Below are 288,358 nucleotides of genomic sequence, written 5' to 3'. Positions count from 1 at the left end.
CTCACGCCCCAACGTCGTGCAGCCCGCCTCCAGTGGTGTCGCGACAGGCATGAATGGAGGGACGAATGGAGACGTGTCGTCTTCAGCGATGAGAGTCGCTTCTGCCTTGGTGCCAATGATGGTCGTATGCGTGTTTGGCGCCGTGCAGGTGAGCGCCACAATCAGGACTGCATACGACCGAGGCACACAGGGCCAACACCCGGCATCATGGTGTGGGGAGCGATCTCCTACACTGGCCGTACACCACTGGTGATCGTCGAGGGGACACTGAATAGTGCACGGTACATCCAAACCGTCATCGAACCCATCGTTCTACCATTCCTAGACCGGCAAGGGAACTTGCTGATCCAACAGGACAATGCACGTCCGCATGTATCCCGTGCCACCCAACGTGCTCTAGAAGGTGTAAGTCAACTACCCTGGCCAGCAAGATCTCCGGATCTGTCCCCTATTGAGCATGTTTGGGACTGGATGAAGCGTCGTCTCACGCGGTCTGCACGTCCAGCACAAACGCTGGTCCAACTGAGGCGCCAGGTGGAAATGGCATGGCAAGCCGTTCCACAGGACTACATCCAGCATCTCTACGATCGTCTCCATGAGAGAATAGCAGCCTGCATTGCTGCGAAAGGTGGATATACACTGTACTAGTGCCGACATTGTGCATGCTCTGTTGCCTGTGTCTATGTGCCTGTGGTTCTGTCAGTGTGATCATGTGATGTATCTGACCCCAGGAATGTGTCAATAAAGTTTCCCCTTCCTGGGACAATGAATTCACGGTGTTCTTATTTCAATTTCCAGGAGTGTATACCCAGTTTCACTGCCACTCGATAAATACAGTCCTCACTGGACCCCCGTAAGTAGTTGCACTTGAATTGTAACCACCTAGTACCATTTACGAATAGCTCCATATACTCGCACCATTGTCGAAATCACTGTGCTTCACCAGAAGCCTTTGACCACCACAGAAATTCCTGCTTATCAGCTTACAAGGAACTGCTTGACGGCTACCGCTGACCACACGTTTGTGAGAGTGGGGTCTCTGTTTTGGCATAGCGACGGCCACTGTTTGGCTTTCGGTCGCGGATTCTCGTTGGCGGGAATCTAATTTGCAGCTGGACCGTGGCGGCAGGGCTCACCTGTTTGTACCGAGGACGCGATTGTGGCGATTCCCGTCCCTTTGTGGCGCACTGCCGACACTCATAGCTTCCCCAGAGTCGCAGGCGCCCTCCAGTTAACTGCTCGGCGCGCCACAGGCGCTCGAGGCACTGTCAGACGAGGACCCCTACTGCGTTCCTGGAGTCCTCGCTGCGCCAGCGTCCGCTGGAGCACGGTCGGCCGCGCCCCCACTGTGAACGTATTGGAACGCGGGAGCGCTCGCCTATCCGACCGTTCCGCCAGCAGAGGGCAATGAAAGCGTTGGGGCAGCAAGCGAGCGGCTGGCTTGTTTTTGCAGCGGCTACCTGCTCCCGGCGTGTTTTGTTTACGTTCGGTTCCTGCCGGGCAGAGACATCGCTCCGGTCGGCTACGCAGGCAAATGTTTTTCTTCGCTCTCCAGCACCAAGCACCGTTGTGTTTTGTTTCAAACCCACGCACGAAATTTATTTCCCTCAAACATACATCGCCAGTTTGACATTTGAAACGAAACTATGATCACTACCGATTTCTTACATAGAAGATCTCGTATATTTGTCTGTGTTTATTATATTGTTTGGACACATACCATAAGGTAGAGGGGTAGATCACATAACTAATGAGGAAGTATTGAATAGGACTGGTGAGAAGAGAAGTTTGTGGCACAACTTGAAGTAAGGATCGGTTGGTAGTACATGTTCTGAGGCATCAAGGGATCACCAGTTTAGTATTGGAGGGCAGCGTGGAGGGTAAAAATTGTAGAGGGATACCAAGAGATGAATACACTAAGCAGATTCAGAAGGATGTAGGTTGCAGTGGTACTGGGAGATCAAGAAGCTTGCACAGGATAGAGAAGCATGGGAGAGCTGGATCAAACCTGTCTCAGAACTGAAGACCACAACAACAACAACCATAAGGCTTTCCGAAAAATATCATCCGCACAATCCTATATATATCAATGGCAGATAAGTGCGACAACTGCCACCAATTCAGCTCAATGGCTCGTCTATCCTAATTGCTGTCTAGAATAATATACGGAAGAATCGAGGAGGAAGCTGAGCGTCTATCAGATGACGATCAGTTTGGTTTTCTGAAAGGTAAGGACATCAGGGATCATGAGGGAAATGGTGATTGATAAGTAAAGCAAGGTTGAAGAAAAATGAAGATAGGCTCATAGGATTTGTCGATCTAAAAAAAGCTTTCAGCACTCTGAAATGGGGCAAAACGTTCGAAGTTCTAAGTAAAATGGAAGTTACTATTTATTCGTCTCAGAAGTACCAGGACACAGACTGTGCTGATTTAAAAATATACATATTTGTAATCATGAGTAATTCAAAGACATATACACGTATTAAAACGAACACAGAGAGAAAAAAGAGTAAGAAATTCACATTTAAATATTACACACAATAGTAAGAAATCTATATTTACGTAATACTCACAGGAGTAAGAAATCAATTTTTACGTAATAAACACATTTACACTAGTTGTGTCCAGTATTTGGCAACACTCACTGCGTTGCTGCAAGCCAAGGCCAGTTGCAGTCCTGTACACTCACACAATGTGTCTCCGCCTTGTGCGATGCCCAATTTCTTCAGGTTGTCCCTCGTTCTTGCTACGCGGGAACCAGTCTGTTCGAGGACTTCAATGTGCACCCTCCTTCTTGGTGACCAGGTGGCAGAGTTTCTTCAATTACGTTTCCCTCTGGATGGACAGGATGTCTTTTTTTACACAGTTCAACCTTGCCTATACTTTGATCTCTGTCAATTGGGACAGAAGACTGTAGAAATTTCTTCCTGGACTTCAGTCGAGGTGGTGGTGGCTGATGTTTGAGCAAGAGGTGGGCCGAGATATTGCATATCTTTTGCCTCTCGTTGCTAGCAGCTATCTCGCGTCTAATATCGGGTGCGGCTATACCTTCAAGTGTATATTGCTTCTTTATTGGCGTTGGCTTCAGACAGACTGTGATCAGCCTGCTGGTTTCATTCAGGGTGGCGTACGATATGTTCAAGAACTGAGAACGATAAGACTGAAAGACCAAGAACGAAGGGCTCGAATTAAAAACGGATTAAATGGATTAAAAGGACAGTCAACTTCGTCTTCCGTAAGGCAGGGATCCAGTTTGTGGCCTTTGCTATTCAGACTATACGTCGAAGAAGCAAAGACATAAGCAAAAGAAAGGTTTAAATGTGAGATTAAAATTCAGGGTCAAAGATTATCAGTGACAACATTCGCTGCCGACATTACAGTTCTCAGAAGACGAATTATGCAAACTGATGAATGGAGTGAACAGACTAACGAGTACAGATTATGGATTGAAACGAAACACGCAAGTAATGGATAGTAGTAGAAATGATAGTAGCGAGAACTTGACATTGAAGTTGGTGGCCACGAAGAAGACAAAGTTAAGGAACTCTGCTACCTGTAAAGCAGGATACTGTATAAGAATCAAGGAGGATATACAGTGCAGATAAGCACAGTCAAAGAATTAATTCCCGATCAAAATACGTTTGCTTGCATGAAAAATTTGCCTTAACACAAGTAAAAAGTTCTGAGAGTGTGGAAATAAACATTCTGGACAGACGAATACATCGTTACATCTTAATAAAAACAGTAGCAGAAAACTGTGTAACGGGAACAGGATTACTTACGAATATGACATTGGGCAGAAAGTGCGTTACTGCGAACAGCTCTTGTCGTAAGAACAAACGTCAGAATAACTCCAACAAAGATTATGCAAGGCGACGCTACAAGCAGAAAATGAAGAGATAGAGAAAGTGTATGACGACATTTACGGGTAATACAGTATGTAAATGAAGGCGGTAATTCGACCATAATTGGAGAGAAGAAATAGAATAAGTTACAGGAAAATACTGGGTTGGTAAGCTGGCAGTCTGAATATAAGCAAACGTATCATGAAAGGTTTCGTTTGGAGTGTGGCCCTATACGGATGTGAAACTTGGACAATTGGAAGAGAAGAATGAAGAGGGCTAGCGGCCCTGGAAATGTGGTGCTATAGAAGGATGATGAAGGTCAGCTGCAGAGATAAAGTAATAAATGAAGAGGTGCTTAGAAGAGTACAGGAAACCAGATCTCTGTGGAGGCACATCCAAACAAGAAGAGACAAACTTGTAGGGAACATCCTACGACACAACATCATTGGAAAAATAGCAGAAGGAGCTATTGAGGGAAGGAATCGGCGGAGGCGACCAAGTAAATCATACATGCCACAGATCATGAGTGATGTTGGATGTAACACATACGTGGAAATGAAGAGGAAGGCAGACAGAAGAGAGGAATGGCGCTCTGCTGCAAACCAACCTCAGGGCTGAACACTAATAGAAAAGAAAGAAGAAGCTGGCAGTGGACATGAGGAACCTGTGTTGGCGAATGGCATCTGGAGAGTTCGAAGCAACACTGAAATATATTACTTAATGAAGCAACCCACTATTGTAAAGAAATTAAAAAGTAGGAGACTCTATTGGGATGGGCATGTGGCTACAATGGAAACCTACAAAATTCGTAAGAAGGGCTTTGAGGGCACTCTCCAAGCAATAAGGTCACTGAGTCGACGTTGCACACGGTGGAAAGATGACCTAGAGAAGGACGTCGCAACATTAGCAATTCGCGCAGGATGGAGAAAGACAGCGGGAGACAGAAGATGGAAACAGGTCGTGGATGCAGCGGGTGGTCTACAGGATCTGTGATCGCTGAAACGAAGAAGAAGATGTAGAAATGAGAGAGGTGAATAACTAATTCAATTCTGCAATAATTTGCAGATAGAAACAGCAGATACACAGTTAAAAAAATCACGTGATAAGTAGGTATATTCAGTAAAGGCCTCGGGATGCAGGGTCACTCCAGCTGGTTTACATTGTAGAGACTCAGAAACGGGACGTGGGCATGAAAAGTCAAACAAGTGAGAAAAGGGTAGTGTTTATTTTATCATTAACAGATTATTCAATATGAGCAACGAAGACGTCGACGAGAGGCTGGGTCCGAAACGCCGTGACAAACAGCTGCTCGTACCAGTTCCGGTGGAATCTCAGAAATGTGTTCCTGTACACTGGCCTTCGGATCGTGTAGAGACTGAACGTGTCCCTGTTAAACACGATAATTTAGACACCCACGGAGCTGAAAGTCACATGGACTCAGATCAGGTGATCTTGCAGGCGACGCATCTCGAAGACATCTGGCGATAACACGTTCGTGGAAGGTTGCATTATGCAGGAATTTCAGTCGGCAAGCGACATGCGGTGTTGCCCCATCTTTCATGTAAACAGTGGTTTGCACACAGTACGCCCTTCCAAACCAGGGATCACGTGCTGCACAAAGAGGTCTCAATAGCGTGCAGACATCACGGTGCACTTGACACGCCCTTTGGGTGTATTGTCTTTAAATAAGAACGGAATGAGAATAATGGTGCTTTGAATCCACACCACACACTCCGATAAGGCGTGCAGAGGCCTTTCGTGCACAACACGCGGCTTCACAATAGGCATGATTCGGCAGTTCTGCTCATTCACTGCGTCCTGTGCCTCGTCACTCAAGAAAGTATCGCCTGGCCGCATGTTATCAACCGAAGAAACGGAAGAGCAAGTTCAGAACGTTTCTGGGGGTTATGAGGTTCTGTTGTTGCATTGCCTGGATCTTGTACGGGTTAAATAGACCGCAAAGTTTTCATTACTGATGACCGTAAGATTGACAATTCTCACGACACATACGAGCACTAGCAGTACCTGGGAGTCGGCCACGGTGGTCTAGCGGTTCAGGCGCTCAGTCCGGAACCGCGCGACTGCTACGGTCGCAAGTTCGAATCCTGCCTCGGGCATGGATGTGTGTGACGTCCTTAGGTTAGTTAGGTTTAAGTAGTTCTAAGTTCTAGGGGACTGATGACCACAGATGTTAAGTCCCATAGTGCTCAGAGCCATTTTTGAATCAGTACCTGGGAGACATGGTAAGCTATAGCAACCTCGTCAATAACTTCCACCGGGGTAGGACGCCTCCCTCTTCCAGGTGTCACACCAAGTTAACCATTTTTCGAAGTTCATTGCCATCCTCTTTAAACCACTTAATAAATCGGGCTTCTCGATAGGTCATCCTCTCCATGCCGCACTATAAATGAAGCCGTTCACATAAAACAGCTTCACTGACTGCGCTCGGTAGCCATACTGTTCACTCACAGTATGGCTTATCGAAAGACAGCGTGGATGCAATACCGTCAAACAAACAGTGTTCAGAGCCAAGCTTGCACCTGGGGGCCACAATTAGAGATAATTTGTTTTTCAGCGTGAATCGTTTCTTCATTAATGCATTACCATATCTACCAAGTTTCACTGTCATGCGATAATTGCAGACCACAACGTACCTCCACGAGTACCTGCACTTTATTAATAACCACTTGGTATTTCGAGAGAAACAAAGAGCCATAAAAATAAATAAAGGAGAATGAAAAGGCATTAGATAGAGAAAATTTTATATCTTAACATAATAAACACAGAAAACTTTCGTATGTGTTTAGACTCAGTCACCCAAGCGAAATTATTGTAGTATATGTAGCTCATGTTAACATATTCATGAGCACTGCAGATGAAATGAAAAATAGATGCCCAAAGCGAACCATGTGATGTGAAGTAAAACAACGTGTAAATTTAGGTGACGTTGCAAGGTGCCGGGGCTAGCAGTGTATTTAACACTAAATTCTTCTTGAATCTACATATGTAAATGATGCTCTAAGCCCTCCCCCCCCTCCTGTTCTAACTCCGACTTTTGCTGTTGCACATGGATTAAAAATAAACGCGAATTGACTGTAATCGACCCTGCAAGTGGAGTAGAAAAGAGTTTGGCACCTGCAATAACTTAATTTGATAAATAAGTTAAATAAAGGAAAGTTTCATTAACGTAGTGAGAAATGATAGGGTTGCTCTACCGATTAACAGAATGAAAGTTCTGTCCAAACTAACAATATGATTTATTATGACTAAACTCAAAATAATAAACAAAACACATGAAACATTTACAATACATCAAATTGGCTCAAATTGGATACTCAAATAAATGCTGTGAAGGTAAAGTTTACCCTAAACTAGATTGTGACATTTATGACGAAGTGGTACGTGGAGCCAATTCCTTGCAATTCAAACCTTAAGAGACACACAGCCAACCCAACATTAATTGCTGCTACAGTAGTGAGAACTCAGACAATGAACACCCAAGACAGAACAAAGTTAGAAAAGACGAACAGGCGCGCTCTGCTGAGCTCTGATTATCGCCTAGAAAAATTGCCTGCATTGCCAGTGCTGCAGACAAACATTACCAAGCTGTCTTCGTAACTGCACGGACACGACCTGGCGTACCGGAGGCGATGGCTGGTTGCTTCGACGTCCCGTCGTGGTGATGAAAATGTCGCGAGTATAGCCCGAAACAAATTATCCTGGTCTGGTTGTTCCAGACTAAATACTTCCTAGCAATACAAATGCGCCTCTGAGGGAGACGAAGAAGGCTTGCCACACTATCACTGATGGTACAGTGATTGATTTTAACAAGTGAAGCCACACAGTAACTCCAATACAGTCAACTTTAGCCAAAATTGCTCAAGACAGACAACATAGGCCGCTTGTACGCAGAACGCTCAATTGCCAACTGTACTCGGAAAGTTACATTGAAGTCGAAACTTCAGCAACTTCGTCAAACAGTTACAATGAAATAGAAGTATATTAGACAGCCAACGGAAGGCAGGCTGTCGAAAGCTGCGGGAGCTCGGTCCTCTAACCTACTCCGACCGAAAGGCGGGAGCCGACTACCACAAGAGCACCCGTACGAACCGAACACAGAACATTCCCGCCCCCACGACAGTGACCGTTGTTAAATGTTCCAATCAGCAACTTGAAAACCGCCGGAAAATTCCACTCTATTGCCGAAGCACTACCATTCCACCAATGGAGACTCTTGGCGCCAATTTCTGCGCCGATTTTGCTACGTGATGGAGCTATGCCCGGAGCAATTTAATTTTGCAGAAAACGCGGGAATTGGCCAGACAAGGCTGCCTGGGAACACAAGTCATTCCCACGCCTCGCCGGTAGCCCGCCAGAAAGTGTTTTCGCTAAGTTTCTGCAAAGCAGTGGAATCTCTAGCCCAGCCGCTCGTTCAGGCCCCTGTGGGCGTGTCTCCGCCGCTATTATGACAATGTCGGCGTCTGGAAAGCATTCACTCGACTCCCTCACACCCGTCGGCTTAACCCTTTCAAGATCAGCAGCCCCCACCTGTCACCGGACCACCCGGGTGACGAGAGACGCTGTGGGAAGTCCGCGTGTGAAGGAATAGCAACTTTTCACCGCATGCAATTAGAGAGGAAAATCGAATTACTCAGAGTAAGATAGAAATACGAGAGGGGGCTTCTGCCACTTTTCAACGTCAATGACAATAACACTTACGTTTATCATGTTGTTCATTTAAATACAAATAAAAGCAGTAATTACATAACTCTATGTTACGGAGCCCAGTCTCTAAAACGGCACTGTGAATTGTAGTCATTTTTAATGCAAACAGTGAATGTAAATCTGTTGCATCTCAGTTTCCATGTATCCTAAGTGACTGTCATAGAGAAAGATACGAATGCTACGTTACGCATTGTACATCATGGTAAATTTAACATCAAATCGTCAGATAAAATTAAGTCTATGTAATTCTGTTGTCTATCAGTGTAACATTAATAAGCAAGGTAGTACAGTCGTATTGGAAAACAGTTTTGATTTAATGCAATGTCATTTGCAGTACAAAACAAATGCTACATATACAATTCAAAGTTAAAGTCAAAGACAGCAAAATCGCTTAACACTAGAACAGTGGAAGGGGTCAAAATCACTCATGTCGTAAGTTTTTCGTTCACTGTCATATCAAATTTATTTACATCGTTAATGAAATTATATGGCATTACTAATTTTTTTCCTCTTTTTGAAGACGTTTTAGTGTTTACAAAATATTTAAATTTTCTTCACCATTTCATTCAGTACACCAATTTCACCCCACTGTAATTTCTCTTCTGAATATAAGTAAATTATCCAACAATACAGTGGTACAAGTGAGCAGTAACTCAGAGCAGTTGCTCCTCATTGTTGCAACTTTGCACGTTTACATTCCATTCTGCCACAGCTTACGTTGTGTCGCTCAGTCAGTGTTTGTCTGTGAAACACCTTTTCGAACATGTATCGTCAGCTTGGACTTTCTGATGAAGAAGTGTTAACTCAGTTAGAGAATTCCAAAGTTGAATCGGAAATTGACTTTACTAATGAAGATTATGGTTACGTACATGACACAAGTGAAGATGAAGACATTGTGAACGAGGGGCGATTAGTGGAAGAGGATTCAGAGGCTGATATACGTCAATCACCACCTCTTTCACCACAGCAGGTACAGTTGGAAGCGTCTACAAGGGATGGAAGCGTGTGGGAGAGTGGAAATTATTCATCTTCTGGAAGGCTGTCAGCTGTGAATGTTCTGAAGGAGAGAGGAAGTCCTACTGCTTATGCTTGCCAACGAGAAGACAGATCTGTAATCTGTGTTTTCTATCTTATCGTTGATGAAGCAATGCTACGTCTTGCTCGAGAAGTACTAAAAAACGATGACTGGACTAGGTCACATGAGGAACTGAAGAAACTGATAGCCATTAAGTATGTTCTGGGTGTATTCTGTGCAAAAGATATGTTTGTGGATGATCTCTGGTCGCACTCTTGGGGCCTACTTTTATCAAGAACATTATTCCAAGGGACAGGTTTCAGGAGCTTTTCAGATTTCTCCGTTTTGATACAAAATCATCCTGGGCTGAACGCCTGGCAGCCAACAAATTAGCATTTGTACCTGAAATTTGGGGAAAACAGTATTCGCGCTTACCACCATGGAGAAAACAAAACCACTGACGACCAACTGTTACCATACAGAGCCAGATGCAGGTCATGTCCAACAAACCAGACAAATGCTGTCTCAAATCCTTGTTGGCTGTTGATGTAACGACCTCGGCATAGAGGACACGCATAGAGACAAACAACCACTTGGAGAGTACATCGTTCTGCGTTTCATGGAGCCATTTGTAAGACAAGGAAGAAATGTGATCACTGACAACTTCTTTACGTGTCTTCAACTTTCTTCAAAACTCAAAGAACAGAATAGTTGGTACAAGGAACAAGATCCACCGTGAAATCCCCGATGAAGTAAGGAAGCTGAATGCTGAAGTACACTCCACCACAATACTGTACAGTAGTAGCAACACAGACTGCACCACTGGATACGAAGGAAAGAAGAATAAGAATGCCATTCTTCTGAGTATGCTGCATACTGAAGTAGCAATAACCAAGGAAGGAAAGAAAAAAAAAACTGAAACCGTAACACTCTACAATGCAACAAAGTATAGGGTGAACATGGTTGATCAAATGACCCTTAAATATACTACGATGTTGGCATGTAGGAGATGGCCAATGGATGTCTTCTACAACATATTGGAGATGGCGGTAATAAACGCATGGGTCATCTATAACGTAGTAACGAACAAGAAAATGGAAAAGGAGAAGTTCATACTTCAACTGCCAAATGAACTCAAAGGAACGAAACAGCAAGCACATCAGGCAAAGGAAGAGGATAAGGGACTGAAATTACCTAGAAAGCGGAGGATGTACCAAATCGGGCTCTGCAAAACCAGAGAAAATTGCGTAAAGTGACACAAAGCCATATACGGAAAACGTACGCCTAAAACAGAACTCACCTGTGCCGAGTTCATCTAGCAGCTTCAAATGAGTTGAGTTAAAAGTAATACAGAGCTGTTTCTAAAAGCCACATGAGAGAAAAATGGACCAGAAATACTAAATATGCCCAGAAGGTTGTATTAATAGTTAATAAATTAAAATATATAGTTCAGAAACTTGTTAGCAGTAGCAACAATAAATTTTTATGTGTTGGTGCTCAAATAAATTAGTAATTATTATTTGTAATTGTAACTAATTGTTATCATTTCTAGAAATAAAGTATGGATTAATGAACACTAAAAAAAAGTACCTGTTTGAGTCAAATATGAAAATATTATATGTGGGGTCAAAATGACCCCTTTCCATCGTTTTGGCAATGTCAGAAACTTCGCCGTTCTAGTGTTAATTTACCAAGAGAGGTAAATGCACGTGTACAGCTGTAAACAACATAAAAATAACTTCAAAACAAACAGAAAATATGAAGAAAATACGTCAGTCCACAGTAGTGTACTGATAAAACTTAGTAATGGAAATTTTTTCTGTCATGAGTCTTCTGACTGATTTCATGCAGCCCGCCACGAATTCCTCTCATGTGCCGAACCTTTCATCTTAGAGTAGCACTTGTAACCTATATTCACATTTATTTGCTGGATGTGTACCAAAGTCTGTCTTCCACTTCAATTTTTAATCCTCTACTGGTCCCTGTAATACCATACACGGTTTTCCCGACATATTATTTTTCCGATATATTCTTTTCCTCGCAGCTTCTGCCGAGAATCTCCTGGTTTCTGACCTTTTAACCCCACCTGACTTCCAACATTCTTCTGTAGCACCACATCCAAAATGCTAGATAGACTTACGCAACGTAAAAATTTCAGGCAAGTTTCATGAAATTCGAAATGTCTAGTCTGAAGATAAAATACCAGAAATATTTATTGCAAGTGCGCACAGCATCGAAAAACAAATAAATAATAGCCTATTTCATCTCTTGCATAAAGCATCAGTATGTTTTGGGGTCATTGGTAAACCAGGGTACTGAAAATTCTTAAGAAGAGAGAATGGTTAGTAACCGATGTCAATTAATATGGTCGGCCGCTGTGGCCGAGTGGTTCTAGGTGGTTTAGTCCGGAACCGTGCTGCTGCTGCGGTCGCAGGTTCGAATCCTGCCTCGGGTATGGATGTGTGTGATGTCCTTGGGTTAGTTAGGTTTAATTAGTTCTAAGTCTAGGGGACTGATGACCTCAGATGTTAAGTCACATAATGCTTAGAGCCATCTGAACCATCAATCAGTACAAATAAGAGAGAACGTTATCTTGCATATAGGTTTCCTTTAGTTATTACAGAAACATGTCGCAGTGGCGACCTGAATTACCTCACGCCATTGCGAGCTCCTGCACTGGCTCATTCCCCTTCATGACCGAGGTCGGAGCCTGGCTATAACGAGTTCGGCAGATCTGCTATAAATACTTGTACTTGCCGCCAAGAACTGGCGGGATACTTGTCTTCGATTACTACCAGCGCCGAGGCATATTCCATGCCAGCTTATGTCCCATGTCAGTCAAGCAGCTTCGTCTACATCTGGCTGAATCAGCTATCTACTGCTTCACACGCCGCTGCTAGATCTGATGATTAAGGGGCCAGAGGCAGAACCACCACATGGGAGCCACCGCCAGGGTAACCTCAACCGGTCTCTGGGCGTCTCCAAGGGGCCTTGGGTTCGAAGCCTGCTCTCCAGCGTGCCTCACATTTGGCCAGCTGCTAGATCTGCCAACTGTCCGGCGCTCCCTTGCCCACGAAACATGGATCCACCACTGCAGTCTCGAATCCAAAGAAGCCAATAAAGAGCAGGCGAGAAAAGGGGAGGGAGCCCCAGTGAATGCCAAGACTCGACTATCAGCTGGAAACGTTATCTTCCGTTGTTTTTTCGACTGGCAAGTTACTTTGCTTATTTATTTGTGCATCAGTAATGCACAATCAGTGCTGCGTGGTAGTGCTGTCTGTTGAAGAAGGTGTGCGACACAGATCTCCACAAGCGACACTACCAACCGTTTCTACAGGTCATCGTCCTCCGTGACAAAGCCAAGCACTATACTGCAGCTCTAATGGTCTCCAAATTACGGGAAACGCACTGGACTAAACTTAGTCATTCACCTGACAGCCCAAACCTGTCACCCTGCAATTTCCGCTTGTTAGGACCACTTAAGGAATCCCTACGAGGGCACCAATTTGAAAATGGCGGGGGCATGTGCAGTTGGCTCCTGATGCAACCATCTTTATTCTACGATGATGCAATAAAAACTTTCCTCCTTGCTGGGGAAAATGTAGTTCCAAAGTAAGAAATCATCTGAAGAAATAAACTGTAACTGCTCTTTGTTTTACAGCGCATTAAGGTTTGAGAAAATAAAATTCTGTTTATATTTGATTCACCGCCATAGATGGTGAGCAGGTGCAGTCTGTCTGCATTGGTAACTCTGGAGCAGCAGACATGGAATTGTCTAATGATTTGATGGCTGCCAGTTTGGAGGTTGCAGAGGAGGATGATCTGGTTGGTATAACTTCAGACCCTGATCAGAAGCAAGTACAGTTAACTGCATTATAGGAGAAAGTAAATCATTTAGAAGGAACAAAAAAATCTGCAATGAAGGAATTGCTGTTAGTATTTGAGGACTTACTTTCCTTGTGGGTCTAAGAACTTATTTTCCTTGTGGGTCTTCCCTGCCAACAAAACACTGAATTGCAAATGGAAACGAAGCATCTGTGTATCATAAACTGTACTGTGTACCTCATGACCTACGATCAGTGATGATAGAAAGTAAGGTATATGGAAAGAACGGAATAATTAGCAATGAAGGATTTGCTGTTTACCTTGTGAGTCTTTCCCTGGTGACACAACACCGAATTCCATCCGGAAATGAAATATCAGTGTATCATAAACTGTACTGTGTACCTCATCACCCACATTGATTAACTAACATTTACTGGACGACGTTATTGGGGAAAGTATCAGTCCTTGCGAAGCATCAGTAGTAGTTGTATAAAAAAAAGTACAGATGGAACCAAACCCTATCAGTTGTGCTGTGACTACTGATATCTTCATATCTGCACAATTATGAATGCCTATCCAATACCGAATATAAAGGATACGTTGAACTATTTGGGACAGTGCACATACTTCTTCTCCATGGATCTGTGGAGTAGCTGACATGAGATGTAGGAGCAATGGTCAACCAAACACGACATTTAGCATTCCTTCAGGACACTACCAGTATCATTGTACGCCATTTGGACTGAAGAAAGCACCTGCCACATTTTAGTATTTCTTAGATCGAGTTTTGTGAGGGTTAAAAATGAGGCAGTGTATGGTATATTTTGATAATATTCTTATCTCTGCGATGGATATGTAACAACATGTGCTATGATTAGAGATGATTAAGATGTTTCATGCACTATACTTCATATTAAGTACAGGAATGTCTCTCTTTGCACTACAAGAAGATGGTATTTGGGTCATGTGATTAATTCTAATTGGGTTCAGACAGTGAAGGCTGTACAGTATTTTGCAGTTCTCATATGGAGCAGGAGCCATAGCAACTCTTGTGGTTAGCGAATTAGTGTAGAAAGAGGTGTCACAAAACTTACCGGAATAGGTCTGCTTCTCACATATTAAAAAAAGATGTAGAGCTCCAATGGATATCAGAGTGTTAGCATACGTTCAGAAAATTAAAGGAATTGTTTACCACAGATCCAGGTTTAATTTACTAAATTACTGGAAGGATTCTTGTTTTTTCTTATGACATAATCATGTGTTAGACCCTGTTTTAAGACAAGAATTAAACCGATTAGAGTGATCAGTAGTCTATGAGTCACGCAGTTGAATAAAGTGCAAAGGAATTGTTCTAGTATGTAGAAGGAAACGCTAAGCGTCATATGTAGTGCAACGTACGTTTGATGTTACTTATATGATTTGAAATGTAAGGTAGTAACAGATTAAGCAACATTCAAGTGGCTACGTGGGTTGAAAAACCCATCAATAATTATATTAACGTAATGGGCACTGAAACTTAGCGAATTCCATTTTGAGATAATCCATTGACGTGGCTAGAATCATCGGAATGTGGATAACTTCAGTAGAAAGGTCTGTCGGTTACAGAGAGTGCGTCACACCATTGTGGAGTGGCAGGAGGTGCAAGAAGTTGATAAGGACTGTAAACTACTTGCAAAACATGACTGCAGCTAATTGTGCACACTGAGGTGCTAAGTAAGGAAATTTATCTCTGGAATACTGTTGCCGTTCCACGAATGATGCATGAGGATGTATAGAGACCGGCGCATGATGATGTTTTGTCAACTCAAAGGAACTGCAGAACCATGGAACAACACGTGGATTGGCACTACTGTTGGTGTACATGTAAAGAGGACGTGGAAAGCCGGTATGAAGGCACTCAAACATACAAAACAGACGAGACATCAGAAGGCGAAGCTACCTCAGTACTGCAAAGGAAAAGTTTATTTGCTTACTTATTTATTTAACATGTTCTCATTAGAGGCATCAGGTCCTCTGTTACATGAGACAAGGGTTTCACTGATACATTATCTATTGACATATTATTTGCCTAAGAAATAAAAATTTTAATATGGTAAAAGGTATTAAAATCAGTTGAGTGTCTGAAGTGACAATGGGAGTAAATAATACTGACTATGAACCCATAAAAATAATACTGACAGAACTTGTACTACAGCAACTGCTCCAATTAATAGTGATAATAATAATAATAATATAGTAATCAGTTTAACGAAAATAATGACGACAGAAAATATAAAAATAATTTATAGGTGTACAGGATAGATGTTTCCCAATACAGCTATTTCTTAATTTGAGCATCAGCTAAGAATACACAGACATGAGGATGTGCTTGTTGGAAAGAAGGATGTACACAGGTAACGAGTGCATTCAGGGACAGCCGGCCGAAGTGGCCGTGCGGTTAAAGGCGCTGCAGTCTGGAACCGCAAGACCGCTACGGTCGCAGGTTCGAATCCTGCCTCGGGCATGGATGTTTGTGATGTCCTTAGGTTAGTTAGGTTTAACTAGTTCTAAGTTCTAGGGGACTAATGACCTCAGCAGTTGAGTCCCATAGTGCTCAGAGCCATTTGAACCAACCATTCAGGGACAATGGTAATTCACATTGTTTCTTTTTGTAAATATGTCATTAAATGTCTTCTGAAGCTGGAGACGTTCTTCAGTTCTCTAGTATAACGTCAGAGGTTATTCTGGAGACGGCTTCGTGCTACTGTGAAGGGCTTTGAGAAAGTGGGTGACGTTAACTAGCCTCTACACGCCGAAGGGGAAGACAAAGAAATTCTTCACTCGTTATCAGGGTGCACATCAAGTAATTTAAAAGACCTCACCAGTGACGTAAAGCTACAGCTTCCTACGTCCACGGCTTTCAGGGCGTGCTTGACTCTTTACCGTCATTATAGATACCAGAACGCAGACATGGGCAAAAGAGGAAGGAAGTGGAAGATGCTTCAAAAGGTAGAACAGACTGCGCCCGCACATAACCCCATATGAATCATGTCCCAGAGTTAAGGCAACGTAGGAGGAAGGGACAGTATATTAGAAATTTTAGTGCTGTAGGTGCCTTTTTGCATATAAAGGAATAAGAATATGCGGAAGGATTGATGTAGGGGTGGAGAAAGAGCTTTGTCTGTATTTGTGAATATTTTTCTTGAGATGGTAGATTATAAGCTGTAATGTGTTGATGTGTTTCAGTTTTTGAAGTATTTTACAGCTATTTGGGGTGCAACGAGTATGTTGTGTATTTGGATTAACTTTAATTGTTAGTTTAATTATTTGGAAGACGTTTTGTGAGGAACTATATATGATAGGAAATGATCTTTCTTTATTACGTGTGTGATTGTAGTCCATATGCCACTAGATTTGCCTCTGGCAAGCACCAATGTCAGATATGAGAGTTACGTCATTCATCTTAATCCTGCAAAATGGCTTTTGGAAAGCTTGTACGTGTTAGGACAAAGGAAATTTAGCACATCACACCAGACAGGAAAAAAAAAATGCGTCGATATCAGCAGACAAGCTGCGACAATGTCAGAGAGAACATTGTACGGTATGCCTTTCCATGGTGATTCAGACTGTCACAGGAATGTGTGAGAAAGAATTGTTGCTAGTGGTACCAGAACCTCCCCGTAATTCAATCTTACTTCGATAACGCAGGACCTCACTGGGTATACTCAGTTACCCTGTTGAAGTAATCGCTTCACGCTGCAAGCAGGGACATGTAAATGATGCAGAATGCTTAGAGTTGCTGGACAGCAGTATACTAGTGGACGGTACAAAATGCAACATCCCCGGATCTACTTTTCGGCTTCCGGTAGCAATGAAGACTCGAAACCTAATTATCCACTACCTCATCTGTCCAAGAATCCTATGGAAGTACTACGCTTTAGGAAGTAGGAACCTGATATTTTTGAGTGATGCCTTGGGTCCTACGTTCCTCAGGTCTCTAGACGAGTTTTCACCACCCAGAAAGAGTTGCATTAGCGCGGAGGAGATGTTGCTACATATCTAGCTTTATCGCAACAGATAAAAGTGCAGGGTCATAGTAAAGCTACAGCTTCCTACGTCCACAATGGGGTCATCGGAATTTTAACTTCAGGTACCCCTTAATCCTCGTACTCATTCGTGCAGCATATGTCTACAAATGGCGGGGAACCGCCAGATCCCCCAAACGCTCAGTCCCTCGCATAGACTACCGACCAAGAACGTTATCCCTAAGATTTAAGTAGTTATGAGAGTACCAGTATATGTACATTGTGTGCCAGTGTGTTTTATGTCGTCTCGTTGTCTCTGTGAAGCTGTACCATGGGAAGCAAGGAGAGGATGTTATTTGGTGGCTGGTACCCTCTTTCTATAACACAAACTGCACACATATATTAACTTGGTTCTACATTCATAAGAATAGAAAATTGCTTCTCTCAAGATCGTCGTTATGGGACTCCATACTCCACGTTAGCCTCACTGCTGGTGTAGTACAAACTCCGCTATGTACACTATTAGGGTTGTTATGTGCTGACTGTCTCTGAGTTAGCGGTGGAGCTAACTGTTACTGCGATTCCCGATGTGCTGTAACTGATGATACTGGAATTTAATCGGTGCGACAGACTGCGATAGACGCACCCTCCGGTCCGCAGCGGTGATCTAAATACTGCCTGCCGAGAGGGCCTTGCGACGCGTTTCTTGCGAGTCTGTTGTGGCCTCTGTCTATCGTCTCACAGCCTCTTTGCCACATGGTGAACTGACGCCAGCTTGTGCCAACATAGAGTGCACAAAGGACACACAGTGCAGGAACTATCACTATGACTACAAGTGAATAAGTGAATGTAAAAATTGCCATGGTGTCAGCTTGATATTTTCAAGGTGCTGCTCAAGACTTTGGGGGCTGATAGGGGGTTGATTTGGGGGAGTGGACCAAACAGCGAGGCCATTGGTCCCATAGAATTAATGAAGGATGCGGAAGGAAGTCGGCCGTGCCCTTTCAGAGGATTCGTCAGGGGATGTGTCCGACGCGATTTAGGGAAATGACGGAAAACCTGAACAGGGTGCCCGGACGCGGGTTTAAACCGTTCAAAATGGTTCAAATGGGTCTAAGCACTATGGGACTTAACGTTTGAGGTCATCAGTCCCCTAGACTTAGAACTACTTAAACCTAACTATCAGAAGGACATCAAACACATCCATGCCCCAGGAAGGATTCAAACCTGCGACCGTAGCAGCAGCGCAGTTCCGGACTGAAGCGCCTAGAACCGCTCGGCCACAGCGGCTGGCTTTGAACCGTCGTCCTCCCAAATTCGAGTCCAGTGTGCTACTCACTGCGCCACCTCACTCGCTCTTAAAATTTATGTCTAACTCTTGTGTGTATACGGCTTTCAGTCGTTTGATATCGAGACTAAATGTCGATGATTATTGTTCTGTAGTCAGGTGATGCTTCAAGCTTGGTATAGAGACCGAGCATCGAGACCGACTTCAGATGGGGACACACTTTGAATGAGGCGAGCAATACTTATGTGGTAACTGACCAACGGTGGATGAACTCCCGGAAATGTAGACGCCAGTCTCGACCTGAGCCGATACCAAAAGGCTCTCTTAGACAGATTCTAATTATTCTTCAGATTAAGTCGTAAAGTCCTTTTAACGTGTATTGGTCATTCATTATGACTCGATCGTACCCTGCGATCACGGCCAGGATGCGATACATCGTGCTGCGTTCTTTGTACTGCCTGGCTGTGGACAGTGTCAGAGTGCGTGTACCATCGTGCTGGCCACTTGGACGCTAATCACCAGGAAGCGGCGCCGCCTCTGGTGTGGGGGAGGGACGTCCGAGCGCGCCTAATTGACCGCCCAGGCCACCCCAGCCTCCTGGAGGCACTGTAGCCGCCCCCAGCCCCCAACTCCCACCCCCATCACACTGTATCGCATCACTGCCTCCTGCTCCACTGCCCCTCCTCCGATCACACGCGGTCCAGCGCTCGTTTCCGGGCGACGGCATTGTCCGATCTGTCGCCTGCCTATGCTTGGGACAGTGGGTGGCAGAGCACGGCAGCCCTGAATGCAAGACCACGTAATTACGTCATCCAGCAGCGCACAGTGGTCGGCCGTCCAATTAACTGCCCTATGCTACAGGCGCCACTGATGATTCATGAATATGATTATGCACGTTCCATAAGACATCCCCCGTTAACCAGCTATTGTTGTTCGCTGTTTAGAATATCGGAACTTTTATTCAAGTATAATCTACGAAATGTGTTTGTTTTTCTTTTCCGTTTTTGTGCTATTCCGTTGTACAAATGTGTTTTTATAACGACCCTTATTATTCTTTTCACTGAAATATCCTTGGAATTATGGTTCGGCAGATAAGTGCCTACATCCAGAAAACGAAATTCTAAACTGATGTGTATTTCCACTCGAGAAAGCGAGTTTATACCGTCTAAGTGCGTCGCTGAAGGAAACAAAAAGTGATTGCAGCAGAAAATATTTTAATTTTTCTTTTATACTACAAATTATATATTAATTTATACAATTTGTGATATAGAGGACAAATTAAAATATTTTCTGCTGCAACTGGCCTGGAGACACTGAAAGGTTTCAGATGGATTATATAATAGTAAGACAGAGATTTAGGAACCAGGTTTTAAACTTTAAGACATTTCCAGGGGTAGATGTGGATTCCGACCACAATCTATTGGTTATGAACTGTAGATTGAAACTGACGAAACTGCAGAAAGTTGGGAATTTAAGATGTGGCCTGGATAAACAGAAAGAACGTGAGGTTGGTGAGAGTTTCGGAAAGAGCATTAGGAAACAACTGATAAGAACAGGGTAAAAATGCAGTAGAAGAATAATGGGTGGATTTGAGAGATGAAATAGCGAAGACAGGGGAAGATCAAGTAGGTAAAAAGACGAGGGCTAGGAAAAATCCTTGTATAAGAGAAGAGATATTGAATTTAATTGATGAAAGGAGAAAATATAAAAAATGCGGTAAATGAAGAAGGCCAAAAGGAATACAAACGTCTCAAAAATGAGATTGACAGCAAGTGCAGAATGGCTAAGCAGGGATGGCTAGATTACAAATGTGAGGATGTAGAGGCATATGTTACTAGGGGTAAGATAGATACAGCTTACAGCAAAATTAAAGAGACCTTTGGAGAAAAGCGAACTACTTATATGAAATCAAGAGCTCAGATGGAAAACCAGTTCTATGCAAAAAAGGGAAAGCAGAAAGTTGGAAGGAGTATAAAGAGGGTCTATACAAGGGCGATGTACTTGAGGTTAATATCGTGGAAAAGGAAGAGGACGTAGGTGAAGATGAAATGGGGGATATGATATTGCGTGAAGAATTTGACAGAGCACTGAAAGATCTAAGTCGAAACAACGCCCAGGGAGATGACAACATTCCATTAGTACTACTGATAGCCTTCGGAGAGCCATCCGTGACAAAAACTCTACCGTCTGTGAATAAGATGTATGAAATAGGCGAAATACCCTCAGACCTCAAGAGGAATATAATAATTCCAATCCCAAAGAAAGCAAGTATTGACACGTGTGAAAGTTACCGAACTATCAGTTTGAAACGTCCCCTTAGAAAAATTTATACAAGACTGTGCTTGACCTGACACACAATATTTTGTTAGCGCAACGCAATCTGACTTTCAAAAATCCCTGCAAAAGAATGGCCCTGAGTAACATCAAACTATACCTTTCACAAATCACTTACCTCACAAAAATCTTCGCTACTCAAGCTACTGCAATACAGCGAGCGCCACTACTGCCAGCGTGTGAATGTTACCGAACTATCAGTTTAATAAGTAACGGCTGCAAAATACTGACACGAATGGAAAAAATGGTAGAAGCCAACCTTCAGTTTAGATTCCGTAGAAATGTAGGAACACATCAGCCAGTACTGTCCCTTCGACTTATCTTAGAAGATAGATTAAGTAAAGGCAAACCAACGTTTCTAGTATTTGTAGACTTAGAGCAAGCGGTAAAGGAAACAAAAGAAAAATTCGGAGTAGGAATTAAAATCCACGGAGAAGAAATAAAAACTATGATGTTAGCCGATGACATTGTAATTCTGCCACAGTGAGCAAAGGACATGGAAGAGCAGTTGAACGGAATGGATAGTGTCGTGAAAGGAGGATATAAGATGAACATCAACAAAAGCAAAACGAGGATAATGGAATGTAGTCATATTAAATCATGTGCTGCTGAAGGAATTAGATTAGGAAATGAGATACTTAAAGTAGTAGATGTGTTCTGTTATTTGGGGAGCAAAATAACTGATGATTGTCAAAGTAGAGATGATAAAATATGTAGACTCGGATTGGCAAGAAAAGCGTCTCTAAAGAGGAGAAATTTGGTAACATAGAGTTTACATTTCAGTGTCAGGAAGTATTTTCTGAAAGTATTTGTATGGAGTGTAGCCATGTATGGATGTGAAACGTGGACGATAAATAGTTTGGACAAGAAGAGAATAGAAGCTTTCGAAATGTGGTGCCACAGGAGAATGCTGAAGATTAGAGGGGTACATCATGAAACTAATTAGGAGGTACAGAATAGAATTGGTGAGGAGAGGAATTTGTAGAACAACTTGTCTAGAAGAAGGGATCGGTTGGTAGGACATGTTCTGAGGAATCAAGGATCATCAATTTAGTACTGGAGGGCTGCTTGGAGGGTAAAAATCGTAGAGGGAGATCAAGAGATGAATACACTAGGTAGATTTAGAAGGATGTAGGGTGCAGTAGTTACTAGGAAATGAAGAAGCTTCCACAGGATAGAGTAGCATGGAGAGCTCCATCAAACCAGTCTCAGGACTGAATACCACATCAACAACAACCAAAAGTAGTCAAAGTTTTCAAATCGCAACCAGACGTGACTGCCATAATGTTAAACGAAGACTGCAGTCTGAGAGCTCCGTGCCAAAGAAACGAACCTGCGGGACACATATGTCATTTAGCTTTGCCTATCCTCGACGTCGCCAAGGCGCACGAACAAGTAATGGGAGAGTACTACGGACATGCTGAACAACGTGAACAGAGAGCGGCTTAGACGCTGTCCATCTCACGAAAGCTTGCTTATAATGTTTCAAGAGCTGTCATCAAGCAAAGAATCTAGAAATTTACTAGTGCCCTCCCATACATCGCTCTTTTATTGACGGACAAAAAAAGAATAGTTAAATTATAGCACCCACGGAGGCGTTCAGCCAACCATCCTTCCTGCTCTCAATTCGCTAATTGATCGGTAGGAAAGTAATAATACGATGGAGGTACACTCTGCCGGATCCTTTTCAGTGGTTTACGGGCAGATCTAGAAACGAGAACTCAACTGAGCCTGATTTTTGACTACCAATGCCGCTTTTGTTCTGTCAGTAAACCGGAACCAAATGCTTAATTCCGTATGATATGTGCGACAGCCAAAGCCAAATTCACGGGACCATAAATGTAACACATGAGATCCAGTACGTAAATAGCATTGCACAGCCTATCGGTCAGAAACTCGAGAAATCCAGCAGATCACGCCAAAGAACAACCTCGCTTCTTGAAACTAAATCTTACATGATTTTACTTTTTAGTGGTTTGAAATTTGAGAGTAGATATCGATAAGTATTACAAATCGATTTTGGAATTAGCATCTTAGTTCCTCGACATTTGCACTTCGAATCTTTGCAGATCTTGGGTGGAGAGAAATCAGTAAGCTGGACATATGTTGCGCATTTTTGTTGAATAATATCAAATGGATTAATTTTCTAGAGTAAGGTATCTTTACGAAAAACGTCTTCAATCCTCAAAAAGTATTGTAAAGATTATATGTGGGGCTCACCGACGATCATCTTGTAAAAATTTGTGTAAGGATGTGGGAATTTTGACTACTGATTTATTGTGTATTATTCACTCTGAAGTTTGTTATAAACAATCCACTACAGTTCAAAGGAACAATATTGTACATAATTATAACACCACAGGAAAAACTGACATTTATTACTCCACATTAAGATTGTCTTTAGCACAAAAATGGGTGCACAATGCAGCAACCAAAATGTTTGGTCACTTAATCATTGATATAAAATGCCTGTCAGACAGCAAAGAGAACAAACGGTAGCAGTTTAACTTGTGCAACCCTTTCTATTCCGCAGAAGGATTTCTGTTTTAGTAATATGTAAATCCTAGGTGGTGGGCATATTCCCATCAGCATTCAAAATACAAAAAAACACCTTGTCAGTTTTGAGCATATAGTCATATTTACAAATGAATGGGTAAAGTGAGTGTGAAACAACTCGTTCCACAACATTACAATCAAACGTAGAAAAAAACATAAAACTAACTTGCTAACTGATTTTCACTGAATAGTTAATGTTAACCGGTCCGTCCACTGTTTAAGCCGTATATGGAAGACCTTTCCGAGGACTAACGACGGTGTGGATACTTTCAGGAAGACAGAGAAACAGCACACACTGCTTTGAAAACCTTCTCGCGCGTGCTTGAGGCGTTCTATGAGGAGAGGACAAACAGCAGAGACTTCTGACCAACTATATTGCTTAACCTCATGTGTATTCAAATAATGCCCACACACTGGAAGGGCTACAGAAGAACACTAAAGCGCTAGTACTTCTGTACGTCAAGCAGAGCTGCTACGAGTGTCTCACACTTCGATAAATCGAGCAGAGCGCAACATCGACGTCAACGCTAGCCTTCCCAGCATCTTCATGAAGTTCGTTAATAAGTGGAAGGCCGCGCGTTAATTTTACTGAAAATATTTTGCGGGCTAGTTTCATTTTCCCCACCTTGTGTTAGTGAATCGATCTCTGGCGTCTTCCGTGGCGATCACTCCTTATTAAAAAGAAACAGGAGTCACTTTTTCAAGATGCAGAGTGCTCTCGTGCTTCCCAAGTCGTCACAGATGAACTTGCTCTTTGACATTTTGCTTTTTCTGGGTACCATGACGCGAAGGACAATGGACCGTATACTAATTCATATACAGTGATATAGAATATATTTCAAAACTTGTTTAAGAAAGGAAATTGTCAGACACAGAACACAGCTTTGGTGCAACTTCCAAATGCGAGGATCAGTTTACAATAGGAATACTGAAAATTTGTAAATGTAACTCACGACGACTACGCATTTGATTTAGCTATTAACTGAGAATACACTATCTCCGAAGGCTATTCTGTCTTTCCATCATCTGGTCAGAAAATCGAGAGAGAGGGCAGCGTTTCCCAGACGTCCTGCTGATGCTCCGATCTTCTGGTGTTGGAAACTTATGAAGATTTTATTCTCGAAGATTGCCACCTGTCTGTTTAGCAATGGTGTACTGCATTAGTTTCCATTTCGTCATTACCACTAAACATAATCAGCTAGTTATACTTTCCCTATGACAATAACATTTTAACTGATAATTTATCACCACTGTGGTCTCATTAAATGTATTTCATTGTGTTAGTCACGATATTCTATTTGAGCAATCAACATTTAAGAAATAAAGACTTTAACTCGTGCCTAATTTAGTTGCTATTTCAGACATAGAATGCGGGAAGCTTCACTTAAAAGCTCGATTGAAACATTTGGGAAGGCCGTATCGGCTGCTTGGGATAAAACACTAAGTGCGTTCACATGATGCATTCATTGACCCATTGCTGTTCTTGCTCTCGGTTAATCATCTATCATTTTGTTCCTTGATTTGGGCAGAATCATTTGTACAGGTTATAAGCAACATTACCTCATTGTCCTGGCACATATGTTGAGGTTCAAGTTGTTACATGGTTTTACCAGAATAGGCTAGCCTATTAATGAAAAAAATACAAGTATTCCATTATTTTACCTCCAGTAATTCTCAGTCTACTATTAATACAGAGCACTACCACCAAACAATAACTAGGCTACAGAGAACTAATGCCTAATAATGAAACAGTAAACAAGAAAAATCAAAACATAAACCTACTAAAAAAGATGACTTCAGCTACTTTACATATAAAAGCAAAAGGTTCAGCTACTTTAGACGTAGGAACAATTGACAATTTTGGGAACATAGAAATCAGCAAGTTAAAATAGTCTGATCATTTTACTTACTGATATCTTATAGTATGATATCTCGGGTAACTTCCCACATAAGCAAAAAGTATTCTTTGCACAAAAGAAACTAATTGTGTATGGAGTTTACATACATACATTACAGTCAACTGTTTACAAAACTGGAAATATTAACAACTGCTGTAAGGTAAATTGTACGCTGATCTCTTTTATGGACGACGTACAAAAATTCGATGGCAACCATCCGTATCTTTGAATTCAGCATAATATGCAGACATTTTCTAGACAGTTGAATAACTATTATGAAAGAATGTATCGTTTTTTTAGTTTGTGCAGATTATGACTCTTTTATTTCTGTTGACCGCAATACTAGCCATACGTTTATTCTGTTTCGAGCCTGTTATTAAAAACTTTGTTTTTTTTTCTTTCATAATTTTGCTGTTGTATATTTCTTACTTATTTCATTCTACTTTTCCATTGAGGAATCAGATACTGGAATAATTCTACTAGTTCTAAGCCTTGTCTTAGTCGAAAGTTGAAGCGTTTATTAGGCAAGAGTAAATGAACTGAAGCGCATTTGTGATGTACGCTTCGTCTAATTAGTTTTGGATGATGTACTGTTAAAATTTTTATTTGCTTGGAGTTTCTCGTTTTTTTCTGTTTTTCCAAAACGAGTGTCAAAATAGTTCCTTATAGTGAGAACATACTCGCAAGTCGCATTCGTATATGTCTATCAGGCTGTTATGGGTCCAAGTGCTGATATTGAGACTTTTTTGGTGACAGAGGAGATTTTTCTGAACAAATTTCATCAGTATTTACTCAATTCACAGCCTAAAAGTATAGCTATGAGGCGTAGTAACTGTTAGATGAAAAGAAAACACTACCAACAGATTAAAAAGGGTAGATATTAAGGTACCAATGATCCCAATACCTGTACTTACATGTCTTAATTTCAAAACTGTTATATCACAGTCAAGTTTGTGTGATCGTCAAGCACCTGTTTTCAAATTACAAATTTTACAGAAATATCTTATTGAATTGATTTAATTATCTTATTTTTTGTGAGTTGTGGTGTAAGGTTCTCACAAAGTTACAGGAAAGAGTTGTCCACTAGAGATTTCCTGTTGAAGCAGGACATCTAAACGCTTTCCTAAGAGGCGAATAATAACGGAAGTGGTTTCGTCGCTATCTGCAACGAAGGTGGTACAGCTCGTTTGAATGGAAATGTCAACTGTCAAGTTTTGTGTCGAGAAAATTTTTCCTCTAAGAAACTAGGATACTGGCACCTTTTCAGATCTATTTCTTGAATAATACGCGCCAGATTCTGTTTCGACATTTGATTAATTGTCTTCGATATCTGTCTTACGGATTACTTTTATTTTTCTTCAGTTTCAGTTTCTTGGTAGCAGCTCATTCATTTTGGGTATTAGCTACTGGCTACTGCCCACCGGTATCCTAGCGACAGTGTTGTTTATTTTGATTAGTTATGCAGAGTAGTACTTCGTCCACTTCACGGGCAAATTCCGTCTGCACACACTCAACCCTTTGACGTGGCAACAAAGATAACATCAACTAGGTTAACAGTACATTTATTCAGTGTTGGAATTAATTGACAACAGCATATTGCAGCGTCAGACTAATAAAGATAGTCACTAATACAACAGTAGGAGACAAATAATTAGCATTTCTTTTCAGTGAATTTAACTTTTGCAGAGGAAGCAGTGAAGTACACACTATTATTATTATTATTATTATTATTATTATTCAGTTTTACTTTCTTGTAGACAGCTCAGTCATTTCAGGTATTAGCTAATGCTCATTGGATAGCGGTATTCTGATGACATTATTGTCTATTTTGATTAATTAGATAGAGTAGTACTTCTTTCACTTCATTGCAAAATTCTGACTGTAAACCATTAACCTTTCGATGTGGCAGTACAGGTAACATCAAATAGGCTCACAGTACATTTATTCGGTGGTGGAATTCATGGACAATAGCCTATTGCAGCATGAGACTCTAAAATATATTCAGGGTATGTTTCATATTTATTTACAGTTTTCTTAGTTAGTTTTAAAATTAATGTATTACTTTGATGAAGAATAGTTGCTCCATTAGTTGGCAATGCTAAACGGGATTTGAGTAACTACACTACGAAATCTGTTAACTGGTTTGCATAAAGATCCATTCGAAAAAAGTGTGAATCTTAACCCAATTATTCCTCCATTACAAAGTGTTATATGTAACATTTATTCGGTGAAGACGGCTGGGAAACGACCGATGATTAAATCGCATGAGAATTATGTAAGACTTAAACTTTTTATCTGCATTAATTTTGCGAAGCTAGTGTTTCGAGAAAATGTGCGCCGTTATTTATCCATAATACTTTCCTGTATTGCGTATCAGTGACTGATACTCATCTTCCCTTTAAAGTCATTCTCTTCTTTATAATGTAGTGTTCTCGTCTGATGTTGGTAGCGAGATGTTTTCGAATGTGCCATTTTTAGGTGCAGTTTTCTCTGGATCACCACCCATTTGATAAGACTTATTGTTAGTGTGGCTCATGATCCTAATTAATTTCACCCCATTCCGATATTTTAGATTGTGTTTGTGGCTGTCGTAATGCCCTTTATCAATGGTTTACTTCGCTCGAGGACTGGTGTGTGCATGTGTTGAGCAAGCGTCTATAGTCCGTTAAAAGCAAAATGTTTTTCATGCAAAAAAGTAAAGCTGTAAGTGCAGCTGTGGCAGACAAATAGGAGAAAAAAATACGTTAGAGTTTCAACGAGAGTGTTTCATCACAGGAGATTAATCACTGTGGACAGCTGTATCTGTCGTTGCATCGGTGAGAACAGAAAAATCAAATTATATATTGCATTACTGTCACTGGTATCATTCGTAACAGCAGCACAAGTTACTGATCTATTGGCTCATCTTCTCCAACGACATACACATGACGCAGTACGTACCGCACGAGAAATATTTCGTACCGTCGGGATGAAGCGATCAATATTTGTGTGCAAACAACATTCCGTGTCTGTCCCACTCAGCAAACCTACGTCGTGTTTCCAATGGAAGGTCGCTAGCGGTCATCATAAGTCAAGACAGCAGCGATAACATTTCCTGCGTGTAGTTAATGTGACTGTAGCCACGTATGTGTGTGTGTGTGAGTGTGTGTGTGTGTGTGTATGTTTGTGTAGATTGCTGGCTTGGATGCCATTTGGAGTGTTTGCGAAACTTCCTCACGCACGAAGGACGAGTGCCACACAGCGTCGTGTTTACCACGAGTTCGACCTCAAGGATTACGATCTTCACTGGTGTTAACGTTCTCGCTAACGGACAGCTGACAAGATAACATTTCTGAACTACAAAGACTGAGTCTTGATCCATATATCATCATGATGCGCGTAGGGATGGGTTCGAATTGTGTCTGGGTTGATTGATAAGTATGTGAGTAAATAATTTTATTGGCCCTCTTCCATTTTTTTGCGTTCATCGGATTTGAAACCCATTGCCCGGACATTAATTTCCTACGAGACGTGCGACACAGCTCTAAAAAAAATCGCTTTTGACAAGTAGAAAATTTGGGAGCTTGAAACGTCATCGTCTTCATAACATATTCGTATGCAACAAGATTGTAACTCTAACGTCCGTGGCTCTAATCTCCCTTCACGCATTTACCTAACTTTCATCTGAAGCTCATATTTATTTACAAACTAAAACGTTAATAAACCAATACTGAAGCATAAATTTAGTAAAAGTAAAATTTTCATACAATTATTGCTCGTCTTAGGAAAATAAATTAAAATTTCATACAGATATGTGAAATCTCTTTTTGGTTAACTAACAACTGTGATGTACACCAATTCTTTTCCATCTCTGCAAATAAATAGGTATTTTGTTTTCTATTTGATATTTCGTATTATCATGTTAAATTTTAATTTATTGTGAACAGTCGTCATTCCATACAAACAGTAATTAAATACGAGTATGTTCTTTTTAAATTATGGTTTAATATTCGTAAATTTATATTTATTTTGTTGATAACTAATAAATTAAAATAAATATGGGGTGTACCCTAATTCCACAGACATACTTGCCCAGGTTGTTCAGGAGTATCTTGGCTATTCTTCGTTTGGTTTCTTGCCCCAATTATCTTTGTGTCTGTACTGCACTAAAAATAGTGCAAAACAGTGCCAAGGTCGAAGGTATGCGCTGTGTGCCTTGTCTCCATTTCCTCATGGTGCCTGATCTTGTCAACAGTAATACTTTCAATAACTCGTTGCATTCATTACTGCTCGGTTTCTGCCTAGGATTCTGTTTTGTGCGATGACGGTGACACACAGGAGTATTGTGGATAGGTTTACTTGTGAAGAGTTGGCCGTAATGCACCACAGGTGTGAGTTCACTGAATGCAGGGTAAGAGTGGAACTAAGACGATATAATTACGCCGAGCTGTGCCCACAACGGCGGCAAACCACACTACTTTTGCACTCGCACAAAGGAACGTAGGAGAAATACATCATCCGTCAGTGTCGTGAAGGCATTTCCACAGAAACAAAGCTAACTGCAGTGAATAATCGTACAAACGATAAGAACATTGTTTCTCTGTAACGAAACCAAAATACTCAGAGGGGTATCCCTGAACCACTTGTCAGTTTTAATCTTAGTGCACTGTACATTAACCTACCAAAGAATGTGGTAGCTATTAATATTTTTATACTTAATATTCGTCGGTATTCTTCTTATTTTCAAGGGCGAATTTCTTTTATTTGTTTTGATATTTGCGTCGCACTGCTTTAGTTAATTGATGTCACTAACACTCAGATCTTAAAAAAATAACGAAACTGGAAGAGATTCAGTCCTAAAGACCCCCTGTTCAACTCCTACCATAGTGCCCTCACAACGTGAGCATGAAATTTTAAATCCAGTCGGATGAGTCAACTGTTTCTTGTGAGGTTCTCCGACATGGAGGCGTCCACCTCCTCTATCGATATTCCTTCCCATATAGTGAAATATATTTCAATTAGGAAAATTAAAAAAGTCAGTTGAGACTAAGGTAGATGAAACCAATTCAGAGGTAATACAATTTCGCCATTGAAATTGTTGTTGTGCAGTCTGTACTGTTGACCTAGTGATATGAAACTCTACTGCAAATAGATCTAGCTCGTTTTCCAGTTTTCTTTCTTGATACGTTCAGGCGATGGAGCGCATTAAAAGCGGCTTACTGTACTTTGTTTATTTCAGTGATCTATAAGAATTACATGATTGTAATATCGGGATTTTTCATTCGACAGCCTGTTCTCTCTTCCTCTGATGAACACATTCAATCTGCTGAAAACTTTCTCCAATTGACACAGTACTACGCTCACAGAACTAAATACGTCACTTCATCCTTTTCCTGTTCTAGTAGTAATTGATGCGCAGGAAGAGTGGTTGTTTGTAAGCATCCGTGGGAGCTCGAGTCTTTGTAACTTTAAATTCACGCACTTTTCGCAAGGTGTATTTTATAGGAATTAGTATATTGGTTGATTCTACTCGGTATTTTGACAGTACATCACACTGTGAGGGAGAACATTTCTCTCGTAGCCTTTTCTCCTGTATTAGGTTACCATCCATTAGGAAAGTGGGTGCACTCAGCGACTGTGATATGACTTATAAATTTTCGAGCCGAGCAATCAGTCCTCCTTTTTGTTTTTGCAGGTTTTATTTTGCAAATCCAGATTTCGGCTAGTGCCTAGCCGTAAATCTCTATTTGGTAAATAAAACCTGCAGAAAAAAAGGACGACTGATTGCTGCGCTCGACAATTTATAAATCGTTCCCTGTAATTGTCTGAGCATCTTCGTGATGCTGTCGCACTTACTAAATGTACCTGTGACGAAACAAGCTGCGCTCCTTTGGATCTTCTCTATTTCCTCTATCAGACGTGTCTGGTGCAGCTCCCAGATGAAGAGCAGTCTTCAAGCACTGGCCGAAAAGGAGTTTTGTATGCCACTACTTCTGACTATGGATTACAAAATAATGGTTCAAATGGCTCTAAGCACTGTGAGACTTAACATCTGAGGTCATCAGTCCACTAGAACTATTTAAACCTAACTAACCTAAGAACATCCCACACATCCATGCCCGAGGCAGGATTCGAACCTGCGACCGTAGCAGCAGCGCGGTTCCGGACTGAAGCGCCTAGAACCGCTCGACGACAGCGGCCGGCTGTTAATTACGCTTTCTGACGATACTTCCAATGAATCTGTCTGACATCTGCTTTAGCTGAAGTTCATTTTGCGTGGTTATTGCGCCTCAAGCCCCTCCGTACAAATACTCTTGAACAGAGCTTGAATTGTAGTAAATGACGTTCCGCTACTGTAACCATTCAGGGGGTGTTTTTGATATCTAGACTCCCTAAAGCGTTACTTTAACGCTTTTCTGACAATTACAAAAATGAGAATACAAGATTTGATTTACGTCGCTCAACCGCAACAAAATTTCTATTGCACCACATCTCAAAATCTGCGGTTATGGTAGTTCGTTTTTCTTCAGTGGTAACGGTATTGGTGTACAGGTGCATACTATCACAAATCAAACATTTCTCCTAAACAATTAATGAATACCAGAGACTGTTCTGCAATGTTGTAATCAATCAATAATGGATTTTTCTGCCTATTTACGTGGAATATATTAAATTAGTTTGTGCTGAGGCTCAACTGCCAATCCGTGCACCATGCAACCATCCTCAGCACGCGTTCACGTATGTCGCTACAACTTCCTCGCGTTGTGACATCAGTATTTGACTTCCTTTAAACATATTTCGTGATGAACACGGCCTTGCCACTAAAATACACTGTGTTGTCCAGTATCACGAGTAAAATGAATATGCGAGTATCTGAAATTAATGAACTGAAGTTTCATTTAACAGGTGTAATATGGCTTTTTCTGCTTTACCTATTACATTTGCCTCTAGTAACACTAATGAGCGATAGTGCCAAATTCTGCAGTGAACAATTACCATAAAGTCAGCAACAGTAACATCCAGCACACATGTAACAGTTTCATTTTCAGGTTTTCGTGAAAATTCTAGTGTTCTTCCTTATTTATATGTCTGCAATAACAGCTTATGTAATGGTTTTCAACTGTCAAATAACCGGCATTTTCCAATTATGTCCTGTGTGATGATGTCAACCGCTCGACTTTTAAGATTCTCAGACAATAATTAAAATTTATTGAGTGACAAATAAACAGAAAACCAGTCAGAGGACGTGTAAACGCACAATTACGTTTTCTTATAGCCGGCAGTCAAACAGTTGAGAAGGGAATCGTTAAAAACCTCGCGAAATCGATTTTTTTTCATTTTCTACGTTATACCTATATTACTTGACTCCTAACCACTAAACCAAAACATCGTGTTGATTTGAAACTTCCAACAAAAGTTGGTGTGCTAGAAGCCAGATTCTACGAAGATGGTTAACACCAGAATTTGAAACTTCCAACAAAAGTTGGTATGCTAGAAGCCAGATTCTACGATGATGGTTGATACCAGAAGAACGAATCCTCCGTGGGTATACAGAAACATATAAGACCTGACAATCTTTCAGCCAAATTCGTTCCAGCGTAATATGTAATAAGCCTTAGTAAGGAGTTCGCTTTTAGATACGGTTGTATTCTGTGAATACAAGGCTGTTTAGGTCTCATTGCACTTCTTACAGCGTCACAGCGTCCTGTCTTGTGACATCAGTGTTTTTGGTGATGTGATAATTTGGGCTGAAGTTAGTGTATCTCCTCGACGATCCGTTTCAAATATCAATAACACAATTTATAATTCATATCGGAATCTTGTAGCAGGCAGAGGACGACAATATGACATTACTGAAAAGCACAGTGGAAATTTCCATTAAGGTTCACACTAAAACAAATAAAAAGCTTCTTAAATGTGAACGTCACTGCGTTACAAAACATTTTTTAGTTGTATACTAACAGAAACAAAATGAAACTCTTTGTTCAACGAATGCACTTGGCTCCAAGCATATCAATGTGGCAGTAGTTTCCGTTTTGAGTGGCTTGCTTGCACACTGCAACTACACAACTATATCATAGGATCAAATGGGTTTATCCAACGGGTATTGGCAAAAATGAACAGCCACACGGACTAACAACAGTTTATAATGATTTATTGAATGGTTGCGACAACATTTCACTGGAGTTTTAAGATTGTGCTTGGCAATATACATGAACTGTAACTTGCACTGATCTACCTTGAAGGACTGGCGTAGTACTATGTCCATTAACGATGACTACTTCCATTTGTCTAATGTAAATTTGGCTCTGCTTGGCGGAGACTGTAGGTGGGACCTAAGACACTTACTGAGACGCTGTAATGCGTTGAGGTACCGTCCTTGAGGTTCTGACTGACTAACTCGCTGAGTGGATCCTTGAGTCTGCTAATATCCACATTTAGTGGATGGATGTCATGAGGCGTGAACCGTGAACTAACTTTCAAAACCATTTCCTAAGAATTTACTTTATTTACTAACATTAATACATTTAATCACACTATGTGAGCGTGCAAGTAGTTGCCAATTGGTAACTGATCAAACAAATGATTTTTCTATAAATGGAAATTTTATTCCCAAAAGCCCTTTTTCTTTAAACAGATTTAAAATTATAATCAGAAAGCACCCTGTAATTATCAAGTTACAATTTATTCAGAGGCAGAAATTATAATTCTTTTTATTTTTTTTATTATTTTTTTTATAGTCTGAGCTTTCGGGCTGAAAACCTTGCCGCTCCCTTTTAACACGGCCGTAGTCACGACCGCTCACAACAATCTTTGAAAGACTACACTGGTGCAAATCTGCAACACACCAGATTACTTTAAAATAAAAATTTTAACAACTTACACAAACATATAAACTATGCACCCCGTAAGAGCGATGGAGATGGTACAAAACACTCGCATTAAAAATTAATTGCCACCGCAAGTGCAACTTGTTTTTAAAAGAACTCTTACGGTGGAAGGGTGGCAACTTTATATACAAAAATGACCATTTGAAAAAAACCCATTAAATGCAGTTTTACCTAAAATGTAACAACATGCTCTACATTAAAGAACTACCACCTCGCAAGATGATAGTCAAGATAGACACATATTTCAGGAATTCGGCCTTTACGCCTTAAGCAATAAATTCGTCAATCCGACAAACATGACAGAGGCAGCTATTAACGTACGGCAGGCCGACAGACAGACAGACAGACACTAACTGCCTAACAAATGCGGACGAGAGACAGACCCAGACTGACTTGGCTGACCAAGTGACCGACTCGCCTCACTCAGACTGCTACTGCCGAGCTCAGAGCGCCCCTTAAATGCACGTGAACAGGCAACCTTTCCCCTTTTCCCACCAGAGGGAGACACCAAAGCTGCGACTGCCACAGCGGCGCCACAGCCAGAAACGGAGGGCGACTGCTTCACACAACGCGCTGCACCGCGCTCTTCAAACAGCAATTTTTACCACGGCTCAAGGTGAATGCAAAACGTAGTCATTATATGCTCGACTTATCTTCTGGAGGACACAGTAGAAATAATGGTTATTTCAAAATGCCGTCAGTAATTCCTTCAAATGCCTCGGAATACGAATAGGAACACTTGATAATGGGATTAATAATGATAATTTTAATTTATCTGTTGGTTTACTTAGAGTGTGTAATTGATTTCGTCTGAGTTTTCATTATATAGACTTTTACACTTGTTCTGTGGTTATATACCGGTATTTGAGTCATCTGGACTTGCAATTCATGCTTATTGTCTTATACTGTAATCTAATTTAACAGTGCGAATTACAACCGAAATGTCTGTTACGCGTGGCTGTGCTCGCATACCAGCAGGTACCCAATCCACCCCTCCACCGTGCCTCTCCCGCCCCCAATTACTCAAAAATGCGACACGGCAGCACGTGCTTCTATGCATCGTGCCATTGAAGTAGCTATATGATAAGCAAAGTGTACATTATTCAACAAATTTAATAATGTTTAGGATGGTTTATCTTCTCTGACGTAAAAAAGGTTTCCCATTTCCTACTATATTTTCTTAGGAAGTCGACTTTTCTTTATTTTTTACTTTCTAAGTAACGTAAGTTCGTAGTCAACGCTATCTCCATGTCAAATTTCATAAAATTACGTTCAGCGGTCTAACTGTGAAATCATAATAGACAGACTCAAAAAATGGTTCAGATGGCTCTCAGCACTATGGGACTTAACTGCTGAGGTCGTCAGTCCCCTAGAACTTAGAACTACTTAAACCTAACTAACCTAAGGGCATCACACACATCCATGCCCGAGGCAGGATTCGAAACTGCGACCGTAGCGATCGTGCGGTTCCAGAGTGTAGCGCCTAGAACCGTTCGGCCACTTAGGCAGACTCAGTTTCGCATTCATGTTATTGGTACGGAAGTATAGATTAAACGATTCAGGAGTCGTACAACGTTTATACCGATCACGGTGAATCGTATTATGTAGATCATAAGAAATGCGATAAACTTAATACGTCAAAGAGTAAATTGTTTTTTCAAACAATAGACATTGGTAATTTCCAATAATGATTGCCTAACGAAGTCGCGGGGTCCAAACGATAAGTATCGAACGTGCGATCTTAAATCGATCTCTGGTGGCGGACGCTGTGAGTATGTTTACGGTGGTCACTACAGCAACGACAAAAGAAGATCGTTACAAAAATACTTGTAATTACAAAGGAAACGACGTACCTTACTCCTCGTCGGTGTTGTCGTCATGTGAAAATCCATGTGATGTGCACGCTACGGGATCTATTCCTTTTTTGCCATAGCCTGGGTAATCTCTGCAAATTTCACTCAAGAATATGGGTAGAGTATCACATGCGCAAATTTTTTCATGCAAACGCAAGTTGTGGAAATAGAAGAACTGAAACAAGTATAGTTCATCTCTCCGTCCTGGACGCCTTTCTCTTTTAATGGAAGATTTCACAGATTTCCACAACCGCTCGATGTTCTGCGTGTGCACACTGGGGTCTTCCGGAGGCACGACCTCCACAGATTGGCTGACGAACTCGTGGTCAAATCCTTCTGCTTTGAGTGTCTTGTAGGACTGGAACTCGTCAGTAATGACTTTACTACCAGGCGGTATGAAGTGCTTAGCCAGGCGCACTAAAGTGACCTTGTCTCTGGAAAATACTCTGACAGCGAAACACTTCCGGAACTGTCTTTGTATTCCATCAAATGTCCAAATATGATTGATTTTACTCTTTAAATGTCGTCCTCTCTGATTCTTGCTTCTTGAGATGTGAAATTCGGCCACTTCAACAACTTTACTCGGTCCACCAATCGGTGCACAGTCGTTCGTCACTAACACATAACATACTTCTATGTAAAACCCGAAATAGTCGCACCCGGTATTATCAGATAACTCAATTTCCGATGCTGTTGCTTGCAAGGTGTAGTCACTAACACAGCAAGATACAAGAATTACGCTGTTCTGGATCGATAATTTGGAAGAGTCGAACAATGTATCCTTACCGGTACCCGTTCGTTTTCGCACTGTCCGCAATAAAATTTTAACGTTATTTCAGCATCGAAACTCTTCCTACGATGTTTCGCACACTTCGCACCTTCACAGTCTACACAGTCTCTCGTTTCCTCGTCCGGTAGTACTCCATATTTGCGACGAAAAGTCAAACAATTTTCTATGTTGGATAAGCATGGAATTAGATTTTTCCATGTGAGAGAATCCGCCGAAGAAACGTCAAGATCACCAGACATCCCGCTCACTACCGACATAAATCGTCTGGGTTTCCCTAGAAACTCAGAAATAATTCGCAGCAGTATGTAATTTGGAACAACTAAGGGAGTGACAGAAAACAGATAAAAATGACGATCACAAATAATTGATCATAACGCCCACCACCAGAGTCGTATGATCGATTTAAGATCACACGTTCGATAGGTATCATTAGGTACCCACGACTTCGATAGGCAATCATTCTTGGAAATTACCTACGCATTTTCCGCTAACTCTCCTTATATTCTTCAAATCAAGAAGTAACTTGCATTACACACTTCGTAAAGTAGTCTGTGCTCTTCCTCAGCGTTCAAACTATCTCCACACCAAATTTCATCAAAATCGGTTGAGCCGTTTGGTCGTCAAAGCTAACGAACACCCTATCGCTATTATAATATTAGTATGGTTTGTGTACGTTCTTAATTTACTTTAGTATGATAATGTGCTGATCGTTGATTTCATGTTTCTACTTCCTTTTGTTTTGGTTGAGTTGCCACTTGAGTGTTTTTAATTAGTAGAGACATAGACTGATTAATCTGTAGATGACTAAATGCCATTCGTTTAGCCATCATATCGCTGAGATAATGTAAGTTACATACAGTTTGTTATTGTGTGTGATCGTACACTATGTATAAAGTATTTGCAATATGGTAAGCTTTAATAAAATTTCACCAGAAGCATTTCGTCGCCACTACTGTTCCTTTACATTTTCTGTATTTATTATCTTCGAGATCTCGGAATAAAATGCTATAGTTCTCATATGGATCCCTGCTCTCTTTTATACTCCTTTAACGTCATGCATATTTTAGAACTCCAGTTCGTAAGAAGAAGCGACTGTAAATCGAAATCAATTTATTAGACTTTCAGTGATATTCCCTTTGTTGTCATTTGGTTCACAATAACGTTGTAGTAGAAAAGAATCCACTTACCACGCTCTGTTTCTCGTGAATGAAACTGTGAGGAAAGAGGGCTGTATTTGCAGCAAAGGATACGGCGCCTTCTTGCGGGACTGTTTGAGAATTTCTGCCCTAATTCGCCGCGTTGCATTCGGATTTAAGAGGATTCCAAGTTTCGACAGCATTTCGAGCTGCCTGGCTCGTGACTAAAATATCTCCCTTTCCAGCTTGTTGCTCAACTCGGCGGAGGATTGACTGCAGCGACACCGGAGTTAAACGAGCTGCTATTGAAGAATTAACGCTGGGACTGCAGGCGTCTCAAAGAGCAGCGAGGCTGCAGGGAATTGGAAGCTCAGAGTGCGTCTGGTCAAGGATGAACTAGTTCCCCAGTAGCCTCGCTGGCACGAAGACCCATCAACAGATAGTAGTATTACAGTGCTTGCAAATGACAACCGAAAGTACTAAAATTACGAAGTAATAAATCAGTAATAAGCAGAATGAGGTATACATCAATTTTTACATCCACATCTACGTCTACATCTACATGGTTACTCTGCAATTCACACTTACGTAAATGGCAGAGGGTTCATCGAACCATTTTCATACCACTACTCTGTCATTCCACTTTCGAGTGGTGCGTGGGAAAAAGGAACACCTAAATCTTTCCGTTCGTGCTCTCATTTCTCTTATATTTGAATGATGATCATTTCTCCCTACGTAGGTGGACGTCAACAAAACGTTTTCGCATTCGGAAGAGAGTTGGTGACTGAAATTTCGTAAATAGATCTAGCCGCAAAGAAAACCGCCTTCGTTTCAGTGACTACCCCAACACGCTTATTATATCAGTGACACTCTCACCTCTATAGCGTGATAACAGGAAACGAGCTGCCCTTCTTTGCACTTTTTCGACGTCCTCCGTCAATCCTACCTGGTAAGAATCCCACACCTCGTAGCAACATTCCAGCAAAGGACGGACAAGTGTAATTTAGGCTGTCTCTTTAGTGGGTTTGTCGCATCTTCTAAGTGTTCTGCCAACAAAGCGCTGTCTTTGTTCCGCCTTCCCCACAATATTATCCATGTAGTCTTTCCAATTGAAGTTGCTCGTAACTGTAATTCCTAGGTACTTAGTCGAATTGACAGTCCTTAGATTTGTGCGATTTATCGTATACCCAAAACTTAGCGGATTTCTTTGAGTACCCATGTGGATGACACAACGCTTTTCAGTTTATGCCAATTGCCACTTTTCGCACCATACAGAAATTCTCTATAGATCATTTTATTCTTGGAATTGATCGTCTGATGATTTTACTAGACGGTAAATTACAGCCTCATCTGCAAACAACCTAAGGGGGCTGCTCAGATTATCACCTAGATCATTTATGTAAATCAGGAACGGCAGAGGGCCTATGACACTACGTTTCGGAACGCCAGATATCACTTCTGTTCTACTCGAAGATATATCGTCTGTCACTACGAACTGTGACCAATCTGAGAGGAAATCACGAATCCAGTCACACAACTGAGACGATACTCCATATGCACGCAATATGATTAATAGTCGCTTGTGAGGAACGGTATTAAAAGCCTTCTGGAAATCTAGGAATGTGGAATCGATCTGAGATCCCTTAATGGGAATAAGATTTTTCTGAATCCGTGTTGGTTACCTAGCAATAACTCATATTCTTTAAGGTGATTCATAATATTCGAGTACAGTATATGCTCCAAAATCCTACTGGAGATTTAGGTCAGTGATATGGGTTTGTAATTCAATGGGTTACTCCTGTTTCCTTTCTTGAGTATTGGTGCGACCTGTGCTGCTTTCCAGTCTTTATGAACAGACCTTTCGTCAAGTGAGCGGTTGTATATGATTGCTAAGAAAGGCGCTATTGTGTCTGCATACTCTGAAGGGAACCTGATTGGGTACCATCTGGACCGGAAGACTTGCCATCTATCTACATCTATCGAGTATACTAAAGCAGAAGACGGTTACTGGATAGACGTAATGTTTCTGCGTCATTTGTGGATGGCTCAGACGGTAAGAGCGTCGCGTATAAGACACCCTGGTGTATATTCAAGATGCAATCGGAAACAATGATGTGATTGCTGTGAACGTTTTTAGACTCGTATACTTAATTGCAGAAGGAAGTGTCGATTCAGAGAGAACAGTTACATCGTGGTCGAGGCATTTATTGCCACAGAAAGTCTCACAGGAGTGCTGGTACAGCAATATTCAGTAATGTCTGCTCTGTCGTCGCTTCTTTAAGAGGCAACCATAAACACTCTCTCGAACATCCTTCGACACGGCAGACATAAAGGAATTGTCCGTCGATGTTCCTTTCTCGATAGCTGTCGAATCCAACGACTTTCTGCAGCCAATGATATTGCGAACATAATTACATTCCTCATTCTCATTTTTTTAGTGTGTGCAGTGTGTGGTTATCCCCAATTTGATTCAGTTCCATCTAAAAATGCAAAAGTTGTATCAAGTCGGTATGTATTTAATCCTTGATTTTGTTCAAAATAGTGCTTGCCTTCAAAAGTTTATCATCGTGATGAATCTAAATTATAAACGCAAGGTCAGAACGCTATTTATTGTATTTTTATTTTCCATACCTCTATGTATCTTTAAGCCCCATATTGAAGTTCCTGTGCAACTTCTGAAGGCAAAGCAGAGTATTTGGAAACAAAAGTCACTCAGGTGGTCTGGCGTGACATTTCTCATATCACTTTACGAAATTTCAAAAGTAATTTATGGCTCCGAAGTTCTGTCTGGTTACATTGGCCACTTTTTGCCGTAATTAGTCTCCTCAACCAAAAATAGAAATAGTCGTATCATTGAAAAATGGGGGCTGAACCATCAGATGAAAATATTATAAGAATTCAAGTAGGAATCCATAAAATACCAGACATTATCAATAATTAATTGAACAGTATGTTTTTAATCAAATAAGAGTAATTTTTCACGAGGTTTGTCTTGAGTGACATGTCTTCTAAGATCTTTTACAATGACATCAAAAATTAAGGTTTCATCAGCGCTCTGCACATAGTTACTAAACTTAATATTGCAAATTATGCGGCTCAGAACTTCGTCAAACTATTACCAGACTGCAACAGATAATGAAGTATACAGAAAATCATTGTTTACGATTTGTAAGACTTGAATCACTCTTTAACAATAAAATTGTTTCTTTATTTTGTGACGTGTTTTAATCCATGAGATAATCAGCAGATGTATCTGTCTTCCAAAACTCGTAAACAAAACAAAAAACCTATAGTCATGATAGGTAAATTTAAATGATATGAAACAAAGACAGTGATAAACCCATACGATCGGCAGCAAAACATCACTGCCAGCTAATTTTTTTGTTTAGTAATTTAGGACGATAATTTTATGGATCGAAACCGGACATACGATAAAGAAAAATTTTGCGATCGATGATTCTGAATGCCACAAACTGCAATGATCTAACCAGGTGTGTCAAAATATACAGAAGAGTTGATGTCAATGGATTAGAAAGGGATGTAAATGCATGAAGATGAAGGTTTTTGACTGGCCCCATATTACTCATCAGTGATCTACGAATGTCCGCTTCGTGCTGAAACGTCGAGCAACAACAGTACTTCCTGGTTCGCTGATCTTTGCAGAGGTAATCACAAGGCGTTGCTTGCCTAATTGGACGAATAGCTGCTCTCAGAAAGAAGAATGTTCTTTAATAACGTTGCTAAGTTACGTAAACACAATGGTACGTGAAATCATTAAAGCAAATGTACATTTCGAACAGAAGCTAATATATTATAAGCCACGCCAGCAGATAATTTTAACACCCACATAGAAGATTTTCCTTTATGACTGTATGTGAATTACCTTGAGTAGATGTGGCGACACGTTTGTTTTGCGGACTAATCTAGGAACGGACATCTGATGTGGAGCGTTGAGGAGAAATGAAGTTGGACAACGTCTTTTGTACCTCAAAGGCTCTTCCACATAATAGAGATTTCCGTATTACATAATTCGCCAAAAGATTTTTGTGTTTCGTGTTATACACTGCTCGCGTGGAAATAATGACACCTAATATATTCTGTAGATACTACCAACATTGATACCAGATTTTAGTTAAGCTCTTATACCGTTTCCGCTACATGTTATGCTCGAGTCATCTTCGAAAATGCTGATCGTGAAAATACAATGTGAAGAATGTAACTGCCTCAAAATTTAGACCACTTCGTAATATATACAAAAACGCAGTTAGAAGTACACATCGATAGGGTGTTCGTTGTCTGATCAGCACCGTTTGAAGGGCAGAGGTGGTTCTGCATATAAAGAGCTTATATGCTCAGTTACGATTCGTGCATCGTTATCCACCACATGTCAGATTTTTAAGTGCATCGGTAGGCATTATCAATGCCAAAGAGCACTTTGAGAGCGACTCATAAATTTCGAATAAAGGCTGGTGTTCCACTCTTGACAAGAATGTGTCTTATCGCCAATTCGCAGATCGTAATGGGCTGTGTGTGCAAGACATGGGCAGTAAAGGCACAGACGAGCCGTAAACTTGTTAACGGGCCATTAAATGTTACGTCAACAGTAATACCTCTTTCACATGAGGCCGAAGGACAGTAGAACTTCGCCTAAACTGAAGACGCAGAATTTGTGAACTGGTACGAATGTAACATTGTTATCCATCCAAGAAAGACAGAATCATCTGCTTAAAGGTATTATGGTGTACAGTGTGTCCAGGACAAAAGAAAGACAATTTACCTACAGTCAGCTCTATCAACCAGCAGTTTTGTGCCAAATAGTATGTATACAGGTGGGGTGGGGCGAGCACCCGCGCTTATGAGTATGCTGTAATATTAATGTAAAAGTTAACGTTGTTAATGATCAGCATATAGTTGCATTCCCAGAGAAACGAAATTACGTTTTTAAATCAGATGACATGTTCCGCTTCTTGCAATGTGAAAGAACGTAACTGCCTGACCATTCTGTTCAAGTCCAACTTTTGTCGTAACCTCCTCGTCCAGTCCCACCTCTCCCTCCAACTCAAGAACGTTCCGTACAATCAGAGATGGTCGCGTGAATGTTGCTATTGCAATTTACTATCAGAATTCCGTACAGAATATTTTTTCTTTAATACTGACGGCACGAGAGAATGGATGTGAAACCTATGGTTCCACTAAATATGCACAATAGTAAAAGACGAAGAGGTTCCGGAAGAAGATCGATGTGGTTCCAGAAAATGAAAATGTACGAGACAAGCTAGTCGTAATGGACAGACGAATAATTACGAGATCCAATGGTGGACACAGAAAAAAGCATTCGACAACGAAGCTTGAATAACAAGTCCACAGTTTTGGCAGAAGTTAGGCTGCAGTTCAGAGATATGACAGTATTCTATATCTACAAAAACCAAATGGGAATAACAGAAGTCGACAGTGAAGAATGGAAAGTTCGTAATAACAAGAGTGTATGATTATTTTGAATCCACAACGTCGATTTTTGCTTTAATTAAATAAGGTTAAATTTCTTTACATGTTCCTTGTTGTTGTTGTTATGGTCTTCAGTCCTGAGACTGGTTTGATGCAGCTCTCCATGCTACTCTATCCTGTGCAAGCTTTTTCATCTCCCAGTACCTACTGCAACCTACATCCTTCTGAATCTGCTTAGTGTATTCATCTCTTGGTCTCCCTCTACGATTTTTACCCTCCACACTCCCCTCCAATACTAAATTGGTGATCCCTTGATGCCTCAGAACATGTCCTACCAACCGATCCCTTCTTCTGGTCAAGTTGCGCCACAAACTTCTCTTCTCCCCAATCCTATTCAATACTTCCTCATTAGTTATGTGATCTACCCATCTAATCTTCAGCATTCTTCTGTAGCACCACATTTCGAAAGCTTCTATTTTCTTCTTGTCCAAACTATTTATCGTCCATGTTTCACTTCCATACATGGCTACACTCCATACAAATACTTTCAGAAATGACTTCCTGACACTTAAATCAATACTGGATGTTAACAAATTTCTCTTCTTCAGAAACGCTTTCCTTGCCATTGCCAGTCTACATTTTATATCCGCTCTACTTCGACCATCATCAGTTATTTTGCTCCCCAAATAGCAAAACTCCTTTACTACTTTAAGTGCCTCATTTCCTAATCTAATTCCCTCAGCATCACCCGACTTAATTAGACTACATTCCATTATCCTTGTTTTGCTTTTGTTGATGTTCATCTTATATCCTCCTTTCAAGACACTGTCCATTCCATTCAACTGCTCTTCCAAGTCCTTTGCTGTCTCTGACAGAATTACAATGTCATCGGCGAACCTCAAAGTTTTTATTTCTTCTCCATGAATTTTAATACCTACTCCGAATTTTTCTTTTGTTTCCTTTACTGCTTGCTCAATATACAGATTGAACAACATCGGGGAGAGGCTACAACCCTGTCTTACTCCCTTCCCAACCACTGCTTCCCTTTCATGTCCCTCGACCCTTATAACTGCCGTCTGGTTTCTGTACAAATTGTAAATAGCCTTTCGCTCCCTGTATTTTACCCCTGCCACCTTCAGAATTTGAAAGAGAGTATTCCAGTCAACATTGTCAAAAGCTTTCTCTAAGTCTACAAATGCTAGAAACGTAGGTTTGCCTTTCCTTAATCTTTCTTCTAAGATAAGTCGTAAGGTCAGTATTGCCTCACGTGTTCCAGTGTTTCTACGGAATCCAAACTGATCTTCCCCGAGGTTGGCTTCTACTAGTTTTTCCATTCGTCTGTAAAGAATTCGTGTTAGTATTTTGCAGCTGTGACTTATTAAGCTGATAGTTCGGTAATTTTCACATCTGTCAACACCTGCTTTCTTTGGGACTGGAATTATTGTTCCTTATTCAGTTCATATTTTTACTGTTCGTACATCCTCTTGACTTAATTTCTGACTTCCGATGTCACTCTTCGGAATCTGCTTTTTGTGAACCTCCTTTCATTCTACGAACCATCTTCGATCCTACCTTAATTATTACATCCTGTTCTTCTTCAATATTTCATTTAACAGTTTCATTTTGGTTACTGGTGACCACTTCAAAGCAGTTCCATTTCAATCAAGTTCTGTCTAGATTTTCTGTCTTCTATTCTGTATTAGTGTTTATCGGTATTCCTCCAAAATTTTACCACAACTTTCAAATCCTTGAACGTAATGCGTTCTGTCTCGCCCTTTGGATCCTTTTAACCTCCCACACCCGTACCAGGTACCAGCCGATAAAATACCTGCCGTCCGCTATGACCGAGCGGTTCTAGGCTCTTCAGTCCGGAACAGCTTTGCTGCTACGGTCGCAGGTTCGAATCCTGCCTTGGGCATGGATGTGTGTGATGGCCTTAGGTTAGTTAGATTTAAATAGTTCTAAGTCTAGGAGACTGATGAACACAGATGTTAAGTCCCAAAGTGCTTTGAGCCAATTGAACCTTTGGGTAAAATACCTATATCTCTTCAAAACGCTTGGAAAACAGTCGCAGAACCTTTGTCCCCTCAAAATAGAATCCCGACATCAACAGTCCATGTGTTTTCACTAGTTCAACGAATGTCCCTCTCAACATCACGAAACCATTTCTCAATTGTACCCTTTCTGTTGTTGCTCCACGGCTTCTTTTAAGCAGGCATCACGAACGCGTTGACACAAGAAGCTTCAGAGGTGGGGCACACAGAGCGCAGCTAGGCATCCTTCCGCATGAAACAACAAAATTGGCTTTGCTGAGCAAGAATCGCCGCCCATGCCATGTAGTACGCAAACCAACCACACCTCTCTCACCTGCCTGGTACGGCTGCATATTGCTTACACAGCAGAAGCACAGAAGCCGGGCTTTATTAACGCCAAGGAGCTACTACATGTCCTGGCCAAGAATGGGCTCGTCCCTGCCCAGTTTGACAAGGGAGGGAGGGGATATTGGAGTTTAACGTCCCGTTGACAGGAGGTCATCAGAGACGAAGGAGGAGCTGGGATTGCGAAGGGCTTTCATCAACAGCATTATTAGGCAGGTCATGATCTCAAAGGGATCACTTTTTTTAATTAGAGGAATTAATCGTAAAGCTCAAGATTTATTCAGGTTGCACCTTTGTAAAAAACGTTATAAAACAGGGCTAATTTCATGTTATATTCGAGCAGACAGATCTATTGGTTTCTCTTGCACAAAATCGCCCAAAGCCAAACAAAAGCATAGTTGCAATCAATAGAACAAGCCAGATCAAATCAATCGAAAGTAATGCACTGGAGCCAGTCGTTTCAATTTTCTTGGTTTCCTCCCCGTCGACGATCATTGCAACGTGTTGGATTCTGGTCGTGCCTCATGTCCTTGTGTCCGTCTGACTTAACCCACCCTTTCTTTCTTAATTTATCGTCTAGGTCTTGTAGCACTTCGAGTGTTTGGTCGCGCGCATGCCGTTATGATCCTTCAGATACCTGTGGTGTGCTTTCGGCTCGCTCATGGTTGTGGCCTCGTGTGTTGCTGTGACATCTTTAGATGTTGCCGCGGTATTCTAGTTGTTAGTTGTATCTGAGGATCATGAGGTGTGTCAGTACGCAATCTGGCAGATACGCTACTGGTCATTAAAATTGGTACACCACGAAGATGACGTGCTACAGACGCGAAGTTTAACCGACAGGAAGAACATACTGTGATATGCTAATGATTGCATTTTCAGAGCATTCACACAAAGTTGGCGCCGGTGGCGACACCTACAACGTGCTGACACGAGGAAAGTTTCCAACCGGTACTCATACACAAACAGCAGTTGACCGGCGTTGCCTGGTGAAACGTTGTTGTGATGCCTCGCGTAAGGAGCAGAAATGCGTAGCATCACTTTTCCGACTTTGATAAAGGTCGAATTGTAGCCTATCGCGATTGCGTTTCATCGTATGGCGACAATGCTGCTCGCGTTGGTCGAGATCCAATGACTTTTAGCAGAATATGGAATCGGTGGGTTCAGGAGGGTAATACGGAACGCCGTGCTGGATCCCAAAGCAGTCGACATGACAGGCATCTTATCCGCATGGCTGTAACGGATCGTGCAGCCACATCTCGATCCCTGAGTCAACATATGGGGACGTTTGCAAGACAACAACCATCTTCACGAACAGTTCGACGCCGTTTCCAGCAGCATGGACTATCAGCTCGGAGACCATGGCTGCAGTTACCCTTGACGCTGCATCACAGACAGGACCGCCTGCGATGATGTGCTCAACGACGAACCTGGGCGCACGAATGGCAAAACGTCATATTTTCGGATGAATCCACGTTCTATTTACAGCATCATGATGGTCACATCCGTGTTTCTACATCTACATGATTGCTCTACAATTCACATTTAAGTGCTTGCAGACGGTTCATCGAACCACAATCATACTTTCTCTCTACCATTCCAATCCCGAACAGCGCGCGGGAAAAACGAACACCTAAACTTTTCTGTTCGAGCTCTGTTTTCTCTTATTTTATTTTGATGATCATTCCTACCTATGTAGGTTGGGCTCAACAAAATATTTTCGCATTCGGAAGAGAAAGTTGGTGACTGAATATTCGTAAATAGATCTCGCCTCGACGAAAAACGTCTTTGCTTTAATGACTTCCATCCCATCTCGCGTATCATATCTGCCACACTCTCTCCCCTATTACGTGATAACAGAAAACTAGCTGCCCTTTTTTGCACCCTTTCGATGTCCTCCATCAATCCTACCTGGTAAGGATCCCACACCGCGCAGCAATATTCTAACAGAGGACGAACGAGTGTAGTGTAAGCTGTCTCTTTAGTGGACTTGTTGCATCTTCTAAGTGTCCTGCCAATGAAACACAACCTTTGGCTCGCCTTCCCCACAATATTATCTATGTGGTCCATCCAACTGAAGTTGTTCGTAATTTTAACACCCAGGTACTTAGTTTAATTGACAGCCTTGAGAACTGTACTATTTATCGAGTAATCGAATTCCAACTGATTTCTTTTGGAACTCATATGGATCACCTCACAACTGCCACATGCCACACCATACAGCAATCTTTTCTATATCGCTTTTCAACTGATACTGGTCTTCGGATGACCTTACTAGACGGTAAATTACAGCATCATCTGCGAACAACCTAAGAGAACTGCCCAGATTGTCACCCAGGTCATTTATATAGATCAGGAACAGCAGAGGTCCCAGGACGCTTCCCTGGGGAACACCTGATATCACTTCAGTTTTACTCGATGATTAGCCGTCTATTACTACGAACTGCGACCTTCCTGACAGGAAATCACGGATCCAGTCGCAGAACTGAGACGATATCCCATAGGCCCGCAGCTTGATTAGAAGTCGCTTGTGAGGAACGGTGTCAAATACTTCCCAAAAATCTAGAAATGCGGATTCAACTTGAGATCCCCTGTTGATAGCGGCCATTACTCCGTGCGAATAAAGAGGTAGCTGCGTTGCACAAGAACGATGTTTTCTGAAACCATGCTGATTACGTATCAATAGATCGTTCCCTTCGAGGTGATTCATAATGTTTGAATACAGTATTTGCTCCAAAACCCTACTGCAAACCGACGTCAATGATATAGGTCTGTAGTTCGATGGATTACTCCTACTGGTCTTCTTAAACACTGGTGCGACCTGCGCAATTTTCCTATCTATAGGTACAGATCTATCGGTGAGCGAGCGATTGTATATGATTGCTAAGTAGGGAGCTATCGTATCAGCGTAATCTGAAAGGAACCTTATCGGTATACAATCTGGACCTGAAGACTTGCCCGTATCATGCGATTTGAGTTGCTTCGCAACCCCTAAGGCATCTACTTCTAAGAGACTCACGCTAGCAGAAGTTCGTGTTTCAAATTCTGGAATATTCCATTCGTCTTCCCTGGTGAAGGAATTTCGGAAAACTGCGTTCAATAACTCCGCTTTAGCGGCACAGTCGTCGGTAACAGTACCATCGGCACTGCGCAGCGATGGTATTGACTGCGTCTTGCCGCTTGTGTACTTTACATACGACCAGAATTTCTTCGGATTTTCTACCAAATTAAAAGACAATGTTTCGTTGTGGAACCTATTAAAGGCATCTCGCATTGAAGTCCGTGCCAAATTTCGCGCGTCTGTAAATTTCAGCCAATCTTCGGGACTTCGCGCTCTTCTGAACTTCGCATACTTTTTCCGTTGCCTCTGCAACAGCGTTCGGACCTGTTTTGTGTACCATGGGAGATCAGTTCCATCTCTTGCCAATTTATGAGGTATGAATCTCTCAATTGCTGTTGCTATTATATCTTTGAATTTGATCCACATCTCGTCTACATTTGCATAGTCAGTTCGGAGGAATGGAGATTTTCTCTTAGGAAGGCTTCTAGTTACCGTTTATCCGCTTTTTTAAATAAAATTATTTTGCGTTTGTTTCTGATGGATTTGGAAGAAACGGTATTGAGCCTAGCTACAACGACCTTGTGATCACTAATTACTGTATCAATCATGATGCTCTCTATTAGCTCTGGATTGTTTGTGGCTGAGAGGTCAAGTGTGTTTTCGCAGCCATTTACAATTCGCGTGGGTTCGTGGACTAACTGCTCGAAATAATTTTCGGAGAAAGCATTTAGGACAATCTCGGAAGATGTTTTCTGCCTACCACCGGTTTTGAACAAGTATTTTTGCCAACATATCGAGGGAAGGTTGAAGTTCCCATCAACTATAACCGTACGAGTGGGTATTTATTTGTTATGAGACTCAAATTTTCTCTGAACTGTTCAGCAAATATATCATCAGAGTCTGGGGGTCCGTAGAAGGAGCCAATTATTAAATTAATTTGGCTGTTAAGTATAACCTCACCCATACCAATTCGCACGGAGTATCTACTTCTACTTCACTACAAGATAACTCACTACCGACAGACACAAACACTCCACCACCAATTCTGCCTAATCTATCTTTCCTGAACACCGTCAGAGACTTCGTAAAAATTTCTGCATAACTTATTTCAGGCTTTAGCCAGCTTTCTGTACCTATAACGATTTCAGCTTCTGTGCTTTCTATTAGCGCTTGAAGCTCAGGGACTTTCGCAGCACAACTACAACAATTTACAATTCCGACAGTTCCTTGATCCAAGCACGTCCTGTATTTGCCATGTACTCTCTGAGATGGCGGCCCACCCCGCACTTTCCCGAGGCCTTCTAACCCAAAAAATCGCCCAGTCCACGCCACACCCGTGTAGCCGCCAGCTGAGTGTAGTGAACTGACCCATTCAGCGGAACCCGAAACCCCACCACCCTATGGCGCAAGTCAAGGAATCTGCAGCCAACACGGTCGCAAAACCGTATGAGCCACTGATTCAGACCCTCCACCCGGCTCTGCACCAAAGGTTCGCAGTCCGTTCTGTCAACGACGCTGCAGATGGTGAGCTCTGCCTTCATCTCGTAAGCAAGACCGGCAGCCTTCACCAAATCAGATAGCTGCTGGAATACAGAGAGAATTTTCTCAGGTCCAAAGCGACACACATTAGTGCCGACATGTGACACCACCTGCAGCTGGCTGCACCCTGTGCTTTTCATGGCATCCGGAAGGGCCCTTTCCACATCAGGAATGACTCCACCCGGAATGCACACGGAGTGCACACTGGATTTCTTCCCCTCCTTAGCCGCCATATCCCTAAGGGGCCCCATTACGCGCCTAACATTGGAGCTCCCAACTACCAATAAGACCACCCTCTGCGATTGCCCGAACCTTGAAGGCTGAGAATCATCCTCTGAAACAGGGCAGATAGCTCCATCTGGCTCAGCCAGAGACAGTACCTGAAACCTGTTTGTCAGACGCACCGGGGAGGCTTTCTGATCAGCCTCCGGGAACGTCTTTCGCTGTCTGCCACGCCTTGGAACGACCTCCCAATCAACCACAGGCGAGGGCTCAGCCCCACTGCGGGCAGCAACCGGGGCAATCACAGCAGCAGACCGATCTGGAGACAGACAGGACGAGGTTGACATCCCCGTGATACCCAAGTCCGGCTCCCCACAGTGGTGCCCATTGGCAACAGCCTCAAGCTGCGCAACCGAAGTCAGCGCCGCCTGCAGCTGTGAGCGAAGGGATACCAACTCAGCCCTCATCCGAACACAGCAATCACAGTCCCGGTCCATTCCTATCGATGTTGAACAACAGTTACTGAAACACGAGTCCGGGCCTAGATAACCCAAGGGAAACACGCAAAGAATGTATGAACTAACCTGTACAAATGCCTAACGACTGCGTTACAATCTGTCTGAATTTACGATTACAGTAACTAAAACTCGAAATTACACCTCCTATACGAGACTCATACGCAACTTAAGTAAGAATCTACGAAGTAAACAGAGAAAAGAAGCTCTATACGTATCTTTCTGCGCTGTCGATGGGCACCAACCGGGAGCTCAGGCCACACTATGTGACAAATAAGTGAGCTAGGAGCATACGACTTGCTGCTGGCAGCACCTTATCCAACGGCGGCGACATTGCGGTGAACGCACATTGGAAGGGTGAATTCGTCATCGCCATACTGGCGTATTACCCGTCGTGAATTTTGGAAAATGTTTTGTGCTCGCGTATTATGACATTTTTAGAGGCCAAAACTCTCCTCTGTAATAATCAACGCGGCTTCCGAAAACCACTGCCGTGTGAAAACCGTTGTGAATCGTGGCATTGCAGCGATGCTTTGAGCTGGCGGCACATATGCTCAACTGAACAGTTTGCCGCTGGGTGGTACGCTGTGGTCCTGATTCGCTTCATGATTAAAAAACGCAGTTGAAATCCGTTTGACGTATGAAAGCGCCATCTAGCGGGTCAACCATAGCGCCATCTGGTTTGCCCCCTTCAAGCTAGACAGGTTTCGGTCTTTGTAGTGGTATGGGGTGCCATTGGTTGTTCGCATTGATTGCACTTTGAACAGTGGACATTACATTTCCTTCATTCTGTCCCAGCGGAACCCTACATTTTAGCAGGTTAATGCACGACCACATGTTGCAGGTCCTGTACGGGCCTTTCTGGATACAGGAATTGTTCAACTGCTGCCCTGTCCAGCACATTCTCCAGATCTCTTACCAACTTAAAACGTCTGGTCAATGGTGGCCGAGCAACTGGCTCGTCACAATACGCCAGTCACAACTCTTGATGAACTGTGTTATCATGTTGAAGCTGCATGGGCAGCTGTAGCTGTACACTCCATCCAAGCTCTGTTTGACTCAATGCCCAGGTGTCTCAAGGCGGTTATTCCGGCCAGAGGTGGTTGTTCTGGGTACTGATTTCTCAGGATCTATGCACCCAAATTGCGTAAAAATGTAATCACATGTCAGTTCTAGAATAATGTATTTGTCCAATGAATACCCGCTTATCATGTGCTTTTCTTCTTGCTGTAGCAATTTTAATAGCCAGTAGTGTATGTTTTCTTTCTTTTCGGGTTCCTTCGGAATTTGCTTGGTAACAACAGCCAGAGTGGTGTACCCTTTTTCCAGGTCCCACTAGGATGAAGGCATTAAGTTTCCCAGTGGTTGTACAGAAATTTCAGTTACTCTGTCAGCCGGAAGGGCCTCACTGCTTGCTGTTAAGGTAGTTGTGCGCACTGGAGCTTCCAGTAAAGGTTCCCGCTGTCCCGCAGTATGTGCTCGTGTTGCGGGAGTGGTATGTGTTGAAAAGAAATGTAGCTTTCCTGTGTGGGCGTGGATGTTCCTACTCTAGTTGTTAAGTTTTGGATTTGTTGTTTTTAAATGATCCGCAAATGGCACAGGTGCGCGGTTGTCTGTCGAATATTACTAAGGCCTTAAATCACTGAATGTATATGTTCCGGCGTAAAGACAAGCGCCGGCACGCCAGTCGGAAACGACAGAGCAGAGGGGGACGATAAAAAGACGTCAGACAATAGTACATCGACCGACCCCTCTCTAGGACGACAACGCGAGAGCACCGGCCTCTGAAGAGAACATTAGCTCCGCTCCCAACTGGCAGCGTCAAGCGTCAAGACCAGCGACCTGGATAGCAGCAGCCACTGTGTTACTTCACTTGTATTGGAATCGTTATACTGAAGGACACTGATTATATGGCATGTCGCCCTTTGTTTGCGACACATCTGTATTTCTCAAAGTTAAGCATTGTCATTGACTCATTTGGTAATAAAACTCTTTAATACGATTTGCTTCATTTGTTGTATAGAGATCCGAGAAGCAGGCTTTCTAGACCCCCATCTTTGACAACTAGGCAGGATATAATAGTACACATATGATGCGATACGTTTCTGTAAGTCATTTCCAGCATTCTTCGCCTTATTTGCAGAATGGTTCCGTACTAGCCATGTGTCTTCTGAAATTAATCCAAAGTTACTTCAAATGAAACACTGAAAATACTGACTGCCATAAATTCGAGATATGCATAAATAATAGACACCTTGCTGACCTCTCCGTTTGTACACACAAAGTCCGCAGTTCCTTGTACACATAAAGTCCGCAGTTCCTTGGGAACTATCAATAATTGTAGCATAGATTTCATCACATATTTTAACACATCTACATCTACATGTTTACCCTGCAATTCACACCTTAGTGCCTGGCAGAGGGTTTATCGAACCATTTTCATACTACTTCTCTACCATTCCAGTCTCTAATAGCACGTGGGAGAAAAGAACACCTAAATCTCTCCGTTCGAGCTCTGATTTCTCTTGTTTCATTATGATGACCAATTCTTCCTACATAGGTGGTGTCAACAAAATATTTTCGCATTCGGAAGAGAAATTTGGTGATTGAAATTTCGTAAATAGATCTCGCCGCAAAGAAAACCGCCTGTGTTTCAGTGACTGCCACACCAACTCGCGTATCATATCAGTGACACTCTCACCCCTATTGAGCGATAACACATACGGGCTGCTCTTCTTTGCTCTTTTTCGATGACGTCCGTCAGTCCTACCTGATAAGTATTCCACACTGTGCAGCAATATTCCAGCAGAGGTCAAACAAGTGTAATGTAGGCTGTCTCTTTAGTGGGTTTGTCACATCTTCTAAGCGTTCTGCCAACAAAGCGTAGTCTCTGTTTCCCCATCCTCACAATATTATCTATGTGCTCTTTCCAAATGAAGTTGATCGTAATTGTAATTCCTAGGTATTTAGTCGAATTGAGAGCCCTCAGAATTGTGCGACTTATCGTATACCCAAATTTTATCAGATTTCATTTAGTACCCGTGTGGATGACCTCTCTATTTTCTTTGTTAAGTGCCAATTTCCACTTTTCGCACCATACATAAATTCTCTCTAGATCATTCTGTTATTGGAATTGACCATCTGACTGTTTTTACTAGACGGTAAATTACAGCGTCATCTGCAAACAATCTAAGGGGGCTGCTCAGATTATTACCTAGAACATTATGTAAATGGGGAACAGCAGGGGGCCTTTGACACTACCCTGCGGAACGCCAAATATCACTTCTGTTCTACTCGATGATTGCCGTCTATCACTATGAACTTTGAACTCTCTGAGAGGAAATCACGGCCGGCCGGGGTGGCCGAGCGGTTCTAGGCGCTACAGTTTAGATCCACGCGACCGCTACGGTCGCAGGTTAGAATCCTGCCTCGGACATGGATGTGTGTGATGTCCATAGGTTAGTTAGGTTTAAGTAACTCAAAGTTCTAGGGGACTGATGACCTCAAAAGTTAAGTCCTATAGTGTTCAGAGCCATGTGAACCATTTGAAGAGGAAATCACGAATCCAGTCATAAAACTGAGACGATACTCCACATGCACACAATTTGATTAAAAGTCGCTTGTGAGGAACGGTATCAAAAGCCTTCTGGAAATCTAGGAATATGGAATCGATCTGAGATCCCTTGTCGACAGCACTCATTACTTCACGGTAGTAAAGAGCTAGCTGTGTTGCACAAAAACGATACTTTCTGAATCCGTGTTGGTTATGTTTCAATAAGTCATTTACTTCAAGGTGAATCATAATGGTCGAGTACAGTACATGCTCCAAACTCCTGCTGCAAAATTAGGTCAGTTATATAGGTCTGTAATTCAATGGGTTACTCCTATTTCTTTACTTCAATATTGGCGTGACCTGTGCAACTTTCTTGTCTTTAGGAACAGACCTTTCGTCAAGTGAGCGGTTGTATATGATTGCTAAGAAAGGTGTTATTGTGTCTACATACTATGAAAGGAACCTGGTTGGTATACCATCAGGACCGGAAGACTTGCCTTTCTTACGTGATTTGAATTGTTTCGCAACACGTAAGATATGTACTATTATGTCATTCAAGCTAACATCTGTTCTGGTTTCGAATTCTGGAAGTCTTACTTCGTCTTAGTTACTGTATTTAGTAACTCCGCTTTAGTAGCACCATCATCGGTAACATTTCCATCGCTATCACGCAGTGACGGTTTTGGCTGTTTGGCGGTTTTAGAAAATCGTGCTTAAAACAAAACAGTTCATTGTCACACATACCACTTTTGGACGTTCAAAGCTGTATGCGAATGCAAACCGCAATTAACATTTTCGAATATTGGATATCACGGTTGTATCAAACACTGTACTCATAATAAGAGTTTTGCTGTGCTGTAAAATGTGCAGGCGAGGACGCTGCAGAGCACATAAACACGTCCTTCCTCGGCCACCCTACCAGTACGGCTTGCACATCGGCACGGACTACTCTAGTCCAACGCCCTCCCTAACACAAACTACAATACACGCCTTCATCTCATTTTCTGCTTCTAAAACTTTTGCCTTGCTGACGCCCTCTGAGGTTGTAATAGAACCCCAGCTTTGTGCGTAATGGGTAAGTCCTTCCTGTACCCAGGGATAGGTGATCTATTGATCTGATGGAATTACTATGTCCTAAGGACTTATGAGTCTCAATTTCAGTAAAGTTAGAAGGCGAAGAAATGAATTAAAATTTATGCCACAAGCAGGGATTTGAACTCGGATCTCCTGAACGTGGTACAAATTTTAATTCAGTTCTTCAGCATCTGTCAGTATCGAAGATAATGTTAAGACTCATATGTCTCGAGGAAATTGTACTTCCCTTAGAGAACAGTAATGCGGGAAACGACGTTTGAAGGAGCGGTTACCGGTCTCCAGGACTAACGACGAGCCGGCCGAAGTGGCCGTGCGGTTAAAGGCGCTGCAGTCCGGGACCGCAAGACCGCTACGGTCGCAGGTTCGAATCCTGCCTCGGGCATGGATGTTTGTGATGTCCTTAGGTTAGTTAGGTTTAACAAGTTCTAAGTTCTAGGGGACTAATGACCTCAGCAGTTGAGTCCCATAGTGCTCAGAGCCATTTGAACCATTTTGACTAACGACGTAACAGGAAGCTGGGAGTCAGGGGTGGAACGATTGATCGAGCATTAGAGGACCTTCACTTTTGGTATACATTTATTTAGAAAATAAAACACTCCAAAAATAAATTTCAACGCGCAACAGTACCTGAAATCAGTTATTAACAGAAGTTAATCATAATTTTAGAAATACACAAAAATAAACACATCTCTATTAAACAACAGACTTGCAGCCCTCAGGCTCCTTAATATACGTAAATGTTAAGTAAGAATATATTTCAACTATTAAGTTTAAACTGATATTTCATGATAGATCGCCAGCTGGTATTACGAAAATTTGAACAAAATCTTCCCTGAAATGGGTTGGCGACTTCTGTGTAATCAAACGTAATAACAGTAGAAAACGTGACAGATGAACAGTCCCTCTATGCCATTCAATGGTACTATTAACAACACTACGTAAAAGAAAGAATAGTATTTGATTATGGCGCATTAAAATCAGTTCTTCAAGAGAAACAGTATCATTAGCATTGTTAATACGATACTGCAATGCCTGTTTTATTCCGAATTACGGTGCATTGTTCCTTCGGACACGCATGGATATCAGAAGGAACCGGCACTGCAGAGACTACAACCATTATGAAACACATGAGATGTATTCTCAGTTGTGAATGCGGCCAAACGTCAGCTGTATAATGGAACGGCGACAATGAAAATTTATCCTGGACTGGGACTCGAACACGGATTTCCCGCTTATTGCGAGCGGTCGCCTTACGTTTCGTCTACCCGAGCACGACGCGCGACGTACCGTATGGAAGTTAGTGTGTGGCCGTACTTCGTGCACGGAGAGCCAAATGGTATGGCGCCCTCTAGTAATAAGTGGGAAATCAGGGTTCGAGTCTCGGCCCCTGCACAAATTTTCACTGTAGTTATTCCATTTTCGCAACTACGAATACATTTCATGTATTTGCTTATGATGTGAACAAGTCGCAAACTGTTGACAAAGCACGTTAATATTTTCATACAGAGGCTATAGCATCTGACCAAAAAAGCTCCGAGACTGATTTTACTTATGATGACATCAAGGCACTAACTAGATGAAATAAGTTCAAAGAACAGATGTGTCTTCGCCCAGTCAGTTGTGAAAAGCCAGTGTTAGGAAGAGCATGTACGTCCAGAGTGCTTAACATTGCTGTGTCACAAATGGCTACGCAGCAACGTCTGCAAATCAGGTGCTCATGACTTTTCCTGAATGTTTTCAAGAAAACACAAAAGGTGTGTACGAAAGCCATTCCGCACGTCTCGACTCAGGAACAAAATCTACGACGCGTGTACGCCTTCCGCGAAATGACTGAAATGCAGAGCTAGGACACTTCTCCTGTCGAAAAAATTATCACGGTTGACGAGACATGGTATTATAAATATAAACCTTCCACAAAACGACAAAGAGCATAAAATCACCGCTTTGACTCGATAACCGTCATTCAAGCTGTGAGAGTTGCACAACAGCCCAAAGAAAAGCTTTCTGACAGTTCGACATTGTCGAAAGCATGCACTGTGCGAAGTACGCAGGTGGGGGCAATCAATACTACGCAAGAAGTCATCTGAAGCATTAAAACCATCATCTTAATTTTCCTCTGTTTCTAATCAGCCCTTCTCCAAAGGTTTGGACTGACGGTGTATGAATACAGTAGCAGTACAAATAATTGTTCTGTCATAAATTATTGTAATACAACAGGAATTAATTTAATATTATTTTCCATTGTAAAAATATCGGTAAGAGAATTGCTTACTATAGGCAAGTTTCCAAGTTCTATTCCCGGTCAGAAACACTTTTAATCTGACAGAAAGCTACAAATCAGCGCACACTCTAAAGCAGAGTGAAGAAAAAACCATTCTGCAATTAGAAGTTTTCCTCAATTCCTGCGAACCTTAGTGTTGATGTCGGTTCCCCTCAATGTTTTATTCCTTTGGGAAATTTAGTGTCATGTTCGAGTTCTTTTGCGACATTCAAGTTGAACAACAGCAGTGCCTTGACCTGGCTAATTCATTGTTTTCTTTTTCAATCTGTTGTTGCAATTCGATGCTAAAGAGGATTTTACGGGGTGAATTTGCTAAATGGGGACAAACTGCAGAAAAACAAGAGGATATGGAGCAAAATAATGTCATACAGACATACCTAGGGAGGTACACCGACTTCAAAGTGACACACGTCAATCCTTCATTGAAATGGCAGGCCTCATGTGTTATTCATAATTGTTTAACGTCACTACTATCTGAAAGCTGTTTCCGTCAGTTAGTAAAATATTTAATGCTTGTAATTAGTAACATCAGTGATTGACCGAATGAAGCTGCCTACTTTGGTATTAATTTCTTCTCTTTCCTAGTGGCCGTTTTGCATGTAATATTTAGCTGGATATGTGATAAGCCAGGCTGCGCATATAAGCACAGGCCAGTGACTTCGTGTTATGTACGGCCTCCCTGAAAGTTGCATATCGCCTTTCAGAGGAGAGAGTGAGGATGTAAGGCGAACTGACAAGACATGCACCGGACGACGGCCCAGTATTGTTTTGCGCAGATGTCTGTGTGTCGCATTCCTACAGCATGTGGCACAATGTGCTCTGCGTAACATGAGATACACGGCTACATTCACAGATGTAGTGCAACGCATGATGCATGAGGAACACCTGCGCTAACACTGAACATTAGTTTTTACTAACAGCGCTATTCAGTCTAATAACATTTCAAAGGAACTTTGTTTTGTGGTGACAAGCTGCCTTCTGAGAATGTTGCAGGTGTGGAAGTCAGTAATAGATAATGATCTTAGTATTCCGTGAGCAGCAACGGAGGTACATTGTGGACAGGAATTCCTTTCTCTTCGTACAGGGATGGGCAGATTTTCTGCTGACCCAAAAATTTGTAAGAGTAAACCTTAAAAAGGGGAGGAGAAGGAGAAGTCGGGACATTTATTTATTAATTTATTTATTTATTTAACCTGGCAAGATTAGAGCCATCAGGCCCTCTCTTACATCTAACCAGGCATTCTACTTATTTTACATTCATATGTTTTAGTAGGCATGTTAAATTACATCTAGTACAAAAAGTGAAATAAACAATTACAAAGGCACACTTGGAAAAATACATAGATATAGAGTTTATATTCGTAGATGATAAGGACTGTCATAATTAGACATTATGAAAGAGACAGAGTTTAGATAGGAATGCTATCAGCAGGGAGTAGGTGGGAGACTGATGGTGAAGGGAGGAGAAGAATAGAGAGACATGATGTAACATTCTTAAGGAAATATAAAGGAAAAGAAGATTGCGTGGTTAATAGAGATAGATGAAGTGGAAGAAGAGAAAGGAGCAAGATAGGAGACACTAACTTGGCTATTTGACAGAGGATTGGCCTTGTACATTAATTTTGGGGAAAACGTTATGAGGATGATAGTAGGAAATGCTTCAACTTCTTCTTAAAAACAGCAGGGGATTGAATTTTGCGCAAGGTAAGGGGCAGTTTGTTCCAGAGGCGGACAGCGGCAACTGAGAAGGAGTTTGCAAAAGTTTTTGTTTTGTGAGTGGGCACAGTTAGGATACGAAATAAGAGTGACCTCGGGTTTCGATTATGATGGCATGAAAAGTGTTTAATCTGTGAAGCAGGATACTGGGGTGATTGCGCGACGAGGAGTCGGTGAAGTAGATATAGAGTGTGGTAGTCACGCAATTTGTCCAGCCGCAGCCACCCTAGCTGGGAGTATGAAGCACTAACATGATCATATCGGCGAATGTTGCAGGTGTAACGCACACAGGGACATGGATGTGGACGTGGATGTGAGAGTGGAAGGCGAAGTAGAAAACTTAGCTGACGACTGGGACAGTAACTCAGTATTCTGTAATAACTCCATATGTAGGAGTGGAACGATTGGTTAATGTTGTAAAGCTTTTGCTAGAAGGCCAGAATGTTGCAGAGGCATTTTCATCGGTGCTCTGGAATTGTGTGAGGAAAAACAAGCAGGTGATGGTGGAGAACACTTTTTCGGTGATTGTGAAGAGAAAATGTTGACTCTGGCTCGGGAGGTGCGACGCAACACACCAGGAGATCAACTAGAGAGCTGATGTGTTGCAGTATGGAGCACCTCATACACCAATGAGTGCAGAATGTGGTGAGAAATTGCAGCTTACGCTATGCCTGAGTGAGCGAAGTTTCGTTGACTACTAGATCAGTAATGCTGTCTACATGTGTAATATCCCACTCTCCTGGCGGATTCAGGCAAACACTGTGTGGCCGCTGCGTACTTATCTTTCTGTAATTCAATCGTAGATAGCGGTTTCATCTCGTTCACTTGACGTATTCATTGAGATCAGTACTGTCTTATGTCAGCAAAAGTTACTTTTCTTATTTTTCGCGTTTCTTGTGATCGAAGGGCTCCTGTACTAATAATTTTGTTCGTTAGCACGGAAATTTAGAATATACAGGGATTAATTTGGACTATTGTTTCATTTCATAGTCAGATGATCATCTTGTTTGTTACACCTACTTCTAAATGATTACCTAGCATTTCACAATTAACGTCTGACAGAGCGGTTATCGAACCACCTTCGAGCTAATTCTCTACCGTTCCATTGTCGAACAGCGCGCGGAAGAAACAAACACTTAAATCTCTCCGTGCGAGCTTTTTCGATGTCCTCCGTCGGTGCTATCTGATGCGGATCCCACACCGCTGAGCAGTACTCCAGAAGAGACGTACAAGCATAGCGTAGGCAGTCTCATCGGTAGACCTGTTGCATTTTTTCAGTATTCTGCCAATAACTAGTAGTCTTTGTTTTGCTTTACCCATAATACAATATTATCTATGCAATTGTTCCAAGTTTAGTTACTCTTAATTAGAATAACTAAGCAATTAGTTGTACTTGCGGCCTTCAGACTAATTTGATCGAAATTTAGCGGATTTCTTTTGGTACGCCTATGAATGACTTCACGCTTTTCATTGTTTAAAGCCAGTTGCTATTTTTTGCGCCGTACAGATATCCTGTCTAAATCGTTTTGCAGTTTGTTTTGGTCATCTCATGACTTTGTTAAATGACAGCATTATCTGCTTACAATCTAAACCGTTTATGTAGAACAGGGACAGCAGAGGGCCCGTAACACTTCCTTGGGGAACTCCAGCTATTACTTCTGCTCCACTCGGTGATTTTGGGTCAGCTACCTTCTAAGGCTCTGCAGTCATGGACTGTGCAGCAGATCCCGGCGGAGGTTCGAGTCCTCCCTCGGGCATGGGTGTGTGTGTTTGACCTTAGGATGATTTAGGTTAAGTAGTGTGTAAGCTTAGGGTTGGCTCTGAGCACTATGGGACTTAACTACTGTGGTCATTAGTCCCCTAGAACTTTGAGCTACTTAAACCTAACTAACCTAAGGACATCACACACATCCATATCCGAGGTAGGATTCGAACCTGCGACCGTAGCAGTCGCGCGGCTCCGGACTGCGCGCCTAGAACCGCGAGACCACCGCGGCCGGCTAAGCTTAGGGACTGATCACCTTAGCAGTTAAGTCCCATAAGATTTCACACATATTTGAACTTTTTTTTTTTGGTCAGCTGCTTTGAACTGTGACTTTTTTGACAAGAAATCACGAATCCAGTCACTCAACTGAGATGGAAGAGCACAGGCACGCAATTTGATTAGAAGTCGCTTGTGATGAACAATGTCAACAGCCCATCTGGAAATCTAAAAGTATGGAACCAATTTGACATCACTGTCAAAAGCATTCATTATTTTGTAACAACAAGGAGGTGGGCGTGTTTCACAAGAACGACTTTTCTGCATCCCTCTTTGCAGTTTGTCAAAAAACCATTTTCTTCGAGGTAACTCATAGTGTTCTAACACAGTATATGTTTGAAAATCCTACTGAAAAATCGACGTCAGCGAGTTGGGTCTGTAATTCAGAGGATTACTTCTTTTGCCTTCTTGGGTATTGGTGTGACTTGTGCAACTTTCCACTCTTTAGGTACGGCTCTTTCAACGAGAGATCGATTGTCTGTGATTGCTAAATATGGAGCTACTGTACCAGCGTTCTCCGAGAGAAACCTGACTGGTATACAGTCAGGACCGGAGGCCTTGCTTTTATTGTGTTAAGCTGCTTTGCTACATCGAGGGTATGTACTTCTAAGTTACTCTTGTTGAAAATCGTTTTAGATTCAAATTTTGGAACATTTACTTCATCTTCTATCGTGAAAGAATTTCGGAAAATGGTATTTAGTGTCTCTGATTTTGTGGCACAATTATCAGTAACATCAGTACTTTTATCGTGCAGTGAAGGTACTGATTGTGTCTTTCTGCTGGTGTGCTTTACATACGAGCAGAACCTCGTCGGGACAGAGATTCGTTGTGGAAAGTATTAAAGGCATTTCACTTTTAAGTTCGCACTACATTCGAGCTTGCGTAAATTTTCATTCCTTCTGCAATGGTGATGTTACTTGCTTAGTGCTAGCCCGGTTAGCCGTGCGATCTAACGCACCGCTCTCCAGGCGGGAAGGCGTGCCGGTCGGCGGCACGAATCCGCTCGGCGGTGTTCAGGCCTGGTGTGCCATCCAGTCTCTGGATGGTTTTTAGGCGGTTTTCCATCTGCCACGGCGAATGCGGGCTGGTTCCCCTTATTCCGCCTCAGTTATACTATGTCGGCGATTGCTGAGCAAACACTTTCTCCACGTACGCGTACACCACAATTACTCTACCAGACATTAGGGTTACACTCGTCTGGTGTGAGAAGCTCCCATGGGGGTCCACTGGGGGCCCAATCGCACAATAACCCTGCTTTCGGTGTGGGGCGGCGGTGGGGTGAGTGGGCCTGTTATGGGGTTGTGAACCGCTGCCGCTGCCGCCTACGGCGGGGGCGAAGCGTCTCCGTCGTTTCTAGGTCCCCAATTCCATACAATACGATACCTGTTTAGTGTACCACAAGATATCCGTACAATCTCTTATTAATTTATTTGGTATATGTCTCTCAAAAGCTGTCTATACTATTTCTTTTGCATTCAAATCACATACGGTCTACGCTTACATAGAGTGGAAGGAGTGAAGACGGTCTCTTAGGAAGATTTGAAGCCTTTTGTGAGATGCGATAGTAATGTCTCATGTTTTCTAGGACCACCTCTGTCCTATTAATCATCTATTGTACGATACCTTTTACTTAACGCATATGAGCCAGGAACATGAGAGGAATTCGTGGACGGCCGCTTCAAACGAGTCGTAAGAAAAAAAGTCCGTGGGAAGCGATCTGGCTATCGGATATCCCAGCTGTTGCGAATCATTCTGATATCCACAGGGGTATGTCGAAAGCTCAGCTGCGCCCTCAAAAATGTAAAGGCAAAAGACTTTTTATGGTGACTGCGGTATAAGGGTCCAGGCAGGCGACCTTCCAGCATAGGTTTTTAAAGTCAGTACCGCCATGAGACTGTTGTTTATTTGCATTGTTACATTTACACTTACACGATCATGATTTCGGCTTCAAAGAGCCATTATCAAGTGTTCTTAGTGTTGTACAGTGCCGAAGATGGCATGCTCTCGTATTTAAAATACATTATTAGACACATTGTCTAAGGGTCGATATTTCTGATAAAGCCTACTGCTTTGTTTCATCACTGAGTATACCATCTTGACATAGGATTGCCAGAGGACCGCGTGGAACATTTTTCTATAATTACTACTTATAACAGGTGCAGGCCTTATTGCCTGTAGACTTGCCTCTGCAGCGACGGTTTCCTCGCTGGTTCGTTGGACAGGCGACAGCGTAGCAGGGCTTTCTGTCAAACATTATATTCACAAATGAGGCCTCCCTTATGGGCGTTGGCATCGTCAACCTTCACAACACCCAGCTGTGGGATATGGAGAATCCTCACGGTATGGTGGCAGTCAACCATTAGCACCATTTGAACCTCAGTGTATGGGAGGAGTCATCTTTCCACAGCACTTCACAGGCGCGGCATATCTACAATTCCTACGGCTTACCCCGCCATCGACTCCCGAAGATGTGCCTTCGGCGGTACGAAAGCTAATGTGACTGCAGCGTCAGAGCAACCTGGTTCACTGCCCTCTTGAATGCAGGGCTAAAACGTTATTACAGACAGAACATTAACACTTACTTGGTGTGTTCCCATGTGCCCTTTCAATAATTGAAACTTACACTGTCAAATATCTTTTATCTTCACCTTCAGATGGGCATACCCTCCATGGAACGAATTTCCAGAGATTTATCGATATGACTCGCTTGCTCCCTTACCCGCTCTGATATCGTTTCTTGCAGATTTTCTCCATTTAGAAAACTCACCCTGCATATTTTCGAAGTGTGTAGTTATATGATGTTGACATCTCCAATGATGTAGCTTTGTGATCATTACACGTTACGTTTTCGGTAGATATCATTCTTAGGCTTTTCGTTGAGATATAACACGTTTTGTGACTGAAATTGTGAACTAATAACAGACCAGAACCGTTGCTCCCTCAGCATGGACTGAAATTTAACGCTGTATCTCCTGACCGTTGTCATAAGGCACACAGTTAAGCATTCACTCTCTTTTTATTTAGGATGTGGTTTGTCTAATACAACTAAGCGAGACACTGTTTTCATTGTATCTTCAGCCTTTCGATTCTTTCTATTTTTGAAACAAGTTCAGTGGCCTGTTATGCAGTTTACTTTTCTATAGAGCATTTGCGTTACATAATAATTACAGATTTGTCACTGCCTTGCAGTGTTTTGTTATTATTTAGTTGTTAGGTGAGAAACAAATTTGTGTACCAAGCGTTTCGTGATGCTACGTTAATACACGTTTACATGACACTTCACGACAACGTACTTTTTAGATTAAGGTATCATTTCTATTTAGGGCCCATAGTTTTTCGTTAAACGGCCAATAGTGACGCTCTGTTTAGTTTCTCCCTTGAGGTGGCTCTGCTATATTTTGCCTTTCTCGCCCCTTTATTTAGTGTGCTATCACTTGATTGTTCTGCTGTGAATCAGTAGTTGGACGTCTTAGTTCATGTTTTATTTGCTGAATTCTACAATATGTGGTGTGTGAATTAAAACGACTATACTTTCGCTAAAGACGTAATTAAGTCATTAATTCTTTCAAACGTAATCATTCCCTTTTTCGGAAAAAGTCACCAAAACATTTGAAGTTGGATATTGATATTAATTTGGAAAACATAGAATGTCTGTCACGCTAGAGATCAAACTAGAAGTTTTATGTCACATAGAAGGTGGTGAAGAAACAATAAATATTTTTAGGCCAATGACACTATCGATGTCCACTGTTCAGAGTATTCGGGATAGAAAACAAGTAACCATACCGCATTCGTTACCTGCTGCACATTCAAGCGTTTTAAAATAAACTTGCCAAAGAAGTAGATAATGGGTAAAAACGGAAAAATTGTTAGATACGTGGACTGACCGCAGTAATCAATGGAGGATGTCAGTAAACCAAATGACTATCCAAGAAAAGTGTTTTTCAAAAATTACAGAGGTGAAGATGGTTCAAATGGCTCTGAGCACTATGGGACTCAACTGCTGAGGTCATTAGTCCCCTAGAACTTAGAACTAGTTAAACCTAACTAACCTAAGGACATCACAAACACCCATGCCCGAGGCAGGATTCGAACCTGCGACCGTAGCGGTCTTGCAGAGGTGAAGATGGTAATGAATCTATGAAAGACACAAAATTTCAAGAGGCCTAGGTTGGTTGGAAAAATTCAAAATAGCCTCGATTTGCACAATTCAAAAATGAAAGGTGAAAGAGATAGTGCAGATACTGATGCACCTAAAGAATATCACAACATTTTGAAGACAACTGTGAAACTGGCGAACAGTGACTTGAACAAGTTTTCGTTGTGAACGAGACAGGGCTATACTGGAGCGAATGCCTGATGGAACTTACATTTCTAAATGGGAATAGTCTTCATGTGGATATAAGGTGTCAAAAGAGTGACTAACTTTGTTCCTTGGTGATTTTAAGCTAAAATCACTTTTAGTATATCTTTCCGAAAATGCAAGTTGTTTTAATTGACGGAACAACAAACAATTTCCCATCATTTATAGGTCAACAAGAAATTTGGATGACTAAAATTCTCTTCCAAGATTGCTTTTAAAATTACTTTTGCGCAGAAGAAAAAAATTGAAAGACAGTAGCTTAAGCAATACTTATTTTAGATAAACTCGAGTGCACCCGTTTAATTTATCATAATTTCTGTTGAGTGGACACTGGATATCTTCGCAAAAATACAACAGTACAATGGATGAGATTGCTATAGCCACTTTGAAGCCTTATTGTTTACCCAACTATTCACAAACGTATACACGAAATCGATGGTGAATCTATAAAAGGGAAGCGTGATAGGACCTTTATTGTTTACAATATACATAAATGACTTAGTTGACGACATCGGTAGCTCCGTGAGGCTATTTGCAGATGACACGGTTGTCTACAAGAAAGTAGCAACATCAGAAGACTCGTACGTACTCCAGGAGGACCTGCAGAGGATTAATGCATGGTGCGACAGCTGGCAGCTTTCCCTAAACGTAGATAAATGTAATATAATGCGCATACATAGGGGCAGAAATCCATTCCAGTACGATTATGCCATAGGTGGTAAATCATTGGAAGCGGTAACGACCGTAAAATACTTAGGAGTTACTATCCGGAGCGATCTGAAGTGAAATGATCACATAAAACAAATAGTGGGAAAAGCAGGCGCCAGGTTGAGATTCATAGGAAGAATTCTAAGAAAATGTGACTCATCGACGAAAGAAGTAGCTTACAAAACGCTTGTTCGTCCGATTCTTGAGTATTGCTCATCAGTATGGGACCCTTACCAGGTTGGATTAATAGAAGAGATAGACATGATCCAGCGAAAAGCAGCGCGATTCGTCATGGGGACATTTAGTCAGCGCGAGAGCGTTACGGAGATGCTGAACAAGCTCCAGTGGCGGACACTTCAAGAAAGGCGTTACGCAATACGGAGAGGTTTATTATCGAAATTACGAGAGAGCACATTCCGGGAAGAGATGGGCAACATATTACTACCGCCCACATATATCTCGCGTAATGATCACAACGAAAAGATCCGAGAAATTAGAGCAAATACGGAGACTTACAAGCAGTCGTTCTTTCCACGCACAATTCGTGAATGGAACAGGGAAGGGGAGATCAGATAGTGGTACAATAAGTACCCTCCGCCACACACCGTAAGGTGGCTCGCGGAGTATAGATGTAGATGTAGATGTAATTGCAGAATGGTTTTTTCTTCACTCTGCATTAGCGTGTGCGCTGATTTGTAGCTTTCTGTCAGATTGAAAGTGTTACTGCCCGGGAATAGAACTTGGAAACTTGCCTATAGTAGGCAATTCTCTTACCGATATTTTTACAATGGAAAATAATATTAAATTAATTCCTGTTATATTACAATAATTTATGACAGAACATTTATTTGTACTGCTACTGTATTTATACACCGTCAGTCCAAACCTTTGGAGAATGGCTGATTAGAAACAGAGGAAAATTGAGATGATGGTTTTAAAGCTTCTGATGACTTCTTGCGTAGTATTGATTGCCCCCACCTGCGTACTTCGCACACTGCATTCTTACGACAATGTCGAACTGTCAGAAAGCTTTTCTTTGGGCTGTTGTGCAACTCTCACAGCTTGAATGACGGTTATCGAGTCAAACCGGTGATTTTATGCTCTTTGTCGTTTTGTGGAAGGTTTATATTTATAATACCATGTCTCGTCAACTGTGATGATTTTTTCGACAGGAGAAGTGTCCTAGCTCTGCATTTCAGTCATTTCGCGGAAGGCGTACATGCGTCGTAGATTTTGTTCCTGAGTCGAGACGTGCGGAATGGCTTTCGTACACACCTTTTGTGTTTTCTTGAAAATATTCAGGAAAAGTAATGAGCATCTGATTTGCAGACGTTGCTGCGTAGCCATTTGTGACACAGCAATGTTAAGCACGCTGGACGTACGTGCCCTTCTTAACACTGGCTTTTCACAACTGACTGGGCGAAGACACATCTGTTCTTTGAACTTATTTCTTCTAGTTAGTGCCTTGATGTCATTTATACATCATAAGTAAAATCAGTCTCGGAGCTTTTTTGGTCAGATGCTATAGCTTCTGTATGAAAATACACTCCTGGAAATGGAAAAAAGAACACATTGACACCGGTGTGTCAGACCCACCACACTTGCTCCGGACACTGCGAGAGGGCTGTACAAGCAATGATCACACGCACGGCACAGCGGACACACCAGGAACCGCGGTGTTGGCCGTCGAATGGCGCTAGCTGCGCAGCATTTGTGCACCGCCGCCATCAGTGTCAGCCAGTTTGCCGTGGCATACGGAGCTCCATCGCAGTCTTTAACACTGGTAGCATGCCGCGACAGCGTGGACGTGAACCGTATGTGCAGTTGACGGACTTTGAGCGAGGGCGTATAGTGGGCATGCGAGAGGCCGGGTGGACGTACCGCCGAATTGGTCAACACGTGGGGCGTGAGGTCTCCACAGTACATCGATGTTGTCGCCAGTGGTCGGCGGAAGGTGCACGTGCCCGTCGACCTGGGACCGGACTGCAGCGACGCACGGATGCACGCCAAGACCGTAGGATCCTACGCAGTGCCGTAGGGGACCGCACCGCCACTTCCCAGCAAATTATGGACACTGTTGCTCCTGGGGTATCGGCGAGGACCATTCGCAACCGTCTCCATGAAGCTGGGCTACGGTCCCGCACACCGTTAGGCCGTCTTCCGCTCACGCCCCAACATCGTGCAGCCCGCCTCCAGTGGTGTCGCGACAGGCGTGAATGGAAGGACGAATGGAGACGTCTCGTCTTCAGCGATGAGATTCGCTTCTGTCTTGGTGCCAATGATGGTCGTATGCGTGTTTGGCGCCGTGCAGGTGAGCGACACAATCAGGACTGCATACGACTGAGGCACAACACCCGGCATCATGGTGTGGGGAGCGATCTCCTACACTGGCCGTACACCACTGGTGATCGTCGAGGGGACACTGAATAGTGCACGGTACATCCAAACCGTCATCGAACCCATCGTTCTATCGTTCCTAGACCGGCAAGGGAACTGTTCCAACAGGACAATGCACGTCCACATGTATCCCGTGCCACCAAACGTGCTCTAGAAGGTGTAAGTCAACTACCCTGGCCAGCAAGATCTCCGGATCTGTCCCCCATTGAGCATGTTTGGGACTGGATGAAGCGTCGTCTCACGCGGTCTGCACGTCCAGCACGAACGCTGGTCCAACTGAGGCGCCAGGTGGAAATGGCATGGCAAGCCGTTCCACAGGACTACATCCAGCATCTCTACGATCGTCTCCATGGGAGAATAGCAGCCTGCATTGCTGCGAAAGGTGGATATACACTGTACTAGTGCCGACATTGTGCATGCTCTGTTGCCTGTGTCTATGTGCCTGTGGTTCTGTCAGTGTGATCATGTGATGTATCTGACCTCAGGAATGTGTCAATAAAGTTTCCCCTTCCTGGGACAATGAATTCACGGTGTTCTTATTTCAATTTCCAGGAGTGTATTAACGTGCTTTGTCAACAGTATGCGACTTGTTCACATCATAAGCAAATACATGAAATGTATTCGTAGTTGCGAAAATGGAATAACGACAATGAAAATTTGTGCAGGGGCCGAGACTCGAACCCTTTCCCACTTATTACGAGAGGGCGCCATACCATTTGGCTCTCCGTGCACGACGGACGGCCATACACTTACTTCCATACGGTACGTCGCGCATCGTGCTCGGGTAGCCGAAACGTAAGGCGACCGCTCGCAATAAGCGGGAAATCCGTGTTCGAGTCCCAGTCCAGGATAAATTTTCATTGTCGCCGTTCCATTATACAGCTGACGTTTGGCCGCATTCACAACTGAAAATACATCTCATGTGTTTCATAATGGTTGTAGTCTCCGCAGTACCGGTTCCTTCTGATATCCATGCGTGTCCGAAGGAACATTGCACCGTAATTCGGAATAAAACAGGCATTGCAGTATCGTATTAACAATGCTAATGATATTGTTTCTCTTGAAGAACTGATTTTAATGCGCCATAATCAAATACTATTCTTTCTTTTACGTAGTGTTGTTAATAGTACCATTGAACGGCATAGAGGGACTGTTCATCTGTCACGTTTTCTACTGTTATTACGTTTGATTACACAGAAGTCGCCAACCCATTTCAGGGAAGATTTTGTTCAAATTTTCGTATTACCAGCTGGCGATCTTTCATGAAATATCAGTTTAAACCTAATAGTTGAAATATATTCTTATTTAACATTTACGTATATTAAGGAGCCTGAGGGCTGCAAGTCTGTTGTTTAATAGAGATGTGTTTATTTTTGTGTATTTCTAAAATTATGATTAACTTCTGTTAATAACTGATTTCAGGCACTGTTGCGCGTTGAAATTTATTTTTGGAGTGTTTTATTTTCTAAATAAATGTATACCAAAAGTGAAGGTCCTCTAATGCTCGATCAATCGTTCCACCCCTGACTCCCAGCTTCCTGTTACGTCGTTAGTCCTGGAGACCGGTAACCGCTCTTTCAAACGTCGTTTCCCGCATTACTGTTCTCTAAGGGAAGTACAATTTCCTCGAGACATATGAGTCTTAACATTATCTTCGATACTGACAGATGCTGAAGAACTGAATTAAAATTTGTACCACGTTCAGGAGATCCGAGTTCAAATCCCTGCTTGTGGCATAAATTTTAATTCATTTCTTCGCCTTCTAACTTTACTGAAATTGAGACTCATAAGTCCTTAGGACATAGTAATTCCATCAGATCAATAGATCACCTATCCCTGGGGTACAGGAAGGACTTACCCATTACGCACAAAGCTGGGGTTCTATTACAACCTCAGAGGGCGTCAGCAAGGCAAAAGTTTTAGAAGCAGAAAAGGAGATGAAGGGTTGTGTTGTAGTTTGTGTTAGGGAGGGCGTTAGACCAGAGTAGTCCGTGCCGATATGCAAGCCGTAGTGGTAGGGTGGCCGAGGAAGGACGTGTTTACGTGCTCTGCAGCGTCCTCGCCTGCACATTTTACAGCACAGCAAAACTCTTATTATGAGTACAGTGTTTGATAGAACCGTGATATCCAATATTCGCAAATGCGCATACATAGGGGCAGAAATCCATTCCAGTACGATTATGCCATAGGTGGTAAATCATTGGAAGTGGTAACGACCGTAAAATACTTAGGAGTTACTATCCGGAGCGATCTGAAGTGAAATGATCACATAAAACAAATAGTGGGAAAAGCAGGCGCCAGGTTGAGATTCATAGGAAGAATTCTAAGAAAATGTGACTCATCGACGAAAGAAGTAGCTTACAAAACGCTTGTTCGTCCGATTCTTGAGTATTGCTCATCAGTATGGGACCCTTACCAGGTTGGATTAATAGAAGAGATAGACATGATCCAGCGAAAAGCAGCGCGATTCGTCATGGGGACATTTAGTCAGCGCGAGAGCGTTACGGAGATGCTGAACAAGCTCCAGTGGCGGACACTTCAAGAAAGGCGTTACGCAATACGGAGAGGTTTATTATCGAAATTACGAGAGAGCACATTCCGGGAAGAGATGGGCAACATATTACTACCGCCCACATATATCTCGCGTAATGATCACAACGAAAAGATCCGAGAAATTAGAGCAAATACGGAGACTTACAAGCAGTCGTTCTTCCAACGCACAATTCGTGAATGGAACAGGGAAGGGGGGATCAGATAGTGGTACAATAAGTACCCTCCGCCACACACCGTAAGGTGGCTCGCGGAGTATAGATGTAGATGTAGATGCAGAACACTAGATATGCAATAGACAACGTAGTGAATCGTGGAAGGGATTAAATTCCATGATATTGTAGTAGGTCTGGAAAAATTGACGATAATGCATAAAAACTAATGAATTTGTAGTTCATTCTGTTTCTGATATTCGACAAGACATTCTAAGCTTAGGAAGCCATCTTGGGTTTGAAGATTTGGAGAAAGGTTGTTTGATAGTCCTTCTAAATGCTGACAGAGAACCTCTTTCAAACAAGGAACTGAACCATTTAGAAACAGAATGAGCACGTGCTGAGGAGCTAGAACCTGCTGTGTGTCAACAGCTGAATGCAAAAAAAGCTTGTCGAATGTTCTTTCTTCGTCTGAGCATGAAATGAACATTCTTCTTTAGAATGATACCGGCGGGGACCGCATCGCTAAAGTCTCACTGGGAGTAAACTAAGCCTTTGGCTGTTAAAAAGCATTGCTAAAAGAGGCAGAATGCATGTGAAACAGAGTTCTTTGCGCTAGTATTTTAATGTGGTGCAATCCGCAACAGTTGAAAGTGAGGATGGTAGATGAGGATAATAGACTATGATAGTTTAATGATTCTTCGTGTTAAAGTTCTTCATTACATTAAAAGAGTCTTTAAACGTTTTTATTGTGTGTATAAACGTATGTATGTGATATTATTTGTGTTTCAATTTGTTTTAGGTTTAGGTAATTTTAAGTTTATCTCGCTTCCCGTAATTGAAATGGTTAATATTTTCTGTCTCTTCTATTGGATTGTTATTTATCACTGACATCCATTATGTTAGTACGATTCCCAAGGTCCAATCTGCTCGTCTTTTACTTTGATTTGTACCTTGTGCTTGGCCTCACAGTATTCAGTGTGTGTAACTTGTAGTTCTATTTGACGCATAGCAATCTATTTTAGTATGTTGACGACTCCAAAAGATTGTGTGTGTGTTTTAATTTTTTGTTTCTCACTCGGATTTTGACGTTGTTAGTTTTCTTCTCTTTCATAATCTACCGACACCGAAAGCTGTGTTTTAATTTAAATTAAGTTCATTGTGCAATGTTTTGTGCTCATAGGTTATATCCTATCGTATGTGGATTGTCAAGTGATGTTCGGGCCGGTCTTGTGACTGTTTTTTGGAGATGTCTTAGTAAACATGCATAGCTCTACATCCACACACACACAGGTACTCCGCAAGCCACCGTACGGTGCGTGGCTGAGGGTACCATGTACTGCTACTGGTCATGTCCCTTACCGTTCCATCCGAAAATAGATCGAGGCGAAAACGACTCCCTGTACGCCTCCTTTTGTGCGAGCCATAACTTCTAGTATCTTATCTTCGAAGTCCTTACGCGCGATATATGTGGGCGCCAGTGGAATCGTTCGACAGTCAGCTTGAAATGCCCGTTCTCTACATTTTCTCAATAGTGTTTCCCGAAAAGAACGTCACCTTCCCACCAGGGATTGCCATTTGAATGCACGAGGCATCTCCGTAACACTCACGTGTTGTTCGAATATACCGCTAAGAAACATAGCATGCCCGCATCTCGTGGTCGTGCGGTAGCGTTCTCGCTTCCCACGCCCGGGTTCCCGGGTTCGATTCCCGGCGGGATCAGGGATTTTCTCTGCCTCGTGATGGCTGGGTGTTGTGTGCTGTCCTTAGGTTAGTTAGGTTTAAGTAGTTCTAAGTTCTAGGGGACTGATGACCATAGATGTTAAGTCCCATAGTGCTCAGAGCCATATTTGAAACATAGCAGCCCACCTCTGAATTGCTTCGATGTCTTCCTTCAATCCGACCTGCTACGGATCGCCATCACTCCAGCAGTACTCAAGTATAGTTGGCCCGACCGTCCTTAGTGTGGTCTCTTTTACAGGTGAGCACAACTCTTTACTAAAATTCTCCCAATAAACCGAAATCGACCACTTGCCTCCCCTACCACAATTTTCATCTGCTCGATCCACCTCATATCGTTTTTCAACATTGCGCCTAATTATTTAGATTTGGCTGTGCCAAACACGACACATTAACTTACATTATTCCACATTTAGGGCAAGCTGTCATTCAGGACAGTAACTGGAAACTTTGTTTAAGTCGTCTTGTCTCTTCTACAGTGACTCAACTGTAACACCTCGGCATCATCAAAAAACAACCGCAGATTGCTGCCCGCCCTATCTGCAAACAACGCTAGTATCACACTGGGACACTCCTGATGAACACTACTAGATGTAGATGTAGATCATACATGGTTCAGATCAGGTTTATCCAAGGTTGTACAGAGGCGAGGAGACGAGACTTTTTTTAAAAAATTTGTGGTAAGTTCGTATGGGACCAAACAGCTGAGGTCATCGATTCCTAGGCTGACGCACTGTTTAATCTAGCCTAAACTTACGATAAGGACGACACACACACACACACACATATTCCCGAGGGAGGATTCGAACATGTGAGGGGGGGGGGGGGGGGGGAGCCGCACGAATCGTGGTAAAGCGCCCTAGACCTTGGGCCTACTTGTTTTTACGCACAATTGTACCCTGTAATTAGTGGCACACAAAATATTACTTTTTTCGAGTACTTCGCTTTACTGTCTACTTTGTTCGGTAGCTTATGCTGACTTCTAGTGCTTTCACTTATGTAGTCTTGATCTGTAGGCAGATATGACAATGAAAGAAATACCTACACTGTATGAAACCGCTCGTCATATAGTGAGCATCCTAAACAGCTATTGAGGATGTAGACTTTCACTCAGTTTTAATGCAGACTACTTCACCATCTCTGATTTTAAATTAGTTGATTGTCCCTCACAGTGAACAAGTTTTTTTAGCAGCGGTTGCCCGACTTATAAAGTTACTTGTAGATGGGTGTGTTATACGGAAGTCCGACTCGGTCCGAGGAACGTGCTCATATAGCCTAAGTGGTAACGCGATTGCTCCTATTGAGCGGGAAATCAGGTTTCGATTCCCGGTCGGGCAGAAATTTTCATATGCCCTGTTTAGGTAGTACAACCTATTACAGTTAACTTAAATTTCAGCAATAAATTCCAACATGACGGAGAAGGCCAGAAATGGAACAAAAGAAAGAAAAATAATAAAGAAGATGAAAGAACACTCAGAATCGAGGGCACTCTGGGGCCGAAATATTTATACATGTTATCATTCAGAAGAAAACGACATGCTAATTCTTCGTTTCAGTGTCGATAATCAACGTCTAATCATATTTAGGTTTCACTATCTCATTCAGTATCAGTGCTACAGAAACATAATTTTGAATAAGTAATAACACAGTGGTTGGCTCTACAGTGAACCTGGTTATTCAACAATTTGTCAAACACTTTAAATTTGAGCATATAAATGTTTTCTTAAATGATTAGGAGAAATAATTTGCTACTAAAAATATTTGTTAAGTACACAACATGAGAAACTGATTTTATTACCGCTTTATTCCTTTAAGCAGCTAATGTTGGAAACAGTAAAATTTGATTGTCCTTTTATTTTGAATGGTCTAGAAGTGCCGTTTAACTAAAGTGTCGCACGCAGTGCCACCGCGGTATGAGTCGGCATGTCACAGACTGCGTTGCCCCTCTAGTCCGAGGTTCGAGTCCTCCCTCGGCCATGGGTTTGTGTGTTGTTCATGGCATAAGTTAGTTTAAGTCTAGGAATTCCCATAGGAATTCACACACATTTGAACATTTTTGAACCTAACGTGAAATAACACGTAATTCAGTACATAAGATAAAAATCAGTTATCACTTCATTGTGGAACTCTGCAGTATTTAGATTCTAGTCATACAGCGGTCACAGTATACAACTTGAAGGTTTCAGTACCTGATAAATTTTTTGTTTTCTTGTGTTTAAAAGTAGAAGGGAAAAATGTAGGCCATGACATCTAGCAATATTAATTACATTGAGCCAAGTTGTCAAACGTGTGATTTTTGCCACATATTTCGTGTTTGCAACTGTACCCTTGAAACCGTGGATGCACCGACTTGTGATGTTTTAGGTTTTACGGTTTGAGTTGACAATGCGCGTCTGAAGCTTGTTTTTAAGTGGTGACGAGGCCTAATGGCATAGAAAAAAATTTAAAATATTTATTATCAAAAACAGTCTTCATCACAATTTATTACGGTGACCGGTTTCGACCACTACTGTGGTCGTCTTCAAACCTACAAGTCGTATACAAAGCTTTAATTAGAGGGCTACATACATTAAATAAGAAAGCTATAAAGCTATAAAACGATGAATTACCAATGAGTAAGAACCTCCTTCTGCTGGAGAATCACTACTGGAGAAAACAGTGCACGTCTTACTATATGTAATGGAGGCTCCGCCCACTTCTGACGGTATGATGTCATTACTAACCAATGACTTATAAGTCGAATAAAATGCAAAATTTCTTAGGTAAAAGGACATTGTCAAGAAGTAGAAATCAACACACACTAAACTTAGCTTATTTAAAAGCTATTGTCAATTAAGAAGCGTTAAAAGTATTTAAACATGTAGGATAAATGAACTTCATTCTGACAGTACATGGGTTGCCCTCTCAAGGCCTGTTAGTGGACCATTTGGAACCACTGGTTGCCAAGGTGAAGTTGGACGCCGTTCCAAAGATGAGGCAGCAGGCTTCTTTGCACTGAAGCTCTTGTAAAGTCGATAAGTAAACTAGTGGTTGTCATGGTGAGGATAAACGCCAGTGCAAATATGTGGCAGCAGGGTTCTTTCTAACGAAGTTGTCGCAAAAGTGGAATGGCAAAGACTGTCACATCAGACGATGTACTATTGAGCAGCAACAAACCGGTCACCGTAATAAATCACTTGTGACCAAGACTGTTTTTGATAGTAAATATGTGCAACACATTGATCACTGTCACTCCCATAATGTATTCAAAAGTAAAAAATTTTAACACATTTAAAGAGCGATATGATGCTCCGATACATGTTGTGGCAGTAATCACACGGTTGACAACTGAACTGAATTTCCCCAATATTGCTTGAATAACAGTTTTGTGATGACTTCACATCAATTATCATGACATCTAGGATGCCATGGGCCTCCTAAACAGCACGAAAGTACTATTTGTAATGCGACAGAAACGGCTTGTAACTCGTTGTTGTCTCCAGTGGTCATTAGACGCAAGGTAGTGAGCATTAAATTAGCGAACTTCCGGTTGTTGAGCCAGGGGGTGGGGGTGGGGGTGGGGGAGTCGAACAGTAAGTGAGTGTTCCCTCATGCGGAAGATGGTCCTCAGCTGTTAATAGCTGAACGTGCAAAGGTCTAGGAACCCATAAGGTGTCCTAAACAGCATAGAAGTACTATTTGTAATGCGGCAGAAACGGCTTATAACTCGTTGTCGTCTCCAGTGGTCATTAGACGAAACTTAGTGAGCATTAAATTAGCGAACCTCCGGTTGTTGAGCCAGGAGGGGGGGGGGGGGGCAGTCGAACAGTAAGTGAGTGTTCCCTCATGCGGAAGATGGTCCTCAGCTGTTAATAGCCGAACGCGCGAGCCGCCGACCAACACTTGGTTTTTGCCCCGGGCTGCCGCGCCGGAGCTGAGTGCGCATGCGCCGACCTGCGGCCGGGTGCGAGCGCGGCGCGCGCGACACGACGCTCGGTCGGCAGTCAGTGTGGCACCGCTCTGCGAGACGGACGCTGCCCGACGCCCACGCACAGCACGCACGACGCCGACGCTCCGACGCAGGCGGTCTTCGACCTGAGGAGCGCACCCACACTATCCCTCCAGGACGCTGCGAGTCGACAGTAACCTCAAAACAGTTGCCCCGCAAAAGAACCAAGTGGCAGTTGGCACGACACCGACGTTCTCGGCGGACACGCGGTGTCAAGCTGCTGGTCTTGACCTCGGGCAGCGCCGAGCGATAAAGAAGTCTGAGACAGCCTCAATAGTGGGGGGACTGCAGATGGTGTGAGCCGGGGGACCACCGGAAAGTGGAGGCCCTTCTTCCAGGACACCGTGTACCCGAGTGATGACGAGACTGCCAATATGACCGCGGGCCCGCTTCCTCTTCTGACCGCCGGTCTCCTGGTTGCCGTGTACGGTAAGTGACACTCCTCTGCCCTATTCCCACTCTGAGTCATTGTCGTGGTTCATTGTTAGCGTTTGATAGGTTTGTTCGTCTACCTTTCCCTCTTGAAAGGTTCTAAAAGATCTAATGAACGCAATTAGCATCAGCAATTGCTGATGCTGATCACTCTTTAATCATACACTAACTAGAGTTCAGCCTTACAGTTTAATGCTAGAACGAATCATCTTAGGTATCAAAATTAAATGAATATTTATCGATTAATGAGAGTCATTTGTAGCCTCTAATCACTGTTGTACTGACGACGCGAAGAGACTGTTACAGTTACTTTGTCTTGACGATATTCTATTTGTACTACGAACTAGATCTTGATAAATCTAGAATATATAGATCTAGTATGTATCTCTTAGATGGTAATCTACCATGACAAGACGCCACTTGCGCCGGGTGGGGATACGAATCTAAATCTCTTGCTTATGGTTACTAGCTGACAACCAAAATTTGCAATGCGAGCACGTTTCCATTACCGACTGAAACTTTTAATGACACAGAGCTTTGGTTCCTGTTACTTTCAAGTACATGAACCAATCGTTCTCCAATAAAGTAATTCAGAAAATCTGCCATAACGGAACAAATTTAATGGAAATTTTCTGACTTTCAAATGTTTCAAATACCACAGTAACTCAGTAAATGAGCAAAATTCACTGATATATTGTTTTTCAGTGTTAAACCGGTATCTCCGACATTAGATTTGAAGTCGCATCGGGAAACATTCACATAAAACTGACTCAGAGCTACTTTTCACCATATCAAGTCATATTACACATCATGAAACAGTCCACTGTGAAAGCACTGTTATCGTATTAATCAACAAGTTTACTGTTACCAGTAACTGTTTACGGACATCGACAATGTGGTTCGAAGGTGTAGATCTGCGTCCGTGGATTTGTATATGTCACGACTGTGGGGTAACCTTTGGCACTGTCTCCAATCGTCACAGGCTTCTTTGGGCTCTGAGCACTATGGGACTTGACTTCTTAGGTCATCAGTCCCCTAGAACTTAGAACTACTTAAACCTAACTAACCTAAGGACATCACACACATCCATGCCCAAGGTAGGATTCGAACCTGCGACCGTAGCAGTCGCGCGGTTCCGGACTGAGCGCCTAGAACCGCGAGACCACCGCGGCCGGCACTGGCTTCTTTCTCTGCAGTAATACGTCATATATCAACTGTCACACTTTGAAAATAAACGAAGTGTGGCACTTTATATGTGATGTTTTACGACAAAGAAAGGATCCTGTGACGACTGGAGACAGTGCCGCAGGTTACACCAGAGTCGTAACACAGCACACGCGTGTGCTAGTAACACATATGAATCAACCCGATGAGGGAGATTTATGCCTTTGAAACGCGCTGTGGATGTAAATAAACAGCAGCTAATAACCGTAAACTCGTTGTTTCATACCATATCAGTACCAGTCACGATAAAACCTAACCTAAAATTTGAGCATTTAATGATAAACGCTCTTGTTGATTAAACAATGACTACTTGTCCTTCATTTGTTCTAATTCCGCAACGACTGAAACGTTGAACCAGTTGAGGTGCTGGACTCACGTTCGGGGACTGTGGGGTTCAAATCCCGTGAAGCAATTCCGTTTTATATGACCTGTGATTACCAGTAATTACTAGAGGCGAAGTCCTACAAAATAATCTCTTCTATTTCTTTTCGCACAATACGGCAGAGCAGCATCAGTTATTAGTATTTGTGCAGACGTTTTACTCATATCCACAGTCAGGTTTAATTTACATGGATATTTTCGATTTCAGCGCTATGGTCTTCATCAGATAGTCATCTTCCCTGTCTCTAAACAACGATAATCCGAACAACAGACGTCGCCAGAATAAGATCAACATCTGCAGTATAAGCTTGTGACGACAGACGGTGTCTGTGTAAATGACCATAGGCTAACAACCGATAATAGCTGGAATCAGTTACTATTCAGAAGTTTCTATCCTCCAGTAAACCTGCAGTCTATTTGCATACCCACCGTTGTTGAATGAACTCCTAATCCACCCCTAATGACTTCGTCACGACGGTATATTAAATTCCAGCCCTTCATCCGTCGGTTTTGCAGCTCTTAATACGCTAACTAAAACGTACGTTATTGCGCCCTACCAGAACGACAGTTTCTTATCGACTTAATTTTCTTTCTTTCACATTGCGTATCTGACAAAATTCGCCCTTTCTGGCACTGCTGTAAGCCTATTAACATTAGTTCTTCATTTGCTGCGACGTTCCATCCGAACAGAGTCGTGCAGTGGCTAACGTTATTTTTTCCTACCGTTGACGGGCAGGGTTCAAACCTCGGTCGAGTCATAATGAGAAATTTTCCCAGTTTTAAGAAAATGGCCAATCTGGTGTACTAAATCATAACAGTTCATCAGAACTAGAGCTTTATGAGTAGCGTCGGCGATTTTCTGTGTCCAATCTTCGTTTCTCTATTTTTTTTTTTTTTTTTAACCATTCGACAAAGAACATCAACATTTCCGCTTACACCGTAAGCGTCTAACCTATTAATGATTCTCTGTGAAGAAGCTACTCATAGAAATGTTATAGCAACAGTCACAACAAAGTATTTTTAAGATTCACCTCTCCGAGAGCGACATACTTTTCACTGCAGTCATAACGTGTACGTAATATTTCCAGCGGCTAATTTCGTAGAGATAGCTCTCTCTCTCTCTCTCTCTCTCTCTCTCTCTCTCTCTCTCTGTGTGTGTGTGTGTGTGTGTGTGTGTGTGTGTGTGTGTGTGTGTGCATCCCATTTCGATTTCGTACGTTAATATGCATAAAGGATCTTGCGAGATGGATGAGCTAGCATTTTCTTTAAATGTGAAGGGAAGGAACTGCTTTTCATTAAAAGTTCAGTTTACACGCAAGCAGAATTTCTATTTCTCTACAGACAGCGGTGTTGCTATGAAAGATACGTAAATCTCGGTATTCTTCATGGTGAATTCTGTAAATAGGAAGTCAATTATAAATAGACCGGAATAGTTGGTGAAGACTAGCAGTTGATTCTCCTGACGCGGATCGGAATTGTTTAAATTGCATCCACTGTCGTGTTTCTCTCTTTCGTGTACATGGAAACACAGAGATTTTAAGAATTTGATAAGCATTTAATGAAGGAGGAAATACAATATCCTTGATATTTCGCTGAATGCTTTCCAGTAATGAGCACGCGAGAATACTGCGTACGTATCTTATTTGTGTGCAGTTGGTTATGTAACTCCAGACCAGTTGTTCTTACATCTACCATACAGTTTCTTCAAAGGTTCAACATTTATTAGCTTTATTCGTCACTCTGCTTAAAAACTTAAAAATGTAACGTTTGCAGAAACGCTTTAGTAACGTGCAGGAGGCCAATGGGATTCTTTGGTTTATAGAAATAATTTTAACGTGAATATTACATAAATTCTTGCCAGTATGAAAGATCTAAGATTACATAGTACCTAACATGAAACCAAGTGTATAGAAATAATGTAAATATTTCCTGGTGCGACTGCAACAGCTCACCTTGAACGATGTCACTCAAAGTCACTATAGGCAGGTGAGTGGCATTTTACATCTATAGATTGGCTGTCATTCCGATTCATCATTAGCTCTTGGCTTCATCTGCATCACCAGAAATGTCATTTCTGACTTTGGACCATTCAAATTAAGTCCATTGTAGTACTTATGGAAATGGATATTGACACCGCGTGAACTATTGGAGTCTTAAAGTAACCATTTTACCAGAACTGCACTTGAGGAAGGGAAGGACTACCTACTTTGACTATGTAGTCGGACCAGTGAATAGTATATCACCAATTAGCGAAAGGAAGGAACGCGAAGTTTGTGAAGAAGTACGGGGACTGTGCTCTAGGATTTTCGAACTAGCACTCAAACGTGCCTCCATCTAAATTGAGTGCAATGTGGCACCTTCACGGACCGATGGTTACCTCGGTTAACACTTCCAGGCTGAGACGCTGACGCTGATACGCAAACCTAGTTCCTAGCGTTTCGTTCCCAGCTGGGAGAGTCATCTTCAGCAGCTAACTGCAGTTTATAACCCACAGCTAGAAATAGTGAAACTATGGCTTTACTGTTCCATCAGATGTTATCCGGTAACCTGTAACTTCGTAAGCCTTGAATAACAGTAGAGGCCTTAGTTCACATTTCCTATGAAATGGTCTATGAGACGTGAACTCGAATTCCCAGACGAGAATTTCCGTGTAACCCTTATGACAATAAGTGCAGACGCGATGTCCTGTGGGTGGTCAGTTCAGCATCGTAACTTAACTGCTGACTTTTAATTGGGTACGTCGTCAGATGCAGCGTATGTGTTAGAAACTCTTCGCTAAAGGGTTACAAGAAGCCAGTAGAGTTCCATTAGCAAGAATCATCCCAGCAGTCACCTGAAATGACATACCGAAAGCAAACTGGCCGGATCAGAGTTTAAACTTAATTTTCATCTGCAAATGAGTACAGCGTCGCGATAGTTATGCATCATTGTAATTAACTGAAGTTGTTTCACCTGTACAAAAAATTCCAGTATACAGTTGCAGCAAATTTTCTCTTACATTTTCATCGTGTACTATTAGGGAATGAGCGTAAAAGCTGCTGATTTCTTTTCTTTTTGGAATTTCTGGGATATTTATGTGCTGAGACAAAGAAAAATGTGAATGAAAGCAATGTAAACGGTACTGTAAAGCTAGTTTTAAAATTATCTTTTCAGTCCAGGTGCCATTTCAGAGTATATAAATGTTGCCAAAAGAAATGTAATCTTATGCCATTATGTTTTCGGACTGAAATACTAATGACTGGTGAAGTCATTTCCACTACTTAACCACATATTTCCACGCCCTGGCTCGGATCAAAAAATTTCGATATTCTTTGTATCCCAATTCTTGGTTGGCACAGAACTGCAGACCAACTTCGTTAACGCCCGTTTGTTTCAGGATTCAAGAGAGTATTTTAAGCTTCGAACGTCCTAATGTTCCTGGGGAACAAAAGGCTTCCTTCCTACCCCCCCCCCCCTCCCCTCACCACCACCCCAAATAACAAAGAAGACCTATTTATGCCCATCATAAGGTCACCGGAAAAAATTATAGTCACCCCTGTGCACAAAGACAGATGAATGGAACCACGAGCTTAATCGTTCACGCATTGCCTCTACAATAGCATAAGGAAATAGCTATCAGTCAGAAATTGTTTTTTCAAGCGGACGTTGTACGTAAAGATGGTTAATTGTAGTTTTATGGACGTCACAGAGTGTCAAAAAGGGATGATCGTGTTTGGCCCTGCCCATGGACCTATAGTGTGTGAAGTTGCTGGAGTTGTATAACTTTCACGGCGGACTGCTCAACGTTTGTACAAGTGGCAGCATAACACACGTGTCCACGAAACACGATGTCAGACTTGTGGTGGGAGAAAGGTCGTGACTGACACGGACTGGAAGTTTCATATCAGCACACACTCCGCTGCAGAGTGAAAATTTCATACTGGAGACGTATTTCACAGCTTCTGAACCCAAATCCCTACCAAACCGTACAGTAATTTCTGCAGGCAGTGAATGAACATCTATCCCCTCGTGTTAGCTTGAGAACATTGCGACGGGAACTGCATGGAATGAAGATTGGCAGTTGGTCACCTTGCACGGGCGCATAAAGCTCCGCGTCTTAAGTGGGCCACAAATAGCAGAACGTGGACAGTAACTGTTTGGCGGACGTGATGTGGGCTGACGAATCACGGTTCTGTCTATATTGAAATGACGCACGCTGTAGAGTGCACCAAAGGCCACAAGGAGCATTTCATTAGGAATGTGTGCAAGGTCAGGTTCAAGCCAGCTGTGGGCTTGTGATCGTTTTTCTTATCATGAACTGGGCTCACTCCCTGAGGTAAACAGTAACTTCAGTCAGCGTACTTATTTCAGCATACTGGAGGATCAGGTGTTGCCTTCAAATGTTTGCGTGGTGATACCATATTTTTTAAGACAATGATAGAATTCGTCAGGCTGGAAGAATATGTCACTGGTCTTCTGAACAGTCCCTCGCCCTATTACATCTCGATTGGTCTGCAAAATCGCGTGACTTTAAACCCACAGAAAGTTTGTGCGACATGTTGGAACAGCGTGTAAAATGCAGACACTTGTATCCCTACAATCTGGTGAAACTGCACGATCATATCCTCAGGAAGTGGCATAGCATGGATCCGACGTACCAGCACGACATTGTGGACTCATTTGCTAACGGAACCCTGGCGGCTATCAAGACCAGGGGCGTAATTATACGGTATTAAATGGTGCTTGTAATGGTTTAGCTAGGGATGGCTAACTTTCTTTTCCAGCCAGCGTTGTTTGCACATACGGACGAAGGTTAAGACTTAGATTTTGTCTTCAGAGATTTCAAAGAGGCATTCGATACCGCACCGTATTGTCGATGAACAACCGACGTACTGTGCGGCAGAGTACCTTTCCCGATAACAGAGTGCCTGGGAAGAATGACTAATATAAAGCAGGGCTTTATACTGGACGGAAAATATTCAATAGAAACAGACGTAACGTCAGGTTCGCTCCAATATTCTGAACACACATAAACGCTTTATCAGATGGTGGCAGGAACTTTATTACACTGATGTCGTCTACTTAAAGCCTCTAATCTGAACAACCGTAAGGAAATGAAGAAAGCAACAAAATTCTGAGTTTTGTGTAACGAACACAAGATGTCCTTTAACAATGTATCAACGGCAGAAAATTCTCGCTGTAGAGAGAAAAATGCTTAACAGTGTCCGATTGAGATATTAGAGGTAAAATGTGGTGAGTTTTGGTAACACATGAAGCTGACAGCAGAGGTGCTATCTGTAAAGGAAACCGTATGCAAGATGCTACTGCGGACCGTTCTAGCGTACTCGGGTGGTATTAGTGACACCAGACATTGTACGATTTCAGACGCGCACTGTTAGTATGCTAACAAGTCGATAAAGCCAATACAAAGCTATAACTGAGATGCTAGGGAATCTGAAAAGGGAGGAAAGACGACACTGTTGTTTTGAAACTCAGAGAAATGATATTAGCAGGAATATACGACTATTTTTCTGGCAGCCTCGTATACGTTGCGTAAGTATAATGATAATAAGGCAAAGATTAGGAAACTTGCAGTGAGATTTATAGCTTTTCGACTGCCAAGTAGCCGGACGTGGTACCCGAGCGGTTCTAGGCGCTTCAGTCCGGAACCACGCGACTGCTACGGACGCACTTTCGAATCCTGTCTCGGGCATGGATGTGTGTGATGTCCTTAGGTTAGTTAGGTTTAAGTAGTTCTAAGATCTGGGGGACTGATGACCTCAGATGTTAAGTCCCATAGTGCTCAGTGCCATTTGAACAATTCGACAGCCAAGTATGCAGATAAAACATGTCAGAATAATAATAGCATTTGCGCAAAACACGCTCCGGAATACAATGTACAACTGCGTACGAAACGTATGTGAACACGTAATGATTCATCGGAATAGGATGCAGCGAAATTAGTCTTACGTGACCGTAAACTAAGAACCTTATCTCCAACGACCTATGGGTTGACGAGACACTGTACTCCTAGCTTCCTTGCTTGTGAATGAGTTTCAAGTCAGAACTTCGCACCTGTCTCAGCATAAACCATTCACCGGCTTCTTCACAGAAGATCTGAAATTACTTTGCGAGCTTGAAAGCCAAACAAACGCATAGACGTCAATGCGAGGAAGAATTTTTTAGTAACCGTATAGTTGTATTGATCAGTGCATTGAATGGTAGACATAGTGAATTGAAGGAACGCTGGGAAAGTAGAGATTACAAGCTCTTCATCTCAGAGTAGGACTTGAGATTTACGTCCTCAGTTATTTGCTAATGTATTCCAATCTCTGCCTTCCTCTACATTTTCTGCCCTCCACAGCTCCCTCTAATGCCACGAGAGATATTCCCTGATGTCTTAACAGACGTCCTACCATCCTTCTCCTTGTCGTTGTTTTCTACGTATTCCTTTCCTCTCCGATTCTACGTAGAGCCTCCTCATTCCTTATTAGTCCAACTAATTTTCAGCATTCTGCCGTAACACCACATCTCAAATGCTTCGATTCTCTTCTGTTCCTCTTCGCCCACAGTCCTTGTTTCAAAATCACACAATGCTGTCCTCCAAGCGTACATTCTCTGAAATTTCCACCTCTCATTATGGCCTATGTTTGATTTCAGTAGACTTTTTTTGGCCCTTTTTGTCACAGCTAGTCCGCTTTTGATGTCATGACTCCATCCGTCAGTGACCATTTACTGCCTAAGGAGCAGAATTCCTTAAGTTCATCTACTTCCTGACCATCTAACAAAAATGGTTCAAATGGCTCTGAGCACTATGGGACTTAACAACTTTGGTCATCAGTCCCCTAGAACTTAGAACTACTTAAACCTAACTAACCTAAGGACATCACGCACATCCATGCCCGAGGCAGGATTCGAACCTGCGACCGTAGCAGTCCCGCGGTTCCAGACTGCAGCGCCTAGAACCGCACGGCCACCGCGGCCGTCATCATGACCATCTACCCTGCTGTTAGGTTTCTCGCTCTTCTCATATTTCAGCCAGCCGTTTCTAGGCGCTTCAGTCCGGAGCCAGGTTGCTGCTACGGTCGCAGATTCGAATCCTGCCTCGGGCATGGATGTGTCTGATGCCCTTAGGTTAGTTACGTTTAAGTTTAGGTGAATGATGACCTCAGCTGTTAAGTCCCATAGTGCTTAGAGCCATTTGAACCATTTTTTTCTTCTCATTTCAGCTACTTTTCATTACTTGCCTCTTTCTTCGATTTAATCTCAGTCCAAATTCTGTACTCATTTTATTCAGCAGATCCTCTAAGTCTTCTCCGTTTTCACCGAGGTTAGCAATGTCATCAGCGAATCGTATCGTTGATATCCTTTCACCTTGCATTTTAATTCTACTCCTGAACCTTTCTTTTATTTCCTATTGCTTCTTCGATTTATAGAGTCAAAAGTAGGGCGGAAAAACTACATCACTGTCTTACACTCTTTTTAATCTGAGCACTTCGTTCCTGTCCGATTCTTATTATTGCCTTCTGGCTCTTGTAGACGTTGTATATTAACCGTGTCTCTATACAGCTTACTCCTATTTTCTTCATAATTCCGAACATCTTGCACCATTTTACACTGTCGAACGCTATGAACGTGTCCTGATTTTCCTATAGTCTTGCTTCCGTTATCAACCGCAACGTCACAACTACCTAAAGCCAAACTGATCGTCATCTAACACACCCTCAATTTTCTTGCCCTTTCTTCTGCATATTACTCTTGGCCTCGCTAACTTGGATGCATGAGCTTTTAAACGAATTGTGCGATAAATCTCGTACTTGTCGGCTCTTGCAGTCTTCGGAATTGAATGGATGATACTTTTCCAAAAGTCGGAGGGTACATCGCGAGACTCATACATTCTACACACCAACGTGAGCAGTCGTTTCGTTGCCACTTCCCCCCATGATTTTAGAAATGCTGATGGAATGTTATCTACCCCTTCCACCTTATTTGATATTACGTCTTCAAAGCTGTTTTGAATCCTGATTCTTATTGTGGATTCCTGTCTATTATATATCGACTCCTGTTGCGAGCTAACATCCCATACATGTTCGGGCTCACATGCGGTTCCTGTTCGTCGAATTGTCTTGGCTCAAACTCGTCCATGGGTTGAGCCGTACGTGTCGCATTACACACTCTAAAGTAGACACTAGTTTGGGAAATACCAAGTTAACATATAATAACAGTAATAATAATATCTGGAACTAAATTAACGAACCATAAATGATGGAGGCCACACAGTTGCGATCTTCTTAGAATAATGTTTATTCAGAAAGCAAACTAATAGCGAAAGAGGTCGTATTTAGAGTTACTGTAACACTCGAGTGCATATCCATTTGACACAGTTCCGTCATTCACAATCTCGGAGAGAATTACAAGTTCGGTACTCCACCTCGTTAACTATGCGAAAAGTTAGAGTTCACATTAGGAGCACGGCTACCCACGCTCAGAGACTATGTCCCGCGATACCACACAACGTGACATTTTCTAAGTCGTTTCACTTCCTAGCTGGCTAAAGACCGAATGTCCGTTTTCGTGTCTCAATCCGAACTGTACCCTTTGGCGTTTCCAGCCGCACTGTACTCTTTGATGTCTAGACCGGAACTGCCCTCTGCCTGTCTCTGACCGCGTTTCCCGAGCGCCGAACATCTTCGCTCAACTGACTAACGTAGTTCCCTTTCCTGAAACCTTCCATCCGATTGTCTACAGCTTATTCTACATTACTTTCCATTTTAACATATTTAAATAATCAAGGCTTGACCACTTTCACGTTCTAAATAAAGTAACAATAATATCCATTACATAACGAAGGCTACATAAAACCAATACAATTTCCTTCTTAACTTTGAATGTCACGGCGAGTACCCTTGCACCAATGTGCTTTCTGATAAATAAATAAAGAACAAAAGTAACTATTATTCACTAAACGAATATTCTGTTACCTAATGATTCAGTTACGGTGCCATGCTGTTATCGTTCAATGTGTTTTGTGTGGAGGAAATGATGATCTGATGCTTAACTGAAGATACTGATAATTTAAATTTACTATATCTTTTACACAAATAAAGTTACAGAGCTGATATTTTCAACGTTTGCCACTTTATGAAATGTCGTTCGTTAAGGTCGACTAAAGCGTTCGGACTTTAGAATTCAGGTCTTTGTTACAAAAATTTTGAATTTCACATTAACAGTAAATGCTAAATTATTGTAGATTTGATAGATATTCAAGTTTTATTGGGATCACCATGAAAATTTATGAAGGATGGTAGATCAAAATTGCTGTTGCTTGATTCCCTGTACTACTACAGAATTAAATAAGTCTTCATAAATGTTTCCCTTAATGGCCGATCTCAGTTCCGCCATATTTAGCACTATTGCGTCTCCTTGGCCACAAAAGCCTTCTTCTGGGTTTCCCTACGACGTAGGACCTCGTCTGTCTCACTCGCACACTACAGCGCTTAGGCCTCAGTAGACAATAGACGCCCGTGAGTTTCCCCATCTCGTGGTGAATCTGCGCGCTTTCTGGCATGCAGTCCTGGACGACAGGGTTCGTTTCACAATTCCTGTAGGCTGCTTCTTTCGGCCATTCACACCGTCTCTTCATCTGTCTCATGAGACAAATCTTCCCACCTTCAGAGCAGTCTTTTGACTTATCCGGCTCTCCTCTGTATTTAATAGCGAGATTCCCATTACACTCTTAACGTTAACACACTTGCTTTTAATTCCACTTATGGTTCTTTTGACGTTTCTGTATGCCGGGTCAGTCCTTCCGACAATAATTTCTTCGTGATTTCTTTGTATGTTCCAATATCCAACAGGATACTGAGGACTTTCGTCGTAAGAGCTACCCTGAAGTGAATGAAGGGGCAGAGGAGAGGAAATGTAGTGTGCTGTACCATACTGACTTTGGTTAGCATAGCTCACTGGTGAGATGTACTATTGGCGTATCCATGGCATTGATTGTGCGATGTATGAGAACCAGAAAATGAAAACACCTCTCTCACATATCCAAAGCGTCAAATTACCGAGACATTTCTCTCTACCCTAGAAGACGATGTGGAGGATGCGGTAGTGTGACATCGTAGGAAGTGCTAATGTAATTCACAGCTGCTACCTTCTCTTTTATTTTTATTAATATTTAGCTGTGTCACTTGAATGAAGCGAGTTAGAACTTCATGTGCGATCGATACGCGACCTCAAAAAGTGCACGCTATAAATTACGTAAGATGAACAAGCCCCATGGACCTCAAAGCTGGAACTGTCCTACACCTATGATCTCCACAGTCCCAACCGTTATTCTTTTGCACTAGTACATACAGTGGTCAATGTTTCGTCGTCAAAATCCTCAAACTTGTTACGGAGGTCAGCTTTGCAGGTCATGCAAAATCACTCAGTGAGTTGGTGCACCGGCTGATACACTGGTATCGTACTCAGGAAGCCAGCAGTTCAAATCCCAGTCTGTCCATTCACATTTAGGTTTTCCGTTAGTATAACGTTTTCGGGCTTCCCGCATTGTCAAAAAGTTACACATCCACGAGCTCTTACCAGAACGCTCCTCGTTCACTGATCTCAGTGTGGTTGCTGTGCACGTCTGCTACACACGCTTCAACCACGCAATAGCCGCTTTCTGCACTGTGCTCTGCTGCAAACCACCATCTTTATTTGTAGTGTAGCTTCGTTATTAAACTTCGCTATGGAGAGGGATTCAAATGTAATGCTAGTCACTTTGGGGTAGATTACGTATAACAAAACATCAAAAAAAGTTAATATAAACAGATGTGTGAAAAATCTTCGTCTTCGAGTAATTAATGAAAGTTTACAATTGAGGTGACTGGAGCTCATCAACGCACAATCTCAAAATAAATGGTCGGAATGTCCTCATCTTGCTTCTACGCACGCATGCAGTCGTCGAATGACGGAAAGGACTGTCATATCCTTTACAATACTCTCTGGTGGCCTCAAACGGATTCACAATCTTCGATGAGGATGAGGAATTTCTGGAATTGGCCGGTCTGCTGCATAGACTACTTGCTTAAGGTGCCGCCAGAGATTATAACCCCAAAGGGTTGAGGTCGGAGGAATGTGCAGGTCATGAAACTGGTCCTCCTCTATCCATCCATATGTCACGGTAGATACCAGCTAGTGCACTTCCAACACTGAGAAGTCGTGAGGCTCCATCACGCATAAAACACACGTTTCTTCTTATTAACAAGCGCATATCTTCCAATTGCTCTCGGTGGATGTTTACAATGAAGTCTCTGTAGACAGGTGGAAGAACATGTGGCTGTACCACAGTCATCTACAATTCCACACATTAATCTAAAACTAATACTTATGTCTAGCCTGTGCTTTAGCTTGAAGATTACGCTCGTCTTATTTGTTTCGGGTGTGGATATTTGCTATTAAACCTCCTCTAAAAGTTTCTTGATTTATAAACATAGCAAACAATGGATTGGCAGTTTGTGGAACAAATCGACACCAGAAGTTCTACCGTGGTGGGTGATCGGTGGGCTTAAGGTCCTGCACACGTTGATTATGACAGTGATACATGGACTGCTCGTGAAGTATCCCCCGTGCTGAGCTTATAGATGGACCGCACTCCAGTTGACTTGCGCTAATTCCCGATTCTTCTTCGACAGCCCGTAGAATGTGCTCTTCCCGGTCAGGCGTACGAGCAATAGGTGGTGTGTCTCGGTCAGGCAACGCCTCCTGATACAGCCGTGCAGCCAAGTGGCCAATACCTTACGCGTGACCATACATAAAAATCGTGTTTGACTGCTCACAAAATAAATATCCTGACCCATTAGAATGGAGCCTGTGGTACATGTACACAATGAACGCGTCGAAGACAGACAAATGACGAACGTAAATAACTCTCCCTGGTAACAGGCCATCTAGAATACAACGATTCGAACGTGTGCATTGAAACTGTTGGGTTGTAGGGCCTACCTGGAAAGCCAATGAACAACAGCTTTCATGAATAATTTTAAAACGAACGATTTTCAGACCTATGTTTGTACAGTATAAACCTTTTCATGTATTTGTGTGAGAAACATGGCCCCAGGGCCTGAAAAGTATTTTTGAAACACCCCGTATATCATTAGCCTTCTCTATGATAGAGGTGACGTTGAGTGCAATGTAACGACTGCCTTCCAACGTATGTCCAGCTACCACTGATTTCTCTGGATGGCGAGGTTACAGAAACCTGTAATGTTGTATCCGGCGTCGTCCTATCGTGTGCATGATCTGGGTAACGTAATGATCTCCGCACTCACACGGTATTTTGTCAGCAATGGGCGTTATGCGGCCTACGTTACCTTTCAAGGACCTCATAAGGTTACCCGTAATTTCCGTTGCTCAATTGTGGTGAGTATTGGCAATGGAGTGGCACAGTTTGACATCGTTACTTACCGTTCTCCAATCCTAGCTTGTAGTCCGTCTCTAATGACTTCTTCATCAACGAAACATTAAACCGAAATCTTTCTTCCGTGTCATACACAATCCGAATTGTAATACAAGTTATGTCCCGTCTGTTGCGACTGTACTAGAAGTATTATTTTGACCCTACGCATTTCTCTATCTTACAGCATCTTCATTGGTCACTGTAACAGCAATGTTTTTGTTAGAATCTGCTCCCATGTTTTTAATTATTACTATTACAGTGTAACGTGAGTAATTTACTAACGTTTATTAGTGGTAATTTAAAACATGATGCCGGCCGGAGTGGCCGTGCTGTTCTGGGCGCTACAGTCTGGCACTGAGCGACCGCTACGGTCGCAGGTTCGAATCCTGCCTCGGGCATGGCTGTGTGTGATGTCCTTAGGTTGGTTAGCTTTAATTAGTTCTACGTTCTAGGCGACTGATGACATCAGAAGTTAAGTCGCATAGTGCTCAGAGCCATTTTTAAAACATGATAATTGCTTTTGATCTAGGCACACAGATTTGTACTAGAAAAATACGTATTGTTACTGTGACCACTGAAGAAGCCTTAAAATAAGGCGAAACGTGTTGCAAAAACAAATAAATAAAAAGAGCAAGAAATAGAAAAGGAAGGGAGAACTGCGAGTGTTAGTCGCCCTCTGAGGAACTAAATTATATATGTAACGAAGGTTTATTAAGTACTTGCACATACAAGAGCGCGGAGCGAGCTGCCTCCGGCCGGAATACATACGGTATACATACAGCTTCAGAACATTGCAGTATAATGATTCCTTCCATCTGTGGATACTTCTAGAATGTACTCGAATCGAATATGGAAATTAAAGTTTTACACTTCAGGTGAGTTTTGAACTCATGACTCTCCATGCAACAGTCTAGTATCATTACCACTTCGCTACGACGACTGTACTACTCAGCTTCTTTTGCGACATTGCTCCCCCCTTAAGAGAACGTGTTCTCGGTGTTGCGTCGTCCTAGTCCGGGAACGAGCCATCGGTCCTGTATACTCCGACTCCCGATGACTGATGTTCACCCTTGCGGTGACCTTTTTAGAACTTCCCTTGCCACTACGTTCTTCGTCACCTTTCAGCTTGTTGCCTGTCGCTGGAGCTTCTAATTTACCCTGGGATGCAAGATCCTTATAGAGCTTCATTCGAAGGACGTGGACCGTATCTCTGATCTTTCGTCGTCTTGTGTCGGGGTCGAAATCTTCAACTTCACAAGTAACATCAGGCAACTGTGTTACAACCTTATAAGGTCCAAAGTAGCGCCTGAGGAGCTTCTCAGAGAGACCAACCTTCCGAACAGGAGTGAAGATCCAGACGAGGTTACAAGGTTGGTAGACAACAGGATGACGGCTCGCGTCAGACCTTCGGTGATCGTTTTCTTGAGCCTGCCGCGTGCGGAGTCGAGCTAGAAGATCTTGTGTCGTAGTGGTAGCGCTAATTTCGCCCACAGACTCGGCATGGGAGGTTTCTATGACGCTCAGCTGTTCTGCAATTAACGGCTCAGCGTTTGCTACGCACATGCGTCTTGGAAGGATCTGTGGTTCTCGGCGACAGTTAACTATCTACAACTCACCGACTCTGTTCTTAAACGAGATGACAGAGGCTGGGATGACCAAGCTATTCTTCAGTCGTATGCATCTCTTACATTCCACTACAAGATCCATGGGTTGATGCAAGGCATGACACATGACAGTTACCTTTCTAATGCTGACTGCAGGAATGATTTCATCCAGTACACATAATCTCCACACACCCAGAGGCGCATCTTCCTGTCTACAGTATCTCATCTCGTCTATCATAATCTTCTAGCGACCACAATCCATAATTGCCTGAGAAGCTTTCAAAACGTCCCCTCCGAGAATGACGTCATGACTACAATCTCGTAAGACTATGAATTCTAGGGCTGTGTATGGCCACTTATACGCACACGAATACACATCTTCCTGTAGGCTTTACGCATTTCCCATTAGCCTCCTTGAGCAGAGATGTTTTGCTGTCGATGAATACGGTTTTCTGCAACTGGAGACGGTACTTCTCCGAAATGACTGAATATCATGCTCCAGAGTCAACAAGAGCTTGGGCTGGTCGGCCATCCGTTGAGAACATATATTTACTTGAATTACAACGCCAACTACCAAGAATCAGAACAAATGTTTAAGATAAAATGTACGTAGTTTTTTATGCAGAATCTGACTGTGCAATAAAAAATGGGGGTTCCTATTTGAAATTTTAAAGTTGCCTCCGTCCCCAACACCAGGGGGCTGAGGTGGCTGGCTAATTTTAGCACCAGCAGATGTCCTCCTCGGAAATAATCAACTTTGGATTCTAGACTTTTATTGTGTGAAGCTCATTTTTCGAGTTATTCTAGTTTGTCAACTTTTTTACTCCCTGTATATACAGCTACAGGACATTCCAGTACAATGATTCTTGCCATTTTTGGATACTTTTAGAATGTACTCGAACCGAATGAGGGAGTTTGCCTGTATCGAAATAGGTGGGTTTAAGTGGCCATAATATCTGTTGACTATATAGAATTAGGAGGTTAAATTAGAAGCATAGATGAACGGACTCACTAACAACAGAGTGATATTGTGAGGGTTCTATTTTAACGATTGAGGTACGGAACCATAGAAAAATAACATGTATAATCACCATTGTGCCAACCATTCTGAACTAAGATTCCTTACTTTAGTGAAAGTTGCTTGAAACTTGCACGACGTTCCGACTGAGAAGACTGCCGGTAAACTACAGTGAGTGAAAAGTTTGTGCGGCGACTCTGACGAAATAACTGGTATTAAATGATTAAAATTCATTACATTCCGAACTTGTGTCCATTGTCAACTTGGGCATAATGTGTGACCAGCGCGGGTACGAATATACTTTTACACGCGTTGTGACTTGGAAGGAAACAGCCTCTGATTGCCGGCTTGAGAAATTTCTCGCCACACTTAAACACATGGTTCAGTGCATGAAGCGTGCTGGTTGTGGACTGTTATGAAAGTAGGCTTCTTAGGGGTAACAGAAAAGAGTAATACGATTTCCTCAAGATGTTTTCTGGTCTGAACTGAAGTGAGCGTGATGTCTTGCATTATCCTAGCTGATGGTGCCTTTTGGTGACACAATCACGAATGTTTTGGCATAAGGATTTCCCATTTTCGCCACACACCGGCGAATATGGAAAATCTCACTCCCCTGTGTTCTTTCACGAGGTCAACTAAGGACACACTGGAGTCGATCTGGTACCCACGAAGTGAGATTCACCGCTGAACTCCACAGAATGCCACTGAATAACCCACATCACACTGGCTTTACGACCACAGAAGTCTGCGTTGCTTGCGGTTTGGTATCACCAGTAAACGACGTATAGCAACTGGTGGTTTTGAACTCAGCTGCACCTATTCTGTTCCCGACGTATCGTGGCAACACTCTTCTTGTAACGCGCTCGCGTTTCAGCTTGTGACAGCCTTCAGTTCATTAGACCCAGTCTAACAACCCTAAGGCGCTTTCGTAGCGCATTCCTTGTCGAAGGTGCTCTCCATGTCGTTTTCGTCAGTCGGTCTCGTCAGTACTCATTCTACAGAAAACATTGCAACTGCCTTCACGGTTTATCGGCATGACATTCCCATGTCCCTCATGATAAATATTACTTTATCAAAAGGTTGATGACGCAACCAGCCACAAAAACTTTTTAAAGGTTTTATCTAAGTACCATAACTGGTTTCGGGCTGTCATGACCGTCTTGAAATGGCTAATATCTTTCTTTACATAGATATTTTGGTCAACAACATGACGTCTGCTCCACACTCCACAGGAATATCTGAGTAAACAGGTGATACAGCGGCACTAAAATCTCCAATATTCTTGTGCGATATGCAGTGTGGAGCAGAAGACAAAAGACCAAAGATCTATATAACGAAAAATATTAGCCATCTGAAGATGGGCATCGTACCCTGAAACCAGTTATGGCACTAAAATAAATACAGATCGACTGATAGATATTCAGCGATCACAGACCCTGCAGACCACGCGCTGCTTCCACAAACTGCCTCCATTCCTTCCTGTTTTGTGCCCCGTTCCTCCAGGTGTCTTCGATTCCCAGGGCTGGTAGGTCCATCCAGCGCTGCCTTGGTCGTCGAACTGGGTGTTTGGTTTCCCCGCTAGTGCCGTCTTCGCCTGTCTTCCATCTGGAATACGGGCTACATGGCCAGCCCATTGTATTCTTTTGCTCTTTATCTTCTGTAGGGTAGTTGGATGTCGCATCAGAAGGTAGATTTCCTCGTTTTCCCTCCTCCTCCATTCACCGTTATCTAAAACTGGTCCCCATATCTTCCTCACTACTCTTCTTTCCTATATTTGTAGTTTTTCCTTTTCTCTCTTAGTCATGCTCCATGTTTCTGAAGGTACTAAAATAAAACATTTAGAAATTATTTGTGGCTTATTGCGTCATTCACCAACTGACATTAGCGGCTGCAGGATTCACAGGATCCAACCTGGATAAAATAACATTTTAGCATATATTGTTGTCGCCAGTTGAAAATCATTTTATTTGCCAAGGTCAATATGCTAAGACAGCTACAGGATTACTAGTTTCGGCGATGTGTATTGCCATCCTCAGATCCATAAAACCAGGAAGTGATAGTTACACGACAGTGATAGAACTACCATTGCACAATTACATAACAATGGTGTAACTATAGCTGGTAAGTTTTATAGATATTAGGACGGCTATACATACTGCCCAAACTAGTAATCCAGTAATTGTGTTAACATAGTGATCTTGGTAAATATGCGACATGACTATAATGTAAAATTACAGATCGCCTCCTGCACTTAATTATCATGGCCGCTAACCATAATGTTTTATCCGTCTAAGAGTCCTGATGTAGCGATATGCTCCACGTCCATGTCTCGTGGTTAACGCCGGACGGAGTGGCCGAGCGGTTGTAGGCGCTACAGTCTGGAACCGCGCTACCGCTACGGTCGCAGGTTCGAATCCTGCCTCGGGCATGGATGTGTGTGATGTCCTTAGGTTAGTTAGGTTTAAGTAGTTCTAAGTTATAGGGGACTGATGACCTTAGAAGTTAAGTGCCATAGTTCTCAGAGCCATTTGAACTATTTTTTCGTGGTTAACGTGTGTTGCGAAATCCCCATGAAAAGTTCCACTAAAGTTAGACATATATTATAGCTACCAAGTATTCACACCATCTAGATATACAAGACTACTATGGCAGAGGGATAATCGAAGAACCTTCAGCCCATATTTCTACTTTTCCACTCCCGAACTGCTTGAGGGAAAAATGAACACTTAAATCCTTCTGTGCTAGCTCTGATTTTTCTTACTTTATAACGATTATCATTTGTCACTATGTAGGTCGGCGCCAACAAAACAACTTCACATTCGGAGGAGAACGTTGGAAATTGAAATTTTCTCGTCACAAAGAAAAACGCCTCTGTTTTAATGCGACCCCAACTCCCATAACATATCGGCGAAACTCTCACCGGTGCTTTGCGACGATATATTACAAACTCCCCTTCTTTGAATTTTTTCATATCGTCCGTTATTCATATCCGGTAAAGTTCCCTCAACGCACAGCAACACTCCAGAACAGGACGGAGAAGCATATTGTATGCAGTCTTTAATACACTCCTGGAAATGGAAAAAAGAACACATTGACACCGGTGTGTCAGACCCACCATACTTGCTCCGGACACTGCGAGAGGGCTGTACGAGCAATGATCACACGCACGGCACAGCGGACACACCAGGAACCGCGGTGTTGGCCGTCGAATGGCGCTAGCTGCGCAGCATTTGTGCACCACCGCCGTCAGTGTCAGCCAGTTTGCCGTGGCATACGGAGCTCCATCGCAGTCTTTAACACTGGTAGCATGCCGAGACAGCGTGAACGTGAACCGTATGTGCAGTTGACAGACTTTGAGCGAGGGCGTATAGTGGGCATGCGGGAGGCCGGGTGGACGTACCGCCGAATTGCTCAACACGTGGGGCGTGAGGTCTCCACAGTACATCGATGTTGTCGCCAGTGGTCGGCGGAAGGTGCACGTGCCCGTCGACCTGGGACCGGACCGCAGCGACGCACGGATGCACGCCAAGACCGTAGGATCCTACGCAGTGCCGTAGGGGACCGTACCACCACTTTCCAGCAAATTAGGGACACTGTTGCTCCTGGGGTATCGACGAGGACCATTCGCAACCGTCTCCATGAAGCTGGGCTACGGTCCCGCACACCGTTAGGCCGTCTTCCGCTCACGCCCCAACATCGTGCAGCCCGCCTCCAGTGGTGTCGCGACAGGCGTGAATGGAGGGACGAATGGAGACGTGTCGTCTTCAGCGATGAGAGTCGCTTCTGCCTTGGTGCCAATGATGGTCGTATGCGTGTTTGGCGCCGTGCAGGTGAGCGCCACAATCAGGACTGCATACGACCGAGGCACACAGGGCCAACACCCGGCATCATGGTGTGGGGAGCGATCTCCTACACTGGCCGTACACCACTGGTGATCGTCGAGGGGACACTGAATAGTGCACGGTACATCCAAACCGTCATCGAACCCATCGTTCTACCATTCCTAGACCGGCAAGGGAACTTGCTGTTCCAACAGGACAATGCACGTCCGCATGTATTCCGTGCCACCCAACGTGCTCTAGAAGGTGTAAGTCAACTACCCTGGCCAGCAAGATCTCCGGATCTGTCCCCCATTGAGCATGTTTGGGACTGGATGAAGCGTCGTCTCACGCGGTCTGCACGTCCAGCACGAACGCTGGTCCAACTGAGGCGCCAGGTGGAAATGGCATGGCAAGCCGTTCCACAGGACTACATCCAGCATCTCTACGATCGTCTCCATGGGAGAATAGCTGCCTGCATTGCTGCGAAAGGTGGATATACACTGTACTAGTGCCGACATTGTGCATGCTCTGTTGCCTGTGTCTATGTGCCTGTGGTTCTGTCAGTGTGATCATGTGATGTATCTGACTCCAGGAATGTGTCAATAAAGTTTCCCCTTCCTGGGACAATGAATTCACGGTGTTCTTATTTCAATTTCCAGGAGTGTAGTTTAGAGGCCCAAGGTGAATGGTCTCTTCAGTGGGAGGATCCAGTAGCGACAGTGGTTACTCGTCAAGATGTTGGCCGTTGGTAAGACATGAAAACAGCACCAGTAGTGAAACATTTTATTCAGGCTCAAGTTGGTTGCTAGCGCTGCTGTGCACCTGCGGACCCCCCCCCCCCCCCCTCCTCCCTCCACCTCGCATGGAACCCCACCCACCTGTGTGAGTCGTGAGGACAGCATGCGGAGGACCGCTGAGGTCAGCAGTCGGCTAGAGGTCAGTTGTGAGGTGAACGAGCGGTGGAATGCTGACGCCGGCGCAGCTGCACGTGCACCGGTTATGCACAGCACGACTGCTTGCTGCAAGGCCTGCTAACTGGTGCGAAGGCATACTGTAAATCTTGCCGGGGATTTCAGCTGTTAGGTAAGGAATTCACCCTCACGAGTAAAGACGCCCAGCAGCAGGACACTAGCACCAGCGCAGGAGGGCAAGCGACTGCACTGCTCTGGTGTCGAACGGCTGCCCTCCAGGGCAGAAGTCTGCTGTGGTTGGAGAGAGCTGGAATGCGGGTCACCAGAGGGAAGACACCACGTCAAATACGGCAACTCAATGCCTGCAGTCGGGCTGACGCTGGTTAACAACGAATCTGGTGGTAGCTGCTTTCAGAACCATATCGCTCCACCGTGTGGCACCTTGTAGTAGGTGCTGACAGACTGGGACCCCACTGGTTAGCAATGATGACTGTTTATACTGGTTAGGTGCTCATTTGTTGTGCCGATGTACCACTTCTAACCACGTACGCAGCAATCAGTCCGTCGCTCAGAAGTGTGTCAGTCCTGCGGTAGCGCTGTTCGTTTGTTGTGTCGCCTATATTGTGATACTCGGCCCGACTCGGCTGGCATTGCGTAAACAGGCCAGCAGCCGCCACCAGTATCCACAACTGCGATTCCGGTGCTTTTGAGTCATAAAGGGCTATAAGGCTTCTCACAACTGCTGTAGCAGTGATTCTATCTTCGTATCAGTGCTCACAAAATATTACTGCGCTATAGTCATATAGCGTTTGTGCCAGGTGTGATTAGAAAGTAAGTCCACTAAATTTTTCATATATATATTTGAAAAACATGTGTTTCTAAAAATTAAAAGATATTGCTGATACACTTGTTGACTATTGTTCCACATAATTGTCATCCAGTTCAGTGCATGTCGTCGCCCGCGGCACAAGCTTCCTTATGCCCTTCTCGAAGAACTCTCCCACCAGCTACTTCCACCGCTTCATAACCTATTTCTGCACCTTTTAGTAGGATGAAAATTTAATTTCACCTATGTATCCCTTCAGGAGACTGAAAAGATGATAATGTGAAGACACAAAGTCCCAGACAATTTAGTGCAAAAAAGCCTACTCCTCTTGTTAGCATTCATTGTTTTGAATGTATTTTTTTGAGTTCTTTAAGATCTCACAATTTCCTTGTCCATTGATTGTTTCCTCGTGAAGCAGAAATTGGACCAAATGACACCTTTTCGGTCCCAAACCTGAGGCCATGATTTTTTTCCCGAAACTGCGGGTTTGAATTTTTAAAACAAACGGGGAATTGGTGTGACACCACTGTGAGTACTGTCTTTTTGCCTCAGGCGTGTAATGAGCCTCCCACGTTTCACTTTCAGTCACAATAGAGCTCAGAAATTTCTCACGTTTCATTTCCAGTCGCTCAAGAAACTAGTGGGTGCTGCTGATCGGATTTTTGCTGTGCTGCTGTGTAAACTGTTTTCGAACACATCTTGCGTAGTTTCCGGTATGTCAGCGTTTCTCCGACTTTCTCGTATAAGAGAGTTCTGGATAGTTGTGGAAACATCGCAGATATTTTCTGCTCTGTCAATCAGCGGTCTTCACGAACAGTTTCCTTGATCTTTTTTCCTTCCTTTTGCACAAACTCATAAGTTAAACCGGAAGGTCTTCCACGCCTCTGGTCGTCATGAACATTATTTCTGCCTCCATTACATTCCCTACATCTGTTAAATACACTCGGTTTGTTGATTAATACCTTCGCCGGCAATTATTTTGATTTACGAAAAATTTTCAGTAGGTGTTACCCCTTCCAGGGACTAGGACGCTGATCACAGCACATGACTCCACTTGGCGGGATTCCTTAGCGACGTCCTTCATACAACTGCAGAGTACAACGTGAGTTTACGCACTACAGTGTTCCTGAGATTCGCACTCTTGTCAGGGAGTCCCTCTCTACTACTCAGTGCTGCCAAGACTCAAATAACAAAAAACGAAACAAAAATCACAGTCCATTATTCAAGTATCTCTCACGGGAACACAGAAACAATAGTGATCAAGTTTTAATACACTCATTCATAACGAAATACGTCAGCTTCGACAGTAAGAACAAAAGCCATAAAATACAGCGTCTCACTAGGTACAGGTACTGAGACTAAAGTCGCCTGACTATATATAGTACGCATTAACACTGCTAGGAGCTTCATAGGAAAATGCTCTTGCAGGGATATTATGCTGAATAATATCGTCCTGTTTAGCTCCAGCACAGGCCCAGAAAAGTCTGTCCTTCATTCAGTCTAAGGCCACAGAGAAAGCAATGACGAAAGCTGAGAACTGGGGAGTCGGTCCCTACGATGTGCTTCGAGAGCTTCCTGAGTTGCATTTGGGAGAACTTGTCGAAAATGGTTTTTGTTGGCAAGTCAGATTTGCAGATTGGTTTCATGGATGCGACTATATACTAAGGTGAAGAAAGTCAAGGGATAGCGATAAGCACATTGAGGCCTACAGATGACAGTTGTATCACGTACACGAGATGTAAAAGGACAGTTCATTGACAGAGATGTCATTTGTATTCAGGTGCTTCGTGTGAAAAGTTTTCCTACGTGATTATAGCCGCACGACGATAATTAACAGACTCTGAACTCGGAATGGAAGTTAGATCTAGATGCATGGGACATTCCATTTGGAAAATTGTTAGGGAATTCAATATTCCAACACTCACAGAGTCAAGAGTCTGCCGAGAATACCAAGCATCAGACGTTGTCGATTACCACGGATATGGCAGCAGCTGATAGCCTCTACTTAACGATCGAGAGCAGCGGCGTTTCCATAAAACAGTCAGTGCTAATAGCAAGCAACACTGTGTGAAATAACAGTGGAAATCAATGTTGCACGTACAACGAACGTATGAGTTAGGACAGTGCGTCGAAATTGGGCGTTAATGGTCCGTGGCAGCAGACGACCGACGCTTGTGCCCTTGGTAACAGCACGACATCGCCTGCAGCGTCTGTCCTGGGCTCATGAGTATACCGGTTGGACGCTAGATGACTCGAAAACCATGGCCTGGTCAGGCGAGTCCCGATTTCAGTTGGTTAGAGCTGTTGGTAGACTCGAGTGCGGCGCAGATACCATGAAGCCGTGGAACCAACTTCTCAACGAGGCACTGTGCGTGCTGGTGGTGGTTGCATAATGGTGTAGGCTGTGTTTGCATGGAATGGACTGGGTCATCTAATCCGACTGAACCGATCATTGATTGGGTATGTTTATGTTTGGCTATTGGACGACAGTTTGCAGCCCTTCATGTACTTTACGTTTTTATGGATGACAATGTGCTATGTCACTGTGTCCGAACTGTTCGCAACTGGCTTGAAGAGTATTCTGGACAGTTTGAGCGAATTATTGTTGTCACCCACATAGACCCATATGAAACCCACTTAACATATACTGGATATAGTCGAGAGGTTAGCAGGTGCACAAAATCCTACACAGCAACACTTTCGCAATTGCAAACGGCTATAGAGGCAGCATGGCTCAATATTTCTGCAGGTGACTTTCAACTATTTGTTGAGTCCATGCCACGTAGAGCTGCTGGACTACGACAGGCAAAAAGAGCTCAGACACTGTATTAGGAAGTATCCCATAACTTTTGTCGCCTCAACGTGCAGCTGTCGGGTGCGGATTACTGGTGAAACAGTTTCCTTGTCACGTGTCGTGCGGACGCGTCTAGGTCCCTCGGAGAGGCGGCCTCCGCCAGAGATGTTATCACCGTCAGTGGCCCGGTCGAGGCTTCGACATGGAGAGCACGCGATGATAAGGCTTGCAAGAGCCGTGTGTATTCCACGTGGGCAGGGGTGCCCGACGGGTTGCAGCTCCCTGTTGCTTAGATCTCTGATTTAACAGTTGCGATCACAGTGGACATACACTACTGGCCGTTAAAATCGCTACACCAAGAAGAAATGCAGATGATAAACCAGTAATCATTGGACAAATATATTATACTAGAACTGACATGTGATTACATTTTCACGCAATTTGGGTGCATAGATATTGAGAAATTAGTACCGAGAACAACAATCTGTGACCGTAATAACGGCCTTGATACGCCTGGGCATTGGGTCAAATAGAGCTTGGATGGCGTGTACTGGTACAACTTCCCATCCAGCTTCAACACGATACCACAGTTCATTAAGAGTAGTGACTGGCGTATTGTGACGAGTCAGATGCTCGCTCACCATTGACCAGACGTTTTCAGTTGTTGAGAGATCTGGAGAATGTGCTGGCCGGGGAAGCAGTCGAACACTTTCTGTATCCAGAAAGGCCCGTACAGGACCTGCAACATGCGGTCGTGCATTATCCTGCTGAAATGTAAGGTTTCGCAGGACTCGAATGAAGGGTAGAGCCACGGGTCGTAACACATCTGAAATGTAACATCCACCGTTCAATGTGCCGTCGATGCGCACCAGAGGTGACCGAGACGTGTAACCAGTGGCACCCCATACCATTCCGCCGGGTGATACGCCAGTATGGCGATGACGAATACACGCTTCCAATGTGCGTTCGCCGCGATGTCGTGAAACACGGATGCGACCATCATGATGCTGTAAACAGAACCTGGATTCATCCGAAAAAATGACGTTTTGCCATTCGTGCACCCAGGTTCGTCACTGAGTACACCGTCGCAGCCGCTCCTGTCTGTGATGCGGCGTCAAGGGTAACCGCAGCCATGGTCTCCGAGCAGAGAGTCCATGCTGCTGCAAACGTCGTCGAACTGTTCATGCAGATGGTTGTCTCGCAAACGTCCCCATCTGTTGACTCAGGAATCGAGACGTGGCTGCTCGATCCGTTACAGCCATGCGGCTAAGATGCCTGTCGTCTCTAATGCTAGTTATAGGAGCCCGTTGGGATCCGGCACGGCGTTCCGTATTACCCTCCTGAACCCACAGATTCCATATTCTGCTAGTAGTCATTGGATATCGACCATCGCGAGCAGCAATGTCGCGATACAATAAACCTTCATCAAAGTCGGAAACGTGACGGTACGCTTTTCTCCTCCTTACACGAGGCATCACAACAACGTTTCATCAGTCAGTGCCGGTGAACTGCCGTTTGTGAATGAGGAATCGGTTGGATATTTTCCTCATGTCAGCACGTTGTAGGTGTCGCCAACGGTGCCAACCTTGTGTGAATGCTGTGAAAAGCTAATCATTTGCGTATCACAGCATCTTCTTCCTGTTGGTTAAATTTCGCGTCTGTAGCACGTCATCTTCGTGGTGTAGCAAATTTAATGGCCAGTGGTGTAGCATCTGTAGGTGATCGGTGTTACAAACAACGTACTGTCTAATTTCTGACTGCAGTGGAAGAAACTGTGGAGAATATTCTCAAACGCTTTTGCGATGTCTATGGAGCATCTGCTGTCTACAGAAGTATTGTTAGTCGCTGGGCACGGAAGGCGAGGTCATCAGAAGGCGGCTCGGTGGAGCTCCACAGAAGAAAAAATTAAACGCAACAGGCTCACCATGTTCTGGGACTGTGAAGGTGTTTTTCTCATTCATGTGATGCCGAAAGGCGGTACCATTAATTCAGAAGCATATGTCAACACATTACCAAAAATCAAGACGCACTTCCAGCGACTTCGGTGCCACCGCAAGCCAGGAGATGTTTTACTGCAGCACCATAACCCAGGGTCTAGCATAAATCTGAGGACTGCGAAACACATCGCAAAACATTGTTGGACAGGGTTACACCATCCACCCTACATCCTTGACCTAGCCCTCTCGGACTTCCACTTGTTTGGGCCATTAAATGATGCCATTCGTGGAAGACATTTTGAGGACGATGAGGAGGTGATTCATACAGTGAAGCATTGTCACCACCACCAGGACCAGGTTGGTACTAGAGTGCTGCAACGCTCAATGGTTGACCGGAAACGGCTCGCCTGTTGACAGGGGGACCGAGCCGCTCGTGTCCGGCGCCACACGACTCGGCTCGGTCCCATATTCGCCCCATGTCTGTTGTCCGGATTCCGGACACGCGGATAACCGAGCATCACCGGTTACCGCTGACGTCTCACCTCGCTTCGCCCCGGCTCGCTGCACTGTACTGTACCGTACAAATCCAACGCCTCTCTCTCTCTCTCTCTCTCTCTCTCTCTCTCTCTCCCTCTCTCTCTCTCTCTCTCGCTCACACACACACACACACACACACACACACACACACACAGACACACTGTATTTATCTCTGTCTCACTCTCTGTTTTATTACAAAAGGAACGTTTCAAAGAACGGGTGCGTGACACACCTAAATTTATAAGGCACTTGGAAAGTAAAACGATATTTCAATACAATCACGGATAGAACACGAGTCTCATTTCCAAACAGAAGATATGTTTCTCCTTTCGCTAAGAGGAAACATTAAATCAGTACTGTCCCTGTAATCTAGAAGACAACCGTCTTCATAAAGAAAGCATACAAAGAACATTAAACATTTACAGACGTAACTTGTCGTACTCTTCACTTGTTTGCAACAGAAGCAAAATCATAGGTATTGTTGATCAGCAGTAGATCACTACCGCGTTCCGGATTTATTTGGCTGCGGCGATTTGTTAGTAACATGCCGGCGGTAGTAAAGCGTCTTTCACTAGGTGCAGTTGTCTTGCAACTGCAGCCAGGCCTGGCAGATCTGTTTCATGTCTGCTCCACCGCTTTAAGATGTCATCATCATCTCCGGGGAGCATTAAAATGTAGAGATCTACTTCATCTGCTGAGGATGATCCGTTGTTCCTCCATTCCTTGAAACGATCTCTCTTTCTGGGTGGTGATGACATCGTACTTGAAGAATCTATGATAATAAACAAAAGCGCTTCAAAATGGCTCTGAGCACTATGGGACTTAACATCTGTGGTCATCAGTCCCCTAGAACTTAGAACTACTTAAACCTAACTAACCTAAGGACATCACACACATCCATGCCCGAGGCAGGATTCGAACCTGCGACCGGAGCGGTCACGCGGTTCCAGACTGAAGCGCCTTTAACCGCACGGCCACACCGGCCGGCTAAACAAAAGCGATAAGTAATACAGAACTGATGTGGAAATCATCGAAACGTTCCCGTAAAATCGAGATGTTTTGCGTTAATGAAATATTATACGTATTATAACATTCCCGTTTCTCTAAATTACACTGCCCACTAACAATGCAAAAACGATTATGTTAATTATTGCATGTTGTACCTGCGTACGTAGCACACATTTGTCGCACATTGCAAATAATTTCCTGCTTTTCATTTATTTCAAACATATTAAGATCACGGAAGGACGCCCAAAGAAACGTAGCATTTTCTTTCTGGAAGTGATCACAATCTTCTCACAAACATAAGTCAAGGCTCGATTTTTAGTCCTTCGTACCTCCTGTTAAAAATACATATCTGTTAGTACACATCAATTACGCTAGTTAATTATAAATCTATCGCGTATCGTAATAAAACAGTGCTTTTAACTTCAGTAATTACTCACCTGACAGTCAGTGTCATTGACACTGCAAGTTGCTGGCAGTTTGTGAAACCAAAGAAGAACTAACTGGATTGTCGGTTCTTTTTCGCCTTCTAATTCATCTGTGGCCTCTTTAAATGGTCTCAGAAAATACGCAATTTTTTATAAAATCTCAGTATCATATGCTTGCAATCCGTAAGCTAAGTCCTTTTCCGTCAGCAAAACATCAACTTCGTTATACTGAGTGCGTAAGGATTCCAGCATAGTGTACAAGCTGTTCCAGTGTGTGCAGACCACTTGTTTCGACGATGATTTCAAAGACGAGCAGACGCCTCTTTTCTTAATGTACCTTACAATACATTTTGCAGTATTTATTGTTGATGCGATGTTCGGGTCATGATTTAACTAGAAGTTATCTTCATCGAAAGTATAGCTAAGTGCTGTGTTTATACAATGCGCAGCATAAGGAATCCTTTCGCGAGTTCCCAAATCCTTTATTACATTGGCACCCTGGTCGAAGACAAGAACAAAAGTGCGCAACATGTCCGGCGAAATGTCCCAACCAGCCACCCTCTCTTCAATTTCTTTCATAATATTTACTCCCGTCTTCTTACCGTCCGAGAATTTTGTTGTAAATTAAATATTGTTCACCAGAGACCAATCTGAGTTAATTTAAGCGTCAGAAAGTGCACCTGATTATGCGAATCAGTCTACATATCAACTGTCGCAGCACATGGTTTATTAATAACTTCCGCAATAACAGAAGGCATTATGTTGTTTCGTACTGCGTCAGCTTGTTCTTTGACATGTCTGCTTGTAGTAGAGGGATGTGGCATGACATCTGCCACGTTAACTTCTCCATGATGTGCACCTAGTCGTATTAACTCTTGGCCTAGTTCTCTGAAACCTTCACCGGACACGGCATTAAAAGGTCTCATATCTTTAGCACGCATTGCAACGCACTTTGCTGTAATACTATTTTTTATTACTGCCGGTATCCCTGAAGGAGCTGTATCTTTGTGAGGTTTCTTGCAACTGTGTTTCTTAACGAGGGCCGTTTGAAAAGTCCTTGCAAGTCCCAGAGATGGCACCACCGGCTCGTATCAAGGTCATATTTAGTTAGTAGCATCTTTTGAGAGAACGCACACGAAGTTTCAGCCGTATTGATCTACTTCTTTGTGTTTGGCATTAGTGTGAATCAAGGAAGTCGGGCGACTGTCAAAAAATGGATGATAAAGAATTTCATGTGGTGATTAAACATTACTTTACCGAAGGCAAAATGCCTCAGCAGACTAAAGAGAAGCTTGTTAAATGTTATTATAGTATTGGAATAGATCAGTTTGTAAGTGGTTTCAAAATTTTTGGAGTGGCCATATGGCCAGAAGTGATGTTGAACGTTCTGGACGCCGTGTGGAGTCTACGACTCCAGAAATCATTGATAAAATCCATGATATGATAATGGATGACAGAAGAGTTAAGGTGTGTGAGATTGTTAGTGCTGTGAGCATCTCGAATGAACGGGTATATAATATTTTGCATAAACATTTGGACATGAGTAAGCTATCCGCAAGATGGGTTCCGCGATTGCTCACGCTTGACCAAAATCGGAATCGTGTGGAGTATTGCAAGGATCATTTGTAGCTTTTCAGGAAGAATCCGCAGGACTTCAAGGTCGTTTCGTCACTGTGGATGAACTATGGATACATTACTATACTCCTGAGATCAATCTAAACAATGGGTTACCAAGGGAGAATCTTTACCAAAAAAGGAGAAGGCCATTCCTCCGGCCTGAAGGTTTTTCGTGACTGTCTTTTGGGATTCGTAAGGGATAATCTTCAACGACTATCTGGAAAAGGGTAAAACTATTACTGGTGCATATTATTCATCGTTAATGGACCGTTTGAAAACTGAGCTACAAGAAAAACGCCGGCGATTGGACCCCAAAAAAGTCGTTTTCCATCACGACAATTTACCAGCACACACCTCAGCAATTGTGGACACAAAATTAATGGAAACAGGATTCCAACCCGTTTCACATCCCCCAATCTCCAGACTTGGCTCCCTCGGACTACTGTTAGTTCCCCAATTTGAAGAAATGCCTGGCGGGACAAATTTTATTCAAACAATGAGGTAACTGCAGCAACTAATAGCTATTTGGTAGACCCGGACTATTAGTGTTATTCGTAAGCGATCAACAAATTATAACAGCGTTGGACGAAGTGTATAAGTCTAAAAGGATACTATGCTGAAAAATAAAAAAGGTTTACCCCAAACACGTAATTAGTTTTTATTTTTGCATGGACTTTTCAAGCACCCCTCGCAAATGAGTGTTTCCCGACTGGAAACACAATAATGTGGAGCAGTTTAGGCACGATACGTGCCCAGTAGACGCACTGTTTTCGTCTACAGTCAAAAGAAATCTCCTCCATACTTGGCTTTTTAGACATTTCCGTTTCTTCAACGTGTAAACGTTGGTTTCAATCTTACGTCTTACTGCACTGGCTTCCTCGCGCTGCATTATTACAGAGAGAGAGAGAGAGACACCACAAACGAGAAGCCCGGACTGGCTGCAGTCTCTCACGGATAATGACACGCGTAATGTGTTTGAAGTTACGTGCTACGTATCCGGTCACGGCTTCTATGCTCGGTCACTAGTACTAGTGCGGGCAGCCTATCCAGTTGGAGCGTGCTCGCCCCATCTACATCTAGATCTACATCTACATACACAATCTGCAATCCACCATACGGTTCGTTGCGGAGGGTATCTCGTTCCACAACTAGCATCTTCTCTCCCTGTTCCACTCACAAACGGAACGAAGGAAAAATGACTGCCTATATGCCTCTGTACGAGCCCTAATCTCTCTTATCTAATCTCTGTGGTCTTTCCGCGAAATATAAGTTAGCGGCAGTAAAATTGTACTGCAGTCAGCCTCAAATGCCGGTTCTCTAAATTTCCTCAGTAGCGATTCACGAAATGAACGCCTCCTTTCCTCTAGAGACTCCCACCCGAGTTCCTGAAGCATTTCCGTAATACTCGCGTGATGATCAAACCTACCAGTAACAAATCTACCAGCCCGCGTCTGAATTGCTTCTATGTCCTCCCTCAATCCGACCTCGTATTTTGTGCTCGCTTACTCGGATGGAGATTACGTGGGTAAATAGGGTGTGTAGATAAAACACCTTTCTTTCGTGTGTGTAATTCTATTTATGTTCAATAAAGAATTGTTGAAAGAAAAAAAAAACGTGGTGCACTACTTTCTGGGCAATCCTCGTAGCTTCTTCTGCACTAAAAATGAGCCTGCAAATGGTTCAAATGGCTCTGAGCACTATAGGACTTACCTTCTGAGGTCATCAGTCCCCTAGAACTTAGAACTACTTAAACCTAACTAACCTAAGGACATCACACACATCAATGTCCGAGGCAGGATTTGAACCTGCGACCGTAGCGATCGTGCGGTTCCAGAATGTAGCGCCTAGAACCTGTCGGCCACTCCGGCCTAAATAAGCCTGCATAAGGACGAGATTTTAATCAGTGTATCCCACAAGCTACAGCGTTCGGTAAGGGTGTTCGTGGTGTAAAGCACTCCACTGTCGTTAACAGAGGTCGGCACGGCACCTCTTACGAGACGAACGCATTTGATCTCAGACCCGCGAGCAGAACTCTGCGACGGCCTAAAAGGGCGAGTACCACAATGAGTCGAAGCGTCGTAACGAACGGAAGAGTGGCAAATTATTCATGCCGGGAAGTTGGCAGAACTAAGTTTGTCGAACGTGATAACTGAATAGCTTGGCAGCGGGGGTGGCGGCGGGGGCGGTGGTGGCGGCGGCCGCGTCTGCGCCGCGCGACGCCCGGGGCCCGACGGCGGATGTTGCTGCGCCAAGTTGAGCGCCGGCGCCAATTTGAATGGCCTCATCCGGCGCCCGGGGCACGCGCGCGCCTTGTTAAAGCCGCGGAATTGTTGCGGTCTCGCTGGAGGCGGCGTCGGCGGCGGCGCCTCTTGCGAGGAACGCGGGGGCGGCTGCAGCGCCCCCAGCCAAAACCCACAACTTGCCGGCCGCTCACTGCCTGCTGCTGCATTTCGCAATAACTTCATTCTAGCAGCGCCGGTCTTAGCCGAATTCGCCTAAAAGTTGCTCCGCTCCATCTGTGGGGAGCGCACAATTAGCGCGGCTCCTTGTATAACACACTCCCTAGTTCGCAAGTTTCGGCGCGGAAGTCGGAATGTTTACACGGGGTCGGTTTATTAATGCAGACATTTTCTTACCCTTTCCAGTACTGTGCAGACTTCAAACATCACCTAACTCAATAGGCTCCATGTCCGTAGAAAATTGCATGGTGTCTGAAAAGTTACGGTGAAAACTTTAATGTGTTATAGCATGCAAACTATGAGGGAAGCCAAAAATTATCCTCTGTGTACCTATACCATTTACTGCAATGCAAATAGCACACATACGTTAATATTCAAATATAGCCCCATTACTTTTTAATGCACTTATCCATCGCTGCACAAGCTTCCTGGTGGCAACAGAAAAGAACTTTCTCGACTGCGCAGCGAGTCACCAATCCATCGCGTCTTGACAAATTTGCCCGAGATGAATCGACAGCCCCTTAATGCCTCTTTGAACGGGACAAACAAGTGCTAGTAGGAAGAAACAAGATCGGCACTATACGGAGGAGAGCCATTACTTCAGACTTCAGTTCCCGGAGCGTTTCAGCAGTGTGAGCATCAGTTCGTGGACGGGCATTGTCATTCGACAACATTACACCTGAAACTTTCTGGCAGATTAAAACTGTGTGTCGGACCGAGACTCGAACTCGGGACCTTTGCCTTTCGCGGTCAAGTGCTCTACCATCTGAGTTACCCAAGCACGACTCAAGTCCCGTCCTCACAGCTTTACTTCTACCAGTACCTCGTCTCCTACCTTCCGAACTTTACAGAAGCTCTCCCCCAAGTTCGCAGGAGAGCTTCTGTAAAGTGTGAAAGGCAGGAGACGAGGTACTGGCAGAAATAAAGCTGTGAAGATGGGCCGTGAGTCGTGTTTGGGTAGCTCAGTTGGTAGAGCACTTGCCCGCGAAAGGCAAAGGTCCCGAGTTCGAGTCTCGGTCCGACACGCAGTTTTAATCTGCCATAAAGATTCATATCAGTGCACACTCCGCTGCAGAGTGAAAATCTCATTCTGGAACATTGCACCTTCCGACAGTAGTCAGCGGCGTTTGCATCGAGCTGCATCTTTAGCCCGACAGTAATCATCTCACTGTAAGGTACATTGTCAATCGTTTTGCCATACTTCAGATAATGTTCCAGTACTGGGCCTTGTTCGTCCCGAAAAGCGGTAAGCATCAGTTTTCCTACGGATGGTTGGCTGTTGAACTTTTCCTGCTGGGCGATTGTAGATGTTCCCATTTCGTATTCCACCATACGCTGCTGGATGGAAATGGTGGATCCGTGTTTCGTCACCAGTGCTGCTTCTGTCTAAGGAGCCATCACGTTTGTAACGATAGTGATCCAAATGTTTTGTAGATGTCCAAACGCCTTTGTTTATGCAACACTGTGACTTGTTTCAGTATCCATATTGAGCCCAGGGACTCCTGCCAACCTGGCGATCTGGAGACACCTGGATTAGAACATCTCGAACAGACTGAACCCAATGTTTTGGTGCACTGTATTGCAGCAAAACGACTGGGTCATGATTGTCAGCCTTTTTTCATCGAGAACCGCTCCAGCAAATTAATGTAACTGTTACAGTTAACTGTTTCTTCTGAGAAATAACTGGTAAAATGGAAATGAGCGTTTTGCGTCAGTGGCAGGCAGGCCCCTAACGGAGCAGATCCGGTTGCCTTGGTGCAGATCGTATGATACTCGACACCACATTGGTCGATCTTCGCCCCGGATTGGGGATGAAATGATGATGAGGACAACACAACGCCTAGTCCCTGAGCTTAGGAAATCCTTGACCTAGCCGGGAATCGAACTCGGGCCCTTCAGGACGGCAGTCCGTCACGCTGATCATTCAGCTGTCGGGGCTGACAAAAATAACTCGTCCCACAATTACACAGATCAAACAACACCACACATTCACTTTCGAGCGGTCTCGTTCCTCATCCATCACAGAACGTGGATTTCTTGTGCTCCAGATGCAAATATTGTGTTTATGAAATTGCAGTGTCTGTGTTATTATTAAGAAGTGCAATGCAATCCACTGCAGCGACCACGTCTGCCAAGAAATACAGGTAACGTATTCGCAGTTGCCAGTACGAACCACCATCGGCTGTGTATTGGAATGATGACACAGGCAACTGGTACCGGACTGGGACACGGAACCGGATTTCCCGTTCTACGCGAGCGGTCGCATTCACCGCTTCCGCTGTCCGCGAACGAACCATAACCAGACCCAAACTTACATATGTCGTCATCATGTGTCACAACCCGCACACGTACGTAATGTATTTTCTCGTCAGAAGGAACACTGCATCATTCTTCGCCAATACTAGTGGAATACTCCAGTGGAAGACTCTGCAGGAGAGACGCTCAGTAGTTCCGTACGGGCTTTTGTTGAAGTTTCGAGAACATACCTTCCCTTCACCAAAGAGTCAAGCAGTATATTGCTCCCTCCTACGTATATCTCGCGAAGAGACCATGAGCCCACACAGAGGCATACCGACAATCCTTCTTTCCACGAACAATACGAGACTGGAACAGAAGGGAGAACCGATAGAGGTATTCCAGGTACCCTCCGCCACACACCGTCAGATGGCTTGCGGAGTATGGATGTGGATGTAGATGTAGATGTAGGGCCTCGATTCTCCATATACATGCGCTTTCTGGACTGATTGCTTTGATTATACATGTACCCCCTCTTCTGCAGTATTGCTGTGCTGTGTTGGATCCGCATCAGACTGGGTTGACGAACGAAATCGAAAAAGTCCAAAGAAGAGCAGCTTTTTTTGTGTTATCGCGAAATGGGCAAGAGAGTGTGTAACACCTAAAATTCAGATAAAATATCTTCTGCACCATCAAAAAATGTTCGCCATTTAATATCCGTTGATAGCTTGTACTGCACTTCTGACTGAATCTGTAAGCTTTATTACAGAAACTATACTTAATACGTATTTCTGATTGCATGGAACCATTTGTTTAGGTATCTAGAAGAGCGTAGCGTTCCAAAGGATTGGAAAGGGCACAGGTCATCCCCGTTTTCCAGAAGGGATGTCGAACAGATGTGCAGAACTATAGACCTATATCTCTAACTTCGATCAGTTGTAGAATTTTGGAACACGTATTATGTTCGAGTATAATGTCTTTTCTGGAGACTAGAAATCTATTCTGTAAGAATCACTATGGGTTTCGAAAAAGACGATCGTGTGAAAGCCAGCTCGCGCTATTCGGCCAGGAGACTCAGAGGGCCATAGTCACGGGTTACCAGGTAGATGCCGTGTTTCTTGACTTCCGCAAGACGTTCGATACAGTTCCCCACAGTCGTTTCGTGAACAAAGTAAGAGCATATGGGCCATCAGACCAATTTTGTGATTGGATTGAAGAGATCCTAGATAACAGAACGCATCCTGTCATTCTCAATGGAGAGAAGTCGTCGGAAGTAAGAGGGATTTCAGGTGTGCCGCAGAGGAGTGTCGTAGGACCGTTTCTATTCACAGTATACATAACACCGGAAGTTCACTGAGGCTTTATGGGGATGATGCTGCGGTATATCGAGAGGTTGTAACAATGGAAAATTGTACTGAAATGCAGGAGGATCTGCAGCGAATTGACGCATGGTGCAGAGAATGGCAATTTAATCTCAATGTAGACAAGTGTAATGTGCTGCGAATACATAAAAAGAAAGATCGCTTATCATTTAGCTACAAAATAGCAGGTCAGCAACTGGAAGAAGTTAATTCCATCAATTATCTGTGAGTAGGCATTAGGAGTGATTTAAAATGGAATTATCATATAAAGTTGATCGTCGGTAAAGCAGATGCCTGACTGAGATTCACTTGGAAGAATCTTAAGGCAATGCAATCCGAAAACAAAGGTAGCAGGTTACAGTACACTTGTTCGCCCACTGCTTGAATACTGCTCACCAGTGTGGGATCCGTATCAGATAGGGTAGATAGAAAAGATAGAGAAGATCCAACGGAGAGCAGCACGCTTCGCTACAGGATCATTTAGCAATCACGAAAGTGTTACGGAGATGACAGATAAACTCCAGTGGAAGACTCTGCAGGAGAAACGTTCAGTAGCTCGGTACGGGCTTTTGTTGAAGTTTCGAGAACATACGTTCACCCAGGAGTCAAGCAGTATATTGCTCCCTCCTACGTATATCTCGCGAAGAGACCATGAGGATAAAATCAGAGAGATTAGAACCCACACAGAGGCATGCCGACAATCGTTCTTTCCACGAACAGTACGAGACTGGAATAGAAGGGAGAACCGATAGAGGTACTCAAAGTACCCTCCGCCACACACCGTCAGGTAGTTGCGAGGTATGGATGTAGATGTAGATTGTAATTATAATGAAAATATTGTAAATCGCTGGGTAATATCCAACAGAACTTTACTTAAATGTATCGATTGCAACGACTAAATGGCAGTAGCTGTACTGTTGATTATCCTTACGTATGGAGAAACTCAGACGCTTTGAGAGCAGAGAGAAAGCAGAAGAACTTGAGTCATGAAAGTGCAGAAGTGTTTGCCGTGCGCTCCCGTAGACGCGGTGTGCAGCTATGATTGCGCCAGTATATGCGCACCAAAGTCGTTAACCCCTGAGTATTGGGACTGGAGAGGCGGAGGAAGCTGCGTTCTAAGTATTGCCTGTCCCGTAATTATCCGTGGCTCTAGAGACAGCTCGTGGTTCTCAACCAGCACCAACAGCGACAGTTTAGCATTGTCGTTGGATACATTCTTCGTCATCCGCACAGCTACAATAAAGTAAGACTGTCAAGTGAAAAATTGTAAACTAATACAGCCATTACGAAAAGGCATTTCTTTCACAAAGTAAGACTAACCTGAAAAATAACCCGCAATAGTTGACATTTGTAAGGCACCTTTATTGTCATTGTCCTGAGACATAATTACCAATCAGGGTCTCTTTCCTACCCAGTCGTAAAATTATGAAAACTGATTAACATTTTTGTGACAGTTTTGTGTGTTTGCTAATAACCAGTTTCAGTCTAAATTTTCTGCCTCAGTAACTGTTCATTCTTGTACTGCATAACAGAGGCATAAGTAATCTGCAGTTTTGAGTATTAACTTAATTTACGTAAAGTAAAGCAAAATATCACTGGCAAAACTAACAACCAAACATACAGCACAAATTAAGAGTGCACAATTTCATTTGTTCCATATTTCGCTTAGCAAGTGACTTCTGCCGACTTGGTATGTATTTTATTGTTGTTATATTGGAAGTAAAATCAGTTGCTCATTTGCTTAAAGGGAATTCAATTTAGTCTTTCAGTAATCAGAAGTAAATTGCCTGCCCTTTTCCATATTTTGGCAACGGCCTTGCCGCAGTGGATACACCGGTTCCCGTGAGATCACCGAAGTTAAGCGCTGTTGGGCGTGGCCGGCAATTGGATGGGTGACCATCCTGTCGCCATTTTTCGGGGTGCACTCAACCTCGTGATGCCAAATGAGGAGCTACTCGACCGAATAGTAGCGGCTTCGGTCAAGAATGCCATCATAACGGCCGGGAGAGCGGCGTGCTGACCCCACGCCCCTCCTATCCGCATGCTCCTCTGAGGATGACACGGCGGCCGGATGGTCCCGGTGGGCCACTCGTGGCCTGAAGACGGAGTGGGGTTTCTAAATTTTGCGTTACTTTACGCTGACGTTACTGAAACAAATTTTTTATACATAACAAAGTTTTACTTACACTTATTTAACAAGTAACTCCATATAATTTTACTTTTTACATTTAGTATTTTAGAATAAAAAACTGCAAGCTCAGTGCTTTCTGATCCACTTACTTTCTTGTTAAATTTTCTGCTGTGGAAAAGCGTGACAAACATCTGTTGCCACGTTACTGTTTATTTGTCTAAATTTCTTTGACATTCCCTTTCTTAAGATCCTGAAGATTCATTGCTCTCGCTGGCTAGCCACCGTTTAAGTAACCCTTTTTAAGTTAATAAGTGTTTTCTTTGTATTATCAGTATTTTTTGTGGTAAATATTACGTGGTGCCACTTTCCACCTGCTTCAGAATTATCATCGGAATATAGATTAGGTTTAGAATAGATTCTTCCTTCAGAAGGGTCTGTGGTACACTTCCCTCCAACTAAGCGGTGTTATTTTCCTTCGGTAACAATAGTGTTACTTATGTAAAATTTCGTTAGACATATGCGATCACGGTCAGTTATATCGCAGTCAAATAGGCCAATTAGGAAGGGGAAGGTTACAGGCGTCACGGATATCATACGCGGATTGGGGTGGCAATCACTGAAGCAAAGGTGTTTCTTGTTGCGGCAGGATCTTATTATGAAATATCAGTCTGAAACTTTCTCCTGAGAATGTGAAAGTATTTTGTTGGCGCCTTGTCCATAAAGAAAAAAGATCATCATCACAAAACAAGAGCAACCAGATATCGCAAGGAGAGATCTAAGTACTCGTTTTCCCAACTAGCTATTCGAGAATGGAACGGTAGAGAAATAGCTTGAAGGCGGTTCGACCACCAACCCCCTGCGAAGCACAGTTGTGAATTGCTGAGAAGTCATATAGATGTCGATGTAGGTGCAGAACCCGCGTTCCTCTGCCGACATTTGTTTCCGCTGCTGGTACTGTCACCCTTCAGAACACATATTCCTACTATTTAGGCACCACATTGAGACTGTTTAACTGAGTGCTATAGGCACCAGGAGCGAGATGGCCCTTAGACATTCGTTAGTTAATCGAACATCTTCTTGGTTGTTGTTTGCTAATTGTTGTGACAGGAAAATTACCCTGAATTAAGTTGGCAACTCGTAATTACGACCGCAACGTGAACATCTAATCCTCTGTGCCGCTTGTAGCGTAATCTTCCACGTTCTACTGTCATTTGCCATTATTAAACAGTATCACCCTCTCTCACTCTCAATCACATGTTTCATTTCTTTATTTTGTACAGATGCTCTAATTAGATATATGCGGGAATTTTCTTGATTTCGCGTTGTCTCCCTTATTCAGTCGTCTGAGCTTCATTACTGATGGTTTTGTAGATATTCATCAACTGCCTTAAGAACGATTCTTCTACAACCAATGCGCATCTAGTGCAAGAACAGCGATATACGTATATATACATATTCCCTCTCCTCCGCATAGTGCCTGGTGGTGTGTGTATGTGGACGTAGGTGCAGTTATATCAGGTGTATAAGTATGAAACCGAAATTTCCCTATAGATGGTGCTAGCCGTCAGTGTAGGGCCCGTGAGACCGCGTCTGTAGCTGCATCTGCTTCCTGTAACAGCTGACGTTAAATGTTAACACACAGTAACCCAAGTTCCACACACCGGTATCTGTTTCAAACCCGTAAAGATGTCGAGTTTTGTGCCTACGAACTACGATTTGCGGACAGCATTTGTTTCCTGCTATGATTTGAAGAAAACTGCTGCAGAACCGCATCGAATGCTTGTCAAAACTTTCGGCTAACATGGTCTCGGGGCCGGCCGCGGTGGTCTAGCGGTTCTAGGCGCGCAGTCCGGAACCGCGCGGCTGCTACGGTCGCAGGTTCGAATCCTGCCTTGGGCATGGATGTGTGTGATGTCCTTAGGTTAGTTAGGTTTAAGTAGTTCTAAGTTCTAGGGGACTGATGACCGCAGACGTTAAGTCCCATAGTGCTCAGAGCCATTTGAACCATTTGAACCATGCTCTCGGGAAAACACTGTTTTTCGAGTGGTTCAAAAAATCAAAAATTGGTTATGTTATCGTGGGAAACGACGAGCCCGGAAAACCACCGAGAAAGTTCGAAGACAACGAATTGCTGTCCCTACAGGATGAAGATGATACTGAAACTCAAAAGAAACTCGCGGAACAATTGAATGTGACGCAGAAAGCCGTTTCTCTTCCGTTGAGCCCGCAGCTCGTGGTCGTGCGGTAGCGTTCTCGCTCCCCACGCCCGGGTTCCCGGGTTCGATTCCCGGCGGGGTCAGGGATTTTCTCTGCCTCGTGATGGCTGGGTGTTGTGTGATGTCCTTAGGTTAGTTAGGTTTAAGTAGTTCTAAGTTCTAGGGGACTGATGACCATAGATGTTAAGTCCCATAGTGCTCAGAGCCATTTGAACCATTCTTCCGTTGAAAGCTATGGGGAAGATGCAGAAAGTGGGAAGCGGGTTCCACATGGGCTTGTGAAATGCAGCTCGCCAGATACAAAAGAAAGTCCTTACTCCATCGAATACTGACAATTGAAGTGAAATGAATATATTTTGAGAATCCTAAGCGTTGTAGATAACCGATGAATCCAGACAAACCATCGACATCCACATCCACTGCAAGACCAACTTGATTTGGAAATAAGACAATGCTCTGTGTTTGGTAGGATAAGAATGATGTCATCTATTATGAGCTGCTAAAACCTGGCGAAACCGTGAACACTGCTCGCTACCAAGAGCAAATGGTAGATTTAAGTCAAGCATTACGTGATAAACGACGGAAATATGGAAAAGACAACACAAAGCCATATTGCTCCATGATAACCCCCCATCACATGCAGCAAAACGGGTCATGGAAACGGTTGTGGCGTTCAGCTGGGAAATAGTAGGCCATGCGGCTTATTCTCCAGACTCGCCTCCGTCCGATTATCATCTACCTGCATCACTGGGACTCGCTCTCGCTGAACAACGCTTCAGTTTGTATGAAAATGTACGAAAATGGCTCGCTGACTGGTTCGCTTCAAGGGAAGAACTGTTTTTGGGCGTGGAATTCATAGCCTGTCGAGGTGGGAGGCATTTATAAAAAGCAGTTGAGATTATTTTGAATAAAACATTGTTTATCAGTTTCAAACAACAGACGTGTAATTATTCCAACCAAATTCCGGTGTCATAATTATGCACCTGATAACGGATGTTTTTTGAGTATGCAGAGCTGCTTCCAGGTTTCATTTCTAGATTTGGTTCATGTATTGTTGTATTTCCTTCTATACGCTGTTACTCTATCGATAACGTATTCTCAGTCTGTTTCATTGAACGGTTTCAAACGTTATAGGCCATTTTCATAATTCTATAGCCTGGAATAATGGCTTCTAATTTCAATGCAGCCGACATGATAAATATTACTCTGTAGCCAATAGAGATCCTATGTGGGCCATAGTTAGTTGATACTGCTTGTAATCACAGAGGTTACCAAAATGCTTTACGTTTCAACTCGTTGTATTTCTCATTGGTGTTATGCACGCCCATAAAAAGTCACGAAATATACCTAAAACATGTATTTTCAAATATCTTTAATTCAGCCCACAAACACAATATGAGGCTTGAGCGTGCGGCGTACGCATTTTACTGGAAAGAAGAATTGCTCACATCGTGGAAGGTTTGTTTAGGATTCGCACAACTCTTCCAGCGGGTTTACAAGTATACGGTTCACAGAATTTGCTTCGAACGCCATACTATCGACCTGAGAATGACATGTCACCGATATTAGTGTCAAATTCAAATGCAAACCGCGGTAAATTTGAACAAATGCATCAGATGGTGCGGAAATTTAACTTCAACGGAAATTGTTCACAGTAAACATACACGTATTGCTCATAAACCGTCATGAAATAAATGCGCACAGAACTGGAATGAAGTAAATGTCAAACTAATATTTTAAAGTTGGGTATGACGTAAAATTTCGACATATGCTAACTTTCCAAGTTATCGTAACACGAAACATGCAGATATTCACGAGTTTTTACACAGGCTGTAATAGAGATTTTTTTTGTGAATTTTGAGGAGCGGATTTCTCACATAGAAACAGAAAAGAAGCAAATATGTACATGCAGTTTATAAATAATCCGTTTCTGAGCTGTATTCAACGCCTTTCGATTTAAAATCGGACAACAGAAGTATATAACTAATAAGTAAAATACTTTGTGTCAAATAATCTAGTGATGCGACTGTAACGCAGAAAATTACATCCTGTCCGACATGAATTCTGCGCGATAGGTGATAGGCTAGTACCCGAAAACGACTGGATTTCTCGACGCCTGATAACAGTACAATGAAATAAATTCGAACCGTCAACATGTAAGGTCATGGCGATGGTTTTTGGGATCTGTAACGTATTCTGTTGGTGTCTTTTACGTCAAAATGTACATGGAGATTAATCTTGTGTGGCTCGATCAAATTTCTGGCGTCCAGTGTAAATCCCACTATTTCTTCAGAGTGAGCCAAGCTTGAAGAGGCTCGACGTTGTTTCAGTTATGCACTGGATGATAATTTAGGAGTAGTGTTGCGTTCTCTAGTTCGCCACCGGGGGTGTACCAAGTCTAGGAGTGCATGCGTATATAAAGTGGAAGTGGAGGACATTCTGAAATTTTTTTACGGGTTTGTAACTTGAGGCGGGAGGAAATCTTTCTTTCAGTAAAAACAAAAAACCCCGCTTTTCGATATACACTCTACTGTTTCGAAGAAAAGTCAAATACCAGGACGGAGATATGTGATTACTATGAAATTTTGAGCATTTTATTTCAAATTGCTGAAACCACAGCAAAATTTCCACATTTTGAAAGAACTAACCCGTACTGCCTGTGGAACACATTTTTATTAAGAGTCACGGCCAGTTCCGCGTTAATAGAAGATACATTCTCAGGTGATAAAGACACTTTTTAAAAAGTCGTCGCTGATATGTAACTGCCCTACAGCCACACCTCGTCACACAGCCGAAGTTGCAAACAAACAGCGCGCTAAAAGCGGTAGTCCGTATTTAAAACGAAGGGAACTACCACTTATAGCGGGTCACTTATTTACAACTTGAGTGAATATCGGGAAGAGGCTCTAAGACAGTTACCTTTTGGCGATGACTTGTTAAAAAGAATCTTTATCACCTGAGGATGCTTCTTCTCGTGCCACGAAAAACCGGCCGTGACTTTTAAAAGGAGTACTCTAAAGCCAGTGCTCACTGTTTCTTTGCAAACAATGCAATTTCATTCCACCTATGACGGATATGACACTAGATAAATGATTATCATTACAGACTTGTACATCTACTGTGTCTGTGGAAATTCAGTACGGAGTTTCGTCACCAAGCACTGCACTCAGAGCCGCTAGAGGTCGTGGCATAGAATCAAGGTGCACATGAATATACTACAGGGGAATACTCTGCCACGCGGTATGTAGGCGCCTCCACAAAACATCAACTGTGGTTGCAGGAGTACCTGAATGAAAGACTTGCTGACAGACCATATCTCAGACATGTTCAATGTGCGACATGTCAGGCTAACCGGTGGGCCAGGGAAGCAGTGGTACTTGTCATCCTTCGAAGAAAGCTCGCACGATTCTCGCCACTTGCGGCCGTACGTTGTCCTGTTGAAATAACGCATGTGGAACTGCCTGCAGGATGAGTAGTGCCTTGGCTGTAAAACCTTCCTGATTTAGCAGTAGCTGTTCATATCTCTCTCAAGACGTAGAAGGGCCGGCCGCGGTGGTCTCGCGGTTCTAGGCGCTCAGTCCGGAACCACGGGACTGCTACGATCGCAGGTTCGAATCCTGCCTCGGGCATGGATGTGTGTGATGTCCTTAGGTTAGCTAGGTTTCAGTATTTCTAAGTTCTAGGGGACTGATGACCACAGACGTTCAGTCTCATAGTACTCAGAGCCATTTGAACCATTTGAAGACGTAGAACGAGAGATTGCATGTTAAAGGCGTCCCAAACCATTATCTCAGCGTTAAGATGATTCTTATTATGTTGTTGATTGCGTTTACTTAAACTTATGGATTGACTTTTTTCGGGTTCGTAAACATTTTTTTAAAATCTATTATTACTTTTATGTTGTAATCTCATATACTGACACGCTCCATGACCTGGGAGATTTGCTCCTCAATTTGGTCCTACGGAACTTAACTTGTGAATAAAAATAAAGTAATTAAAATTAAATGTCCGCTGTAACGTTTAAGTCTCTGCCCGACTGGGTTCACGGAAGGAAGGAAGGAAGATTGGGTTTAACGTCCTGTTAACATTTAAGTCGTTACCGACGAAGTACGAGCTCGGATGTTGTCAAGGATGGAGAAGGAAATCGGTCGTGCGCTTTCAAAGGAACTATCCCGGAATTTGACTGGAACGATTAGGGTAAATTACGGAAAACTTTAATCTTGATGGCCGGATGGCCCGCATGCGATTCCAGCGTGCTAACCCCTGTTAAAATGGTTCAAATGGCTCTGAGCACTATGGGACTGAACATCTAAGGTCATCAGAACTACATAATCGTCACTAACCTAAGGTTCGAATGGTTCAAATGGCTCTGAGCACTATGGGACTTAACTGCTGAGGTCATCAGTCCCCTAGAACATAGAACTACTTAAACCTAACTAACCTAAGGACATCACACACATCCATGCCCGAGGCAGGATTCGAACCTGCGACGGTAGCGGTCGCGCGGTTCCAGACTGAAGCGCCTAGAACCGCTCGGCCACACCGGCCGGCTAACCTAAGGAGATCTCTCACACACCCATGCCCGAGGCAGAATTCGAGCCTGCGACCGTAGCGGTCACGCGGTTCCAGACTGAAGCGCCTAGAACCGTCTGCCACACCGGCCGGCGGTAACCACTGCACCAGCTCGTTCTGTAACTTCGTTAGGCATAACGGCGTAGAACGCGCATGGAGCTACCACTGTAGGACAAGTTGAAGTGGGATTCGCCAGAAAACACTACATTTTGCCAGTCAGCACGCCACTCTGCGGCGTTGGGGTGATCTGGTCAATGGAAGACGAAGCAAAAGCTTGCGTGCCACCAGTCCAGTCAGCGGCAACAGCGTCTAACCGACCACACAGACAATTCCACCCCGCTGAAGTGCTCCAAAGGTGCTTCAAAACTGTGGGCCAACCCGTTCTGTCCGTTAAGGCAAAGCGACAGGATGGCGGTTATCTCTTGCTGTGGTCACACTTCGTCGTCCGGTACCCAGTCGGCTCTACGTAGGGCCATCTTCTCTCGGATAGTTCCACATACACCTCACTGTTGAAACAGGCGCACCGTACCAGTCGCAACGTCACGGAACGAAAGACCCGTCTCTTGGAGACCAATCCTTCCGCTCGTTCGAACGCATTCATATGCCGATGTTCTACACTGTGTTGTCGGGAAGCCATAGTGGCACATAGCTAAACATTTCCTCTTCTTATGGTGGCTCCGCACCAACTGAACGTCCCGTTACACTGACCTGTCCGGTCACACAACAGAGGGTGCTGCCGAGACTACGTTGACGCCACCTCTCTGCCATTTAAATCACTTATTACCGCTCCGTTGTTCTACACATCATGTTATTGTGGCTTGTTGCAGACCACTGCTTCTGAGTGTTCCGCTTCTTACCGAGAATATCAAACAGTAGGTCAAACGTTTTTATGGCAGGTTAAGCAACCTTTATTGAGTGCTGCACTACACTTCAAACTGACACATCTATGACACTATTTCTCAACGTGGTCGTCAATCCTCTGCAAACAATAGTCGAAACCTCCTATCAAAGCTTGTAACTTGTTTTCTGAAGTCTCCATGTATACGGAATTCCTTTTCCTTTGCGTGGAATCTCCGTTATTTGTAGAAGATATTACCAACTTGCCTGAATCCTCTGCGAACCACGTCCATCAATTAGTATAAACACGAGTTCTCGAATGGTTTCATTTTGATTTCGTACAAAACATTTTTGTTGTTCTTATCGGGTTCACGAGGATTCGTTTAAACTCCCGTTGCAGTTGAGTATTAATATTTACGCAACAGAAAGATAAACACGGAATTGTGAAGGGGAGCTCACACTGTACGCCAGCGATGCTACTGAAAGCGAGTTCAGCAAAAATAAACATCACCCGATAACAGATATTGTCATTTCAAGTTTTGTTCTTAAAATATACTTCGCTTGCTATTTACGAAATTCAGCACAAGAGTCTCAGACAGGCGAGGTTTCCTGGTCGTTTGTCTGGTCTCAAAAATTACAAGAAAAGGCGTACGATCTCTATTTTTTTCGGGAGGTGGTGGCGCAGCTAAGGTATTTCACTTCTCTTTTGTTTCGCTGCTGTTATTTCTGTCGCAGAACAACACGTAGGTACGTGAAGAATGTATCAGGAGGTTTTTCCTCATCGCAGTACGCGAACTCCAGCTTAAATGGTGTATTATGAATTTCAAGAGAAAGAAATACTGGAACGATACGTTCGACTCTAAATGTAAGTCAGTGTTTGTTACGAATAAACTGGTAATTTATTCCGGTGGCACACTGGCTGATAATTTTGTAAGGGAAAAAAGAGATATTAATAATATAAACCATATTCTTTATCTAGAGTGCGGATCGAAATTACTGTTGTAGAAGAATCTGACTCAGTAAGAACTTACAAAACATGATGAACAGTTGTCAACAAATAGACGCAGTTTTCACAGAATGGGATATTTTTGATAAGAAATACTGTAATACCAAAAAGTTACATTTTCCACAGACAGATGTTATTTCAGTACAGTCAGTATCTCATTTCGTTCCAGTATCTCATTTATCTACGTAGTACATTGCACAGCAGTAGGTACTCACATTTTCAACAGACTTACATGCCAATATACAACCCGACCGTTTACGAATATCGTTGCATAATGCTATAAAGCTACTATAGAGAGCAGCAGCTACATAAAGACCAAAACGGTAATGACTAAATGGTGAAAGAAGAAACGTGCCACGTTGAAGATTACTGTATTGGATGTATCAACTGTACGAAACACTGGCAGTAGAAAGAAAAATTACTAGGAGAAGTTGGAATCACGTAGAAGCGGAATTGTTGGAGTACAGCTACAATGATAAACATACAATGTCAAGATATCTCACACACCAATACAAACGAAAGTAGTGAAACCGCTCACATAATATGTAGCACAACCACGTGTCAAAAATAATGTCTGCCCATCAGTCAGATGACGAAAAGCACTGGGATTAACAACGAAAGATGAAATGACCATTAACGTAAATAAGAAGTTCAAGTAACAGGAATCGCAGCGAATTATAATCATGAGGTAGAGGGTGGAAGAAATATAAAGAAAAGTAAGAGAATATTGATGTGCTATGCAGAAAGAGAAAGCAATGAAACGTTCAGACATATGTGTAAGAAGGAATCAATATTATTCAGGATTAACGTTTTGCGATTTGGCGATAGATCAACGGCAACGGAACTCAGAGTTGGTACAGATTGCGGGACTGAGCCATTTTTGTATTCTCTTTCACTGGTTTGGGTAAATCATAGAAAATGTCAGCGTTGACATATCGGGATATGAACAATGCAACTAGGGAAGAGTTGAGCGTACGGTTCTTCATACCTTGGCCTGTCTAAAGAATGCTGACGAGAGCACTTCGATAAAAGATAGATCGTAGTGAAATACAAATACGAAAGCATTGCGAAAATTAAGGGTACATCTCGAATGGAAAATTCGGTATGGGTTGCAGTTCTTTGCGAAATGTAGAACTGAAAAACGAAAAGATGTAGTGTAAGGGGGAATTAGCAGAGATGGAAAGCATCTGGCAATGGACAACCCTCCAGCTTCATGTTACTACAGAAATGGAAGACTGTATAATTGAATATTTACTTAGAGCAAAATAGGAAAAGGGGTTGATATACAGGGTGATCAAAAAGTCAGTATAAATTTGAAAACAATAAATCACAGAATAATGTAGATAGAGAGGTACAAATTGACACACATGCTTGGAATGACATGGAGTTTTATTAGAACCGAAAAAAATACAAACGTTCAAAAAATGTCCGAGACATGGCGCTTCATCTGATCAGAATAGCAATAATTAGCATAACAAAATAAGACCAAGCAAACATGATGTTCTTTACAGGAAATGCTCGATATATCCACCATCATTCCTCAACAATAACTGTAGTCGAGGAATAATGTTGTGAACAGCACTGTAAAGCATGTACGGAGTTATGGTGAGACATTGGCGTCGCATGTTGTCTTTCAGCATCCCTACAGATGTCGGTCGATCATGGTATATTTGCGACTTCAGGTAACCCCAAAGCCAATAACCGCACGGACTGAGGTCTGGGGACCTGGGAGGCCAAGAATGACGATAGTGGCGGCTGAGCACACGATCATCACCAAACGACGCGCGCAAGAGATCTTTCACGAGGCTAGCAATACTTTTTTTAGCGTTCTAATAAAGCCCCATGTCATTCCAAGCATGTGTGTCAATTTTTATCTCTCTGTCTACATTATTCCGTGGTTTATTAAGTTTTCAAATTTATACTGACTTTTTGGTCACCCGGTGTAGAATGTGCTACTTGTTACCGTGTAGCACGAAAGCGTATCACAGCTATCAGCATTAGAAAGATGTTACTACCCTTTTTGCTGCTCCAATTTTTTACACTGTCCTCCGCTCATCTGATACTATCCACAGCAACCAAGAATCGAAACTCTCAGACTCTACCAGAATGTGACTCATTCGTGACGGATATTTGGAACCACCCTACTGAAAAATGTGTGGCGAAGGATTCTCATTGGGAACACGAAGGTCGAGGTTGTGGCTGAAGTGACACTCCGATACTAGCTCAAGCCGTTCCATCCACTTACGGCTTCTGCCTATCACGGTAGAAAGCATATTTTTGTTAGTAACGCGTAGGTAAGAAATCCTTCAGCCTTGAGGAGAGGCGTTCATCATATAATGTGCGAGGATGGATCTGTCAATGTATCATAAAATCCATTCACTTGAGGTAAATGGTGGTCATAACGCCAGTGAAGAGCCCCATACGATAACTCATCATTAATAATCTCATCATTAATAATCTGATTTTGGTTACTATGAAGTAGATAATAAGCTGCATTTATTGTTCAGCTCACTACCCGTTTCCGAGGATTACGCATCATCAGCAGGATGTGTTTGAGATAAAAAGGCATAGACACTTTGTGGTTATTTAGGCAGTTGGTGGCATTTTCCATGGATTATTTTGAAAGATAACTCGTAATTATGTGGAACGAGTCATTTTTACATTCACATGGCAAATTAATTTGTACATGCCGCTACATTCTGAACATTTCAATGTTTTCTCTTAACCTTTTTAAAGAAAAAAGATGTACACATGTGAGTCAGTAATTCCTACCCATTGTCGCCTACTCATTACGATAATAGAATCCTTCTACGAAATACAAGGAATTGTCAAAGAGAAAATTCCTGAGTTTGCTATAAAATTTTACCTTGCTACCTCTCACACATTTTATATCAGTGCGTAAGTGATCAAAACTACTTGTTGCAGCACTGTGCACCTCTTGTGCTAAACACAACCTTAATGTGGAGCAATGAATATCAGTTTTCACTGCGGTATTGTAATTATGTACCTCATTGTTCCTTTTGAACCATAATGGGTTACTTACAACAAACTTCAAGAAGGAATAAATATACAGAGCAGCAGTAGTCAAAATGTTCAACTCATTAAACAGATGTCTACAAGCTGATTGTTTCTGAGTACCATATATTACTCTTACAGCACATTTTTGCACGATCTACATCTACATCTACATCCGTACTCCGCAAGCCACCTGAAGGTGTGTGGCGGAAGTTACCTTGAGTACCTCTATCGGTTCTCCCTTCTATTCCAGTCTCGTATTGTTCGTGGTAAGAAGGATTGTCGGTATGCCTCTGTGTGGGCTCTAATCTCACTGATTTTATCCTCATGCTTTCTTCGCGAGATATATGTAGGAGGGAGCAATATACTGCTTGACTCCTCGGTGAAATTGTGTTCTCGAAATAACACCAAAAGCCCGTACCGAGCTACTGAGCGTCTCTCGTGCAGAGTCTTCCACTGGAGTTTATCTATCATCTCCGTAACGCTTTCGCGATCACTAAATGATCCTGTAACGAAGCGCGCTGCTCTGCGTTGGATCCTCCCTATCTCTTCTATAAACCCTATGTCGTACAGATCCCACACTGCTGAGCAATATTCAAGCAGTGGGCGAACAAGTGTACTGTAACCTACTTCCTTTGTTTTCGGATTGCATTGCCTTAGGAATATTCCAATGAATCTCAGTTTGGCATCTGCTTTACCGACGATTAATTTTAAATGATCATTCAATTTTAAATCACTCCTAATGCCTACTCCCAGATAATTTATGGAATTAACTGCTTCCAGGTGCTGACCTGCTATATTGTAGCTAAATGATAAGGGATCTTTCTTTCTATGTATTCGCAGCACCTTACACTTGTCTACATTGAGATTCAATTGCCATTTCCTGCACCATGCATCAATTCGCTGCAGGTACTCCTGCATTTCAGTACAATTTTCCATTGTTACAACCTCTCGATATACCACAGCATCATCCGCAAAAAGCCTCAGTGAACTTCCGATGTCATCCACAAGGTGATTTATGTATATTGTGAATAGCAACCGTCCTACGACACTCCCCTGAAATCACTCCTACTTCGGAAGACTTCTCTCCGTTGAGAAAGACATGCTGCGTTCTGTTATCTAGGAACTCTTCAATCCAATCACACAATTGGTCAGATAGTCCATATGCTCTTACTTTGTTTCTTTCTTAAAGACGAGTTACCCCAGAACATTATTCCATTTGACATTATTAAATGAAAATATGTATGCCGATTTTTCTTTGACCAAGATCTACAATGATTCTAAGCGTTAACGTGGCTGAAATGGATTGTTTTAAGAGTTTCAAAATTTTTGTTCTAGTTCATATTTTCATCAATATGGACTCCTCAAATTTTTTAAGTTTCCACCCTGTTTATTATTTCCTCACCATGTGTTACACTTATCACTGATGTAGTAACATTAGATGTGCCGAACTGAATATGTAGTGTCTTTTTAAAATCGGAGGTGAGACAAGGCTCAGAAAACCAGACAATCATACTTTTAGATCTTTGTTTACCGTTTCTTCTGTTTATGTACGCATGTTTGGACTGATTACAATACTAGTGTCATCTGCAAAAAGAAGTAATACTGCTTGTTGTATACTAGACTGAAGATCGTTTGCATACGAGGTGCGGCTAGAAAAAAACCGGACTGATGCTGGAAAAAACATTTATTTACAATTATTTGCAATTTCATGTTATCTCCTTCAATGTACTCTCCTCCTCGGTCTCTACACCGCTCCATACGAATTTTCCACTGTTCATAGCAATGCTGCAGATCATTTTCGGTAAGTCCATACATTACTTCCGTCGCTTTTTCTTTTACTGCTTCAACAGTCTCAAATCTAGTTCCTTTCAAAGCTGACTTGACTTTAGGGAAAACAAAAAAGTCACAGGGGACAAAATCAGGTGAGTAGGGTGGATGATCTAAGATGGGAATGTTGTGTTTTGCCAAAAACGTCTTCACTGACAACGCACTGTGAGCTGGGGCATTGTCTTGGTGAAGGATCCATGACTTTTTTCTCCACAAATCGTTCCGTCTTCTCCGTATTCGCTCACGTAAGGTAGCCAGGACGCTAATGTAGTAATGCTGATTCACTGGTTGTCCCTCTGGTACCCAATCAATGTGCACAATCCCTTTGATGTCAAAGAAACAATCATCATTGCCTTGAATTTCGATTTTGACATTCGTGCTTTTTTTTGTCGTGGAGAACCAGGAGTTTTCCAATGCATCGATTGGCGTTTAGTGTCGGGATCGTAAGTAAAAAACCACGATTCATCGCAAGTAATAACATTTTGTAAGAAGGTGGGATCATTTTCAATGTTTTCCAGGATGTCAGAACAAATCATTCTTCGGCGTTCCTTCTGTTCAATTGTGAGACACTTTGGAACCATTTTTGAACACACTTTGTTCATGTTGAAACTTTCATGAAGAATCTGCCTAACACTTTCCTTGTCAACTCCTGTTAACTCAGACATTGCTCTGATTGTTAAACGGCGATCTTGTCGAACAAGTTTACCGATTTTTTCAATGTTTGCATCAGTTTTTGCTGACAATGGTCTGCCAGTGCGAGTGTCATCACTGGTGTCTTCGCGGCCATCTTTAAATCGTTTAAACCACTCAAACACTTGTGTTCGCGATAAACAATCATCGCCGTACACTTGTTGTAACATTACAAACGTTTCACTTGCAGATTTTCCTAGTTTGAAACAAAATTTGATGATAACACGCTGTTCTTTCTGCACACTCAACATTTTCCGACGCACAGACAAAACGTCAACTACTTAAAACAGACGCCACGGGCAGACTAAGTGCAGGAGGCAGATGAAACTCGAGCAGTAGGCGGAGCGAGAGTCACGTGACAGGCCACGCGACTTTCAGCCTTATTGCATTCGTTTTATTGTTTCACCAGTACTAGTCCGGTTTTTTTCTAGCCACACCTCGTGTATGAGGAATAGCAGTGGACTTAAGACTGAAACATCGGGAGCCCCATACGTGATTTCTTCCCACTCACTAATTATGTCCCTGAATTTTATTGCTTCAATTGCTAAGTACAAATTTCTGCATTCTTTGGTTAGATATGACGTTACCCTTTGGTTGGCTATAACAGCAGGCCCAAAAAACTTCAATTTTTGTAGTAGAATATTGTGATTCCCATAATCAAATGCCTTGGGGAGGGAGTAGAAAATTCGAACTGCTGCTATTTTATCATTTGATTCTTGTAAAATCTGGTGGGTGAACGTGTGAATGGCATTCACAGTAGAGCAACCCTTTTGAAATCCAGACTGTGAGTTTCTAAGGATACTGTTGTTGCTAAGGTGAGATACTATTCTAGAATACATCATCTTCTCAAAAATTCTGGAGAAAGATGTCAGCAGTGGAAGAGGTCAGTAGTTATTCACATCGCTCTTATCACCTTTCTTAAAGAGATACATTTCTGTCTCTCCGGAAAAATGCCTTGAGTAAATGATGCGTAACGTATTTCAGACAAGACTGGGATTATTATATGAGAACAAATGTTTACTACTCTACTAGAAGCACCATCAAAATCAGACGAGCTTTTGTTTTTGAGAGAATGTATTATTTTCTTAATTTAGGACGGAGATGTCCTATGCTTTCTATTATATTTAATAAATAATTATTAAATGCATTTTCTACCTGTGACTCATTATTTATGGCCCTTCCATTGTTCAATACTGCTGATGTTTTGTTCTGTGCATGGCTGTCCTGTCTCTTGCTTCACTTCATTCCATATAGCCTTAAGTACACTATCGGAAGTTCTGATATCTGAAATTATTTGTGTGTTTCTTGAAATTTTTAATAACCTTTCTTAGTAATTTTGAGTAATTTTTCTAGTGTGCAACTACTACAGGATCCATACTGGTTCTTGCTAAAAGATACATATCCCTTTTCCTTCCACAAGATACTTAAATACCTCTAGTGATTCATGGTTTTTTACATGGCTGTTTAGTGTCCTTGCTGAATAGCTTACGTGGAAAGCTATTGTCATATAATGGTATGAATTAATCATGGAATATATAAATTTTATATTAACATTTGGTTCACTATAAATTACATTCCATTCAATCTCCTGTCAACTACTCTTGAAAACATTTGTCCTGGAATCATTAATCGTTCTAACGGATTTCCTCTGAGAAGTATTCAAATTACGCTGCTGTATGTTATTTATCCTAATTGTGCAAGGTGATCAGAGAGGGAATTTGTTACTGGTTAAACAGTTATTTTCTTACTTTGAGCTTCATGGAAGAAAACATTATCAGTTAGGGTCCTACAGTCTTTTTCCACCCGTGCAGGAAAGTTTGTTACGGAGATCAAATTACAGAATCCAAATAAGGTTTCCATATCATTTGCTTGTCAGAATCCCTTATGAAATCGCTGATCTAAATCTGAATCTAAAATCTATGTACGACTTCTTCTGATCAACGTGAGGTATGATCTTACAGTGGTCACATGTTCCTCCTCCGGTATTTTTACGTCACACACACTTTCTATGCACTCAAAAAAGTAAATATGCTGTATTAGTTCGACTGAATGTGTGTTGGTTGGCGTTTACGAACCGTCGCTCTCGATGCTCATCTCGTGAATCGATAGAATTTGGAATTCACCCTTTGGGTTCTGAGTTGTCCGGACTCTTTACAAAATTCAGCGTTTCAGATACAGTTCACTGTACCCTTGACCCCAAGCTTGCTGATAACTTACATATACCGCATGACATCAGAAACTAAACAGCGGAAAATAAGACAGCCAGTCCATAACAACACAGCCGGAATTCAACAAGTGATCTGCAAGGTTTATTATGGAAAAGATGAACGCATTATATTTTGTTTACCAAAACGTTTGTGTGGTTTACAGTATCAATTTACGTACATCAGTATAATATCACTGATTATCAGGGTTGAGACGAGTCGGAAGCCTTACCGTTTCCTGCGAAACGTCACATCTATTGATCATTCAAATGGTAGGGCGGAAGAATCTGTCTCAAGGGAAAGTGACCTGTGATGTTCCTCTGTTGCGTTGAAATCCAGGGAATTCGTGCCCTGGCTATAAGGATGTAGTAAATAGGTCTAAAATTTAACATTCTGTAGACTGTGAAGAAAGCACACCCATTTCTATTAGCGGAGATTTTCTGCAACGATACGTCCTACTCGTAAATTCTTGCAGGAACATATTCCAGTAGCTTATCATGCGATAGTTGTTAAACTTGTTACCTGGCACTACTTTTAGATAAAACCCACACAGTGAGTTCTTGAAATTTATTGTTTCTTACGAAGTTGGTAGTATGCAAATCTATTGAAGTTTTTACCGTCGTTGCACCCAAAGGCTATGACTCAAGCTAGGGATTACGCCGTGCGTAATGTTGCTTGCGCGATAACCAGTTCGCAGCAGACAAAGCTTGATAACCATAAAGATATTGTTTTCTGCCCTATATCCCTCACAAACGTTTGCGGTAACCGCGACACGCTTGCACAGCGACAGTTGCTTTTCTTCAGGAGATGAGCAGTTAACTGTTAATACATTTGTATATTCCCCATATACATGGAACTGCCATTGTCATCGGATGTATACACAGTGTGGGGGAGCTAAGATAGGCCATCGTAGATGTATCCAGATTGAAAAAAAATATATCGAGGTGCGGTATTCATCAAGTTATATCGAAGAATATGGCAAATTTTCTGACGTTCGTAAGTAATTACTATCGTTTATTGTCACCGAGTTACTGCACCCAGTCTTTTTTATTTTTATTTATTTATTTTTATTTTAACGAAACTGTATACTTTCTTCTGTGCCTACTGAAAGAAGCAAGTAAGAGAACATGACCAATATAGCATGCATGGAGAAGCAAGTAAGAGGATTTGACCAACATAACATGTATGGGACTTGATCGAACTGCCACGCAAACCACTGTAGCGTCGTCAGTATTGTAAAAGAGATTCCACAAACGTCTGCCCTATTATACGAAACAGCTTACGTAACTCAGGTACGGTTGTCTGGTCTTGGCAACCTGACACAGTGGTCATTTGTGTTTGTGTGTGTCTGTGTATGCGTGTGTGTGTGTGCGTGTGTGGGCGTGTGTTGTCTAATACTGATAAAAGGCTGCTTGTCCGAAAACTTTGTTTGACAGTCTATTTCTTGTGCCTATATGTTACTCAGAATCTCAGCTGTGTGGTGAGTAGCAACTATCCTTTTCATAATACTGTCAGGTACGGTTCGTGTGTTTATTATCACGGCTATCATACCATGTGCTCAATTCGTTGACCTTGAGCGTTGATACGGGCTACAAAGTAATTACGGAGATACAGCAGCGCTCGTAGAATATCATCTGGAGTTAACGGCAACACAGGCCCATGTTGTAAGACATTTCATGCCTTCTAGAGTCTTCGGTATTTATAATATAACTCTTGTTTTAAAAAATGGTTCAAATGGTTCGGAGCACTATGGGACTTAACTTCTGAGGTCATCAGTCCCCTAGAACTTAGAACTACTGACACCTAACTAACCTAAGGACATCACACACATCCATGCGGGAGGCAGGATTCGAACCTGCGACCGTAGCGGTTGCGCGCTTCCAGACTGAAGCACCTAGAACTGCTCGGCCACACCGGCCGGCTCTTGTTTTAATTTTCGCCACAGATATAAAGTGTAGAATTGTTAAGTTTGGTGAGTGCGCAGACCAATTTTCGCTTCCTCAACAACCGGTCTAATTCTCTCCGAATGTTGTTTCAAGAGGGTACGTCATTACATTTGCAGAATGGGACGGAAATCCGTCACGTTTACGATATTGCGTTACCTGTTTTATTCCAAATCACGATGCATATTTGTACCACACTAACTGTCTTACGTCCAGTGGAATGTCTTTCAATAACTGTGGCTGCAGAGTATCTTAGGAATTCGAGATTCTTGGGTGTATTTAAATTCCTATAAATAAAACAGGAACCAATGGTTCAGCTCTCGAAAAACACACATCAAACGCTGATATACCAACAATGTTGTTTAAATCAGCACAGATTTTTAACTGACGATTAGTGCATATTACGGAGACTGACTTACCCATGGTTCGCAAACGATTTCTTTCCTGAAAGTTTTGCATAAATATCCCGCATCACTTCGCAATTTTCGTAGATAACATATGGAAGACTATGACCAATTTTAGAGGCCACTGTAACGAAGCTGTATATGCAGTGAAATATAAAGAGAATTAAATGTGATGGAATCTAGCGTTCGAAAACCTCCTAGGTGCCTCTTAGTGACATTTTCGTTGTGTGTCACTACCACTAAAATGTGAGTCTAATATCTTTTATCAATTTTTGTTCTCATTCCTAGGCATATTTTACTCTCCACTCTTCCAGTTTCTTGAACCCTTTTTCATAACGTTTGCAAAGACAGATCGTGCATTCTTGGTAAGCAACCATAATGCTGCCCCAATAGTTTAGCGACATTCACCATAACGATATTCACTTTGTTGAAACTTCCTGGCAGATTAAAACTGTGTGCCCGACCGAGACTCGAACTCCGTACCTTTGTCTTTCGCGGGCAAGTGCTCTACCATCTGAGCTACCGAAGCACGACTCACGCCCGGTACTCACAGCTTTACTTCTGCCAGTATCTCGTCTCCTACCTTCCAAACTTTACAGAAGCTCTCCTGCCAACCTTGCAGAACTAGCACTCCTGAAAGAAAGAGTATTGCGGAGACATGGCTTAGCCACAGCCTGGGTGATGTTTCCAGAATGAGATTTTCACTCTGCAGCGGAGTGTGCGCTGATATGAAACTTCCTGGCAGATTAAAACTGTGTGCCCGACCGAGACTCGAACTCGGGACCTTTGCCTTTAGCGGGCAAGTGCTCTACCAACTGAGCTACCCAAGCACGACTCACGCCCCATCCTCACAGCTTTATTTTTACCCGGAGAGAGTTTGGAAGGTAGGAGACGAGATACTGCTTCGGTAGCTAAGAGAGTAGAGCACTTGCCCGCGAAAGGCAAAGGTCCCGGGTTCGAGTCTCGGTCGGGCACACAGTTTTAATCTGCCAGGAAGTTTCATATCAGCGCACACTCCGCTGCAGAGTGAAAATATCATTCACTTTGTTGACTGTCGTAGGCACTGAAAAACTCTAAGCAGCCGTACGAACAAGTTATCTGACGGGTACGGCAACAAAATACAGGCTGATAGGCTTCAAAGACACAGGTAAACGCAAGAACCGTACCTGAGGTACGTGTTCGTTTACGTTTGGTATAATAGGGCAGACGTTTGTAGAACCTCTTCTCATGGTTGCAGGACGGTGATTTGCGGCGCTGTAATCTTGACGAAACGTGAACAGCTCCCGCGCATGTTATGGCGTTGAAGTACTCTTAGAAACTTTTAAGCTTTCTTCAAATGTCACCAAAACAAATTCAGGGGCTATAAACGATAAAAATTACTTCCGCAGTTCAGGAAATTACCAATTTTGTACGCTATAACCTTGATATATTTGTTCATCCTGGATGTATATCCGATGGATGGATGAATGGATGGATGGAAGGATGGATCTATTTGTTTTTAGGCGTCTCACGCTGTGCACACAAGGTGTGTATTCACCCAAGACGTGCACCAAAAATATCGCGGAAATGAGACGTGACATTGATGTGCGGTTTTCATAGAATTAAGTGGTGGTCAGGGGCTCGTATTGTTGGCCAATCGACAGATTTTATAGATCTTATAACTAAGTATTCCCTGAGACATTTAAGTCTCATCCTTATGTACGATGTAAGGGGGAAAAAGAGCTGAAGATATGGATTGAAGTTTGTGTTGTGGAGGTCACTTGACCAGGGTCCTTCGTGCAACTCTGTTGACCGAGTGCTCCGGTGGTCTAGTGGTTACCGTTTCTGCCGAGCAAACAAAAAGACCCGAATACGAGTCCCAATTCTGGCTCAAATTTTAAAGTGATTTCTTCTGTTTCCAACACAATCGACAAATTGTAATAATACTTTTGATGTGACCTTTTTTGTTCAAAGAAACACTTTTTTTAATGAACCAATGCCTACTGACATTAACAAATTAAAATTAGGTTAAATTAGAATGTGAGTGGTGTTTGCTGCAGCATTATAGTGCGAGATACCGTATTTTGAAATGTTCCCACACTGACATTTGTACAATACCTGTAACAGCACACACTAAAGAACAACAGAAGTGCATACTGTAGCAACGTGGATTGTTACTAGTAACAAGACAATAGACCATCAATGGTTGTGTTCAAAATGACCGCCGGCAGCGGCAGTACTCGAGTCCAGTCTGCTATGGAAGACTGATCGACACGTGGTAGCATTTCAGCGGAGATGTCCGAGCAGGATCCAGTAATACGTAGTTGCATATCGTAGAGTGCAACTGGTATGGCCTGGTTGAAGCGTCATTCAGCTGTCCCCACAGATAAAGGCCTGCAGGCGTTAAATCCATGGACCAGGCCGGCCGAGGTACAGATCCTCTGCGTCCAATCCAACGATTTGGACACAATTCGTGGAGACATGCTGCAGTACTTTCTGAACTATAGGCCATCATATTGGTACCACTGGTTCCGTCTAGTCTGCAGAGGAACCTCTTCCAGCATTCGTAGAAGATGGTCTGTTAGGAGCTTGCGATACTTGTGCGTATTGAGCGCTCAGTCTATATGAAACGGGCCTATCAGTTGATGGCTCATTGTCAAACACCGCACGTTTACACTCCATGGGCGTTGGCGTTCCAATGGGGATTGTCAACAGACGAATAGTGCACATTTCAGTGATTTACATTGCCGTGATTGGTGAATTTGGCTTCTTCACTAAACAGGATACAAGATATATCTGGAGCTGTCTCAACATCCATGTACAGAAGTTAACACGACAGGGAACCTATGTCGAAGGAGAATGCGTAGGACACGTGCCTGACTCATGTCAATTCCTCTTGCGATTCCGCGGGAGCTAGCGTGCGGATCACCTGCAAAGCAACAAGAACGTTAATTTCCCTCTCTTCTGTAGTCACTTGTTTCCTTCCGTTATGTAGTCTAGCCCTTAGACTACTACTTTCACGTAACTGGTTGAAGAGATCCACGTAGCTGGTTGAGGAGATTGATAAATTGTTGCCGAAATGGTTGACGTCTAATGCGATACCTTGACGCAGACACCGCACAAGAACGAACTGTGTTCTTCCTACCTTCTCCAAACCCCATGATCCTGTTCGCTTTTTCTGCCTTGGTAAATCCCATCACCCACTCGCATCCTGCGGCTTGGACTGTGACACATTGACTGACTAGCAAGTCGCATTGCATTCAGGGAATGCCGGCCGCTGTGGCCGTGCGGTTCTAGGCGCTCCAATCCGGAGCCGCGCTGCTGCTACGGTCGCAGGTTCGAATCCTGCCTCGGGCACGGATGTGTGTGATGTCCTTAGGCTAGTTAGGTTTAAGTAGTTCTAAGTTCTAGGGGACTAATGACCACAGCAGTTGAGTCCCATAGTGCTCAGAGCCATTTGAACCATTCAGGGAACAAGCAAGCACACTGTAAACGGACATGTCAACATTGTACCAACCAATTACGCAAGTTGAACAGCACAAACAAGTGTAGTTGTGGCAACTTTTCCAAATACATACGCCGAAAACGCTTCGCACTAGAATCCTACAACAAATACCACTCACATTCTAATTTACCTTACTTTTAGCCTGTTAATCTCAATAGACATTGTACCATTTAAAGACGTGTATGCTTGTACAAAAATGCACTTTCTATGTATCGTTACAGTCTGTTTATTGCAAACAGTACAAGCCCCTGACTACCAATCCATTCTGTAGCACTTTCCATTTCCCCAGTCTTTACGGTGCAAGTTTTAGGTCAGTCACGCTGTATATCATACTGTCATTCCGCGCATACATAATACTACAAAGAGCAACCACGGGTACACTGATGTCAAAACATTTGTTCATTATCCTCCATGAGCTTGAATGCCGCCTGTTACCGTTGCTGGATCGCGATGCTGTAAGGGCAGTAAACAACAGGAGCAGAGAGGAATAGGGAATTATTCTAGCTATGATTCTATATGGAAAACGAGGAAATCCAATAACATAAACGACATCGACAAAGGGCAGATTTTTACGGTCCATCACCTGCGATTGTGCGTTTCGAAGATCTTCAACTGTTGGTGTGGTACTTGCATTAGAACCTGCGGAAAGTGGTTGAGCCGACCGCTGTGGGCGAGCGGTTCTAGGCGCTTCAGTCCGGCGCCGCGCGGCTGCTACGGTCGCAGTTTCGAATCCTGCCACGAGCATGGATGTGTGTGCTGTCTTTAGGTTAGTTAGGTTTAAATAGTTCTATGTCTAGGGGACTGATGACCTCAGATGTTAAGTCCCATAGTGCTTAGAGCCGTTTGAAAGTGGTTGAAGGTCGGTGAAACTATGAGTAGACGACAAGGTTTTAGACATCCACGCCTCGTCAATGAAGTCGGAAGTTTGGCCGCCTCGCGAAACAGGATAGGCAGCCGTTGTGGCAGATCTGACGACCGAATGCAATGCTCGTTGCTGGAACATTGTTGAAATACGGGGCTCTGCAGGAGAGAACTGCGTTTTCCTATGACGAGCCAACAACCTCATCAGTTACGATTGCTGTCGGCCCGGGATTATCGATATTGATCAGCGGATCAATGGAAACACATCACCTGATCACGTGAGTAATGTTTCTTGTTACACGAAGTCGATGGTAGTTTCCGGATACGCTGTAATGCAAAGGAACTGCAGCACGATATATTTACAGCTGCAGGAACGCAGTCCGGCGGAGGTGGGGTGCTGTAGGAGACATTCACTAGGGCTTTCAATGGCCGTTTGTGAGTACTCGAAGGCATTGAGAAGACTGAGGGTTGCATGAATATTATTGCAGACAACCTGTATGCTATCTTGATTGAGTCCTACCAAACGGTAAAATGGAAGTGAGAGTACGGCAATGTGGGCCGGGAGTCCCCCAGTCTGGGAAGTTCGGCCGCCGAGGGCAAGTACATACTGTATGCGAAGCCACATTGGGCGACTTGAGGGTTGGAGATGGGCATGAAATGATGATGAGGACAGCACAACACTCAGTCCCTGAGCGGAGAAAATCTTGTGCCCCAACCGAGAATTGAACCCGGGCCTCTTGGCGTGGCATTCCGCTGCGCTGACCAATCAGCTAACGGGAACAGGCTTACCCAAAGGTGATGGCATCGTCCAGCAGCATAACTGCGTCACAAGGCCATAATCGTGCTACGGTGGTTTGAGGGACATGATAGGGAATTCACGTTGATATCTTGGCCATCAGATCAGACTGATCTAAGCCTAATGGCAGCATCTGGGACGCGGACGGTAACTGCCGGTCCGCAGTTTGTACATACCTCCGAAGACGCACCTAGTACTAGTGCATCCATATCAGATTCAGAACTGCCTTTTGCTCTTAATTTTGATCAGCACGAGCGATAGTAATATCCACATCAGACACTATCACCTACTTACAAATCAACACGAGTAAGACAGAAACTAAGGTAGAATCAATACTATTCTCTGACGTAAATGTGAAACAAAATGCAACTAACTTGACAAACCTTAACCTTTTTATACATTGTTACAAAAAATTCGACTGTAAGAGATACTGTGCGTGTCACACTGGCTGCGTAACAGCACCCTACGACAATCCACAAAAAGGCGTTGATCCCTCCGTCTCGAATTTTGTGTCTTGCTTAGTTGCTGAATAAGCGTATCGAGTGTATTCAGATGCAAGTACGAAAGAAATTTCTCAACAACAACACAGTAGATTGGGAAGAAACGTACACCGAAGACTGTGATCGAAAGGTCATGGATAGGGAATATCTAGTCAAAGCTTTTTTTCCGATGCATCAGCTTCTGCTTTTATATCTACGTCAATATGGTGGAGCAGCTTTGACAATTTTCTGTGCTTTGTTATTTTGATAAAATTTCTGTCTTCCAAGGTAGCACGTAAGCTCTAGCAATATTTCGCTGAAATGTGCTACACCACAAATTTTTTCGTAGTATAATAAGATTACAAGGTGAAAGAATCAGGCAAAATTTTCGTTCTAGAATGCACGACACGTACTCTTCATATTTCCTACGGGCCATGCTGTTTATTTCTGCCTGAAACACATATCAGTTTTAGAGTTGGCACCTTTAAATAAATTGTTTCTCTCGTTCACAATTAGTTTACATTTTCCGGAATATTTCAATATGTTGCTATGTTATAATGGAAGAATGACGCTTTCTAGATTTAGTTTCTTTCGTTTCTCTTGCTAACTTACCTCTTCGACGTAACAACTGCAAAATTTGGTGTTCATGGTTACACGAAGTGAACATTAACACTAAGGGGCCATAATTACTCCAATCAACATTATCTCTTTTCACAATCAAAGTTTCTGAACAGTTAATACCACACGCACTTCTCTCTCTCTCTCTCTCTCTCTCTCTCTCTCTCTCTCCCTCTCTCTGCTCATTTTGTTGCTGTTGTTGTGTTTACAGTCCGAAACCCTGTTAGATGATCTCTACACGGTACTTTTATCCTCTACGAGTCTCTTCATCTCGGCTTAATATTGTAATCTACATCCTTCTGAATTTGTTTCATCAAATTTACATTTCGCTAATGCTTCATGATATGATTTGTCAACCGAAACCTTCCTTTAATCAGGGTGTACCATAAATTTATTTGGTCTCCAGTCAATTCAATACTTCCGCATTAGTTACTGTATATCTATATATAATTATAAGCACTATTCTATAGCACTATGTATCAAAAACTTCCCTCCTCTTGTATGAACTGTTTATCACCCATGTTTCACCTCCGTATAAGGGTACTCTTCAGAGAAATGCATTAAGCAAGGACCTCAAGCATTTACTGTTATAAGGGGCGTTAACAGATTCTTCTATTTAAGAAACTGTCTTCCTGGTAGTGTTTTATATCACCTCTATTTCAGCCATCATCAAGTATTTTTCTGCTCAAATTACAAACCTCATTGACTACTTTCACTGTCTTATTTCCAAATTTAGTTCCGTCAGCATCGTCTAAATTGTTCCATTCCCTTATGTTAATTCCTTTGTTGCACATAACTTCTTTCGAGACACTGTCCCTTCGATTCAATTGCTATTCCAAGGCCTTTGCTGTGTCTGACAGAACTATATTCTCATGAACAGACTATAAAGATTTGTTTCTTGTCCCCGACAGCTTGCTCCATGTAAAAACGGTAAACATCTGGGATTGGCTACAAGTCTGTCTCCCTTCCTTCTCAACTACGGCTTCCATTTCATGAGCCTCAACTTTAATAACTGCAGTCTCAATTTGCAAAAGATATAACCGTAACTCCATCTTTGCTGCTTCCTGCTGAAATGGCAAAATTAAAGTCTACCGTACGTCAGTTTTCAAACGCTGTGCTATGATGCTTGATCCATAGTCTGACACTAACTTGTCATGCCGAAGTAACAGAATATCCTGTTTCAGAGAGCAGACAAATCAAATTTATCGGAGGCAGTCAAATGAAAATCGAACACTCGCCACAAAGGGCCAATGATACGGTTCCATCAAAAGTGATCACCGCATGTGTTACGACATTCACTCCACTTGCAGACGAGACGATCAGTTCCTGTTTCGTGGAACGTGGTTAGCCGCAGTGGGATCCACAACCGCATCCACTCTTGCACTTCCTCGTTGGACTGAAACAGACGTCCACGAAAGTCTTTTTTCAGATCATCTAAGACTTTGAAATCACACGGTGAAATATCTGGGCTGTACTGAGGTTGCTGTACTGCTTTCAAACCAAATCGCTGTGTCATAACCATCGTACGGTGGCGGTGTGAGAGTGGGAGCTACAGTGCAACAGGAGGATTCCATCCGACAGCACGCCTTATAACACTACTGTATGCTACTGCTATACCATAACCTTAAAGTTGAAGGCAGATAGTGCAATAAAACTATCTTGTTAAAGCAATTATGGTATAAAGCAACAGAGCAGTGTTACCCTCTGAGAGGAATTTTGTTATGTTGACCCTGTACCTAACGGAAGTGGCTTATCGGAAGTGAAAGTCAGAATTACATAAGCATTTGAACAGCAACAAACAATATTTTTGACTAGCTATACTGTTTAAAGAATAAGGAAAACGGTCGCCAGCCTAATTAGGCAAGAGAATGATTAACATTCTTGTTCAAGAAAACAGTTATTAGTAACTTTAACGGATAAACACAACCTATACTTTGTCACACGTGAGTGCAATGAACTCTGACACATACATATGTTTACGGTAAGATTGAAGCTAACAGCTAGAGCAGCACAAACTATTTGCATAAATATAACAAATAACGAAACACACTATTACTTTCAGTGTTTATTCAAACTGAATGATCTTTATAACGTTATTATTACAATTCACTGCAGAACCATAAATAGGACATAGGTTAAGTCTCTTTCACTGAAATACTTTACTATTTAAAATGAGAGTTAATTGGAATCCACTAACAGGTTGCTTCTCACTATCGTTTGAATAAAGAAATTATGGTTTTCATAAATAGTGGTCTTCCCGTTACTTGTTACCTAGCATTAGCACAATAGACAAACTGTGGATCCTGTTATACTATTAATATGCACTTCCAATACACAAGAGAGACAAACAATTAGCAATCATGAACATATAATTTTCTACTATTGCAGTTTTCCACTTTTACTACAGTGAAACACAATGTTGACAAAATTGCAAGAAACTGACTCACCTTTTAGAATTTATTACAGCCACCAATGTGATCATTTACTACGCAAAATTGTATAAGCCTCAGTTTTAAGAGCTTTTATTCTTTAAAAGAAACTGCAAATTGTCTTTATTACCACAGTCTTCTACTTGCAAGTAAATGATTAAATAGGAGACTTTGAAACTCCACAAAACTTTAAATTAGACTGTTTCCATTCCTGGGAGGCTTTCACAAGTTTATATTTACTACCTCCCACAATTTCACTAAATCCACAGTAAATCTAAACACTCCCTTCTTACCAAAGATCAAACAACATTATTTAATGTTCTGAGGCTTTCATTTTTTTCCAAAACTAGGACACTCGGTAATCGTAATTTAAATGGAGAGGAACCTGAAAGGTGTTGTGATAGGGAAAAATCAAGGTAGGTACATAAATTCTGTTATAAGTTACCTTATATTTGTGCACACTAAATTACCAAATAAGCTGATCCTTCACTGTACATTATTATAGTATTCCTTTACAGTGATTGCGCAATGTGGTGGCAACTGAATGTTGGTATGTGGATTTGCAGACAGAATTGCTGGACTCTAGCCTTTCTTGGTGGCGATGATGAATACCAATTCCAGAATCGTTCCAGCTATTTATCTATCCATCCGAGGCATTGGAAAGTAGCAGAAAAAGCCTCTCTCGGAACTAAACCTTTACATGGCAGTACACAGTTTGGTAGTTCGTCCCCGACTGACTCTTGGTTGCACCTTTTCTACCTAGGCCAACCACAATTTGCGCGCGCTACACAGCTCCGTTCCCGAGGGGAACCACTACACCTTTTATATACTAAAGAACTAAGAACCCTAAGTGAGGATCAGCAGTTTACATAACAGCAACCAAATGCATTAAATAAAACAGAACATTTGCGCATACTGACATTTCTACAAAAAATTATTCACACAGAAATCACACTTATATATAGTAACTTTTGTTCCCTCCAAATGGGACAAAGAATTTAAATAACAGGTATACTACACTGCATAGAATCAAACCACGACATCAAAGTTTTAACAAAGAAAGGAGTATACAATTTTATGTTATCGATTCAAACACATTTACAGATACTCAATGTTACAACATTAAACCAAAGGAAAAGGCAAAATAAATCCGTACAGCATTAGAGCCATGGTGTTACAGCCTGGGCGTTCTGGCTTTATGGCGCATCGCAGTTTCTGCGAAGTGTCTGCATAGCGCTGTGGATTGATGTTCGTTCCACGCTCGCGGAACTCGAACCCTTCAGTCGAAGGAAGCGGCCTTCATGACCGAATGGGAACTTGTGAGAAGGGCTCCGTATTTATTTGGCGGGGGAGATTTAGTATGTTTCCACTGTTGGTTTTACCGTTTGCCCTCGGGTTCAGTGGCACCACGTTTCGTCCCCCGTGACTGTACGGGACAAAAATGCCTGCCGTTACTTGTGGACTCACACCAGACTCCATTCTATCAATCTTTTGTCCATTCTTCAGAAGATGCGGCACCCACCGCGTCCAAATTTTGAGGTAGTGCAAGTGGTCTTTGATGATGGCATGTACGGAGCCGTGGCTAATACCATCCTCAACACGAATTTCGTTCTTCACGATTCGTCGGTCTCCTCGGATAAGGCCACCAATCCAGCCCTATCACATCAGGGATAACGGCTCGATGGGGCTGCCCTGGGCCCGGATCGTCTTGCAGTGATGTGCACCCCTCCAGTAATCTCTTTTGCCACTCGTGCACAGACATCAGGGTCATTCGACGATGAATTTTGCGTTCTACAGCACCATCATCCACCCGGAAACGAATCATACCTCACAACAGCATTTCTTTGATAGCCTCCATGTCGATAGTTGGACGAACACACTAGACCAGTACCCCAACAACTACGTGCAGGTGTGATGCGGCACTAAACTGCTCCCCTACAACCAAACGGTGACAGTACCGAAACGTAACGACACTGGGTCCACCTGTCGCACGGACTGTGTACTACGGCAGGTGTTCGGTTTCAGTTTGACTGCCCCTTACATTGTACGTATGACAGACTTAACATTCACTACTTACGAACATTTTGCTATCAAACTGCCATTTCTGTGAACTTTCTAAGCTGTTCACTGTCCACCTGGGCCACCCAATATAGACCAGAAAGTTTCCACATGTGAAAGATTTTTCAGAATTATTTGACAAATTTCGGAAACTCTAACACAAATGAAGTACTGCCAAAGCGGCTGTTGCCTCTCTCCGACATACCAGGCTGTTACAGTAACTGACCTGTTACTTGCAGCCGATTTCGTCGCGAAGTACGTTAAGGCAAGAATCGAACGTTCGAGTCCACCTACGAGCCATTGATTTCCTCTATGCTTCATTGCTCAGTTTTTGACATATGATACCACCAGGGTCGTTTGCGCTATTTCGACGACACATTCGCTAACCATTTGGCATTTATGGATACATATATTTCACACGCATTTGATTAATAAATGTGACAACTGCGCATATTACTAGCCAACACACATTTGCATGCTGCAAATGGCAGCTGTCATCATTTGTCCGTAGAAAATCTCTTGACGGTTTTTGTATATCAGACAAGCTAAAGTCTGTGATAAATAAATATTAAATGTGGTACAATTTAAAGGATTAAGAAGTGTTACATCTTTGTTTCTATAAGGCTTTAACTAAATATTTACGATCCCCCAGGTCGCCTTCTTTTGTAGGCAACTCAACTTCGGCGGCATACGAAATTCAGGGCTTAAAGACGCTTCCCTTGTTTACCACGTCTCAGGGAGTTCTCCCAAGTGCAGACTACCTAATGGGAATTCGATACCCAGCTTGCCGCTTTACGGCAATATTTAATTTAAACTCCAGCGACGTTCCATCGATCCTGCCCAGAAATGTGATCTAGCTCAGCCGTGAGTTTTAATAATTTACTTATGCCTTAATTTACACTCGGCGGAGCGCAATGGGTCGTATTCGTCCGTTTGTGAAACTTCGTTCCTTGGAAAGTGTTCCCACTGACTGCTGTGTATAAACAATCTGTACACTTTCTTTCCGAAAAACTAACATAAGCACTACGTTATGTCTGTGAAGAGCGGAGTACATAAAATGAACCCTATTCTATTATCTCATTCGCACTGCTTTGGCATCTTGTTTCATTTAGTACGTCGGTACGCCAAGTATACATAATGTCTGAGACGTATTGAGCCGGCCGGGGTAGCCGAGCGGTTCTAGGCGCTACAGTCTGGAACCGAGCGACCGCTACGGTCCCAGGTTCGAATCCTGCCTCGGGCATGGATGTGAGTGATGTCCTTAGGTTAGTTAGGTTTAAGTAGTTCTAAGTTCTAGGGGATTGATGACCTTAGAAATTAAGTCCCAAAGTGTTCAGAGCCATTTGAACCATTTTTGAGACTTATTGAGGAATAGGGTCTGGTTTCACTGTGTGAAACGGTCACCTCTGGGTCGAACTATTCACATTGAGGCTTTGGGTCTTTTTTTAATCACATCAGAAGTTGATGTAGTTTTCTTCAGAGGCGTTGACAAATGTCGTTTAGTAATTTTGATACATTCAGCACTATAGTGGACATACAACTACTTCCATACGTCCCTAAATCTCTCTCTCTCTCTCTCTCTCTCTCTCTCTCTCTCTCTCTCTCTCTCTGTCACATCGTGTCCGCCCAGCGTAGCGCAGCAATCAGACTAGGCACGGACTCAACTTGTCGTTGGAAGTCGTCTGCAAATATACTTATCCCTGATGTCTCTATAGCGATCCATAATTTTGAATGTATTGCCCTTGCAAGACTTTGTCCATAGATTGACCTCTCAATTACGTCTCATAAATGTTGAATGGGGTTCATGTAGCGCGGGCCGGGTGGCCAAAGTACTCGCTCGAATTGTCCAGTATGTTCTTGAAACCAGTCTCGAACAACTGTGGCCCAGTGAGATGGCCCTTTTTCGTTGACAAAAATTCCATCGTTATTTGGGAACGTGAAGTCTATGAACGGCTCCAAACGGTCTCCACGTAACCGAACATAATTATTTCCAGTCAGTGATTGGGTTCGACCAGAGGACCCAGTCCATTCCATATAAACACAGCCCACATAATTATGGAGCCATCACCAGCTTACACACTGCGTTGGTGGCAACTTGGATCTACGGTTTCGTGGGGTCTGCGCCACAAACGAACCATACCATCAGCTCTTGCCAACATATATTGGGACTCATCTGACCAGGCCACGGTTTTCCAGTCGTCTATCGTCCAACCGACAAGGTCACAGGCCCTGAGGCTATGTCGTGGCTGCCGGCCGGGGTGGCCGAGCGGTTCTAGGCGCTACAGTCTGGAACCGCGCGACCGCTACGGTCGCAGGTTCGACTCGTGCCTAGGACATGGATGTGTGTGATGTCCTTAGGTTAGTTAAGTTTAAGTAGTTCTAAGTTTTAGGGGACTCATGACCTCATAAGTTAAGTCCCATAGTGCTCATAGCCATTTGATGTCGTGGTGTTAGCTAATGCACACGAGGCTATTGTCTGCTGCGATAGCCCAGTATCACCGAAATGGCCTAACGATACGTTCGTCGTACGTCCCACAGTGATTTCTGCGGTTATTTCATGCAATATTGCTTGTGTGTTAGCACCGACAACTCTACGCAAACGTCTTTGCTCTCGGTCGTTAAGTGGAGGCCGTCGTTGCGTTATCCGTGGTGAGAGATAATGCCCGAAATTTGGTATTCTCGACACCATCTTTCCACTGGGGATCTCAGAAAATTTAATTACCTAACGATTTCCGAAATGGAACGTCTCTTGCGTCTACCTCCAAGTACCATTCCGTGTTCAGAGTCTTTTTAAATTCCTTCGTGGAGCCATAATGAAATCGGAAACCTTTTCATATGAATCGCCTGAGTACAGATGACAGCTCCGCCAATGCAGTGGCCTTTTATAATTTGCGTAGGCGATAGTACCGCCATCTGTATATGTGCATATTTCTGTACCGTGGCTCTGTCACCTCAAGTGTAATCATTAATACGAGATATGTTCACCTTTCGCCTTTCTGACGGGTTGAACTTGGACCACTCACCATGAGATGTATGGATGCCTGTGGAGAGAATGGGCACTGGGGACTGGAGCGAAATCGACTTTCTAACTCATCCCAAAGGCGTTCGCTGGGTTTAGTTCGGGTCTCTGTGCAGGCCAGGTTGTTTCAGGAATGTTATTGTCCACAAACCGTTGCCTCACAATACTACTTTATGAGAGGGTGCATTTTTATGCCGATACAGTCATCATCTCTAATCTGTTTCTCTACTGTTTGCAAAAACATACTTCTATAAAACAAATTCTTATCCTTTCTCGTTCGGCGTTTACTAAAGTTCAAGAAGGAAACCACACACTAACTAAGAAAAACACGTGCATACCGTAGCACTATATTCTCCATACATCACTGCAGACACCCCACAAGATGACAGGTAACATTCAACAGGCATTCTCCAGGTTATTCACAGGTACCTCCGCGGTTCCAGAGATGACTACGAGACGCACAGAAAGGTGACACATATCAGTGGACAGGGCATTTTTCCAGGTTTCGGTTCGTAATGTGCACCATGCAAAGAGAACTATTAGGCGACGGCCTGGTCAGGAAATGACACATAATGGAGGGTCGTAAGAGTTCTGTGTCCCTGAATTCGGCAAATGTGAATCACAAGCTGCGACATGGTCGCGAATAAAACAGTGATCCGAATAAAGAAAAAAATTCCTTTACTTTACGTCTATGGTCACAAATTTTTGTTATCAGACATCGGTTTCGGTCTGTAATGAACATATTCAGATCTGTTTTATCAAAAAAACAAAAAAGTCCTAATTTACTGGAGCCTTAGTGGTATTGTCAAATGTGCTGGTTCCGATTTTGTGTTTGACATTTGATGATGCCACTATAGCTCCGGTACATTAGGACATGTTTTTATAAAACAGATTTTAAGATGGTTATTATAGAACGAAACCAGTAGTATGATGACAAAAATTTGTGACCATAGACGTAAAGTAAAGGAAATTTAAACGTGAGTCAGTTGTAAAAATTCAGCGACGTCTTCGTACCGTGTGTCAGGTAACTGCTCCAAGGGAAAAAAGAAGTCCTCGGGTGGTACAACGACTTGTCTCTTCTTCGGTGATCCCACAGTCACCTGAATTCACTCCAAATTATTTTTTCATATCAGGTTATGTCAAGAATTCTGTGTTCCTGCCTACATTGTCATTTAATATGTATGACTTGCAAGGACGGATAATTAATGTAGCGCTGATAATGATTATGACTTTTGGAACACATAGGGCAGGAGCTGATATTGACTTTCCCGCATCAGAAAAGTGTCCGCTTTGTGCACCTGTAATGTGAGTTTAAAACGTGGGCTCCTCCCAGTGCTATATGTCTATTTTCTTTGTGTCTTGCAGTTTTCTCGCAGTAGTCTCCCGAAATCCCAAAGGAGGTTAGGAGTAACCTAGTATAATAAATTTTTTTCTGTTGCAAAGGTTTTGGATGCTGCTAGCCGATGCCCTTGGAAGGTGAAGGTTGCAACTCTCCGTCGTTGTTGTGGATTTCGTGTAGTAGAGCTGAAAATGTGTCCAGCAGCACTGAATTATAAGCTACTGTATCATGATGGACTCTGTTTCTTTTGATGTGAACTGTTATCTTATCGGTCTGCCCAGCCACCTGTAATACAGAATTTCATTTATCGCTCGACTGGAATATAAAGTGGACAGCAAAATTGATTAAGGTATTGTGGAGATATCATGTTGCATCAGTAGAGTGAACTGCTATAACGCTATTTCAATTTAGCAGAAGAATTCATCCCTTGAACAAATTGTGACATGACCATATTATGTGGTGGTACTGACTGGCTATGGGCGAGTCTGTTATTTAGGAGATAAAGGGAAGCATCACCTTGGTTTCAGCATACCTACTGTACGTTGGTTTAGTAAATTACTAGGTTAAATATCTTTAATTAGCGTCATTAATGTGTAGGTTGATACAGCTACGTGCATCCCAAGTTGCTTCCTGTGAAGTTTAAGATGGTAGCTGGGTGATGCTAACATCTTTAGCAGATTCCGTCTAACGTTAATCTGTCTTGGCTAGTTAAGGGATTGAGGATGTTGGGTCACATTCACGATAACGAGGCATGTTCAATTCCATTGTCTTCTGAAAGATTTTGGGTCTGTTAAGATATACTAAAGTTACCTTTTAATAAAGGACTTAAATTTTTCTTAAAAAGACGATGATGATTATGAGGGTATGGCATTGGTGGCCGAAAGATCGCTCCAGAAGTTCTTTAACGCCATTACGGCGACTTCCGAGTGAATAAGGATGAAATGATGATGAAAGACACACAACACCCAGTCATCTCGAGACAGAGAAAACACCTCACCCCGCCGGGAATCGAACCCGGGACCCCGTGCGCAGGAAACGAGAACGCTACCGCAAGACCACGAACCGCGCACAAAAAGACGAAGATAGTATTGGTGGGATAAATCAATTTTGTTGTCATTTGGTTAAGCTTTTGTCTGTTTATGCATATTCTATCGAAATTAAATTTTGGATTTAGCAAAAGACTTTTATGAATTGTGTGAGCGAGAACTTTAAATGAAGGTGCTGCAATGTTCTTGCAAATAACTACAAAATATTAATGCAACCAGCCCACTAAGCAATTCCATCATAAACATTTATTTGTTCTAGCAGCACGAATATACACTCCTGGAAATGGAAAAAAGAACACATTGACACCGGTGTGCCAGACCCACCATACTTGCTCCGGACACTGCGAGAGGGCTGTACAAGCAATGATCACACGCACGGCACAGCGGACACACCAGGAACCGCGGTGTTGGCCGTCGAATGGCGCTAGCTGCGCAGCATTTGTGCACCGCCGCCGTCAGTGTCAGCCAGTTTGCCGTGGCATACGGAGCTCCATCGCAGTCTTTAACACTGGTAGCATGCCGCGACAGCGTGGACGTGAACCGTATGTGCAGTTGACGGACTTTGAGCGAGGGCGTATAGTGGGCATGCGGGAGGCCGGGTGGACGTACCGCCGAATTGCTCAACACGTGGGGCGTGATGTCTCCACAGTACATTGATGTTGTCGCCAGTGGTCGGCGGAAGGTGCACGTGCCCGTCGACCTGGGACCGGACCGCAGCGACGCACGGATGCACGCCAAGACCGTAGGATCCTACGCAGTGCCGTAGGGGACCGCACCGCCACTTCCCAGCAAATTAGGGACACTGTTGCTCCTGGGGTATCGGCGAGGACCATTCGCAACCGTCTCCATGAAGCTGGGCTACGGTCCCGCACACCATTAGGCCGTCTTCCGCTCACGCCCCAACATCGTGCAGCCCGCCTCCAGTGGTGTCGCGATAGGCGTGAATGGAGGGACGAATGGAGACGTGTCGTCTTCAGCGATGAGAGTCGCTTCTGCCTTGGTGCCAATGATGGTCGTATGCGTGTTTGGCGCCGTGCAGGTGAGCGCCACAATCAGGACTGCATACGACCGAGGCACACAGGACCAACACCCGGCTACATGGTGTGGGGAGCGATCTCCTACACTTGCCGTACACCACTGGTGATCGTCGAGGGGACACTGAATAGTGCACGGTACATCCAAACCGTCATCGAACCCATCGTTCTACCATTCCTAGACCGGCAAGGGAACTTGCTGTTCCAACAGGACAATGCACGTCCGCATGTATCCCGTGCCACCCAACGTGCTCTAGAAGGTGTAAGTCAACTACCCTGGCCAGCAAGATCTCCGGATATGTCCGCCATTGAGCATGTTTGGGACTGGATGAAGCGTCGTCTCACGCGGTCTGCACGTCCAGCACGAACGCTGGTCCAACTGAGGCGCCAGGTGGAAATGGCATGGCAAGCCGTTCCACAGGACTACATCCAGCATCTCTACGATCGTCTCCATGGGAGAATAGCAGCCTGCATTGCTGCGAAAGGTGGATATACACTGTACTAGTGCCGACATTGTGCATGCTCTGTTGCCTGTGTCTATGTGCCTGTGGTTCTGTCAGTGTGATCATGTGATGTATCTGACCCCAGGACTGTGTCAATAAAGTTTCCTCTTCGTGGGACAATGAATTCACGGTGTTCTTATTTCAATTTCCAGGAGTGTATTCTGGAAAATGCTTCTCAATTTTGCTGCATTGAATTTTACACATTTATTACGATCGGTTTCGGTTTTCATCCAAGGAAAAGCAACGAACAATACGACTTTACATTCCAGATACTATGCTACAGACAATGCCACACTGCAGGTCGTATTATGATACACATCAACGGTTGTCAGTGAAATAAGGCATTCGTCTGTAGCGTGATGTATTAAACGTGAATGTTTTTTTTTTTCCTGGCTAATGGTTGAAAACCGGAACCCGTCGGAATAACTGTGTAAAATTCAACACAAGAAAGTTAACACGCAATTTCTAAAGCAATTCCTGTTAGTTTTACTGGTATATTCTTTCGAGGATGCCTGAGTTTTCGATGTGGTAACAATGCGCATTGGCTATATGTGAGGTGGCGTTAAGCTTTCTTGAGGCACACCCGACCAATCTTTCATTTCTATAGAGTATTCGACATTCAGTGTAGCGTATTAGATTCTATTACTCTTAGATTCATCGAGCCGGTCACATATTTGTGAGAATAAACCTTATGATCCTATCTTGTTCGGCAAGCAACAACATACTGCTGTGACGAACGCTTTTGGAAATTTAGGAAGATGGACCCCGTGCCTTCACCTGCAAACAGCGGTATTTAAAAGATGTGTATGAAACGGGCCGAATGTGTTTCATACGAATGGTTTTTCCAGAATCCATGATTATCCTTTGAGTGAATGTTGTTACCGTCGGGGTGCCATAATATTTAAGTTTCGAATACTTTCGCGATCCCACGGCAGACGGATATCAGTTAGCGCTCTTATTACACTGTTACAGAATCATATTTAGTCTACTGTGTGAGCACAGTATTTGGACCGCCGCTGTGTAGTGGCAATGGGTGAACAATAGCATAGCTGTATCTGAGATCACTGGCCGGACCAATGACAGCCAATGATCAAAATATTCAGTTCCCTTTACAGACAATTCGTGGACACAGTACCCGGCACAGCCAACCGTGTATTGAGGGAGACCACTTGCTCTTCAAAGATTGCAATTTGCAACATCTACGGTATCAGATAACTGGCTGGAAAATATAGCTGTGAGAGTGCTCCGCGGAGGTTACTTAATGAGCAGCCTCTGTTCATAATTATGACGAAATTCACACAGGACCATAAAAAAAGTCACGCTAATACCGACTTTAAACTAGATTTCCTCTATGTCATTTTCAGCTGAAGCCACGCTTTGATGACAATATGTCATTGAGCTAAATAAGTGCCGGGATGTTGTTTCACCCGCTGTTACAACTGCGTGTCTAATTAAGTCCGTACGCACCAGCATAAAGCTTGGAGAATGAGCCAGAGCACCTCCTAAGTGGAGGAAACTCGTCTGACAACTTCGTTATCGATTTCATAAACAGAGGGCTTAATTAAGTGCGAGCGAGAGTGGAGGATTGACACAGCCTTTACCTAGCGTGGCCCACATATTGTGCGCTCGTCGGATCTTCTACATCGCTGCGCGTCAGTGTAACTTCGCTGAGGCAAATTCCTCTAATTTTCAGCTTTTAATTGCTGAATAAAGGTTTTAATACACCACTCGTGGTCTCAGGTTTTATAGTCTGCATAGTCACCCGTGTTGTCCACTCTAATTTTAAGCTATTCAGTACACAAACCCTTATGAACATACGAGATATTTCGAAATAATGCGATTCATGAAAGCAGATCCCATTAAGTTCTTCATTTCTTGCTGCAGCACATTCCTCCGAGATACTATCTCATTTTCTTCGTTTTAACAGTGTTGCACCAGTATTGTATTTTAATTTACCCTTTCTACATGCAGTGTAGCTGACGAAAGTATTCAGCCTCATAGTACTGCGTAGCAAACACTGGCGCAGCTACTGAAGAACATATTAATCACTGTAACATGTAAATTTTAACTTGAGTGCTATTATAATGGAGATTCGTTCTTTTTTCCGAAAATTCGACTTCGCTGCAGACCGGTTCCCAAGCACGGAAAGTACATAAAACTCTCTTGGTCTCAAAACGCTTACGTAATAATTCCCCCTACAGTTTATACCGATTTATTTACTGCTCTTAGCTGTTACTACTACTGTTACACACACACACACACACAAATTCGGTAAAAACTCATTTTTAATTGTTGTTAATGCTCCACGGTGTGCTTTTAAAGATCACAGTATATCGATTATCTGGTCATCATATAAAGTTGATAGTCGGTAAAGCAGATGCCAGAATGAGATTCATTGGAAGAATCCTAAGGAAATGCAATCCGAAAACAAAGAAAGTAGGTTACAGTACACTTGTTCGCCCACTGCTTGAATATTGCTCGCCAGTGTCGGACTCGTACCAGATAGGGTTGATAGAAGAGATAGAAAAGATCGAACGGAGAGCAGCGTGCTTCGTTACAGGATATTTAGTAATCGCGAAAGCGTTGCGGAGATGATGGATAAACTCCAGTGGAAGACTTTGCAGGAGAGACGCTCAGTAGCTCGGTACGGGCTTTTGTTGAAGTTTTGAGAACAAACCTTCACCGAGGAGTCAAGCAGTATATTGCTCCCTCCAACGTATATCTCGTGAAGAGACCATGAGGATAAAATCAGAGAGACTGGAGCCCACATAGAGGCATACCGACAATCTTTCTTTCCACGAACAATACGAGACTGGAATAGACGGGAGAACGGATAGAGGTACTCAAAGTACACTCCGCCACACACTGTCAGGTGGCTTGCGGGGTATGGATGCAGATGTAGATGTCCTCTTGTCCCAAGAGCTCCTTCACCAGCACTATTCGATGCGGCCGTGCATTGTTACCCGTAAAAATGAAGTCAAGGCCGGATGTACCCCAGGAAAACACGGTTATCAGGAAAGAGTACAGTGTCAGAATAACCTTAACTGGCAAGTGTACCTTGTGCCAAGATCTGGAGGTCAGTAGACGCATGCAACATTATGCTGTCCCATACTATAGCCCTTGGACCACCAAAACGATCATGGTCGACAATATTCCTGGTTGAATTACATATTCACACCTCCCACCACATGTGAGTAGCACGTCCGACGTCTAGAATCACTAGGCCGGCCGCTGTGGCCGAACGGTTATAGGCGCTTCAGTCCGGAACCGCGCTGCTGCTACGGTCGCAGATTCGAATCCTGCCTTTGGCATGAACGTGTGTGATGTCCTTAGGTTAGTTAGGTTTAAGCAGTTCTAAGTTCTGGGGGACTGATGACCTCAGAAGGTAAGTCCCATAGTGCTCAGACCCATTTGAACCAGTACCACTACTCAGGCTGGATCCGCTCTCATCCGAGGACAGCACGCTATCCAACGCTTCGTTGGTCCACCCCCTGTGATCTTGAAACTGTCGTACATGGTGCCACAGATAAGCGGGTGTCAACGGTCGTGCTGGTCGTCGGTCAAACAGACCACCCACAAGCACTCACTGCTTCCCTATGGAGCGTGAGATTGCATGCCTTGCATCCCTGTTAAATGTGGTTGCAATTGTGGCCCCTGTCTGACGTGGGTCGCTTCTTGTATAATACACAATGCAGCCGTCATCTGCTGCCGTAGTTGACCCTGGTTTACCACTTCCTCTCCTTCTGACAGTAGTATCTGTGGTTCGGAACTCTTCCCAATCACGTGAAGCTATGCTGTGAGCTTTATCAAACTATCGGGATACACTCGTCACACTTCGATATTCTTCGACTTTGTCGGTAATTCTTCCCGGTTCTAAGTCATCGAAATGTTGGCTCTGAGCCATATTATAAAGAAGGATATCACCATAGTGTGCCGTACATGTGCTAGTGCTACTTCCTGGGCGTAGAGTCGCGTCACTTCGCAAGGTAGTTGTTAACTGAGTGGATATATCTGACCTTTCGGCCGTGGTTGCAGTGTGCTTCTTCTGCGTCAATTAATGCAATTAATACGAGCTGCCTTAAATGAATTCCGGAACTTTGTCCACAAATTTTTTATGCGCTGACCTTTTACTTATTGTGCATGGTCTCCTTTGGAATAGTCTCCTCTACAACTGACACACAGCTCCCAACGCCGTTTCCACATCAGGAAGCAGTCCTGGTATGCCTCTTGCAGGAGCGCGCAAAGCGCCGCTTGCGAATATTCCTTTATCTCGTCTGTTATTGCAAATCCACGTCCTTTCAATGAGGTTTTCAACTTTGGAAATAGAAAAATCTGCAGGGGAGATTAGGCAGCACAGTGAGTTCCTTTTTGTGCAATAGTCACGCACCAAGAGGGATGAGTGTGTAGGTGTGTTATCGTGATGCAAGAGGCATTTTTCAGAATGTTTCCTTCTCGCATTTTCTCGCAGGTGTCGCATTACGTCTCGATAGTACCATCGATAAACAGTTTGTCCCTCTGGTACGAATTCATGATGAACTAATCCTTCAAAGCCAAAGAAAACTATCAGCATAGCTTTGACATTTGACTTGATCGGATGAGCATTCTTTTTTTTAGGAGAACTTCTCCCAATCCATTTTGAAGGTTGAACCTTGGTCTCAAAATTATAAGCGTAGACCCACGTCTCATCACCAGTTATGATTTTCTTAAGGAACATCTTGTTCTCATTTGCACGGTCCAAAAGCTCTTCACAGTTTGCGACTGAAAGATCCTTCTGATCGTGACTCATGGGACATGGGACGAACCTGGCGGCAACACGATCTACATCTACATGGATACTCTGCAAATCACATTTAAGTGCTTAGCAGAGGGTTCATTGAACCACCTATACAATTCTCTGTTATTCCAATCTCGTACAGCGCGCGGTAAGAATGAACACCTATTTCTTTCCGTACGAGCTCTAATTTCCCTTATTTTATCTTCGTTGCATTCCATGATGTTGTGTCAAGATTTCATGACATGAAACTACTGAAACGTTACGTTATTCTGCTATCTCTCGGACAGTCAGGCTTCGATTGGCACGCACAATTTCAATGAGGTTCCTGGCATGAGCGTAGTCGGTAGACGTCGAAGGGCTTCCTGAACGAGGATCGTCTGTAACTTCCTTCCGGCCATTTCAAACCTAGTGAACCACTCGTAAAACTCAGTACTGCTTAAGCACTGATCACTGTAGACCTCCTGCATAATGTGTCTCCTTAAAAGTTTTCTAGAGTTTAAGGCAAAATTTAATGCAGACGTGCTGCCCCTCTAACTGTGTGACACAACGTTCTACTCAGTACAGCACTGAACAATAACTAACAGACATACAACAATGTAACTTCCCGCAGTTACGCACAGTAGACAAAGGAGTGTGCAGCGATGCCAACCGCATTACTGGGGAGAAATTACGAATGTTCCGGAATTTTTCTAACAGACTCGTACTCTCTGGACTTATACAAAAATTCTTACTCCACCTCAACAATCTATCCTGTTGCATTCCATGCACATAAATAAACAATATGCATCACCGGTATTGGAAAACACCTGTGACATTCATTTCCTGCACTGATTTTATTTCCTTGTCACATATCCTTCTGTTCAGTAGTGACAATAAACATTGGTAACAAGCGTTAACCAAAGAGTTAGGGCCAGGACAGAAGCTGCAGAAGAGAGCACCCACCGGGTGCATGACACCAGATCACTCGCTCCTCTAGGCGGATAAACAGCATACGTGGGGCTTCGCGTGACACCGGTTGACACAGGGACGCCCCACGCATGTGGCCGAGTGTGACACCTCGCCGCCTACGGCCAGAGAGGTCAGCCGTGTCACGCTCTGTATTGAGTGTTTTTCCACGTCCAATATAAAAGCTTTTACGTTGCAACTCGTTGGCGAGTACACTGTACCCTGCAGAGAAGTATTACGATTGTTTTTTTAGACTGTAAATGTAGTCTACCCTCAGACAGTTAGCGGTGTTCTTTTGCGTTGTTGATGACATGAGAACACTTTGCTTACGGAATCAAAACGATTTCAGTCGATGAAAATGTATTTTTTTTTCCTATTCACAGTTTTGTTCCAGAATGTAGTTTTCCATCAATATACATGTCATTGCAGAAGATGCCGTGGCAAAGTAGGTACAGTTCACACTAGTTTGGTATCACTTACCTCAGTGACTTACAGTATCATTACATCCATAAAAAAAGAACAAAAAAGAACAGCAGTGATTACGTGTGAGAAAAAAAGTAATTTTTAGCAAGCTAGCAGAGAAATCCTTTCTTTAACTCTCGAGTCTGAATCCTAAAGCCAGCTAGTAATTACGAGCACCTCTTTGTGACATTGTCTATATACTCGTATTGTGACACAATACAAGCACCATATGTGGCACTCCCTCTGAACTTCAGTTCTGCAGTAGTGACATTAATGCATGTATACGGTTAACATATGGTTTTTTTCGTGGTTTCTTCAGCAAATTTTAGGAAGATATCTATGAAGGCCAAATTCTTCCGTGACGTTGTAACGATGGGAGCCACTGTTCCGAATTCACACTGCGCAAGAGAGAGAGACAGAGAGAGAGAGAGAGAGAGAGAGAGATGGAGATAGAAATAGAGATAGAGATAGAGATAGGGATAGGGATAGAGATAGATAGAGAGATAGAGAGAGAGAGAGATAGAGATAGAGGTAGACAGATATAGAGAGATATAGAGAGATAGAGACAGATAGAGAGAGAGATAGTGAGAGAGAGAGAGGGAGAGAGAGAGATAGAGAGAGACAGTGAGAGGGGGGGGGGGGGACAGAAGTTCGTGTGAGCTGTAATGTGGGTTAACGTCTTCACATTGGCACCAAATTTCACCACAAATCTGCCCAACGTCACCATGCACGTTTCACATAGCGAGAAGGTCATCACACTGCCTCTTACCCACATTTCATCCCTCAACGATGGAGGTCAGAACCACGACGACCTAGGTTTAAATCACGCAGTTTTCTTATGGGTGGCCGACAAAAACGTTTCAGATACGTCGCCGCCCAGAACTGACACGAAAATACCTCGGGAGGTGGCATAAGTGGCGTAAATGAAATCATCGCTTTGCTTCGGCTGGAACCTCCCTTTGAAAATTGAGAATGACATTGCTGGAAAAACTCTTACGTTATTTGATTTACAAACAACTGAGCTAAACTGAACGTACTCAGAAAGTTCTCTCTTTACTTATTCTGATCATCACAAAACCGGCACACAATATTTTTAGCGCAACGCAATCTGAGTAACAATAACCTATACCTTCATGAATCACTTACCTCACATAAATCTTCGTTAGTCGAACTACTGCCATACAGCGAGCACCAATATTGCCAACTAAATAAATGATTCTAACTACTGAAGGCACTAAGTACTGATAGGCACAGTTAGCAAATGAAAGATTTTGATAGAGAACAAACAATGTATTTACCTTAATAGTTTTTTTTTAAAAGAGGTGGAGCCCCTCCACGCCCACACCGGCATGATGGCCAACACAAAAGGTCTACTGCCATCTCTGCATGAGGGTTAGTATTCACTAAAGTGAGGTGTCGCAGGATGTGGGTACTGCGATGTTTGCGTACGTCTGGTTAGGATTAACCATTAATACGCTCTCATCTGGAGATAGATTGGTCGAAATCTGACGAAGGGTAGCGGTTTGAAGGGCAGGGGAAAAAAAGTGCCAAGGCAAGAGCCAAGGGAAAAAAACCTCTGCGAAAGTTAGGTCGGGCGGCAAGAGCAGTAGCGGTTGTTATGCTGCCTGCGATAGGTTGTGCAAGGCATGTCGATACCTTGACGTTGTGCGTTTGTGCTGCTCGGCGGCTGGCGCTGGGTGCTGGTACAGAGTCCTCGTTCAGCGTCAGCAACCTGCAACAGTTAGGTTTGTTATCGATCTTGTGTCCGATAGGTCATATACCGGAGGCACAGTGTGAGGGAATGTTGGCAGATTGTTTGTGCGTCTGTGGGCGAGCTCGTCGGTGTCCCTGCTGTGGCCTGTTGGTCGACACTAATAGCAGCTGGTAGTTGCCAGTCAGTGTTGCTGATATGCAGGGGCTTGCCGACGTTTGTCGCTGTTTGGGTATGTTAGTTAACCATAGGTGGCTATGCCCTAGCTAGCAGTGTCTTTGGCCGCTTGTGCTTCCACCTGTGGTTGTGATCGTAGTTTCCCAGAGTGAGGACGAAAGGATTGTTCGAGTGTGTCGAGTTCCTGTATAGTCGTGTGGCGTGTTTTTTGAATACTTCCTTGAGGGTATCAAGGCGGTATTCATGGTGAAGATCCACGGTGCGAGTGTAGCGTGGAGCGTTGCTAATGATTCGTAGCACCTTGTTCTGTATGATCTGCAGGCGGCGCAGTCGTGTAGGAGCTGCATATCCCCAGACGGGACCTTAATAGTGTTCAAAAGTCATTATATATATGAGTGACATCCAATTAAACAAATTTCCTTTTTCTGACGTACATGCGTCCAGATCGTCCGCTCACAGTAATCTCTCAAATCTCCGCCATCTCTCTCCCCACATCCACCACTACTGGCGGCTCACCTCCAACTGCTCCAACGCTACGCGCTGTTCACATCAAACTGCCCAACACTACACAAGTGAATAACCCAACAATGAGTCCAACCAGCCACAGGCTGCACACAACGCAGTTAGCGATTTTCATACAGAGCGCTACGTGGCGTTACCAACATAAAAATCTAAACAGCCTACTTACAGGGCATTGACACTCAGAAATTCCGAAGTCGAAAACGACTGTCCGCAATGCGATGAACAACAGGACAAAGTTGGCATCGTTCGACACGTCTGACACACCCTGGGCTTTTCAACTCTACTCTGAGTATCTCGTGAGATCATCGCCCCTTTTGAAGCATGACAGCAGTTTTTTGCTCTACTATACAGCCTGGTATCACCAGGGACTGTTAGAAACGATTTAGACGAGTTCTGAACGTGATCCGTAGCAGCAAGGGTTCTAGGTTTTGTGACTCTGTTAATCTCTCCTGTTTTGCGCACTACGGCGTGATCACAGAGGGTGTGGGCTGGGGGGGGAGGGGGGGGGGGAAGAAGGAAGGCGACTGCAGCATTAAGATATTAAGATCAGCTGAATCGGCAAGGGGTCTCTCTACCACGCTCTCAGTTCGGCAACATCCCAGTGCCACCCACACGGCAGATGAACACGTTACAGATGTACCTGTGGGTTAGGCAATCCCTTCGACGCACCAAAGGTGGTGTTTGCTTGCCTTGAGGTACGATTTTTATAATCGAGGTAACAGACTCAAGGAAATTGGCGCACAAATAAAGTCACGTTTAGCCGACTGTAGAGGCTCAAAGTTACTTGGGCAGTTTCCTACTATCTTGACAGCCTCATAACATCGTCAGAAGAATTGAATATCTTCCTGGGATGGTTTGCCCCTTAAGAACACCATCTGTTAGCTACACATCGTGGCTCTGAAAAGCAAAAGATACTCATCATCACATTTCGCAAAGACAATCGGCCTTCGCCTTTATCGGCGATAGTCAATCCACATGTATCGACGGCTTGCTTTGTTCTGTTACATCGGGATCATGGCTATATGCCCAGCAGTCATCCAAGGACATTGGGTGATTTAAGATGTCATCTCCATTGTCGTGACAAAACTGCAAAGTTTCCGTTGCTGTCTCAGTTCGGGTAAATTTTTTAACGGTTACGAACACTCACCTGATCAGGAGGGCGGCGGCGTCCTTTGTCACATTTCGTAATGTCGTGCAATATGTTGGAGACTGATCAAGATTAATTTTCACTTTTTATCGTCTCGCACCTTCGAGCCCATTTGTCTTGCGTTTCCCAGTTCCCTAAAGACGTGCCTGACATAACTGGAACCGTCAACGCAGCCTAACCACTGTGTCATCTTAAGGTACACTGTAGCACGTATTGTTGCAGCGTGATTTCTGTTGAGATGCAAAAGAATTAATTATCGCACGATACTGTAGCTCATCTATGGGCTGCACTATCTGTTTTGGCTTTCTGGCATGTGGCATTTAGTTTTCAGCCTTAAACTATTTTACCCTAAAGCAGGCAGCTATAAGTACGAAGCGTATTTGGAAAGTAAGGTCCGATTAGGTGCCAAATGGAAACTGCTGCGAAAATCCGATGTAACTTTGCACAGTTGCGTTGGGCAGTGTCTTTAGTGTGCCTGTCGGTCGCTTCACGTCGCTCTTATCGGTTTAGAGCGCAAAATGATCACGTAGAACTGTCTAAAACAACAGTGTTTCCCGCCAAGTTTGTGGATCTGGTGAGAGATTTCGCCTGAAGCTCTGCAGCCCACATAACATAAATGTCATTCGTTTCTTTCCTCAAGATAATTTTCTGCCTCATTCTGCAAGGGCAAGAAGACGCCCCTGCAGCGTTTCCGATGGGAAGTGTTTGATCACCCACAATACAGCCCTTAATTGGACCCCTCCGCTGGTCATCTCTGCCCACATGAACTGCTGGCTACGAAGACAACATTTTGGCACAATCAACGAAAGGCAGACCAGCGTAGAGAACTGGCGGGAAGCACAGGCGGCTACTTCCTGTGACGACGGTGCTGAAAAGTTTGTACAACGCCGCGACAGATATCTAAGAGGGAGCAGCGACTATTTAGAGAGGCAGTTGAAAGATGTGGCTAACTGTTGCGAATAGAAAAAAAAATTGATTTTCACTGTGGTTTTCATTTCGCGACAGGTCAGATCTTACTTTCCGAACATTCCCCGTATCAGGCACATGTATCGGGCAAAACTATCATCTAATCGGGAGACGCATTTTTCTTAAAAAATTATGCCGTCTGCTTTATTTGGTTTGATTTTTAACTGGTAGCAAAATTTTCCTTAGTATTTTTCTTCCTGTTATTTTCGGTGCTTCCGTCATCCCTTTTTGTTTAAACATTCTGTTGCAAAAAGTGCTCTTGGGCTGATTAGAGTAGAGTAGTGTCTAGTTTGGTTTAGCATTTACTTAGAGAGGTAGCTAGTCGTTTTCATCATATTAACTATTGCTTTAATAGCTTCTGTCTCCGAAATTTCTTGTTGAGTTACTTGTACTAGATACTCGAATTAATTTTTTTCTTCATTAGCATGGGCGCTGCCTTAATCTTTGTCATAAAATTTTGTTTCTTCAAGGATATTAGTAAGCTTTTGCTTCACTATTCTCTCAGCAATTGTTTTTAATAGCTGTTTACATTGAGTAATAGAATAGGTAGGTAGTCTGGAAACGTTAGACATTCTACTTGAAGGTTGTCCCTTTTCTAACTTAACATAATTCTCTAATCGATGTCCATTAAACATCACCTTCGCTACTGTGAAGTTGGTCTCTTCTACTGAACAAGTGCTCATCGGTAATAAGAGTCTCATTTTAGAGCCCATATTTACCTGTCAGTTTTTTCTTATTTTGATTCATACTACCTCCCCAAATATAGAAAACAAAGCGCTTGCGATAGAAGAGATTTGTTTCATACTATCGAAAACAAAGAAGGGCGAATAGATCTTAAGGTATGCACCTTACATCAAATGTATACTAGACGTCAAAGGATCGTTCCTGACGTGTTCCTGCGTATTGACCAATCTTCATGGGGCACACAGTATGTCTCATCGGGGAAGTTATGATTTTTAAGATTATCTGCTTTTTTAAAAATCTTTATTCTTTGAATACAAGATACAAAATAACCCACTACCTCACTATCTACTACATTAGTGGGTCCTAATTTATGCTTATTATAATTATACTTGCTGCAGCTTATCTAGTTCTAGAATATGGTGTTCCAGTTTTCTCTATGGGCGTTACTTGCTGTGTCTTTGGGTTACCATTGTTTTACTTATCTACTACTTATTGCTAGTCTACTCTGCCTGCAGCGTTACAGGGTTTTAAACATGCATTGTTGGCTGTACCTACCTAGGGCATGCCCCTTGGGAATGCCCTCGGCTCCGGTTTGGCCCAGAATAGTGAATCGCTGCAGTACTATGGAAGGATTATCTGCTTGCTTCATTGTACCCTGTCCGCAGCTCGTGGTTTTGCGGTAGCGTTCTCGCTTCCCGCACGCGGGGTCTCGGGTTCGATTCCCGGCGGGGTCAGGCATTTTCTCTGCCTCGTGATGACTGGGTGTTGTTGTGTCGTCTTCCTCATCGTTATTCATCCCCATTACGGTCGGAGGAAGGCAATGGCAAACCACTTCCGCTAGGACCTTGCCTAGTACAGCGGTGGCGTTCTCCCGCACCGTCGCCTACGCTCCTTGTAGTATGGGACCTCATCATCTTTGTCCTCTGCCCGCCCATTTTCTTTGTACCTGTAATAGTAGACAAATAACGCCTTTCTTACCTACAAAACAATAACTCGCCGATGTTGCAATCTGAAATGTGCCCACTTGAATAAGTTTTGAAGTCTTAAAATCCGTTGTACACTAACTGGTGACGTAACTGAACTCGGTATTCGAATTAGAAACTGATACTGCTCACACTACAACGGGAACAACGCCGCGCCATCGTGGAGCTTACGTGGTTCCTGTAAGTCGGAATGCGTGTGCAGTGTGTGAGATTCAGACAGCAGTCTGCCCGTAGGCGATCTCAGACAGCGGCAGGGAACGGCAGCGGCGAGATTTAATAATGCAGCCAGGGGGGCAAGGGGGAGGGGCGCGCCGCCGCCGCAACGGTCTGACTCTTCTCAAACAGATCTGGAGACCGCAGCGGAGCATGATCAGCTGGAGAAGTGATAAGGTCTTAGGAATGTGCAAACGCCATCTGCGGCTTCGTATTCGTCTGTCATCCAATATGAGACTAAGGGGTAATTTGGATATCGACCGTGGTTAGCAGACAGGTCATCATCATCATAATTTTTCATTTGTGTGACCAACTTGCCAGTTGTTGCTTTAAAATTCTTGAAGGTAATTTCGTTCTGTCGTTGCAACTACAAAAAGTGCTTTTTCCTTTCTTTTTTTTTTTTTTCACCAGATGCGTTTAGTTTTATTGAGCTAAATCATCATCAGTGGTCTGTAATATATTAAGATATATAAATTTTAATTTGCTTTAAGATCGAGAAACAGTTCGTTAACAATGTGCTGGGCATTACTTATGGTTCCAGAATGAGATTTTCACTCTGCAGCGGAGTGTGCGCTGATATGAAACTTCCTGGCAGATTAAAACTGTGTGCCCGACCGAGACTCGAACTCGGGACCTTTGCCTTTCGCGGTCAAGTGCTCTACCATCTGAGTCGTGCTTCGGTAGCTCAGATGGTAGAGCACTTGCCCGCGAAAGGCAAAGGTCCCGAGTTCGAGTCTCGGTCGGGCAAACAGTTTTAATCTGCCAGGAAGTTTCATTACTTATGGTGATTTCCTCTTGATTTCTCGCCTATATTGGGAAATGCCGTCTGCTAGCACATCGTTGATGTTTTTCTTCCTTAGGTACTGATAGCTGTTGTCTAGTTTCTAGTCCCTCTGAAATATTACGCATTTTTTTACGTTTTACACTGCACACCTTTTCACACACTGTTTTCCGTTTGTTTTTATACTTGTACTTGTGTATTGTGGTTTGTATTTTGTAGTGTTGCCACCATAACCTTCTCACAAGTTTGTCTTGGATCTATACACTTTTTTTAGTTTAGTGTATCAGTGTAATTCTGTTTAATTATGTTATATGAATATACGGAATACAGCTGTATACAAATATCCGGCAACATAGTTATATTCTTGTCATAATTCAAGTTGCTGGCAAGAATAATATCTACATCTATCTTCGTGATTACTCTGCTATTCACAATTAAGTATCTGGCAGAGGGTTCAATGAACCATCTTCGAGCTGTCTCTCTACCGTTCCACCCTCGAACGGCACGGGGGAATAACGAGAGCTTAAATTTTTCTGTGCGAGCCCTGATTTCTCAAATTCTATTGTGATGATCCTTTCTCCCTATGTAGGTGGGTGCCAACAGAATGTTTTCGCAATCGGAGGAGAAAACTGGTGACTGAAATTTCATGAGAAGATCCCGTCGCAACGAAAAACACCTTTGTTTTAATGATTGACACTCCCATTCTCGTATCATGATTGTGGCACTATCTCCGCTATTTCGCGATAATACAAAACGAGCCGCCGTTCTTTGAACTTTTTCAATATCATCCGTCACTCCCACCTGATACGGAACCCACATCACACAGCAAAACTCCAGAATAGGCCGGTCGAGTGTGATGTAAGCAGTTTCTTTAGTAGATCTGTTGCACCTTCTAAGTGTTCCGCCAATGGATCGCAGTCTTTGGTTTGCTCTACCCACAACATTATCTATGTGATCATTCCAATGTAGGTTACTTTTAATTGTAATCCTTTGGTATTTAGTTGAGTCTACAGCCTTCAGATTTGTGAGAGTTATCGCGTAATCGAAATTTAGCAGATTTCTCTTAGTACTCATGTGAATAACTTCACACTTTTCTTTATTCAGGGTCAATTGCCACTTTCGCACCACACAGATATGTTATCTCAATCATATGATTACTTTACAAAATGGTAAATGACAGCATCATTTGCAAATAATCTCAGAGGGCTACGCAGGTTGTCTCCTATGTCGTTAATATAGACCAGGAACAATAGAGGGTCTATACCACTTCCTTAGGGAACGCCGGATATTACTTCTGTTTTATTCGATGACTTTCCGTCTATTAGTACAGACTGTGACCTTTCTGACAGAAATCACGAATCCAGTCGCACAACTGAGGCGATATTCCATAGGCACAAGTTTGGTTTGAAGACGCTTGTGAGGAACGGTGCGAAAGCCTTCTGAAAAATCTAAAAATATGTAGTCTATTTGACATCCCCTGTCGATAACACTTCTGTAAAACTTGGCCAATCTTTGGGATTTTGCGTTCTCCTAAATCTGGCATGTTGTGTTCCTCAAGAACGATATCTTCTGAATTCGTGCTGACTGTGTGTCAGTAAATCGTTTTCTTCGATGTACTTCGTAATGTTCGAATACATTATATGTTCCAAAATCCTACTGAAAATTGATGTCAGTTTTATGAGCCTGTGATTCAGGAAATTACTCCTATTTCCCTCTTTTGGTATTGGTGTGACTTGAGAAACTTTCCAGTCTTTAGGTACGTAACCTTCTGTGAACGAGTGGTTGTATATACACTCCTGGAAATGGAAAAAAGAACACATTGACACCGGTGTGTCAGACCCACCATACTTGCTCCGGACACTGCGAGAGGGCTGTACAAGCAATGATCACACGCACGGCACAGCGGACACACCAGGAACCGCGGTGTTGGCCGTCGAATGGCGCTAGCTGCGCAGCATTTGTGCACCGCCGCCGTCAGTGTCAGCCAGTTTGCCGTGGCATACGGAGCTCCATCGCAGTCTTTAACACTGGTAGCATGCCGCGACAGCGTGGACGTGAACCGTATGTGCAGTTGACGGACTTTGAGCGAGGGCGTATAGTGGGCATGCGGGAGGCCGGGTGGACGTACCGCCGAATTGCTCAACACGTGGGGCGTGAGGTCTCCACAGTACATCGATGTTGTCGCCAGTGGTCAGCGGAAGGTGCACGTGCCCGTCGACCTGGGACCGGACCGCAGCGACGCACGGATGCACGCCAAGATCGTAGGATCCTACGCAGTGCCGTAGGGGACTGCACCGCCACTTCCCAGCAAATTAGGGACACTGTTGCTCCTGGGGTATCGGCGAGGACCATTCGCAACCGTCTCCATGAAGCTGGGCTACGGTCCCGCACACCGTTAGGCCATCTTCCGCTCACGCCCCAACATCGTGCAGCCCGCCTCCAGTGGTGTCGCGACAGGCGTGAATGGAGGGACGAATGGAGACGTGTCGTCTTCAGCAATGAGAGTCGCTTCTGCCTTGGAGCCAATGATGGTCGTATGCGTGTTTGGCGCCGTGCAGGTGAGCGCCACAATCAGGACTGCATACGACCGAGGCACACAGGGCCAACACTCGGCATCATGGTGTGGGGAGCGATCTCCTACACTGGCCGTACACCACTGGTGATCGTCGAGGGGACACTGAATAGTGCACGGTACATCCAAACCGTCATCGAACCCATCGTTCTACCAATCCTAGACCGGCAAGGTAACTTGCTGTTCCAACAGGACAATGCACGTCCGCATGTATCCCGTGCCACCCAACGTGCTCTAGAAGGTGTAAGTCAACTACCCTGGCCAGCAAGATCTCCGGATCTGTCCCCCATTGAGCATGTTTGGGACTGGATGAAGCGTCGTCTCACGCGGTCTGCACGTCCAGCACGAACGCTGGTCCAACTGAGGCGCCAGGTGGAAATGGCATGGCAAGCCGTTCCGCAGGACTACATCCAGCATCTCTACGGTCGTCTCCATGGGAGAATAGCAGCCTGCATTGCTGCGAAAGGTGGATATACACTGTACTAGTGCCGACATTGTGCATGCTCTGTTGCCTGTGTCTATGTGCCTGTGGTTCTGTCAGTGTGATCATGTGATGTATGTGACCCCAGGAATGTGTCAATAAAGTTTCCCCTTCCTGGGAAAATGAATTCACGGTGTTCTTATTTCAATTTCCAGGAGTGTAATTGCTAAATATGGAGCTATTGCATTTGCATACTCTGAAAGGCACGTGACTGGTATACCATCTGGACCTGAAGCTTGCCTTTATTGAGTGATTTAAGCTGCTTTGCTACACCAAGGATATCTACTATGTTTCTCATCTTCAAAAATGTTCTTGGTTGGAATGCAGGAATATTTACTTCGCCTTCTTTGGTGAAAGAGGTTCGGAGAACCGTGTTTAATAACTCTGCTTCGGTGGCACTGTCATCAGTGACTTCACCGTTTTCATCGCGCAGTGAAGATATTGATTGCATCTTGCCACTGGTTTGATTTATATATGACCAGAACCTATTTGGGTTTTCTGCTATATTCCGAGACAGAGCTTCGTTGTGGAAATTATTAAAAGCATCTCGCATTGAAGCACGCGCTATGTTCCGAACTTCTGTAAAACTTGGCAAATCTTCGGTGTTTTGCGTTCTTTTAAATTTGGCATGCTTTTTTCGTTGCTTTTGCAACAGTGATTTGACCCGTATTGTGTACCATGGGGGATCAGTACCATCACTTATTAATTTATGTGGTATACATTTCTCAACTGCCGTCGGTAGTATCTCTTTGATATCATTTCCCATCTTTTCTACGATTACGTGATCAGAACGGAAAGAGTAGAGACTGTCTCTTGAAAAGGCGTTAAGAGAATTTTTATCAGCTTTTTTAAATAGATGTACTTTGCGTTTCTTTTTGACGGTTGTGGGTGTTACGGTATTCCGTCTTGCAGCAACTGCCTTGTGGTAGTCTTCATGATACTCCCTATTCGTCCAGGATCATTATTTGCTAACAGGTCAAGTATGCTTTCGCAACCATTTACGCTTCAATTAGGCTCATGAACTAATTACCTAAATAAAATATACAGAAGACTTGAAAATAAAATCAATGTTTTGTTAGATGAGATAAGTTTGGCTTTAGGAAAGGTAAAGACACAAGAGAGGCAGTTCTGACATCGCGTTTGATAATTGGAACAAGACTGAAGAAAATCATGATTTGGTCATAAGATTTGTCGACTTGGAAAAAGCGTTCGACAATGTTCAGTGGCTCAAGATTTTCGAAATTCTGCGAAAAACAGCAATGAGCTATAGGAAGAGACGGTTAATAGATAATTAGTACAAGAACCGAGAGGGAACAATAAGAGTGGAGGGCCAAGAACGAATTTCGTGGATTAAATGAGTGAAAGACAGGGATGTAGTCATTCGCTCCTACAATTCAATCTGTACACTGAAGAAGCATTGACGGAAGTAAAATAAAGGTTCAAAAGTGCAATTAAAATTGAAGGTGGGAGGATATCAATAATTAGATCCGCTGATGATAGTGCTGCTCTTAATGAAAATGAAGAATTACAGTATCCGCTGAATGGAACGAACAGTTTCACCAGTACTGAATACGGACTAAGAGTAACTCGTAGAAAGACGAAAGTAATGAGAAGCAGCAGATATGACAACAGCAAGAAACTTAACATCAATAATGGTGATCGCGAAGTAGATGATTTAAGGAATTCTGCTACCTACTGAGAAAAAGAACCCATGACGGACGGAATAAAGGGACATAAAAAGCAGACTAGCACTTTCAAAAATGTCCTTCCTAGCCAAGAGATGTATATGGTATCATACACACCTTAATTTGAGCAGGAAATATCTGAGAATGTACGTTTGGAGCATAGCAATGTACGGTAGTGAAGCGTGGACTGTGGGAAAACGGGAACAAGACAGTTGAAGCGTTTGGGATGTGATGCTATGGAAGAATGTTGAAAATTAGGTGGACTGATAAGGTAAGAAATGATGAGGTTCCCTGCAGAATCGGCGATGAAAGAAATATGTGGAAAACACTGACGACAAGAAGGCGCAGTATGGTAGGACATGTTTTAATGACGCCAGGAATAACTTTCATAGTTCTATATGGAGCTACAGAGGGTAAAATTTTAGAGGAAGACAGAGGTTGGAATACATCCAGCCAATAGTTGAGGATGTAGGTTGTATGTGCTACTCTGAGATGAAGAAGTTGGTGCAGGAGAGTAATTCGTGGCCGGTTGCATCAAACCAGTCGGATGTCTGATGACTTAAAGAAATATATCCACTTGGAAATGAGGTAGATGTTCACAAGTGTTAATATTACCACCAATTTCATTATTCATTCTTGCAAAATACTGACCGGAATTATTTGTGTAAATGGGGAAAAAAACTAGTAGGAGCTAGCATTATCAAAACTTCGTATTGGCTTGGTTTGGAGCTCGCAGCTACAAACTGTATGTACCTGCTTCGCCAACATCCGAGAACATTTCTGTGATGCTTACCGCTGTGGTTCTCCCCTTGCTATCAGCGAAGGTCCTTCGCTGCAACAAGGGAATCTAGGATTCGTTCAAATTGAGGCTTTCCTAGTTCTTGTTGAATCTATTGTCATGTTTCTAGGTTTCTATACCTTCTCTGAACAAGCGGGTGTGGTAGCTCTTTTCTACAGCAAGACTTTCCTTGTGAGCGAATTATGAAAGGTGTTCGGAAATTCCCGGTGTAAACTGCTATGACTTGTAGAGGGGAGTGAGTACATAATATTTTGAACAGGAACTCCTGTCCCTAAAACGCATCTTTTCCGTTCTACGACGGTTTCAAATTGAGATGTTTAAGGGGCTCCGGAACGCCCTATACTTGCAATGTTAAAATAACGCTTATAAATTACATCTTTCCTCACAAAGTATTTGAGGTAGGAAGTTGAACTTTTCACAATTTATTTATTGGAATATGGGCTACAACTTAACACAGGGATTTTACAGAATTTTAGTTCAGTTATTAAAGATGATTTTTTTTCAATTGTAATGATAATTCACAACATTTGTTTGCAGTTTTTTTATTTATACACTCCTGGAAATTGAAATAAGAACACCGTGAATTCATTGTCCCAGGAAGGGGAAACTTTATTGACACATTCCTGGGGTCAGATACATCACATGATCACACTGACAGAACCAAAGGCACATAGACACAGGCAACAGAGCATGCACAATGTCGGCACTAGTACAGTGTATATCCACCTTTCGCAGCAATGCAGGCAGCTATTCTCCCATGGAGACGATCGTAGAGATGCTGGATGTAGTCCTGTGGAACGGCTTGCCATGCCATTTCCACCTGGCGCCTCAGTTGGACCAGCGTTCGTGCTGGACGTGCAGACCGCGTGAGACGACGCTTCATCCAGTCCCAAACATGCTCAATGAGGGACAGATCAGGAGATCTTGCTGGCCAGGGTAGTTGACGTACACCTTCTAGAGCACGTTGGTTGGCACGGGATACATGCGGACGTGCATTGTCCTGTTGGAACAGCAAGTTCCCTTGCCGGTCTAGGAATGATAGAACGATGGGTTCGATGACGGTTTGGATGTACCGTGCACTATTCAGTGTCCCCTCGACGATCACCAGTGGTGTACGGCCAGTGTAGGAGATCGCTCCCCACACCATGATGCCGGGTGTTGGCCCTGTGTGCCTCGGTCGTATGCAGTCCTGATTGTGGCGCTCACCTGCACGGCGCCAAACACGCATACGACCATCATTGGCACCAAGGCAGAAGCGACTCTCATTGCTGAAGACGACACGTCTCCATTCGTCCCTCCATTCACGCCTGTCGCGACACCACTGGAGGCGGGCTGCACGATGTTGGGGCGTGAGCGGAAGACGGCCTAACGGTGTGCGGGACCGTAGCCCAGCTTCATGGAGACGGTTGCGAATGGTCCTCGCCGATACCCCAGGAGCAACAGTGTCCCTAATTTGCTGGGAAGTGGCGGTGCGGTCCCCTACGGCACTGCGTAGGATCCTACGGTCTTGGCGTGCATCCGTGCGTCGCTGCGGTCCGGTCCCAGGTCGACGGGCACGTGCACCTTCCGCCGACCACTGGCGACAACATCGATGTACTGTGGAGACCTCACGCCCCACGTGTTGAGCAATTCGGCGGTACGTCCACCCGGCTTCCCGCATGCCCACTATACGCCCTCGCTCAAAGTCCGTCAACTGCACATACGGTTCACGTCCACGCTGTCGCGGCATGCTACCAGTGTTAAAGACTGCGATGGAGCTCCGTATGCCACGGCAAACTGGCTGACACTGACGGCGGCGGTGCACAAACGCTGCGCAGCTAGCGCCATTCGACGGCCAACACCGCGGTTCCTGGTGTGTCCGCTGTGCCGTGCGTGTGATCATTGCTTGTAGAGCCCTCTCGCAGTGTCCGGAGCAAGTATGGTGGGTCTGACACACCGGTGTCAATGTGTTCTTTTTTCCATTTCCAGGAGTGTATATTCGAAAATATACAGTTTTTTGGAAAATGGCTGTGTTAAATTATGCAGAATGTACTGTGTAACATTTACTGAAAGTTTGAAACTAATATGTTTGGAAGATCCTTAGAAAACATGTAATTAGTATGAGAAAATAAAAGTTTTGGGAATCGAGCGACAAAGATTGGATTAACTTTTTAGTGTATTCCAGGTCCATAGGATGGATTATCTTCATCCTCTGCAAACTCGTCCTCCACCTTCCTCTTGTTGCTCCTCCTGTTAACTCTTGCTTGTATTTCTAGACTCTTTACAGCCCTGTCTGCAGCCCGAAGGCGTTCCTTGTCTAAAGCAAGCATCGCTCGTTGTTGTGTTCGTAGATTTTGCTACCATTTTCTTCAGTTGCAGTTACTGCAACACTGTTCCAAAAGGTGGTCATGTATGAACACTTATCACATTTCAGTTGTATTTCACTAGCAAGTCCTACGTGCTTTGTTATGGAGAGTTCCAGACCAACTTCACTACAATGAATACATCTTACACAGTTTGAAAAAATTCCTTTGAGAACCGACATATCAAATATTTCATTCACATCCGATTCGCCCATAAAACATTCATAGTTTTCACTCATTGAAACAAGCTTCCTCTGTGAATTATTTTCTTTCCCACTTTGACTGCTATGGGCAGGTGTACTTGAGAGGTTAGGTTCACTCACTTGGTTATCGTCTTTATTGTTTACAGTAATAACACATATCTTTGGCTTTCCAACATTTTTCCTTTTCTTAAAGTCCTTCAGAGGATTTCTAATAACTTTACTTTTACTCATTATTATACTTCAACAAAACAGAGACTCAAGAAACAGAATTAATTACGATTATTTTCGAGATAACGACAGAGAAAATAAACATGAAACAATCGACAATCACACCAGCGATATATATTGAACCATCACAGGTTAGCCACAACACATACTTTATCTTACATCACTAAAATGTACCTGATGAACACGGACGTTAATAATAACACCATTTGACAGCAGTTTAACAGCGCCACAGTGGGTCACGCCCATGTAAAACACATTTCAAATTTGTTTTAAATATAGTTGTAGTCTTCGGAATTGAATAAATTATATATTTATTAAAAGGTAATAGTCTGCAGATTCAGAAAACGCAAAAAAGTAAAATTTGAACTTTTCATGATTTTGAGCCTTTCCGGAGCCCCTTTACTCATCCACGTCTGCTTGAGGAACTGATTTAGGCGCCGCGGAGTGTAGTTATTAGGTAACAAGTCGATAGTTAACATAACGAAACATCCATCTATCAGTTAAGCACAGTTGTTTGTAAAAAAGCTTAAACAAAGAAAAAGAAAAAAAAACATATTGTACGCGCAAACAGTACTGATGCGTTTCAACAGCGGTTCGATGTGGCGACGTCCAACTTTGTTACAGGCATTGTATTTACAAAGCATGTTCTGTTACACTCCCTCCATCCTGCCTAGTGCCTCCTCAACTGCTAGTGCTGAGGCAGAACTACCGCCAGCAGATCTCCCTCCGTTTTTACCGGAGGCTAGTAAATTGAACAATGCGTACGACTCCATCGGATGCAGTACACTTTACATGTCTACCCTACTGCATGGCACGACTAGCAATTCCGAGAATTTTCTCTTTCCCTGGTACCCCTGGTATCTGCAGGTACCACTGCGTTTCATTTCGCCATTAACTCTCACTTTTAAGGGAAATTATTTTATATAGAGGCTTTAAAGAAACATATTTCTTGTACATAATGGCCTGGTGCTTCCTGTCGGAAGATTCAGGTGGCATCCTGGAGACATTTTCGCTGGTGGCTCAAATGTCCGATGCGAGAGCCGACTTGGCGCCCACAAGCGAGGCAAATATGAGTCACTCCAGCACGAGGGTTAGTCATACGTTCATGTCTGCGCGATCGTTTTGCAGCTAGATTGTTCAGCCATACTTGATCGTACAACTTGCTTCCATTTGCAGTAGTTTCCACCATTTTAGAGACTTTCAGGGAGAGCATTAGGGAACCATTGACAAGAATGGGGGTAAGAAATACAACAGTAGAAGAAAGGGTAGCTTTGATAGATAAAATAGTGAAGGCAGCAGAGGATCAAGTAGATAAAAAGACGACGGCTTATAGAATCCTTTGGGTAACAGAAGAGATATTGAATTTAATTGATGAAAGAAGAAAATACAAAAATGCATTTAAATGAAGCAGGAAAAAATGAGATTGGCAGGAAGTGTAAAATGGCCAAGCAGGGATGGCTAGAGGACAAATGTAAGGATGTAGAGGCGTATATCACTAGGGGTAAGATAGATACTGCCTACAGGAAGACTAAAGGCCTTAGGAGAAAAGAGAAGCACTTGCATGAATATCAAGAGCTCAGTTGGAAACCCAGTCCTAAGCAAAAAAGGGAAAGTAGAAACGTGGAAGGAGTATACACAGGGTCTACACTAGGGCGATGTTCTTGAGGACAATATTATGGAAATGGAAGAGAATGTAGATGAAGATGAAATGGCAGAAATGATGCTGCGTGATGAGTTTGACAGAGCACTGAAAGATCTAAGTCGAAACAACATTCCACTAGAACTAATGATAGCCTTGGGAGAGCCAGCCCTGACAAAACTCTACCATCTGGTGAGCAAGATGTATGAGACAGGCGAAATTCCCTCAGAGTTCAAGAAGAATATAATAATTCCAATCCCAAAGAAAGCAGGTGTTGACGGATGTGAAAATTACCGAACTATCAGTTTAATACGCCACGGCAACAAAATACCAACACGAATTCATTGCAGATGATTGGAGAAACTGGTAGAAGCCGACCTCGGGGAAGATCAGTTTGGATTCCATAGAAATGTTGGAACATGTGAGGCAATACAGACCCTATGACTTTTCTTAGAAAATGGACTAAGGAAAGGTAAACCTACGTTTCTAGTATTTGTAGAGTTAGAGAAAGCTGTTGAAAATGTTGACTGGAATACTCTCTTTCAAATTCTGAAGGAGGCAGGGGTCAAATACAGGGAGCGAAGGCTATTTGCAATTTGTACAGAAACCAGATGGCAGTTATAAGAGTCGAGGGGCATGAAAGGGAAGCAGTGTATATTGAGCAAACAGTAAAGGAAACAAAAGAAAAATTCGGAGTAAGAATTAAAATCCGTGGAGAAGAAATAAAAACTTTGAGGTTCACTGATGACATTATAATTCTCTCAGAGGAAGCAAAGGACTTGGAAGAGCAGTTGAACGGAATGGACAGTTTCTTGAGAGGAGGATATAAGATGAACATTAACAAAAGCAAATAAAGTTTAATGGAATGTAGTATAATTAAATTGGGTGATGCTGAGAGAATTTCATTAGGAAATGAGACCCGTAAACTAGTGAATGAGTTTTGCTATTTGGGGAGCAAAATAACTGATTATGATCCAAGTAGACAGGATATAAAATGTAGACTGGCAATGGCAAGGAAAGCGATGCTGAAGAAGAGAAGCCGGCTGGGGTGGCCGAGCGGTTATAGGCGCTACAGTCTGGAACCGCACGACTGTTACGGACGCAGGTTCGAATCCTGCCTCGGGCATGGATGTGTGTGATGTCCTTAGGTTAGTTAGGTTTAAGTAGTTCTAAGTTCTAGGGGATTGATGACCTCAGAAGTTGAGTCCCATAGTGCTCAGAGCCATTTGAAAGATTTTTTTTTTTTTAAGAAGACAAATTTGTTAACATCGAGTAGTAGCATGTACAGCTGCATCAAACTAGTCTCTGGACTGAAGACCACAACAACAACAACCGTGAGAACTGTCCCTAGTGTTTCCACACTGTACACCACACCAAAAATTGCAGTCGCACAGTACTCGAAACGGATGAGAGCACATTTAATGGGACTGCAGCCTCGTGATGTCTTTAGAGCAGGGTTGACTCGCCCAGGAAGTGAAAACATTGCCAAACACTGTAAATAGAGTCGTCCTTCTGCTCGTCGCATTGCAAACTGTCGTTTCCGACTGCCACATGTGTGGGAATCACTGTCTCAATGAAAGAGGCTGTCTCAATGAAACCCATTATGCCACCCTCTGATGCCTTTTAGTTTCGATTCTGAGCGACTGTGTGTCTCAAATGTTTTTCTCAACCGCTCGTAAGACAAACAGGGGATTTCAACGTCGCGTTTCTGGTCTCCATTGCAGAGGCATCCAAAGAAGACTGAAAAGTAGATAACAGAGGCAGTGAAGACCTTCCTGTCTTGTACACGTCTACGGTGGCGTTGGACAGAATTGTGATGAAATTTTGTGTCAATGTGATATCATTAATGTAGGATCCTGGCCACTTGTGTAATATAGGGTGCCTAGGAAGCTGTTTTCTCAGATAGCTAAACAACCTACCAGCAAATCATATTAATGGATTTTATCACAGTAATTTAGTTGACCGTAGTTAACTTGCGTTTCTACATTGAAGTGTCGCAAGCAATTGGAGACATGTAAATAAATGTCCTTCGCTATATATAATCAGTGCTACGGTCGCAGGTTCGAATCCTGCCTCGGGAATGGGTGTGTGTGATGGCCTTAGGTTAGTTAGGTTTAAGTAGTTCTAAGTTCTAGGGGACTTATGACCTAAGATGTTGAGTCCCATAGTGCTCAGAGCCATTTGAACTATATATAATTTCAATGCAAGCAATTAATATAAGGCACAAGTCTCAGCTAAACATTTAGGATGACGCCTCGTCTTCTTGTTCGTCTTCTACTGCCTCTCTTCCAGTGCGGCTCTGCTAGTACGGCTGAGGTTATCTGGAGCGGCGCTAGTATTCTCTTCAGTTAGAGGCCACTCCTGTCGTGGTCTAGTCCTAGTCAGCGTACTGACTGCTGACGTCGTCTCACAAAAATGGTTCAAATGGCTCTGAGCACTATGGGACTTATCTTCTGAGGTCATCAGTCCCCTAGAACGCAGAACTACTTAAACCTAACTAACCTAAGGACATTACACACATCCATGCCCGAGGCAGGATTCGAACCTGCGACCGTAGCGGTCGCGCAGTTCCAGACCGTAGCACCTAGAACCGCTCGGCCACCACGGCCGGCGTCGTCTCACAGCCTTCTCTGTAGTTACGTTCCACGCCGACCTGCCGGCGCTTGATGTTACTCCGGAACAATTAATTCACTTGACACGTCACATGAACTTCTACTCGCATATATCGGCATGGCTGTTTGACGTGTCGCCGAGCGCAACGCTTTTTAATTGTTTTAGAGGGGTTTTGTAGGCACCCTTGAGGCAAATGTCGATGTTATCCGTTGTAATGGGAGAAGACAACGTGGTTCCGAAAAAATGACCATTTAATTCGGTTGCACTATATATTAACCCTCGAGCTAAGAAAATAACGCCAGGTTCTCAGTGTTTAAGGCAATGTCATCTGAATTAGGAAAATATTAAGCTATTAAAGTGATTAGTTTCTGTAAGTCACGTGTTCCTGTTACGTATTTGAATGAGTACTTTAAAAGGTGGTTGATATTATATCAGCGTACTGGAATTTAACGCACTGTTCCACAGATTAAGTCAGTGGTTATTCAGGGAAATATTGTAAAAGGTGGTGTATTTTGGGCATACAAAATACTGCCTCAGGATGATGTCTTGGTAAGTGGTGGACTACATGGTGTGACCAATAAGATAGCGTACTACAAAAGTTTCAATGTTTGGTCTGTTATCCGATAAGCTACCATTTCATACGTGTAAAAACCACTAAATCTACCAACAGTCAAACACACAGGCACATAAGAACGATTGACATTCAATTTATTAACTGCTTTGCCTTGAGACAGTAATGGACATGAATAAATTAGCAACTGCCAAAGTACTTTATATGGCTCAAATGGCACTGAGCACTATGCGACTTAACATCTGAGGTCATCAGTCGCCTAGAACGTAGAACTAATTAAACCTAAGGACATCACACACATCCATGCCCGAGGCAGGATTCTAACCTGCGACCGTAGCGGTCGCTCGGTTCCAGACTGTAGCCCCTAGAACCGCATGGCCACAACGGGCCGGCGTACTTTATAATACGCCGAAAATAGTCTAGCTGTAGAGTCGATGTTCCTTCAGGGGCTCTATACTGAATTTCCAGCTTTATCAGTACAGGCGCCGGAATTCATATGTTAATGAATCAGTCACGATTTAATTATATATTTTGACACAGTAGAATATTTTTTGTAAATGACAAATTAGTGGTTAACTAGGGCCATTAGGAATCTGCATTAGTTAAATAAAGTAAAATTCCAACTATCCACTCTGCACTGATAATAAAGCGACGCTAAACTAGACTCGATAGTCTGAAAAACTTTCGTCATTATCTCCACGAACAAAGGCGCAGTTCGTTTCACTCTATAATTTTGTCTCTAATCTGTTCTAGGAACAATCGATTTGTGCCCATCCTCTCTGACATGAGGTTCTTTAATTATATAGAACGAGACTGAATAGTTGCTGAGGCAAGACAATCAAATGGAAAAGAAATGCTGCCCGTGCACTGTTTGGCTTTCCCTGTGCTGTCCGCGGCAGGGGGACCCATCGCGACTCGTATTTTCTATTCAACCTGCGTTTACTTTGGTTGCCACGCGACGCTTAATTTCGCCGACCTCGTGTCGGTTGCCAGTTTCATGTGGCATGCCAGATGTTATCGAATGTCGGATATCGATCCTTACCTAACACAAAAATATGTTACAAAACACCGCGTGCTCTGTAGAGCGAAAATTCTGGTGCGCTGCAAAGATACATGATCGTGAAAGGGAGGCTACTCTTACGACTTCCAGGAGATATTTAATTTCTAGTACTATAACAGGTACAGTAGCACTGAATAATTATTCATGCCTTATTCACTTCGACGAACCTCACAGGAACATTTGGAATATGTTGGGTTTGTGACTCCATTCTACCCACCTGCTACATAATTTACAGCAGCAATGATTCAGGTAAAACTTTCTGCTCTCCCGATTACAATCTAGGTACGGCAGTAATTTTTGTCAGGAACAACCCACATTCCTAACAGCTTGAAAAATTCGCTCTTAAAATAATATATCCACGGTGGCCCACCAGTGTCTTCACGATATTCTCTCTTCCACGAATGCTAGACTAGCACAATGCGTAAGACAGACTCTCTGAAGCTAGGAAGAAGGTTACAGGTTTTGCCAGTGTTGAAATGAGGATGAATCCTCTACCAAGTCCGATTCACCTGTTTCTTTCTTTCTTTCTATCTATCTTTCTTTCTTTCTTTGTCTGAGCCTCATCCCACAGTTACGCAGGGTCGGCTATGGTTAATCGGACGTGGCATGGTAAGTTTAAGGGGTGGCCGGATGCCCTTCCTGCCGCCACCCCGTACCTCCCGGGAAGGAATTAGTGTACCCCAGCTGTCTGTGTCTAATGTAAGCCATGGAATAGTGTGAATGTGTTTCAAATGTCTGCGAGTTGTGTAACTGAGGCGGAAAATGGGGACCAACCCGGTATTCACCTAGGGGGATGTGGAAAACTGCCTAAAAACCACATCCAGGCTGGCTGGCACAGCGGCCCTACGTCGGTTACCCGCCAGGCGGATTCGATCCGGGGCCAGCGCGCCTACCCGAGACCAGGAAGCGGCGCGTTAGCGCTCTCGGCTACCAAAATGTTCAAATGTGTGTGAAATCTTATGGGGTTTAACTGCTAAGGTGATCAGTCCCCACGCTTACACACTGCTTAACCTAAATTATCCTAAGGACAATCACACCCATGCCCGAGGGAGGACTCGAACCTCCGCCGGGACCAGCCGTACAGTCCATTACTGCAGCGCCCTAGACCGCTCGACCAATCCCGCGTGGCTCTCGGCTAACATGGCGGGTCCAAGTCCTATTCACCTCTCGCAAGCGGAATCAGTGTGTACCATCAGTCAGCGTCTAGAGTGCATTCCAAGTTTAAGTGTTAGAAAGTTTTCTAAGAATTTGCATAGCGTGTATCTGAGGTCGGATGTCGGTACCAGAAAAATGTTCAGCTCGTCAGATGTGGGAAACCACCTAAAAACTATATCCAGGCTGACCGGCACACCCACCCTCATCAGTCGCACTTGGGCCTGCGCAGCACCACATCCCAAAAGCAGGCGCTTTAACGCTCTCGGCTTTCCGGGCAGGTGACAATTTCAAATGCCTGGACCAATATACAAAAGGAAGAAACCGAAACAAGATGGGGATGTTAGAGAGTGTGAAGTATAAGACGTCTGTTATCTGTAGGATGAGGGAAGTATACAATAAGATGAGTATACAAGGTGTTAAGGGTATGAGTCCAGGTACTTTTATTTGTAACCGAGGGCAGCGCACTGAAGAACATTACATCTTCATTTCCTTTTTGAAGACTAATAACTACAGCTATTAGGAGTATAATGTTTCCAGGCTGTTCAGTACAACAAAATACGCTTCGCAATACAATGCTGATTCCTCCTGGGTAGCAGGTCACCTGCTGAAGTGTGGATGCATGGACGCAAAATAGTCAGCCAATACTGACAACCATAGTGGTGAAGTTACGACCGTGCAGAAAACGTAAGGTAGAAAACTTTGTGACGTGTTTGCGGGAAGACTACTAGATGCAGAGAAACATCAACTCAAGTGGGTGCATGTAGAGGTACCAGTGATCACAAGATCAGCACTTATACCCCTGACACGCTGTATGTATGGAAGCAAAGATCAGACGCTGCAAGGCAAGGTTGAAGAATGTGGTGCAATATGCAGCTGCCACGAGAGCACGACGAAGACAAGTAGGGGGAAGACTAAAGAGAGAATAGAGGAAGAGAGTCTCCAGTAGAACAGACAAGAGAAGCCGAAACGGAAAATCTCAGAAAAGTGGGAGAGTGGAAGGGAAAAGATGTTCTGGTAGGAGAGGTACGAAAGCCAATCTATGTAAGGTCTACCCATGATACTAGAGTGGCCCTAATAGACTTAGAAGGAGCTGCTCATTAATTTTTGGCAAACATGGATGTATGAATTCAAATGTGGCTGTACTGTCATGTCATCCGACCCACATTTATGACGTTTCTAAGATGCCACACACATAAGAAGAAACCAGCGAAGTTGCATAATTAAAACCGGCATCCAGCAAGGTGTACAATACATAACCCATAAATAATTGAAGAAGGAGTATTGAGTGCTTTAGATGAAGGATCTAGTATGAAGGAGCTTGAAAAAGAATTTTTCAGCAAACTATGGATGTTGGAAATATTACGAATGCTGTAGTCACTTCTGTGTCACGTTCGAGGAGTTTCCTCCACAATACCGAGCTCGACGGTCTTTTTCCAACATTGATTTGTAGATGATGCCGTTGTGCGCATAGTTTTTGCGTGAAGTCATTACATATACCAGAGGTAAGAAATACTTCACATGAGAAATGCATAACTTATTGTAATATCATCTGTTGTTTACTGACGAAATTACTGGAAACATTTCACTAAGCCACATTAATTACTAGCATTGGCCAAAGACGCGAACTTATTAAGGGGCTATATTGTCATGGTTAAACAATATTTAAAGTATCTACAATATTTTTAGCTATTTTATTTCTCATTTAAATTTTTAAAAATAGGAGTCATAAGCTAAAATGCAACATAGATATTAGAAACTTAAAAAAAAATATCAGCAGTATCAGTTGAGTGGATTGAGACATATATAATGATTAACAAAATGTACAGACATAAAAGGGCAGGATGATGTAACATGTATTAAGACTTCACAGAATAACTTCATGTACTAAAGTGGTAACAACTATAGGGAGAGACAGTGACTGGAACATATCAAATACAGTTAGCGTGCAAGAGCTGCTCTGAGAGCAAGAGGCTGGCAGTGACGTTAGAGTCATGATGCATCAAACCTGTCAGAAACGTGATGACTTAAAAAAGAGGGTAAGAAGATCGACGGGTAGAATTTAACTTTCCGTTGACGTCAGGATTATTTGATCTAGTGTACAATGTTAGTTAAAGAAGGGTAAGAGAGAAAGTGAATTTTCATTCCCTTTTTGTGACTTGTGTTAAAGACTACTTCAACTTACTTTTCATTGTCTTTTAATGACATTTTCTTAAGTCTGGTATAAGTCTCTTCTAACCATTTGTGATAAACGTAGGAGTGCCATTCTTCGTATATTCAAAGTATTGGTACTAACTGAATTAGAGTAAGCAGTCTGCCAACGTATAGAAGACACCTTCTTTTAGTCAGATGTCACAAATCCTTTTATACAGACACCTAAAGCGGTGGCCAGTCATGATGATCTCAGACCACTCAACCGTATTTCATCTGGAGAGTGGTCTAAAGAGAATATATCTCGCTTAATGATGTGTCAAGCATTCTCAATAAAAACGAGGACAGTCATGACCCTCCTTCTCGTGGAGTATCGTTGAAACCATTATTACACGATTCAGCATCAATGAGAGAGGCACATTTTATCTTTCAATCTAGCCTATGATTTGTTAAGGCGAACCAACATTTGAACATTACCTTCCATTGGTTTCCTATATCTTTTTTGCCAATGAGAGATAATGGAATTCGCCGTTTCCATCCCCTAGGCGAAAACACCTCAATCATCACGCGTGTCCTGTTAGTAATCAGAACGAATAGCAAAATGTAGTTTTCAATATACTAGTACTATATCAGTGGTGTGTACCAACGCGTATGACGATTCATTAGTCCAGACGATCGTTTTCATATATTGTATTTCCAATAGTAGTGTCCTTGCTCCCATGCTATTCGCGATGCTGATTGGCTTGTGGTGAACAGAGGTACGCATGTAGTGCGTTGATTTCCAAACAATATAGTGAGGGGACGGTATGGCTGCCATCCTCCAATGAAATGTTGACTAATGTGGAGTACTGTAGCCCGACTATTCGCTGGACTATTCTAGTCCACTGCAACCCCTTCTACCAACATGTTGTTACACATGGCAGATGAACGACAGCAATCGTTAACCATTATCGAGGTGCTCGCAGAATACCATTGACACGATGACATGCGTAAAGCCTAGTGCCCGACTGACCGCGGAATCTGACGACTGACCGCGGAATGTGACTGGTCGTACGTCGGGCACCCACTATCTCACTGCGAACGAATCTGCTGGTACGGAACGTCTTAATCATTCTGTGATCGACTGTTACGCTAAAGGCAAGTAGAAGATCTGAAATATCCGTGCCAGTTTAGTATACGCGCGACTTTGCTCGCTATGGACTCTGCAGAGCTCTCTTTTCGACTAAGGAGTTATATTTAATACGTTGAGGCCAAATTCCACAGTACTTCATGACGGGCAGTGGTCGGAGTTGCTAAAATTCCGCTAACCGTAGGAGCATAGTCAACGCGTTTCGTGTATCCCTGAAATCGGCTGTCCGGTAAATTCAGGTCATATGTTCAGACTGGCGAATCTGCAGATGAGACGTCATCATCTGATGTAGATCCTTTAAAATAGCTGGAAAGCCTTTTTCCAATTGAGAATCTATTCATCACTTCCCTACTTACTGCTGCCGTATGATCCATGACGGTTCGTCGTTAAAAACAGCTTCCATAGATATTTGTAAACAGTCATTTTGTAATGATTCTGGTTACAAAATATCCGTAAATAGAAAATATAATGTTTTACGTTTTGTAACAAATGACAGTGAATGAATATTCAGTTATAATTACTTTGAAAATTTTTCCTTTCTCCTTTCATCAGACGCCTGATATCTCTTTTCCAAATAGTTGTAAGTTAACAGTTTCTACCATCATAAAGGACGCATTACTTTCGGTAGTAACTTAAGAATGTACGGGAGTAGGGATTGCAACGAAGTCACTAATAGGCAGACATTTCTCTGTCTTTTTCCGCCTTTTAGATATAGGCCTAGCAAACGTCTGAATTTCCAGTGGCTAGATTCAACGTTATTGCTCAGTTCGTGCGTGTCTAGCTCAAGATATTCATCCTTTGTTGACGAACCCACATACCTATTTTCAATGCGCGCTGTGAGGAAATAAAATATCACACGATTCCAATGCTTTCGATGAGGATTTCAACGTGGTCCCCAGTGTTTCTCTCCTACCCACATCGTTCCGTTGGAATAAACTCAGTTAGTTTGTAAAATGTTGTAAAATATTACTTGAATGTGAGTTATCGAGATGGTTGTTTAGAACAGCCCATCAGTACACCAGATGTTGCGAAAACAAAAAACAAAATTAAAACGATCACTCCTGCGTGCATATACAATGGAAAATTTTTGCTAATAATAACATTCATACATCGCATAATGCCACAAAATGCGCGCAGATATTTGAAATCGTGCGATATATTGTGTACAGATTATGAACAACATAATTTTTCGATTGATTACGTGATCCACGGTAAAGATTGTATACTCTTCGACTGTAGAGTACAGTTTGAAGTAAAATAGCCTTGTATGAATATGGGCTGAAATGAATGACGTCATATGGAAGAACACTTCCGCACTGTTAAAAATTAATCTAAAGATATTTTGAAATAAAAAAATCTTTTTATGTCTAAGCTTCAAGTGATCTGGAGTTGAATGCCGAGCATTTTCGATGTATTTACAGTGCCTGGAGCGCTGTCAACAGTAATTTTTTTATTTTCTTCGTGTGCAAATGAACAGACTAAGTCGGCCACAAACAACTGACAGGAGGGCTGCAATATGCAGGATTGTTCGGCTAATTAAATTTAAAGCGATTTTGTCATTTGATGAGAATCTAATTCAGTAAACTGTATTCAATTATCTGCTTAATTGCTACGTTAATATTGAACCAGAGTATCACGCTGCAGCGTGAGATATAATTTTTTTGGTAAACATCGCTCTTTGATAATGTACCTGGAAACAAACGAACAGAATGGAATGTATCAGAAAAAGTGGAGTAAGACGTTATTCTTCATGTTTGCTTTATTCTGGTCATATAACTCTCATGACATTAATATATGAATTTGTTATTTGTAAGAAATAAAGTTTAAACTGTGTTACAATTTCTAATAAACTGAAGTTATCGTTCATATACAGGAAAAAGAAATCTACCGTAAAGCAACGGACTACCAGCTTCAAATGTCACATTCAATTACGTAAGTGACCTCTAATAGCGGAATTTAATCTTTTTCTCATATAAAACTAGGTGATTAACTCTCTGAAAGATGAACAGTAATTTGCAGAGCGTCACGTGACTAAACTAAGGTTTGAGATTTCTAATTTTGTTGTTTCAGACAGATTATTACTAGAAGGGCGATAATAAAACTCTGCGGAAATTTATAATTTTCAGGGGGACAAAATGTAACAGGGAGTCATAACTTAACGCGTCGTCTACTGCCACAGAGAAGAAATAATCATCTAGGAAAAGGAAACTTCTCTTTCATTTTTAACTACGAGAAATACCAGAATTAGAATAAATGCGTAAAATCCTCAACACTAAGACTATCCACTAGTATTTTATCTGTGACCGTGGCCTCTTTTGGCGACAACTTTTTGGCTTATTCCTGTTACTTCCTCTGTGAGATTGCAATGCATTTTTATAATTGTTTAGTATACTATCTGGCAAGAGATTCGGCTATGGGCAGTCAGAGGTTTTGGTTTGGAATACTCATTTCTTACACTCTTCTGTTCATTATGCTATTCTGAATCCACTAATGAGTTTGTTTAGTCTTCCGAGACATTAGCACCAGTTGAATAGTATAAAAATCCACGCCTGACCGGATAGAGCATTATCGTGTCTTATTTCTTCAGATAAACGCTTTCATAAAAAAAGTGGATAATGATACGCTGCTCTTTACTACAACACGTCGTAGCTTGGCTCCACGGATCTTTCTAAGGATGAATGTAAGTACTGATCTACCTACCACGTAAGTAAAGAAAAGATGAGCTGTTCCCATCGGAAACTGCAATACATTGAGAGTCGGTAAAGATTTCTCTGAGGTGCTCTGCTACTATTTACTTATATTTCTTCATTTTTCATTTCAAAATGAATGAAATCATCTATATGTTCTTCTGTCGCCGGTTGAAAATGCTGTAAAGTGAGTGCCATAACGATTCAGCCGCTTCTACAAAGACAACATGTAAAATGCGCATTCGTCGAATCACTCAGTGAAAATATCTATATAAAATGTTTCCTTTTACCGAGAGATCATGCTGCAAGCTAAAATCCTTAACACCGAGCGAATTTGGCAACGTCGCAATCATATACGTTTCGAGTCTACAGTTATTTTAGGGTCCCAATTTCCATAACACATTGTCTACAACGCAATCGTGGCAGAAATGAAGTACAGGGCGTTCTTCTGGAGAGATCGCCAAGGTTAAGCGCAAGCGAGGTATACACAGCGTCTACAACAGAATCCTACAGGGAAAATACAGAGGTGTTATATCTGGATATCGTGGTGTCCACTTTGTTAGTTCATAACGTCCATATCACCGCTGTGAAAGTATTAGGTGCAGGAAGTCACGAACATGTGAACTCCATTGCCGTGGTGCACCATCGTGTTGGAAGATCAGATATGCCTGAAAGGAAAGAAGCTGAAGAATATTAAATTGCTGAAGCATGCCCAAATACACGATTCCTGTTCATGTTCACTCGATGAAGAAAAACGGTGCAGTAATGCTGTCTTTAAACACTGTTTCTGAGATGTTCCCGAAAACTGGTGTGTTTTCGGAACTCCAGATGCGAACATTGTGCCGATCTGTCTTCCCCATATGTGTGGAAGTTTGCTTCGTCAGGCAAAAAAAAAATTCTACAGACTTGGGGTTTTACTAGAGCCGACACATCTCAAAGGAAAATACGTTGCAAAGCTGCAAGTCGTTCGCTTCAATTCGTGCGCAATTTGAACTTTGAAGAGAGAACCCGAAGTGGGTTATGCACAGGCTTGTGTTCTGTTGAGCTGTCTCCTCTACCATTTCATTACATGTACGTTTTGTCATAGAATCTGTCTGCTTACACTCTTAGTGGCTAGGACTGTTTATACCAAGCCTTATTCGTCCTAACGTCTGGTGGCTACCTTTTCGATTCATGTCACAAAATTTCCGTGTAAAGCATTGTGTGATTTAGTTTCCGCATACCACATAAAGCACTGGGCTCTTCCTTGAGGAACAGTCATTTCTGGTGATTAATTAGGCATACTACCTGAAACAAAACAAAAGAAATCGTTTAAAAAAATCAACTCACAACTTTTTGAATCACTTTACATGATTACGCGAAGAGCAAGTATGTATGTGTCCGAGATCGGTTGACTAGATTTGTAAATCAGTGGGTTCGATGAGAGAACCCAGCATATACGGAATAATAACAAAAATATCTGTCTTCTGAACTCTAATTTTTTGAACTCTAGCGGAATATTTGTCAGTTTTCAGTAACTTGCCTAGCTGTTAATGAGTTTTCACTCCATCTTCAGGTAACTGTCGTTCTGAAATAAGAATTCCGACCCTTTGATGAGCCTCCTGAGGCTAAGTAGCTTACAGTCACTTCGATTTTCGATTTAATACTTATTACATCTCTCGTATTAACCAGGGATGAGACAAGGCCAAAAAGATATTCAAACAGAACAGTGGCCATATGTATCGAAAGCTCCAATAAACATGGGTCTAGATACAACACATTTTCTGTTGCGGTTTATCACTGTCCAGGAATAATGGCGTCTCTAAACGTTAAGGTAGGTGTTTGAAAGATTATCCGTGCGTCTGAGTGCAACTCTGAACTCGTGTCTAAAATGAATTGTGAATCCTCTCAGTCCTGGGGAATTCTGAAAATGCTGGAAGTCTGATTCAATCCGCAAGCGTAATTTCTCAAAAGAGTTGAGATCGGTGGCGTACACCGGGCTTTTGATATGAACCCACACAAAACAAATTCATAATACACTCCTGGAAATGGAAAAAAGAACACACTGACATCAGTGTGTCAGACCCACAATACTTGCTCCGGACACTGTGAGAGGGCTGTACAAGCAATGATCACACGCACGCCACAGCGGACACACCAGGAACCGCGGTGTTGGCTGTCGAATGGCGCTAGCTGCGCAGCATTTGTGCACCGCCGCCGTCAGTGTCAGCCAGTTTGCCGTGGCATACGGAGCTCCATCGCAGTCTTTAACACTGGTAGCATGCCGCGACAGCGTGGACGTGAACCGTATGTGCAGTTGACGGACTTTGAGCGAGGGCGTATAGTGGGCATGCGGGAGGCCGGGAGGACGTACCGCCGAATCGCTCAACACGTGGGGCGTGAGGTCTCCACAGTACATCGATGTTGTCGCCAGTGGTCGGCGGAAGGTGCACGTGCCCGTCGACCAGGGACCGGACCGCAGCGACGCACGGATGCACGCCAAGACCGTAGGATCCTACGCAGTGCCGTAGGGGACCGCACCGCCACTTCCCAGCAAATTAGGGACACTGTTGCTCCTGGGGTATCGGCGAGGACCATTCGCAACCGTCTCCATGAAGCTGGGCTACGGTCCCGCACACCGTTAGGCCGTCTTCCGCTCACGCCCCAACATCGTGCAGCCCGCCTCCAGTGGTGTCGCGACAGGCGTGAATGGAGGGACGAATGGAGACGTGTCATCTTCAGCGATGAGAGTCGCTTCTGCCTTGGTGCCAATGATGGTCGTATGCGTGTTTGGCGTCGTGCAGGTGAGCGCCACAATCAGGACTGCATACGACCGAGGCACACAGGGCCAACACCCGGCATCATGGTGTGGGGAGCGATCTCCTACACTGGCCGTACACCACTGGTGATCGTTGAGGGGATACTGAATAGTGCACGGTACATCCAAACTGTCATCGTACCCATCGTTCTACCATTTCTAGACCGGCAAGGGAACTTGCTGTTCCAACAGGACAATGCACTACCCTGGCCAGCAAGATCTCCGGATCTGTCCCCCATTGAGCATGTTTGGGACTGGATGAAGCGTCGTCTCACGCGGTCTGCACGTCCAGCACGAACGCTGGTCCAACTGAGGCGCCAGGTGGAAATGGCATGGCAAGCCGTTCCACAGGACTACATCCAGCATCTCTACGATCGTCTCCATGGGAGAATAGCAGCCTGCATTGCTGCGAAATGTGGATATACACTGTACTAGTGCCGACATTGTGCATGCTCTGTTGCCTGTGTCTATGTGCCTGTGGTTCTGTCAGTGTGATCATGTGATGTATCTGACCCCAGGAATGTGTCAATAAAGTTTCCCCTTCCTGGGACAATGAATTCACGGTGTTCTTATTTCAATTTCCAGGAGTGTATTTCAAACCGGAGACCTACGAGGCCATGGCACAGGTCCTCCTCTACCTATGCAATGTTGACCATACGTCCGAGTTAGGAACCTACGCACTCGTAAATGAAAATGTGCTGGAGCACCGTCATGCATGACCCACATGTTCAAGCGTTGTCTCAGTGGCACACCATCAAGTATATCTGGAAGTACAGTCTGCAGAAACCGCATGTACTGCTGTGGGGTTAGCCTCTGTGGCAGAGAGTGTGGTCCAATTATGTGGTCTCCGAGCTGTCCTGGCCAGACGTTCAACGAATAACTATTCTGATGTCGTGATATGTGTGTTGCGATGGGATTGACATTAACCCAACAGAATACTGGCCCTGAAACAGAGGATTCATGGTACACTGTTGTTGAACCCAATGCAGAAATTATCTCTAGGAGGAAGGTCTGTCGGCTGCTGTGACCGAGCGCTTCAGTCAGGAACCGCACGACTGTTACGGTCGCAGGTTCGAATCCTGCCGCGGCATGGATGTGTGTGATGTCCTTAGGTTAGTTAGATTTAAGTAGTTCTAAGTTCTAGGCGACTGATGACCTCAATGTTAAGTCCATAGTACTCAGACCAAATTGAACAATTTTTTTGAGAAAGGTTTGCATTGTTTAGGGCTTGGTCTCGTTGTAGATGAAATGGTTTGAGTACTTACCGATGTAAAATCCGCCACACACTGCTGCGACTCAGGACGCGCTCATTGGTAGTAATCTTCCTTGGTGAAGTACTTGAAAGTTCGTGTGCAGTGCATAACACCCTTTCCTTAACACTGGATTTATTGGATCTGGGTCGACCTTCTCATACATGGTGTGCAAAACTCCAGGTTTCACTAAGGCACTACCGGCCGGTGTTGCCGAGCGGTTCTAGGCGCTTCAGTCCGGAACCGCGCTGCTGCTACGGTCGCAGGTTCGAATCCTGCCTCTGGCATGGTTGTGTGTGATATCCTTAGGTTAGTTAGGTTTAAGTAGTTCTAAGTTATAGGGGACTGATGACCTCAGATGTTATGTCCCCTAGTTCTCAGAGCCATTTGAACCATTTCTCTAAGGCACTGATGTTACTGGTTAAATGTACGCCTGTTTGTCTGCCTGCAGATAGGAAAATTTTCTTCGTACAATAGTGCACTCTCAAGGACACTGCCATTCGCTTGTCATACATGGAGTGAATATCAGCGTACTCTTCATTGGCGTAATCTCTGTCCATGGTGCCTTCACGTTCGTAATTGATTGTGAGGCCGGTACTCAGGCTGCACGGAGGGGGAAAGATAACAGTTGCCTATGCGTAAACAGACAATTAATCACAAACCTTGACATACCAATGTAAATACCGCAGTATAAGTGGCGTTTACAGTTGGTTTCCAGATCGAGCTATAGTGATTGCTCGGCGGTGGTTGATTTTTGGACCCATCTTTCTTGGAGCTTTTTAGCTACTTTTGGCGTGTACTTTCCATGAGTGAATTATTGACCATCATTTCTGAGACACATTCAGTATGGATGCACGCAAGCCTGGAACTATTACAGGAAACGTCGAAATGTGGAGAGTAATGAGGATAATGGCCAAGGCGCACCACACTGGTACCGTGTGGATAAGTTGAGAATTTGGGGCTGCCAGGAGGCGTGATAGGATAGATGCACTGTCTCTGGATAGCGCAGTGGTCAGCGCATCTGGCAAGTAACCGGGGGACCGGGGTTCGAATCTTTATCTGGCACATATAGTCAACTTTCCCCATTGATTTAAATCAATGCCCTGCCGCAGCCAATGTTTGTAATTCCTTTGTGCGGTTTCGAAATCGGTCTTCAGGTACTCGTTAATTCCTGGTGTACTATTAAGAATCCTCTTCGTAGCTCATCGTCGCCGTTTTTTCCGTTATTCTTTTGGTTCTGCCATCCTGGCGCATTCCTAAAGATAAAGAAACAGCAAAAACCGAATTCATTATAGGACTAGTTATTACGGTCCGATTTCCACGATCAACTGAGCTACGTCTCGTAGATTCTTCACTGTTTGTAAACAACCAACGACCAGCGACTAGTAGCGTCACACCCGCGAATGTACGAAAGCGAGTACGAATGTGCGTGACACAGTTTCCAATCTATGCAGCGTGGGATCGTACCATAAACTTGCCCCGGTAGAATTGTTTCGCCTTTAAACCACGGCAATCTGAAAGCAGCACCGTCTGAGGTAGACACGATTTCTGCTCTTAGGACGTTAAACCGAGATGCAGGCGCGGCAGGACGAGGGGGATAAAGTTAACCTGTCGATTCGAGAGCCATGGGGTTTGAGAGGTAGAGAGGGAGGCATGGCAGCGGAAAGGAATCGGCGCCGCGGGTGGTGGCGGGTGGGTTGGGAGGAGAACGGTGGAGGGGGAAATGTTGGGAGGGGGGGGGGGGGTGGAGCGGAGGTAAAGGCGCAGTGTTCCGCGGCATCGGCAGCTTTGATCCGGGCGGCTCAAAGCGATTTCGCAGCCGGCGGCCATCCTCGAGGCAGGTTCGCCAACTTGCGCCGCCAGAAGAAGAAGAGGAACGCTAATCGCCTCGCCCCCGTGCCGTCTTACTTTCGTTACGGATCTATGTCTCCCTTCCGCCGAATTTCCGCGCCTGACAGCCAGTCGGATAATCTCGACGGAATGAGGCGTCGGGGAGGAACGGTGAGACGATGCACGTTGCTGACCTGGCTAGAGACGGCAGATCGCCCGCGATCTGCCGCTCATCAGGTCCGCTAGCTGGAGATGATGGCTCAGCAGAAAATTCGCGGCGTGCGGTCGTCTCCGAGAGCACTTCCTGCATCAGCGGATCACAGGGGCGCCGACTGATTTCTCCCTAAAGTCGTTTCACCTACCTCGCTCACTCACATCTGCGTGGGCTGCATGGGCCCTCCGGACTATGACGAACAAATAGAGGATCTAGAACTATACCTTGACAGGCCATGAAGGCCCAACGGTACCGACCAGCCGCCATGTCTTCCTCCACTGGCCAAAGTCTCCAGAGGCGGATATGGAGGGGCGGAGATGGGTTAGCATAACCATCTCGTTTTCTTTTTCACCTCCATACAGGTGACGATGCATCGAGAAAGCAGATCTTTGGCATTGTAATAAAAGTTTTACTAGCAAATTTTATGCCGGTGGCACTAAAGAGCTAGTAAATATTTATAGTACGTCGTATTTGAGTTGTGTAACGGAAGCGAGGTGTAGCAAAGCTAATGGAGTGAGCGCTCAGCTACGATCTACTCTCTTCTGCAAGAAGGAAGTCAGTACCAAGACTAAGTCATCTGTGCACCGTCCTATCTTTCGACCAACTTTGTTGTATGGGAGCGAAAGCTGGGTGGATTCAGGTTACCGCATCAATAAGGTTGAGGTTACGGATATGAAAGTAGCTAGGACCATTGCAGGTACTAGTAGATGGGAACAATGGCAGGAGGTCGTCCACAATGAGGAAATCAAAGAAAAACTGGGAATGAACTCTATAGATGTAGCAGTCAGGGCGAACAGGCTTATATGGTGGGGTTATGTTACACGCATAGGAGAAGCAAGGTTACCCAAGAGACTCATGGGTTCAGCAGTAGAGGGTAGGAGGAGTCGGGGTAGACCAGGGAGAAGGTACCTGGAATCGGTTAAGAATGATTTTGAAGTAATAGGCTTAACATCAGAAGAGGCACCAAAGTTAGCACTGAATAGGGGATCATGGAGGAAATTTATAAGGGGGACTATGCTCCAGACTGAACGCTGCAAGGCATAATCAGTCTGAAATGATGATGATGATGATGATGATGAACGGCTCGTGTCGATAGAGGTGTTCCTCTTTGATTCTGAAACCTAGCTGCAATTACTGTGGTCTCTCTGTAGAGTGTGTAACTTATCTCGACGGCCTCTTTTACAGCGCTGTCCGGACCGGTTCGCTCTGACATTCTCAGTCTGTGTTCCTCTTTGAGTTTCTTGGAGACTGTGCTGCCAGCGACCAGTGTATATGGTCACATGCTCAGCTGCTACGGGCGCCACACAGCTGTTCACAGCATCCCGTCGGAGGAGATGTACTCGGTGTGATTATGTTTGAGGAGATATGCCGTAGTTTCAAGGGTTGTGCTGGTGACTGGCACCGGATGCGACTGAGGAAACAGGTGTTGGTTACTTAGCCCTCTGCACAGCCAGCGGAACACCCATGATAATTAATTTGATGACAAGCCCCTCAAAAGCACACATTTATGCCGTTGGGTTTCATACATGTATATCCACCCTGGCTTATGTGTTATTTAAAATTATGTCTTGTTACCGGCATGAACTGCAAACGGCCCCGCCGCCGTGGGAATATTGGTTATTGTCAGATCGCAGACGTTAAGCGCTATCAGGCTTGGTTAGCAAGTAGGTCAGTCACCGTCGGGGTCTGCAGACTGCTTTTGGCAGTCAGGGTGAACCCAGCCCTCATGAGACTAAATGAGGAGATACCAGAATGAGAAGGAGTGGCACCAGTCACGAAAACTGACAGCGACTGGGTGAAAGTAGTGGTGACCACGTGCCCCTCCGTATCCAACTCCCATAGTGCCTAAGGGATGAGGATGACACGGCGGCCGGTCGGTACCATAGGACCTTCAAGGTCTGTTCGGATGGAGTTTCTTGGTATTGGCATTAATTATTGACTGTTCTATGGGTTTTAAATGTTAACAGTTCTTTTATTTAACATTACCAGATTTCCCTAAATATTTTTTCGGAGCCCTGAAATTCCTGGAGTTTTACATCTTCTATGTGTAAGTTGAAGTTTCCTCTCTCACTATTTTTATTTATTTATTAGTAGCTGTAATATTACTAGCGTTTTACATTTTTATGTGTTATCTGAAGTTGTCTGTTTTCATATTTTTATTATTGTGGGTCCTGCGTTTAATGAGAATTGCCTGATAAATAATGTAGTAACGATGTATAGTCACTTCTTGTACTACCTGAAACTGCCAAGTCTGACAAGGAGTGCACGTTCAGTCTTCGTGATGAGGCCAGCTCTTGAGTGTCAGTTGCATTTCCTAATACGCGTCACTACAAATTCTTTAAGTGTGTAAGTGTTTGGCATGTGATTAATTCCCTATAATTATTGTTAATATTTATGACAGAAAGACAGCACAGATTTTTTTTTATTTTGGTGCTGTACGGGCTTCAAAAAGTAAAATAATTTTTTTCCTTGGAATAAAATTTTTCTTGGCCTGGTAATATCCGCTCCCAGCTCGGCGCTCGCAGTCTTTCTAACTTGCTTCATCTTTTTTCCTAACACATTCTCCTTCAGACAGTGTCTGCTTTTGTGTCAATGTGCACCTTTTCTTAAAGTCTGACGTTGTGGGACTCAGATCTATGGACATCATAATTTAATAGTGGTCGACTACAAATGACAAATGAATCATAAAACAATGCCTAGTAGATAGTGTCGGAAGTTCCATGCGGCTTTTCGCGGATGATGCTGTAGTATACAGAGAAGTTGCAGCATTAGAAAATTGTAGCGAAATGCAAGAAGATCTGCAGCGGATAGGCACTTGGTGCAGGGAGTGGCAACTGACCCTTAACATAGACAAATGTAATGTATTGGGAATACATAGAAAGAAGGATCCTTTATTGTATGATTATACGATAGCGGAACAAACACTGGTAGCAGTTACTTCCGTAAAATATCTGGGAGTATGCGTGCGGAACGATTTGAAGTGGAAAGATCATATAAAATTAAAGGCGGGGGCCAGGTTGAGATTCATTGGGAGAGTCCTTAGAAAATGTAGTCCATCAACAAAGGAGGTCGCTTACAAAACACTCGTTCGACCTATACTTGAGTATTGCTCATCTGTGTGGGATCCGTACCAGATCGGGTTGACGGAGGAGATAGAGAAGATCCAAAGAAGAGCGGCGCTTTTCGTCACAGGGTTATTTGGTAACCGTGATAGCGTTACGGAGATGTTTAGCAAACTCAAGTGGCAGACTCTGCAAGAGAGGCGCTCTGCATCGCGGTGTAGCTTGCTCACCAGGTTTCGAGAGGGTGCGTTTCTGGATGAGGTATCGAATATATTTCTTCCCCCTACTTATACCTCCCGAGGAGATCACGAATGTAAAATTAGAGAGATTCGAGCGCGTACGGAGGCTTTCAGACAGTCGTTCTTCCCGGGAGCCATACGCGACTGGAACAGAAAAGGGAGGTAATTACAGCGGCACGTAAAGTGCCCTCCGCCACACACAGTTGGGTGGCTTGAGGAGTATAAATGTAGATGTAGATGTGTACGTTTGACTTTAAACAACTTGTACTACTCAGTGTACGTGGGTGTACAGGTATGAGACTGTTAGTTGTGTAAGCCCATCCACCACGGTGAGCTCATATCACATCGAATAGGGAAAGTCGTACTGAATTTATCTGGAGGCCAAAAGCCGCATAAAATGCATCACTCACATCGGTTTTTAACTGTACTGAGGCCAAAAGCCATATAAAAAGCATGAATCAAAATCAAATAGGATTATTAATTTCCGTGTGCCTGGCGCTAAACATGTTCAATATGCTGTCCATAGTTTTCTGAAACAAGTTGAAATCGAGAGACAGCATGTTCCACAACTGATCGAAATGTTTCCAGGGCCACGTTCGGAAAGTGTTGCGCAATGCGTGCCTTCAGTGCAGCTAAGTTTGCAAGCGGAACATTGAACACAACACCTTTCATATAGCCGCACAGCCAGAAGTCACAGCCGGCCGGTGTGGCCGAGCTGTTCTAGGCGCTACAGTCTGGAACCGCGCGACCGCTAAGGTCGCAGTTTCGAATCCTGCCTTGGGCATGGATGTGTGTGATATCCTTAGGTTAGTTAGGTTTCAGTAGTGCTAAGTTCTAGGGGACTGATGACCTCAGAAGCTAAGTCCCATAGTGCTCAGAGCCATTTGAACTATTTTTTTTTTTTAACCAGAAGTCACACTGATTAAGATCAGCTGTTCGGGACGGCCAGGCTGTAGTGAAATGGCGGCTGATAATTCTAGCATTTCCGAAATGGCGCTTCAGCAGCTGCTTAACTGCATCTGCAATATGCGGAGGTGCGCCATCTTGCATGAAAATGATTCCATGCACACATCCAAGCTGTTCGAGAGCTGGAATGAGGTAGTTGTGCCTGGAACGCGAACGGCATACGCACCCAAGGTGGGGAATTCAGACAGTTTCTTCGAGACGAGGCAATCGACATATGCCTAGTTTCGGAAACAATACTTAAGCCTAACATATACGTACGCACAGCAAATTACACATACCACCACACAGATAGGCTAACACATGGAGGAGGAACTGCTATATACATTAAAAACTGCATTAAGCACGATGTTGTGCAACTGCCTCCACTTCGCACAGTCGAAGCCACAGCAGTCTTACTAAAAACATCGTCAGTGAAACCACATTCGTAGCTGCCTACCGACAACCAGGTAAACTTCTGGACCGGGCGGACTTTGCGGCATTGTTGTCCATCCGCGGTAAAATCTTTATTACGGCTGACCTCAATGCCAAACATGCCGAGTGGAACTCCAGAGTGACCAATGCAAGTGAGCGTCGCCTGATAACGGTAGTCCGTCGACATAACGTAGTCGGCCTGGGGCCGAATAACCCCATCTCCTACCCCGCGAAAGGCGGCCGCGGCGTGCTTGACATCGCCCTGCTGAAGGGAGTGGGCAACCGAACAACGGCAACGACTCGAAACACGCTCTCGTTCGATCACCTCCCGGTAATTTTCGACCTGGAGGTCAAAGGTCAGCTACTGCAGAGCCACCGTAGACCAGTAGGAAAGTCCACTGGGAGCAGTTTAGAGAGAGCCTGCAAGGCACACTCAATGACGTAGGTACTGATGAGGCCATCAGAAGATTTAATGCAGCAACTATACAGGCTGTAGAAAAGGAATTCCCCAGAGTCCCACAAGGAATGAAAGACTTCTCCCGCCAGCTCTCCCCAGAACTATAAGACGCCATAGCCGACAAAAATAGAGTATTCCGTGAGTGACAGGTGATTAGAAGTCCAGCCACTAAGTGCCTCCTCAACAGGCTCGGGAGAGAGCTGAAAGTGGCGGTGGACGGACAACGAAATAGGGAATGGAAAGGGAAAATAGCTAGCCTGCAAATAAACGATGGGTCAGCATTGCAAATGACGAAGTACTTCTTAAGGAAAGGTCAAAGCATCCCTCCTCTACAATTTGAGGGTGAGGTGACCTGCGTGCTTGACACCAAGGCCAGTGCCCCGGCTGATGTCTTTGCGGAAAACTTCACACCCGTAGAGGACCCCATTGACGAGGAGCACATACGTTTAGTGCAGCAACGGCTCCCAATCTTTTTCGAGGGGGAAGCAGTAGCAGACATCGAAGAATTCTCAGAGGAGGAAGCAGAGGCACAACTGAAGCAGCTAAACCCGAGGAAAGCTGGTGGGTGTGACCAGCTGGAAAGCGCTATACTACTTCAGCTTGCGCAAACAGCCATTCGTTCCGTCACCGCGATCTTCAATCGAATTATTCAGACCGGCAACTTCCCCTCTGCATGGAAACATGCATAGGTGGTTGCTATCCCAAAACAAGGCAAAGACATCAGCCTCCCATAGAATTACAGGCCCATCAGCCTTCTACCAGAAATCTCTAAGATATTCGAGCGCCTGTTGTCTAAAAGGTTAATGCTGCATGTAAAAGCGGAGGAGCTTATCCCGCCGGAACAGTTCGGCTTCCGACGGCGACACAGCACCGAGCAACAGCTGCTACTTCTGACAGAGGACTCGATGAGTACCCTAGAGAATCGACAGTACGCAGAGGCCGTGCTGCCTGATGTCTCTAGGGCTATCGACTCTGTATGACACAAGGGCCTCCTATACAAACTGTTCGCACTGGGGGTACCGACTCCAAACGTCCGTCTTATCGGGTCCTACCTCAGTGGACGAACGTTCAATGTCCGTGCGGGAGAGGGCATATCCATAGCAAGGCCCATGCAGGCGGGAGTACCGCAGGGTTCTGTTCTCGGACCCATGCTGTACTCCCCGTACACCTCGGACGCGCCAAATGCCAACAGAGTCTCGCTCGCATTATACGCGGATGACACCGCGCTGTATACCATAAGCGAGAATGCGAACCTCATGCGCCGCCACCTGCAGACGGCATGTGAAGCTCAAGGCACATGGGCCACAAAGTGGCGCCTTAAATGCAATGCTGGAAAAAGTAAGGGAGCCATCTTCTCGAGGAAAAATATCCCCATCGACCTACAGCCGGTGCGGATCATGGGAGGCCCTATCCTATGGACCCGCACTATGAAGTACCTCGGGGTGACCCTGACAGACGCCTCACGTGGGGGCCACACATGAGGGACATTAGGGGTAAAGCCTATGGAAGATTGAGAACACTCTACCCGATCTTGAACCCGAAGACAACCCTACCCACACGCCGCGGTATTACGCTGTTTCTCGCCCTTATAAGGCCGGTAATGGAGTGTGCGGCAGTCATGTGGGGCAATGAGGCAGGCTGCCACATCGAAAGATGGAAGGGCCTCCAGGGTCGAATCCTTAGGATGATCATGAAACTCCCGCGTGAATTCCCAAATAGGAAGCTAAATAATATCATAGGAGTACAGACAATAAAGGATAGAATTAGACCGACGGCTCGATGTTGCTATGAAAAGTCACAGCAGTCCAAAAATAGGCTTGTCTCGAATCTCGGAAACAACCCACACAAAAGAGGCACAAAGAGATGGTCCGACCTGCTAAGGCAGTGAGTAATTGCCACAGTGATGTATATTAACCACCATAAAATGTTCAACACACAATAGGACCAACACAAACAATAGTACCACCTAAATAAAATACACATTCGGAAGTGCGGGAATAGTGCAAAGCACTTAACTTGCGTAACCTAGAGATAGTCAGGCACTATCCAACTAGGCAAAGAGCGAGAGAGCGAGCGAGCGAGCGACTTAGTTGTGCAAAAGACACTCATAGCGTTTACCAATGACGGTACAGGTAAAAGGACCGGAAGCACCCGTGTCTTCGAAACAATATGGCCCTATGATAAATGATGTCGTAAACACGCGCCACACAGTGACCTTTTCAAAATGAAATGGTACTCGTTGATTTGCGTGTGGATTTTCCGTTGGTAATATTCGACAATTCTGTGTACTGACATATCCTGTCAGACGGAAGTGGGCTTCGTCTGTCCACAAAATCTTCCACGGCCAGTCATTGTCCACTTCCATGCGAGCAAGAAATCCTAAATCAAAGGTCTCTCTTGCTGGCAGGTCAACAGGAAGAAACTCGTGCACATGGGTAGTGTTGAATGCTTAGGAACGAAGGATGTTTCGTAGGATGTTCTGCTCCTAGCACACGAGTATGTCCAATTTTCTGGCAGTTATCAGTGAACTACACGTTTGCACACTACCACTCGACTCCTCCCGCATTTCTGTGGCCACTGCTTCCACTTACGTCGAATAAATTCGTTTCCTACCTCTACCAGTTTGCACGCCAAAAGAACCCGTCTTTTCGAATTTCCGAACCATTTTCTCCAGAGACACGGCAGTCATCAGACCAACGCCTGTTTTCAAACCCTTCAGTGTCTGGAACTTCTGCAGAGCGACGTGTGCGCAGTTATCATTCTTGTAATACAGCAGAGCGCGATCCTGCATTGAGACACTCATGCCGAACATCTCAGACACGAAAGGAAGAAAAGCCGTCTACCCGGTGTGTTTATACCAACTTCAGTTAGTCGAGAGCATGACAGGTGTTTTCATTTACGTATTATGACAAATACAGTGCCATCTATTGATCAATTTCCACTGTATTTTTTTTTCTTCTACCATACGTTTTTCCCCTTCTTCGATAATATTCCGTCGCAATTTGACGTCATTCTGACCAGTGGTGTTATTTCTACGACGTTTTGAAAGTTTAACATTAATTATAATCACTCGGTATATTTGACTTTATGTGGTTAGGCATCACCACAAAGCACTCCAAAGAAGTCTCTGAATTGCATCCGTGTCGCTTCAGTACTTGCTGGCACATTCTCAGTGACGTTGTCTGCAGTCGAGTACCTAGATATAGAAATGTGTCCATCATGGTACGAGAAGCTCCAGGAAATTGTGCGTTTCGATGCACTCAGTGTTGTGGATGTTTAAACCGAAGCCCAGTGTTTGTAAATTCTCTTATTACGTTTGGGCTTAAGTTTCAAGATCCTCCCTCGTCACATCGTCAATATATAGCACTATACAGATTTCTGTAAGTTGCGCGTTATGGTATCCCTTACGATAACGAAGAGTAGCGGAAACAGAACTGAACTTACTGACAAAAATAATTTATTTGCTACCACTATTGACTGCACCAGTCTTCATCAGCTATAATGACAGTTCAACGTACTTGATCGAGATAACATTACGTCGTCAGAAATAATAATTAACCTGTACAATTCCGTTTTATTCATAGCTAGTGTAAGCTTATACTGTATCAGAGCTACGATTGCCATAGGGCATCATTCACAAATTGTGAGTAGGGGGAATGTTTTGCAGTGAGTCCACATTGTTCACAACTCTGCTTTTAATAAAAGTTTTGTACATGGTTGCCCGTTCAGAGACCGTGAATAGTTACAATTGAAAGAATACAGCCCTCGGTCACTATTTTTAACGAATTAACTGGGTTTCAACACTGCTAGGATTGTCTTGGCTCTGAGCACTATGGGACTTAACATCTATGGCCATCAGTCCCCTAGAACTTAGAACTACGTAAACCTAACTAACCTAAGGACATTACACAACACCCAGTCATCACGAGGCAGAGAAAATCTCTGACCCCGCCGGGGATCGTACCCGGGAACCCGGCTAGAAGTGTCTTTCTCAGAATTTAAATCAAAGAATGGTCTATGACATGGTCACAGAATTATGACTAAAAACGTATGATACAGAGTACAAGTACGGAATCATCATGAAAGACTGGCAGTACTTACGTCATTTATAAAATAACAAATATGCCAAAAGGGCATTAGTCACAAAGATATTTAAGATAAAGAAAACTGTGATGGCGAGCCATTAAGGGCTGCTCGTTACTTGCGTGGTGCAGGTTGCAAAACGGACTGCATTCGTTAAAAATAGTGACCGAGGGCTGTTTTCTTTCAATTGTAGCTTTTAATAGAGACTGAATAATCATTACTGATTACCTTGCTTGTGTAACGGCCCACGTTTATTTCAGTGTTTGTTTTCGGCAAGCGGACGAGCGAAAGGGGTAGCGATTACTTCTAGATACGTAGGCAGCTATTGCGTTTTACCGATCTACAAACTGCTTCATATGCTTTTAGGGATCCTTGTTTAATGACACTATTGTAATGATAAAAAGTCGCTCAACTGAAACACAGACTGACTGTTTATCCTTGCAACAAGTATATGGTCCATGGTCTATCATATACGCTCTCACAGCACTCGCCCTAACAACGAAAAAGTAACCGTGTGAATTACGCTCATATAGATTTAACTGCGCCTCTAGTTCAGCCCATAGATAATTGGGCTTCTTCTAGTGTCCACTGACATCGACGGTCACATTAGCAATATTAAAAAGGCAACATGGCATCAATGGTTGCCACTCACGTAATATTCAACGATCCACTTTTCTACTTACAACGTTCGATGCTTCTCAAAATTCTTCCTCTCTTATATAACCACTTTTTCTATTCACTCTAGTTCTTTTGGCCTTAAACTAATGTTTAACCAACGACATAAAATTCGCCCGACGCTCTGTTCGACGCCTGGACCGTCACCATTACCCACACGTCCAACTCTGCCATTATTCTTCCGCGCCTTCCCAGGCGCCGCACGCTAATAGGGAACTCGCCGCCTGTTGGCGCGAAACTGTTCCTTCTGGAACGTTCTAGAAGTCCAACGACATGGCAATCTCCGAGTTAGGGTCTGTTAGTAGTAAGTGTACTCTACATTGCTATCCTGACTTGGTCGTGTAGCGTAACGCACAGAGTGCTATTTTACGAGTCAGGGTTGGTGACTGATGCCCCAATCGAATCCGCGCTGTGGATTTACGGCCTCTGATTGGTAAGTGGCTTTTAGGCTCTTTTCCACGCTCGTTTAGGCAGATGATGGGCTGGTCCCCAAATTCTTCCCCAGAGATTACGATACATCAGCCGTTAAAATACGATAGCATACTGGACTACTCTTATATCCTTCACAGACAGATGGACCACAAGGGTTCCCTCTCTTGGGCTACCTTGATTACCGTGTCAGATCGGCTATCTGGTCATAAAATTAAATAATAAAAGAAATTTTTTCCAAATCCTGAAAAGGCGGAACCCGCACAAGACGGTACAAACGCTAGGGAAGAGAGAGAACAAAGAAAGATTTCTTAGGTCCTAGTGTGTATTGGATAATAACACTAGCTGTTTCCCCTTGCCTCACGAACTCATAAGTTATTCATTTAAATTACAAAACCGTCAAGATTGCTCAGAAGTTTGGTTTTATTTTAATGGTCAACTAACTACGCTCAACGCTCACGTAACATTGTTTTGTTGCATCCAGCAATGAACAGTCGTACGCAAACAGCATTTTGCACTCATCTACTCATACAAGTAATGTGGCCGGTGTATACACATTGTGGATGGTTCGATAGTGAACTACAATGGTACAAAACTGGCCGCCACTGAAAAAAAGACAAGTTCTTGTGCAACTCTGACAGTTTTGTAGTATTCCTGAATCACAGCAAGTTATTGTCTATTGCCATCCAGCATGCTGAAAATAAAGAAGTTATAAATTATTTTCTATACTACAGTCCCACTTTACCATCACTTGTTTTTGACATTTTAGCCACAATTTGATTTGTTTTCATTGATTTTATTTCTTTTTCATGTTACTCTATCGGCGCGTTGTGAAAGTGAAATGACAATATTTTTTATCTTCCTAAGTTCCGCGAGTTGAGTTACAGTATGTGGCAGAAGGTACTTTGTGTAGCATTGTTGCTTCTGTTCGCAGCTCATGGTCTAGTGGCTAGTGTTGCTACCTCTGGATCACTGAGTACCGGGTTCCATTCCCGGCCGGTTTGGGGGATTTTCTCTGGCTGGGGATTGGCTGTTTGTGTCGTCATCATCATTTCATCCTCATCCTCATCGTTCGTGACAGTGGCTAGATTGGACTGTGAAAAAAAAAAAATTGGACTGAGGAAAAGTTGGGACTCTGTACGGGCGCTGATGACAGCGGAGTTGAGCGCCCCACAAACCAAACATTATCATTGGCACTTCTCGCTTTCCTGCTCCAGTAGCGAATAGTGTGTGGGAAGAAAAATTGTTGAATAGGCTTCTGCAGAGCTCCAATCTCTTTAAGTTTACTTTCACCGCATTTTCCAGGATTATATGTAGTGGGAAGCAATTTATTGGTTGCATATTCGCCACCGTAGCCGAGGTCACTACGCACGCCTTTGCAGTGGCGCTCGACCTGGAGATAAGCTGGTTCGAATCCTGGAGATGGATCTTATTTTCATGTCTTTATTTGGCTAGCAAGGGAAGAATTGGTGGTGGCGTAAGGCTCCTGATGACCAGACCTTGTAACAGTGTCCTGGCCTAAATTCCAAACGTGTCAGCAGCGTCTCATTAAGTGAGAGCATTTGGCAGTGTTGCTGGCGATCCGTCCGTAGGATGGGCATGCTAGGCTCGGCACCTCCCGTAATAGTATTCCGGAGGAGTAGAATGTGTGCGGCACCGGGTTTCAATCCTTCCTTACTCTCATCATCATTATCGCTCGACCCAAACGTTGCACTGCAGATGCACGCATTACGCTCACCTACAATCTACAAACACACATACGTGATTACTCTCACATACCCGAAAGGAAAGGCCGCAGAAAAACACCCATTTGGGACAGACGGATGAACTCACCTCCTTGGGTATTACAGCCAACAATGCCATTCACCATTTACATTTCCAGCCAGCCGCGGTGGCCGTGCGGTTCTAGGCGCTTCAGTCCGGAACCATGGGACTGCTACGGTCGCAGGTTCGAATCCTGCCTCGGGCATGGATGTGTGTGATGTCCTTAGGTTAGTTAGGTTTAAGTAGTTCTAAGTTCTAGGGGACTGATGACCTAAGATGTTAAGTCCCATAGTGCTCAGAGCCATTTGAACCATTTACATTTACACTGGTTGAGCCTTCTAGGAAGTTATGCTCCTAACGTTGAACTACAGTTTGATGTACAATGTGTCTGGAAGAGTTCTTGCACTGGAACTGCATGACCATCTTCGAGACACATCCGCGCTTAGTTCTACTCCCACAAAGTACGCTGGAGACCTTCTCAGAAGTTTGGAAAGAAAGATGTAAACAAATGGGCTGCGGTTCGTGAGTCGTGACAAGATAGTCCAGGCGCTAGGAGCACTGCACTCGAAATTAAGATTTCCCGGATTCTAGTCCGGCACACAGTTACAGTCTGTTATTCTTTTTCCTTTTTTTTCCGAGCCCTCACTCTCCCGATCGGTTTGAAGCGAGACGCCACGAATTCTTTTCCTGTGTCAATCTCTCCACTGTCTTCCTCTCTAGATACCACTTGCACTCTACATCCTCAGTGTCTTCCTGCACGGTTTATACACTCTACAGTCACTTCTAGTGTCATGGAATGTATTCTCTTACATCTTAATACATTTTCTGTCAGCCTGTTTCTTCTTCTTGTCAATATTTTCCATGCGTTCTTTCCATAGTCGAGTGTGCTAAGAGAGCCTTCATCATTCCTTACCTTATCATTCCACATAATCCCTAAAATTCTACTGTAGAACCACATCTCAAACATTTCGATCACGTCCGTTACAGCTTTTACGGAGTCTGTGGTTCAAATGGCTCTGAGCACTATGCGACTTAACTTCTGAGGTCATCAGTCGCCTAGAACTTAGAACTAATTAAACCTAACTAACCTAAGGACATCACACACATCCATGCCCGAGGCAGGATTCGAACCTGCGACCGTAGCGGCCACGCGGTTCCAGACTGAAGCGCCTTTAACCGCACGGCCACACCGGCCGGCCGGAGTCTGTGATTCACTACTACAGTGCCGTGCCCCAAGCATTTATTCCTCAAAATGAGGACTATGCTTGTTACTAGTATTCTTTTTTTGCCACGAACGTCCTCTTTGCCTGTGATAGTCAGCTGTCTATGTCTTGGCATTGTCCATTATGGGTTATGTTGCTTACAACGTAGCACAATTCCTTAACTTCGTGATCACTAATTTAGTTGAGAAGCTTGTCGAAATTGTCATTTCTGCTAATTCTAACTACTTACTTCTTTCTCGCATTTCCGCTCAGTTCATATTCTGCACTTATTCAAGGGAGCCCGTAGTTCTTTACCTTCACTGAGGATAGCTAAGTAATCAACAAATTTTATCATTCGTATCTTCTCACCCCGAATTTTAATCCCGTTCTCTAACCTTTTATTTCTGCCTTTGCTTTTTCATTGTATAGATTGAACAGTAGAGGTGAAAGAGTGCACCATTTTTAATCCAAGTACTTTTTTCTTGATGTTCCATGCACACTGTTCGATTTTGATTCTTGTACATCTTGTATGTTACCCTTCTGTCCCCATAGCTCACCCCATTTTTCTCAGGATTGCGGACATCTTGCATTGTTTTACATTGTTAAACGCTTTTTATAGGACGACAAATCCATTATTTTCAATCTTGCTACCATTGCCAACCGCAGCTTAAAAAGTGCCTCTCTGGCGCATTTACCTTTCCTAACGTCAAACTCATCGTTACGTAACATATCTTCAATCTTCTTTTCATTTCCTCCGTAAATTATGCCGTCAGCAATTCGGATACATGAGCTGCTAAGCTGACTGAGTGATGGATTTTGCAGTTGTTTTACCTTGCTATCTATGGAATTCTGTGGATGATATTTTTCCGAAATCCTAACGATATAGCACCAGTCTCATAGATCTTACACACAGAACTGAATAGTCGATTGGTTTCCACTTCCCTCATGATATTATAAATTCCGATAGAATATTATCTATCCCTTCTTCCTTATTCGATCTTAAGTCTCCCAAAGGTGTTTTAAATTTCGATTCTAATTTTGGACCCCCTATCTCTTCCCCATCGACTCCGGCTCCTTCTTTGGCCACCTTATCGGATAAGTCGTCCTCCTCATAGAGGCCTACACCTGTCCTCTCTTTCTTCCGTATTTAAGAGTGGAACTCCCGTGGCAGTCTGAATGTTGCCAGTCTTGTTTTTAATTTTACTTAATGTTATTTTGATTTTTTTACAGTCTGAGTTTGACCATCCGATGATAATTTGTTTTTCGATTTTTCGACAATTTTCTTCGCTGCACTATTTGTTTCAATCCTGTGTAATTATGTTGCTGCATTCCTGTCTTTTTCTGAACATTTTTGTATTTTCTTCTTTCGTGAATGTATTGAAGTATTTCTTCCTTTGCCTAATGTTGTTCTTCTAGGACGTAACAAACATCTATAGCTCTGCTGCAGAATGAAAGATCAGTTCTCAATACTGTAGCATATTGTTACATTTGTATTAACTAGCTCGGCATCCCATTCAAAAATTCATCTTTACCTTTCAACACAAAACTCTAATTCTCGAAGGGTATTTAATTTTAAATTAATATTGCAGGCATTACATTTTGCTACGAACAGCGTTGGCTGGGACTTGAAAAGGTACAATATGGGAAAATATTTGAAGGTTTCTGACAATTGTGTTCGAAACACGGAACACGAAAACATAGACTTTCCTAGCCTATTTAGAAATGTGATCCAGCTCAAAACAAGTGTACATGCATCGCGCCCATTTTCTTCCTATCAACCCGAGCGATCTTCGCCGTTACTCATTGCGAGCGCTTGACGGACGCTTGCTGGGTACGGCCACGCGCTCGTAAATCAGCCGTCATCTCCAGTGGCACAGATAACTGTTGCTGCTAAGAGAGTTACCGGCCATCACGGAAAACAGGAATTTATCACGTCGCCCCGCGAGGCAGCGCCTGCGGGCAACCTCTCCGGGAATGCGGTTCGCGAGCACGCACGCACGCCGCCGCACATATATCAACAGGTGCTTCGAAGAGAGAGAGAGATAAGCGCTGTGATTAATACGGCCGTACAGTAGCGAGCCGGGAACCGTGAGGTGGGCGCCCAGGTGCGGCAGTGGTGGGCCAGCTGAGCAACCCCAGGGTCGGCTCGCCGGGGCGCCTCCTCGCCTCGCCGCCACGTTGTCCGAAGCTGCTTCTGCAAAGAGCGTTTCGTCTCTGTACCTTGCCTTATTTACAGAAACAGTACTGGAATTAACGGACAACTACGGAAAATTCTGTAGATATGAAAATACGAGGCCTTGGTGAAACTCAGTTTGCGCTCTGATCACATAATATACTGCAGAACTATGATTGAAGGCACTAAGCATATTCCTTATATTCTGTAAAGAGTGTTTCGTCTCTGTACCTTGTCTTATTTACAGAAACAGTACTGGAATTAACGGACAACTACGGAACATTCTGTAGATATGAAAATCCGAGGCCTTGGCGAAACTCAATTTGCGCTCTGATCATATAATATACTGCAGAACTATGATTGAAGGCACTAGGCATATCCCTTATATTCTGCAAAAAGTGTTTCGTCTCTGTACCTTTCCTTATTTACAGAAACAGTACTGGAATTAACGGACAACTACGGAAAATTCTGTGAATATGAAAATCCGAGGCCTTGGCGAAACTCAATTTGCGCTCTGATCACATAATATACTGCAGACCTATGATTGAAGGCACTAGGCATATTTCTTATATTCTGCAAATAGTGTTTCGTCTCTTGTACCTTGCCTTATTTACAGAAACAGTACTGGAATTAACGGACAACTACGGAAAATTCTGTGGATATGAAAATCCGAGGCCTTGGCGAAACTCAATTTGCGCTCTGATCACATAATAGACTGCAGAACTATGAATGAAGGCACTAGGCATATTCCTTATATTCTGCAAAGAGTGTTTCGTCTCTGTACCTTGCCTTATTTACAGAAACAGTACTGGAATTAACGGACAATTACGGAAAATTCAGCAGATATGACGAGGCCCTCGCCAAACTCAGTTTGCGCTCTTATCACATAATATACTGCAGAACTATGGATGAAGGCACTAGACATGTTCCTTATATCTAGATTTCCGGAAAGTACTTGACACGGTACCCCACAGCAGGCTGTTCAAAAAAGTCCTCGGTGACGAATGTTCGTCAGAGACAAGGGCATTGTCAGGAGTTCCCCAGAGATGTGTGATTGGACCACTGTTGTTCTCTGTATGCATAAATGATTTGGCGGACAGGGTGGGCAGCGAAATGCAGTTGTTTGCTGATGGTGCTGTGGTGTACAGTAAGGGGTCAAAGCTGAGTGACTGTAAGAAGATGGCTTTCTTGTTGCTGTGATGAATGGCAGCTAGTTCTGCATGTGGAAAAATGTAAGTTGATGCGGACGAATAGAAAGAACAAGCTTGTAATTTTCGGAACCAATACTACTAGTGTCCTCCATGACACAGTCTAGTCTTTTACACATCTGGGAGTGACGTTGCAGAGCGATAGGAGAAGGAGCGAGCACGTGGGACCTGTGATAGGGAAGGCGAATGGTCGAATTCGGTTTATTGGGGTAATTTTAGGAAAGAGAGACTCCATATAAGACGCTGGTGCGACTCACTCTTGGGTACTGCTCAAGTATTTGGGATTGGTACCAGATCGCATTGAAGGAAGACATCGAAACAGTTCAGATGTGTCCAGAAAGAGATTTTCGCTCTGGAGTGTGCGCTGATGTGAAACTTCCTGGCAGATTCAAACTGCGTGCCGGACCGAGACTCGAACTCGGGACCTTTGCCTTTCTCGGGCAAGTGCTCCACCATCTCAGCTATCCAAGTACGGCTCACGCCCCGTCCTCACAACTTTACCTGTACCAGTACCTCGTCTCCTACCTTCCAAACTTTACAGAAGCTCTCCTGCGAACCTTGCTGAACTACCACTCCTGAAAGAAAGGATACTGCGGAGACATGGCTTAGCCACAACTTGGAGGATGTTTCCAGAATAAGATTTTCACTCTGCAGCGGAGTGTGCGCTGATATGAAACTTTCTGGCAGATTCAAACTGAGTGCCGAACCGAGACAGACTTCTGCAAAGTTTGGAAGGTAGGAGACGAGGTACAGGCAGAAGTAAAGCTGTGACGACGGGGCGTGAGTTGTGCTTAGATAACTTGGATGGTCGAATACTTGCCCGCGAAAGGCAAAGATTCGGAAATTATGAAAGAAATGGGCAAGGTACACCGAATTTTGAGATGGAACCGCCGAAACGAAGTAACAATGATGATATTGATTACAAGCTGTTCATTACTACACGTAAATTCAAAACATTTAAGAATTCTGGCAAGGACATTCATCCACAAGCATGGCTCCATCCATTATCTCATTGTTTTCTTCCAAACTGGTCACTGGAGCACAGGTTAGAATTTATGTGTGGCTACTTAGAGAATGAACCAGCTGTAAGAATGCGATCGGTCATTCACGATTGTCACAGTGGAGGAGTGTCGGTCCGGCACACAGTTTTAATCTGCCACGAAGTTTCAATTCGGATGTGGGCTGTTAGATTTGTTACCAGTAGGTTCTGACTATCCGTAAGTGTTACATAGATGCTTCGGGAACTCAAATGGGAATCCCTAGAGGGAAGACGACGTTATAATCGAGAAACACTGTTGAGTAAATTTAGAGAACCAGCATTTGAAGCTGATTGCCGAATGATTGTAAAGAGACTAACATACACTGCGCGTAAGGGCCATGTAGGTAAGATTCCGGAAATAAGGGCTCATACGGAGGCATATAGACAGGCGTTTTTCCATCACTCTATTTGCTAGTGTCAAAGACTAGTAGGGGTACATGGTACCCTACGTGACTCACCCGTACGGTGGCTTGCAGAGAGTCTATGTAGATGTAGATGTGAAGTTTTAATCATCAAGTCGAAAAAATAAAATTGCCCAACTAATGAGAAAGCACCACATTGTGTGTAGTTAACAAAGGTCCGAGCATAGGGAGTTGGTTGTGAGATAAGTGAGTCGCTCAAAGACTCTTTAACCCTGTGAGTACGAGAGGTTTCTGGCTGAAACCATCACTTTATTACTTGTGTTTTGAAGTATCAGTTCAAATGGCTCTGAGCACTGTGGGACTTAACATCTGAGGTCATCAATCCCCTAGCAATTAGAACTACTTAAACCTAACTAACCTAAGGACATCACACTTATCCATGCCCAAGCCAGAATGCGAACCTGCGATCGTAGCAGTCTCGCGGTTCCAGACTGAAGCGCCTAGAACCGCTCGGACACACCGGCCGGCAGAAGTATCAGTCGTGGGACAGCTACTACTATTCGTACTATAGTGTCGGATCTCATTTTTCCCGGCGTCATGCAGCAATTCGACTTGGCATGTACCCAACAAGTCTTCTGATGTCCCTGCGGAAATGCTGGGCCGTGCTGCCTCTATAGCCGTCCACAATTGCAAAAGTGTTGCCAGTGCCGGATTTTGCGCACAGACTGGTCTCTCGGTTATGTCCCATAAATGTTCGATTGGAATCATGTCGGGTGATCTGGGTGCCTAACTATTCACTCAAAGTGTCCAGAATGTTCTTCAAACCAGTTGCTAACTACCGTGGTCCTGCGACATCTCGGATTGGCATGTATAAAAATTCCATCGTTGTTTGAGAACATGAAGTCCATGAATGATTGCAAATGATCTCCAAGTAGCCAAACATAGTCATTTCCTATCAATCCAGAATGACCAGCGGAGTGTGCGCTGATATGAAACTTCCTGGCAGATTAAAACTGTGTGCCCGACCGAGACTCGAACTCGAGACCTTTGCCTTTCGTGGGCAAGTGCTCCACCATCTGAGCAACCGAAGCACGACTCACGACCGGTACTCACAGCTTTACTTCTGCCAGTATCTCGTCTCCTACCTTCCAAACTTTACAGAAGCTCTCCTGCGAACCTGTCAATGATCGCTTCATTTTGACCATAGGACGCAGTCCACGTAAACACACCACACACGTTTATGGAGCCACCATCAGTTTGCACAGTCCTAGTTGACAGTTTTAGTCCTTGGCTTCATGGGCTCTGTGCTGCTCCCGAACTCGACAATCAGATAAAATGGTGACTTATCTGATCAGGCCACGGTTTTCTAATAGTCTAGGCTTCAAACGGCATGGTCACGAGCCCAGGAAAGGCGCTGCAGGCGATGTCGCACTGTATGGCAAAGGCACTCGCGTTCGTCGCCTGCTCCCATAGCTCATTTTTATCAGGTTATGTTTTTGCGTAAATGATGACTACATCTAAGCCCACAGTAGCGACATCTAGGGAGGATGTAGGCAAACAGATTTCTGGTAGCTACTGCACTCCAGTATCCAGTTGCAATAATCACTGTTTGGACGATGGGGCCTATTCTACACCTTATTTCAGACCTTTGTGACAATGCTGTGCTGATTATATGTCTTGACGATGCCATTACGGCCTTATCACTTTAGGACATGGCGTGCAAAAGGTACGTTTTACCGTATTTTATCTGTACATTTCCCTGGTTGTATGATGGTATATTGTGATACGTATTGCTGCATTATGTTGAAAGACATACCGCCCACTAGGTGTATATATTTGTATATTGTAGATCCGAGGATCGTCGTTACTGACTGAAACCGTAATCGTCCAAAGAATTGATATTGTGATCAAAGACTGGAATAAAAAACATTTGTCAGTATTGGATCACTGCTTGTATACGCGACTATGTCGCAGCTGGTGAAAATAAAGCCACCAGTGTTGCGAATTTGATGTGAACGCTTCCCCACGTTAGTAGGTTTGTAGCTGTAATTCAGCAGACGTACTACACAAAATGAGTAAATATAACTTCGTGACATGCACATTTGCATCAATTTCGATTCGAACCCTTCGAAACCAGAGGTAAGAACATTACGATAAAGACGATGTTCGCACCACCCGAATGAGAATATTTTGAGACGCTGGAGCTATTAACTTCAGTCAAGTTGTTGTTGTTGTGGTCTTCAGTCCTGAGACTGGTTTGATGCAGCTCTCCATGCTACTGTATCCTGTGCAAGCTTCTTCATCTCCCAGTACCTACTGCAGCCTACATCCTTCCGAATCTGCTTAGTGTATTCATCTCTTGGTTTCCCTCTACGATTTTTACCCTCCACGCTGCCCTCCAATACTAAATTGCTGATCCCTTGATGCCTCAGAACGTGTCCTACCAACCGATCCCTTCTTCTAGTCAAGTTGTGCCACAAACTCATCTTCTCGCCAATTCTATTCAATACCTCCTGTGATCTACCCATCTAATCTTCATCATTCTTCTGTAGTACCACATTTCGAAAGCTTCTATTCTCTTCTTGTCCAAACTATTTATCGACCATGTTTCACTTCCATACATGGCTACACTCCATGCAAATACTTTCAGAAACGACTTCCTGCCACTTAAATCTGTACTCGACGTTAACAAATTTCTCTTCTTCAGAAGCGCTTTCCTTTGCCATTGGCAGTCTACATTTTATATATGCTCTCTACTTCGACCATAATCAGTTATTTTGCTCCCCAAATAGCAAAACTCCTTTACTACTTTAAGTGTCTCATTGCCTAATCTAATTCCCTCAGCATCACTCGACTTAATTCGACTACATTCCATTATCCTCGTTTTGCTTTTGTTGATGTTCATCTTATATCCTCCTTTCAAGACACTATCCATTCCGTTCAACTGCTCTTCCAAGTCCTTTGCTGTCTCTGACAGAATTACAATGTCATCGGCGAACCTCAACGTTTTTATTTCTTCTCGATGGACTTTAATATCTACTCCAAATTTTTCTTTTGTTTCCTTTACTGCTTGCTCAATATACAGATTGAATAACATCGGGGACAGGCACGTAAAAATAACTGGCAAAACTTGTTACACAGCTTTACATTGGTGAAGGTTTCTCCTTGGTCAACGCAAGTAGATGCAGAGTTAAATCGAGACCACGTCTGCGAGACGCCTTTAAGGCCTCCTGCAGGTGCAGAAGCGGATCTTGGTCGGAGTAACCCGCCGTCACCTCGTGCTTTGAGCACGGGCGTCCCGGCGGCCATAATAAATGCGTGGCGGCGCGAGTGTTGCATGCAAAGAGGCGGTAATTAACGCGTTCAGCCGGCGGCCCGCTTTGTCGCCGCTAATTAGCGTAATCTCGGCTGACGTCCCGGGCTGCGCGCCGCTCGCGACTGATTACCCGACCTCCGGGTCGCGGGGCGGTCATCTCGAGCATTTCCCTCCGCTCTCTCGAATTTCTTTTTCCTCTTGAAATCTGCTGAAGTCTGCAGTTCTGAAACTAGCAGCGTCTCAGAGTTGGCAGCGTTAAGTATGCGAATTCACAGAGCGCTAAATGAACTAGCGAACGCAGAAAGGCATCAGCGAGAAACTAATAGAAATACACTAATTTTGTACTGATTTTTAGTTTATTTGGATGCTATAGGTGTTTACTAAGGAGTTTAGTCAATAGGAAAGCAAGTAAATCAAAGGAAAGCTCTCATGAAGAAATACACGGAGAAGTGGGAAGAAAATATGCGAAATGGAAGAAATGATATAGCTTGCAGAAAAGCAAATACATTTTTTAACAGACTCAAAGCAACGAAATCGGTTACAGTCAAAGACAACCCCAAAGGGGAAAACGCTGTTTGGTGAAGAGATAGAAAGAATACGTTGAGGAATTGTAAGACGAAACTTATTTAACGGAGAATGTAATAGAAAAAGTACGGGAAGCATTTGGCGAAGCCTGTCAACATACCTGTTTTGAATGTGGCCAGACCATTCTCAATTTCCTACTGGAAAATTGTGTGGTTTATTGTCTATTACAGGCTTGAGAGAAGAAGAGACCCCGTCACCATTTCCCAAATCCATGAAACAGTGTGGTCCTAGGGAGTAAAGCGTTAATCATTTTAACTGCTAAAGACATCTGTAATGCTACAATCAAGATCGAATTTGTAACACCATTGCAGATTAAATCTGCAGAGTAAGAAAATCTTTGAAAAATTGGTTTTTCAACACCAAACCCACTACATCCCGTTTAAAATTTATTGTTCTTGTTTGGTCAATCGAGGCCTATAGTATAAATAACGTGGCGTAATAGTTTTGACTTTTTTTTTTTAAAGTGCAGAGACATGTCACTACAATTGCCATCTACAAACCATGATTAAACTTTTAGGTGGTTTCTATTAATCATCTCATAGAAATGCGAAGTTGGATTCTTATTAGGGGTCACTGCTAAAATTTTGTCTTATCCATGTCCTTGCTATGAATGATCTGTTTAAAACGTTATATTTCCAACTTTCCTGCTGTTAATTTTTTCACCACAGCAGGGAAATTAGGAAGGCAATCTTTTGTTTAATGCACGACACACTATTTCTCTGAGACGGGCTACTGGCTCTCTCACATTTCTCTTGATTTCCCTGCTCGTCCGTAGTGTCTAGAGTCCAAGTTATTCAGCTGTTCTCCTGTTTTGTGGTAATGCAGTCATTTACTGGATTGTACTTTACTATAAGTATTTTGTATTTTGTCTCTTATATCCCCGAAAACTACACATTCATTGAAATGTAACGCAACGAATTATAGTAAACTGCACTTGCTATAAAAACATGTAAAATACCATAAGAGGAATTCAGACGGTTGTCAGAGATACGGGTTCCATTTTATAGAACTGAGTGCCACCAGTATATGCAAAATACGTTTTATTCTAATTTTCTGCAGGAATTCGTAAGTCCGTAATTTGTGATACGCTGAAGTTGCAAACTGCAAGTAGGCCTAATAGCGGTCTACGGCAACTGAAGTAGTTTTGCTATTCATGAGCTGGTTCCAGTAGGCTATACGTTTCCACTTCGGTTCCCTTTATTCGAACAGACCCGGCATTAGAACCAACGAGATTAAATTCGTAATTATATTCAATCGCTTCCCATTTGGGATGCAAATCAGCTCATTCTAGAGGTTCCGTATAAGAGTCCTGGAGAGCAATAGACATCCTCTTTTTGTATTTGGCTTGATTTTTGTTCTTGCACGCGATAAGATTTAGTCAAAGCTACATTGGTATGTATTCCTGGAGTGTGATATCCTTGAAGCACATTATCTCCGAATCTTATAATACCAGGGTTCATAAAACGTATCTAAAACATCAATGTAAGGAGAAAAATCTCGAAAACATGAAGATTTAGTTTTGCAAAAATGTGTGAAGAGGGAGACGGGACATGAGTTTATTTCACATTCGTTCGTCCCTTTGACACGTTTGGAAATGAATTCATTGCGCTGTGTGAAATATGGAAATATATGCTGCTACTTGGGGCACAACTTTATTGTAGGTCATCAGATATCTGACCGGTTCGATGCGGTACACCACGAATTCCTCTATTGTACCAACATTTTAATCTCAGAGTAAACTTCACCAACGTCCTCAATTATTTATGGGTTATATCCCTATATTTTTCTTCTCCTACAGCTTTTAACCTTTATGTGTCCCTTAGTCATCCTGTTCCTACTTATTTTTAATGTTTCTGACATGTTTCTGATCTCACCGATGCTGCGAAGGATCTTTTCATTCCCTGCCTCATCAGTACACCTAATTTCAGATATCCTTCTATCTCACACGCATCAAACGACACCAGAATTACAGTCTCAGAAATATCGTCCACAAGTTAGAGCAAGTATTTGAAAGTAACAGACTTCTTTCAGCAAGGAAAGCTATCTCAGCTTTTGCTCGTCTAGTTCACTGTTCACAATCTTCATGCTACCGCTATAGCTCTTCTCATGTCTGCTACTCCTCATTAATCTCGTATTTATTCGATTTACTACATTAAGAGACGACATTTTATCTGCTGCTTGAAAAGAAGTTTGTTTCAAACAACGAGGTGTTTAGTTGATAGATCCATCTCACAGCAAACAAAGGTCTTTTACAAATAAAAAAATTGGCCACACGCAATAGGACTACAGACAGTTTATCCATTCCGGGAATTGAATATATTGACGACTTTTGCTGTTAACGACATTAATACTGCCAAGATATCGGGCCCAGGGGCTCCAAGACTTTCGAGAACGTTTAAATTTGAAGTCTGATTTCGGATAACAAATCACAAAAGAAATATTGTTTCGTGTGATACAATTACTAACTGACAATTCCGGATTTTTCACTTTACTTGCAGTGTGAAACATCGTTTCTTGCCAAATTTCATTATTCTAACTCAACGGGAAGTACACTATATAGTGCAGCGCTTCGAAATAAAAATAATAAGCTATGATATATTACATTACACTGAAGAGCCAAAGAAACTGGTACACCTGCTTAATATCGTGTATGTCCCACGCTAGCACGCAAAAGTGCCGCAACAGGAAGTGGCATGGACTGACTCTTCGCTGCTGGAGGGAACTGACACCATGAATCGTGCAGGGCTGTCCATAAATCCGTTCGAATACGAGGGGGTTGAGATCTCTTCCGAACAGCACGGTGCATGGCGTCCCAAATATGCCCAATAATGTTCAGGTCTGGGTAGTTTGGTGGCCAGCGAAAGTGTTTAAACTCAGAGGAGTGATCAAGGAGCCACTGTAGCAATTGTTGGGTGTCCCTTTATCCTGCTAGAATTGCCCAAGTCCATCGGAATGCAGGCAATCATACAGGATGCTTATGTACGTGTCAGCTGTCAGAATCGTATCTAGACGTACCAGGCTTCCCATACCACTCCAACTATATACGCCCCACACCATTACACAGCCTCCACCAGCTTGAACAGTCCCCTGCTGACATGCAGGGTCAATGGATTTATGAGGTTGTCTCCATATCCGTACAAGTCCATCCGCTCGATACAATTTGAAGCGAGACTCATCCGACCAGTTATCAACAGTCCAAAGTCGGTGGTGAGGAGCCCAGGCGAGGAGTAAAGGTTTTTATCGTGCAGTCATCAGGGGGACACGAATGCGCTTTCGGCTCCGAAAGCCCATATCGATGATGTTTCAATGAATGGTTCGCACGCTGACTTGTAGATGGCCCAGCATTGAATTCTGCAGCAATTTTAGGAAGGGTTGCACTTCTGTCACGCTGAACGATTCTCTTCAGTCGTCGTTGGTCCCGTTCTTGCAGGATCTTTTTCCGGCCCCAGCGATGACGGACATTTGATGTTTTACCGGATTCCCGATAATCAGGGTACACTCGTGAAGTGGTCGTACGGGAAAATTCTCACTTCATTGCTACCTCGAAAATGCTGTGTCCCATCACTCGTGCCCTGACGATAAAATGGTTGCCGACTGCAGTACCGTATTCTGTCTGTTTGCATATCTCTGTATTTGAATCCGCATGCCCATAGCAGTCCCTTTGGCGCTTCTGTGTATTGATATTTGTTTAGGTAGATATGAATTGATTGTTTAGAATGGAATGTTAATTGATTTTATCTCTGCTAGTAAACATCACTTTTAAGAAATCACTGAATAACTTGTAATTACTGGTTGAGAACACTACATGAATCATTCTGGCTCTGCTGGAGGCAATACTAGTGAAATGATGAAACATAACACAGAAAAAGTTTACTCCCTTTTCTAATTAAGCTCAACTCTGCCTTCCATCCCCGTCATTACATGAGACCGGCGAGTGCGTTGGTAATCGACGTTGTTTGGAGGCCAACGACCGATCTAAATTTTATGTAGCTCGCGTAATAACATTTGCCTGTACAATGAGATAAAAATATCGCTAAAATGGTGTCAGGGACGTATGAATTGTAATCTGATTGTTTAAACGGCGAATGAACACTAACAGTGCTCGGCCGTGGTCACGAAATTATTCGCCAGCAACATCTCTGCGATGCAGCCTGAAACTGGACTAAGAAAATGCATAATAAAATCATATACAACATAAATAGCAAGGAAAGGGATTTCAAGTGAAACACGGCAACTTAACGTCAAATTAAGATAATTATTTAACAAAAGCGTTCTAGTAACACACAGTCTGTCTCGATAGCGAAGGACAAACGAGAGAGAGCTCCTCGCGTTCCGATTTATTTTATCACTACACAAGGGAAGGTACTTATTACGTTTTGTTTCACAGAGTTTTGTTTACACATTTAACTTACACATACGTCTTTACAAAATAATTCACGAATAATTAAAAATACATCATCTCATTAGAACATCGTCTCTTTCAATTAGTATCAAATATACTTATATATGTAAAATTATTTATAATATTTTACTGCATTAATTAAAGTTGGCGCTACTTTTTTACTTGTTTGTAACGTAACGTTTCAGTAGGTTTCGACGAGTGTGTTTTCGAGTATCAAAACATTTGGCATAAATGGCCGTATGTTTTGACTGCATTCACATAGCAGCTTAAAAGTTTTACTCCGCCAAAGGGCCATGGATATTAGTATGTGACATAAATTCGAACATGATATGCCAAACCGTTCCAGAGAAAAAGGGCCTTAAGAGATGGATAGAAAAACACACGGGTAAAAAAAGACACAACATTTATTTTTATTATATCATTAGAAATTAGGAATTTTTGGATTTTTTCCTTTCCTTGTACTGAGAAACCTTAGTACCTGCCAAATTTCATGATTCTAGGTCAACCGGAAGTTTTCCAGTATCAAAATATGTAACATAAATGGCCCTTTCTTTGAATAGAATTGATTTAGATGCTTAAAATGTTTACACCGGTAATTGAAATTAATAATTCTACCCGTTCCTCAGGAAATGGGTTCTTAACATTTGGATGCACAGAAAGGCAAACAGTCGTATGGACAGAACGACAGACGGACAATACAGTGGTCCTGTGTGGGTTTCGTTGTTACCGTATCAGTTACGGAACCATAAAAATGGAATAATGGTGGTTAGTTGAGTGTTTAATGTGCTTCGATGTTTCAAACCACTGCAAGAAAGTCAATTTATACTGGCGTTATACGGTAAATCTTGCAGCGTAATACCACAATTACTTTGAAGGTGAAAGCCAAATAGCAGACTATACCAACACGCTGAAGCTGCGTTACAGTGCGTGGCTGCTTCGTGTACCTCTACCATTTCCTCACCATTTTTTCCAGTCGCGATTGATGACTATCAATAAGACACGCATGAAATAAAAGATCTCTTACTCTGCTAGTCAAGATAACTTCGCTAGATGTGCGGGGGAAAACTTTATGTATTGCTTGATTTTTATCGCGGGATTTTAACTGAAATCTCTCTGCGATGTACAAAGCTTCTCTTCTAGTGAATGTCACTGGCGTCTGATCTACATCTCCGTGACGCTTCCAAGCTTCCTACAAGAACACCAGACAAAACGCATCGCTCTTCTTGCGATAATCTCTGTGCGCAACATTGTAAGGGTCTCAGTTTGCCCAGGAACCATATTAATGTTATTAGTGTTCAGTATAGGATTACACAGCCAACAGATTGCACATTACTGGTAGGTACACTCATATAGGTTTCGACACCTGCTAGGGGTGTGTCTTCATCGCAATGAAATCGTGATAAATCATAAAATCACATTGCTAAAATGCAATGGTCAGAATTTAGATCAGCTCTCCTCTACATTCTGACCCTTGCTTTTTAGAAATGTAATTTTACGATTTATCATAATTTCATTCTGATGAAGACATCCCTAGTAGGTGTCGAAACTTAGGTCGATGTACATACCAGTTATATGAAATCAGTTGGCTGTGTAATCCTTTGTTGGAACTAGTATACAGTTGCTGAGTAACAGCCATGTTTAAAACTGTAAAATCTGCGTTCATTTCTCTATTGTGCATAAGATAAAGTGATGGTTAAAGGGCAGGTATGGGGGCGGGGGGGTTAACTGTGTGAGCAGCTCTCATGCAAATTCAGTTAAATCCAAGTGTTACATACACGCCTCCACCCCAGCAAATCCCATGGTTGCCATCGAGCAATCTGTCGCACCGCAGAAAGACACGGAGAGGAGTTTATTCATTCAGAGGCCTTGTCAAAGTGGACAGTAAACAACACCTGTCGTTTCGTTACACACAGCCATCCTTGTATCATTACACAGGCGGGTGGACCGTTAATGGCCACCCTCCTATAGTGCGCACGCAGCGCGCGCTCAGCAGTTATCGGGCCCCCTGTCCCCCTGCCCCCTCTGCCCCCCTCATTAGTGGTGGAGGCATTAATGCAGCGAGCGCCCGTGTGTTGCACAGCGGCGGCGGCGGGCGCGCTGCAGCTGCGCCGGCTGAGCGTGCCGCAGTACAAGGTGCGCGGCGACATGGCTCTGCTGCAGTGCCTGTACGACCTGGAGGACGACGCGCTCTACTCCGTCAAGTGGTACAAGGACGACGAGGAGTTCTACCGATACGTGCCGCGCTCACACCCGCCGCAGCACAGCTACAAGATCGACGGCGTCAAGGTCGACGTAAGTACCCTGTCTTGTACACTACGTAGTTTCCTTCTTGACAATAAAAAAAAAAAAAGATTCACCTAAAATTCCCAGAAAAATGTGTACCCGTTCTGAAGAAGACCTCTCACAAATTATGGGACTCACCATGGTACGATGCCTTCTCTGCCTCAACTGTACAGATTGGAGGGGTGACAACGTATATAGTCCCTCATATCCGGGGCTGATACAGAACTTTTTTATGGGGAAGGGGACCAGAGGTTATAAGGGTGACCGTGCCCCTGTAGGCTTTGTCAGATTGATTTAAAAAAAAACTCTGCCCCCCCCCCCTCTTCTCTCACTCTTTCTTTATTTCTCTCTCTCCCCTCTCCCTCCCTCTCTCGCCCTCAACCCTTTCCCATCCGCTTTTTCTCCCTCTGGGGAACACCACAGCAGAAATACCCATTCTACATCTACATCTACATCCATAATCCGCAAGCCACCTGACGGGGTGTGGCGGAGGGTACTTTCAGTACCTCTATCGGTTCTCCCTTCTATTCCAGTCTCGTATTGTTCGTGGTATAATGGAATATATAATGGAATGTAGTCGAATTAAGTCGGGTGATGCCGAGGGAGTTAGATTAGAAAAGGAGACACTTGAAGTAGTAAAGGAGTTTTGCTATTTGTGGAGCAAAGTAACTGATGATGGTCGAAGTAGAGAGGATATCAAATGTAGACTGGCAATGGCAAGGAAAGCGTTTCTGAAGAAGAGAAATTCGTTAACATCGAGTATAGATTTAAGGGTGAGGAAGTTATTTCCGAAAGTATTTGTATGGAGCGTAGCCATGTACGGAAGTGAAGCATGGGCGATAACTAGTTTGTACAAGAAGAGAATATAAGCTTTCGAAATGGGGTGCTTCAGAAGAATGCTGAAGATTAGATGGGCAGATCATATAACTAGTGAGGAGGTAATGAATAGGATTGGGGAGAAGAGAAGTTTGTGGCACAACTTGACTAGAAGAAGGGATCGGTTGGTAGGACATGTTCTGAGGCATCAAGGGATCATCAATTTACTATTGGAGGGAAGCGTGGAGGGTAAAAATCGTAGAGGGAGACCAAGAGATGAATACAGATTCAGCAGGATGTAGGTTGCAGTAGGTACTGGGAGATGAAGAAGCTTGCACAGGATAGAGTAGCATGGAGAGCTGCATCAAACCACTCTCAGGACTGAAGACCACAACAACAACAACATAGTTCGTGGAAAGAAAGATTGTCGGTATGCCTCTGTGTGGGCTCTAATCTCTCTGACTGTATCCTCGTGGTCTCTTCGCGAGATGTACGTGGGAGGGAGCAATATACTGCTTGACTCCTCGGCGAAGGTATGTTCTCGAAACTTCAACAAAAGCCCGTACCGAGCTACTGAACGTCTCTCCTGAAAAGTCTTCCCCTTGAGGTTATCTATCATCTCCGTAACGCTTTCGCGATTACTAAATGATCCTGTAAAGAAGCGCGCTGCTCTCCGTTGGATCTTCTCTATCTCCTCTATCAACCCCATCTGGTACGGATCGCACACTGGTGAGCAATATTCAAGCAGTGGGCGAACAAATGTACTGTAACCTACTTCCTTTGTTTTCTGGTTGCGTTTTCTTAGAATTCTTCCAGTGAATCTCAGTCTGGCATCTCCTTTACCGACGATCAACATAATGATCATTCCATTTTAAATCATTCCTAATGCCCACTCCCAGATAATTTATGGAATTAACTGCTTCCAGTTGCTGACCAGCTATTTTGTAGCTAAATGATAAAGGATCTATCTTTCTATGTGTTGTCATTCCCTGCAACATGCGTCAATTACCATCAGAGGTAAGTCATCTCTGTCTCACTCCATCAATCACCCTCTTTCTCCGTGTACTTTTCAGCAGCAAGGACCTGTCTCTCGAATGACCTCCTTCATATACATCAGAGATCTGAATAACAGCCCCAGCTTCACAAGACAGTTAATGACACATCCAATAAAACGACAGTAACGTGCACATTCTTTCCTGTACATGCTCGTTACCCTGTTACAACTACAATTATCGTCTTAAAAAGATCATTGCTGGCAAGCAGGCAGGTTACACGTACGAAATGGTTACACATTCAGCTTTGAAGGATTGCGAAAGAAGACCATCACTCGCGACCTGGAGCATTTTCTCAGCATGCAATGGCCCCAGTCCTGTGGCTAGGGCCTCCCGTCGGCTAGACCGTTCGCCGGGTGCAAATCTTTCGATTTGACGCCACTTCGGGAACTTGCGCGTCAATGGGGATGAAATGATGATAATTAGGACAACACAATACCCAGTCCCCGAGTGGAGAAAATCTCCGACCCAGCCGGGAATCGAACCCGGGCCATTAGGACTGACATTCTGTAGCGCCGACCACTCAGTTACCGGGGGTGGACATGGCCGCAGTATGCTCATATCTATAAGGACGGTTCTAAATGTGAAGCGGATGTGGGATACGCCTTCTTTAGCCCTCTAGTGGTTTGTGCCAAATGCTTGCAATTTCACTTGAACCTCGTCTCTACAAGACGGAGCTAATGGCCATCAGGGAACCTATTCATTATGGTACCAGACATTCAGGTTCGTCCTGATACTTACAGACTCTCAAAGTGTGCTGCTGAAATTGCAGCATCCCGCGCTTTATAAACAGACCAACAGACGTGTTCTGGAGGTCTTGGCAGCCACTAGAGATGCGCAGACCTTTAGCATTCTCGTCTAAATACTCCGAATTAGACAGAATGCCATTCTTGATAATGAAACTGTTGACCGCCTTGGCAAGAGGAGTATTACAGAAGGCCAGTTACGCCCAACAACAGACCCTTACAGACCGGCCGCTGTGACTGAGCGGTTCTAGGCGCTTCAGTCTGGAACCACGCGACCGCTACGGTCGCAGGTTAGAAACCTGCCTCGGGCGTGGCTGTGTGTGATGTTCTTAGGTTAGTTAGGTTTAAGTAGTTCTAAGTTGTAGGGGACTGATGACCTCGAGATGTTAAGTCCCGTAGTGCTCAGAGTCATTTTGTGAAGTCCCTTATAAGGATTTCATATCGACGATGCGATAGACTGTTTATTACTCTTTGAACTGTAAATGGCATGTCCCTCAGCAGTCTACGGGCAGCCATATAACCGATCATCTCTTTTCCACCATGTTTCAGAAATGTCTCTGAGCACTATGGGACTCAACTGCTGTGGTCATTAGTCCCCTAGAACTTAGAACTACTTAAACCTAACTAACCTAAGGACATGACACACACCGATGCCCGAGGCAGGATTCGAACCTGCGACCGTAGCACCATCGCGGCTCCGGACTGGAGGGCCTAGAACCGCACGGCCACCGCGGCCGGCCACCATGTTTCGCCTCGGTGCAACTTCGTAGACGTCATCTGACTTCTATCATTCGAAAAAGGCCAGGACATGCGTGTTACCCCGTGCACCTGTGTCGGTTGAATATTATCACACCAGGACACTGCGATAAGGACACAACGGGAGTAGTGGATCAGAACCACATCGTATTGGCATCTTCCAGGTACATGACTGCACGATCAGACTTGAATAAGAAGTTGGTTGCGAGAGTTTATCCCTCCCCACAAATACTGTTTTGAGACATATAACTTGCATTTCTCATATTGTTGTATGGTGTTACTTGCAATTTTGTACTTCAGCTATTGTTGTACTTATTGAATGTTATACGGTGTTTGCCCTTTCATGTTTTGTCTTTTAGCATAAGTGCATATGCATTTTTGTCATTATGTTGATGTATCTTGGTGTTTGTAATTCTGCTCCAATGTTACTGTCATCACTGGCGCCGGCTGTCTGGTGTTTATATAACTGCCCTTTTATTTTACTTCAAGAGTCTGTCAGTATGCTAACTTTGTGTGTGTTGTTATTAGCATAAGTTAGTTTAAGGTAGTTTAAGTAGTGTGTAAGTCTATGGATCGATGACCTCAGCAATTTGGTCCCTTAGGAAGTCACACACATTTGAACACACACATTTTAATCTCTACCTCCAGTCACAACAGAAGTAGGACTCGTCACTAAAGATTACCTGCTGCCAGTCTCCAGGGCCTCACTTCCGTAGTTGCCATAGACAGGTGAGTCGAACGCAGCGATGCACTGGTGTCAGTGGCCGACATTGTAACGGTTGGCGTGCGACGAGCCCTGGGTTAATCAATGAACTTCTAATGGTATTATCACTTAAGCGCTGTTGTATAGAAGGGAGGAGAGTGCACTGGATGGCCCCTGTCGTTACCGTTGTATCTGTTCGCGTTTGGCGCACGATCCGTCGGCCGTTCCTCCTTTTGAGGTGTCCAGATCCTACATGTCATGCATGCTAGTCATCCTGTATCCACTGCCGACAGCCACAGAGAATGATGGTGTCTGTGCTACCAATGTGGTGCGCAATACGACAACAGCCACTCAGCCTCAAAAATGATTCAAATGGCCCTGAGCACTATGGGACTGAAGCGCATAGAACCGCTTGGCCACAACGGCCGGCCACTCCGCCTCACAAGGTCGCACGATGTAGCCTTTATTGTATACGAGTAGCTGTGCAACCCAGTGTCCAGCTAGTCGTCTGGCCACAGTGATTATCCACGGGATGGTCAAGTGAAGCTGTATCAACCAATGGGCATGACATTGCGGCCTCACCCATTTTCTGTGCTTGCAGAAGTATTAATTGGTACAGGTGATGGTGTGCAACATACCCATCCAACTTGCAGTGGATTGGTCGGGTCCTTTTGGGTGCAGTTCCTTTTATGATGATCAGTGTAAATATCTTTCATTCCAGCCCGATCCTCCTCATTTCCCAGAATTCTTATTTGGCTTTGTTTATTTAAATTTCTTTCCCTCGTAGCTCGCTATTACAGCAAGTACTACTGTTACACATGTATATATTTACTTTGTGTTATTGTTGTTATGACTAATATTATTACTAGCTTCATCTGTTTTGTTCTGCTGTTACAACATATTTGTTCCTAGTGAGTACTGTTATTCACTAATAATTTTTATGCTATTACTACCATTTTAATATACCTCATTGTGTTAAAATTATTGACAATTCTTGAGCAACTTTGAGTAAAACTAATGCGGTGTGTTTGAAAGTCTGTACAGACTTATGAGATAAGGGTGAATAAGTAAATAAAAAGTAAAAAGTGCCATCATGAAACAAGGCCAAATTAACATATGGTACCAGTAGACAGCTAACAACCCTTACATTACTTTTGGGGGCAATAGTCTGGATGACTGACTGATCTGTTCCCGTAAGCTTAATGAAAAAAGACGCTTACCGCCTACGAAACTTTAATGCATATTCGAATTACAGATTTCGAGTTATGTTGTCGGTCGTCTTCACATTCATATCGAACTACTGCACTTCGAATTTCGTCAGCATGGCTTGATTTATGTTAAAACGCATCTTGCGGCGGCAAGGTAATTTTTCTGTGATCATGGGGGCACAGAGACGGGTGCTGGTGGTGGTGGAGGGTGGGACACGGGAGAGAGCTTTATATCATGTTAGCCAACATAGCCTTGCTGCAAACGACTGAAAGCAAGTAGAAACTACAGCCGTTCAAATTCCCGAGAACGTGCAAGATGATCAGGGCGTTTCCTTGAGTAAAGTGTTCTTTGCCTTCTTCTTTTTTCATTTTGTGTATTAGGTAGATTGATTGTTACGGTAACAATATCTTGCACAGTCTTCCTACAGTTCTGCTTGCAGTGTTTTTATAATTTACAGCCTTTACCGGGAACATTTCTTCACCCATCGGTCTACTTGTTCCTTCCATTATCTCCCATTTTTCTAAATATTTCCTTATATCCTCATTTCTTTTTAGTTCTTCCCTTGTACATCCTTCTACCCTTCCTATAAATCTCATTTCTTGAGCCTGTATTCTACATTCTTGATGTCCTGTTGTTGCCCATGCTTCACGGGTTGGTACTGTTATTTTTTTATAAAACTTCAGCCTGGGATTCCTTTCGTGGCTTTATTCTGCAAACGTTTTACGATGGTTTCACATGCTGAAGTAAATTTGATTCATTTTGTTCCAAGTCATGGTTATACTCGTATGCGTTTTCGCAACCTAGATATTTAAAATGCTTTACTTGCTCCAAGATTTTATTATTCAAGACTATTTTAGATCTTACTGGTACTCTGCTCTGAAATGCCATCACTTTAGTTTTTTCTACTGACAACGTTACATTGTAATCTGAGGATATTTGCTGAAACTTTAGACTCCTATCTGATAGTCACCTTCATTCCCTGTAATCATAATTTAGTAATCTGCATATAAAATGGTGTTTAGTATAGTGTCACGATCTATAAGAACTCTATTTATGTTCAACGTTAATGGTAGTCCATTGATCTCCGAGATAAGCGTCAAACGAAAAAACTACAAAGAACGAAACTTGTCTAACTTGAAGGGGGAAACCAGATGACGCTTTGTTTGGCCGTCTAGATGGCACTGCCATAGATCAAACGGATATCAACTGAGTCTTTTTTAAATAGGCACCCCCATTTCATATTACATATTCGTGTAGTACGTAAATAAATAGGAATGTTTTAGTTGGACCATTTCTTTCGCTTTGTGATAGAGGGCGCTGTAATAGTCACAAACGTATAAATACGAGGTATCACGTAACACTCCGCCAGTGCGGACTGTATTTGCTTCGTGATACATTACCCGTGTTAAAATGAACCGGTTACCAATTGCGGAAAAGGTCGATATCGTGTTTATGTATGGCAGTTGTGATCAAAATGCCCAAGGGGCTTGTGCTATGTACGCTGCTCAGTATCCTGGACTACATCATGCGAGTGTCCGGACCGTTCGCCGGATAGTTACGTTATTTAAGGAAACAGGAAGTATTCAGCCACATGTGAAACGCCAACCACGACCTGCAACAAATGATGATGCCCAAGTATGGGTTTTAGCTGCTGTCACGGCTAATCCGCACATTACTAGCAGACAAATTGCTCGAGAATCGGGAATCTCAAAAACCTCGGTGTTGAGAATGCTACATCAACATCGATTACACTCGTACCATATTTCTATGCACCAGGAATTGCATGGCGACGACTTTGAACGTCGTGTACAATTTTGCCACTGGGCACAAGAGAAATTACGGGACGATGACAGATTTTTTGCACGCGTTCTATTTAGCGACTTAGCGTCATTCACCAACAGCGGTAACGTAAAGCGGCATAATATACACTATTGGACAACGGAAAATCCACGATGGCTGCGACAAGTTAAACAGCAGCGACCTAGGCGGGTTAATGTATGTTGCGGCATTGTGGAAGGAAAGATAATTGGCCTCCATTTTATCGATGGCAATCTAAATGGTGCAATGTATGCTGATCTCCTACGTAATGTTCTACCGATGTCACTACAAGATGTTTCAGTGCATGACAGATTTGCGATTGTACTTCCAACTTGATGGATGTCCGGCACATAGCTCGCGTGCGGTTGAAGCGGTATTGAATAGCATATGTCATGACAGGTGGATTGGTCGTCGAAGCCCCATACCATGGCCCGCACGTTCACCGGATCTGACGTCCCCGGATTTCTATCTGTGGGGAAAGATGAAGGATATTTTCTATCGTGATCCACCGACAACGCCTGACACCACGCGTCAGCGCATTTTCATTGCATGTGCGAACATTACGGAAGGCGAACTACTTGCTGTTGAGAGGAATGTCGTTACACGTATTGCCAAATGAACTGAGGTTGACGGACATCATTTTGAGCATTTATTGCATTAATGTGGTATTTACAGGTAATCACGCTCTAACACCATCTGTTTTCGGAAATGATATGTTCACAAAGGTACATGTATCACATTGGAATAACCTAAATAAAATGTTCAAACGTACCTACGTTCTGTATTTTAATTTAAAAAACCTACCTGTTACCAACTGTTCGTCTAAAATTGTGAGCCATATGTTTGTGACTATTGAAGTATCATCTATCACAAAGCGAAAAAAGTGGTCCAACTAAAACATTCCTATTTTTTTACGTACTACACGAATATGTAATAAAAAGTGTGGGTTCCTATTTAAAAAAACGCAGTTGATATCCGTTTCACCTATGGCAGCGCCATCTAGCGGGCCAACCAATGCGCTATCTGGTTTCCCCCTTCAAGCTAGACAAGATCCGTTCTTTGTAGTTTTTTCGATTTTCGTGAGATATTTGGCCCGATCAATGGACCACTCTCTCTCTCTCTCTCTCTCTCTCTCTCTCTCTCTCTCTCTATATATATATATATATATATATATATATATATATATATATATATATATATAGTATGCTTGTTCTACTCGACAAAAGCGAGATGGGTGTCCCAATTCATCTCTCGTCCTTTTTCTCTAAGTTTTGCAATGTTTTTACATTGCAACATAATTGGGTATTATATTCGGAAGGTAAAATACGGAAGTTGCACATGTAGATCAATTGAAAACAAATAATTGGCCACAGACGAGAAACTATAGTACGAGTTACGAAACCACAGCTTCACATTGTGCTCAGCTCGAGCTTCTAGCCGAGTGTCGTGGGTTTTTACCCACTTGACGCGGCTGGAACCTTGAAAACCTTTTCACATGTGCTATGTGGATTCTTTCATAAAGATTCCTTCGATTTTACCACATTTTCTTCTACATAAATGAAGATAATAACTTAGGCTGAGGTTTGACTTACGTATAGGACTACCAGGTTTTTATTTTTAAAAGAACTACCTGATTTTACAAGAATGTGCATTAGTGTCCCTCTTAGCTTTTGGTCCTTTCTGAAACCTTATACTTCGCTACTCCCGCCCCCTGTTCCTGTACGAGTAATTTATAAAATTATCTTCGCAAAGATTCTGGACAACCTGTGGGCGAACTCTAAACGGTTTTATGTTGAAAACGTTATTCAAAAGTGGTAAAATCTTCCCTGGCTAGCAATTTAAGTTTTTATTCCCAAAAAAATTTATGGTCACAATTCAACGCCATCGCAGCACTTTTAAACAACATTCTGAAACCATACAAAAAAATTGAGGCTTTCGTGACCGCTTGTTGACAAACTGACCCTTGACTTGTGTCATGGGATCTTCGGCCAACGTTTGATCGGTGTTTTTTCCGCAGCGAACGACCGTTGCAGATAGAATGGGAAGAACCACAGCAGTAATGACCAGAGAAAATCCCTCAGACACTGGCACGTTAAGGACATACAGGGTGTCCCAGGAGGAAATGTCAGTTTTCAGGGATATGGCGGGAACAATGATCCGAAACGAAAATTCGGGGCTCAGTAGCTAACTTCTTCATCTTAGATCTCTTCTCCTGCAAACTGTTTGCTCTTCATATCTTGAGAGATGGTAGAATCGAACTATGAACACTTATTCATCTTCGTTAACGTGCAACCCGTGTCTTCTGCGGAACATGTGCCAGCAGCTCGTGGTCTTGTGGGTAGCATACTGACTCTCGATCTCAGGAGATCGGGTTTGATTCCCGTGTGTGTGTGTGTGTGTGTGTGTGTGTGTGTGTGTGTGTGTGTGTCTGTCTGTCTGCCTGTGTGTGTCATCCTCATAATCATATCATCATCAGCGACTCGCAAGTCGCCGAAATGGCGTCAACTCAAAAGACTTCCACTGGACAAATGCTCGTAGCTCTTAAGGTAGACATTTTAGAGCCAGTTTTTACTCGTCAACATTTTCTTGTTTTGATCCATACTACCTCTTCCCAAAACAAGGATAGTAAAGAGCAGTCAATAGATTTGTTCGACAGTATTCAGTAGACTTTTTTACTACGAATATTCGTTCCTCTCATGTCCTCGAAAGTTGACTATACCTTCTGAGACACCTCGTATAATTTACGGCCGCGAGCTGGACTTTAGCCATCGGCAATGGAGGGTGAAGCTCTGACAAATGTCAGCTACTAGTGCTGGCGAAACGTCGATAAACCGTCATACAAACGTCGGCCGAAGAACATGAGACAGAAATCAACAGGCTGTTTGTCTTTTCGAAGTGAATTTGCCAAAAAAAAACTATTTCTCAGAATTTCTTGTCACATTGTAACGTGAAACAGAATTTTTTCCATTAATAACCGTCAAAAATTGTGTAAGAGAGAAGTGCCTTTATCTAAACTTCTATGGAACCATTGATAGTGAATATTCTTTCCTAGGAAATGATTTCATAGATGTTCGGTATATTTTACACTGTCCATCAAAGGTCTGCAAAACAAATTGTTTCTTCTTTTGTTACGGCGTTATTATATTCTTCAACGAGTTTGATACCTCATTACGCACTCAAATGACTTCATAATTTGTTGAGCTACGCTTTTGCAAGCAGGATCATTAGTGTTGAAATATCACCTGTCAGAGAATATGGCGCGGTCTAGCTATTCTGTTTGCACTGACGCATTACGACGCGCGGGCACCTGGACACGTACTGGCCACAGAAATTTATCCACAGATCAGTCCGACAGAGCTGTCAGTTAAACTGAATAGGCCGGTATTTAATGTTGTCTCTGTTGAAGAATCAGTCTGTATATTTTGCCGGTTCGTATTTTCGAAAAGAACAACAGAGCTCTAATATATTTTACTCTGTCATAAAATTTCATGTTGGAAATACCAATTTCAAGGAGCTTTTCGTATTCGAATATACTGCAGTTAGTTTCTGTTGTAAAGACAACCAGAGATGCTCGCGGGTACTTGTAAACAGTGAAGCGCGCAAATCGTTAAGCATATCTCTGATTCGCGTTGCGTAGCTGTCAAAATATTTCACTTTTCAATATGTATTAAACTTTCAACAAACTTTAAAAACTGTCAAGGATTTTCATATTACCTTTAACTATGCCCACATTTTTCAGAAAAACTCACTTCACTCTCAATCATGAAAACAAATTAAACGCGACTTAAGCAAAAAAGAAAAGAAAAACTGAGCAGTCATATGATTTTTTAAAGTTTCTTAGTTACGTATTATTTAACCCCTTATCTCTCATTTTTAGCTGATTAGGATCTTCATTCGGTTTTAATAGCAAACTTCAGGCATACGCACTTCGAAAATAAAAATCTCCAACAGCAGGTTTTTTTTATTTTCATAATAATTATCTTCTCCGTTGGTTTATTGATAATTTTCACAATACACATAGTATGGTATACATTCCCATCAAATGACTGACTTCAATGGAATACAGACATGAACTCAACAAAATTACAATAGTAACAAGTTCTTTTTCATATTAACGATGTTATAATTTATTCTGTGTCAGATCTGCTGGCCCGACGACTTCGTCCTCTGGCGTGGCATGGCTGTCGGTTCGGCGAATACAGCGCCCAACTTCCTAAGCTGCCGTTACTGTACAGTCGTCAGTCCACCGTAGTTGTTTCAGGGTCTTCGAACACATAACATAATAACACGAAAATTCCACCACGCACAGTACATCTTTTACATAATTTCAACCTATTATGTTTATGAATATTAACCACGAAAGTCGTCTACTACATGCTACTTCATATATTACAGTATTATTATCGCAATATCACTCATCGAACAGCATTCTTGGAGGAAGGCAGTGCTCATCCACCAAAAAGGTGCGACATTCACTCAAGAATATCAGCACAGCATTAGGAAAGTCTCATTCTCTTCTTCCTTACCTCTTGCCCTCAATGAGCTGGGTAATTATAAAAAAAAGATAGATTTGTACTGTTCTCTCGTCTGTAGGTGCTGTCAAATGTTTCTGCGGTTGGCAGACATTTAACAACCTGCCAACGGCGTGGTCGGTTTTTCCAATAGAAAATCGTCCTGTTTACCGAACTAGAAGAATTTTGATCTACAACTGACGCGCTTCCTTTCCTTGTAAGCTTAGATTGTGGATGTATACGTTTAAAACGTGACAGCTTGAGGGTATTCATTTTGTGTGGTGAACTATTGGAAGAAGTGGATGTCGTTTTGTAAGTCTACGGAGAACACGTCATAGAAATCCTTCACTTCGCTAAAAATGCTTGAAACTCAAAGTTACTGAGAGAATAATTGAAAAATCATCCATAAAAATTTCGTCATTACTCACAAACTAAGTAAACCAAACAGAAAATACTTAAACACATAAAAGAATTACTCAAAAAGTAATAATAAGAGTAATAATAACAGTATTTGTGAATTTACATATCGTAAATCGTGTGAATATATTCGGTATTTTATCTTAGAAACGGCAGATAGCATGCTACTGGAAATAAGGCTGGCATGTTAATCAAAAAAGTAAAACTCACTGCAGTTTTATTGTCTACAAGTGGAAGATTAGGTAACAGAAAGAGTGAAATAACTAAAAGAATTTACTAGAAAAAGGAACCAATGGGGTAAAAATTTGTGTCTGTCGATAAACTAGTTCATAAGGTGAAACTTTAGTGTGTATAAAAGCAGAAAATGTTACAGAATGAAATGTAGCTGAAATTTTCAAAATGAGGAGTATGAGGGCGCTGCATTGAGGATGATATAAATTTATTACTCGAACTGAGGATGGGTAATGACATGAACGTGTCTTGGCGTTAATAAATCTGTATTAACAATGGCTGTTTAACGTTCAAAATGAAATAGATAAAAATGTTGTACTCATTAAGATATAAATGTATCATGCCAAAAGAGGATTTTTGTAAACCGCCAACGCTCTCTGTCGTAATTAAATCTGTATCATAAATGGTGGCAATTCTTCAAGTAAATAAGCTCCACAAGGGCATTGGTTGATCATGTCAGTATCTGAATAGGGAAACAACATCGATGTGGGCACAGTTTTGTAACAAGAGTGCCAGGACACTCGCTTACAACTTAAAGGAGTACTCTGCGATGGTAACTTCAAGATGCTGGTGCGACAGTAGAGAAGTTTCGATCACGTGTCCTCTCTAACCACCTTCTAACTGCGAGGTTACCTGCGAGCTATAGAAAGTCGGTGCAGAAAACAGTTCGCAGGTTAGCGGTTTCACGCCCACAAGGCTGAACTGTGTTTGATGTTCCCGCAGAACCAGCTGTCGGACGACAAGCAGGTGGTGCTGCGCAGCGTCAACCTCAAGTCGACGGGCGAGTACCGGTGTGAGGTGTCTGCCGAGGCGCCGTCGTTCGCGTCCGCCCAGCAGGAGGCGCACATGGAGGTCGTCTGTGAGTACCGGAAGCGCTCTGCGCTGAGCCACCTTAACGCTGCTGAATTCCCTTTTGCAGCCGGCAACAGCAGTCAACAACTGTAGAATACTTGTGTCTCTCCAGCTCTTCCTAAAGACGGGCCGCACATCTTCGGGGAAGAGCGGCTGTACCAAGTGGGTGATGAGATCAGCCTCAACTGCACGTCGGGCAGGTCGTACCCAGCGTCCGTAATCAAATGGTTCATCAACGATAAAGAGGTGAGCACTGGAATTATACACTCATATCAGATTACTTTCCTTTCTTTTTAATTTCATTGGTGTCTGCAGTCTTTTGCCCTCCATTAATTCCTGTCTTGCGCCCACCTCCTCAACCCAGAGCAGCGATTTCAAACTACGTCCTCAATTATTTGCTGCGTATATTCCAATCTCTGTCTTCCCCTAGGGTTTTTACCCGCTACAGCTCCATCTTGCCCCATGGCATTCTGTTATATCTTAACAGCTTAACAGATAGCCCCATCATGTCCTTCTTTGTGTCAGTTTTTTCCACACTTCCCTTTCCCCGCCGATTCTTTGGAGACTTCCTCACTCCGTGCATTATCAGTGCACTAACTTTATGCAGCACTATATCTCAAATGATTCGATCCTTTTCTGTTCCCGTTTCCTCTCGGTCCAGGTTTCACTGCCACACAATGCTGCGTTCTCAGAAATTTTTTTGTGTCAGTTTTTTCCACACTTCCCTTTCCCTGCCGATTCTCTGGAGATTTCCTCACTCCGTACATTATCAGTACACTAAGTTTATGCAGCACTACATCTCAAATGATTCGATCCTTTTCTGTTCCCGTTTCCTCTCGGTCCAGGTTTCACTGCCACACAACGCTGCGTTCTCAGAAATTTCTTCGTCAAATTAAGGCCTATGTTTGACGTTAGACTTCTATTGGCCGGGAGTGCTCTTCTTGTCAATGCTAGTCTACTTATTATGTCCTCATGGTTCCGAGCGTCATGGCTTATTTTGCAGCGTAGGTAGCAGAATTCCATAACATCACCTGCCTCTTGATCTCTCGTCCTCACGTTTTCTCGCTGTTCTCATCTCTGCTACTTCTCACTAATTTCGTATTTCATCGGTTTATTCTCAATCCATATTCTGTACTCATCAGTCTATTCATTCCATAGAGAAGGTCCTGTAAATTCTTCCTCACTCTCACTGAGGATAGCGACGTCACCAGCAAACATTACTGTTGTCCTTACACCTTGAATTTTAATCCCACTCTTGAACTTTCATTTCCATCATCACTTTTTCGATGAACGGTGGGGGCGAAAGACTACATCCCTGTCTTACACCCTTTTTTAATTTGAGCACTTCACTCTTGGCCTTCCACTATTATTGATCCCTCTTGTTTGTTGTACATTATATTACCTGCCTTTCCCTATAGCTTACCTCTATTTATCTTAGAAATTCGAACATTTTGCACCATCGAACGCTTTTTCCAAGTCTACAAAGGCTGCGAAAATGTCTTGATTTGTCTTCAGTCTTGCTTCCACTATCAACTGCAATATCAGAACTGCGTCCCTCGTATATTTACCTTTCATAACGCCAAGCCGACCATCACCTAATAGATCGTCAATTTTCTTTTCCATACTTCTGTGTGTAATTCTTGTCAGCTATTTGGGTGCTTGAGGTGTTAAGCTTACTGTGCGATAATTTTCGCACTTGTCGATTCTCGTAGTCTGCAGAATCGTATGGACGAAGTTTTTCCGAAGGTCATATGGTGTATCGCGAGACTCATAAATTCTTCCCAACAAAATGAATAGTCGTTTTGTTGCCACTTCACCCAATGATTTCAGAAATTCTGATGGAATGTTATCTGTCCATCGGACTTCTTCCATCTTAAGTCTTCCAAAGATCTTTTAAATTCTGATTCTAATACTCGATCTTCTACCTCTTCTCTATCCACTCCTGTTTCTTCTTCTGTCACACCATCAGACAAGTCGTCCCCGCATACAGGCTTTCGGTGTATTCTTTCCACCTATCTGATCTCTCCTCTGCGTTCAGTAGTGGTTTTTCCATTTCACTCTTAACCTTAGCACCATTGCTCTAACATTCAGCGAAGGTTGTTTTCGCTTTTCTATATGCTGAGTCAATCCTTCAGACAATAATTCCTTTTTCGTTTTCTTAGCACCATTGCTCCAACATTCACCGAAGGTTGTTTTCGCTTTTCTATATACCGAATCAGTCCTTCAGACAATCATTCCTCTTTCGTTTTCTTCACATTTTTCATATAGCAATTTCGTCTCAGATTTCCTGCAGTTCCTATTTATTTCATTGCTACGTGACTCATATTTCTGTATTCCTGAATATGCCTGAAAATTTTTGTACTTTTTTAGTATTTCTTCTGTTACCCATGATTTCCTGTCAGTTACCTTCTTTGAACGTATGTTTTTCCTTCCCACTTATGTGATTGCCTTTTTTAGAAATTTATATTCCTCTTCAACTGAAATGCCTACTGAGTTATTAGTTATTGCAGTATCTATAACCTTAAATAGCTTCAGGCGCATCTCTTCATCCCTTAGCACTTCCGTATCCCAGTCTTTGAGCACTGATTCTTGCTGTTTAATCTCTTAAACCTCATGCTACTCTTCATCAGTACAGAATTGTGATTTCAGTCTATAAGTGATCCTGGCTCCTGAGTCCGCCTTGCAATCCAGTACGTAACCTAACTGCAATCTTCCCTTTCAGAACATCAGGATTTTCCCAAGGATATCCTTTTTTCTTGTGATTCTTGAAGAGAGTACTCGCTATTACCAACTGAAATTTATTACAAGACTCAATTAGTCTATCTCCTCTCCTCTCCTCTCTACCATGCCATATTCTCCCGTAACCCTTTCGTGAACTCCTTCCCCTACAACAGCATCACAGTCCCATTTACTTAGTGAATTAAGACTTGAGTATCCACATATAACTTCTCTGTCTCTTTGTCTTCGGCTTTTGTCGTCGACATGTATACCTGAACAATGGTTGTGGCTGTTCTTATGCTGTCCATTCCGATGAGAACAAACGTATCACTTAATTGTTCATGGTAACGCAGTTTCTGCGCTATCTTCCTATTCACAACGAACTCTGTTCCAGTTTTAACATTTAGTGCGCTGTTGACATTACCCTATACTCATCTGGCCAGGTACCCTTGTCGTCTTTCCATTCCACATCACTGACTTCCGCTGTACCGGGACAATGTTGAGTCGAATGCAGACTTCAACATTCATCAGTGATAAGTTACATTGGGAGTATGGCCATCTTAACTTTGTACAGAAACCAGACGGTAGCCATAAGATTACATGGACATGAAAAGGAGGCAATAAGGGAGTCAGATTGACTAGGCCGTCTATCGATCAAGCTGTAAAGAACATTAGGGAAAATTAAGGAAGAGGTAGAATAAAAATTATATAGATTTACCGATCACATTGCCGGCCGCGGTGGTCTCGCGGTTCTAGGCGCTCAGTCCGGAACCGCGAGACTGCTACGGTCGCAGGTTCGAACCCTGCCTCGGGCATGGATGTGTGTGATGTCCTTAGGTTAGTTAGGTTTAAGTAGTTCTGAGTTCTAGGGGACTGATGACCACAGCTGTTAAGTCCCATAGTGCTCAGAGCCATTTGAACCATTTTGAAGCGATTACATTATAATTCTGTGATAGACGGGAAACAATTTGGTAGATCAGTTGAACAGAAACAATCACGTACTGTAAACATGTAATCAGATGAACATAAATTATGTTAAACAAGAGTAATAGAGTAATGCAGTGTAGTCGATATAAATCAGGCAATGCTCAGGATATTGGAGTATAAAATTAGAGAGTAAGGTAGTACGAAAAGCTTGCTTTTTGGGCAACAAAATGATTGAGGATAGTCAACGTAAAAAGGATATAAGCAAAATCAGCGTTTCTGAAAAAGGTGAAATTTGTTAACTTCTTATACAAATTTAAGTCTACGGAAACCTTTTAGTTAGGTATTTGTCAGACGTGTAACCTTGTACAGGAATGAAACGTAGACTTCAGACAGGATGAGAATAGAGACTATTGAAGTATGGTGTTGCGAAATAATTATGAAGCTCAGATAGACAGAACAAATAAGTAATGAAGAAAGGAGGGAAAGAAAGAAGATTAGGATCCGATGCCCCGACGTCAAAGCATTAAGGACAGAGCACAATCTCGGAATGTTTCAGGAATGGGGAAGGAAATCGACGGTGCTGTTTTCAAGGGAATAAAGCCGGCTTTTGCCTGGAGTGATCTACAGAAATCACGGAAACCCTAAATCTGTATTCCATACTGGGATTTGAACCGTCGTTCTTCCGAATGTGAGTTAATACGGCGATAGAGGAAAATTGGGTGGGCCTATTACATTCGGAACCAGATTTATCTTCTGTAGCAACATATTTCGTAACGTTTTATTCTCTGCTTGTCTACACCGTTTATTGTCTACGAATCATGACCGTACAAGACTACAATCTAACAAATATTTTCAGAAAATACTTGCTAATACTCATTTTTATTTGATGTATTAACATAATTCATTTTTTTCGAAAAGAATTTTTTACTAGAAATCAAAACTTTATACCTCTTCTACTGCTGCCATTATGACTTATTTTGATGCCCACATAACAAAACATGTGTTCTACCTTTAGTTATTCAATTTCTATTATAATTGCTCCATTATCAATTCCGTTATGCGACTCCTCTCTGCTATCCTTATTTTACTTTTGATGATAATTTTACAGAACTATTCCTTCCGTTCAACTGATTTTCCAGGCCCTTAGACTTCACTAGAATTACAACATCATAGGTCTACCTCAGTGTTTCCATTCCTTCTTTCTGAACTCTTAATTCTCGTCCCAAATATCTTCCTAGTATCCCATACTGCTTGGTCCAAACTAAAGACTGAATATCATAGCGTAAGAACTATCGTAATCATCCAGAACGAGATTTTCTCTCTGCAGCGGAGTGTGCGCTGACATGAAACTTCCTGGCAGATTAAAACTGTGTGCCGGACCGAGACTCGAACTCGAGACCTTTGCGGGCAAGAGCACTTCCCAGGAAGTTTCATATCATAATCATCACGATCATCTCCTTCTAAGGGTTTAGTGTTGCAGTTACCTGTTCCAGCCTATGTCATCCATCAGCCCCTTACAAGGTCTACCCCGTTCTCTCTTTCCAGTCGAGCAACAATTCATTTTCTTTTTGGCAATCTATTTTGTACCATTCTATCATCTATCTGTTTCATTCTACGCAGTTCTGTCTTGAAACTAAGTGAAAATATTTGGAAATCTGATCTTATTGTTTCATTCCTTATTTTGCCCATTTTAGTATAACCCCTTGTATCTCTCATGAACTTCACCTCTGCTACCGGTGAACGTGATTTTTCTTCTTTTTTTTTGTAGTATCTGTTGTTCGGAACAGCCCACTCGTATAGTAATAGATATAGCTATAACTTTGTAGAATTTAATTTGCGTTTCTTTCTTCTATTTCTTCCCAAACTTCAAACAGTTACCCGGTCATGCAGAGCGATTTTAGAATTTAATTTGCGTTTCTTTCTTCTATTTCTTCCCAAACTTCAAACAGTTACCCGGTCATGCAGAGCGATTTTAGAATTTAATTTGTGTTTCTTTCTTCTATTTCTTCCCAAACTTCAGTTACCCGGTCATGCAGAGCGATTTGGTTGCAATGATGATGGGAATTACATGGCGTGTTGTGGCAGGTGCCGGGGGACGACCCGCGACTGGAGGCGCACCCGCTGCAGCGCCACGCGCACGGCCTGGTGTCTTCGTCGCTTGGACTGCGGTTCGCGGTGTCGGGGGCGCACTTCGTGTCGGGGTCCATGAAGCTGCGCTGCGTGGCGGAGGTGGCGCCGGTGCTGTGGCAGGGCGACAGTGAGAGCGTCGTGCAGAGGGTCACACCGCCCCCCAACACAGTGCGAGAGGCGCTCTTCCTCGGTAAGCTCACGTCTGCTCACAATGAAACACGAGGCAGGAAAGTTTTAGTGTTCCACCTTATATTTTTCTTTCTGCTTTACTTCTTCGCGTTCTACCTCATGATTATTTGTGATGGTTGTTGATGTTCCTGTCTTCAGTGGAGAGGAGAGGAATGGAGAGAAGAGGAATGGAAAGGAGAGGAATGGGGAGGAGAGGAGTGGGGATGATATCAGTTCAGATGAGATGACAGACACAATATCAAAAAGGAGATGATAAGGAGATGCTATAGGACATGAGAGAGGATATCAGATAGATGAGAAAAGGAAATGATATAAGATAGAGAGGTATGGTACATATCAGACGAGATATGGTCAGAGAGGAGTTGAGAGGAGTTAGATAAGATGAGACAGCACATGAGATGAGATATGAGACAGGATATAGGAGATGAGAGAGGAGTTGAGAGAAGAAAGATGATATACGAGATATAGGAGATGACATAGGGGAGGAGACAGATGACAGAGGAGATGAGAGATGAACAGAAGAGATGAGGAGATAGGAGAGGAAGTGGGAGATGAGGACATAAGATGACAGATGAGATGGGAGATAGGAGAGATGGTGGGAGTGGAAGTGGAGACAGGAGAGAATGGAACAGGATCCAAGTCTATTCTTCGCAATTAATAAAATGTTCTTGGGACTCCAGCAGTCTCAAATAGGTAAAATTCCGGGAACTATCAACCCAATGCTATGAGCACTGACAGGTGGAACGATTGATAATGGGGCGCTGTTATGCTCTCTTGTCTATTCCATCATTAGTAACAACGAAAACTGAATCATGTGCGGTATATGGCAGCAGAAGCAAGAACATAGTAAAGAAAGATCTGCAGTACAAGTCGTTTGGCTTACTAGGTAATTGCGCATGACTTGTAACCAATCCTCAGCGATTTCAGTATGAAATATTACCGATGTCAGTATAGAAATCGTAGAAATTTGAGCATTCCTGTATTGAGTCCCTATCTGACTGGACGCAAATTTGACGAAAATGCTCATGGATTTGTGTGCTCGTATCAGCAACGTTTCTCAGTGGGTCAGACATTCTTCCTAAGGTGGGAGAAAAGCGTTCGTCACCTTTATAACAAATCCTTATTACTAACGTCTAAAATGGTCAACCCGTCACCTGGACACAATTAGAGCTGCCTGCTTAACAGCTTTCTGTGGCAACCATGTTACATATAAACTATTTATCGAATTTAGAAAGTGAAACTGCTGTCTTAATTTACTCACTAAAATTAATAACCTTTCGTTAAAAGTTTAACATAGTAAGTGAAGTCTTGGAGTCAGAAACTGTGTACACATATGGAAGCAGCGTAACTCACGGTACGCAAGTTCCCTAGAGCATGTTCATCCAATATTACTGGCGATTTCCAACAAACCTTACATGTATTTCCAAACTATTTCGAAAACTTCTTTGCTGGCAACTGCCACAAAATAATGAAAGGAAATAACTTTCTCGCTAAGTGCGTTTTTTTCTGTTCATGCTGTAAAACTTTAGCAGCAAACATAACATTTTGATTTCTTACTTCTTCATTACTAAATCTGTTCGTGTTTAACAGACAGAACGTGGTCTCGCTGTAGCGTTCTCGCTTCCCGAGCACGGGGCCCTGGATTCGATTCCCGACGGGGTCAGGGATTTTCCCCTGCTACGGGATGACTGGATGTGTTGAGTCATCTTCATCATCATACATCGGAGGAAAGCAACAGCAAACCACCTCAATAAGGATCTTGCCTAGTACGGCGGTGCATCGTTCCCCTATGCTCGGTGAAGTAGCATGGGACTGCGCTTCCATTTCTTTTCCACATTTACGACTAAATATACCTGTAAAAATGTATCATTGTAAAACGCATAGTTTAGGATACATGACTTATACGCAGAGAATTCTTTGAAGAACCAGATTTAGGGGATTACTCGTATATAATTGAACTACAACGAACAACCTTACGCGTGTCCTTCATAATCCAGTAATTTCAGAATGAGGCCATAACTCAACATTGTATCACCACTGGATATTCCATGATTAGCTGAAAAAGATTATGGTTGACAAACTCATTTCAGGATTCAGTTTTTAAAGAGTCTGTGGATATGTACTTGATGGAAGGTCGTAAGGGCTGCGAAATTCTACTGGATTACTCGAGCAATGTTTACTTCTTTTTGTTTCACTCTGAAAGAGGCCTTGAAATACGACCAACGGCAACGTTTTTGATTAACTTGGCCATGGAGCCTTATCTCCGAGAGCGCGCAAATCAATTGAGGGCAATAATAACTCCCACGCGCCTCACGACCACTCCGCAGTTACACAAGGCGCCCCTTGAAGGTCTACAGCACGCGCCAATGAGTCAGTTGCCAGTACAAGCAGAACAACTCGCACTAGTAAACACTAGCGATAGAACGCACATGATGATGTATGCTAGGTTTATAGGTTAAATATCTTGGTATAATGTAGACATTATCTGGATGAAGTTAATGAACATAATGGAATATTCACTCCCCTGAATACCTTCAACTTATACAAGTAATTTAATTTTGACTTAATCCTTGTTCCTCCACGATAACAGAACGTAGGAACATTACCACCACCACATCATACGTTAACAGGAAATCGAAATTCCAAATTTTTTCCACCTCAGTTGCAGTACGAGTGTTGCTTGTCAGCAATATATATATATATATATATATATATATATATATATATGAAATCCATAAGCACACAGACACTGCAACAATCATCTATAGGGTGAGTCACATAACGTTACCGCTGGATATATTTCGAAAACCACATCAAGTACTGACGAACCGATTCCACAGACCGAACGTGAGGAGAGGGGCTAGTGTAATTGTTTAATACAAACCATACAAAAATGCACAGAAGTATGTTTTTTAACACAAACCTACGTTTTTTTAAATGGAACCACGTTAGTTTTGTTAGCACATCTGAACATATAAACAAATACGGAATCAGTGCCGTTTGTTGCTTTGTAAAATGTTAATTACATCCGCAGATATTGTAACCTAAATTTTACGCTTGAAACCTCCGACGTTCAGTTGCGTGTTGTAACAAACACGGGCCACGGTCGGCGAGCAGCATCTGCAGGGATATATTTACGATGACGACCGTGTTTACGAGTGTGGCTGTAGTGCACTGTTGTGGTTTGGTCTAGCTGTCGCAGTGTCCGCATGTAGCGCTTGCTGCTATTGTTATTCTGCATTCGTCTCTGCACGCAGACCAACTGTAGTACACCATGTTACCAGACGTCTGTGATAGCGTAGTGTTGTAGGAACTGTGACCATGGTGTATTCGAACTCTGAAAATGCGGAGATGATACTCATCTATGGCGAGTGTCGACGAAATGCAGCTGAAGTCTGCAGGGTGTATGCAGAACGGTACCCGGACACAGAGCATCCAACGTGCCGCACATCGCAAAACATCTACCGCCAACTGTATGCAACAGGTATGATCGTAGCACGCAAACGGGTCCGTAACAGGCCCGTCACAGGAGAAGCGGGTGCAGTGGGTGTGTTAGCTGCTGTTGCCATGAACCCACACATGAGTACACGGGACATTGCGAGAGCCGGTGGACTGAGTCAAAGTAGTGTCATGCGCATACTGCATCGTCACCGCTTTCACCCGTTCCATGTGTCGCTATATCAGCAATGGTGATGACTTTAATCATCGAGTGCAATTCTGTCAATGGGCATTAACAGAGAATGTGTTGCAATTCTACCTGTTTGCCGATGAAACGGGTTTCACAAACCACGGGGCATTGAATCTACGGAACATGCATTACTGGTCCGTGGACAATCCTCGCTGGCTCAGACAGGTAGAGCGACAGCGACCGTGGACTGTAAATGTATGGTGCGGAATCATTGGCGACCACCTCATTGGTCCTAACTTCATTGCAGGGGCCCAAACAGCTCCAACATACATCGCGTTTCTACAGAATGATCTGCCAACGTTGCTCGAAAATGTCCCACTGGAAACACGTCGACGTATGTGGTATCAGCATGATGGTGCACCTGCACATTCCGCAATTAACAGTAGGCTGACCCTTGACAGGATGTTCGACGGGCGTTTCATAGGACGTGGAGGACGCATAAATTGACCAGCCAGTTCTCCTGATCTTACACCTCTGGACTTCTTTCTGTGGGGTACGTTAAAGGAGAACGTGTACCGTGACGTGCCTACAACCCCAGAGGATATGAAACAACGTATTGTGGCAGCCTGCGGCGACATTACACCAGATGTACTGCAGCGTGTACGACATTCATTACGCCAGAGATTACAATTGTGTGCAGCAAATGATGACCACCACGTTGAGCATCTATTGGCCTGACATGTCGGGACACACTCTATTCCACTCCGTAATTGAAAACGGAAACTACGTGTGTACGTGTACCTCACCCCTCATGGTAATGTACATGCGCGTCAGTGAAAAAGACCAATAAAAAGGTGTTAGCATGTGGACGTAATGTGCTGTTCCAGTCTCTTCTGTACCTAAGGTCCATCACCATTCCCTTTGGATCCCTACGTAATTCAGTGCTCTCCGATACACACGATCGAACTGCGGAGGAGTGGTACTCAAGCATCAACTTTAGGCTACAATATCTCCGGATGTAATTAACATTTTACAATGCAACCAACGGCACTGATTACGTATTTGTTCATATGTTCAGATGTGCTAACAAAACTAACGTGGTTCCATTTAAAAAAACGTAGGTTTGTGTTAAATAACATACCTCCGTGCATTTTTTTATGGTTTGTATTAACCAATTACATTAGCCCCTCTCCTCACGTTCGGTCTGTGGAATCGATTCGTCAGTATTTGATGTGGTTTACGAAATATATCCAGCGGTAATGTTAGGTGACTCACGCTATATATATATATATATATATATATATATATATATATATATATATATATATATATATATATATATATATTGGCCACGACATCTTGGTAGATGATTGTTGCAGTGTCCGTGTGTTTATGGATTGCATTTTTTCAAATGACTTGTCAAGCAAATGGCAGCACGGCATCTCTTGCCATAATTGTCACAAGTGGAACTGGCTGCTGAGGCAGGACCAGTGGTAGCATTGCAAAGCTTTTTCTGCCTTAATCTGTCTAACAAGCCTTCACCATGCTTCGACGTTCTAGATGATATCTCATCACGCCACTCTGGTCTCATGCTAGCCCGGGCCTCCCATCTGTTTGTGTCGATTTCAAAGTTCTCCATATCTCGTTTACAGGCGTCCTCGAACCTCAATACAGGTTATCCTACAGGTCTTTTGGCTATAGAGATCTCTCCAAGCATCACCTCACGTGGTATTCTGTCAGGATCCATACGGTGGACGTGTCCCAGCCGGCGGATTCGTCTCAGCTTCGAGATAGCTGAATTACTATTGCAGTTAGTTTTTGATAGCACTGCTTCGTTGGTCACTCGGTCCTTCCACGTTACTCCGAGGATGGATTTCAGGCACCACATGTGGAAAGCAATAAGTAATATCTATTCCAAGAGGTTGCATAATTAAGTAGTACTGGCGAAAACGCATCACTATTCCATCAGAAATATATATTAAGTGCCACAATCGGCGAAGTAATTTGGATGAAATATTACCCTACCTGGAGAACGGTTTGAATGAAAGTATCTCTACATGAAATTTTTGCATCAAAGAACCATTCCCATTTCCCCCTATATCAATGACCCCTCATCATGTGTAACCTTGTACATTTTGTAACAAGTATATGATAAAGCTTTAATATTGCCGAAAATTTGACACATCATTAAGGTACACATGTGCTAGAACATTTTTCAGAAAAAAATTGTGTGTTTCTTTCATTTTTAACGATAACACAATTGTACCTATCAACATACACAGTGATCGGCGAGAAAATTATGACCATCGACCTAAAATCGGTATAAACTCGTCCAGACGATTGTTGTTTGATGATGTTTGTCTTGTGGGGTGCTCAACTGCGCGCTCATCAGCGCCCGTACGAAGTTCCAATTTTTACGCTGTCCAAGTTTTACTCAGTCCAATCTAGCCACTGTCACCAGTGGCGATGATGATGATGATGATGAAGATGAAATGATGAGGACAACATAGGCACTCAGTCCCCAGGCAGAGAAAATCCTCAACCTGGCCGGGAATCGAACCTGGGACCCCGGGATCCAGCGATAGCAATGCTATTCACTAGACCACCCAGGCGATTGTAAGTCACCTGGTGAGGAGTGACTGCTAGCCAGACACACGTATGGTGCATCTAGTATCAGTGAGCCGGTTGTCCGAGCATAGAATGGGGAAGGCGCTCGATCTATATTTATTTCACCAAGGAAAATTGTGATGGGCGGATGCTCGGTACGATCATTTCGGAAATGCGTGACATGTCGGGTGTTCGAGAAGTGCTGCGGAGTGTTTCCAGCTTGTGACAAAACCAAGGTGAAACCACGTCCAGACCTACCAAGGCCACATTGCTTCCATGCCACAACGCGTCGCTTCTGTTAAACGTGCCAAAAGTGGAAACACGGGCTATTAGGTAGGTGTTCGTAACGTTCTGGCTTATCAGTTTGCTAAGGTATTTGTTCAGTGCAACATCTTCCACCGTTAGATATATCTAATTATCGTTGCTATATCCCAGATGGTCACACATAATATTTTCGTACCATTAATTATCATGTAATTCATTCCAAATTAGTTTTCTGCTTCTTGTGTTCCATAGATATTTTACCTGAAAACAACTTTGTATTGTAACTAGCCGAAAGCCCGACGTTCTCCAAGTATGCACGGTCTAACACAAATCAATAAATAAATAAAAATGAAAATCGACACACTACGAAGAAATGCCTCCCCCCCTATGAACCATGGACCTCGCCGTTGGTGGGGAGGCTTGCGTGCCTCAACGACACAGATAGCCGTACCGTAGGTGCAACCACAACGGAGGGGTATCTGTTGAGAGGCCAGACAAACGTGTTCCTGAAGAGGGGCAGCAGCCTTTTCAGCAGTTACAGGGGTAACAGTCTGGATGATTGCCTGATCTGGCTCTGTAACACTAACCAAAACGGCATTGCTATTGTGGTACTGCGAACGGCTGAAAGCAAGGGGAAACTACAGCCGTAATTTTTACCGAGGGCATGCAGCTTTACTGTATGATTAAATGATGATGACGTCCTCTTGGTTAAAACAATCCGGAGGTAAAGTAGTTCCCCATTCGGATCTCCGGGCGGGGACTACTCAAGAGGATGTCGTTATCAGGAGGAACAAAACTGGCGTTCTACGGGTCGGTGCGTGGAATGTCAGATCCCTTAGTCGGTCAGGTAGGTTAGAAAATTTAAAAGGGGAAATGGATAGGTTAAAGTTAGATATAGTGGGAATTAGTGAAGTTCGGTGCAGGAGGAAGAAGACTTTTGGTCAGGTGCATACAGGGTCATAAATACTAAATCAAATAGGGGTAATGCAGGAGTAGGTTTAATAACGAATAAAAAATAGGAGTGCGGGTAAGCTACTACAAACAGCATAGTGAACAGATTATTGTGGCCAAGATAGACACGAAGTCCAAACCTACTACAGTAGTACAAGTTTATATGCCAACTAGCTCTGCAGATGATGAAGAAATTGAAGAAATGTATGATGAGATAAAAGAAATTATTCTGGTAGTGAAGGGAGACGAAAATTTAAAAGTCATGGGTGACTGGAATTCGACAGTAGGAGAAAGAAGAGAAGGATACGTAGTAGGTGAATATGGATTGGGGCTAAGAAATGAAAGAAGTAGCCGCCTGATACAATTTTGCACAGAGCATAACTTAACCACAGCTAACACTTGGTTCAGGAATCATGAAAGAAAATTTTATACATGAAAGAACCTTGGAGATACGAAAAGGTTTCAGATAGAATGTATAATAGTAAGAAAGAGATTTAGGAACCAGATTTTAAATTGTAAGACATTTTCAGGGTATAATGGTAAGAAAGAGATTAAGGAACCAGATTTTAAATTGTAAGACATTTCCAGGGGCAGATGTGGACTCTGACCACAATCTATTGGTTATGAACTGTAGATTAAAACTGAAGATACTGCAAAAAGGTGGGAATTTAAGGAAATGGCACCTGGATAAACTGACTAAACCTGAGGTTGTACATAGTTTCAGGGAAAGCATAAAGAAACAATTGACACGAATGGGGGAAAGACATACAGTAGAAGAAGAATGGGTAGCATTAAGGAATGAAATAGTGAAGGCAGCAGAGGATCAAGTAGATAAAAAGACGACGGCTAGTAGAAATCCTTGGGTAACTGAGGAGATACTGAATTTAATTGATGAAACGAAAAAATACAAAAATGCAGTAAGTTAAGCAGGCAAAAAGGAATACAAACGTCTCAGAAATGGGATCGACAGGAAGTGCAAAATGGCTAAGCAGGGATGGCTAGAGGACAAATGTAAGGATGTAGAGGCTTATCTCACGAGGGGTAAGATAGATACTGTCTACAGGAAAATTAAAGCGACCTTTGAAGAAAGAGAACCACTTGCATGAATATCAAGAGCTCAGATGTAAACCCAGTTCTAAGCAAAGAAGGGAAAGCAGAAAGGTGGATGGCATATATAGAGGGTCTATACAGGGGCGATGTTCTTGAGGACAATATTATGGAAATGGAAGAGGAGGTGGATGAAGATGAGATGGGAGATATGACACTGCGTGAAGAGTTTGACAGAGCACTGAAAGACCTAAGTCGGAACAAGGCCCCGGAGTAGACAAATTGCCCTTAGAACTACTGACAGCCTTAGGAGAGCCAGTCCTGACAAAACTCTACCATCTGGTGAGCAAGATGTACGAGACAGGAGAAATTCCCTGTAACTTCAAGAAGAATATAATAATTCCAATTCCAAAGAAAGCAGGTGTTGACAGATGTGAAAATCACCGAATTACCGAGGGACATGAAAGAGAAGCAGTGGTTGGGAAGGGAGTGAGACAGGGTTGTAGCCTCTCCCCGATGCTATACAATTTGTATATTGAGCAAGCAGTAAAGGAAACAAAAAGAAAAATTCGGAGTAGGTATTAAAATCCATGGAGAAGAAATAAAAACTTTCAGGTTCGCCGATGACATTGTAATTCTCTCAGGGACAGCAAAGGACTTGGAAGAGCAGTTGTACGGAATGGACAGTGTCTTGAAAGGAAGGTATAAGATGAACATCAACAAAAGCAAAACGAGGATAATGGAATGTAGTCGAATTAAGTCGGGTGATGCTGAGGGAATTTGATTAGGAAATAAGACACTTAAAACAGTAAAGGAGTTTTGCTATTTGGGGAGTAAAATAACTGATGACGGTCGAAGTAGAGAGAATATAAAATGTAGACTGGCAATGGCAAGGAAAGCGTTTCTGAAGAAGAGAAATTTGTTAACATCGAGTATAGATTTAAGTGTCAGGAGGTCATTTCTGAAAGTATTTGTATGGAGTGTAGCCACGTATGGAAGTGAAACATGGACGATAAATAGTTTGGACAAGAAGAGAGTAGAGGCTTTCGAAGTGTGGTGCTACAGAAGATTGCTGAAAATTAGATGGGTAGATCACATAACTAATGATGAGGTATTGAATAGAATTGGGGAAAAGAGGAGTTTGTGGTTCAAATGGCTCTGAGCACTATGGGACTCAACTGCTGAGGTCATTAGTCCCCTAGAACTTAGAACTAGTTAAACCTAACTAACCTAAGGACATCACAAACTTCCATGCCCTAGGCAGGATTCGAACCTGCGACCGTAGCGGTCTTGCGGTTCCAGACTGCAGCGCCTTTAACTGCACGGCCTCTTCGGCCGGCTAGAGGAGTTTGTGGCACAACTTGACTAGAAGAAGGGATTGGTTGGTAGGACATGTTGTGAGGCATCAAGGGATCACCAATTTAGTACTGGAGGGCAGCGTGGAGGGTAAAAATCGTAGAGGGAGACCAAGAGATGAATACACTAGGCAGATTCAGAAGGGTGTAGGCTGCAGTAGGTACTGGGAGATGAAGAAGCTTACACAGGATAGAGTAGCATGGAGAGCTGCATCAAACCAGTCTCAGGACTGATGACCACAACAACAACAACGATGAAATTATACGAACAGGACGGAAATTTCACGTTCGCATAAACAAAAGGATTAGAGTTTCAGAAAATTTGGATTATTTATTCAAGAGATAGAGTTTTTACAAATTGAGCTTGTCATTAACGGTCCACCTCTGACCCCCATGCAAGCTGTTATTTGACTTGGCACTGATTGACAGATTTTTTTTGTATTTTTCTTCTGAGGGATGGCGTGGCATATTCTCTCCAACAGGGGCGTTCCATCGTCAGAACCCCGAACTGGTTCGAGGCTCCTGCTCATAATGCTCCTAGGTTTTCAATTGAACTGGGGAGAGATCACCTTCTTGGCCAAGGTAGGCATTGGCAAGCACGGAGATAAGCAGTAGAAACTTATGCCGTGTGCCGGTGGGCATTATCTTGCTGAAATGTAAGCCCAGCATGGTTTACTAACAAAGACAACAAAACTGGGCTTATAATAAAGTCGACGAACCGCTATTCTGTAAGGGTGCCGTGGATGATAACCAAAGGGCTCCTGCTATAAGATAAATGACAACCCAGACTATCAAATGGCTCTGAGCACTATGGGACTTAACTGCTGAGGTCATCAGTCCCCTAGAACTTAGAACTACTTAAACCTAAGGACATCACACACATCCATGCCCGAAGCAGGATTCGAACCTGCGACCGTAGTGGTAGCGCGGTTCCAGACTGTAACGCCTAGAACCGCTCGGCCACTCTGGCCGGCCCAGTTTATCAGTACTCGTTGTCGTGCCTTACGGTGAGCGAAAGTCACGCTGGTATCCCACCACTGTCGGGGCGTCTCCAGATCTAATGTCACTGGATGTACTGGAATAAAGGCAATAAACGATAAACGCTTCCCTTTCTTCTATTTGTGGGTGGCGTCAGCAAGAAAAAGTGCCAACTTAGTTTTCACCCAGGACTGAAACGCGAAAAAAGCTAACCGTCTTCATCAAAGCAGCCAACCGCCTGTAGGAACCTAAGATGTCCTCTGAACCTGGCGAGAGGCATAATTTGTGCTTACATGAGCCAGTGTGCCAAATCGCTGCCAGCAGAAACTCCTTCACATCTCGACAAGCAAATAGAGTCGGCACTGACCTTGTTTCTCGACCTGCCATCAGTTTCCCTAAGAGGTTCCACAACCTATCTAACTTTGGTGTTCGTAATCACAAACTATCCCACTGTCTGAGTTTGTTCGGACCTTTAAGGCCAACAGACCTCTGTCGCAGTGGACAAGGCGCCCCTTCTCACTCAGATTTACTTGCTGCAGTTGACTGTACGTCAAACTAGCTTTTGAAGCGTTAAGGTACAGCCTTGAGGAGTGAGCCCACTTTCGCCTACCGTCCAGACACTCACAACCCCGCAAATGTTCGAAATTCAACGCCAGAGCGAGCGAATCGGAAGGAACGTCTTCGAAGAAGAACCTGAAAACAAAAACTAAGCTAAATCTTGCGTGTATAGGGAAATATCTGTTACTGCTGGCGCCTTTGCTACGCTCCGCTGATGTAGCTACACTCTGGAAATATCCAGTCACAAGACTAGTATTGTCTGTACAGTCCATATAGAGACAACCTGTCGGGTAAAGTTAGAAAGCGTTTATTTCAATGAATGTGCGACAGTTATGTTGTCACTGATGTAAGCCTCAGTAGGTGTCGCAAGAGGAAGGTAACATCGATTAGGTCATAGCGTGCTGTTTTTGCCTCGTTAATACCGACGTACTGCTGAGATAAACCGAAATGTCTGCTGGGAAAATACGAAGAAATCCTAGCTCTTCAGTTCAGCGAAATTTATTTTGGCTGTTCTGTAACCTAAATCCATCCTTGTGACCACCATGTCGGAATGACAGATGCTGCATGTGTAGAAAATCAAAGAAACTGTCATTGAAATTAAAAGTTAGATGATGATGTTTGGTTTGTGGTGCGCCCAACTGCGCGGCCATCGGCACGGGTACGAAGTCCCAATTTGTATACAGTCCAATTTTTACATTATCCAGTTTAGTTACTGTCACGAATGGTGAGGATGACACAGACCCCGAGTTCCCGGGCAGAGAAAATCCAGAAAATCCCCAACCCGGCCGGGAATCGAACCCAGAACCTCGTGAGCCAGATGCAGCAACGCTAGCCACTAGACCACGAGCTGCGGACTTAAAAACTAGAGCGTCAACATTAAAGTCATGAAAGGAATTAAGTTGTTAAACAATGAGGAGAGAACAGACAGGTGGAAAGAATACAATGAAGTGATTGAAAAGGAAACGGATATTTATTTGGAGAATATAGAGGACCCAGTATGACAATAAAATGCGGAAAGTGCTTTGGAAGACTATCAGAAGGGACGTATGACATTCTTTCGAAATTTCTAAAATACTGGAGTAAGAAGCAAGCAAAAGGTTAATCACCTTAGTTTGTAGAATCTATAATATCGGAAACGTAACAGCAGACCCTCGGAAGACTATCATCCAACCAATACTGAAGATAACAAGATCAGATAAACCCGAGAAGTGTAGTATAATCATCTCAACACAGCATGCAGACACGTTGCAGACAAGAATAATATATGAAAGGATGGAAAAGATAAATAACGATATGGTACATGGCTCTCAGTTTGATTTTTGGTAAAGAGAAGAAAATTCTGACGTTGAGCTTCATAATGGGGATAATACCTAGGGACGATACCTACCAAAACTCAAGACAGCTCCACACGATTTGAGGATGTAGAACACGCGTTCCACAACGCAAAATGGTGCTAGAAGTTTACAGAGAAATGGGTACAAAATATACTATATAGAGGTAATATAAAATATTTACAAGTACTAAGGGGAGAAAATAAGAATAGAAGTCGAAGATAGAAGTCTTTGGATTAAGAAAGATATAAAGGAAGTTTGCAGTCTGATTCCCCTACTGTTCAACATGTCGGATAGGAAATGACGAAAATTAAAAACCGTACATGGACGGTAATAAAATTAAAGGCTAAAGGATGTGAGCGATAAGATTAGCTGGTACTGTTAATTTCAATGACAGCGAGGAAAAGTTGTAAGACCGGTTGTGTGGAATGGACAAAATGAGCACCTAATTCGGACCATAGGAAGACAAAAGTAATGTGGAGTAACAGAAATCAGATTAGCGGAAAACTAAGCTTAAAAATTGCTGCCCACGTACGTAGGAACTTCAGGAGGTACGCTACATACGTCGTCCCAAGACCATTTCGCCATAAGAATGTCGCATTGTCAGAAGAGTACGTTTTCTGGATTTCGTTCACAGCTCTGCTCCAGTGCGTGTTAACAGGTGTATTTCAGTGTTCGTCTGAACAAAAGTTCAGCCGGCTGATGTGACCGAGCGGTTCTAGGTGCTTCAGTCTAGAACCAAGCGACCGCTACGGTCACAGGTTCGAATTCTGCCTGGGGAATAGATGTGTGTGATGTCCTTAGGTTATTTAGGTTTAATTAGTTCTTAGTTCTAGGCGACTGATGACACCACAGGTGTTAAGTCCCATAGAGCTCAGAGCCATTTGAACCATTTGAAAAGTGGCAACTAGAAACGTACTCCAAAGCATATGTAGGCGGGACAGCATGGTTATTGTTGACAAAACATCTGAAATGCACACATTCACCGCAAAATTCTGGTGTATATGGACCATATGAGCCATAGTGAAATGATGCTAATAATTTGACCGACTCCGTACAAATGTGTGTGATGCTGATCCGGGATATAGTCCAGATCTTGCGATATACAACCTCTGTCTTTTCCGCAAAATTGCAAGAACATCTGGAGAATAACAGGTTTTTTGCAATGATCAGAATATTCACAGAGCGGTTCTCAAGTGGGTTTGTGACCAAGGAGCGGATTTCTATCGTCGAGGAATTGGACGATTGATAGAACGTTCCTACTGCTTTTTGAAGACATAATGTATCTGTGTTACGATGAAGTAGTGCAGAATTCAATAAAATTTTTATATTCATGGGTAACGTACGTTCAGAAGCTCCCTGACAGCTGAAAAAGTGAATGATTACTGGCTTTCCTTGGGAGAAAAATAACGCAGGTCAGATCAGATAGAGAGGATATAAGAAGCAGGCAAAGAGGACATCACCAAAAGAAATCCGATAACGGCAAACACAGGTATAAGGATGAAATTTCTGAGACTGTACTTGAGGAAAGTTATGAACGGAAATGAATCACTGACTGTGAGACAAAGTGTTAAATAGAGAACTGAAGCGTTTCAGATTAGGTGTTACGAAGAGCTGATGAAAAATTCACTGATGAGCCAAAACATTATGACCACTTGCCTAATAGAGTGCTGGAAAGCCATATTGCAACTATTCTGGGTGGCATGGATCTGATAAGCCGTTGGCACTTTTCCACGGGAGTGTGGCAGCAGATGCCTGCACACGGATCGAGCAGGTCACATGACTTACGGGCCGGTATTTCAAATCAGTCCAATTCTATGGCCACGAGACGAGCTAGAGTTTACTACCCTGCTCCCGAAACTACTTTAACAGGACTCTAGCCTTGTGAGAAGGACACTTATCCTGTTGGAAGATGCCATCTCCGTCGTGGAAGACATCAAGCATTGAGGGATGCGATAATTCTCATCTAGTCCACAAGGGCCGTGGTGCCTTCAATTTGTACCACAGATTCCATGGCAGTCCACGTGAATGCTCCCACAACATAATACTGCTGACGCTGGCGTGCGTTCGTAGTTCGGCGAATATTTCGAGCAGCCATTCGGTTGGATGACGAGATATCCATACACGACTGAGGATATGGTGTAACAAGTAACGCAGCTCCGTGAGGCTATTTGCAGATGACACGGTTGTCTACAAGAAAGTAGCAACATCAGAAGACTCGTACGTACTCCAGGAGGACCTGCAGAGGATTATTGCATGGTGCGACAGCTGGCAGCTTTCCCTAAACGTAGATAAATGTAATATAATGCGCATACATAGGGGCAGAAATCCATTCCAGTACGATTATGCCATAGGTGGTAAATCATTGGAAGCGGTAACGACCGTGAAATACTTAGGAGTTACTATCCGGAGCGATCTGAAGTGGAATGATCACATAAAACAAATAGTGGGAAAAGCAGGCGCCAGGTTGAGATTCATAGGAAGAATTCTAAGAAAATGTGACTCATCGACTAAAGAAGTAGCTTACAAAACGCTTGTTCGTCCGATTCTTGAGTATTGCTCATCAGTATGGGACCCTTACCAGGTTGGATTAATAGAAGAGATAGACATGATCCAGCGAAAAGCAGCGCGATTCGTCATGGGGACATTTAGTCAGCGCGAGAGCGTTACGGAGATGCTGAACAAGCTCCAGTGGCGGACACTTCAAGAAAGGCGTTACGCAATACGGAGAGGTTTATTATCGAAATTACGAGAGAGCACATTCCGGGAAGAGATGGGCAACATATTACTACCGCCCACATATATCTCGCGTAATGATCACAACGAAAAGATCCGAGAAATTAGAGCAAATACGGAGACTTACAAGCAGTCGTTCTTCCCACGCACAATTCGTGAATGGAACAGGGAAGGGGGGATCAGATAGTGGTACAATAAGTACCCTCCGCCACACACCGTAAGGTGGCTCGCGGAGTATAGATGTAGATGTAGATGTAGATGTAACGTGATTCACTTGACCAGGTGAGGCTTACCCACTGAACATTGAGACCAAGGAGCACTTAAAATGGTGTCCACCGCTCGTCTGTTGCGTGTCGCTGATGGCAATTCGTTTCACTGGTCTGCGACACAAAGATTGTTTCAAATTCATTAAGTGATTTTATAGTGTTTTCAATACTAATTTCGCCAAGCGTGATTAGCCGAGCGGTCTAAGGCGCTGCAGTCATGGGCTGTGGGGGCTGGTCCTGGCGGTGGTTCGAGTCCTCCCTCGGGCATGGGTGTGTGTGTGTTTGTCTTTAGGATAATTTAGGTTAAGTAGTGTGTAAGCTTAGGGTCTGATGACCTTACTAGTTAGGTCCCACACTTTTTCACACACATTAGAACATTATTTGAACACTAATTTCGGGAAAAATTGTGAAAAAATTCCATGCAGTACAGTTATTTCACAAACTGCTTGTCTAGTTTTAGCTTTTTTCGATATTTCAGCACTCTAGTGAGTTGTAATTTTGGTTTTTAGGATCCCCATACACTGTTTCGGGCTCTACTTGAAAGATAATCATATACTGGCTCCGAGTACATCCTTTTCTTGCTATCGATCGAGGGAAATGAGTTTGTATCTCTTTTCTGTCAAGAAAGTGACCTCGTGTTTTGCAGTGACGTTCCTGGACTCATGGCACGTTTCAAAATAGAATATGCTCCGGATGAGTGGAGACTTTTTATTGATTCTTCAAAAAAAAAAAACCTTAAAGCAGTCCTTCTACAGAATGCAGTAAGGATGCTTCTATTGCAGATGGACACACGGTTCACTTAAAAGAATGTCACGAAATCCTTGAACTGGTTTTAAGCAAACTCTGCTATTCAGACTGCAAATGGACACTATGTGATGATTGAAAAGTGATTTCAACGCTGCTAGGTCAACAAACTGGCTATACAAGGTTCCTTTGCTTTCTCTGTGAATGGGCTAGTTAGAGACAGAAAGCAACACTACATAAAGAAAGCTTGGCCCTTGGGAAAAACCTTACAGGTCGGGGTTAAAAATGTTGAGAGAAAAAGCCTTGTAGATGCCAAAAAGGTGTTACTTCCACCACTTCACATTAAGTTGGGGCTGATGAAACAATTTGTTAAGGCATTGCCAAAAGAAGGGGAGTCTTTCAGATATCTTTGTGGACAGTTTCCTAGCTTATCTGAGGCAAAGCTAAAGGAAGGAATCTTTGTCGGACCAGACATTAGGAAACTAATGACAGATCCCAACTTTGTGGACGAAATGTAAACAAAAGAAAAGGTAGCATGGAAATCTTTTAAATAAGTTGTTACCGGTTTCCTAGAAAAATAAGAGATCTAAACTACAAGACAATCGTCGTAGACATGCTCGACAACTTTAGGAAGCTGGGCTGTAACATGAGCATTAAAGTTCATTTTCTCCACTCACATCTGGACTGCAAACCTTGGTGATGTAAGTGAAGAGCAGGGCGGAAGATTCCACCAAGACATCAAAGATATGGAAAGACGATATCAAGGAATATGAAACGTCAAATGATAGCGGACTATTGCTGGATGATAAAAAGAGATGATCCTCAATGAGTCCACAGCTGGAAAAGCAATAAAACGAGTTTCGACAGAAAGCGAAAACGTTATTATAAGGACTTATGAGCTTAAAGAGAAATTGAAGTACACTGTAAAAGTAGTTTAGAAGATGCTTTATAAACAAAATAAAAAAATATAGCGTTGGGAAGAATGTGATAAATTGCTTAAATTTTGTTATTATACCCAAATATATGCCCTTTATTTTAGAAAACATGACGTGGTAGAAAAAATGGATCGCATTTTTGAAATCAGCGCTGAAAAGTACATAAAATTCGGTTATCAAATTTCAAACAACTTTCAAAAAATATCTTTTTTTGCAGATCTGTGTTGCTGTCGGTCGTAGCCGTTGGGATGGTAATGTAGAGAAGCCAGTGGGTCGCTCAGTCTCATAATCATGGTTCTAACAAATATGTGGCTGTTTTGTCTGCTTGTGTCAAGATTTCCGAGTCTGTGCTGTTACCTAATAGCTCAGCCTAATGTGCTGTGATCGAAAGAAACTACCAGCTATCTTCATTTGCGAAACATAGAAAGTTATGAGGAGATTACGTACAGCAATGTGACTGTATTCCGACGTCCGATACATGATTCTACATATTCACTTCCCATCGTTCAAAAAGCAAACCGATACCCACAGTAACACACAACGAAAAGCCTTCGACCGTATATGTACTTTTATCAAGCAAGGTCCAGTCTCCATAATCCTGTGCCCACTGAATTGGACGACATGGAAACGCGTGTGCTTCGTCTGCTACGGAGCCCCTGAACGCTGTGCCATGAAACACTTGTGCAAATACAAGAACTGAACCGTGTCATCAGATCTTCCACATATCACCGTCAACCGTGGTTTACATAATGGACAAGTCTCCGATCTTCAGACTTTCTAATGAGGCTTAAACGTCCAATATCTTTGTCACAGTCCATTATGTCAGTGTATTTTCGGCCTATATCGCTGCGAGACTGAAGCCCCTTTCATGTCTGCTCTGCTTTCATACTTTCGATATGTCATCACTTGCCCGCGACAACAAAAGGTAACATTCATTCTCGCGATGGGCACTATTCATTATGTTGCAGTTCATTTACATATATGATCCGATAAAATAAGAAACGAAGCGGTTCTTAACGGAGTCGACGATATCAGGATTTGTGGAAAACAATAACGCTAAAAGGAGAAGGATAGTAAGACATATTTTAATATATCAGACAATATCCTCGGCGGTTGTAGAGGAAGATTTGATGGGCAGATACAGGGGAACACCTTCAATAATCGAACACTAGGGTGTAAGTGCTATTTTAAGACGAACAGTTTGACAGAAGACAGGAAGCATTAACTAGCAGTTTCAAAAATAAATAAATAAGTACATAAATAAATAGATAAAAGTAAATAAAAATAGAAACAAAACAAAAAACTAATGCTTGAGACGGTAACATGTTACAATTCGTCCTAGGTACCACCGGCCACACACTGTGTAATAGCCCTTAGAATTTATAGGTAGATGTGGACCTGATCGTAGTCGTCAGCATCTCTCTAGTGACCATAACGATAGTTGATCGACTGCCAGCAAACCCTGTTGCCTAGCGCCTCTCCTTTCTTCCTTTTTTATTTATCTACTGTTTCATTTCAGTTTTCCTACTACATCGATACTGTCGGCTACCTATTTCTCTCTTGTGCCAACCTCTGCATCTCAGAGTAGCACTTGCACTCTGCTTATTCAATGCCTTCTATTCCAGTATCTGTCATCCGCTGTAGTTCGTACCCTCTACAGCTCCCTCTAGTGTGGTGGATGCTATTCCATTATCTCTTGTCACATATTCTATCATCCTGACATTCTTGTCGCTGATTGCCGTATGTTCCGGTCTGTGCCTTTTCTGTGGAGAACTTCCACTTTCCTTATAGTATCTGTCCAACTAATTTTCAACATCTCCTACTCCCTTCTCTTCTAGATTTCCCGCAGCCCTTCTTGGTTCACCACCAAACAAAGGTACACTCTAAAATTATATTTTCAGAATTTTCTTCCACATATTAAGGCCATGAATGACCCCTTTGCTATTTTCCAGAGCTAGACTCAATTTCAAGTGCGCCTTGCTCTCGTTTCGTGCGTCAGTGTTATCTTGCTTCTATGGCAGCAGAATGCCTAAATTTCTTCTGCTATCTGGTTCCCAGTTGCGTTGGCAAACATATCATTAATCTCATCTCACCTCATCCTCATTGGTTTCGTCTTAATTATCTTTCTTCTCAATCCATGTTCTTAGTCATTAGACTTTTCATCTCATTCAACACGCCTTGTATGTCTTCTTCACTTTCACTGAAGATAGCATGTCATCAGTGAATCTTTGAATTTTATCAACTACATCCTTTCGACCTGAATTTCAAATCCACTTTTGAACAATTCTTTTGTTTCCTTCGACGTATATACTAAACAGTAAGAGCCAGAGATTACCAGCCGGCCGCGGTGGCCGAGCGGTTCTACGCGCTTCAGTCCGGAACCGCGCGACTGCTACGGTCGCAGGTTCGAATCCTGCCTCGGGCATGGATGTGTGTTATGTCCTTAGGTTAGTTAGGTTTAAGTGTTCTAAGTTCTAAGGGACTGATGACCTCAGATGTTAAGTCCCATAATGCTCAGAACAATTTGAACCATTTTTTCAATCAGAGTTTACTACCTTGCCTGATACTCTGTTTAATCCGAGCACTTCGCTCTCGATCTTCCATCTTTACTTTTCCGTCTTTGCTATTGCACTGTTTTCCCCAGAATTTCAAACATCTTGCACCATTTTACGTTGTCGAACGCTTTTTCCGAGTCGACAAATCCTAGAACGTGACATAATTTTTCTTATGTCTTTCTTCCATTATCAATCGCAACGTCAGAACTGCTTCTCACGTGCCCTTACCTTTCAGAAAGTCAAACTAATCGCCAGTTAAGAGATCCCCAATTTCTTTTCCATTCTTTTCTACTTCATTCTAGCTAGCAGCGAAGATGCGCAAGCTTTTAAGCTGACTGTGAGGTATTTCTCTCGTTTATCTGCCATTGGTATATTCTGCATAGTGTGGACGATATTTTTCCGAAAGTTTGTACGTCACCAAATAGGTGGATTCCGCACAAGGACTTGAGCATTCGCTTGGTTGGCACATCCCAGAATGATATCAGAAATTCCCTGGAAATGTTATCTGTCTCTTGTGCCGAATTGTATGGCCAGTTTTCCGAAGTTCTGTTAAACTCTTATTCTTATACTTTAACTCTTGCGTTTTCCATATCGTATCCTACTTCTTCCTCAATCACGTCACTAGGTAAGCAGTCTGCTTAGTAGAGGCCGTCAATGTACTCATCCAACACAGCCCCTCTTTTTTCTGCACTTAACAGTGGAGTTTTGCAATCTTTAATATATGCACCCTTGCCTATAAATTCAGCGAAGATTGTTTTGAGATTTCTCTATGCTGAATTAGTCCTTCCGACGACGATTTTTTCTCGATTCGTTCACATTTTTTCTGCAGCCATTTCGCCCTGGTTTACTAGCACCACCAATTTATTTCAGTCTCAGTGACTTACATTTCTGTATTCGTAAATTTCTTTGAAAGCATTTGTACTTCCATCTGGAGTATTTCTCCTGTTACCCATGGTTTCTTCGCTGTCGTTTCCTTATTCTATATTATTCTCTCCAGCTTCAATGATTTCCATTTTTATGTATGTCCGTTTCTCTTCACCTGAAATGCCTGTTGTTCTCTTCATCATCATGGTATGTATACCTTTAGAGAACCTCTAAGGCATCCCCAGTACGTCAGTATACCATAGCTTTACTTGAAAATTTCGGACGACTGTCTTAAATTTTAGCCTACTGTTCATTATTGCTACAAGGTGGTGAGAATCAGCACCTCATCGTGGGTGGCACCTATTAAATTCAACATAAATGTCAACATGTGTCACTGTTACGTAGTGAAGACACATGTTCACGAAGTTCTGATATTAAAGAACCAGAATCTAATATTGGTGCCTTTTCTTATACATGCACGAGTGTTACTTGTTGTCATTCATGCGACAGACCTCTAGATAACTTGATTGGAAAGTCGAAACTGGTTGCCTTATAAAACACTATCTACATAACGGCTTTTGGTTCAGTATTCTTACATTTCATCGATCAGCCGCTGCCCCATGTCCATGAGCCCTAGATTGATCTCCATTAACTGATGTAAATTTCATTGAATATTCATTTCGTAAATTGTGAATAATATAGTTTATATTATTATCGTTATTTATTCCCTGAATGCTGCCGAACTCAGATAATCAGTACTAACAAACGACTATATTTTCACAACAACTACAAAAAGGGTGTTTTATGTGAGTCGTATCGTTTCTTAGAGTTTTTCGGTAAGGACCTGAAACATTGTGTAACCATGCGATAAAGGACTGAAACGCGATTCTGTCCTGAATATTGACCACTACTTACGTTGTTATACCAGCTAGGAGTTTTATTGTCCTGACAAAAAAATTTGCTGTCACTTTCCATACAATGTTATTATATGTGAGCTGTATTTCAGGAGCTGCATCATCGTCTAGAGTTTGTATACATCGGAAGCTCTCAGATGGGCTCCTCTTGCACACATGTAAATCGACAATAGAACACCTATTGAGTTCCTTCAGTGAATGGTTATTGAGAAAATTTTGTAAAAATAATACAATGATAACGTGTCAGGAAGAGGACCATGTTTGTTTGGAAAGCTAAATAAAATTCCTTACAGTGTTGCTCCACGTCTAACATGTCCCGTTCAGAGTCCCAACTAAATTTGTCTTATAAATCACCGTAACTGAGTATTACATACGATAGCATATTAGATATGATAAAAAGTATGCTACAGGGAGAAAATAACAGTTGAAAGCACCATATGAAAGATGTGGTGTATGTATGTACATGTAGGTGAATCGTCTGCGTTCCAATAGAAACACTAATGCACAGTCGTAGTGGACCCAAGTGCGACCACATTAGAATACTCCGTGTATATCATCGTCGGACCTAAGATTTGGAGACTATGTAGCAAATCTGGCCTGATGTTTGCAAACTTACACTGCACTGTTGTAGCTTGTGGACGAAAGTAATGAAGAGCAGTGCAAAGATGAGTACCGACTTTCTTAACACAAAAACTGGAACGGAACAGAAGTTCTAGAAAAGATAGAATGCTCATACCTGGAAAATAAAATCTGACGAGAAAGATAGAAGCAGCGTGACACTCGCGAAGAAAACTTCTTCGGGAAAAGGGCTATAACGGTATCTAATAGTGCCCCGAAAACATAGAAGAATTTCCTGAGAGTGTGCATCTGAAGCAAACGATGATGTAACGGTAAAACTTAGTACGATAAAATAGTGATAAATACTAAGTGGACGTATAAAAGGACAAAATGAAGATACTCTTAAAAAACAGGAGGAAAGCACTTTGCGGGAAGCCATTAGCAGAAGAAAGGGACAACCTAGTAGGTCAAGTGCTGGGCATACCTGCATTGTTAACCTGGTGCTGCAAGAATCAGTGGAGGAGAAAACTAATACTTGTAGAGAAAGAGCAGGGTATACAAAACATATTATAGACGTATGGAACGATTAGCGTAAGATTCTAAGAGATAGGGAAAAAGCATCAAAGCAGTCGCCAGACTGATGATCTAAAAGAAAAGTGGTTCATTCCTCAACATTCGCCCCTCGCCATCCCATTGTTTTGATTGTTGAATTAACCCACTAAACATACGAGTACCAAATTATGGCTCACCTTTCCACTAACTCCAAGTTTCTCAAACGTCAAAAGTTTTATTTTTTCATACTTCTAATTGGATTACATTTTCTGACAATATTTAATCTTTGGCATTCATTTAAGTCTTCTTCACCATAATTTACTAAACTAACTCATCAATCTGTGTTATATCATTTTAAAATTGAGCTAAAGAGAACCTTGACCGCAACAAAATATTTATCTGTAGTGGTAACCGGTTACGGTCAAAATGTGACCACCTTCAGGTCATACTACACCATGGTGGCAGGCGGTGGCTATGAACGCAGCAGGTATCGTGGATTCACGAACGTCATTGGCTGCCATTATGGTATAATATCGTGTAAAGACGGTCACATTTTGACCGAAATCTGTTACCGTTGCAGATAAATATTTTATTGCGGTCGAGACTTTCTAATTCAGTGTTGAAATATTTGATCAAGGCGGCTGACATGCTCCACGAGAGCAGTTTTCAAATATATTTTGTTATATTTGTTTGCAAACTGCGTTGCACGACCATAATTTTTGTAATTTTGCATCTTGTGCGCCATCGCACAAAGTTCCGTCTGCTATTTTCTTATATGTATTTATGTCTTACAGTGAGAGGAACATCGAATCTCAACAGCGGCTCTGCAGTCATCGTGGCGCTGATGTCCTACTTCGTGGTGGCTGTAGGGACGTGATTGGGCCACTAAAGCATCAGCGAGGCGTTTTAGGACTATTGAGGAAGAAATGATGTTGAGTGACGAGAGACAATGCTGTGCGAGAATATTTGACACGACACTCTTCACAAAAGGATGGAGTTTCTGGCGTGTTGTATTTATGTGACTCTTGCTTCGAAAAGTGACACATTTTTTGTGAATGCATTAAGTACGTTAACGCACTGCGAAAATGTTGAGGAATTCTGTGAGTGGTAGTGGTCCGCATTTCAGCCGAGAGGAATATTGATTAAAACTACATCACATAATATCGAGTTAATCTCCGTTCGAACTGAAAATGACAACTGGAATTATGACCATGTTTGACGTAAGACAATTTTTTCCTGATCTGAAATCTCTACGTGCGACAACGAAAACGTATCTTTTTATTTATGTGATAAAGGAACCCACTTAATAAAACAAGCCACTTACAGAATTTCTTCAAACTGTTCTGCATACACAAGACATTTGGGATTTGTGCCTGAGTGAACTGTCGCTGTTACACAGAAAATGTTTTATGGTAGTTCTTGGAGAGAAAATACGGAAAGTGATAAATGTGCGGAAAGTGTGTAACACTGTTTATGAAAAGATTTCTATTTTTAAAAAAGGTATTACTCTTTAGAAAGCATATGAACTTTTTATCTTTCAACTATTTTGCCATTCTACTGAAAATGTTTTCTTTCATATATTGTTCACCTGTTTTCTTATTTCTGTTAAAAATGTGTGATCATGTCAAGAATAATCACCGTGATACACTTATGTTGCAGAATGTTGAATTCACAATAAAAACTAATATAAATTATTCAGTTATACGTAATTCTAACATACACTAAAGTAACATAACTTCGTGTTTTTTATCTTCCCTTGAAGCAAAGTTCGTTTTACTGCAAAGAAAAAAAATGATGTGGCATAAATTAATGTAACGTAGATATCGCGAAGTGCATGCTTTTATGAAACATTATATTTTTTGTCAAAAGAGCTGTCACGTATTTTAAATAAGAACGAGACTCAGTTCCATAACCATACTACTTTCTCGCTGTTTGTTGCACCCTGAGAATCAGATTTATTGACAATAACAATCGCGAAGATCATTAATATGTGTCTAAAACATTTATGTTTACTATTCAGGAGTCATAAAATCATCTGCTTCGAAAATATATTGTGTATTGTTCCTTTCTTTTAACAGTTCATGGCACATGTTGTAGATTCGTTAGCAAATATCAAGGTTTTTAAGCTTCAATGGGGCACATACGTAAATACGAGGTAAGTTAATTAGCTTGTAAACTGTAGCTGTGAGGCTATTATAGACTCTGTACGATATCCTATTATTCTGTTCACAGAAACGTCATTTGACAATGCCATTTGATCAACTGACAAGACGAATCACCTTACAATGTGTATAAATTGAAATTAAAATTTCGGATTGATTGACAACGCATTAACAGTTACTTGGCAGTCGCTGTTTAAATGCATCAAAGTTTTGCAATCACTCTAAACTGGCTGTTCTTAAAAGCACCTGGGAAACGGATATTACAAATGTTGCAGACTGGAAAAGCTGGGGTGACAGCGTTTTCGAGTGTTGTCATCAATGCATTGTTTCGTTGGCAACCGCCGGCATCAACGTCAATGCAGTTTGCAGCTCAAGTAACTAACACCAAAAATTTAGTAAAATGATACCTTAGTGAATCCTGGAAACGATCTGTTCCCAATGCTGAATATTACATTAACTTATTGAACATATAAATAAAACGAAGTAAGAAACTGCCCGCATTTTTTCTATAGCATTTTTTAAAATGGGTAGCAGTAGCTTTAACTCAGTCCCATTCTTCAGGCACGGAATAACTCTTCCGAAAAAAAAATTGAAAAAATGGATAAAGTAAAACTTTATAATGGTTTTAACGTCTTTTATTAATTTAGCAATAATTCCAACTAGGCCAATGTCCTTTCTACATTTTCTTACATGTAGCGCTGTTTTTAATTCTTGTATGTCTAATTCATCCACACAGATATTATCAGTTTTTATAGAATCACCTTCTTCAATGTCTCCATCATACCGTAAATTTCTGTAATGTTGTATCAACAGATTTTCCGTCCTGTGGTTGCGCGGTGGTTTCCTGATCGGAGATGTCCTGCAAATGTTGACGCCTAGTGCCATATTTCAACATTTGCAGGACACCACCGGAAAGAAACCCACCGTCCTACCACACCAGAAACACATCCAGTAAGAAGAAATATTTCCTAACTCTACAAGAAAACTACCACATCCAAAACGCAGTCATAGAAAAGAAGCACTTTTGAAAAACCGAACAAACGATAGCAACTTAACGTTACTTAAACTAATGAAACACATAGTAGGTAAAGAACAACCCCACTAGAAACCACGAAAATACTATCACATAGACCACTGTACCATAGTAAAGTTATTAATTACATACACAGTGGTTACGACATGTTAGTTTCCATTACACACACACACACACACAATAGCGCACGCAGAGGGAGGGAGAAAGCAACAACAAACGCTCGAACTTCCACCTAAACAAACAAAAGTTCGCAACGCTCAGTATCAAAACAATGTATACGAGATGGCGACTTGGACGTGGACCTAACTACATAAAAACATAAATGTATTTCGTGTCAGTGAAAATGTTGTCGGTAAAAATATAGTACATAAGAGTAGAAGAACATTAAGAAAGAAGCGGGCAAGAAAAAAACCACGAGTAACTAAAATAATTTAATACTGTTTATAGTAGTAAGTTAAAGCATGATGACGGTATATGAACCCAGCAAATCGAATTACAAGAAAATCCTTATCTGCGAATTTAGACTTTCTTGGGGAAATTGGGTGATGATGACTTCTCAGACTATCAGCCGAGTCAAGGCGTCGTTCAACAAGTTTCCTACTTGTATCTTCAGCAGAAGTGTCGTCTTAACTCGACTGATAACCCGAAAAGACTTCATCATTAAAAAGAATATTGTTACAGTAACGACTGAGGATGCTTTAAAATAAAGCGAAACGCGTGTAAATAAGGGTTTTATTACAGTCGCAAAAGACCGTTACTTGCAAAACTGCGACTGCAGGAAAAGAGGAAAGAAACCAACATGTACAAAGAAAGATCTGATTGTGTTACCCACCAGATGATCAGATGATATGACCTGTTCTATAGAGACATCAAGTATGCCATCGATGCTGGATGGGACTCATTTGCGACCGATATGCATGAATTGTGGGAGGACAACCCAGCTCTAGAAATTCTGAATGAAAAGCAGTCGTGGCTTCCCAAGGTATCGACGGTCTCCGGAATTGTTCACAGACTCCCAGACGTATTGCCTCCATCAGCAGGAGATGGGGTTCCAAAGGCCAGTAGAAATGCGTCGCATCAGATATAAACTTATTCACAGCAGAGGACATAGTGGTAATACTATGCAACACCACTTCTATACTTGATAATATCGTTTGTGACAAAAGAGACCTCACGTTTCTTCAGGTATCCCACACCGAGCTGAAGCCAGTCGTTGGTATTTATATGGCTTTGAGCTCCATACAGCGCAAAGTACATCGCTGCCTTTCCGATAATTTTGTAAATACACTCCTGGAAATAGAAAAAAGAACACATTGACACCGGTGTGTCAGACCCACCATACTTGCTCCGGACACTGCGAGAGGGCTGTACAAGCAATGATCACACGCACGGCACAGCGGACACACCAGGAACCGCGGTGTTGGCCGTCGAATGGCGCTAGCTGCGCAGCATTTGTGCACCGCCGCCGTCAGTGTCAGCCAGTTTGCCGTGGCATATGGAGCTCCATCGCAGTCTTTAACACTGGTAGCATGCCGCGACAGCGTGGACGTGAACCGTATGTGCAGTTGACGGACTTTGAGCGAGGGCGTATAGTAGGCATGCGGGAGGCCGGGTGGACGTACCGCCGAATTGCTCAACACGTGGGGCGTGAGGTCTCCACAGTACATTGATGTTGTCGCCAGTGGTCGACGGAAGGTGCACGTGCCTGTCGACCTGGGACCGGACCGCAGCGACGCACGGATGCACGCCAAGAACGTAGGATCCTACGCAGTGCCGTAGGGGCCGCACCGCCACTTCCCAGCAAATTAGGGACACTGTTGCTCCTGGGGTATCGGCGAGGACCATTCGCAACCGTCTCCATGAAGCTGGGCTACGGTCCCGCACACCGTTAGGCCGTCTTCCGCTCACGCCCCAACATCGTGCAGCCCGCCTCCAGTGGTGTCGCGACAGGCGTGAATGGAGGGACGAATGGAGACGTGTCGTCTTCAGCGATGAGAGTCGCTTCTGCCTTGGTGCCAATGATGGTCGTATGCGTGTTTGGCGCCGTGCAGGTGAGCGCCACAATCAGGACTGCATACGACCGAGGCACACAGGGCCAACACCCGGCATCATGGTGTGGGGAGCGATCTCCTACACTGGCCGTACACTACTGGTGATCGTCGAGGGGACACTGAATAGTGCACGGTACATCCAAACCGTCATCGAACCCATCGTTCTACCATTCCTAGACCGGCAAGGGAACTTGCTGTTCCAACAGGACAATGCACGTCCGCATGTATCCCGTGCCACCCGACGTGCTCTAGAAGGTGTAAGTCAACTACCCTGGCCAGCAAGATCTCCGGATCTGTCCCCCATTGAGCATGTTTGGGACTGGATGAAGCGTCGTCTCACGCGGTCTGCACGTCCAGCACGAACGCTGGTCCAACTGAGGCGCCAGGTGGAAATGGCATGGCAAGCCGTTCCACAGGACTACATCCAGCATCTCTACGATCGTCTCCATGGGAGAATAGCAGCCTGCATTGCTGCGAAAGGTGGATATACACTGCACTAGTGCCGCCATTGTGCATGCTCTGTTGCCTGTGTCTATGTGCCTGTGGTTCTGTCAGTGTGATCATGTGATGTATCTGACCCCAGGAATGTGTCAATAAAGTTTCCCCTTCCTGGGACAATGAATTCACGGTGTTCTTATTTCAATTTCCAGGAGTGTAGTTACAGACAGTCTTTGTCTGATTAAGGTCGATTGTTACAGCGGACCGGTCAGGGTGGAATAGGGAATCTGAGTGTGGGTATCATACGCGCTGTTCCCCCTCGACAACTTTCGCGTATGAGTCGTTTCGTTACGATGAGAAACGGTAAGTAACTACTCTACTGTACATAGAATAACGTCAACTGCTCTACCGTGTCTTTCTGTATGGGTAAGCATAGCACGATGCGTAGATGTAGCCCCTCACCCCCCCCCCCCCCCAACCACACCCTCCACAACTATCACAACAAGTCATGAAAGGGCACGTGTACAGTGTTGCTACCGAGCGGTGCATGCGGACGGATGTGGCCGACGCGTGCATCCATTTACCGTGCTACTGAAATAGCCATACATTATACCTTGTGTACATTATGCCACATATTTAATAATTTTTAACATGGTTTACGTTCACCTATATAAAAGAATTTGTTCCATTCCTTACTTCACATTTTTTAAGTGTCGGCCCTATTTATGTTTTTCTGTCTAAAGTAACCTGTATTCTACCCCAGGGATCAAGCCATCTTCACACCAAATTTCATAGAAATCAGTCCAGCGCTTTGGTCGTGGAAACGTAGTGGAATTACTTTCGCAAGTTTTACAGCACAGTATGGATTAAACACGTTAAGGATTTATAAGAATTTCCACAAATATTATGAAGTTCAAATAAATTTGTCATTTTTCCTCTTCAAACTTAAATTCATGGCATTAGTTTTCTTTATGCTCAATGTCACTTTATTGCTTATTGACCTATCATAAACTTCCTTGAGAGTTCCATTTGCTTTCTCGGTAAGGAGTTTTCATGTTTTCCTTGGACTGTAATATTGCGAAGAGAATTTTTTCATCATGATTTAAACTACTGGGAAAGTCATTAATGTATGTCAGGAACAGTGTTGGTCCTAATATGCTACCTTGCGGAACCCCTATATTAATGTAGCACTTGCTTCCCCATCTTAGGCCTCCCACTGGCGGTGCTAGTCAGTAAGTAAAACACAATGATACTTATCCAGAAATGTTAGTAATTTACGGGAAAATTCTGATATTTAACTGCAGTTCTAGGATACATTAAGACGTCAAAACACTCTGTTGTTAAAGTTAACATAACCGTACACTAACGACTGTGCTCATTACAACAAACGTGTTTCAACATCACCCATCTCAGAAAGTATGCTTTTTCCGACCCATGTTTATCCGATCTGTTTCCATGACTACTACCATCGCTCATAATATTCAATACTTTTTATTTAACACATTGTATACGGTGTGTGATACATGGGCTGTTCTAACCCTTATTACTGTTAATAGTATTCTTGTACCACACCCAAACATAACGTGAACTTCTTAGCCAAACATTCAACTTACGTTAAGAATCATCATTCACTTTTTTAAAAAACTATTTGTGTTACTTAGTAGTATTCTGGTGAATGTTCTTGAAAGCTGCAAGACCAAAATACGACGAAGAATAAATGGACTGAAAATGAAGAAGACGGAATACTAGTATCTAACACTGACCGAAATACGGTGTAAGTGATAACGGAATTTAGGCGGAATGCAGTGTAATCTGCATTATACAGAGTGTTACGAAAGTGGAGAGGGGGGGGGGGGGTAGAAAGGAAAGGGAGTAGAAGAAACTAATTTTATCAGTTGCATCACACATCACACTATGCAGGATCATTGTCGATGAAAGGAAATGCTTGCCGAAATGGGACTCGAAACCAGGGTCTCCCACTGCTAGGTGGTTCCGTTAACCACTGCACCACCAAAACACTGTGTTTATCACAAATGCGTAGATTATCTCGGCACACTCCTCGGCTGACTCATACCTGCAGCCCCCATCTATTTCATCCACTATAGCTAATTTCAGAGTCGTTCTGAAGATTGAAGGTAAATGATAATCCGCATTGCAGGCTGTGCTTTCATTGCCCATCGAGGTGAGTCAGTTATATGAATGTCTGGTGTCAGAAAGAATAGGCGCCATGCATTCTTATAAAGTGACTGTGTTCCAAGTGCTACAGTGTACACTGCATGACGGTGAAAGTTCGTAGGTATATTCATTAATCGGCGTACTGGCTGAGTATGCTGAAAACAATAATAGTTTCATTTTCTGCCACCAGTGAAAGTATGACGCTGTAAGCATTCAGAATATGAAATGTTTCCAGTTTTGACGGCAGTGTGCTGTTTGTCACTTTGCAATGCGTGTTGATTTCTGTGGTGAAGTTACTGTTCGTGTAAAGGGCTAAGAAGCTGAAGTTTTCCATTCGAAACAGATGAGTATTGATAAGAAAGACCATGCATTCCTAGTAAAGTTGTTTTATCAGAACGGTAGCAACAGCAGCGCTGCATTGCGACATGCCGCTGATGAAAACGGTTCCGAAGGAGCCCCATGTCAATAAACTGGCTAAAGAATACGATTGTGAAATTTGAAGAAACTTGTGAATTAGGTGGTGCGGCATGCCATTCCCAGGGCAGATGTTGAAGTTGCTTTAGCTATAGCCGGCTGTGTAGCGTACGCCTCAAATTTGCAGCCAGCGTTCGAACTGTGTGACAGGAATTGTCTGTCCCCTGGTCAACAGTTCAAAAGATTTTGTGGCGCATTTTTTACAATTATCCCTAGTAGATTCATAACGTACTTCAAATGAAGACCCAATATAGGGTACAACTCCTTGACTGCTCTTTGCTTTTTGGCACGTATGAAAATCGTTGACATGTTGCCGGGGAGCATTCTTTGCACGGATGAGGCCATTTTACTCTGCACGAATGGACGGAAGTGTCGGATATGGGGCTCTATCCCGTTACATGTTGTGCTGGAACACCCGCTCCACTCAACTTATGTGATTGTATAGCGTCATTTCACAAGCTCCTTCATTATCGGTCAGTTTTTCTTCAAGGTGGTGACACTTCTTAAACCTGTTACGTATACAGTGACTTCTGGAGATAGTAAGGACCTCAACGTGTAACACGTGATTCCAGCTTCGCAAGATCGCAGCTGCGTCCGTATCATTACTTTCATGCGAGATAGTGTGACACCAAATGTCGTTTGGCAGATGAAAGCTTGCTTCTATAAATCTTCGTCAATGACCAAGTAATCTCTAGGCAGTTTCAACACGTGTAGCATTCCACATGCTCCGACCTAAAGCCACGCCACTTCTGGTGTGAAGATATCTGTAAGAGCATGCCTCTGAGTGATATATCCTGACTCTTGCTGATCTGAAGTAGTAGTACATCGATCTGATTACACCGGATATATAGCGAGCAACTGTCGACAATTTCATTTTACAGATGCAGCATGTTGCTGAGTAGGGAGACCATAACGATAACACGCTGTAACTTGTGACCATATGGTAATAATCACGTGTGTGACCGCTTCTCCCCTTTTACTGTACCCACATCATATTACGACTGGTTGCAGAGCCTTTCACTTGGTGACAGGGAATGGAACTACTGTCCTTTTTAGATCTTACGTCATGAGTGTACCGATTAATAAACATACCTACGATGTTTCAGTTCCCTACGATGTATACAGTCCGAACTACAGCACACGGTTCACCGTCAGTTTCATTATAATAATCGGGTACATTAGTGAGTAAGAGATTAAGAAACTTTCAAGAACTATCGAGACACCGATAACGCACAGAATCAGATGTCTAGCATGATGGTTCGGAGAGCATATTATAAATCTGTTGCAAACATGGCCGGTTTAATGACAAAGTGGCACATTCGTCCACATGGGCACCAGAGACTCCCAATAATAGAATTTGTTTTTGGGATGTATTGTAATTAGCAGCAAAACTTTACACGGACGAAAATATACGATACCAAAAGCAAAAACCGATTGGGGCCCTCAAACGACCCGTTATTCATCGACTTCAATACTCCGCAAGTCACCTGACAGTGTGTGGCGAAGTGTATTTGTGGTACAACTAACTGATACCCATTCCCTGTTCCACTCGCGAATGGTTAGTGGGGAGAATGCTTTTCGGTAAGTCACTATTTTCTTTACCTGTTCATTTTACGAGATGTATGTTGGAGGAAGCAGTAGGATTTCCGACTCTTCCCGGTAAAGAAGTCTCTCGAAATTTCAGTAGTAAACCCCTGTGTGATGCACAGCGCCTGTATTGTAGCGCATGACACTGGAATCTGTTGAGCATATCTGTAGTGATCTCAGTAGCGCTGGTCTTCTTCGAATCTTCTTTACCTCTTTTGCCAGTCCTACCCGGTACGGGTTCCAGTTTGATGAACAGTACTCAAGAATCGGCCGAACAATCGCCTTGTAAGCCACTTCGTTCGTGGATGAATAGCATTACCTTAAGATTCTTCGGAAAGTTTCATTCTTTACTGTATGGTTAAATGATGATGAAGTCCTCTTGGGTAAAATATCGGATCTCAGAGCGAGGACTACTCGAGAGGACATCGTTATCAGGAGAAAGAAAACTGGCATTCTACGGATCGCAGCGTGGAATGCCAGATCGCTTAATCGGGCAGGTAGGTTAGAAAATTTAAAAAGGGAAATGGATAGGTTACAGTTAGATATAGTGGGAATTAGTGAAGTTGGGTGGCAGGTGCAACAAGTCTTTTGGTCAGGTAAATACAGGGTTATAAATACAAATTCAAATAGGTGTAATGCAGAATAGGTTTAATAATGAATAAAAAACAGCAGTACGGGTAAGCTACTACAAACAGCATAGTGAACGCATTATTGTGGCCAAGATCGACACGAAGCCCACGCCCACTACAGTAGTACAAGTTTATATGCCAACTAACTCTGCAAATGACGAAGATATTGATGAAATGCATGATGAGATAAAAGAAATTATTCAGATAGTGAAAGGAGACGAAAATTTAATAGTCATGGGTGACTGGAACTCGATTGTAGGGATAGGAAGAGAAGGAAACATAGTAGGTGAATATGGATTGAGGGTAAGAAATGAAAGAGGAAGCCGCCTGGTAGAATTTTGCACAAAGCATAACTTAATCATAGCTAGCACTTGGTTCAAGAATCATGAAAGAAGCCTGGAGATACTAGAAGGTATCAGATAGATTATACAGTGGTAAGACAGAGATTTAAGAACCAGGTCATAAATTGTAAGGCATTTACAGGGGCGGATGTGGACTCTTACCACAACCTATTGGCTATGAGCTGTAGATGAAAATTGAGGAAACTACAAAAAGGTGGGAATTTAAGGAGATGGGACCTGGATAAACTCACTAAACCAGAGGTCGTACAGAGTTTCAGGGAGAGCATAAGGGAACAATTCACAGGAATGGGGGAACGAAATACAGTGGAAGAAGAATGTGTAGCTTTGAGGGATGAAGTAGTGAAGGCAGCAGAGAATCAAGTACACCTCTGGAAATTGAAATAAGAACACCATGAATTCATTGTCCCAGGAAGGGGAAACTTTATTGACACATTCCTGGGGTCAGATACATCACATGATCACACTGACAGAACCACAGGCACATAGACACAGGCAACAGAGCATGCACAATGTCGGCACTAGTACAGTGTATATCCACCTTTCGCAGCAATGCAGGCTGCTATTCTCCCATGGAGACGATCGTAGAGATGCTGGATGTAGTCCTGTGGAACGGCTTGCCATGCCATTTCCACCTGGCACCTCAGTTGGACCAGCGTTCGTGCTGGACGTGCAGACCGCGTGAGACGACGCTTCATCCAGTCCCAAAAATGCTCAATGGGGGACAGATCCGGAGATCTTGCTGGCCAGGGTAGTTGACTTACACCTTCTAGAGCACGTTGGGTGGCACGGGATACATGCGGACGTGCATTGTCCTGTTGGAACAGCAAGTTCCCTTGCCGGTCTAGGAATGGTAGAACGATGGGTTCGATGACGGTTTGGATGTACCGTGCACTATTCAGTGTCCCCTCGACGATCACCAGTGGTGTACGGCCAGTGTAGGAGATCGCTCCCCACACCATGATGACGGGTGTTGGCCCTGTGTGCCTCGGTCGTATGCAGTCCTGATTGTGGTGCTCACCTGCACGGCGCCAAACACGCATACGACCATCATTGGCACCAAGGCAGAAGCGACTCTCATCGCTGAAGACGACACGTCTCCATTCGTCCCTCCATTCACGCCTGTGGCGACACCACTGGAGGCGGGCTGCACGATGTTGGGGCGTGAGCGGAAGACGGCCTAACGGTGTGCGGGACCTTAGCCCAGCTTCGTGGAGACGGTTGCGAATGGTCCTCGCCGATAGCCCAGGAGCAACAGTGTCCCTAATTTGCTGGGAAGTGGCGGTGCGGTCCCCTACGGCACTGCATAGGATCCTACGGTCTTGGCGTGCATCCGTGCGTCGCTGCGGTCCGGTCCCAGGTCGACGGGCACGTGCACCTTCCGCCGACCACTGGCGACAACATCGATGTACTGTGGAGACCTCACGCCCCACGTGTTGAGCAATTCGGCGGTACGTCCACCCGGCCTCCCGCATGCCCACTATACGCCCTCGCTCAAAGTCCGTCAACTGCACATACGGTTAACGTCCACGCTGTCGCGGCATGCTACCAGTGTTAAAGACTGCGATGGAGCTCCGTATGCCACGGCAAACTGGCTGACACTGACGGCGGCGGTGCACAAATGCTGCGCAGCTAGCGCCATTCGACGGCCAACACCGCGGTTCCTGGTGTGTCCGCTGTGCCGTGCGTGTGATCATTGCTTGTACAGCCCTCTCGCAGTGTCCGGAGCAAGTATGGTGGGTCTGACACACCGGTGTCAATGTGTTCTTTTTTCCATTTCCAGGAGTGTAGGTAAAAAGATGAGGGCTAGTAGAAATCTTTGGTAAACAGAAAAAATTGAATTTAATTGATGAAAGGAGAAAATATAAAAATACAGTAAATGAAGCAGGCAAAAAGGAACACAAATGTCTCAAAAATTAGATCGACAGGAAGTGCAAAATGGCTAAGCAGGAAAGGCTAGAGGACAAATGTAATGATGTAGAGGTATATATCACTAGGGGTAAGATAGAAACTGCCTACAGGAAGGTTAAAAAGACCTTTGGAGAAAAGAGAACCAATTGTGTGAATATCAAGAGCTCTGACGGAAATCCAGTTCTAAGCAAAGATGGGAAAGCAGAAAGGTGGAATGAGTATATTGAGGGTCTATACAAGGGCGATGTACTTGAGACCAGTTTTATGGACATGGAAGAGGATGTAGATGAAGATGAAATGGGAGATTTGATACTGCGTGAAGAGTTTGACGGAGCACTGAAAGACCTAAGTCGAAACTAGGCCCCGGGAGTAGACAACATTCCATTAGAACTACTGACAGCCTTGGGGGAGACAGTCCCGACAAAACTCTACCATCTGTTGAGCAAAATGTATGAGACAGGTGAAATACCGTCAGACTTCAAGAAGAAAATAATAATTCCAATCCAAAAGAACGCAGGTGTTGACAGATGTGAATATTACCGAACTATCAGTTTAAAAAGCCACGGCTGCAAAATACTCACGCGAATTCTTTAGAAACGAACGGAAAAACTGATAGAAGCGGACCTAGGGGAAGATCGGTTTAGATTCCGTAGAAATATTGGAACACGTGAGGCAATACTGACCCTACGATTTATCTTAGAAGATAGATTAAGGAAAGGTAAACCTATGTTTCTAGCATTTGTAGACTTAGAGAAAGCTTTTGACAATGTTGACTGAAATACTCTCTTTCAATTTCTGAATGTGGCAGGGGTAAAATACATGTAGCGAAAGGCTATTTACAATTTGTACAGAAACCATATGGCAGTTATAAGAGTCGAGGGACATGAATGGGAAGCAGTGGCTGGGAAGGGAGTGAGACAGGGTTGTAACCTCTCTCCGATGTTATTCAATCTGTGTATTGAGCAAGCAGTGAACGAAACAAAAGAAAAATTCAGAGGAGGTATTAAAGTCCACGGAATAGAAATAAAAACTTTGAGGCTCGCGATGACATTGTAATTCTGTCAGATACGTCAAAGGACCTGGAAGAACAGTTTAATGGAATGGACAGTTTCTTGAAAGGAGGATATAAGATGAATATCAACAAAAGCAGAACGAGGATAATGGAATGTAGTCGAATTAAGTCGGCTGTTGCTCAGGGAATTACACTAGCAAATGAGACACTTAATGTAGTATAGGAGTTTTGCCATTTGGGGAGCAAAATAAGTGATGATGGTCGAAGTAGAGAGTACATAAATTGTAGAGTGCCAATAGCAAGGAAAGCGTTTCTGAAGAACAGAAATTTATTAACATCGAGTATAGATGTAAGTGTAAGACAGTCGTTTCGGAAAGTATTTGTATGTATTGTAGTTATGTATGGAAATGAAATATTGACGATAAATAGTTTAGACAAGAAGGGAATAGAAACTTTCGAAATGTGTTGCTATAGAAAAATGCTGAAGATTAGATGGGTATTTCACATAACTAATGAAGAGGTATTGAATAGAATTATGGAGCTGAGGAGTTTGTGGCTCAAGTTCACTAGAAGAAGGGACCGGTTGGTAGGACATGTTCTGAGGTATCAAGGGATCACCAATTTAGTATTGGAGGGCAGTGTGAAAGGTAAAAATCGTAGAGGGAGTGCAAGAGATGAATACAGTAAGCAGATTCAGAAGTATGTAGGTTGCAGTAGCTACTCGGAGATGAAGAATCTTGCACAGGATAGAGTGGCATGGAAGGCTGCATCAAACCTGTCTCAGGACTGAAGACCACAACAACAACAAAGATTCTTCGTAGGAATCTCCGCTGATCGTTTGATTTTCTTACTATTTGTTTTATGTTGTCATTCCAGTTTAGGTCGCTGTGGGTAGTTACTCCTAGATATTTAGCTATATGTGCCATTTCCCACAATTTTCCATCAACAGTGTAGTTGTACAGTAGTGGATGACTTTTGGTATGTACACACAATATGTATCATTTCGAAGTCCTCGACGTTGAGAGCCCATAAGCTCAACACACACACACACACACACACACACACACACACACACAAACTGTTTCATTTATTGACTCTGAAGTAAACATTTGATCTACGTGGTAAAGTAATATCAAGCCTAATGACAGTGACCGACTGAAGATACTTTGAAAATTCACGGATACATTGTACCACTTCAGCTAATCTGACATAATTGCCATTCAAAAAATTTCTCAGTTCATCAGTCTGAACCTTTTCATTCCCATGTGGTCCTCCATTGTCTGCTTCTGTAACTGGACATCATAACTTTTATATACTTATGTATAAATATATTTAACACTTTTAACTGAAGTGCAAACTTCAACATTCACATGTAAATCAAATTTAACAAGTAAATATGAATTTTAAAGTACAACGTAACGATTCTCCAGTGATTGTCTACGGCATTAACGCTGACACCGTTAGCATTCCATTTGTACAGTGGATATCCATTAACAGATTGTTATGTGATTTCGCAGCATTCCTTAGGAAATGTTTTGGTGCATTTTCCATCTCTCACATTAACGGAAATTTGATTAATTGGTCCAGGTACCGCATGTTTCGCGACATATTCCTATGGTTACAGTGTGTTCGAATTTCTGGAACTTCTGCACATACGATTTTATCAGTATCACTAGTTTCTTTTATTTTCTCCATTTCACAGTAAGTGATTAAAATACAGGCATGTGCCAACCCAATTTTTTGAAATTCAGTTCTGTAAATGACAGCCCGATCTTTACCAAAGATATATTTAGTTATTTCTCCGTTGAATAATTCTTTTACTTTATACTTGAATACTCCTACAGTAACATCTGGTCAGAAATTACGAGGTTCATCTTGATAAACATTGTTAACAATTTCTGGCCAATTAGGATTGCAACTGTTAATGCAGATTTATTGAATTGTTGAACAATGGACATTCTGTTCAAATATTTTCGATACATACTTCTTGAAAAACTTTTAATTAAAAAAAGGCAAAATAGCTCTTCTTGCAGTATTTTCAGTATCACTCAAGTTTAACAGTAACAGAGCATTTCAGTAATTACAAATTTCTGACCTAGGAACAGACTGATTTTGCAGTATCAAATGGGGTTTCCACACCTTCACTATCTACATACATACCAACAATCCGCTGCAAAAATAATTTTTTGAATCATATAAAAGGCTGAGGTTATACGTACGTAATCGAAAGGTGATAGCATGCATATTGCAACAAAGTAACTTTACTTCTAAGGTGTCTCCCAGTGGAGGTACTTGGCGTATTATGGAACAAATTAACTCACCGTCCAGTACCCCTACCAGGAAATGACAATTGATATGCTAATGGATTCGGGTAGGAATCTATTAGCGAGATGTTTTTGACTGTACAAGCTGTTTTAAAAAAGCACACAATATTTATTTAGAGTGGCGTTCACCTTCAAGTGTGGTAAAAATGGCGGCAACATCATTTTGAACTGCATTATTGTAACGTTAAGGATCTAAACATTTTATAAACCGTAATAATCACACAAATATCTCTATTTTCTTATTCCAAACTTGCACAATAATCTTTCATTAGAGTGAAAGAATGTACAAAAGGATTAGTGTTTCTCATTCTACAGCAGTTTCACACACTACATTGTCATCAGTATTGCACAACTGATTACACTGTTAGTTCAGTCCACAGCAAACAGCAGTGTCTTACATAATAAATATATAATTGCGCATAACAAATGTACAATTCATTCTACCCGACCGAAGATCAGAAAATTTGTGTATCTTAAAGTGATTCACTCTACGTGGAGCTTTGTCTGAAATTTTGTCCTCGTAACTGATCGTAGAAAATGCTCTATTTTAGCTACGAACACTATTCAAACAATTCTTAATCTTGTTTCTTTTGATCATTTAAAGCGCATCCTTAATGAAATGCGTTGGAAAATAAATTTTGTGTCAATGTAGGAAAATTAACTCTTCGCTTATGAAAATGTGAATGTTGTATCACGTACAGTATCCTCTGATGTCAAAAGTTTTGCATTACAAAACCTGCAACTTAAACGCATCAAGCTGCATTTGTCCCTATCAAAATTATGTGTAAATACTTTGAGTAAACATTTAGACGTATCATTAAATGAAGCAGTGGCGGCATCATTATGGATGTCCACCTTCCCATTACTTTCTCTACGCAAAAAATGTCAGTCTAGCTCTACATCTTTCATTCTGACCTGTTAGCGTTCTCCTTGTAAGTGTAGCGTTAAACTAATACAGATTCTATATAAGAAGAGAAGTCGGAAGTCGTGATTATTCAAAGAGATGCAATTAAAAGTTTGCAACCTATCTGAAATTTTCTGGTAACAGCGGCAGACGACCATATACACTCCTGGAAATGGAAAAAAGAACACATTGACACCGGTGTGTCAGACCCACCATACTTGCTCCGGACACTGCGAGAGGGCTGTACAAGCAATGATCACACGCACGGCACAGCGGACACACCAGGAACCGCGGTGTTGGCCGTCGAATGGCGCTAGCTGCGCAGCATTTGTGCACCGCCGCCGTCAGTGTCAGCCAGTTTGCCGTGGCATACGGAGCTCCATCGCAGTCTTTAACACTGGTAGCATGCTGCGACAGCGTGGACGTGAACCGTATGTGCAGTTGACGGACTTTGAGCGAGGGCGTATAGTGGGCATGCGGGAGGCCGGGTGGACGTACCGCCGAATTGCTCAACACGTGGGGCGTGAGGTCTCCACAGTACATCGATGTTGTCGCCAGTGGTCGGCGGAAGGTGCACGTGCCCGTCGACCTGGGACCGGACCGCAGCGACGCACGGATGCACGCCAAGACCGTAGGATCCTACGCAGTGCCGTAGGGGACCGCACCGCCACTTCCCAGCAAATTAGGGACACTGTTGCTCCTGGGGAATCTGCGAGGACCATTCGCAACCGTCTCCATGAAGCTGGGCTACGGTCCCGCACACCGTTAGGCCGTCTTCCGCTCACGCCCCAACATCGTGCAGCCCGCCTCCAGTGGTGTCGCGACAGGCGTGAATGGAGGGACGAATGGAGATGTGTCGTCTTCAGCGATGAGAGTCGCTTCTGCCTTGGTGCCAATGATGGTCGTATGCGTGTTTGGCGCCGTGCAGGTGAGCGCCACAATCAGGACTGCATACGACCGAGGCACACAGGGCCAACACCCGGCATCATGGTGTGGGGAGCGATCTCCTACACTGGCCGTACACCACTGGTTATCGTCGAGGGGACACTGAATAGTGCACGGTACATCCAAACCGTCATCGAACCCATCGTTCTACCAGTCCTAGACCGGCAAGGGAACTTGCTGTTCCAACAGGAGAATGCACGTCCGCATGTATCCCGTGCCACCCAACGTGCTCTAGAAGGTGTAAGTCAACTACCCTGGCCAGCAAGATCTCCGGATCTGTCCCCCATTGAGTATGTTTGGGACTGGATGAAGCGTCGTCTCACGCGGTCTGCACGTCCAGCACGAACGCTGGTCCAACTGAGGCGCCAGGTGGAAATGGCATGGCAAGCCGTTCCACAGGACTACATCCAGCCTCTCTACGATCGTCTCCATGGGAGAATAGCAGCCTGCATTGCTGCGAAAGGTGGATATACACTGTACTAGTGCCGACATTGTGCATGCTCTGTTGCCTGTGTCTATGTGCCTGTGGTTCTGTCAGTGTGATCATGTGATGTATCTGACCCCAGGAATGTGTCAATAAAGTTTCCCCTTCCTGGGACAATGAATTCACGGTGTTCTTATTTCAATTTCCAGGAGTGTAGTTACCCTTACAGAAAAGTTGGTGCAATAACCATGTCATTATACAACTTTATTTACAGACTTGGTTACAACGATATTTCGATTTCCAAACCAGACGCAACACGTAAACATGACCGTGTCCAGCATGCGATTTCGCAAAACGTTTTTATTTTGAAACGACGTATCTACCATGGAATGTATTTGGTACACAGGGCATAGGTTGTCGGCACTCCATTTTTCGATGTTCAAATATTCGAGATTTCAATACGTGATAGAGAACGTATCATAAGAGTTCTGAATATTAAATCGTCTACCTACTTTTACCACTCTTAAAGGCTATGTAAACACATGATTCTTTTGTGTGCATCTATGGCAAAGCACCTTTCGTATCATATATCTTCCATTAGCACATATGAAGTGTGAGTGGGTATTTTGGATGAAGCACTTTCAGAATATACGCAAGTGTGTTTGTGTTTGTGTTTGTAAAGTGTTCGTCAGCATGACCTCCACATTGTAGTATAACACAACAATTTTGTACTGAAGCGGCGTGGTATGTAACTGAAACTTGAATCAACGCAAGTGAGATTAACTTAAGCGAACTGCTGTTCGAGTGATATTCTCACCCTTACAAAATTTGTGTGCACACGAACTTCAGTTGCAACGCGTTCCTTGAGGCCTATCTGTGAAAAACGGTTTACTACTGTACCAACAAAGTTAGAAAAGCCTCAAACATAGCTGTTTTAGTCAGTTACGGCGCTTACAAGTTATGATGAGCGCGTGCTGCGTGTCTAACGACGTGTAGTGGACCGACGAAATTTTACAATCTATGAATGAAGACACAGCAACCCCTATTGAGAACGCGCCTAGGCAAATGGCCGCCTTGCTGGACACAGATTTATAAGAAAGCTACTCAACGCCCAATTGCTTGGTACAACCAACCGTCAAAGGGCTGAGGTCTGTGGTTCAAGAAAGAAGTCGTAAAGTTCAGTGACTTATGGTATGTACTGTCTGTTACGAGGAACGTCACGGAAATAAACATTGAAGATTTGCTAAAGTCAGGTAACACAGGGTCCTCAGATAAGAGACTAGTGCCATTGGTGACCAGTTTGGGCGGTGTTTGATGATTACAAGAAAGCAGTGTTGCTGGGTATCCTGCATGCAGAACACCAAAGGATATTCAACCTCACACAAGGCAAGTAATTATTTTCATTTAGTGTAGCTACCATTTAAAATCAGAACAGATGTCGTAATCTTGGATATAGAGTGGGGCTGCTAAGACAGGCCACTCCAGATATCATCAGGACGCGTAAATCCATCTAGGAGTGATATTCATAAGTGGAAGTAGTATAGCTATGGGGATGCCAGAACACTACGATATCTGTCACTTCGCCTGCAGTGGTTTGCCTACATGCAGGATGCATGACATCATCAAGATCGCTGATGGTGGGGAATTTAAGAACCAAGGTGGTGCTTCGTGATAAATTTAAATATCAAAGTTTATGATGCTGGGAAATTATTTTAGCAATTACTGAAAGTGAAACAGCGGACCACAGCCCCTATAATATTTAAGAGAGTGTCATGTGAAAATTTTTTAGCATACATTAATAAGAATCAACTAATTACAGCTTAGCATTTTTACTAGGTATTAAAACAAATGAACGATGGCGGTCGCGCTGTATCATTTTAGCACCAATTAAAAATAAATCTGCCAATCATGGCACTAAAAATGTAAGACGGCGGTTGTGGAAAATTTCTTAGCCAGCATTGAAATGAAACAACCAGTCACAACGTAGTATTTCTATGAGAAATTAAAACGAAACAGAGATGATGTCGTGAGAAACATTCAATTCCACTGAAATTAAGTAGCTAATCACATTACTTGATACGCATATAGTACTGGTAAAAAGTGTTTTTCAGCAAGTCAGAGTGCAATATATATTTTTCGTTAAGACGTCCCTTGTACAAAGGTTCCCCAACACTATAGAAAACTATGTGGCACAGACACACACTCACATATCCACACACAATTTTCCTCCCAAATATTTACCAACTAGCCCAAAAACATATCTGCTTATCCCAAAAGAATGTAACAACTTACCCTGAATGCGCATGAACCTGTCCTGAAAATGTATCATCTTGCCACAAAGATATATCAATGTGCTCCAGAATTGCAACAGCCTCCTCAAAAACTGTATCAACATACACAAAAAAGAGTATCAACTTTTTCTGACAACATATCACCCTGCTACAAAAGTTTCAACTTGTCCATAAAAATATATATACTTGCTGTGGAAACGGATCAGGATCCTTAAAAAATTTATAACCTTGCCCAAAAGGAGTGAGAAAAATGAAAATATCAAGGAAGGGAAGGAGAAACCTCAGACACAGGGTGTTTTACATATTAAATTTATTAAAAATTTGTTACACTGTTTAACAATAAATGTTTCATATAATGAACATCCATACAGTGATGTAACATTTCAAAACAACGTTATTAAGTCAACTGTTATTGTACATCCAGTTTTCTACGCATGACGCTTTTACATATCAACACAGCCCATTACATACATTACAGGCATTAAAATGGGATATTTAAGAGTCTAAATTCTATGAAGTTCTTACATTCAATATTCAATATTTCTACACTCATTACCTGGGAAATTACACAGGACATAAGTGAATCACAAACAAACTAAATTATATATAAATTTCCAATATATATATATGTGTATAAATAAGTACACTGGAGATATGTATATATATACAGGGTGGTCCATTGATGGGGACTGGGCCAAATTAAGTATCTCACGAAATAAGCATCAGACGAAAAAGCTACAAAGAACGAAACTCGTCTAGCTTGAAGGGGGAAATCAGACGGCGCTATGGTTGGACCGTTAGGTGGCGCTGCCATAGGTCAAACGGATATCAACTGCGTTTTTTAAAATAGGGGCCCAATTTTTATTACATATTCGTGTAGTACGTAAAGAAATATGAATGTTTTAGTTGGACCACTGTTTTTCGCTTTGTGTTGCATGGCGTTGTAATAGTCACAAACGTATAAGTACGTGGTATCATGTAACATTCCGCCATTGTGGACGGTATTTCCTTCGTGATACATTACCCGTGTTAAAATGGACCGTTTACCAATTGCGGAAAAGGTCGATATGGTGTTGATGTATGGCTATTTTGATCAAAATACCCAATGGGCGTGTGCTATTACGCTGCTCGCTATCCTGGACGACGTCATCCAAGTGCCTGGACCGTTCGCCGGATAGTTACGTTATTTAAGGAAACAGGAAATGTTTAGCCACATGTGAAACGTCAACTACCACCTGCAACAAATGATAATGCCCAAATAGGTGTTTTAGCTGCTGTCGCAGTAGCAGACGCATTGCGCGAGAATCTTGGAGCTGAAAAACGTCGGTGTTGAGACTGCTACATCAACATCGATTGCACCCGTACCATATTTCGTTGCACCAGGAATTGCATGGCGACGACTTTGAACGTCGTGTGCAGTTCTGACACTGGGCAGAAGAGAAATTACGGGACGATGACAGATTTTTGGCACGCGTTCTATTTAGCGACGAAGCGTCATTCACAACATCGGTAACGTAAACCGGCATAATATGCACTATTTGGCAACGGAAAATAAACGATGGCTGCGACAAGTGGTACATCAACGACCTTGGCGGGTTAATGTATGGTGCGACACAATGGGAGGAGGGATAATTGGCCCCCATTTCATCGATGGCATTCTAAATGGTGCAATGTATGCTGATTTCCTACGTAAAGTTCTACCGAAGTTACTTCAAGATGTTTCACTGGGTGATAATTGCAATGTACTTCCAACATGATGGATGTCCGGACATAGCTCGAGTGCGGTTGAAGCGGTATTGAATAGCATATTTCATGACAGGTGGATTTGTCGTCGAAGCACCATACCATAGCCCGAACGTTCACCGGATCTGACGTCCCCGGATTTCTTTCTGTGGGGAAAGTTGAAGGATATTTGCTATCGTGATCCACTGACAACGCCTGACTACAAGCGTCAGGGTATTGTCAATGCGTGTGTGAACATTACGGAAGGCGAACTACTCGCTGTTGAGAGGAATGTCGTCACACGTATTGCCAAATGCATTGAGGTTGACGGACATCATTTTCAGCATTTATTGCATTAATGTAGTATTTACAGGTAATCGCGCTGTAACAGTATACGGTCTGATAATTGATAAGTTCACAAACGTATATGTATTACATTGGAGCAACCGAAATAAAATATTGAAACGTACCTGCGTTCTGTATTTTGCTTTAAAAAACCTACCTGTTACCAACTGTTCGTATAAAACTGTGAGCCTTATGTTTGTGACTATTACAGCGCCATTTATTACAAAGCCAAAAAAGTGGTCCAACTAAGACATTAATATATCTTTACGTACTACACGAATATGTAAAAAAATGGGGGTTCCTATTTTAAAAAACGAAGTTGATATCCTTTTCCCCCATTCAAGCTAGTAAGTTTCGTTCTTTGTAGTTTTTTAGTTTGACGCTTATTTCGTCAGATAGTTGGCCCGGTCACGATCAATGGACCACCCTGTTTACCTTATACAGTACTGACCCCAAAGACACTGGGTTTATCTTACAAAGAAGTATGAGATATCTGTCGTGTAGTGCAGAAAAGCTCGTTTATGTTGTGTCTTAGCAGAAACAATATTCTGCTGCAGTGAATCATGTACTGCATAGTTGGATGGCCGTAGTGGCCGTGCGGTTCTAGGCGCTACAGTCTGGAACCGAGCGATCGCTACGGTCGCAGGTTCGAATCCTGCCTCGGGAATGGATGCGTGTTATGTCCTTAGGTTAGTTAGGTTTAATTATTTCTAAGTTCTTTTCAAATGATGACCTCAAAAGTTAAGTCGCATAGTGCTCAGAGCCATTTGAACCATTTGAACTGCATAGTTGTTTGTGCTACCTAATCCAATACTGGTTTCCTGT

At 43.0% G+C, this 288,358-nt stretch overlaps 1 protein-coding gene and 1 non-coding gene across 2 annotated transcripts; both read left to right on the top strand.

The window, feature by feature from the left end:
• Positions 1-77,878: 77,878 nt before the first annotated feature.
• Positions 77,879-266,441, top strand: LOC126419064 (uncharacterized). The gene is made up of 6 exons (XM_050086146.1): positions 77,879-78,309; positions 222,627-222,838; positions 235,812-235,947; positions 236,053-236,186; positions 241,671-241,905; positions 265,542-266,441. Exons 1-6 carry the CDS (start codon positions 78,255-78,257, stop codon positions 265,622-265,624), a joined length of 855 nt encoding a protein of 284 aa, XP_049942103.1. The 5' UTR covers positions 77,879-78,254; the 3' UTR covers positions 265,625-266,441.
• Positions 112,247-112,321, top strand: Trnas-cga (transfer RNA serine (anticodon CGA)). The gene has a single exon. It is a non-coding gene; the product is annotated as a tRNA-Ser (tRNA).
• Positions 266,442-288,358: the final 21,917 nt, after the last annotated feature.

Source organism: Schistocerca serialis, chromosome 1 (assembly GCF_023864345.2).
Source record: "Schistocerca serialis cubense isolate TAMUIC-IGC-003099 chromosome 1, iqSchSeri2.2, whole genome shotgun sequence".
Taxonomy (NCBI): domain Eukaryota; kingdom Metazoa; phylum Arthropoda; class Insecta; order Orthoptera; family Acrididae; genus Schistocerca; species Schistocerca serialis.
The sequence above is the reverse complement of the archived record's forward strand: the minus strand, read 5'-3'. Positions and strand labels throughout refer to the sequence as shown.

Bases quoted from the DNA above. Each gene is read 5' to 3' on its own strand.
- LOC126419064 (XM_050086146.1), top strand. From the start codon at position 78,255: ATGACCGCGGGCCCGCTTCCTCTTCTGACCGCCGGTCTCCTGGTTGCC. The intron at 78,310-222,626 runs GTAAGTGACACT...TGTGTTGCACAG, and splicing joins TCTCCTGGTTGCCGTGTACG to CGGCGGCGGCGGGCGCGCTG. The intron at 235,948-236,052 runs GTGAGTACCGGA...GTGTCTCTCCAG, and splicing joins GGCGCACATGGAGGTCGTCT to CTCTTCCTAAAGACGGGCCG.